Below are 288,358 nucleotides of genomic sequence, written 5' to 3'. Positions count from 1 at the left end.
GCTTGAGGCATCAGAGGGCAGAACCTAAAGCTGGAAGAGCAGCTAAAACTTAAGGGGAGAATTCCCAAAAGCAATGTGATCTTAGAGTGGATAAGCCCCGCAAATCCCTGTGTATACTCTGCTCCAATACTTGGCTGACTGGTAAGTTATGCAGATGCAGAGGACACTCTCAGAATTCCAGGCTGAGAAATGTAGCGTTGGGAAGTTGTAAAAATTAAGCAGAGATTTGTAAAATGCAGGGTAGACAGAGTTTACACTTTGAATCTGGAGTAGGTAATTGCCTATTATAACAACAACAACAAAACACAGTTAAAAAAGAAAACAGCAACAAAAACAATAATAAAAATCAATCCTCAGAAGAACACAACAGATTATAATATCTACAGTGTCTTGGTTTTCAACTAAAAAAATCACTAGACCTGCCCCCCCCCCCCAAGAAAAACAGGAAAGTATGTCCTACACATGGGGGAAAAAAGCAATCATTACAAATTGATTTTGAGCAAATCCATAAATTGTATTTAGCAGATAAAGAATTCAAAACTGCTACTACAAATGTGCTGAAAAATTAAAAGGTAAATACAATTAAATAATCAAGAAAAAATGGTCTTCTGAGTGAAGAATTAGGGAAAAGGCAACAGAAAAACTGAAAAAATTAAAAGAAAATATTCTAGAGCTGAAAATTATAACTAAAAGGAAAAACTGACATACAGTTTCAACAATATTTGGGAGTAGGAGGGAAAAATAGTAAACCTGAAATTGGATCAATAAAAATGACCCACAGTAAATAACAGAGGAAAGTTTATTTTTAAAAAAGACTGAGCAGAGCCTTAGAGAGCTGTGGGACAATATTCAGTGGTCCAGTATACATGCAATTTATGTCTCAGAAAGGGGGGAGGGAGAAAAGGTCAATAATCAAGAAAAATCTTGAAAGCAGCCAGAAAACAAGTTACATGCAAGGGAATAGCAGTATAACTAATGATTGACTTCTCATCAGAAGTAAGAGTCTAGAAATCATTGGAATGACATGTTCAAATTGCTGCAATTGTCCACCAAGAATTACACATCCAAGGAACTTAGCGTACCTGTGCCAAAATTTCCAAAGGAAGTTTTTTATTTTTTAGGCTGAGAGGAAAGGATACAGATGGTAATTCAGATTTACAAGAAAAAATAAAGTACACAGGAAATGATAAATATTTTAAAATCTTTTATTTTTCTATCTTAAATTCTTTAAAAGACATGGTGACTCAGAGCAAAAATAAGACACTCAGTTATTTAGTTTATTATATATATAGATGTGATATATATGGCAACAATAACAAAAGGGATGGGACTAACTACAGATGTATTGCTGCAAGTTTCCAGTATTTTATCTTAAATAATTAAACATAAACTCTAAGAAGATTCTGATACATTAAAGATGGATGGTGTAACTTCTGGCAAATACTGAAATGAAATAAAGAGGCAGTGCTAGGAAGCCAGGAGAGGAATTAAAATGCAATACTAAAAATAAATTTAAGTAACTTTAAAAAAGCAGGAAAGGAGGAAGAAAAGATAAAAAGAATAGATGACAAAAAAATGGTAAAATGGCAGATCTAAATACAACCGTATTCGGGTAAAATGGGTAACACATTCCAATGAAGAGACAGTTTTTCAGAGGGGATGAAAAACAAGAACCACAAGCAGCTGTATGCTGACTACAAGAGATACAGTTAGACACAAAGACACAATCAGAGTGAATATAAGAGATAGAAAAATTATATACTATGCAAACAGTAAGACCAGGAAAGCTGGAGTGGCTATATTAGGGTAAGAAAGATACTTCATGATAAGAAGGGTTACAAGAGACAAAGAGGGACATTTCCTAATAATAACTAGGTTAGTATATTGAGAAAATACAATACTTTATAAATATAATTATAACAGGGCTTTAAAATACGTGAAGCAAAAACTGACAATCTTAGTGGAGAAACAGACAAATGTACATTATTGGGGATTATAACACATCTCCCTCAGGTATCAAGAGAACAATTTCACAACAAAGAATTAGTAAGGATACATATTACTTGACTGAATCTATAAGATACCATAATGTTGCATTGTTTGAGGTTTTTTATTTAGTCTATGACCCAGTTTGGGTAAATTTTTTGGTGTTGAATGTGAGGTATAAAGAGAGATTCAACCTTTTGCATATACTGGAAACATGTTAAAAAGAGGACTGTTTCTACATTGAGATGACTTTGCATCTGTGTAAATTAATTAACAACATATGTGTGGATCTATTACTGGACTTTTTGTTATGCTCCCTTGATATATAGTCATATAGTCTATTGTTTTAAAATCACATACCATACTGTCTTCTCTGCTTTATGAAAGTATGGAAATCAGGTTGTGTAAGTCATCCAGATTGTTCTTTTTCAGAATTGTTTTGGGTATTCTATTTTCTTTGCCTGCTCATAGAGATTTTAGAAACAGCTTGTCAATTTCTAATAAATAAATGAATAAATAAATAAATCTTGCAATTTTTATTGGAATTACATTGTACATGAGTTTGGGAAGAATGAGCATCTTAACTATTGAGTTTTTCAAGCTAAGAATATGGTATATATTGCTCTATCAATTTAGGGCTTATTTGATTTCTTTAATTAGTATTTTGTAATTTTATACATAAAGATCTTGCATATATTTTGTAAGATTTATACCTGTGGTATAAGGTATTTGGTGCCATTGTAAAGTATAATTTTTATTTCAGTTTCTAATTTCATTGCTACTATATAGAACAGCATTGATATTTTTATATTGTCCCTGTCTCTTCCAATCTTAACTTGCTTTTTAGTGCTAGTTGCTTTTTTCTTTTTTAAAGATTCTTTTGGAATTTTCCGTGTAGACGATCTTGTTTTCTGAGAATGGTGACAGTTTTCTTTCTTACTTGCTTATCTGTGTGGTTTTTGTTTGTTTGTTTGTTTGTCTTACTTTATTGTGCTGAGTAGGACAACCAATAAGATGTTGGCTAGGAGTGGTGCGAGCAGAAATCCCTGCCTTTTCCCAAACAAAAAAGGGGAAGCATTTAGTCTTTTACCATTAAGTATAATTTTAGTTGTAGTTTTTGTTGTTGTTGTTTTTGTAGGTGCCCTTTATCAACTTGAGGATGTTCCCTTCTATTACCAATTAGCTGAGAATTTTATCATGAAGGGGTATTGAATTTGTCAAAGGCCTTTTCTCCATCTATTGAGATAATTATAGGGTTTGTTTTCTTATTCTGTTGATATAGTGAATTATAATCAATCCTCATTATTTGTAGATTCTGTGTTTGTGGATTTGTTACCATGTCCAAACTCATTCTGCTCACTGCACGAGAGGCCAGTAAATCAGGAGATGAGGTGTTGGGGCAAGGCTTTTCAGAAAGCTGGCAAACCGAGAAGGTGGCAGACGAATGCCCTGGAGAATCATCTCCATGTCAGAATTCAGGCTCCTTTCATACTAAAAAGGGGAGAGAGTATGCTTGGTTGTTGCAGGCTTCTTGCTGTAGTAATTCTTTGTTCTTGGAATCCTTTGTTCTTGCAGCTGTCCATGTGGGTCAGGTCATGCTGTCTCTGTAAAACCTCCAACACACCAAACGTTATTTTCCATTCTGCAACTTGTTATCTTTATAAGAATGGAAAAGTGTTAATATCCTTAACGGTCAGAGCCTTGAGAATAGGCTATCCTGTGTATTTCAGGCTAAAGGCAACATTCTTTTACAAAAGATGCAGAACCAGCAAGACTAAGCCTAGGAAATAGAGCACAGGGTTAAAGGGAAAGGAATAGATCTAATATGGAGTCAGATTTGTACTTTTCTACTACAAACTTGCCTACTTGATAAAATTTATCTCTATCCTCCAAATCAACGTTTGTGGTGCTTTTACAGCATTTGCAGACGTGCACAGAGCAGCAAAAAATTGGAGTCACTTGGTGTGCATGGTCCAAACTGAAGTCAAACAAGGTGATGCTTTGCCTTCTTATTTCAACTCGTAGGCTATAAACAAGCATCATGTTCTTGGTCTATTTATTGCCACCTTCTTCACTTTTTTGTGCTGTTAGTTGATAATTTTACTGTTCAAAATGGCCCCCAAGCTTACTGCTAAAGTGCTGTGTAGTATTCCTAAGTATTGTGAGGTACAGAAAAAAATGTGTGAGATAAGCTTTGTTCAGGCATGAGTTACAGTGCTGTTGGCTGTGAATCTGGTGTTAATGGAGCAACGATATATATTAAATAAGGTGTCTTAAAACAGAAACACACATCAAACAAGGTTATATATTGACCAGTTGTTTAAAATTCACCAATAAAACCATGTGCTCCTGAAGATTGCTTTGCTGAAGAGTTTTGAGGTGTAAATTCAATTTCTTTAATAAATCTAGAAATATTGCATTTATTTCTTCTTTGGTGAGCTTTGGGAGTTTGAGTCTTTCAAAGAATTTCACTATTTCATCTATGTTGTTGAATTTATGGATGTAGAGTTGTTTGTAATATTCTTGTCCTAACCTGTCATGATACTGTCTCTTTGATTTCTGACATCTGTAATTTGTTTATTTTTTCCTTTTTCTTGGTTCACCTGACTAGAGGCTTATCAGTGTTACTGACTTTTCCCCCCAAGGAACACACATTTGGTTTATTTATTTTCTCTGTTTTGGGTTGTTATTCTCAATTTTGATGATTTCTGCTTTTGTTTTTATTTTCTTCCTTCTACTTGCTTGGGATTTAATTTTCTTTTATTATCAAGTTTCTTAAAGTAAAAATTTTAGAGTATTAACTTAAGATATTTTCTCTCATCCAATATAAGCATTTAATGTATAAATTTCACTCCAGGCACTGCTTTAGCTTCCTGACTCACAAATTTTAATGTTATGTTTTCATTTTTATCTAATTCAAAATATTTTTAACTCTGTTATGTCCCCTTTGATTCTCATGACTCATTAGAAATACATTAATTTCAGATATTTGGGAAATTTTCCAGATAATTTCTTACTATTGATTCTAATTTTAACCCATTATCATTAGAGATTGCTCTTTATGTAAATCAATTTTTAAATTTTGTTAAGGTTTGATCTTTGGCCTAGAATACGATCTGTCTCTGAAAGTATTTCATATGCAATTAAGAATACATATTTTGCTGTTACTTGGTGGAGTGTTTTATAAATGGCAAATAACTCAAGTTGATTAAAAACATTGTTCAGTTCTTCTGTGTAGTTACTGAATTTCTATCTACTTATTCTGTTAATTACTGAGAAACGAGCGTTAAAGTCTCCAACAATAACTGTGTAGTTTTCTATTTCTTCCTTCAGTTTTATCAGTTTTGCCTTATATTGTGAAGCTCTGTTGTTTGGTCCATAAGCATTTAGGATTATTAAGTCCTTTTGGATATTTGACTTTATGGGACATAAATATAACCACTCTATCTTTATTTTGATTAGTGTTTGCATGATTTATGTTTACCTGTGCTTTCACTGTAATGTTCTGTGATGTGGTTGAATTAAAATTCCCCATCCTTTTAAGAGTTTTCTATTAATTTTGTCAAATATTTGTTTCTTTTTCCTCTTTTTTCTTTTGGATTGAGTATTTTTTATGATTCCAGTTTTACCCTGTTATTGCCTTATTATTTATGTCTTTTATATTTTTCCCAGAGTTTGCCTTAGAATTTATAATATGTATCTCTAATTAATCTGAATCTATATTCAAGTAATATTAAACTATTTACCATCTAGTATAGGGACCACAAAAGGAGATAGTCTAAATTTCTTCCTTTCCTTCTTTGTACTATTATTGTAGAATCCTATACTTGTACATATGCTATAGATATACAATACCTAGCCCCTATTTTTGTTTTGGTTAGTAATTTATCTTTTAAAACAATTGTAAACAAGAAAAAAGAATTTTATATTTACCTTGATTTATGATATTTTCAGTGTTCTTTATTTCTTGATTTAGATACAAGTTTCTAGCGTCCGTCATATTTCTTTTGCCTGGAACATTTCCTTTAACCTTTGTTACAATACAAATGAGCTGGCAATGAATTCCCTACATTTTTTTTTTTTTTTACTATGATAATGTCTTTATTTCTCTTTTATTTTGAAATGTATTTTCAGAGTATAGAGTTCTTAGTTAACAGTTTTTTTCTTTCTTTCTTTCAGCACTTTAAAGATGCCATGATATTGTTTTCTGTCTTGCCTTGGTTATGATGAGAAGTTTGCTGTGATTCTTATCTTTGTTCCTCTGTATGTTATGTGCCTTTCTCTTTGGCTTTTCTTCCCTTTTGAGTAGTTTGAATATGATAAGTCTGAATGTGTACGCATTGTATATTTATCCTGACTAATGTTCATTGAGATTCTTGGAACTGTGTTTTGGAAAATTGTCAGCCATTGTCTCTCCAAACATTTACTTTTCCTGGTTCCTTTTCTATCTTCTTTTAGGATTCTGATGACATAGCTTTTAAGCTGTTGATATTGTCTCATAGCTCTTGAATGTGCACCTCTGTTTGTTGTTGTTTTTATTGCTGTTTGTTTTCTTTTATTTTTTTCCTGCTTTTTCCTGCTTGTGGTTCAGTTTTGGTTACATACATTGTTCTTTTTTTTCAAGTTCACCAGTTATATTCTTTGCTATATTCTAGTAATGAACCTGTTAAAAGCATTATTCACTTGTGTTTCCATGCTTTTCATTTCAATTTTCACCTGCTTCTTTCTTTAGTTTCCTTTTTCTGTTGAAATTTCCCATCAGATCATGAATGTTATCTACCTTTTCCATTGAAGCCTTTTACATATTAATCATAGTTATTTTAAATTTTCTGTGTTACAGTTCTCTTATTTAGGAAGTCTTTATTTTGTTGATTGATACTGATATACACTCATACTAGCAATGTAAGCAAGCTCCAGTTTCTCCAAATCCTTTACAGCACTTGGAATTTTCTCTCCTTTTCATTTATCCGTTCTGGAGAATATAAAATTGTTTTCACTTTTGTTTCCCTCATAATTCATTGAAGTTGGCCAACTTTACACATGTTGGCCATTTGGTTAGCCTCTTTTCTGAATTAACTAATCAAATCCTTTATTAATATTTCCACATCTGGTATTTCATTTATATGAGTGGCATAGAATACAAAGATCAGATATGGACTACATATGTATGTCAATTGACAGGGTTCTGCAGTTAGTTGGGGGGATACCTTTTCAATAAACGTGAGTGGTAGGCCTATGGATCACTTTATTTTAATTCTTTTCTAAATGTTTAACAAATATATATAACTTTAATCAGTGAAAAGTTTTTGGAAACTAAAAATTAAGTCTTCTTATGATATAAATATTGTTTGCTGATATGTACACTGTAATTTTGATCCATGAGTCAACTCAGTTGGCAACATGGTAAAATCTGTCTAGAGGTTTAGAACTTTTAAAACGACAAGAGGAGAAATTGTGTGTTTTATTCAGTATTCTTTCTACAGTGTTTGTGATAATATGAATACATGAATGAACAGTGAATAAATAGACAATTTAGAGAAATCCCCTTTTCTGATTCATGAATAATCTATTTACTACCCATAAGTGCTATTAAATTTTTAATTTTTGATGTGTTGCTAAATCATTGGCTTAAAAAATGTGTTGGCTTAATTTTAAAAGTTAAATATACTGGTTGAGGGCATTAGCTGAAATGATAGTCATCTGCTTGGAAAGAAATTATATTCTTAGTGAGTCTTTCCAAATGTTATATTAAGTAGTATAAGATTCTGAATAGAGAATTGATAGATTTTAATTTCTGATGGCTCATCATTTTTATTATCTTTGTTCCTCTTACTATATCCCTGTTAAAGATGTGTTTTTGCCTTGTTTGAGATGGAATTTACTAGGATTCACGTTAAATGTTATGTAGAGTTTAATGTTAATTTTACAAAATATGAAACTTCTTTACAACATTGTTATTAAGGACAGGGTGTATGCCTTTATGAGTCTAATGCAAATGTTATGCTATTTTTAAGCAAACAGTTGATATATAATAAGGGATATGTTTACTATAATGTTTTTCCTAAAGTCGATTTTTAAAAAACACAATTTTTATTTTAGAATATGAAAGGCCATGAGAAAAGTGGCTGGATTTATCATAAGTTATCTAAATGAAACATATATATGTATGTGTGTATGTGTGTGTGTATATATATATATATATATATATATATATATATATATATATGTATATATATATATATATGTATGTATATATATACACCATCCCACCGAAATGATTTAATTACTGTTAGCACAGCTTAAAATATAATTCACTAAACAATATGTCTGCAAATCCTTTGTAGATATTGTACTATGCAAAATGTAAAGCTAACAGTAACTAATGCTCTTCAGAAGTATGGTAGTCTTTGCAAATTGTTTGGAATTAATTTGTTTTGAGTAAACGGAAATTAGTCTGTTAAATGAAGCGTATTGAAAAGGATTACAAAGGGGTAGGAGACCATCTCACCAGGACAGCTTAAAACCCACACATTTGTATGAGTCAGGAGAAGCACTGTCCTTTAAAAATGATCTTATTCCTTCCAATTGCCTGAGCTTTGTGCCTCCTGATGTGATCCGGAGATCTGGCAAGGTAGAAACATATTTAGAATCTTACTCATTAGAATACCGAACTTATCTGTCAGCCTGATTGACAAGGTCTTAGACAAAGCATTTTGCCTGGCACACAACCTGTACTGAGCTTTCCCTGTGGCTATAATGTAGCACACCTGACAGATGTTTGAGTCGTTTACCACAGCAGGAGGTACTCATAAACACCACAGACTGGCATTCAACATGATAGGGATTATTTTTCTTTTGTCTGCCTCAAGTTATGTGGCCTAGAATCAACAAAGGATTTAGGCATAACTAGCTAAAACACAGGGTGTGATATCATTTATATGCAGTATTTCTCTTGCTATACATCTTACAAAATGTTCCAGAAGCAGGGGTACTTTTTGACACAGGTGAAACACGTTTTATGTTTCCCTTTTCATGATCAGAAGCGGCTTAGAAAAGTGTCAAGGGTGTTAGTTGTTCATGGTAAAGACAATGCATCACCTGTTTATTTTCTTGATAGTTCCTTAATGATATAATGGGCTTTACTAAATCCATGTTAATTTTTCAGTTCAACATGGTGGTGATGAAATAGAATCACTACAAGGACACTATTTCAAAATTCCCAATGACAATGTGTCTGAATCAGAAAAAGAAAGGCAAAAATAAGTGTACACCATCTGTAGTTCAAAAAAATTACACTGTATACCCTAAGGGGTGGAGATGGATGCTATTAATTTAAATGTCATGTTTCTGTACAATGAAGCATGGCAATTTTAAATTTGGCTTTATTAAAGTTTCTTTTATAGCTCAAGTTTCTCATTTGGTAAACAGCAATTGGAAGAAATGCTCACTGATAAAGTTTGTTTAGGTCCTTTGGGGACCAGTAACAGGCAGGGGGGCACAATACTTTCAAAACAGCATTTGATTACATTTACAGCTTATTACATAATCAAAATGATCTTGCAGTCTACAACTATATGAGGACTTTAAAAATAGGAGAATTAACAATACCTTAAAGGAACAAATAAATACTGTAATTGAACCTTAGTGCTTCCCCAGCATATCTAACACTTATTTTAGACGTTGTTTTTGTAAGCATACATTTGTTGGAAAAAGAGTCCAGTTTTGTTTGGCACAGGTCATGGCTGTTCTCTTTTTTTCAGTTTGCTTTAGAGTTCAGTGATTTGCTGGGTACAGCTGTATGTGCAGATGCAGAAACTCCTTCATCTCAGGAAATAACCTTAGTGTGGTATTTATGTGTCAAGATAAGTCTGCAGAAGTTAATGAAAACATTCTTTAAGGCTGTGCTCAAACATAAGGAATAGTTGGAATTCAGAAAAACACAAACATCTCGGAAAGGCTGAAATTAGTCAAACAATTTATCTTTCCAAGGATTTATTTATTCCTGCTGCTAGCTTCAGTATATTGCTTTCCCAATACTCATACTCTAAAGCCTATAGTTCCAGACTGATGATCCATACTGATGTGTGACTTTTGGTCCATTGACGGTGATATTTTGAGCAAGACATTTCTTGGCTATTTTCAGGATTATATGTTCTGCCCTGCTAGCTACTTTAGAAAGGAGCTGCTTAAACCCAGTGTGATCTGTATGTGTGTATCTGTGGTTTTGCTTTCATTTTAAGTAAATTCATACAGAAGGGGAGAGAACAGAGTTTTCAACTAATAGAAACGGGATCTACATTGTGGGCACTGACTATATGCTAGTGTTTCAAGGAAAGACTCTCCTTCAGATTTAAACTCAGTTTCCATTTCCTTAGGGAACCTTACCTGACCTTTCTGACTAGCTCAAGTCCCTGAATCATGGGCTTTCAAAATACCAGGTAACCCTCCTTTTTAATGAGTGTACTATTGCAGTTTCACTTTTACTTTTGGTCATTTGATTAATATATGTCTCTCCCACTAAACTCCAAGCTCCGTAGTGATAGAGATGGTGTCCTTTTTTTTTTTCTTATCCTTATTTTGTTGGTGCTTAGCCTGTGATGGGGGACTCAGTAAATGGTTGTTGAACAAACAACTTTTATAAAGCACCTACTTTATATTATTTATGTAATTTTAAATGTTTAATTATAATTTTGAAATATCCTTAAAACGTACACTTCTCTTCCAGCATTTTGCTTTGTGTATATTGTACGGTTTTGGCAGACAAATAAGACCCTAGTTCCCTCCCCACTGTGGAATCAGTTGAGAGCAGCTACATCCAAAATTCAGACATGGATCGGAGGACGTGGCTTAAATGAGTGACACAGTGGTGTTACTAATTCCCCACCCTTCACAGTCAGGGTCCTAACTGGTGATAAAGTGGAGTAAGAATTCCCTTTGATCAATGGATACCCATCAAGTGGCAAACACCTCAAAGGAGAAAATGCTGGGAGAGGGCTTAGGGATGATTCAAGAGATCTTGAAGGCAGAGGAAGTACACAGGGTGAGAATATTAACCCTCAGCAGTCATTTGCTCTTTTCACCTAGAGATAAAATCAAGAACTATTGAGCAAGACAAGAAACTCTAGATTCTTTCTCCATCTTCTTATGTTCAGGCGTTAAGTTAGACAATTGAACTATTTTTGAATTAAAAAAAATATGTCATTTGGAAAAATGAAATGAACTCTGAACTTTGAATCTTAAAAGTTCCAGATACAGTCTTAACTCTTTTGTTATTGTAGCTGATAATCAACCTGTCCCCTGTTTTCCTTGTCCCCTCCCATGACATTGAAGCCATAATCATGAGTAAGCAATATATACAGCAGGCACAGGGCTAATACTTCACATACAGTCTCATTTTACCTGAGAAGGTGTATAGATGCTGAGTGGTGTGGCACAGAGATTAAGACTCTGGTTAAGCGAGGCCCTGTAGGTACTGTGGCAGTACAGCGCCTGACGGTGTGGGCCTCTGTGAAGCGCTGGCTGCTGTGATGAGGGTGGTGATGACGCTGACCACAGTAGAATGGAATTTCCCATTGTTCAGTTTGCCCAAGTACTGCTCAGTGCTGGGGTTTTCTCTTCTATAATATTTCTACTCTTTTCGGTGTTAAGAACCTCTTCTTTATCTTTGGGAATCTTGGAATATTCTGGACTTTCAAGACAGAGTGCTCATGAGCACAGAGGCCGTCTTCATGGAGCTCCGTAAAGACTCATGTAGACACCTATTGACCAGAGGCCCGTGCTCTTCAGGGAGGAGATAAACAGCTAAAATGACTTCTCCATCTGGGCAAACGTTAGTGCTCCCTGGTGTTGGCGTGGGCTCCATGGAGCTTGGAGGGTTAGGCCCCTGAAAGTGTTTATGAGTCTCTGTATGGTGACCCCGCTCCTCTCCACCTCCTACTTCTACCTCTGACTTCAACTAAAGTCCCACCCCATCTTCCATAAACTCCCTCATAAGCTCGGTGACTCAATTCTCTTCCCCAAAGAGGTAAGGGTATATTGATGTAGGTCCTCTAGTCTCTTCATGTTTATTACTTTGGCTGTCAAAAGCTCCTTTCCTCCTCCTCCTTTATTCTACGAAGCCTCTTCTGAAAGCAAAAAAAACAAAACAAAACAAACAATGATTATATCTTGACCTTCTGTTTCCCCTTTCGGTTTAGCGATCATACTTCTCTCTAAATCAATGGTGAAGCCTTTCACCTATTGGGGGAAAATTCACCCATAAGGAGGTGGGGAAAAGGAAATAACATGGCTTAATATTCTAAGACAGTATTTTGCTGCATTATTAATTTTGACTTTCAAAATGACACTATTAAATAAACCCAGTTACCCTTATTTTGTCAACAAAACAAAACAAACCTAGTACACAGTCACAGCCAGAACTAAGCCCAGGAACTCTGGCTATAAAGTTCTGAATAGAGCGCTTTCCAAAGAAGCACTAAAATGTTCTCTCTTGTCTCACAACCTCTGCACATAGTGCTTCCTTTTCCCAGGGCCTAGCTACCCGCTACGGCAGTGATCTCCAAAATGGGTTAATGTGTTGTGTATCCCAGGGTTTGAATGGAATGATTCATTGAAATGTGGGAAGAAAATACTACAACTTCAATTTCTATATATCTATCTGCACAGTAGAAATGAGTAAAACTTTATAAATGTGTCCTCTGACTTGACACTGGTGCCCCCATTAGGTCACCAAGCCCTTGATACCCTTGAGGGTTTTTAGAAAGAGAGGAAGTTCCACCGTGGGGAGAGAGCATGGCAAAACCGTCACTCTTGTTCATCCAGTGTGTGGGACAACATGTTTTACAGCCTGTCCGTGCCCAGTTAAGTGGACTTACAGTTATACTCTCTCAGTCTAAATAAACTAATTCTCAAAATGAGCAAGGGTCGTACAAAAAGGGTCATTCCTGAAAAAAGAAGAAACCCTTTAGACTGAAGACTAGTTATACTGTTACTGCAAGCACAAGCAAATGACAGGAAAAGACAAAGCTGCCACATCTCCTGTTGTGGATATGAGCAAAGTAATTTAGCACATAGAAGGCATTTGACATAAATGAATAGATATTCACCAAAACATTACCAGAGACAGAACTGATATGAAGGAATTGGGTTCCAGTAAACAGGTATGGCTTCCCACCATCAAATCATCCTTCAGAAGCTAAGGCTGGCTTTCCTCTGATCCGAATGATGTCCTGGCTTCTCCATGGATGCAAAATTCAGCATAATGAGTAATTTCTCCAGTTGCCTCTGCCTATGGCTCCAGTAAGATAACAAAAATGAGCAAGAATTTCCTTCACTCACACTCAGTAATGGGTCTAGGTCCAGCTCTCCTTGCCTTGTTCTGCTCCAGTCAGTCCTGTTCTTAGGGAGACCTGGAAATGGCTAGCTAGTGGGTAAGAGAGGGGATGAGGGTTGGCAGGGTTGAAGAGAGAGAATGGACTCAAACTCTCTCCAGTGCAGCACTCATCAGCTCCTCCAACAAGGATGGTCACGTGCGGAAGGGCAACAGTAGTCTGCAGCGGCCTCGTGTGTTGGCCGTGAAGGCTCATGTTATGACGAAGCACTGGAGAAAGCGAGGCCAAAGGCAACATCAGGGACGAAGCGATCACAGGAATTCAGGAACCAAAGTGGACCTTGAACAAAGTAGAGACAATGGAATTGCAGAGAAGCAGATGAATTTGAGGAATAGGAAGGAAATAGAAAGTAAGAATTTGAGTTCTGGCTAACCCATGTTTCTGATTTAGACAGTTGCATGCTTGGTGATGCCATTAAGAGGAAGGTCCCTGAAGAGAGAGAGACACATCTTTTTCAGGGTAAAAGAAGATGAATATAAGGTAAGAATTTGTCACCTTATGGTTTCACTGTGAATTCTGATTTCAACAGATGATCAGACAATCAACGTTAACTGGTAACCTTTGCGTATTTTCTTGCTGCGCCTCCGTAGTGACACCACCCGACATTCACTGCTCTCCTCAAACCTGGGTCTGAAAACTCCGCATCCTGCTCCCTCCGCCCTCAGGATCACCCCAGAGACAAAGTGCTTTCTCCACTTCTCAGAGAACGCGGAAGTAATCAGGCTGAGAGCCCTCCACCCTCTCCACCCTTTCTCTCAAACCCTCCCCCAGTCACTGCCCATTCTGTTCGCTTCCAGACTATCTTTGGGGTTTTTTTCCATTTATTTTGGGGATTTTTTATTTCGGCTTCAAGATCATCTTTGAATCTCTCCATGTCTCCTTTTTCCTTTTCTGCTATCTCCAGCCTAGTCCAGGTCATTATTGCCTCCTGATTTGATTTTTTGGTAACTATCTACTACTGTAACCCCCATGGATCTCTGCTTTCTATGCTCAACATTGAAACCAGAGTGATCTTTCAAAACTGCCGGTCAAGTGATGTCACGCCTTTGCTTAACACCCGCAGTGGCTCGTCAGCCTGACTCCACAGTGCAGCTCCCTTCTCTCATGTTGTCTCTCGCCAGGTTTCCCTGTTCCCTTCACACTGATGCAATTCTTAAGATGCATCACATTTCTTATAGTCTTCAGACATTTGCATATGCACTCCATCTGATATGAATTATGATATGCTTTTTATTTGTATCATTAATGTTTTAAAATGCTGAGTCTTACAGGTTTTATTTAAATAAAACTTCCTCTTGGAAGTTTCCCTGACTCCCACCCTCCTATCAAATATGGATCAGATTCTTTTCCTATGTGCCCCCACTGCACCTGGTACTTCCCCTCTCACAGCACATGTCCTGGGGCTTCATAATTTTCTATCTGTCAGAATCCCAGACTATAACATGTCAAGTCAAGGTCTATTTCTGTTTGTGATCGTATCTCTTAGTGCCCAGTAGAGATCCTATTACATGGTAGATGCTCTATTAATACTTCCTAATGGGATTGAATGTCGGGCGATGTTATTCTGTAAAAGTGAACAATTCTGAACGTGTATGATAATTAATCAAAGTTAAATGATGAGCTTGACTATTTTATCAATGTAAATGGCCAATCTTGATAATTGATAATTTGACACACTGGAATCTTGCTTTTGCCCATCTGGTGTATTTTGACAATTATTTAAAACAATTTGCTAATAAAGATAACATCTTCAAATTGCAGTCTTACCCTCTTCCTAAGCTGTCATAATATATTGAGATCTGAGAAAGCCTGAATTTCTGAAACTTTGATTAATACAAATACAGCTTCTTCAAATTATGTTTACTCATGAATGTTACCATGTTCTAAAAGTAGACTTTGTCTCCCTAGCTGTGACTAGTCATTAGCTTAACTGTGCTAAGTTAATTATCATTTTCTGTAACTTCCATATAACTGAATACCATCCCTATTCTCTGTAAGTCACTTAGAGTTCTGCTGTTACCTTTTAAAACCTTCTTATTGAAGCCATCAGAATAACCTTCTTAAAATAGTCAATGAATTTCTTTCAGTGCCTACAGAGTTTCATTTCAAAATTTAATGCAGGATAAATTTTCCTTCTAAATAAACATTGGGAGAATCTCCATTTTATAAATCAGATGTGTGTGGATGTGGATGGGTGCTTGGCAAGGAGCCGTCCCTGGAAGAAAAAAAGCAGATACCAGTTTTATGAACAGGAAAGTCAGCAAGAGAGACACGTGGTCCAGAGTGTTTATAAAGTGAAGACAGGGAGAGTTGAACAAGCACCACGAGATATGAAACTCTGGGGAAGGACAAGGATAAAGCTAATTTTCAGGATATTTTGCTATTTTTATGCAATGCGGGACTTTCATTCTTCATTCTTTCTTCAAGAAAAATCAATATGTTGAGCCCACAGATCTCATGGGATATGGATTGGCCCTCTCATTACCAAAAATACATGCTGAAGCTCCAATCTCAAGGTGGTAACAAAGCTGCCACCCAGAAAGTATCATGATTTTTGCCTTTCACCTCCCTTTAACATGTATTCAGCAGAGGTAGTGATTCTCTCTCATGAATGAAAATTCAGGCAGGTCCATGTACTTTCTGCTCACTTTTTGGGAAAGAATTGATAGTCATTTTAAGTTTCACATATAGCTATTATCCTGTAATTAAAACTAGCTAGTACCATGTTATAATCAAATCTGCAAGTCTGACTTAAATCTCTCCTCAGTTGGGGTCTGTTGCAGATAGAAAGTTTAAGAAGGGGGCTTGCTTCTTTTTCTCTGTTCCCAGGCCTTTGTTTTCACCCTTCCCCTCCAGTGTTACTGACTCTCCCAGCCCTGTCGAGGCAGGGAAAGAAAAGGTGGGAGAGGCAGTGTTTGTGGCCTGCGGGTTTGGCTGTTTCTCTGGGTGTTCATGTTGATTGGCTCTCAGAAGACACTGCCACTTTGGGGAACACTCGGCGTCCATTTTTCTGATTATGGTGGATGAACTCTCTGAGGTATAGCTGATGGTTCTTGGAAATTTTGTGATCTGCTTGCAGGTTCTCTCGGCGGAAGTCCTTTTGCCTCTTGTGCTTTACTAAATATAACCTAAAATTCTTTTTTCTCTTATTTAAATTTTTTTTAATTGAAGTATAGTCATTTACACTGCTGTGTTAATTTCTGGTGTATAGCACAGTGATTCAGTTACACACATATGTACACTTTTTTAATATTCTTTTTCATCATAAGCTATTACAAGATACTGAATATAGGTCCCTGTGCTGTACAGGAGGACCTTGTTGTTTATCTATTTTATATATTGTTGTTAGTATCTCCAAATCTCAAACTCCCAATTTATCCCTCAACCCCTCCCTTACCTCCCTGGTAACCATAAGTTTGTTGTCTATGTCTGTGAGTCTGTTTCTGTTTTGTAAGTAAGTTCATTTGTGTCCTCTTTTTTAGATTCTACATATAAGTGATATCATATGGTATTTTTCTTTCTCTTTCTTGCTTACTTCACTTAGTATAATGATTTCCAGGTCCATCCATGTTGCTGCAAATGGCATTATTTTATTCTTTTTTATGGCTGAGTAGTATTCCATTGTGTAAATATACTACAGCTTCTTTATCCAGTCATCTGTCAACGTACATTTAGGTTGCTTCCATGTCTTGGCTATTGTAAACAGTGCTGCTGTGAACATTGGGGTGCATGCACTTTTTGAGTTAGAGTTCCCTCTGGATGTATACCCAGGAGTTAATCTAAAGTTCTTTAAGCTCCTCTTGCCATGGAGCAGAACCCACCTCCCTGTTCCGTGAATCTGGGTTGGCCGTGGCTTGCTTTGATACAATCGAAGTAACATCATGTGGCTTCTGAGCTTTGGTCTCATCCTCTTGCTATACTCCTGTCATCATGTGAAGAAACCTGAAATGAAATACAACTTGGAGATAGAGGGAGACAGGCTCAGCCATTCCAGCATTTCTGTCACTCCAATTGAGATTCTGGAAATATGAGTGAGGCCATCTTACACTATCCTGCTCCATCCTGTCAAACTGCCAGCTGACTAGGTGGGCCCCAGTGAGGCTGCCCAGTCCACCCAAAAAGCGGGGAGGAAATAAGAAACTGTTGTTTTCAGCATCAGTTTGGGGGTGGTTACACAGCAATAGATCATTAGGTGATTTTACAGTTTAGGACCTAGAGGAATCACATGGCCACATGCAGCCCATGAAAAATACTCATGCATACTTTGTCCTGACAGATTTTGGGGATGCAGGCTGAATTCCACACAGTTCCCCTTCTTCCAGGTGCTCTCTCTTCCCTTTTGGATTTTCCAGGCACAAGCTAGGCCCTGGTCCATCATATCCTCCCAAGGAAAGGGGCGTGTCACCCTCCTGAGAGTTCCTATGGAAACTTCTCTCAGTAGACTTTGGCTTAAGAAATATTATCCCTTCTTCCACGTCTCTAAAAAACATCATCTTCAAATTGTCTTTTTTTCTGATGTAGATAAAAGATACAGTACTATATATGTGTTTTTTTTAGTACTGGTTTACAATCCTTATCTACAATTCTGAAATCTAAGAAGCTGTGAAAAAAAAATGAACAAACATCTCTCTCTCTCTCTGTATATATATATATGTATGTCTTGCATATTTATTTGGTAGCAATACCTCTGAAACGAACGCGAGTTTATTTATAACGTTTACTTGTCCCACGTGGTAGGAATGTACATACATTTTGCTGTAGAAATATTGATATATAATTTTCCACTGAGGGTATTATATAATATACAGTATACTTTATATAATTAAAATTATATTATGAAATATATATCTGTGATAGTCAGTTTTATGTGTCAACTTGACAGGATCATGGAGTGTCCAGATATTTGGCTAAACATTACTTCTGGGTGTGTCTGTGAGGGTGCTTTGGGGTGAGATCAGCATTTGAATCGGTGGGCTGAGTAAAGCAGACTGCCCTCCCCGGTTTGTGTGCACATAATCCCGTCCTTTGAGGGCTGGAATAGAACAGAAATGTGGAGGAAGACAGAATTTGCTCATTTTGCCCGACTACTTGAGCTGGACATCACTATTCTCCTGCGCCTGGACCAGGTTTTGTGCTGTTGGCCACCTGTGTTCTCAGGCCTTATACCACTGGCTTTCGTGGGCCTCCAGCTTGCAGGTGGCAGATGATGGGATGTCTCTGCCCCCAGAATTGCGTGATTGCCTGAGCCAATTCTGTATAATAAATTCTTTTCTTCCTTCCTCTCTCCCTCGCTTCTTTCCTCTCATTCTCATATACATATGAGACTATACATGAGTTATATAGTGTATGTCCTGTTGGTTCTGTTTTCTCTGGAGAACCCGGACTAACACAGCATCCTCTTGAAATGTTTTGGAAAAGAAGCTTGGCAGCGCTGCAGGAGCGACTTTTTTCTTCGAATACTTCATCCCGATTGAATACCCCATTTTGGCGTCTGGTATCTACTGTCTTGTCATGGTGTTCCAAATGCCCGTGTTAACATTTTGTTACATACAGATTAATGTTTTTCTTCAAATTATGAGAACTGGTTTGATACTTCTTTTAGAAGAGTTACCATGTACAAGGCAGGATACAAAAAGACCAGTTTGATTAGACGTTGCCAAGGCATGAGTTATTTTCTCCAAGATACCTTCTTAAGGGATCAATATATTTCCCTGTAGCTCTTTCACATCTTAGCCTGTTTCTCCCTCTAGATGTTACATAAGACTGGTCAGTCAGGTTAAGGAGTCCTCCTCCCTCGTGTGGGAGGTCGGTCAGCGGACCTGCTCCAGGGGCCTTGGGTGAAGGGTGAGGCAGCCCCTCCCAGTCTCAGGGTTCTTGAATGCACTTCCCCGAGTGGAAGTCTTCTTTTAAACTCTTCTAAATACTGAAATTCATGATTTTCCCTGAAGACAAAATCGACCCTGCTTGTATGAAATACATAGGTGTTTTGGAATTTTTGCATAGCTTACAGAAAGTTTAAGCTTTTCTCCCAGCCATTAGCCTCAAGTAGCCCGGCCAGTGTTCCTTTTGTGAACTTAATATCCATGCCTTGTTCCACAATCTAAAGCTATTATTATAATTTTAAATAATAATAATAATAAATCAACACTTACACTGGAACTTCTCACTGAACTTTGCAAACATTTTAATTTAGCATTTTTCACATCTTTTTATTGCAGTTTTTTTTTTTGTTTTTTTTTTTAATGAGCTGCATCTCCCGTTAGACTGTGCATTATTGGGGGCAGCTCTTCACATTTAACTTTTAATACCTTTTGCACGTAACAGGTGTTTGAGATTTATTAGAAATAAATAATTTATATCCTGAGCTGCTCTAATCAGCTCCACATGGAGAAAAATGATTTACTTCAATTCACTTTTCCTTCCCCCCGAGGCACACATCCAACACGATCTTCTGCCTTATCTATTTAGTTTAATTATCTTTTAATTTTTAAATAGAGCTTTACAGTTTTCAGAGTTTCATATATGTCATCTCATGTGACCCTCATCTCTGTGAGACAGACAGGTTCACAGAGATGGAAAGGGACCAACCAACCACTAGAAAATTTCCATTGAATCATAGAACTATTGAACATGAAGGTAAAGCTAAGGGTCAGTGTTTTAGTACTGTTACGTAGCTTTTCAAAGCATAATCTCTCATTAACTTATAACCCCAAAGGCTCCTGTTCCTGTTGCTTTTTCTGCCCCAGATCATAACGCTGATCACGAAGAAGTATGTCATTGAAGTGCATTTTGATTTGGCTTATGAAAATCTTCATGTAAACATTTAAAAAATACACTGGAATATGTGTTCCCTAAATGTTTTCTCCACTTCACTTCTAATGGAGTTTAAATTTAAATTTAATAGATGTAAAAAGCCTAAAAATTTATTTGTGAGCCAAGTAGAATGGCTTTATAAGAATCCTTCAAAGAAATCGTTTAGAGGACTGAGTTTAAAAATCTTTTGGAGACCTAAAAATACTAAAGCATCCTGTAATTTCCTGGTTTGCCACAAGATGGCAGCAAATTCCTTTGTTTAGTTTTTAAAATGGCTGGCCTCTTCCTTGGTTGAAAAATTAAACCTATTCGTATTTCCTGAACATTGCTGCAATAGATAATGAGGTAGTTGGAGATTGCAAATACAGATTTAACATCTCTCCTCCAGCCAGAATTCTCGCCTTCATAATCATTTGTACCAACAACCTCACAGTTTCCTAGAGTGAAAAAAACATTGGCAGCATTGATTTTTTTTCTCCTTCCTTTTCTGGATGTTTGTTTACTCCTTACCGTGAAGCAAATTCGTTGTTCTTTCTGATTTGTTTGTTTTCAACATTAAACAGATGAATGTCCTTCTCTCTTCTGTCACTTTCATAGCAATTGCTTTTAACTGAGCTTTGATGATGACGTGGTTATTATAGCAACTACCTGGCTTCTGGACTTCTAAACACATTCAAAGTATGTTTTCAAAATACTCAAAGAAAACATTATTACTTAGAGGTAAAGGATTAGAGACTACTATAATTGTATCACTGCCTTGATTTGACCCCTTACCAGCTCTGAAGTCAAGGCCTTCCATCCTTTTTTACCCCTCCAGCTTTTCTCCAAGCATCATTCTCAACTCAGTTAAGGAGGATTTTAGTCTTGTTACCAGCATGCAGCTCATTTATTCTCATGGCCATCTTCACACATATAATTTCTAGCACGCCATACATTTCTACCTCCTCTTTGCCATTTCATCTCTTTCTTACAAGTTTTCTGAAAACTTGCCTCTTCTTCAACATATACCTTACCCGAGAGTAGCAAAATGTCATCTTATGGTAGATTTACATAATATTTTATGCTTTTTTGAAAATTGTTTTACATTTTGTTTTTAACTAGTATTATTTCCATTATTCAGGTGTACCAAATCATTAGGGAATAAAATTCAGGATGTCTATTGACTTCTACTTAATTTGTTCCTCAGTATCATCTATACATCTGCGTGCAGTGCAAGTTAGTCAGTGCTTATTTTCACGATTTTTATGTATCAAAAGAAAACACAGTAAACTTTACAGAACATCCCAACATTCCAGTGATTAAAGATTCAATAGAGTTTTAATTATAGACCTTTTACTTTCTATGTATGAAAGCCCAAATACCAACTGTTGCCCTCCCCAAAACTAATTATACTTTTACAGTATGATCTATAGATATTTGACATGAATTAGTCCATTAATATCATAGGGAGACATAGGGCTTTGAGAGATTATCTGACGAGTCTACTACGGAAAATGGCATCCAGATTTTCCACAAAAGATATGCCTCACCTAGTCTCAGTGGAAAACAGAGAAAACTCTATAGCATCTCTCAGTTATTATCTCTGTTGCATCCCTCAGCACTTGCTGGCTAAAGGTGCCTGGCTTTTGCTCAGGGCAGCTGTTCAGCTTATGTAATAGTGTGTTAGAATTTACCCAGGGCTAGAAGTGGCTTTGCCTTATTACCGTTATCATATTTGATCTGATTCCTTGACAACTGGTCTGTTTTAATCCTAGGGACGTTTTGATTCTTGTGATAGGTATCGTTTCCGTCTTTGCTTTTTCTCCTTCTGCAAAAGCAAATTTGGTTCACTGCTAGTAGCTGTGCAGCAAGATACAGCACAGTATTGGTGTGCAGATTTCATCCTTGGATTTATTATTTTCCTATCCAATTCCTTCTGTATTCCTTTTCCTAATCTTTCTCAATTGCTTATTTTTACTTTTCCCTCATATGTATATTTTCTACGTAATTTTAGCTCTTTTATAAAATCAGACAGTCATGAATAAATAACCTTTTGATGTGTAGACATGCTACTCTATGGCACTGGGGAGGGCGGTGCAGGTCCCAGCGTCTCAGGTACTTTATAGATGTAATGATACGTATACTGAGAGCCAAGAGACTCAGGGTCAGCTGTAATCTACACTGAAATAAAACAGATGTAGTCCCCTGAAGAAAGACCCCCTTGATAAATTAATATTTCCCCGAGCATTGCATTTACTAAAGCAAAATGTTTTGCAAAAAATTTCAATGTTTCCCCAAACTGTTGTACAACAGGTAGTGAACACCCATCCTCAGACATTTCTTTCTGGCAAGGTGGTTGACTAGGTAGTCTGAAAACTTCCTGCTACAAAACATTTTTTTTTTTTTAATATGTCATTTAGCTCATGGGAAAGTTAAGGATAAAGAAAGAGCAGAAAACAAAAATAATAATCTGTCCTGAGTGCGAAGATTGTCCTGTGGGTATTGACAGTCCCTAGATGATTGGGTTTTGGTTGCTGCACTTAAAAAGTAGACAAGAACTTAGGACTGAGTGAGATTCCACTTGGATCAAGCTTCCTGAATAAAGCCAGTACCCTCAGAATTCTAAATTCTCTGTGAAAGCACTGATTGGGGGGGAAAAAATCACCTTATGGGAAAAGAAATCTTTATATGTGTGGAAACAGCACACTTCTATATGACTCAAAGAGGAAATCATAATGGAAATTAGACAATATCACTGAAAAATAAAGAAAACACAATATATCAAAAGTTATGGCATTTGGCTGAAACAATGCTCAGAAAGAAATTTATTGCAAGAAAAGGCTGAAAAATATGAGCTCAGCGTCCAACTTAAGAAGTTAGATGGAGAACAACAGAATAAATCCAAAGTAAATATAAGGAAGCAAGACTGACAGAGAGAAGGCGCAAGTAAACACATAAATAACCAAGGTGACATCATCACACACAAAGCAGACTTTAAAAATATGGTCACCTTATTGCCAGTAACTTTAAAAATTGGGTGAAAGGGACAATTTATTAGGAAAATATAACTTGTCAAAAATCTGACTTAAGAAGTAGGAAGCTTGAAAAGCTCTCTGACTACTCAATAAATTGAAACAGTATTTAAAACATCTACCACTGATTAACTTTGCCTAGCCCCTTGCTGGTTCTGCCCACGCCCCTGCAAACATTGTACAGGCAAGTTATAGCAGATATTCAGGTAACAGATAATTCCAGTATTGCCATTTAGAGACTGTTTCAGAGACTGGAAGAAGCAAGAAGACTGCCAAACTTTTTAAATAAAATAATTTAACGAAAGCAAATAAGATGGTAAGTTAAAAAGAAAAAAAGATTGGATCAATAGAAGCAAAAAAATCCTAAATCAAAGAATTAACAACCAAAATGAAAAATGTCTGAAAATATATGTCATGCTCATATGGGTTTTATCCCAAGAAGGCAAGAATGATACAGTGTTAGGAAAAAAAATTAATGAAATTCATTACCTTTACAGATTAATGAAGAAAAATCATAGGGTTATCTCAATAAAAATAGAAAGAGAAGTAAATAAAATTCAATATTCTTTTATGTAAAACTTTTTTGGAAAGTCAGAAGAGAGGAAAACTTTCTCAGTCTATCAGGCCTCACTCATAGTAGTGAAACATTGGAAGTATTCCTTCTGAAACCAGGGAGGGGAGAAGCATGTCATTTTTTGCATTGAACTGGCCAGCCCAGGAAACCCAGAGATTGAAGTAAGCAAATAAAAGGATTGAAAAGGAGGAAACAGTACTCTCAACCCAAGATAATTTACAACTAACTTATTAAAAATAATCAGATATTTCCACAGGTTTATTACATAGAAGACCCAGCAAAAACAAATTTGAAAATGTAATTTTAAAAGGGTAGCATTTATAATAGCAACCAAAATGTAAAGTAGTAGGATTAATGTGACAAAAGATGTAGAAGACTTTTATGGTGAAAATTATAGAACTTTATTGGAAGTCATTAAAGAAGAACTAAATAGATGAAGAAAGATACTGCATGTGATAGAAAGAGTCAAAACACTAAAGATGTAAATGATCTCCAAATCTGTGTGTACATTTAATGCAATATTCCAATAAAAATCTTCCCAATATTTTCATGGCACTTGAGAATGATTCTAACATTCATTTAGAAGAACAAAAGGAAAAGAAACAGACAGCTGTGAGGAAGAACTTGGGGAGACAGCCTACCAATATATCAAGACATTTTAAAGTAATAGTAATTAAGAAAAGGCAGTATTGATAAGAGCATAGATTAACAGACCAGTGGAGACAAACAGAAAACCCAGGTACCGAACTGTATGTGTGTTGACATATGTGAAGTTGGTACGTGTGAGACAAGGCTCAGCAAATCAGTAGGCAGGATGGACTTTTTATGAATTACCCTTATGGAAAAGAAATAGGATCTTGATCTTTCATTATAAGCAACTATAACAACACCATCAACGATTCTCTTTTGAATAAAGACCTCAATAAACACAAAACTTAAAGACTTTGTGAAGAAAACTGAGAAAGATAGCTCTCTATTTTGGAGTAACGAAGAATTTCTTAAACAAGGAACAAAACTTAGAACATACAGGACACAGTTGGTGAAATGGACTATGGCAAACTTAAATACTTCTGGTTCTTATAAGGCTTTGTGAAAAAGAAAAAAAAAGACAAGAGACTAGATGAAGATATGTGCAGTGTACAGAGTGGACAATGATTACTACCAAGAATGTGTCAAGGTTTTCTATGAATCAACAATAAAATAGTCAAATACTACAACGGGAAATGGGAAGAGAATATGAGAATCCAGAAGACAACATCTCACAGGCTGGCAAACACATGAAATGATATGCAGCTACTTAGATAATCACAAAAATGCTGACTATTACCCCAGTAAGGTACCATGTTACAGTTTAGCCTGAAGTTGAAAGTCTCATGTGTTAACAAAGATACGCAGCAAAGGAAGGCTACATGCAGGACTACTGTGGTCATGAACTGGTAAAGGCATTTCAGAGAGAGAGAGCTGTTGGTTATCGCCTAGCAAAGTTGACCGTGCTGGTACGTTCATGCCAGACATTCCCAGAGAAAGGAATTTCCAGATATGTATCCTAGAGATAATGCTGTGCTTGTGCACAAAGGGGTATGTGCAAGAGTGGTCAGAGCTCATTGTCTGAAACGAGAAAATTTGAGATGATGTAAATAACCTTTCTCGGTAGCATCAGTAAGTAAATCGTGGAAGAGTCGTGTGGTGGAGTACATTCAAGCAACGAAAACAAACGAGGCTCGAACCATTTGTGTCATGATGGGTTGGTCCTCCAAACATAATGCTCGGTGAAAAAAGCTTCTTGGAAAAGACTATACCCAGTGTCATTCCAATTATTTAATTTTAAGAATATATGTAAGTAGTGACAATATAAAGGTACACACAGAAATGATAACATTTAATTCAGAATATTTACTTCTGAAGTGGAAGGAGGGGAGTATACTTTGGCAGAAGAACACAGGGCATTTCAGCTGTATTCATATTTCATTTTCTAAGCTGTATTTTGGGTTCATGGGTATTTATTTGCTGTTCTTATATTTCTAGATATATCTGAATTATTTAATTTAAGAAAGTCCTCCAAACAAAAACAGCTAAAATCAGCTCTAGTTACAGTATGCCTGTTAAGTATATTCAGCCATTCTGAATAAGGCTTACTTTTGATAACTATATATCACATACCGAGTTAAGATAAAATTATGTTTCTAGGGAAAGACAAATGCCCTGAATCATGAATGCCAACTTTCTTTGTAATGGGAAATTTAACACTAATAAGTCTGCTTGGAGCAAAGCAGAGGCTGCAGATGCCGGGCACCTGGTGTTTGTGTGTGTGCGCGTGCACACGCACACGCACACACAGAAGGATGAGCTGTAGGTTGATGAACACCATGATTACACTCAGAGCTTTTATTTTTTGAAAGACTCAACAATCGTCCAGAAATACCACATTTAGATTGCGTTTCTACCTGTTTCTTTCTCTTCCTCCTCTGTCCTTGTTTGGCTCAAGTAATTATTTTCAAATATCTATCCAATGCTTTTGTATGTTAAAAAGTATTGCTCAAGCCTGCAATGCTCAAGGAAAATGCTGCAGATCTTTCTTTCATTAACTCTTTGAATTAAATACCATATAAATATAAACATAAAATGGCATATGACTAGGAACATAAATGACTACTCTGCAATTTACAGATTTCTCTTTATTACCAGATCCATTATTTTTTTTTCTGAGTGCCTCTTCTAATGTAGATTTTAAAAATCCATTTATTGAACAAAAAAGCCATGCAGCCCAAACATATCTTTATTTTATTTTATTTTTTTAAGGCTAGAGCTGATTCTAATTCAGCTAGGAACCTTTGTGAAGATTAGCTCTATTCCTGAAGCTACAATTTTCTCAGCAAATGCTTTCTTATTCTTAAGAATAATTTATCCAACTTCTGCTATTAATATATTTCTTTTCTTATATGTGTACCAAGGGTTTAACAAAAGCTTTTAGTATCAGTTATTTTATCTCAATTCAAAACCTTTAAAGAAATGCATGATGCTTATTATTTTATGAGACTTTCCGTATATTAAATTAGGTATTCTGTGTAAACATCTTTCATATCAGTGAAGGTTAGAAAGCTGAACTGATTACAACCTTGTATTGATATTCTTATGACTTATTAGAATCTATTTACCAAGTGCTAATTTCACCATATCATTTAAGTATAAGGGCTCTTTTGTTACTTATATGTTAATGATGATACTATGACAAAATAATCCTTTTTTGGGTCATTATTAGTCACCCAGGTGAAAGCAAACACAAAGCTCACCAAGGAGGCAAACTTGCCTCTGTATTCTCACTTTCACAACAATGCAGGATGTTTCTTTGCAGAATTCTCCAGTTCACCTGCTGGTGCAATGTTTAAAACTCACTGAGCCTAACAAAATCGGCTTGTTCAGTGACTGCCTGGGTCCTTCCTCCTGAGGGTCCTAAAGCAAACACATGAAAGCACCTCCCTTTCTTCTCAAGCCTTTATGTGGGAAGTCAGTGTCATAAGTATATCACAAAAGTTATCATTTGAAACAAGAAGTGATAAGGAACTTTGCTGAGGCACTTAGAGTTTTGGTCCCAAGTCATTTTTGCAGGCCCCTGTTTTTCAAACCTTGTTTCTAAGAGAAGGGTCCCTGTTCCTGCTTTTGCCTTTTCTCAGATTCTAAGGCTATTGAAGGAATGGTGACATAACAACCCTTCCCTCACAACACAATGTTGTGGGGTTAACAGTCATTTCTGATGACCAAGTCCCCTTTAAATTGCAAATAAACTCCATTCATTCCCTAATCTCTGTTTTATTTCTAATTTTGGGTTCACTTAAAGGGGGTGGCAGTTAGAATTCCTGATTTGGTCTGGGAATGTGAACTGTATCTATGAGGTCCCCATGAGCACTTCCTCTCATGGGGGCTTCAGGCTGTCACGATTTGGGGCTGTGATGATTCCACATCCACTTCTGTCCAGACTGTTCTGGGGAACATTGGACGCCTGCACTTTTCTCTCCAGTAACGTCCCTTCAGCTCTCTGGCAGCCCCAGTCAAAGCTGTCTTTAAACTACAGCCGCAGTTGGACAACTCCTTCTCTGCCCTCTTAGGATTATTTATAAAGCAGTTTCATTGCAACAGATGGTTAGTTACAACTTACAGAGAGCTGGGAATTTACTTTGCACATCCTCTCTGGTTACCTAACCACTGAGTCCCTTATTTCCTGACTCTTGTAGCTGTTAGTAAGTTTGCTGGCAGTCTAAATACATTTCCAGATGTGTTTCTCACATGTTTCCTGTGCTATAGGAACTGTCTAAAAGAGGTGACTATTGAAACAGGCACCTTGAACAGAACCCCTTCCTATTAGACTATTCTGTTGACTCCAACACAGAGTTGTGGGTCATTTCAAGCTTTCTAGGTTTGGCAACTCCATGCTGTCAAAAGAAAAAACAGTCTAGAAGTCATCTTGTCAAACATGATCGTATAAAAAGGAACTGATGAGTACCTAATGTAGGTAAATATAAAAAGAAGTCAAGAAACTAATGAGAAAGTAAAGCACACACTCACACAATGGACAGTAAGTTTGTGACTCAGGTACTCAGCAATGAGTGATTCCAAAAACCGGCATCACAGGAAAGAGAGACTTAATTTCCCTCTGATGTAATTTCCTCTTCATTAACTAGGGATTTATTCTGGAAACATGTTATTTTAAATTCCTGCCAATTCTTAATTTTGTACCATGTGTGTGAATTGACTACTAAAAGTAAAATAAAAAATAAGTTGCCACATGGTTAATACATCGTTCCCCTTAAGGAATAGAACCAGGAGAAATGAGCTATAATTCTGTAGAGAGCAGGAGTTTTAGCCCACAAACTCAGGTAAACAAGAACAACATGACATCATTTTCTTTAAACCAACTTAAATCTTTTCTGAGGGCCGTTTAACCTCAGTTGTTACTGAGTTCCCAGCTCCTCTGCGCAGCTGTTCAGATTCTCTGGTACCTACGAGCTGCTTGGACACGGTAGCATCCCCTCTTGTTGCAGGTCTCCACTGATTACTTAGATGCCAATGGTGGCAGCCTGCATGGCCCCTTCCGGTCTCCCAAGGGTACGTCTTCTGCGCCACTCTGCTAGCAGGGGAATCTTGTTACGTACACCATACAGCTTCTACCTCCCAAAGCTGTCACCTCTCGGAAGGACTGGCACAGGCTTTCCCGGGGACTGTACGTTTCTTACCATCTCCTAATTTCAGGGTCATCTTTTTCTTCTCTCTTGCGGCTCTCGGAAGAATTGATTTTTCTCCCTTCTCTGTCTAGCACACTTGGGATAATCTCTTCAAGGAGTTTAGACTTTTACAAAAGCCAGCAAGAAATGTTTATTCTCAGAAAAGCTTCTGCTTTCAGCCCAGCACAAGTCCCTAAGCAAAAAAAGAGCAACCTCATGGAAAAGGATGTAAGGAAATATAGATGAAAGACAAATGTAATTTCATATTTTAATAAACGAATCTGCTATAAGTGCATCTGGGATGTTTAATTATATTCCATGAAATTCCCTAATCCATTTGTTTGTGAAAGATAGCCAGGTATTTCTCAAAAGCAGAGATGGTTGTAAGGTGTGAGTCTTCTGGAGGAGGGTTTACAGATTACCATCCCCAGAAGCCTATAAAGCTGCAGTAACAGATTCGAGTTTCCATTTATCTTCTGTGTTAGAGTGCAAAGTCCTGGAGGTTGGGTCAGAGAAGGGTCAGTACAGCTGTTTACTGCAGGCGCCAGCTCAATGCCTGAGACAGAGCAAGCGATAAACCGCTGTTGAAAGAATGAATGAGTTAATGGAGCCAAATATGGTAACCTGCCCATATTAGTTCGCAGTTCACAGCAACCTTTAGTGATGAAGCCAAGGGCTTCCAAGATGATGAGGCAACTTCTGAATCATCACAGACAGTTTCAACTGTGAGCAGTTTGTCATAAACGGTACATACACTGTATTTACTTCTAATTCCTTAATATTTGGTTAAGCTTTAGGACATTTTGCCAGAACATTCAGTTGATATTTAATTAACTACAATGCTCCTGTGACCTAACTCTGCTCTTTTTTGTAGGACTTGCATCCACAAATGCTTGAGTACCTCTCGATAGAACTCAAAGTACTAAAATGCGGTGGTGAAGAGACATTATGTTGTCAGCTGCTATTCTGTATCAACTTTTTTGAAGGTTATTTTAAAACTCATGATTTGCAGTAAATTAGCTTCTGTGTGCATCATAATAGTTAACTTAATTTTTCCAGATTGTTCAGATCTCCAGAGAAAGACCATCTTTACATGAAGAAGTTTGGTTATGATGTGTATTAACTCTCCTGCCTCTTTTGCAGAGGTCCTTGCGGAAGGTCTAAGTCTACGTATAACTGTTCACCCAGTCATGAAGGGTCTTTTAGCTATGAAATGATCTATTCCTTTATAACTGTGGGCATCATCTGTAATATAATCATACATTTCCTATACCACCAGTAGCATTCTTTATGCTATTAATCATTTGATGGATTAGATGCAACTGGTTTCTAAATTGTATTAATGTGCTTTTCAGTAAATTTGATTCTCTGAACAGAATACTTGTACTTTATGTGAATCCTTATTATTTTTAAATGTTTGCCTTGCTTTTTTTTTAAAATGTCATTATATATATAATTTACAAATGATGGGTTAATTGGAGTCATTCAAGAGTCCAAAATGTCTTTGAAGGCATGGCTTATAAATCTGGATTCTCTGTTTTTATTCCTGATTTTCCTTCAGAAATGATTTAACTTGAAGGTGATACATATCTTCTACCAAGCCTGTATTTAAGGCAGTGTTTAGAATTCTAAGCATGCGTTTCCACCAGCGGATGTGAAAACTTCCTCAGTGAAAGATGGGGCTTCTAAATATAGTCCGGCTGTTGTGAACGTTAATGGGCTCATGTTTTCAAATCATGTTTACCTGTTGATAAATATTTAGATTTGAAATAGTTATCATACAAATCAGAAGGTGGATCTTGTCAAACTTTTAAAAGTGTGATTCTCATCCCTCACTCTGAGTACCTCTTAATTACTCTTGATATTTAGAGGACACTATTTTTTCTTGAAAAGGAGCACTTGATGAAAACTACAGCTTTGATGAGTATATATCATTTAAAAAGAGAGATTGAATTGCAGGATCCTTTTTGTTTTGTAGGGTTTTTTTGTTTTCATTTTCATATTCTTTTCCATTATAGGTTACTACAAGATATTGAATATAATTCCCTGTGCTATACAGAAGGACCTTGTTGTTTATCTGTTTTATATATAGTGGTTAGCATCTGCAAATCTCGAACTCCCAATTTATCCCTTCCCACCCCCTACCCCCCTCTGGTAACCATAGTTTGTTTTCTATGCCTGTGAGTCTGTTTCTGCTTTTCACTCTTATTAAACAAATCGTAGTACTTTTTCTTTTACCACCTATGCAGGACTGTAAAAGGAACGTAGTTAGACACTTCAAAACAAGGGTTAGGCGGGGCCTCCATGATTGGCGTGGGTGCCCTGGTCCTCGTAATGCGCCGCTTCCTCTGTGCTAGGAGATGGGAAGTGTTGCCATTCTGTGGCATCACTCAGCAGGTGCAAATGAAGTATGAAATGAAAAATCCCAACCCACACAATGCACAGAGGAAAAACAGATAGCATTTGGAGTCACTGCTGTGTCAGGCTATTTACTGTCATAGACAACTCAGCTCCAGCTAGGCAAGCGCCTCCGATCTCTCCGACTCTGACACCTGCAAGAGAAATTGTGTTTCACTTTGCACTACTTTGGCTATGTTGATCCTCCAAGAGTCCCTGTCCTTCCAGAAGAAAACCCGTTCAAATGTTTAGGAGCTGATTCCTTTCTTAACAGGGAAGAATGATGTGAGGGTGGGGGCACGTGCTATTTGGAAATGTGGGTCATTCTCAAAATGGAATGAGGTGATTCTGAAATTAGGTTCCACATGGAATTATCAGGCCTTTTTTTTTTAACTTATGAGAAAATACCATAGCTAATATTTTTGCTTGTTCTATTGTTTAGAGGTCTGTAGGGAACCTATCATGGTATCTGAAGTGAGGATGAGTCGAACGTTTGGATAATGAAATTATTAATTAATTCTGATAAAATAGGATCATTATGTCTTTAGAATATTTTTTATATCTGTCTGTCTATTTGATCTCAGTCTATTTGTCTGATATTATCAATCAGAGCTACAGCTTAATTGATAATTTTAAAGACTATAATTATTAGTACCTTCTGGGGTCAAGTCTGGATCTTCATTACAGGATATTGAAAAAGACAATGTCTCTGCTTATTTTTTTCCTTCCAGTTTTATTGAGATATGATTGACATACAGCACTGTACAAGTTTCAGGTGTACAGCATAATGATTTGATTTACATACATCATGGAATGATTATCACAGTAAGTTTAGTGAACATCCGTTACCTCATACAGATACAAAATTTAAAAAAATAGAAAAAAAATTTTTCTTGTGATGAGAGTTCTTAGAATTTACTCTCTTATCAATGTACATATATAACATACAGTAGTGTTAATTATATTTATCATGTTGTACATTATATCCCTAGTACTTATTTATCTTATAACTGGAAGTTTGTACCTTTTGGCTGCCTTCATCCAACTCCCCCTGCCCTACCTCTGGAACTACAAATCTGATCTCTTTTTTTATGACCTTGTTTGTTTTTGAAGTATAATTGACCTATAACGCTGTATTAGTTCCTGTTACAAAGCAGAGTGATTTGATATTCCTAAACATTTTGAACTTTTCACCACAGTAAGTCTAGTTACAGTATGTCACCATGCAAAGGTATCACATAATTATTGACTGTATTCCCCACATTGTACATTTCATGCCCATGACTCATTTATTTTGCCACTGGAAATTTGTACCTCTTAATCTCCCTCACCTATTTCTTCCCTCCACCTAGTTTCTTCCATTGTGGCAAATGCCAGTTTGTTCTCTGTATTTATAACTCAGTTTCTGTTTTGTTACATTTGTTCATTTATTTTTTTTTTCTTTTAGATTCTACGCCTGAGGGAAATCATACAGTATTTGTCTCTCTGTCTGACTTCTTTCACTTAGCATATTACCCTTTAGGTCCATCCATGTTGTCCCAAATGGCAAGATTTCATTCTTTTTGATGGCCGAGTAACATTCCATTGTGTGTGTACACACACACACCCCACATTATATTTATCTGTTTTTTCTACTGACAGGCATTTAGGTTGCTTCCATATCTTTTTTCTGTTGTAAATAATGCTGCAGTGAACAAAGGGGTGCACATCTCTTTTCTAATTAGTGTTTTTGGTTTCTTTTGACTAGTACCCAGTAATATTATTGCTGGATCACATGGTAGTTCTATTTTTAATTTTTTGTGGAACCTCCATACTGTTTTCTACAGTGGCAGCACCAATTTACGTTCCCATCAGGAGTGTATAAGTGTTCCCTTTTCTCCACATCCTCGCCAACATTTGTTTGTTGTGTTCTTATTGATAATAGTCATTCTGATGGGTGTGAGGTGATATTTCATCGTGGTTTTGATTTGCATTTCCCTGATGATTAGTGATGTTGAGCATCTTTTCATGTGCCTGTTTGCCATCTGTATGTCTTCCTTGGATAAATGTCTGTTCAGACCCTTTGCCCATTTTTCACTTGAGTTGTTTATTTTTTTGATGTTGCATTGTATCAGTTCTTTTTATATTTTGGATATTAACTGCTTTTCATATATATCATTTGTAAATACCATCTCCGATTCAGTAGCTTGTCTTTTCATTTTGTTGATAGTTTCCTTTGCTGTGCAAAATCTTTTTAGTTTTATGTAGTCCCATAATGTCTCTTCTTATTTAGAGTCTATATTTTATGAAATTTGAATAGTAGATTTCAAAAAATATGAGTAGCATGGTAACATATAGTAAAAGTTGACCAATTTTACCAATGAGGGGGAGATAAGGGAGACAATTAAAAGATAAAAGCTAGTCTGTTTTCATCAAAATAAGGACTATAAATAGTTTAAAAATCAGTGATGTCTTATTATACTAACATGGGAGTGCCAATATAAAATGAGTTAAATAAATGACAATATCAAAATAGATGTGAGCAATGTTGTAGATGCAGAATTGTTAGCACTTTGCATTGAATATAGATTGAGGGAAACTCTAGCTTTCTCTCTAAGCCTGAGTTTCCTCATCTTTATGAGAGAATAATGGTAATAAAACAATAGCTATCTGACAAGGTTTTGTAGGAATTCAGGAACGTAATCCATGTATAGCAAAGTTCCTGGCCCATAATAAGTACTAGAACAGTTACAGCAGCCACTGGATTTGCCTCTTCGTAGCTCTAAAGAAGGCTCAGAGGGGACACATAAGTTTAAGCTTTGCAGTTTATATTTGGCCACAATTACCATATGTTCCAAATCTGGGTAAGTCTGCATTTACAGATTTTATGTGTATACAAGTCTAGTGGGAAAATTTTATCTGGAATAGGGTCTTTTAATGTCTGAAACTGTGATTAAAGACTATTATTATTTAGTTCTTATGTACAAAATGAAGTATAGTCATTTTCTATAACGTCAGGGGCTACCAAATTCCTTCATTTACAGAGAAACCCAGTGCCCCGGAAGAATGATTTGTGCTCGTTGCATTCACTATAATCTGGAATCTGACTCCATCCATCAACTGAAAATTTCCCCTTGGTGACCCTTTTTCTACCAAACTCAATGGCTTCTTGTCACACAGTGTTTCCTACTTTTAACTCATGGTGTTCTAGGTGGTGGTTCTTACATTTTGGGTGGACGGGCAAAAGTAGCCCATGTCCAGCGTAGTCAAATGTAAGAGAGATTAAGAAAGTCTAATTTTAAAGACTAGATTTGTGACCGGTTCAAAGTATAGAAGGAGAAGGAAGTAGGAACCTAGATTGACTCCCAAGTTTTTAGTTTTGCTGTCTAGGTGGTGGTCCATTTATTAAAATAGATCATACAGGAGGAAGAAAAAAATTGGTAGAAAATTAACTGAGTTCAGCTTAGATGTATTGTTTTTGAGGCACCTATGATACGTGTATCTAACTGATATGGTAGATAGGGGTCTATAGATCAGATCTAGGTTATAGTGATAAAGTTAAAAATTGTGACTGTGGGACTTTTTTGCATGCTGATTGTATATTATTTTCTTGATAAGTGTTAAGAATATAGATATGACAGGTGGTGGATTTATGTGCAGTTTCTAGACAGCAGTTCTAACTTCGCTCCTAGTTTGGAAGCTCTTCCATGACACATCTTGTGTCTTGGACACCGCAGTGTCATTCAGAAAGAATCTTTTAAAGTAAGAAGCAGCAGAACTCTGGTAGTTACTGATATTAAAAAATAAGTAGAAAAAGAAAAATCTGTAAAAGGAATAGTCAGAGATGGAGAAGAACCAGGAGAGAGTCTCAGTGCAGGAGCCAAGTGAGACAGAACTTTAAGAATAGGGTACTTAACTGTCGAATGTGACTCTAAGGTCACGAAAGTTAAAGGAAAGATTTGTATTTTGTTTTAATCAAGAAGTCACTGGTGATTTTTACCAGAGCAGTTTCATTAAACCATTGTGGATGGAACCTCCCTGCAGTGGGTCGAGGACAATGAGTAGTCAGTAACCAGGAAGCAGGCACAGGAATCCTGGGCTGTTCCAGGGAGGAGTGGTGCCGTGGAAGTGAGAATGGAGGCACATGAGCTGGATGGAAGAAAGGTGGAAGGAGGAATTGGATGAAGATGAGAAAGATGTGGCGTGTTTTTACTCTGTGTAGAACTATCCAGACGACAGTGAGAGGCTGAAAATGAGAGAAAAAGAGAGACTAAGAGACCACAAAGTGATCTCTAAGTGAGGAATGTGAGACATCAACCTCAATTTAAAGAAAAAAAACTTTCTTTAGGAGAGAAGAAGGTGAAAATTTGAGAGGATTTGCATCTGATAACACTGATCTCTAAAGTAAGATACATGTTCATAGCTTGAGAAGGAAGTGGTACCAAAAAAAATGTTACGAATTTCACTCCTGACTGGCTGATCGGGAAGACAGACACAGTGGAAACCTCCAGGTAAATAAATAAAGACGGGTCCTGTGAAGGACACACATGTGGACACTTAGAAAGAGAACAGCAGGCTGCATAATTCAAACTGAGAGTTAGGGAAGGCTCGCAATTCAACAGATACCTAAAGAATAGCGGGGATTGGAGGAAAATGAGAAGAAAGAGAAGGCACCTTGACCCTTGAGTGTTACTTATTTTACTGGCATTCACTTTCTTTTGTGTTGAGGGCTTCTAAGGGGGTGGGGTTGGGACAAAGTCTTTTTTATTTTTGTGGCTTCAGAATCTAGAACCACTATGATTGAAGAAAAGGAAATATATGTCTAACCTTATGGTTAAATAGAGGTCATTAGGTCCATTTTATGTGGAGACTGCAGCTCAGCGAGGTTCCTTCTCTGGTGTCTCAGGACCAGGTAATGTTAGATTTCGACACCCAGGCCTGTCTGATGCCACAGCCTGAGTTTGATCCCATTTCTGAGGCTGCCTCACATGTACCTTGTTTTAGGACACATTTGACTGAATGGTGTCTTCGTTCCAGCTGCTGTAACAACATACCATAGACTGGGTGGCTTACAAACCACAGAACTTTATTCTTTACAGCTATGGGAGCTAGAAGTTCAAAATCAGGGTGCCAGCGTGGTCCAGTTTGGGTGAGGGATCTCTTCTGGGTTGCAGACTGTCGACTTCTTGTTGGACCCTTACATGGAGGGTACAGGGGGTGAAAGCAAGCTCTCTCCCCAGAAGGGCACGAATCCCATTCTTGGGGGCTCCACTTTCACGACATCACCCAATCCCAGTTACTTCCCCACCTTCTAATACGATCACATTGAGGGATACAGTCTCAACGTATGAATTTGGGGGAGGATACAAACATTCAGTTCAAAACAGATGGTTTCTTCCCTTATTTTTGTCAGCTTTCTTTATTTGTATGTCTAGGGCTGGATGTCACTGAGACCTCTGTGGATCTATTCTCTTCCCCGACTCTACTCATTCCTTTGATGACATCATCTCTGCCCACAGCTTTAATTATCACATTCTGACTCCTGATTCTCACCTTGACATCTTCAGCCCTGAGCCATGCTTCAGTCTCATTTTTTCCAAATATTTGCAGAAAAATCCAAATAAGTGACATTACCTCAAATTCCATGTGTTCTGACATCTCTCTGTATGGCCAAATGGCTCTTATAATTTGTCATCAGTTTGTATGTCTTGAAACCATTTCTGTTTCTTTTTTCTCTTTTAAAAAAACGTATCTGTCATAAAGTTTTCCAGTGAAATGGAAATTGCACTGCTTCTCTTTTCTCTGTACGCTAAGTTCAGGCTGAAGGAACTACACGCAGCAGAGCTCTCTGCTCGCTGTGCTCCTTGGGGTTGTCGCTATCAGATGCAGAGTTCTTGGGCTTCCATGGCAATTTGTCATGTTGGTGCCTTCCTTGCACTTGCTTTTGTATTTTCTTCCCTCAAAAGCCTTTCATAAAAATTGAGTATTCACATCAAGAGCTCACTGGAAATCTGTTTTAACAGATTTTCTGTACAGTCTAGGGAGATGATATTCTTTCTCTATAACTGTTCCACGCCCTTGCTGAGGCTCCTCTGTGGATGGAGCGTATGTCCTCACTCCACTGACTTTGAGCTTGGTTGTGTGACTTTCTCTGTCCAATGAAATATGGGGAAAAGTTCAGTGAGCTGGTGCTGGCTGGACTGCAAGAGGCACTGTGTGTCTCTGCTCCTGTCCTGCACCATGAGAGGAACAGGATCCTAGCGAGTTGTGCTCCTTTGGCCAGACTCCTGAAGTAAGAGACATTTGGAAGAAGACATGAATTGGACCCCGAGAAGCAGAGCTGCTCTAGAAAATCTGAGCTGCATGAGCAAGGTGTATATGTTTGTTGTTCGCAATCTACTGAAATTTTAAGGTTTTTATACAGCAGCATCATAGAAATAGTCGACTAATATTTAATCACTCTGGAAACCAAGTTCACAATTATAAACCTAGTCATAACTCTGAGGTTTGGTTTCTTCCTAGCTATTGAGCTTTGGGTTAGATGCTCTGAAGAAATGTTTGACCGTAGTTAGAAAGTTTTTGTTTTACGGGTTGGAAAAGCTGAGAATATTTAGTTAAGTATTAAAATAATCTCAACTTTGTTTTTGGAGGTATGTATTACAATTCTTAGTAGAATTTAAGTTAGTAGAAATAAACCATTAGAGATTAAGTCTTTTAGTATTAGAAATTAAGTAGAAACTGGTAGAAATTATTTTGATAGAATTTTTTTTTTTCTGGAAAAACTTTCTGATCAAGTCTTTTCTAAATAAGCATTTGGGGGAACCAGGCTTAGGATATACAGACATTTCCTTACTTACTCTTAAAATGGGTTCTTTTGTGTTGACCTTTTAAATATGAGGGATAGATCACACTGGGGTCCTTGATCAGCTGTCTTGAGTCTATAAAGCCAAGAGATACACTTAATTTATTCATTGAACACTTTTCCAAAACAGCTTTTTTCTAGACTTTCCAGAAGGAACTATTTCTTACCTCTCTTCTGTAGCCTTTTTCTCTAGGACCCTTCTTAAGGCCTGATTACCAACACCGCAGAACAGACATTGGCAAATTTTCACGTGACCCTTCAAAGATCCATGGAATTGCGTCACTGTCTTTGATGTGTGACTGTAACCTGCTAGAGAATCTTGCCAGGTGATTGGCCTTATCAGCAGTTCTCTTGAGATGGTTGAATTTCTTCAGATACAGAGCTCTCAGCTATCAAGATCTCCACTGAAAAATAGAACCACAGAAAAGCTAAGGCTGCACATCTGTGGATTTATTTAAGTATTATTTATTTTCAAGTGTATTGAGAAGCCCCAAAGTGGTTTTCCATATACCAAGTCTGATGGACAGATTTAAAGTTGGAAAGCACTGACGGCCCAGTGAGTTCACATCATCGGTTGTGAAATGCTGAGGAGGACGAGTTGAAAGACAAAAAAGGCAGGCGCATTAGGCTTTCAAAAAAAAGAAAAAAAGCTTGTGACGTAGATTAAAGAAATGAATTGGAAATCAGTCCTCCGAAGGGCTTTCGGTAGGGAAAAGTGGGAACTATTTCAGGACTCTCTTGGAGGCTGGTCGGAAACACTGTGTCAGGAAAGGTACAATGGGAGTGAGAGGTGGATAGCATATTAGGACACTTAAAAACATCACATCCTGTCCCCATTTGTTCAAATGCGAATCACTTTATGACTGATCGAGCAGTTTTTTGGTGTCAAGTTAGTACCTATTTTTTTCTCATTTGGAGAGAATCTAAGTGGAAAGTACCTCATTTCTTTTGATAGTCTAGCCTCTGGGCCAAATCCACTGGCTGCCTGTTTTTGTAAAAATGTTTTATTGGAACACAGCTACACCTGTTTGTGTATTGTCTATGGCTGCATTCACGCTAGAAAAGCTGAGTTCAGTTGTTGCAATAGAGATCATGTGGCCCACAAAAGGTAACGTTTTTACTATCTGGATTTTTACAGAAAAAGTTTGCTGACCCTTGCTCAAGCCCCATGGCTTCATCCTTTTTTGGATTGTGTCCTAAGGGAATAACTATATTTTACATCCTCACCAACGTACGGGAACACACAGAGACAAGAATATATCTTGGAAAATATTTCATGTAATAATTTGTACTAGATGTACTTCCCTCCCCCCCACTTAATCCTATTCTCTTTCAACTTTTAAAAATGATGTTTTAAACTTTACTGCTCAGCTCTTTCCTACCCTCATACTGAGGACTGTGAAAATAATATTTTCTGTAAATATCTATGACACTCATCCGTTTAGAGTTTTGAGTTTAGTTTAGTAATACATTTAACATAAAACAGAAATTTTATTACCTTTGCTAATATCAGCAGGAAAAAGAAAAAAATTGTCAGCCACGTGACATACTGTTTTAGGGAAAAAAGATTAAAAGGGAGATGTTGAGATGCTGCTAGCTTAATGACCTAAGATTATTTACTAGGCTTCTTCAAGAACTTAATTAATTCCAAGTGGATATGTTACATTCCTGAGAATTTGGCTCAATTCCATTTGTTATTGTTCAATTTTTCATTTGTAGATTGGGAGCAAGAACTTAGCATATAATGCGTACAGACAGGAATTCAAATAAGATACACACCTGAATCACTGTCAAACAAATTCTTTACTTGTTTTTGTTTCTTCTTCTGTTCACTCACTTATTGAACACACACATCCATTGAGACCATCTTTAAAAAAATTCTAGACACGGTGTTGCCATTCAGGAAGGCATGGTATCTTTATGAAGCCTACTTTTTGATATGAGATAAATTAATCAAATAACCATGTAAAACTGCATGTGTGATAAAAGCTATGCGGTTGAGATACATGTGCTATGAAGCATATAATAGGGCAATCTGACCTGGTCAGGGAGGCCAGTTGAGACTTCTATGGGGAAGTAATGGTTGAGCTGATATGAGCAGAAATTCATGAGCTGAAGAGGACAGGGATGAGTGGACCCTCACAGGAGAGAGAGCATCTTCACAGAAATACGCTCTGGCTCTCTCTTTGAACAGTGCCATTGTCCCATTTCTTCAGTCTTCTGGTGGTGTTTTAAATCAGTTGTTTATCTTTCTCTCCACAGCCCTTTGTCCACAAAGTGGAGAGAACATAGCTTAGAAACTCTATCATGTATCTATTTATTCAAATATCTCCATGTAAGATGTGTTCACATTTGTGGAAATTGTTCTTGTTCCTTGAGATAAAGTCTTAGACAGTTTCCTTAAATGGCTCTATAAATCGTCATGAAGACCTGACCTTGGTTTTCAATCAGCCTATATTTATGGTTTGGAAATGCTTCCTTGTGAAGCTGATAGGTTCAGAGACACTGGCCATGGATTTATGGTTGCATTTATTATGACAGGTTTGGACTCTGGAATGATAGCAAGGGAAAGCCACTGCAAGAATGGATTTTCTTGTTTAAATCTCAAAGTTTTTATGTTTTTTTTTTTAAATATCTACAGAAATTTCCTCTGGAAAAGCAACTGCAAACAAATTATAACTTATTTTTTTAGTATGTTTTAAAGTTACTCTTTTGCTTAGTTTCTGTTCCTTACTATATTGACATAGCTCAGATTTTTGTTGTTGTTGTTGCCAACATAAGAAATAAGCCAACAAATAAATTTCAGTTTTTACAGCCTTTTTTTAAACCACGCTCCTGTGTGATGAATGTGGAATAGCAAGGCAGTTGTGTAGCTGTTTTGTTTGAGATGAGGAGCAGGCTATTACTGTAGAAAAATATTGAAAACGAAAATTCAGTGCCCAAAATTATAGTGGGACTCTCAGTCCAGAACCAGCTATATAAGCAGGAGGATAAAATACCAGAATTAGAAAGATGATGTAGTAGTACCAGTAAGACTTCATTCTGAATTTTTTTTTCCTGTATAAAGTGGGGACATCCTAAAATTTTTATTGAGTGGTTAACTAGATTTAAGAATTTGCGAAGAATAGGCTCCTAGCATGAGGGTTATTAATATCCACTTACAAAGGGAGGAGGTTCGATAAGTGTTTGTTTTCTTCCTCTTGTCCCCTGACTGCCTACTCTTCAAAGGAAATGCAGGGAATGGTAGTTAAACAAACAGAACTTCCAAATAGCTGAACACGATGAGAATACATTCAGTGATCTAGCAATGTAGTGTTTCTTGGGATCATTGCATTAGTTGTTATCTTCCTCAGATGTGAAGTTAGTGTTCAGAAGGTTTTCCTTTAACAAGTCAAGAGTAGCTTTTGCTCCTAAAAAGAACAATGCGAGAAAGCACTACAGCCCTTTAGTTCCTCCTGAATTACACGATGCTCAGACTGTCATGGAGACCTGAAACCAGCAGATGGCGCTCAGCTTCTGTCTCAAAATGAGTAGCTTGTTCTTCAGTCTACTTATTACCATTCATTTTAAGGGATGAAAAGCTGTGTGCAGAGAAAAATCTTTGTTAGCACAAAGCCTCTGTATTTGTGAGAGACAAAATTACATTTCGAGTTCATTCAAAGACTAGTTGGTAATCTCTGAATTTTGCAAGTTAACTCTGCAAGTTACCTCAAGAGAATATGAAAAACACTCCCCCTCCACCAAACCTTAACATTAATAGGTTACCTAGGTACACTCATTTGCTTTCTGTCAGCCCGTTGATGTTTTATACGGAAGCATGGAAAAGGTAGCTGATAGTTTCATGCATTCTGAAGGAAGAATAAAATGGCTGGTTCTCTCTGCCTTGCTTGTTTGCAGATTTTGTAAGCGGAGGAAATGGATACTACGGTTGTTTGTAAAACCGGATCCAAACAAAGAAAGAGAGCCAGGATGCTTTCCCTGTAACACTGACATGTACCACACTCTAGAAAAAGGATGAGGCTGCAAAAGAAGGTTTTAGCTTAGCATTTCAATTCTAAAATGGATGGTCCTATTTAATTTTCCACACACAATATCTTTCCTCACCAAAGAATAGATTAATATTACTAATCTCACTTATGTAGCAGCTTTAAAAGGCCACAGCAACAAGGATATTTCTAAAGCAGATTGTAGTCACTTCGGCTGGTATAGAAAATTCCCTACCGGCACGGCGGGCGATTGCGTTGGTAATCTCATGCTATTGCTTTAGTGGGAATCCGCGTCTTTCTTCGCTTCGCGTGAGCTATATAGACAGGCATAATGGATGGAGTGGTGAGAGGGTGCAGTGATGAATTAGTATCCCAGAGGTCCTGAAACTAATAACAATGAAGGCTTTTTGGTGGCCTTCCTGGGTTCCTGGAGTTGTGTTATGAAATGTGATTGTGGAGTTGTCAGCTGACTGGTCACCCTGTAGAAGGTTAGAAGGATGCACTCCCTCAACTGCAGGATTAAAAGAACAAGAAAAAGCGAGATGTGCATTTGCTGGTACTACAAGGAAATGAAGTCACGAGCCAAATACATACTAGATTTGTGTATAGATAAATGTGAGGTTTTGCACATTTGTATGTGAAATATCTCCATTGGTTGCACCTTTAGCATTTGCCTTTGGTTTTGTGTTTTGTTACAGAAAGGATGTACATCTTTGGGGTATGTCAAGCTATTTCTTCTAACCTGTGTGGATTCAGCATCAGAGATGGCCTCAAAGAGTGCTTTTCTATTCTTTGCAATCCTTGGAGTTGTTATTGGGAAAAATAGACCCAAAGTAGACATGATGAGCAAATATAAATCATGATTATACTTTATTCCTCTTGCTTTTTAATTCATTTTCAAACGCTCACCGAGTGCCACCTCACACTAGGCACAATACAGGACAACGAGGGTAACGACCAGGAATAAAAGCAGTTCCTTCTCACAAAGAGGCAGCCATGAATAGTACTAGTAACGGTGCAATATGGTGTGTACTGTCAAAGAGCTGCAACAATGGTCCTTTGCTGAATTATAGTTATTAGCCCGAAGACTTGAATTACAGATAAACCTACCACCAAAAACATGTACTAGCCATTTCTTTTACAGGGAAGGCATCAGCCAGGAAATGTGTAAGCTTAGAAAGAAAAAGGACGTGTTTCTTTCTTTTGTCCAAGTGATGATTCCCCTTCTGACCGCACAGACACGAGGAAGGCACTGCGGCAGACGAGTGAGCAGAAGCCGACAAGCTTCTGCTGTCTCACATCGTGCCTTTCAGTGCGGTTTTAAAATTCAGTTTGACCAATTATGTCTTTCCAGAATGCAAATATTTTCACATCCAAATACTGGTGTATTTAAAGTTTTTAAGGGACATATCAACACTTAAAGCATTCGTTAGTTTAGACAACCCACACATGCATCTTTTTTCCATCCAGAAAGATATTTGAGAGTTTACTGTATCTCACAACTGATTTTTGCTACCTGTATCCTGAAACAGAATCATACACATTTTAATGAAATGTTAACATAAGAAAATTGAATAATATATATATATTTTGTGGTCTTTATAATGGATAAGGAGACATATGCTATAATTTTATGATGCTTATTACTATAAATAGGTCTTAATTTTGTTTTAAAAATGAGGAAGTAGCCATCATAATGTAAACATTCAAATAAATATGTAAATATAAATTTAAATTTGAAAATATATATAGACTGAAATAGAGAAAGACAGAGACAGAGACACACACAGAGTTTAGTTCATGAGCTGGTTTTAAATTTGCTCCATGATTTTGACAAGTCACTTATATTTGCTTTTGTGTGAAATACTTTCAATAACACTTATTGGTAAAGCACTTGGACATCATTGGTTGAAAAGTGCAATTGACTGTGAGTGCAGGCTTCAGAGCCTTACAATTGAGAGTCATCATAAATTTTATCTTTGCAGCCATAACTACAGAGATTATTTTTATACAAAGAGATGGCTCTTTCATTTTGTAAACACCTTAAGCTCGGGGCTTCAGTAATGAGCCTTAGATCAGTAGAAATACTGGTGGCAACAATAACATATATATGTGTGTGTATACCAATCACTGTTCCAATGCTCCTGTAGCTTTCCTTACTCGCCCTGGAACAAGAAAACACTAATATTTTGAAATAACTCTTTATGTATCTTCTATATTTATGGAAAATTACAAGAGATAAAATTATGCAGGTTTATTTTGGAAGAAAATAATGTTATTTATTTGAGAGATCTACCCTGATAGCACATATTTCTATGAAAATTTTTTTTAATGTTAAACAGGGATTCTGGGATCAGAGTGGATTTATTGGTCACAGAAAGGGGAGTTTTGTTGTTGTTGGGGATGTTGTTGCATCACCTACCAGCCAGAAAGAAAAGAAATCTTAAAGGATAAAAGTAGACGTAAGTTAAACTTTCCTTAGTATCAACTGAACTTTTCCAATCAGAGGATGTTCTCTGAACAGGTGAAGAAAAGACACTGGAAGAATTGGAAGCCAAAGTAAGAGCACTGATGAAAAGTACATCACAAATGACTAACAAATTGTAAATGAAAATTGGGTGACTTTCAGGAGGGAGCTGTTAACAGGCTCTGAGGCAGCATTTGACCTCTTTTAATGGAAGTTTTAAGAGAGGACTGGAGGTGATGAAGGGTCATTCAACTGATGTCAATGGCTCCTGAGTAGCACTCCTGGTGGGCCAGTAGGATCGTGCTGAAGGGTGGTGGAGAAGGTGCATCAATTAGCAGTCAGCTCCCTAGACAACCTTTTTCTGCAGCAGTTCAGAAACTGCACAAAGAACAGGGAGTCAGAGCATTTCTTTAACGTGTGTTTTCATTAAGATATAATAACAAGATCTTACATTTCTTTAGCACATTGTTTTAAAACCCCTTTGCCACATTAATCTGTTAAGAATGTAAAAAATAAAATGTTTTCATTTTAAAATATATTTCTATGCTCGATATGATAAAAAAAAATTCACTTACAAGTCACCTGGGATCAGAGCAATAATAGAAACCAATCTTTCACAAATATAGTTTGCTCTTACGCATAGGAAAAGTTGGAGAGAATAAAAGCCATTAAGGCTGTGTATGAAAGACATAGTACAGTTACAATTATATCATTGATTACACTGTTTCTCAATTATACAGTTTGGAAAAAAACATAAGCAATTAATCATGGTAGATTACCCTCATTTTGTATTTGGCCAGCAGTAGCAAGTAGTTATTAAGAAGTCTGAGTTCCAATTGTTTCTCTAAATAATACTTTCTAATATCTTTTGCTTATGTGATTTCTGTAATACCCTTTGGTAAATGTGATTATTTATACCTAGAAAAGATTTTTAAAAATGGCTTTCATTCCCTTTTTATAATTATACTTTTAAATAGATTTTTGATATATTTACATTCTTAAATATGATGCCTTTACCAGTCTTGCCATTTGCCTTGTTTAATCTGGATGCACATAATTACAAACCACCCCAGTTACAACTCCTATACATACATTATCAACTGAGTAAATATTAAGTAGTAAAAATAGGATTAAAATATTCAGATAAAATAATTATACCCCTAGTTTGTGTAAAATAATAATTTGACCTTGGAAGTTATTAAAATTTTTATTTTACAGGAAAGACTGTTTATATATTGATAATACAAATCAGTATTGATAAAGAGCAAATATCCATCAGCAACTTTATTTCTCAGAGGGAATTTTCCTAAACAGTGGGAAATGTTAAAAAATAACCCATTTGAGATATTGACAGGACATAAACATTTATACGACTTCTAAGTATTGAAATGGCCCACTGATAGCCAAAGATGTCGTATTAGGTGTCTTATAGGAATTTAATATGATAATACCTTATCCTCTGTTTGAATTCAACAGAAAATAAGAAATTAAGAAATAACTAACAAGGCTAGAAATTATTTTAGATTAAAGCAATCTTAAACAAATATTTTTGTCTCAGAAACTATAAACTATTGACAGATGGTTTGAAATGACTGGATTCATAATGAAATGTTTCCCTCCATATCTGTAACCTTTAAGAAACAAATTTAGCCATACATTTTTGTACTATGAGCTCCAGCAAACTGTAGTCCTTTGGTCGGCATCCTGACTTGTCTAGCCTTCTTTATCTAGTGATTGCGCTATTTCCACAGTCACATCTATCTAAGAATTTAAACAGTATCTCAGAGAAATGGGATATCTTGTAATAGACTGAGCTCCTCATCGTAAGTTTTTATTTCTGTAACTTAGTTTGGTGCCTCTGCGTCATACGTAGTAGGTTCTGAACACCTGTTCATTGAATGATTGCATTCTACTTGATTGAAGTATTCTACTCAAATTCAAATAGCCAAAGGAACACAATGAAGGTGAGGATAAATGTTACTAACCCTTACTTTCATCAGAGAAGACGCTTGAAATGATACAGGAATGGGGAGAGGGAAGGAGAAAGGGAGGACAAAAGAAGAGAGAGGGCCAAGGGCAAATAAGCAGACACCTGGGAGAAGCTGGATGTGTCCCTTCAACAACAGGTGAGAATTCAGGGTATTCAGGCAGTAACCAGTGATCAGGCTAAAACTGGTGAGCTGGGTGTTTGAAGATTTTAGAATAAGTTCAGGTTATATTTAGTGGGTGCTCGCAGAAGGAGAAGCTTCCTTAATTAATGGAAGGCATTCAATTTTTGTTTAGTTTTATTTTAATTTGTGTTGAGCAAACAACCACATGACTTAGAAAGTCGTTGGCTTACATACATCCAAATGCCATGTCTTTAGACTTAAAAAAAAAAAAAAAGAAAAGAAAAGAAAAAGAAAACATGCATCTCGAGTGCCAGAGCCCACGGAGAAGCTCTGTTGATGCTAGACTGAGAAAAACAGACAATGGTTAACTAGACATTTTAGAGACAATAAGCAATTTTCTTTTCATTCAGTTTCCTGATTTTCATCTGCTCATTTCTGTTTTTCTCAGTCTTGGAAACGTGGAACAGGGCAAACTAGCATGAGGATAATTCAGGGTCCCTTCCTTCCCGACTCGCTTCACTCTGCTCTTGCTGCGGGATGTTGGTTATTCTTTGAACCTTGGTCCAAGCACTTCTGCTTTCATAGCTCTCTGTACGTTCCCTTCTCACAGCACCAGTTATCACCTCTGTGCGAGTATTTCCAAGTCTACGTCCCAAATTCATTCTTCCTATATCCCAGTCTATTTTGAAAAGCTCCTTGTTCTATATTTATAGGATGACATTGTAAGAATATAAAATTAAACATCTATAGATGTAATTCATTTTTGTAACCAAATCTTTATTCTCTAATTTTTCTTAATTTCACCATTCTAGCCGCTTAGACTCAAGCCTCAGATTCCTGTTTGACAAGGTGCTCTCTTTTGACACCTCCCATTTGTTTCATCCTCTTATTCACTACTTTGTGCCTGGTTAGTAAGAACAAGTTTAATTTGAATCCTTACTTCTTTCAGGTATCATTCTGCATGTCATAGACAATTAGTTTTCCTAGAACTTTCATCAGGATATTCAAGGTCATTTTTACTTTGACTCCAACTAATTTTTCTCGTCCTGAAGTATATTTTAAATTCTTCACTCCTGAAAGAGCAGCCTGTTTGCTTACTCAGTGCATTTTGCCGCCACATCCCTGTCTCTATGTGCATCATTTCTTCTGTGTAATTATCCTGACACCCTTCTCTGCTTCTATTAACACTAATAATTTTTAAGTTTAGCTTTTTTTTTTTTTAGCTCCTTGAGTTTTCTGTGTTCAATCTAGAGGTACGCATTTTCTCTAGTTTGACGCTTTGACATTAGGCAGGTTGGTTTATTTGCTCCAACTATTACTGTGTAAATTTCTGTAAATTTTCTAAGCTCTTCTCTTTCCTGCCTCGGCAGTTCCATCAATCTACCAAAATTAAAAAAAAAAAAATTACGGTTGTCTATGAAGCACTCTGGTCTAGATTTAAGTTGCTTGATGTCAGGGACTGTGTGTTATTTACCTTTTGGTCTCTAGTATTTAGTATGGTCTCTGGCATCTCAAAAGTGCTTAATAAATATTTGTAAAAAAATTACCAACTGAATCTTCATAAGGAAATCTTTCAGAATACTGCCAATGAATACTGTTTTCCCCCGATCCAAACGCCATTATATTTTCGCTGATTACATGACTCATTTAGCTCTCAACATATATAACCATATAGAATTAGTTCTATTATCATATAAAAATGATTTTCTTGACTAAATTATAGGAACATGAAAACTGATTATTTTATATGTTCTATCCTATGTGCTTTGCACAGAGTATGCTCACAAAAATTGTTTTGGAAAAATTATTTTTTTCATGATATGATTTATTGCACATATTTTTGTATTTTAGGTGTATATACACAGGAAGACTTTAATATGCCCAGAATTTTGGAGATAGTTTTATTTAAAGTTGCTAGTTCATGAAAATTATTGAGGCACCCTGAAAAGTAAATAAGATATAAACAGAATGTTTCTAAAAATTGAAGAAGTCATCATCAATTCAAAGAATTAGGGGAGAGCTACTATTAAGCACTGGAGAATGAGTTCATTTTTGAGATCTGAACTGAGCTTTGATTCATGAAGGAAGGTAAAGGGAGGAAACTAGAGGGCATGTAGTTATTTTATTCTGACAAAGTCACTTCAAAGATACTTTATCTCATAAGATAAAGCACACCTGTTCTTCTGGGTATTGGATTTTTTTTTTACCTGTTACTGAATTCAGGAAGGTGTTTATTTTATATTCTTATAAAGGCAAAATGGTGACATAATGGATAATGTCATTTTCAACTATAGTTTGGCAAAAGATGCAAGTGTATGAAAAAATTTCTTGTGTTGGCCCTCTAGAAAACTTAAGGACTACTACAAAGGTGTGGAGAAACCTACTGAAAGGGTTGAGGGGAAGGTGCTGACATGAGTAACTCTGGAGACGGGTAAAGACCGTGAGACTGATGGCAGAAATATTACAAAATAAGCACTTTACAAGCACATTAGCATTATACTATACTTGATAAGGTTGTTTCCCATGGGAATATGAGCTAACAATTCTGAAACCTCAAAAATGTGTTCTGAAATTGAAAAACTAAGTGATAGATGGCTGAAGGTGGGAGCCAGTTTCCTCCCTGCTGGAGTGGGAGAGTGTAGATAAACCAAGAGAGAAGGACAGAGGGAACTGCGAGGTAAAGGACTAGGGTTGAAGGCATCAGTATGAAATTATTATAAATGCAGTTGGCTATGTAAAGCAATATTTGTAGGTATATTTATAAAGAAATAGTATTTATATGTAAATAAGTAAATAATATTTATAAATAAATAGAGATACAATATTGATGTAAAAATATATATATGTAGCAACAAACATACTAGGGCAAAAATATCTGTTTCTAATACCATCCTCCAATAAAAGGAACCAGGACTTCTTGGGCTTCTTGGAGAAATGGCTGATCTGGGCACAGGGAATACGTAAGATAAGCTTGGATCATCTTGTAGTGCTGAAGTTAAGACAGTGCAGATACACACATGCACACACACGTCTACTCACACAATGATGGGAGTATGTCAGAAGGACACAGGAGCCTCTGAAAGATTTCCCAGTGGCCAAAGCTGGAACAATTTGAACAACTAAAGAAAGTACTGTTGGGTCATATCCCAGAGTATAAAATGAATATTAACGAGTTCATCCTGATATAAATAAATGATTAAATAAACAAATTAATGGAAGTTAACAGACATTCTCTTGTGGAAAAATCCCAAATAATTTATTACATACACTGCTCTTAATGAGGTGGAACATAACTTCGCACTCCCTACATAAGAAAGCAACTTCCTGCCTAAGAATTCAGTTTGGAAAGGGGGGAAAAGAGCAACTTAATAGTGGAGAATCCTGAGCAGAAACACTACCTCAGCCAGGAGACCAAGGTCAAACATCAACAGTGATTCTATGTTGATAGTATCCTAATATGATGTGATAAGAATGGCACCTTGCCTCTGTGGTCTTTCTTCTCAATACCTATAACCTCAGTCTAACCATGAGAAAAGCATCAGGCAAATCCCAGTTGAGGAGTATTCTGCAAAAGACCTGACCAGCACTCCTAAAAACTGCCAAGGTCATCTGAAACAAGAGAAGTCTGAGATACTGTCACAGACAAGAGGAGCCTAAGGAGTAATGATGACTAATTGTCATCAATTATTAGTATCAGTATTTATCCATTAATTATGGCAATGCAGCATATTAATGGAAGTTGTTAATAATAGGGGAGACTGAATGTGGGGTATATGGGAACTCTCCGTACTACCTTTGTACATTTCCTTAAACCTAAAACTGTTTTAAAATAAAGGGATGATTAAAAAACAAACCTTAAAGCTTAAAATAAATTCTGATCTCAAGAGACCTGAGCAGTCCTAGGTTATAATTCAGGTTTGCAAATTTATGATTATCTTATCACAGCTTACATCACAGGGAATACATGAATATTTAGCATGCCCATAAGACCCTCTTGAATATTAGATGCCTTAAGTGATTTTTTTTTTTTGTCCAGGACTAGGTTTCAGTCAATTCATGATAAATTTCGCTGTTGAATTTGCCCAAAGACCTTCTATTCTACATCGATATATAAAGAATCTATAATGGAGGAGTAGATTTGATTATGTAGAAATTTTTAAAAAGTCAAATAAGATTTTAAACAAAATAGTAATGCAAAGGGAAAACTAGCAGAACAAATAAATGAGAACATGTGAGATATGAGAACAATTAAGTTGCTAAATTTATGGAATGTTCCTAAAATTGATATGAAGATTCTGAGGAATACGATTAGACAATTCATAAAATAATGAATATAAACAGCCTAAAGCCATAAAAATACATTTACTCTGCCAGGAATTTAATCGATGTAAATAAGAAAACACAAATATAAGTGTTTAAATAAACAAAAGTTAACATCAACAAACTGATAAATATACACTGAAGTGTGTAAGCTCTTCTCATTCTAGAGAAATCCAGGAGGCTTGGAATTGATTCCATAACAAAAACAACGGCTACACTACTGGTACTAGTACTGGGAATACACTCCCAAGTACCGTAGTCCTTTTCTTGCCATAGCTCTTAGGTGTTTAGAAGCACAAAACCTGTGGGATTTTTAGCATGTGTTTAGGGGAGTTTTACTGCCTGTCTCTTGTTAGGCTCTTTGATACAGAATGTAGACGCCCCTAAAATCTCCCCTAAAAAGCCGCTTTAGCACGAGTCACACATCTCAGGACACAAGGCATTGCTAAGAGTCGTTTCCAGCTGCAGCTCTCTTGGTTTCTGGCAGACGTTTGGGGTGTAGCCCCTTGCTTTCTGTGTCAAGGGCAGTTAGTTGAACTGGCTTCCTTCCTTTTTCCGGGTTGTCACTAATGTTTCATTAAATAAAAACTGGATGAGTTTTTTAACCCAAGTAAACTGCTTTAGGCTTAGTGAAGTTGTCTTCCATATTCTGTCCTTTGGCAGTTTCTCAGTCTTACTTTTTAACTTGGATGTGAGTTTTTGTGTTTTCTGTGTCTTCATAGGCATTTTGGTGGGAACTTGGATAGGCTGCTTTAGGCACAGCCAGTCAGATGTTACGGATCGGATGGTTCTGCTAAATAGTTTGATTTGATTATGAATACTCCTCTCCATGATCTATCCAAAATAGTTCATAGAGGAAATCTAACTCCAAATTCACCTCCTTCATCCCTGCCAAATGCTTTAAAAACATGAAGTCTTTGAGTTCCAGACTGTATTTCCCTTATTTGTGATTTGACCACATCTTCACCTTAATCCTCAACTCTGTTTGGCATCTCTCCCAGACCTATTTTCCTTTTGCCAGTTTGGCTTGCCATAGATCTTCACTTTTATTATCGACTCCAAGAACTATTCCATCAATCTTTGAAAGTTGCTCAGTCTGCACTTTTTCCCAAGCCTGTTCCATCACATATTCCCACCAGGCTCTGATTTCAGTTCATCTTATGGGAAAAACCTATTGAATTAAATAAGAAATGTCATTTGCAAGGATTTAGGCCTCTCTGAGGTATATGTAGGCTTCCTTATCCACACTATTTTGCTACAGTGCTTAGAACAGAAATTAGTGAAAGGTCATAGATGTATTAAAATCCAATGATAATCTTTTTTTTATTTTCAAAAAAATTACTCTGATAACTAATTTCCAAGACACTCGACTGCTTTCTTCTGCTAACTTATCTCTTTAGGACTGCACTAAAAGAAAACTAAAAGATGATATATTTTTTTAAGTAAAAAAAAATCATTTTAGGGATTCCCAGTTTATAGCTTCTTGTTGGAAACTCCTTAAACTTTTTTCCTCTCTGAATATTTCAAAATGTAAATAGAAAAATCATTTCAACCTACAACTAAGTACAATGTCTTCTGCCCTCAAGGGAAGAAGATTGAGTTCTGTAGCAAAATGCTTTCATGGGTTTTGTTTGTTGCAAAAGATAAGGTCCCATGGAATTATCTGTAAGGTCACTGCAAACTATGATAAAGCTAAATTGACTGCCTAGAAAACAAATTGGATATTTCAGGATTGTGAGGTTTACAAAAAGAGGACAAATGTGAGAAAACTCGTGAGGGATCAAGAGGCCACAGGAGATTGGAGAACATCAGGAGAGAAGTAGACGTGTGAGAAAATGTCTACATTGGCTATGGCTGAGGGGGTTTTGTTTCACGACCAAGAGTGTGTAACAGTTCATCTTAAGTTAGCCTCTGTGCTGTGAAGTGATTTATTCTACCACTAAAGCTGAAGGAAAGATTCTTAAACATAACGCTTTGTGTGTATCTTGTGGGGAATTTACAGTAAAGGGTAGCTATCATAATAGAAGCCCACAGAAATTTTCAGAAATATAGTGGAGGATGTGTAAATTTTTTATTAATATTTTAAACAAAAGAAGCAAACCTGAAGACCCCTCCAAAGTTGAAAATCGGAACAATTTAACCACAAAATAAATATCAACTATATTCAATTATAACCCAAGGAATATGAATGATAACCATGCGTTCACATCATGGGTGAATGAATAAATAAATGAAGAAATAAATAAATAAAAGAGAAGGAAATCATGTTTTTAAAAGAAGCATCCCAAATAATATAGGTAGATACTTATAACTAGGAAGTAGAGCTTAATTTCCCTCCATTGAATGGGAGCTAGACCCAAAGAATTGCTCACACAGCACAGAGTAAGGAAAGGGAAAAACAGTAATTCTACAGTGTGGAATGCTGGTGTACATCATCTTACCAAGTAATCAAAGTTAGCATCACTGATGGTAAATCATGCTGATACCGTGTATCCCTTGATAAGATGCAATGAGAAGAGGACCTCACCTCTGTGGTATCTTCCCCCCAAACCAATAAGCCTGATCTAATCATGAGAAAACATCAAAAAAACTCAAATTGAATGTCATTCCACAAAATATCTGGCCAGTACTTTTCAAAAGCACTGAGATTGTGAAAGATAACAAAAGACAGAAACTGTTACAGACTGGAGGAGATATAATGGCAGGATGGCTGAATGCAATATGGTAGCCTGGATCGGATCCTGGAAGAGAAAAGAGAGACATTAATGAAAAACCTGATGAAATCTGAGCCAGTCTATAGCTTAGTGTCATTGAACCAATGTTAATTTCTTAATTTTGACAAATGTATCATGAGTATGTAAGATGTTAATGTTAAAGAAAGCTGTATATGGGAATTCTTTATACCCTCTAAAATAATCGTATAATAGTATTCCCAGTTAAAAAGTTTATTCAAAAAATTAAAGGATTATGTTACTCAGCATAAACTGCTTTAGCTTCACTTCAGTAAAACTATTTTAATTCAGCAATTCAAAAATAAATATTAACTTAGTGATTACTACAGGCCTGGGGAACGTGAGTGAAAAAAAGACAAAAATTACCATCTTCACAGTGTTTGTAGTCCAGTGGAGGGAGGCAGACAATCAAATCAACAAAAGTAACAAATACATAAATTTGATTGTATGTTAGGAGGTGACAAATTCTCTCAAAAATGATTACACAGGGAAAGGGTGTCTTTGCAGTAAGCAAGGTAGAATTCAGCTTTATAAAGATCATTCTCACCGACAGCAATATTTAAGCAAAGTCTTAAAGAGTGTGAGGCAATTAACCGCACCAGGGTCTAGGAGCTGAGAATTCTAGGTTGAGCGAACAGACAGTGTGAAGGCCCCAGTGTGGAGACAGATTTAAGAAAAAGCAGATTAGCTGGAAAGTCTGTAGCCAATGACGAGAGAAGAGCACTTTAGCTGAACGTGGAGTGGAGAGGGTCACGCGGGGCACACTAGGCTGATGTAAGAATTGTGGCTTTTACTCTGAGTGAGATGAGGAGACATCTTAAGGTTCTGAGCAGAGGTGTACGGTGATCCGACTATGATCTGAAAGGGAGTAATGTGCCTTTGTTGAGGGTAGATTGTGGGTGAGGGAGCGTAATAGTAAAACATACCAGTTTTTTTTTTTTAATTTTTTGTTCAAGATGTATTTATTGAGCATCTACTATGTGTCAGGCTGGGGACAGAGTAGTGAGAAGGGTCTGTTCTCTCCTGGTGCTTACGTTGTATCTGGGGAGAGATAGATGGACTCAAAAACCAACAAGTAAAAAGACAAAGCAGAGGACAATGCTTAAAAATATACCACTATTTAATTTTTCTTACAAAGTTATTTTTTTGAATGTTCCATTCTGCCAACCTCAAGCGTAACTTTTTTTCAAAAATAAGACTAAATGCATTTGTTATTTGTTGATTTATTTATTGCATTATTTCCACCTCTTTTTGTTTAGAGGTCTAAGAAATTAAAATTATTTTTGATTGAAAGTAGAGATCATCAACAAAATATTCCCCCCAAGTTTATTGAGTTATATTTTTTGACAATTAAAACTGTAAGATATTTAAGTGTACAATGTGATGATTTAATATTAGTGTACATTGTGAAAGAATTCCCCCCAGAGTCAATTAACAAATCATTTTTATAAAAATTTGAAAATTAAGAGAAATGGTTTAAAATTGTCTAAAATTTTACAATGATCCAGACAAGATATTCTAAAACCTCTAATCTAGGGGAGAGAGAGAAGGAAGGAGGGAAGGAGAGGGAGAAAGAGAGAGAGGATTTAATATCTGTACATCTGTTCAACTTGCAGATACAAGTATATAAATAATATAATTTGCTAGACATTTGTGGGTAATGCCATAATTCCTACTAAAATTGGCTGTTGGAATCAGGTATTAGAGTAACCTCATTTCTTTTTAGACTGAAACCTCTAAATACGGGGGCATTATATTAATTATGAAATACAAAATTTGACAACTATTCCATAAATTAAGAAAATAGCAAAAAAAAATATGAATTTCTTCTTCTCCTTCTTCTTCTTGAATTTAAGGTCAGAAAATTAAAGTTTGTTTTTTTATTATGGTTTGATAAAACAATTTGGCCTTGCAAATTCCAAAAATAAGTTGGTGCACCTATAAGGAAAATTTAGGAAGATAATCTCAACTTACGCTCTGTTGCCCTCTCAATAGCACTATATTTTTCTCTCATTTTTCCTTGGCTTTAAAAAAAATCTGTATGAAAATCATTGTCTTGATATTAAAATACATGATAGTATATTAATGACAAAAATTTCTCCCAAGGGATGATATCTTATATGGAATTAGCTTGTGCAATTATGATTTAAATATTGAACTGTGTGCAGGGGTGTGCTATGAATGCACTGAAACTTATTTTTGAATATTCAGTGTTATAGAAACATCTGTGCTTTATCATTGACTTTTTGATAATAGTTTTTAAGCCAATAAGATGTACTTGAGTTGCTATTTTCAATTAACATTATTTTTAGTTATAGAATGAATTGGAAAAGCAAATACTTTTGTGTTCCACTTTCAAATGTGATATATCAAAATAAGGGATGTTTTGACAGAAAAAAAGAAATCTTGTTCAGCCCTTGTCAGCATCAGTCAATTCTCTCATTTATAGGAGAACTTGAGGATTGTTTAGTGAAATGCTGACAAATGGACTTCAGAACATACCTAATTAGTTTTTTTTTTTTCTTTCCTGGACCTTGTAGAGGAGGGAAGGTAATTATAGAAACCTAAAGTTTAGTCTTCAAATTGAAGCCCAACTTAAATGTAGTTTAAAATCCTTATCCCTTTAAGCCCACTTCTCTTACTGCCTTTTGATTTCTGTGGTGGTTCATCCATATTAATGTACCTAATGACAGGCACCCTGAGAAGGTGAGAATGAATGCTTTTCCTCTGACATATCAGAAGAGGATGATGGTACAAAGCATGTCTTTCAGTGCGTATCTGCATGGACTCTGGGTCTGAGAGAATGATATGTACTTCTACTTTATGCCTGCAAGATTCAAAAGGCCTTTTCAAATATTCATGTCCTTTTTTTTTTTTTTTCTTTTTATTCTCTACTGGTATGTGTTATGTGATGAGAAGAATGTCAGAGTCTCTGGAATTTTATTTTTAAGTTTTAGTCTTGCCTGAGGGGGAAAATATATTGAAAATTTGCTGGTCAAGCTGTTCACACTTTCTCATAACATGTCTAATAATTGCAAAGCAGTTTGTTCAGATAATTTAGGCAGGCCTTGCATAGTTACCGGGATAGACTCCGAGGTGAGTCATTGGACAGCGTCTGGCATTCAGTTGATAACACCAGGGGATAACTTTCCCTTTGTGTTGCCTGCTTTAACCAAGGAGAAGTCAAAGGGGACACAGAGATGGGGACTTTTTTTTTTTTCCAGTTGAATTCTGATCACTCTTCCCTGATCTTGTTTCAGCTTGGGTTATAACTTCCTCCTGTGTGATGCCTCAGGTTAATAGGATCCGTAGGGCCACAGGCACTATTGCCATTTCATATGCGATAGCAGGCGAGGGGAGATGCTGATTAAAAACATGGTGCTGTAACCACCTCTACCCACCACCCCCAGCCTTGTAGTGAAGGGCGGTGTGTCTGTGGTTTCATTATTGTGCCTACTAGCTGTTGCTGTCGTGTGTTCTTTTTATTTTCCATGGGTTTGAAAACTTAACACTCACATTTCAGTACATCATTTAGTCCTTTTCTTCCATTATGTGTCTGGACCCGATTACTTTTTAGGATTTTACTTTTAATTTTTATCAGCTTCGAAGCCTTACCTTTCTCCGTTGTCAACCAGGAAAAAAAAAAAAGAATAAAATCACCAGTTAGTGAAAACGTCATTTGAAGGATGTTACCAGATTAACATTTACACTGTAATTATGAGTTAATAATTTTTTCCCTCCTCAGTAAAATTCATGTATTTAATTAGCTACAGGGAAAATAGAAGAGGAAAGAGAAGCAAACTCGGAGTGACCCATTTCTTCTACCCCCTCAACCCCTACCTCTTACATCATCAATCAGTTCTCTATATCTATGAGCTTTTATTTTTTTAAGATTTTTTTACTTAAAATACATTGAATAAAAATTTTAAAAAAGGAAAAATGAAACACTCTTAAAAGCAAAGAAATAAAATAAATCAGTTGAGATATATCTCTTGTGATCAGAAGGCACAATATTATTAAGATGTCAATTCTTCATAAATGGATTTAAAGATCCAGTGCAATACCAATAAAAATCTCAGCGAGTCATTTCGTAGATATTGACAGACTTGTTTTAAACGTTGAATAGTCTAGACAATACTAATGAAAAGCACGTCCCAATTTCAAGATTTATTACAAAGCTACAATAATCAAGAGAGCATGATATTTAAAAACAAATTGACACATAGATAAATGGAGCAGGATAGAGCGTCTACAAATAGACCTATGCAAATTCAGATAACTTGACCTTGGTCACAGGAATAAAGGCACATCAACACAGAAAAGGTAGTCTTTTAGTCTTTAGTCGTCATCAACAAGTAGTAAGTGTCCAAATGGACGATCATAAGGAAATAAGTGAAAAAAGACACAAACTTTGTACCTTGGACATAAATTCACTCAAAGCCATTCATTACCTTAAATCTAAAATGTAAAACTATAAAAATTATAATGGGGTACCTGGAAGAAAATTTACATGAGTTAGAGTTTGACGATTAGTTTTCATATACAACACAAAAAGTGCAATCCAGGAAAGAAAAAAAAATGATAATGTGGACTTCATTAAATTTAAAATTTCCACTCTGTGAAAGACAACATGCAAAGAATGGAAAGACAAGCCCCTGACTAGGAGGATATATTTTCAAGACACGTATCTGAAGGAAGATATTAAAGCAAAATATTCAAAGAACTAGTAAAACTCCAAAATAAGAAAAGAAACTTCCCAAATTAAAATAAATAGGGCAAAAAATATCACAGTGAAATGATTCATCATGCTATCATAAAACAGTCACGAAGCTGTGATTTCAAGGACTCATAGTCTTTAAAAACCACCCAGCACAAAAGGGAAGAGGGAATTAAAATTATAATTTTCCAAGTATTAAAAATATATGCTACATTCTGATTAAGTAAATAACTTGTCAACCCCCTCTTCATTATGGGAACAACCACATTGGGATATAACATGTGTTGGAAGAAGTGATTAAAAATTATCCAAACCAGTGCACTAAAATTTTAAACAAATTTTCACTATTGACACAGAAAGAACATTCACTGGGAACAGCAATAACAGCCACTTATGCAAAAATACCTTTGACATGCGATGAAAACATAACCTCTGGATACACATTCTCTCTTTTAGGTTTTCAGTGGGAATTGTGCCTAAGTGATTAGGGCAGGATTTGGTCCAATAAATAAACTGAAAATTTTGTAACAAGTGGTGGAGCAATACATATTAATTCTGAACAGATTGACACTGTAATTTGGGATAAAAACCATAATGATTACAGAACGCATCCAGTGTAAGTCAAGCCTGATGGACTGGAACAGATGTGTCCACCTGTTTAGAGCCCAGCTCTGCATCACTTGGGATGCATAATATGACTGAGGTCCATAACGTTAGCTGTTTAGAAAGGTGTACAGGTTAGGAAAAAGGAGAAATGTCAAATTCTGGATCATTCTTTTGTTCTCCTATGTAACTACTGAGGTTGAAAAGACAAGAGAGCACACTAAGGACTAAAATAAAAGAGAAAGTCCAGAGGAGACGTAAAACTTATTACATGCCTTTCATGGGAGAGAATTTGTAAAGCTTCATAAAGGGCATTTCAAGGACAGGAGAGGATGGAATAGATTCAAACAGTTTTCATTTTCCTAAAATTGATAACTTCTGTGTAAATTAACCCAGTCTGAGTTTACTTTTTAATGCTGAAGTGAGTGAAGAAAGATGGAAAGAGACTCCTACATTACAGTGTTCATGCCTGGCAGCACTCCATACATCTAACACCAAGTAAGATTAGGTTTTTGTGAATATTTATCATTGAAATCATAGGGAAAGGGTTTTTTGACAGAATATGCCCCAGGTCTAAATATTATACGGTATGTCATTAGGGGGTAATTTTATTTTTTTCTCAAGGTAAAAGGAAACATCTCTACTGTGATAATAAATATGTCTTTTTATTATAAGAAAGTTTTAATGTGTGATCATAAACATCATTCATTTTAAAGGCTGAACATTATAGATATTACTATTAAAATATCCTTCCTCTGTCTGCTCTTCAGTCTTTCTTATTTAAATTTATTAACAAAACTGAATACATTGTGGGTTATTCTCCTTTTTTTCCCTTTTCTCAGCCTCTGGGCATTTAATCAATCCTTAACCTGTAGAGTTTCTATCATTATAAGGATACAACAACATTTAAAAATTTAATATGTAGAAACCAGTCTTCTAGCTCATTTATAATCTTCAACTTTTTTGTGTTTGTAGGGGGTGTTTTGTATTAAGAAATGACTTCCAGTAACATTATTTTTCTTGGAATGAGGTATTCAAATTTTATGATATGAAAGATACAAGGCCTATCTTAGTAAACAGAAGATATGGTCTTGGCAAAAAGTTACCAACTGGGTAAAACCCAGCAGAAACACTCAAGAAGCTTTTTATTAATTTATTTATTCTTGCATATTACCGTTTTTCATTTTGAGGTTTTAATAATTAATTAATGATTGAAGTATAGTTGGTTTACAGTGTTTTAATTTCTGATATACAGTATAGTGATTCAGTTTTACATATATATATTCCTTTTCATAGTCTTAATCACTATAGGCTATTACTTAGTACAAGAAGCTTTTAAAATTTTATCTTCTCTTCTTGCCCCTTTCTGTATGTGGAAAAACTAGGGAAAGATCTTTTCAGTCTTTCTTCTTTACCATGCTCGGCAGAATCTTTAACAATCCAAAGATCTCACTGGCTAAATGCCACTATGGTCTTTTAAAGAAGGTAGTTTGACTTCTTGTATTCAAAGAAGTTTATAAAATTGAATTGCATATAAAAAGAAGAAATCACACCTTATATAAATGGATGAGATATGCAAGCCTTCCATTTTAAGGGACAAGAGAATGGCTGATTTCTGGGTAACTGAGTATTTGCTAGAGATTCCTCCTTTAAGCTCAAAAGCTAAAAAGGTTCAGAAAAATTATGTATTTTATACAATTCTGCACATAGTATGTTTTATTATCTTATAAAAAGTGTTACTCCCTTATTTTACAACATTGAAGACGTAATTATATAGAAATAAATGCTATTAATCATAATGATTACAGTGTAATGATTATGAACCTAATGATTATAATACTGTTAAATTACACATGTAATATTTTGTAGTAGAAGATGGCTAAGGGTTTTCGTGTCTAAATCAGTTTTCAATTCTCGTGGTGTATCAGCTGGGAAATTTTTAAATAATACTGATGTATCAGGCCCCAGCCCTCCCTCCTGAGATTGTGATATATTTGACCTGAGATGGAAGCCAGGAATAGAGTTTTTAAGATCTCTCTAGGTCATTTTATTGTTAAGTCAGTATTGAAAAACTTTAATCTTGATTTATCTGTTTTTAAATGAATGAGTTCTTGTGAGAAAAAAGTAAATAAAATAGTACCTTCACGTATACTTGTGTAACATTGTATAGCTGTCTAAAAGAGTTTAAAATCTAGTAGGGACACACTGACTAATTACAGATCAAGATAGAGGTTAATAAGGTTTGGAGAAGATCATTGAAGCAAATTTTGGGGGTGCCAAGAAATGCTTCTTACAGAGAGAGATTTCAAATCCTTAGAAATAAACAGAAGTAGACTTTTTTCAAGCTTTCTCTATGTTGTGGCATGTATCCATGCTTCATCCCTCTTTATGGCCAAATAATATTCCACAGTATGGATATACCACAAGAAGCCAGTAACTAAGGACTGCATGTTACATGATTCTGTATATATGAAATATCCAGAATAGGCAAATCTATAGAGTCAGAAAGTAGATTAGTCATTTCCTGTCATTTCCTAGGACTGGGTTAGGGGAAATATGAGGAGATTGGAAAGTGATAACTAAAAGGTACAGGGTTTCACTTTGTGGTGATGAAAATATTCTAAAAGTGACTGTGGGATGGTTGCACTTATCTGTAAATGTACTAAAATGCAGTGAATTATATAGTTTAAATGGGTGAGTTGTACAGAATGTGAAATATATATCAATGAAGTTGTTTTAAAAAATAAGAAGGCTTGCCAAGTCAAATGGGTAAGAGAGAGATATGGCAGACAGCATGGAGAGTTTGCTAAAGGGCAAATATTGGTGACAGCTAACATATAGGTTTCAGGGAAGGGTCGCAGAGGTGGTTAGAAATGAAGCTGGAGAGATAAGCTGGGTAAGATCATGAAGGATGCAGTAAACCTTTAAAAATTTACTTCTTTTTAATTATGGTGAAATGCACATAACATAAAGTTATCATCTTCACCATCTTAATTACATATTTCAGTAGTGTTAAATATAAATATATTCAAATTGTTGTGCAACCAATTTCCAGAACTTTTTCATCTTGCAAAACTGAAGCTCTGTATTCATAAAATAACAACTCCCCAGTTCCCACTCATTCCTAGTCCCTGGCAACCACCATTCTACTTTCTATTTTTATGAGTTTGACTAGTTAAATCTGGCTAAATAATGCAGGATTTGTTTTTTTGTGATGGCTTATTTCACTCAGTATTATGTCCTCAAGGCTCACTCATGTTCTAGCCTGTGTCAGAATTCTTTTCCTTTTTTAAGGCTGAATAACATTCCATAGTATGTATATACCACATTTTGTTTATCCATTCATTCATATTATGGATACTTGAGTTGCTTCCACCTCTTGACTAATGTGAAACGTGTGCTATGAACAGGGGTGTACAAATATCTTTTTGAGACCCTGCTTTCAATTCTTCTGGATATATAACCAGAAGTGGAATTAGTAAGCCTTTTTAAGGAGTTTAAAATGTAGAGAGTAATGAATAGCAAATTAAGAAATTTTAAAAGCAAGGAAACCACACAGTTGGAGAACGCTAGAGGAAGAACAATAGTGGGGATATTTTAATACTGTAGACATGCAAGTTAAAAATCTAAGAAACCTAGACAGTTACTGTGTGTGATAATGAAGAGAACCAGGAACAGAGACAGAGACAGAAAAGAGTCTTCTTGGGATCCAAATCAACTCTGGGGGTTGGAAAGGTAGTATGCATGTGCTACACAATGCCCATTCATGAGAAACCAGAAAGGGATTTGGGGTAGATTTAAAAGCATTATTGGAAAAACATAGGCAGAACACTCTTTGGAATAAATCACAGCAATATTTTTTGATCTATGTCCTAGAGTAATAGAAATAAAAGTAAGAATAAGCAAATGGGACCTAATTAAAGCTTTTGCATAGCAAAGGAAACCATAAACAAAATGAAAAGACAACCTACAAATTGGGAGAAAATATTTGCAAACTATGAGACTGAGAAGGGATTAATTTCCAAAATGTAGAAACAGCTCCTACAGCTTAATATAAACAAACAAACAACCCAATCAAAAAATGGGCAGAGGACCTAAACAAACATTTCTCCAAAGAAAACATACAGATGGCCAACAGGAACATGAAAAGATGCTCAATGTTGCTAATTATTAGCTATATTGGTGGTGTGACTGGTATCACCTCTCACCAGTCAAAATGGCCATCATTAAAATGTCCACAAATAGTAAATTCTGGAGAGAGTGTATAGAAAAAGGAACTCTCCTACACTAGTTAGTGGGAATGTAAATTGGTGCAACCACTATGGAGAAAGTATGGAAGTTCCTTAAAAAAACTAAAAATAGAGTTACCATATGATCCAGCAATCCCATTCCTGGACATATGTCCAGAGAAAGCTGTAAGTTGAAAAGATGCATGCACCCCCAATGTTCATAGAAGCATTATTTACAATAACCAAGACACAGAAGCAACCTAAATGTCCATGGACAGATGAATGGATAAAAAAGATGTTGTATATGTGTACAATGGGATATTACTCAACTGTGAAATGAATGAAATAATGCCATTTGCAGCAATATGGATGGACCTAGAGATTGTTATAGTAAGTGAAATAAGTCAGACAGAGAAGACAAATATTGTATATCTCTTTTATGTGAAATCTAAAAAAATGATACAAATAAACCTATTTAAAAACTAGAAATAGACTCACAGACATAGAAAAAAACTATGGTTACCAAGGGGAAAGGGGTGAAGGGAAGGATAAATTAGGGGTACATATAGTTTACATTTTTTTCTTCAAGTTCAAGCAGGAACTAGTTCCTTGGAGGTACCCTCTTTGATCACTCTTGAAAGAGCACAGCCTTGGGCATGCAGAGTCTTCCTGATTGCTAGAAATGACTGATACTATTTTTAAGCTTAGCTTACTAAAAAAAACTTTCCATGGTACAGAGTAGCTTATTGTGCAATGGGTGTTTGGTCAGAGGTTTTGCTTCAGCTCCTTGGGCCAATGAGGCTTCTATATGATATTGATGGATCTGTTTGCAACTTGGAGAAAGCTTTTATTGATTTTTTATTGATTTTTATTGAAATATAGTTGATTTACAGTATTGTGCTAGTTTCAGGTGTACAGCAACGTGATTCAGTTACTTTTTCAGATTGTTTTCCATCATAGGTTATTACAAGATGTTGTTCTATACAGTAGGTCTTTGTAGGTTATCTATTTTATATATAGTAGTATGCATCTGTTCATCCCAAACTCCTAATTTAGCAGAATATCACACAGGTTAACACACACAAAAAAAATCACAAAAGGTTAACAGTCAACCTCTCGTCAAAGCAGTGGAGGCCCAAAAGCAGTGAGATGACAGAAAGTGCAGAAGATGAAAAACTGTCAACTAAGAATCTTGTATCAGAAAAATTATCTTTCAAAATGAAGGTGAAATAAAGACACTCCAAGATTAAAAATAGTCAGATTTTATTGCTAGAAGAAATGCCTTATAGAATACAATAGGCTTATCAGGCTGAAATCAAGAGACAGGAGGCAGTAATTTCAGTAATTTGAATCCATAGGCAAAACATAATTATCTTGTTTAAAAGGTAATTGTGTTGGTAATTAAAAAGGCAGTATAATTGCATATTTATTCTCCATTCTTCCCTTGATTTAAAATATGAAGAGACTTAAAATAAGTAAAGAGACCAAGACAGTAATTTGAAGACTTCCCAGAAGAAAAGCCCAGGCTCAGATAGCTTCACTGGTGAATTCTACTAAACAATCAAAGAATTAATACCAATCGTTCACATACTCTTCCAAAATGTAAAAAAGAGGGAACATTTTCTAACTGGTCATATAATGCCACTTTTACCAGTATACCGAACTCAAGGACATTGGAAGATCGGGAGACCAGAGGCCAATACCCCTTATGAATATTAAGATGCATCCAAAACAACTCAGAAAATAATGTCAAACTGAACCCGGGATGCAAATAGTTATGCACTATGACCAAGTAAAATTTACCTTAGGAATGCAAGATTTATTTAATGTCGGAAAATCAACTAGTTTAATACAACTTTCTAGTTAAATAAAGGCTAAAACCCATATTATATTCTAAATGCAAGTTTGAACTGCTCAGGCCCACTTATAAACAGATTTTTTTCAATAAATATACACTACAGTATTATATGATCTGCAGACAGTTTAATCCATTGATGCAGAACTGTAGATATAGAAGGGCAACTGTAAAGTTATTGAAGATTTTTGATTGCACAAAGGGTTAGCACCTCTAACCCCTGAGTTGTTCAAGCATTAGCTATATATACAGAAAATATCTGGAAAAAATTCACAACATAATGTAAAACTGCTCAACAAACTAGGAATAGAACAGACTTTCCTCCACCATCCATAAAACAGACCATCTACAAAAAGTCCACAGCTAACATACTTAATGGTGGAAGGCCGAATGCTTTACTGGTAAGACTAGGAACAAGGCAGGAAGTGGGTGAGGTGGGGCATAGCTCAGTGCTAGAGCACATGCTTAGCATGCACCAGACCCTGGGTTCAATCCCCAGTACCCCCGTTAAAAAATAAATAAGTAAATAAGTAAACCTAATTACCCCCCCAAAAAAATTAAAAAAAAAAAAAAAAAAAAGACAAGACTTGCCACTTCTATTTAACATTATACTGAACATCCTAGCTAGGTACTTAGACAAGATTAAGAAATAGTATGTAGATTGTGAAGGAAGAAGTAAAAGTATCTTTGTTGCAGATGGCATGGTCTTATATATAGAATATCCTGAAGAATACACACACACACACACACACATTATTGGAACTAGTAAATTAAGTGATGCTGTAGTACATAGATAAATAAACAAAAATCAACTGTATTTTTATAAAAGAGCAATAAATGTTCTGAAAATAAAATTAAAGCAATTTATTTATAATAGCATCACAACTATAAAATAAGTATAAATTTAACAAAAGAAGTGCAAAATTTATATACTGAAAATTACAAAACATCATTAACAGAAATTAAAGATCTAAGTAAGTCATGACATCTCACGTTGATGGAGAATGAGAATAAAAAATGGTAGGATTGTTCTGGAAAAGTTTGGCATTGTCTTAAAAAGTTAAGCATATGCCTAACATATGTTCTTGGCATTTGATTTCCAGTCATTTATCCCAGAGGAATAAAAGCCTATGTCCATGAAAAAAACTTTATGTCAGTGCTCAAAATATTTTTACAGTAGCTTATTTTTGAAAATGGGAAAAGCTCAAATGTCCTTCAACAGATGAGTTGATAAACAAATTGTGATTTATCTAAACCATAATACTCAATAATAAAGAAAATATATTATTATATAAAACAACATAGATGAATCTCAGAATGATTTTGCTGTGTCATAAAAACCAGAAAAATAGCAATAATCAGGATATGCTTCTCTTATAGAAATAAGTTGAACTCAGGACTTTCTGCGTGTATGTAAATTATTAGTTGAGAATGATTAAACCACACTATAGTAAAAAATATTTGCTATTCCTTTACTTAAACTTTATTAACTTAATTTTGAACTTTCATTTAGCTTTTTTCAATGTCTACAAAAACCTTAAAGATAAGCTTTGAAAATACTGACATATTTTCCTTTCAAGGCAAACTTTTTATCAGGTATATAAAGTGTATTGGTTAGAAACCTTCTGTCCTCAGCAGTAAAAATGAAGTTGAATTCAATGAAGTTAAGAAAAAAAAATTAGATTTTGGAAGTTATAGGGCCAAAATTAAGAGAGATAAATAGGTGTGGAAAGAACAAAATATACCAGCAGATTCTCGTGAATAATTTAAGAGTAATAGAATTACCGCACTTGCTGCAGACTGTGCTCTTGGGGATGCTCGTTGCCGGCTCTTTGGCAACCTTGAAGTGCAGCACTGAGTGGACGAAGCGGCCCGCCAGCTGCTTCGGGCTTGGAAGATGGGATGCACTTGTGTGGAGAGGAAGGAAATTGTTTCAGGATGATTTTGAGATTGAAAAAAATAAAACAAGATGTGAGGCAACTTTGGAGCGAAACAGAAAGCAAAAGGATACTGTCCTCCATATCCCCTTGAAAAGTGTATGAGAACTTGAAATAGAGAATTGAGTTATTTTTAATTTCCTCTTTAGTATTAAAACTATGGTTCTTCAGTATAACACTGTCTCAATGGGATTCTTCGCCTTTGAAACACAAACAGAAAATGATCTGGATGACTATTTTCCCCAGTCTTTGCAAGAATAATACATAACAAATTCCATCCCAGATGCATGGGAGAAAGACGTTAATTCATATATAAAAATGGAGGCCTTAGTGCATTGACTGGGGTTTAAGTCGAGAGAGAGAGAGAGTTTGAGGTGCCTCTTCTTAACTTATACGTCTGCTGCTTTTCTTTTCTTACATCCTGTGTTCATCTTTGTTCCATGTGGCCTGGACTTAATATGACACGCTCATTTTCAGACTGCTTGTGCACCCTTAGAAGGGTTATACTCTGCAAAATAAGAGGTGCCAGCTTTCCTTATAACACAAGGAATGATATTCTTCTATTTTATAGTCCTACAGTTTTCTAATTTGAGTCTTTGACCCCAGTTCTGCAATCCTTTCACTAAAGAGAAGGACATATTTGTTTTCTATTTTTAATTTACTTTTCAGTAGATAATTTAGGGACACATAATAAAATTTTAAAGTTGTAAAAAAAAATGTGGAATTTATCTTCCTCACCCCTATTTCCTTACTACTCAGTAATCCTTCTTAGAAGTAATCAGCATTACTAACTTCTTATGTATTCTCTCAGATATTTTATGTATGTGGAGGTACATTTTTCTATGTATAATCATCTTCATATCTGTTTTCTTTAACAAATGTTAGGTATAGTATAAATAATACTTTGCATACTACTTTTCCCCCATAATGCAGAGCATTTTAACCTTTCTGCAACAAAATTAACTTCTTGAGTAAAATGTAAAGAAAAAGATGACAAGAAAACTTGATTTCTTTGACACTAAATATCTTCCCTGGTTGCCGCATGTTTTGGCTTAACCAACAAAGGAAATACATATATATGTAGGTAATATGACAACCAATTATATTAATTAAATGCATTGGCTAAAGAAGATAATTCATTATATAATTTGAGGTAAGTTCTTGAAAACATGTTTAAATTTGCTTTTTTTTTTTGTTTTGCCTTTGCATTTTGTCATGTAGACAAGACTTGAGTAGTGATAAACTTTTTTAAGGAAACATACATTTAGTAAGAGCAGTTCAAGTACACTTTATTTACACAGAATTTGTATGTCTAATAACTTGAGGGTTTTGTTTTGTTTTCTTTTGCCAATTAAGAATTTCAGCAGATTTTAGCATAAGTTTCTTTAGAAAGCTTTCTTGGTTTTAGCTGGTAATTTTGGTTTCTAAAAGTTCCTCATTTATGCCACAACAATATGAAAACATAAAACCACTCATTTTGCTAATTTGAACATAGCTCTGAATGGAAGACTATTCTTATCTTTCAGTATTAACTCTTACAATTCATAAAAGAAGGCTTTTATATTATTTGGGAAAAGAATTATGAGTTGTAAAAAATATAGTTATTCCTTTCTTGGCCTCTTGGAATCTGACACATTCATTTGTTTTAAAGGAATAACCTGGGAAAGATGGCTTTAAAGTACTGGCACTTGCAAAATATGGTATAGAATTAGCTTGAGATGTAGTAAATGACTTTGTTTTTTCCATAAAGCCAACATTATACCAAATAACAATAACTCTTAGGAACATTTCTAAGTCATTCCATTTTATTTTGGGTTTTATAATATTTACTTGTAAATTAAATTTTCCTTCTTAAATGAAATAGTTTTCTAAATGAGAAGGAAATACCTCCTGTGGTTGTTTCTAATTTCATTTTCTGCTAACATAGCTGTTGGCACTAGAAATGCAGAACAATTTTCAGAGAGTACTGTCAACCATGTTAATTTCTTGGCAAATATATGACAATTACTTTCCATGTAATTATAGTGTCATTCCATTGGATCCTATAGCTCAGTCAGGGAGGAGATTTACTGGGCCATCTTGTCCATCATTCCACTTGTAGTTGTTTCCTTATGTCAGTGTTCTGGACGCACCATACACTGTGACTCCACTTAATATTGCACTTAGGCCAAAACCATTAACATTCAGTAAAGGCAACTAATTTTCTTGTGCTATTAGATTATTCCTTTGGATTAAGACTAAGTTATATTTTTGGATTTACTTTTATTACTCAGTAACATTTCAAGGGCATGTAATAATGAATGTTGAGAACTATCTTCAAAGAATCAAGTAGAAGTTTTAAACCAAAGCATTAACATAAATAGAAAATAAAGATTTAAAGACAAAGGCATTAAAATGGTAATAATGTTAATTTTACAAAAGACTTCTATTTGACATTGAAAAGTCTTCTAAATTTGGAGTGCTTTTCTTAAAACTTTTCCACTTAAAATTTATGTCTCAAAACTCATCACTCAGTTTTTCAAAAGAAAATAAAAGGAAATTCATAGTTCTTCACAAACCAGGATGGATTTTATATAGGAGAGTAGAGAAGCAGAAAATATGTTGACATTTTCAGTTTAATGAAAGTGTATTTTTTTGGCTTAGTTTTGGATGTGCTAAATGTTGAAACCCCTGAATGGAAAAAAATTTTTGAAAAAGTGTCGTAAGTTTAAATAGAATTTAATGTAATTTTCAGATGTTTTTCCTTATAAATAGAGAAGTTACATTGATGTTAAAATTTTCTTAGTTCCTGAGAGTGGGTGCTTGGTCTGTATGACTGACTCACTCCATAGACATTTAGATTTACTTAAATGATTTAAGTATTATGGAAAACCTTTTAATTATGATGAAGGTAATCTGGAGATTTGATGGATTTACTGCATTGGGATGTATTGGCAAAATTTCTATAACATGAAGAAACATGAAGGAGAATAGGGAAGTATAAACTAACATGTGGATGTGTTTAGTTAGCATTTATTGAACTCTGATTAATTATGAAAATCTCCACTTAATTTTGCCAGAATGCATAGAACCTAAAGGAAAAAGTCTTCAATTTTTACAAATAATCACTACTTAGACTATATATTGCTCTGTTTTATTTTAAAATGTTGTTTGTTTATACTACTAAATGATGAACTGTCAGCAGCCCCTTTTCAGAGATTAAAAATGTAAAAAATCAGGAAATTACTTTACCAAGATATGTGTATTTAACCACATTCTAGTTAATTTGTAAATGTAAACAATTGATTTCCTCCTAAGGATTTGTTGAACACCGATTTGATTCCAGGCCTTGTACAAGTCTTGAGAGGGAGGCAGAGTACAAATGGGAATAGGAAGCAAAGAACACAGTGGTAGGGGTGATGGTGTGCTGATGGCACATTGTAGTGGCTCACAATAGCCCATTTGAGCACCTCTTCTGAAAGCCACGTGCAACAACATCCTGTTGGTATCAGAAAATTGGCAGCCCTGGAAGTAGGAGTATGGTGAAAGTAAGCCAATGCTGCAGAAAAGGATTTATTTTTCTCTTTTTCTTTTTATTACTTCTTCTCAGAGTTGACAGAAGCCAATTGTTGAGTGTTTTCTAGGACATCACTGGGTAATAGGTATATTCTCTGTTACCGGATATACCTAATCAGCCCTGTTTCATCCTATGTAAACTTAGACAGTTTATTTAACCTCACCTAGACCTTTTCCTCATCAGTAAAGTGCAATTCACATCATCACTAGCATCATGTGTTTGTTGTGAAAATTAAATGAGGTAATAACTGTAAAATGCTTAGCATGGCTTGGTTCATTTGTGTATATGTAGGCACAGACTACAGACGTGTCAAAACATCCAAATGCATGTTATAATACAACAGATGTTATAATACGGTACACTGAATCAGTAAGTGTTATTGAGGTATGTTCAATATCTTCAGTTATGTAGGAAGTATTAAGATAGAAAAGGGGGTGCACAATTCTGCCAAAGAAGCTGAGAAGGACACATAGAGGAGACAAGGTATGGATGGGATTGTGATAGATGTACCAGAGTTTATTAAGTAAAGAAAGTGGAAGATGTGTGGAGAAGCCCAGACAATGGGAACAGTGTATGAATGGCACAGATATTTAGTAAAATGGGTAGTACCTTCAGAATTACATGTGTGGTTTGATCCCAGATAAACTCTGGACAACATGAGTGAGTATTATTTTGAGAAAGACTATTGACAGTGACTGTTATCTCCAATATAATTTTGCATGGAACATGATGTCTTTTAGTTTTCTCTCTGCTCCATAATTCCTAGATTTGAGAGAGTGAAAAATTTCCCACTGGACACTAACCAGCATCATATGTACAATTGTAAATGGAAACAGAAAGCAAATTAGGTCTTCAAAATGATTTATAAACATTAACTAATTCACTATATTAAGTGTCAGGCTAAGTAGTTAACCACTCATATTAAGTTATATAATTGGAAACTTTGAAAAAATAGTAACACATAGTCATTTACATTAAAAAAGCCAGTACATTTCAAACTTGTATTTAGCAAACACAATGTATTCCTAAATTGAGCATATCATTAAATGGAGCTGAGGAAATGATGTTGTTTAAATATTATATACATTGTATTTTAATCTATTGTTTCTTTTCAACATTTAACAAATTTGAGGTTACTGTGCTATATTATCCTGGTCATAATAAAATCATAATGCATAATGCTGGCATCAGGCACTGTTTAGAATCCCTTCATATACTTTGCTGGGTTGTTTCAATCTCATATTCAATTCCATCAGTAAAAAATTAATAATTAAAGGAATTTTTATCTCTTAATTAAGAGAGTGGAAAATAAAAAATCATAAGCAATCAACCACATGTTTTTAATGCTTGAAGTCTTCCCATGGTATCTTTGGGATAATCTTTTTTCTTCAGACTATTTTCTCTCAAGAAAACAGTTCTTGTAATGAGAAATTTGTTCTTTAGTACTAAAATATTTAAAGTACTTAAAGTACTAGACTAATGCTTAAAGCACTATAATGCATTTAAAGACTATAGGCCATAGATATAAAGCCATCTGATTGTAATACAGTCTTTTGCATTTATTACAGATGCTATGGGTTAAATATATGTGGGTGATGTGTTTCAAGCTCCATTTTAGGAAAAATCTGGTGGTTTATTTTCACTGTGGAACTCCAGTCCCTGAACATCTGGCCGCGGTTGGTGTGCTAAATCCTTGTTTACTCTGAACACAGTTAGCTCCCCTGTCTCTTTTATCCTGGCTACTCTCAGCTAAAATGAGGTCTGTACCCAACTAGCCCATTGAGAAGGATGATTCAGTTACCTTTCCAGGGCGCAAGACTTATCGGGCATGTCTCACACCCACAGCATGCATACTTTGATACTCAATAAAAAATGCAATCTCTCTTCTGGTTGGCTTCCACCTCTTCATCACCCACTTTTGTGCTGCAGCAAGCTCTACTTGGAGGGTGAGGAATTGAAACCCTCCTTAACTCCTTTCTCCACTTGGAGCAGCCTCTTTTCTTTTTTCTGCAGGGTATTTTTCATAGGCTTATATCTTTCAATGAAGGAACACTTATCTAAGGGAAAAGAATCTGATCTAGCTCAAGGTCTGCAATCAGAATTAGTCTTTTATCAGATCAAGAGATTTGGATCACATATGGTCCATGAATTCAGACTCTAGAAGCAAAGAGATTTGCATTGATGTAAGCAAAGGAACCAATAAGTGAATGAGAGATCTACAGGAAAATAAATCACTTGAATTTCACATACCAGAATCCACATTGTGAAAACTTTCAAAGTAAAATCAAGGATATTCCAAAACTGAGCTAAGACAAGAAAAGTAATTTTTCAAAATCAAACACTGTGAGAGTTACAAAGAAAGTACTTCTACTTCTGACCCTTAGGAGCTGTCATTAGTATGAGAGGCTGTAAAAAAGGTCTGGGAGAAAGGTATTAAGGAAGCAGAGGTTGATAAGGTAGAAGTCTCTATAGCTGTTATAAAAGTAAATCTTCCTAAACCAGAGCCAACTGTAAAAGAGGAAGATTTACTGCTGGCTGTCTCTGTCTCTGCTGCTGTAATGGGCACCATTAGCTGTGTGTTGTGAAAGCAGCCACTCGGGAAGATGGGAGACATTACTTTTTAGATTGATTCTGGAATTCTCAGGGCTATTGTGCTACATTCTTGAGAAAAGTTTCACAGAAAGAGCAGACAGTTTTAGACTTGGCTTTCGTGACTTCATCATTGAGGCTGTAGAGTGTGGCGGGCTTTGATGTTAGATATACATAGGTTTGCAAGGCATTCTAATTATTGTGTGCTCATGAGGAGGTTGCATTTCATTAAACATTTTAATGTCATAACTGAGAAAATGATATGATGATGATGAAGCAAATACTTAGATCATTGTGAGGATTAGGATATATTCATAGAACTTCCTATTCTTAGTAAAGCACTTGACATGTATTTCACAGGAAATGTTACCTTAAAGTAGAGTCAGATCACAGACTCTCGGTGCTGGCCATACTAATTGACTTTCCAGCTATTGTCATATTGTAAAAAATGACCAAATTTTGCATCCATTTGAAAAATGTTTTAGTCTGTGGGATAGCAAACATACGAAAGGAAAAAGGACAATAACAAAAAGGTTCTTTAGCTCTTCATGTATTTAAAAATCATCCTAAAACACTCAATGCATTGAGCCTTCAACAGTTATTATTCAGTGATTAGGCACAAATAAACAAATAAACAGAAACTTAAATAGAAACAGAAACTTAGTTTTGGTTAGGAAAAAAGATTTGAAGAGGGAGAGAGAAGGTTAGAAACAAAAGGTTAGAAGGTTAGAAAAAAAGGGTTTTTTGACATCCTTCTTTGGCTTTTATGGTAATAATTTACATCAGGGTCACACAGGGTTCCCAGCTTTGGCTGAAATCGAAGTAATGGAGGAAGCTTTTATAGAAATGATCACTTTTTCATTCTGGAAGAGCCCAGGAGAATCTAGTGAGTCCTTTCTCTCTAGGAATCAGGTATGACGTCAAGGAGCTGGCCAATTAGATGGCAAGAAGATACAATATCACACAATATCATTTTTCAGAATCTTTCAGATCCTTAAAAGTGTCAAGCAGTGTGTGTGGACGTAAGAGGGTGGGGAGAGAGAGCGGGAGATGAGGGGTGCGTTCCCTTCTATCCGTGTCACCTTTGTTCTCATGATTATTGCTCATATACTCCGTAGACCAGTACACTGTATGTTTTTCATCTTGATTGTCTTACTTTGATGCTTTTCTTACAGTTATTTCCTCTTCTAGGACTGTGTGGGCAGATCTGTGCTCTAGTGGGTTGTTAGATTATAGTGATGTTAGGTGTCTAGGGTGGAGAAGATGGATCCTGTGCCAAAGAATACCTTTCAATCAGACCGCTAAAAACTTTCAGTGTCAGTGAGGCAAAGATATGACTGTCAGTTTATCATGTTATAATGATTCATCTCACAGCAATTAATATCACAGAGAAAACAAATACTAAGGCTGCCTCTTTGGCAGAAAATGACATGCTTCTCACCACTGTGTATGCTAGAAAAATAGCCTCTTAAATGATCAGTTCGGAGCTTTACAAAATTAATATAAAAATGTACCTTAAATATAAGGCAAGGCGTCTAGTGGTCATTATTCTTGTTCAATGGGGGAGTTTTCCTCATAGTAATCATTGTAATGGATACTTTCTATAGCTTTCTTCCACCTCTGAATGTTCTTCCTGTGTGTAGGAAATTCCCCACTATTAGAGTGCCTGCTTCTTTCTGTGAAAGCCAAAAGAATTTGTCAGCTTCCCCCATAGCTAGAGTATGGTCATATGACCTAGGTTCTACCAATCAGGAGCACTTGATTCAGAAACTGGTGACCCAAAGAGGCAGATTCTGCACAGAGTCCATTCTGGCGAGATTGGCAGATGACATATCCAATTTCCAGGGTCAATAAGTGATGGATATTCCAAGAAAGTGTCAGTGCCTGGAATTCGAGTTTGGCAGCAAGTATCAGGGACTGTATCTAATGGTGGCAATTGTTACTTGATCGATATTTTAAAATTCATTGAATTTTTATTAAATTTAGAGACTTTGATAAAAGTGAAAAATGTATACTTCATGTCTAGGTTATAAACTACAATGACTATGTGACCGTCCAGAAAGCCCATTCTCTGGCTATGCCAAACAGTGCTTTGAGTCCAAGAGCCCTCAGTCTTCCATAGAATTCTAAGTTAACAGGATATTTTCCCAACTAGCAATCTTTTTTTTTTTTTGGAGATCTTTACCTTTTAATTTAATTAATAGACTTTATTTTTAATGAGTTTTATATCACTGAAAAATTGAGCACATAGTAGAGTGTTCCCATATTACTCCCTCCCCCAATGCACATTTTCTCCAATTATTAAATATTTTACATTATTATGATTAGTATGGTACATTTGTATCTTGTAATAACCTTTAGAGAAAAAGAATATGAAAACAAATATATGCATGTATATACATGACTGAGACATTGTGCTGTATACCAGAAATTGACACGTTGTAACTGACTGTACTTCAATAAGAAAAAATTATAAACCATTGCTGATACATTATTATTAACTTAAGTCCATACTGTATTCGGATTTCCTTCATTTTCATCTAACCCCTCTTTTCTCCTCCAGGATACCACATTACATTGGATTGTCATGTCTCCTCTGGCTCTTCTTGGCTGTAAGTTTCTCAGACATTTCTGGTTTCTTTGTTTTTGATGACCTTGATAATTTGAATGAGAACTGGTCAGATATATTGTAAGATGTTGTTCTGCTGAAATTTTTCTGACATTTACACACTTAATTGCTCAGTTCTTGTATACATGTACAGCAGTATCAGAATTATTAACTTATACCCATGTGGGAAACAATTTAATTGATTCAAGTATAGGACTTATGTGCAGTTGCTTTTGCTTTTAGTCTTACAGACTCCACTCATATCTCAGGTTGATGAGGTCAGCAACTTTTTCCTCACACTCTTCACTATGGTTGTTTTATACATTTATAATAGTTAAGTTCTCTTATTACAGTCCACATTCTTTCTTGGGATTCCCCGACTATATACACGATTTACTTTTCAATTTGCATACACCAAGGTTCACTCTTCATGTTGTAAAACTTTATAGTTTTTGACAAATGCATAATGTCATATATGCAGCATTACAATATCATACACAATAGTTTCATTGCTGTAAGAAAATACCCTGTACTTCACCTATTCATCCCTCCCCATCCCCCAAATTCCTGAACCACTTAACTTTTTACTATCTCTATAGTTTTGCCAAAATACCATAAAATTGGAATCATAAAGCTTTTTTAAAAATTGAAGTATAGTCAGTTACAGTGTGTCAATTTCTGGTTTACAGTATAATGTCCCAGTCATGTATATATACACATGCACATACATGCCTTCGTTTTTAACACTGGCTTCTTTCACTTAGCAGTGTGGACAGCATTTATTTAAGGTTTCTCCATGTCTTTTATGTGGGTTGATAGTTCATTTATTTATATCAGTGAATAATTCAGTTGCATAGATGGACACAATTTATTGATACATTGACCTATTCCAGGACATCTTGGTTGTTTCCAGTTTTTGGTGATTATGCATGAAACTGCTATAGACATTTTCATTCAAGCTTTTATTTTTTGTGGACATAAACTTTCGACTCAATGAAATTAATTACCTAGGAGTGTGACTCATAAATTACATGGTAAGACTGTACTTAGCTTTAAGAGCAACTGCCAAATGGTCCTCTGCAGTGACTGCTATTCTGCATTTCCTCCGGTAATGAATGACAGCTCCCATTGCTCTCTGTCCTCTCCAGCATTTGTTATTGCCAGGTTTTTGGATTTTAGCCGTTTAGTAGGTATGGAGTGGTATCTCATTGTTTTAATTTGTGATTACCTAATGAAAAAAATGTTGAGCATTTTTTGTATGCTTATTTAATAGCTGCATATGTTCTTTGTTGATGTGTCTGTTCAGATTTTTTGTCCATTTTCTAATTGGGATGTCTGCTTTCTTATTGTATTAGAAGGTCTTTGTATGTTTTGGAGGCTAGTCCTTTATCAGATGTGTTTTGCAAGATTTTCTCCCAGCTTGTGATTTGTCTTTTCATTCTCTTAACAATGTCTTTCTTAGTATAGTTTCAATTTTACAATGTCCAACATACCATTTTTTTTTCATGGAATGCCCTTTTGGCTTTGTATTTTGAGTTATTGTCAAACACAAGGTCAGTAGATTTTCTCACATGTTATCTTCTAGAAGTTTTAATTTTTGCATTTTAAATTATTGTTTCTGCTCCATTTGAATTAATTTTTGTGGAAGGTGTACAGGCTGTGTGTGTGTGTGTGTGTGTGTATTTAGATTCTACATATACGAGAAATCATATGGTATTTGTCTTTCTCTGTCTGACTTATTTCACTTAGTATAATGTTCTTGAGGTTCATGCGTATTGTCACAAATGGCAAGGTTTCATTCTTTTTTATGGCTGAATATATACCACAATTTCTTTACCCACTTGCTGCTCATAAATATATATCACAATTTATTTATCCATTAATCCATCAATGAACATTTATGTTGTTTCCTTATCTTGGCTATTGTAAATAATACTAAAATGGACATGGGAGTGCATTTATCTTTTTGAGTTAGTGTTTTAGTACTTTTGGATAAATACTTAGAAGTGGAATCGCTGTATCATATGGTAGTCTGTTTCTGATTTTTTGAGGAACCTCCATACTGTTTTCCACAGTGGTTGAACCAATTTACACTCCCATCAAAAGTGCACAAAGATTTCCTTTCTCCACATGCTCACCAACACTTGTTATTTCTTGTCTTTTTGATGATAGCTTTTCCAACTGGTATGAATTGATATATTACTGCACTTTTGATTTGCATTTCCCTAATAATTAATGATGTGGAAAATCTTTTCACGTATCTGTTTGCCATCTGTATGTCTTCTTTGGAAAAATGTCTATTAGATCCTGTTCCCATTTTTTAATTGGATGTGTGTTATCTTTGCAATTGGGTTGTATGGCTTCTTTATATAATTTGGATATTAGCTTCTTAACAGATATATTATTTGCAAATATGTTCTCTCATTCAGTAGGTTGCCTTTTAATTTTGTTGATGGTTTCCTTTGCTGTACAGATGCTTTTCATGTTTTAATTTTCATAGAAACTTTATAAGCTTGCTGATATCCAGAAAATACCTTACAAAGAATTTTATTTGAAATTGCATTGAATCTAAAGATAAAGTTGGGAAGAATTGACGTCAGCAACATTGAGTCTTTTAACCTATGAACACAGAAGTTCTCTTCATTTATTTAGATCTTTGATTTTTTTCCTTCAGAGCCATATACAGATCTTGTGCATATTTTGTTAGATTTATACTTAAGTTTTCTCATTTTTTGATGCTAATGTAAGTGATACTCTTTTTTAATTTCAAATCCCAATTGTTCATTGCTGGCATACAGGAAAGCAGATGACTTTTCTGTATTAACTGCTTCTTGTGAACTTGCTATATTCATTTATTAGTTCTGGGAATTTTCTCTTTTTTTTGATTCTTTGAGATTTTCTATGTAGTTAATCATGTTATCTGTGAAAAAAAACAGTTTCATTTTTCTTCCCAATTCATTTATCTTTTCTTGTCTTCAATTATAGCATTATCTAGGATTTCTAATACAAAATTTAATAGGAGCTTTAGAGAGAACATGTGCTTTGTTCTTGATTTGGGGGGGGATAGTATCCAATTTCTCACAATTAAATATGATGTTAGCTGTAAGTTTTTGTAGATGTTCTTTATCAAGTTGAAGAATCTCCTCTTCCAAGTCTGCTGATGGTTTTTGTCATCCATGGATAATGGATTTTTGTCAAATTCTTTTGTATATTAATTAATATGGTAACATGATACTTATTCTTTAGCCTTCTGATGTGATGAATTACATTAAATGATTTTCAAATGCTGAATCAACCTTGCACACCTGGGAAAAAAAATCCCACCTACTGGTGTTTAATCATTTTAATACATTATTGGATTCAATTTGCTAGTATTTCCCTGAGGATTTTTGCATTTATGTTCATAAGAAATACTGATCTGTAGTTTTCCTTCCTTGTAATGTCTTTATCTGGATTAGGTATTAGGGTAATGCTGGCCTCAGGGTGAGTCAGGAAAATGTCCTTTTCTTTTTCCTAGAAGAGTGTAGAGGATTGATACTATTTCTTCCATAAATGTAAAATTCTGTATCAAATCATTTGGTTTGGTTGCTTTATTTTTTGAAAGCTTATTTATTATTGAATTAATTTATTTAATAGTTATAGACATATTCTGGATAATCTGTTTCTTTTTGTGTGAGCTTTGGTAGTTTTTGTCTTTCATGGAATTGGTCAGTTTTATCTTAGTTACCAAATTGATTGGCATAGTTCATAATATTCCTTTATTATCCTCTTAACCAGAGCCCATGTGATCAATAGTGATGGAATCTCTTATGTCTGCTATTAGTAATCTGTGCCTTTTCTCTTTTTTTCTTTCTTCCTCCTTTAATTTTTTTAAAGCCTGGCAATAGATTTATTGATTTTATTGAGCCTTTCAAAGCACCAGCTTTGGGTTTATTTTCTCTGTTGATGTACTGTTTTCAGTTTCATTTGCTTCTGCTCTAATTTTATTATTCCTTCTCTTTTCCTTGACAATTGCCCTTCTATCTCCAGTTTCTTAAGGTGGAAGCTTAGTTGTTGATTTGGGACCTTTTACTTTTCTATTACATCCATTCAGTTCTGTCAGTTACCTTCCAAGTACATTTTGCTGCATCCACAAATTTTTTCAAATTTAATTAATTTGGGGGGGGAGGGGTGGTAATTAAATCTACTTACTTATTTTTAGATGGGGTACTGGGGATTGAACCCAGGACCCTGTGTATGCTAAGCATGCACTCTACCACTTGAGCTATACACTCCCTCATCCCACAAATTCTGATAAACTATATTTTCATTTTCATTTAGCTTGAAGTATTTTTAAAAGTCTCTTGGGAATTCTTTGACCCTGAGTTAGTCAGAAGTTGATTGTTTATTTTCCAAATATTTTGGAATATTCTAGCTATCTCTTAGTTACTGATTTCTAGTTTAATTCTATTGTGATATAATAACATTTATGATTTATATTCTTTTAAATTTGTTAAAGTATGTTTTAGGAACATTAATATGGTCTATCTTATGCATGTTCCAAGTGAGCTTGAGAAGAATGTGCGTTCTGCTGTTGTCGGATAAAGTATTCTACAAACATCAGCTAGGTCCTGTTGATTAATGGTGGTGTTCAGTTTAACTATATAATTGCTATTTTTCTATCTGCTGGATCTATACATTACTGAAAAAGGGATGTTGAAGTCTCCAACTCTAATAGTGGATTTGTCTATTTCTCCTTGTTTTCTATCAGTTTTGCCTCATGTATTTTTATGTCCTCCTGTTAGGTGCTTATGTTAAGAAGTATAATGTAATTTTGGAGAACTAACCCATTTATCATCATGTAATGCCCCTCTTTATCCTGATGATTTTCCTTGTTCTGAAGTCTCCTTTGTCTGCAATTGATATTGCTATTTCAGTTTTCTTTTGATTAATGTCAGCATGGGATATCTTTCTCCATCACTTTATTTTTAATGCATCTATGTATTTATATTTAAAGTGGGGTTCTTATAAACAACATATAGTTAAGTCTTGTTTTTAATCCAATCTGAAAATCTCTGTCTTTCAGTTGGTGTATTTAAACCATTCACATTTAAAGTGAATATTCATATAGTGTTAATATCTATCATGTTTGTAAATTTTTATTGTAAAGTTTTATATTTGTTGCACTTGTTCTTTCTTTGTTTTTAACCTCAACATCTATTTCTGCCTGGGCTCTGACTTTCGAAAGAGTTTCTTAGCCATCTTTTTTTCCTTCTAGGTGAGACAAGAAGGCTAGAGGAGGCTATATTTTGCTAACTGATTTTCTTCCAAGAAGATAAGGCTCTTGCAAAGTTAACTTTCCTGCAGCATAGCTCTTTGTTATGGAGGTTGCTCTGGGCATAAATGGTTATATTTCTCTTCTCCTACTAGAAACGGAAAATCTGGTGGAGTTCCTGGAGATAAAATCCATGAAAATGAGAGGGCTCTTCTATGCTTGGTCACAGGACTTTCTAACTCTCAAGGTAACCCACACTCAAACTCTAGAAATTTGTTAAAATTACCATTTAAATGTTCCTACAAGTTTATGGCTCTAGCAACTTCTGTTGTAGTTCAGAATGTCTTGGCTGTGATTTTCTGTATTCACTTGTCCCTCCAGATTTCAGGGTGGCAGTTTGCCCTGTGACCTTGATTATCTGATGGGTGTAAGAAAAATTACTGATTTTCAGTTTGTTCAGCTTTTTTTCCATGTTGGAAGGATGAGGGTGATGAGTTCCAACCCTACACTGGAGCTGACATAGGAATAGTGAGAACTATCAACTGTCTAACGAATACCCTCACATTTATTTTTGGTCACAACCAACCATGAGAGCAACAGACATTCAATCAGTATTGTGTCTTACCTTGGGAGCAAGGTAGGGAGAAGTGGGAAGATAAGATGTTATCACTGATTAATGAGGTGTTTAAGCATCTTGTCTTTTCTTATTTTTGGCCACTTGAATTTGCTCTTCTGTTTTGCCTCATTGTATCATTTGCCCATTCATCTGTTGTGGGTGTTTTCTTTCTTTCTTTCTTTCTTTTGGGGGCAGAGGGTCCCATTTTTGCCATTTTTATGAACAGTTTTATATTATAGACCTTAACCTTTTCAATGAGCTCTCTGTATTTTAAACATTTGTTTCAAAAAACAACTGCCTTTCTTCTGCTTTACTTACACTATCTTTTGCTGTCCCAACTTGAATTTTATTTATTAAATGAAATCTACATTGAAAAATAACTTCTGTTTTTTGTTTCAGTTAAGAATATATTCCTCATCCTTATATCGTACAGACACGTAAATCTTTCAGGCTATTTTTCTTTTCTTTTTATATTTATATAATTGTTTAATGATACAACTTGCAATCTTGGGAATGGGATAGATTTTAATCAAATAATCACACAAATAAAATGTGAAATTTCAGTCATGATGAAATTGAGTTGATTTCTGATGAGTGAACAGGAGTTGACTAAAAAAAGAAAGGAAAGAACATTTCATGTAGAAGGAATATCTATGTATAAATGTCTTATGGTGGAGGCAAATTTCATGTAAGGGCCAAAATATACAGGTCCTTGTAAATCACATAATGGATTCTCATCTTAATCTTAAGAGTAATGGGAAGTCAATTAAAACATTTACATGGTGGTGGTGGAGGTGATGAGAGGAGACAGAGAGAGAACTTAAACTTGCATTTCAAATAGATCACTCTGGCTCCAGTATGGAAAATGAATTAGATGTACAATAGGGAATATAGAAAGACAGTATGCAGTTGCTGATGAGTGATGATGGTGGTTGGCCTAGGGTAGTGATGATGGAGAAGATAAAAAAGTAACCATTTAAGAAACATGGAAGAAGTAAATACATTGTTGCTGATACATTAAAAAAAGGAGATGGGGCAGAAGAGGTAGCAAGGATGGTTGTTTCATTCAGTGATTGTTGGGCCATTCTGGTGGTCTATTTGGGTTTGCTGAAGAAGAATTTAGCAATGTTCATTTTAGCAGTGATTAGCTACTTCAATGTAGATTTAGAGAAAGTGGTCAACCAGGTCTTTTAGGGTGAGTTTTTCTTCAGAGGAATATGATGAAGAGACAGAGGAATTGAGACAGTAGACACTAATAGCAAAACTTTTTGAAATGATATAACATGACATCTAAGTTGGTGACAGATAACTGTAAGGAAAGCAGAAGGCAGGCATTGCGATCACATTTTGTGATTCTCTGATTAACCTGAGAGGCTAAACTATAAAATTTTACATTTCAGCCACGACTCGTATTGTCTAGTCCCCTCACTCTTGACTGATCAATGGGCTTTATTTATTTTTTTATTGAGTTATAATTAACATAAAGTATTATGTACTTTTCAGGTATAAAACATAGTGATTCACTATTTTTACACATTATGAAATGATCACCGCAATAAGACCAATTACTATCTCTCACCATACAAAGTTTTACAATATTATTAACTACATGTCTTATGTGTACATTGCATCCCCATGACATTTATTTTAGAGTTGTGATTTTGTACCACTTAATCACCTTTACCTATTTTATCCACCCCACCCACTTCTTTCTAATTATAAATACAATAGTTTAAAAAGGGATTGTTTAAAATGATACTTTCATTCCTGCTGTGGCACTTCCAACACTTACAGTTAAAATAATTAGTCCAATGTTCTTTTTTGAAGAACAAATAGAAATAAACATCTTGTTATGGTACATGAACATCTGTTTTTAATATGATTCCCCTTAGCTATAAACACCCTAGATGAAACCTAATTTTTTTATGAAGTACACATCATGATGTGACCAGTGTTCTAAGATATAATAAAACAGTTCACCTAAGCCTTGAGGTGGATATGATTAAGAATATTAAGTTACTACCACAATTTTGCTTCAATGAAAAACAAAAATCTTCGCAACACCCAGAAGCCAGGATGACATGAGGGTTGTGAGAGTTCTTTTACATGAAAAAGTTTAGTATCAGTATTTATTATATGAATTACGTCAGAGTAATTTTGGAAACACAAGGTCCCTATAGCAATGTTAGTGTTAAAGAAAACTGCATACAGAAATTGACATTGGCTGCAAGTCTAGATGGTTAATAAGGCTTCTAAATCTCCTTTAATATGTACCTTATCACATTCATTTCTAACGCTTGCTCATTAGTCAGGCTCAGGTGGAAGCTGAGGAGGCAGCTGCACTGTTAAAAACTCACTCATGCTTGCAAAAATTAACAACTCTTTTAGGTTCAGAAGTTTCTAAAAACATATTTCATGTGTATGAGTAAAGAGTTGTTATTACTCTCATTTTCTAACTTGGAACTTTCAATCAGTGCCAGATATAAAGATTTACTTTATACACCTAGGTTCTCATGCAGGGAAGATTAGACAACAATCTACTAATTAATTAAGAAGTCCTGTTTTAGTCCTCTCCTTAATTTACTCCAAAGTTTTTGGCCTCATCAAGTTCTGTAGCTTTTAGTTCTGTGAATGTTTGCCACTGCAGAGTCGTCAATAAAACAAAAGCACCATTTCAATATTTCACTCCAAAAAGTCAATATTTTCTCTCAAGGAAAAAAAAAAAAGTGCACACTGATGACAATAATTAGGAAGACAAAGTAGAAAAAGGGTGGTTGAGAAAAAACTGTTATTAGGCCCTAAGTCTGATTTAAGTGCTGTGGGTAGCATTTTACTCTCAGCTCATTTCAAGACCCTGCTGGAGAATTGTACAAGAGGTTGTTAAAAGGAGGTAGAAAAAAGTATCAGGTCATTAGGATTTATGTTAGCACTGCTCTGAGAGGAAGGCATTTTTTCCCCCAAGTCTGAAGTGTTGTTTTGGCCCATTGTCAGCTGGAAAACAGATGTCTTGTAGGTGAGATGTTTGCTGCACTATATCACCTAGTGGAAGATGGTGCTTCATTCTGCCTAGGGGGATGGAGAATTGTATGTCTCAAATTTTACCATCTATGGTTGACTTTTTTCTTTCTTTCTTTCTTTCTTTCTTTCTGTTTGTATACAATTTATTGTACACCAGCTGTTTTTTCAGGACATACGGTCCACTGAGTACAGCATTAAGTAACTTAAATTCATATGATTGGTTTGCTTTAGTAGTAGAAAATCTCAAATATGTAACCATATACTATTTATGCATTTAGGCAATCAATACCTGACACATAATAATTACTATTTGCTATGAATGCCAACTAAAAGTTTATTCATTTGAAAAGTTCTTATTTTCATAATCCTTTGCATTTTAGGCAACTTCTTTCACGTGTTTTGTACTGACATTGTTAAGAGCCAGGGATGACTCTTTCATTACAGTTCTTATGTCTTTTTTACAAGTTACTTTAACTTTTTAGATAGTGAAAAGCACTGAACCCAGTGCAGATGGCCGTAAAACCACTGTTTGAAACTATCCCATAACAGCATGCTCATTATGTTACCATGAATTTTAGCTTAAAAATGTACACCTCCTTTTTTAAACTCAAAAAAAATTTTGGGGCTTCTGCAATATGCAGTCTATTTTGCAGCCTGAGAAAACTGATGATTAAGAATTTCTGGTAATGACAATCATGCATAAAGTGAAGTAAAACAAATACCAATTCACTTTATTTCTCATCCTTAGCTGGAATCTCTCTGCAGATTTTAAATTGGTTTGGTGAACGTACCAGAGGGAACCTACTAGCAGTACTTGGCAAACAAATTATGAACTGACAGATGACAAACAAACTTTCTATGTAATGATGAAATCTTCAATTTACTCCTTTCTGTGATGCTTGAGTGTGAGGAATAATGACAGGATTGTATAATAAATATGAGGGAATCCAGCAATTTATAAATATCTTTATTAATGCCAATAATCCATTTTGTATTATTCTTTAATTCTATGACACACTTAAATTTATTTCAAACACTTTGAACTAAAAGGAAGTATTGATTATTTTTCTATTTTATCATTTCACGTTTATGTAGTTTAAAAGGCTATGTTTGATTAAAACAAAAAGTCATGGTTCATGTATTTGGAAAACCTATTATCAAATTTTAGTTCCTCAGTGAACTGTAGCTCATAGTGATTTCCAGAATCTTATGTCAACTTAAACAACTCCAACAGCTTTCTAAAGAAATGGTTTTATCCTTCAACAGTGAAAAATAAAACTGTCAGTTTAAAGGGGACCTAAAAAAATTAAAACAGAATTATTTTCCTCTAAATCCAGGTACTATCTATGGAAATAGTTAATTTACATTAACTATGGACATAGTTGTCTTTGTTACTTTTCCATTGTAGTTATGAATTAACTTTAGGGAATTAATTTTATATACTTGCTGTACATGAGATTTGCTATGTAAGAATAGTTGCCTTTTGTAAATGAATTTAGATTTCACCAGCTACCTCAAGTTTGTATAATTCAAATATGTGTATTTACTGGCTTGAGTAACTTACACAAAATCTGGTGTATGCTTTTGAGTACCGAGGAGTGAGAGTAATAGCAGAAGCTTACCACAAAATTCTACTTGTAAATTGAAAGAAATCAGCAAGCTGGAAAAAGTCTTAATGATTTTTACAGTTTTAGATAGAAGATGATAAAGAACATTTTTATGATACTGACTTATTGACAAGCTGGAGAACTTAGGAACTTTGTAATAAAAAATAGTCATTGTATATAGAATGTAGATTGCTATTTTAAAGGACAGTGGGGGTTTAATGGTGCAGTTGCATTTACACATCTCAGTTGCTGAACACTCTAATTTCCACTTTAAAAAAGTTCATTATGAAAGAAAAAATTTTGCTCTGAAATTGACATGCTACCCACGATTTATTTGTCATTAGTTATTTAGAGATAGGAAACAGCCCACAATTTTATGACTTTCTAGAATACATTACTATAAACTTAAGTATTAGTAATGAAAGCTTCCTATCCAAGAGTAAGACAATAATTTTTAAAGATGCTAAATAAATAATGACAGCTTATAGAAATTTTGGCTTTGTTCTAATTATAAAATAAAGAGTATTCTGATTATAGGATTAATTTGGAAAATTAAATTTATTTGTCCTTGTCTAGGAATTAAAGACATGAAAGACTCAAAAGATGTTGTACTTGTACATTTACATTAATGAATAATTATAATAGAAGAAATAATTGTCCTGCTCATAAGGTTTCCACATTTAAAACATTTTGCAAAGGATATTATTGATGATTCTTGCAATACTGCCACTGGTTCAAAAATTCGTGACTAAAAAATACCCACTGCTTATTTGACAATGTATTAAAAAGACACCAGGTGAGTCACTGTACGCTATCAAGAGAAATTGATTATCCTTCCGTTGCTCTGCACCTCAGTTGTCTTTAATTTATGTCACTTTGGCTCATAGCACCATCTTGAGTACCCCTTTTCTAGAGCTATATTCATTTTATCATTTGCTTCCAACGAACCTGCTTGATATAGATTTCTGCTGTAAAAATCAATCTTATAATACATGTTTGCCATATGTAAGTTTCCAACTGCTTTGAAGCTATTGATTGCCAGTCCTTAAGAACTTACTACTTACTTTAGCAACAACACCACAGGTTTGCTAAAAATCCCAAATAGCCTTTCATATCTTGTGCTAGAAAAAGACTTTGCAATATTTTTGTTTTAATTATAAAACAGGGTTTAATGTTCATTCAGATATCCTCAAGCCCATTTATAGTTCTTCTGCACAAACCCTGAATCCAATCTATTGCGCTGTTCCTTTTCCCTGGTGTACTTCTCTTCAATACTAGACCAATCTGTAATGCGCAACAACCACAGTCATCCTGAATACATGGATCTGATGAGGTAGTTGTCATACCTACATGCAGTTTGATCTTCACGCAGGAATTTTACACACACACACATATATGTATTCTCTTGAAAATGAAAAGATTAAGACAACTTGGCTGAAGCACTTGGCTGGACTGTAATTATATTTTCAAGGAAGGCCAAGGCATGCCTTTGAAAGATAAAGTATTTTCATTCTGGGAAAATTTTACTTTATATTTTCTCTGGAGCTGCCAAAAAAAGTTTTGAACAGAAACAAACATGTTGCTATAAAATTACTTTATAAACAAGATTCTAAAAAATATAAGACTCTAGAGCTTCAATTTAAACCACAGTTTCATAGTATCCAGTAACCATGTGACAACACATGAGGAGAGAGTGCTAATTTTCACAATTTAATTTGTAAACTGAACTACTAAAAAGTTGCTTTATATAAGTAAAAATCGTTTTGATATCATTTTTGAAGTTTTAATAACTACAGATAATTTATTTAGTATCATATTAATTATTGCTTATTTTAACTTAATTTTGGATTCTTTAACTTTATATGTCTGGGACTTCACTGAATCTATAACATGGTGAATATTTTCAGGTTTATTTTGGCCATTAAAATATCTAAATGTTCTCCATTTATAAATACTTCTTTTTCTACTAGAATATATTTTTCTTCTTAACTAAATTTGCTTTCCTTCTTTAAGTAATTTTTCTGACTGTGTCCTCTCTCCCATAAGTACCAAATATGCAGATTTTAGTCAAATCTCTGAAAAACAAATTTTCTAATGTTGCCTTAGGGAAGATTAGGAGATATTCAGAGATAGTGATTTCTATAGAGTTATTAACATACTTTATAAAATATTGCCTTATCATTTATATGAAAAGAACAGTTGATTTTCAGAGTGAACATAATATATTTCGGTCTTTCTTAGCAAATAAATTTGGATTAATATATAACATTTTGCCTATCCCTAGACATGAATCTTAGATTTAACTTATGCCAAAAGCTAATAAATACTATTATTATTATTATTATTATTATTATATGTATCTAAAAGAATGAACAGAATCCGTATTTAAAAGGGAGTTTAATTATCTCTCTGCATCTCATGTTTGTTACTCTTCTTCCACATAACATTCATATCTTAAATATAAGCAGAATCTTTCAAGAGAGGAGGCAGATTAGCTCTTGAAATTTAACTCTATCACTCCCACATTGCCAGTGAAATCACCAATGTACAAAGCGGAATCTGTACTCACCCTTGAATCTAGGAGAGATTGCAGCTCACATGCAGGAAACATCAGTGTAACTGTGCATCTGAAATGCAAGGAACACAAAGAGTCAGTTTGCAGATTTGCTCTAAACCAAAAGTAGTGCAGGTGCAGGTACAGGGATATATATATTGTTGAATCCTGTAAAAATGTTGGGCCATGACATCAATGATGAATATAATACTTGGGTTGCCTTTATTTAAGAATAAATGTATTACAAAACTACAGTAATCATAACAGTATGGCATTGGTATAAAAACTGATACATAGGTCAATAGAACAGAATGGACAGACCAGAAGTAAACCCGCTCATTATATAGTCAATTAATTTATAATAAAGGAGCCAAGAATATACAATGGGGAAAGGGTATTTTCTTCAATAAATGGTGTTGGGAAAACTGGACAGCCACGTGTAAAGTATGAAATGACTACTGTCTTACATCATACACAAAAATTAACTGAAAAAGGGTTAAAGACTTGAACATAAGACCCAAAACCATAAAACATCTAGAAGAAAACAAAAATAGTAAGCTCCTTGACATCAGCCTTGATGATGATTTATAGGATCTGACTCCAAAAGCAAAAGCGAATAAGTGAGACTATGTCAAACTTAAAAGTCTCTGCACAGCAAAGAAAATCATCAAAAAATTAAAAGACATTCTATTAAATGAGAGAAAATACTTGCAAATAATATCTCTCATAAGGGGCTATTATCCAAAATACATTTTTTAAAAAACTCATACATTTTAATAGCAAAAAACAATCCAATTTAAAAATGGGCATAGGATCTGAATAGTCATTTTTCCAAAGAAGATATACAGATAGCCAACAGATACATGAAAAGATGCCCAACATCAGTAATCATCAGGCAAATGCAAAACAAAACCACTGTGAGGTATCAATCACACCTGTTACAATAGATCTTATCAAAAAGGCAAGGAATAACAAGTGTTGGTGAGAATGTGGAGAAAAGGGAATATTTGTGCACTGTTGGTAGGACGGTAAATTGGTACATCCACTATGGAAAACAGTATGGAATTTCCTCAAAAAATTAAAAATAGAACTACCACATTATCCAGCAATTATACATCTGGATATTTTATCTGAAGGAAAAATTAAAGTGCTAATTTGAGAAGATATATGCATCCTTATGTTCATTGTAACACTTGTAATAGCTAAGATATGAACTAACCTAAGTGTCCACCAAATGATGAATGGACAAAGATGTGAAAAAAATATATACATATAATGGAATACTATTCAGCCATCAAAAAGAAGGAACTCTTCCTGCTTCTGACAAAATGGATGGACCTTGAAGGCTCTATGCTAAGTGAAATAAGTCAGAGAAAGACAAATGCTGTATGATCCATTATATGAGGAACCTGAAATAACAAAAAAACAATAAACAAACCCCAAAATTATAGATACAGAGAACAGACTGGTGATTGCCAGCAAGGGCTACTGAATGGGTGAAATGGTGAAGGAGGTCAAAATGTACAAACTTCCAATTATAAAATAAATATACCATGGGGATGTAATGTACAGCATAGTGACTATAGTTAATAATACTTTATTGCATATTTGAAGTTGCTAAGAGAGTAGATCTGAAAAGTCCTCATCACAAGAAAAAATTTTTTACATGGTATAACTGTGTATGATGATGGATGTTAACTAGACTTATTTGTGTGATCATTTGGCAATGTATACAAATACTGAATCATTATGTTTCACACCTGAAACTAATATAATGTTATATGTTGATTATACTTCAGTAAAAAACAATGCTATTTCAAAAATACAGACTACTTGGGGATAAGTCTCACAAACGATGTAAAGTTCTTTACAATGAAAAATAGAAAACAATGCTGAGAGAAATGAGAGAAGAGCTAAATGAATGAAGTTACATATCCTATTCAGAAGACGCAGCATAGTTAAGAAATCTATTCTCCCCAAAGTTAGATTCAATGGAATTATAATTAAAATGCCAGTGTTCTTTTTATACAAATTGATGGAAACATAAAGACCTGAAATATTCAAACAACTTTGAAAAAGAAAAATTGAGCACTAACTCTACCAGATTTCAACAAACTATAATGTTACAGTAATCAAAAGTGTTGTATTGGCATAGCAACAATTATATCAAAGGAACAGAAGAGAGTGACCAACTACTCGTACATAGAAAATTGACTTTTAGATGTAAATGTATTTATTAAGGCATTTTTTTAACTCTTTAAGGTTATGAGTAAAATTGAGAAGGAATAGAGATTTCCCATATTCCCTCTGCTCCTGCTAAAATAATAAACAAACAAATAAATGCGCTGGCGGTCCATCACTACTATAAGTCATCTAATTGGTGGTAATGAACAGAGAAGTAAATAAATTACAAAATGCAAATAAAAAAGTAAATGATTCTTTAAAAGTAATGTGATGTATTTCTACTTATTTAATGAAAAAAGGAGCAAGCATTATGTTTGTCATAAACAAATTGAGAATAGAGAAAACATGACTTTTACAGATACCAAGATTAAAAACTGTATCTGTAAATCATACTTAATGGTGAGAAATGAGACGTTTCCCTTATAGGATCAGGAACAAGACAAGGATATTCCTTCTCACCACTCCTATTTAACATTATATTAGAAATCCTAGTCACTTTAGAAGACAGTTTTGCAGTTTCTTACAAAGTTAAATATATGTTTACTATCTGTTTGAGCAAATGAATCCCTTGGTTTTTACCCTAGTGAGTTAAAAATTTATGTCCACCCAAAAACCTACCCATGAATATTTTTTGTATGTTCTTCACAATTGCCAAAACTTCGAATTACCAAGGTATTTTTCAGTAGGTTTCAGTCAACTGTGGCAATTCATACATTGAATATTATTTGGCAATAAAAACAAGCTATCAAGCCACATAGAGGAATTCAAACAGGATCCAGTGGTTCCCCTGAGATGAGAATACAGAATTATAAACTTGGAGAGGTCAAGTGGTTAGAATGTTCAGGCTATAATACAGGAAAGGAAGGAAGTACATGGGAGGAGAGAGGTAACAGAGAGAGAGGAACTCTAGGAATCTGTAAAGTCCTTGCCATCTACAGCACAGAAATCTACATGTGAAACCTAGGTCATGGCATGTTACTGGGACTTGGTAAAGATGGAGCACAGGACCATGGGCCAGTATAAACTGATCATGTAACCAGAACTGCTCATCTGGATCTGGATGCTACTAGACTCACAAAGCCTTTTTCTGTGAGTGTGTATCAGTTTCTTGTTGTACTTTAAATTTTAGTTTTTTCCTAAATGGAAACTCACAAATGATTAAATTATCTCTATCTAGCACGCGTAGAACATTGTATTACATTCTGAATGATTACTTAAATAATTCAGCATTTTGTAAAATATTGGTAATAACTAAGTAAAATCATTTATTGCTGTGGTAATAAATTTGCCTTCTATATTAAATGATCCCATGGGATGGGTTGTCGGTCTGAGTGCAATAAAGACAGAGATTTGCTGTAAGGTATATGGATGTATAGTCATGGTATGCACAGGACTACATTGAACTAGTTTCAATAACCCAAGGCAAAAATCAGGATAAAGTCATAGAGATTAATTTTAGTTTATAAAATGTAGTTAGTTAATAGCTTAAATTTATGTTGATAGCATTTTAAACTTGTAAGGAATATACATTTTATCTGCCACGGCCAGCTGATTTTTAGGTATAAGAAATATTTTACGACTCAAGGTCACTCAGCCTGGAAACAATGGTGCTGAGAACCTAGGCACCCATCTCAACTACTATTTCCTGACTCTACACTGAAATTTTTGAATAATGACACTGATTTTCAGTACTATTATTAGTCCTGAATATTATTATAATTATCACAAGAAAGACTGAATATGAAATGGCATTGTTTGTGTTACTCCATTTTAAAAAATGGTAATTTTGTCGTAAAATTCATTGCAAATGTTCTCTTCAATTTCAAACTGAGCCCCATTATATTATTATTATTATTATTATTATTATTATTATTATTATTATTATTATTATTATTATTATTATTATTATTATTTTGCCATAAATATTTTCCTGGGGTTGGTGATTACTAAAGTCCTGTATTTACACCCCAGTTCCTCTGTGGGCCTTAGGCAGTGCTTAGCACAGCACAATTGTCTGCCCCACAGTGCGCTACATCCTGTGAGGCTTGGCCCTGGAAGACTGCTACATGGAAATGGGAGGAGGGAGAAATGGAGAGAGTCAACAAAGTCTATGAGCAGATATAATTTGTAATTGAGGAGGGGCAGATGTTTAAGGAGGTTCTCTGACCACCGTATAGGAGGGGCAGATGTTTAAGGAGGTTCTCTGACCACGGTATCAGAATAAGGAACTTCACTTTGTAAAATTGGTAACATTTTTACTAAATATAGGATTTCGTCATATACGTATATTCAGTTATTAAGTCTTTGAGTACTGTATTTTTTATTTAGACTTTTCTGAATAACAAAAAATGGAGATTATGTGAATTATAGGATTTTAGAAAGCCAAAGAAACACAAAAGACTGTCAAGAGTTAAATCAAATGAAAGTCTATAATTTTCAGCACCCTGAGAGTGAATACAAAGGATTTAAATTGTAATGTTTTTATGTACAATTTTAGCCAACTTTTAAAAAATAATTACTGTAGAAATACTTTCCCTTATGTTAAAATGATACAATTATATAGTTAACTATTCTTTTTGTTCATTGTTTCTAAGATTCTGTAATGGTTATTTTTTTGGTTGAATGGATAAACCTAATAATAGTTAATGGGAAGTCTTTTTATTTGTTTTTTTGTCACTTTTCTAAGCTTTTCTTTTTTTGTATTTAAATGATATTCTTTTCCTCTTTAATGAGGCAAAGTGTATGTATACATAAGCATATAAAATATACTTTTAAAAATTAAAATCATTCTTTGCATGTTGCCAATTGGAAAATTTTTTACCAGAGATGAGGTTTTTTTTTTATATTTCATCTGGTATTTTGGTGAATGAAGTGGGAATATTTAAAATTATGCTGTCTAGCATATTGCTGGAAATGGAAGTTTGGCTACAGAATTTTTTTTTAGCTTAAAGAGTTTTATCTAGATTCAAAAAAGTTCACATGGTAGTGGAGGAAGATTTGTTGTGTTATATTTTCTGTTACTTCTTATAGCTACCAGTGAATCTGTAAATGCAGTTCATTTACCTTTTAACTTCAGAAAATACATTACAACTCCCTTGTGTTATTTTTTTTCACAAAGTTACCCTATAGGTTTACATGAGACAAATTGGGTTATCCTCCTTTGGCCAATGAGAAAACTGAGGCAAATTAAAATAAACTGATTTGCCTAAAGTTACTTAACAAATTTAATGATAAATTTGAGATTTAAATACAGGCCTTTGGCATCTCAGCATAGTTAGTGTCCTATTAAATATGATCGAAATTGATAATTCGGGAATAGCATCCATAACATGTGAATTTTTAATACTCTAGTCATTTGAATTACGTGACCACAGCAGAGAAATGCTGAAATAAAAAGTAAACAATTTTATTATTGTAAATAATTTTTATTCAAATCCATACGATTTATTCTAAATTTGCAGCATTGAGGGTCCATTTAGTTTATTTTTACCTTTTGCTGATCCCTATTTTTTTCCCTGACTCTTTGCTTCATTTCTAAACTCATTCCACAGCGCTTTAAGTCCTCTAATTTCTAAAAGAATAGGTGATTATTACTCTGCTTAAATGGAGAGCTGAAAACCATTTTATCTTTGAGTTTCTCTGCATCTTTCCATGTCCTCTCTTTCCCTTTAGAGAAAACCTTTCCTCTACTCTATTACAAAATTAAAACTTCTAACTGTCCTCTTTATCCCATAGCTGCATGTAATTTTCTACTTCAGTCTTCTCCATTCTGCTTTTGAAAGCTCCCATGCATTAATTCTCTTCCTTTCCAGATGACCAGTCCTCATCTTTCCTAAAAAAGTGTTCCCTCAAACAGGCTGCTTTCTCAAACCACCATCCCATCCGTTTCCTTTGTTGTCAGAGTTGCCAAGGGTAGGCCACTCTCCTGAACCCTTTTCATATTCACTCATTCCTTAAATTTGTTGTTTTTAAGTACTCTGGGCCACAGAGCCCTTCTAGCTTTTAAAAAATTGGGTAACCTAATCCTAGAAAAATGTTCAACAGTGACCAGATTTTTCATAACATTTTAGGTATTAGATATAATGAAGCTCACTATAGGCCCCATAGAGAAGCAGTTTTTAAGTTTTACTCTGAAAAAGAATTACCTAGAGAGCTTGTTAACATGTAAATGAGTGTCTTATCCTAGAATTTTTTTCACAGAATTTTAGAGGAGAAGCCTTGGAAATTTACATTTATAACACATGTCTCTAGTGTGGGAGACATAGATCTAAAGCTTTTCCTCTAGTTTCCTGTCTCCTGTTTACTCAACCAAATGCAACCTAGGTACTGCTGTGACCAGACTTCAGGTAAAAAGTATGGTTACTAGTCAGCTAGCCTTAAAGAAAAGACATTTTGTTGGGTTATTAGAGTGAGCCAAGTGTAATCACATAAACGTTTAGAAGCAGAAAAGGAAAGTGAGAATCAGAGAGGTGGCAGAAGAATAAGGTGGAAGAAGAATTAAAAGAAGGAATTTAGGAGAGATTCAAAGCATGAAAAGGCTGTGATGTGCCTCACTGGTTCTGAGATGTGGGAAGCCATGTGGAAGGACTAGTTAAGGTCTCTAGGAGTTAATGAGAGTCCCTTGCTGACAGCCAGCAAAGGAATAGGGACCTCTTTCATACAACTGTAAGTAAATGAATTTGGCCACAGCCTGAATGAGCTTAGAATTAGATTCTTCCCTTGAACTTACGAAAAGTAATTTGCTCTGTTGGCACCTTGACTTTAGCCCAGTGAGTCCTGTGTCAGATTTCTGCCACATAGAAACTGTGAACTAATAAATTTGTGTTGTTTTAAATTGCTGATTTTGTATTCATTTGTTACATAAGCAATGTAAAGTCTATATTTTTGGTGGTTCATATTCCTGTAGTGTAAGAATCCATACCAAAGGGTTTTTAGACTTAGGTTAGGAACTCTTGCCTTACCTTGAGAACTTAGTCTTCAAATATGCCATGTACGCTTTGAAAAAGATGATAAATAATCTGACTTCTAAAACCAGAAATCTCTTCTTAATTTCTCCTTTGTCCTAGCCTTTCTTATTTTCTTCAGTATTTGGTATTGCAGATTATTCCCTTCTTTCTGAAATTCCTTTCTGCACTGATTCTTCTTCTACCATTGCATTTTTATAATTTTTTTCTTAGTCTCCTTCCTGTCTCCTCATATTCTGTGTATCCATCAAACGGAGATTTCCCAAGATTTTCCTTGAACATTGACACTCAATTCTGAATTACATCATCCACTCATGGCTTTACATAGCACATCTTGAGAGACAGGTTAATGTAATAGATTGTGCATGGGAGTTAAAGCCAGATAGAACTTAGTTTGAATTTGAGCTCCATTATTTCCCACTGTGTTAGTTATGCCACATAGAAAACAACCCCTGAGTCTTAGTTGTTTACAACACAAACATTTTATTTCCTTGCTTATATTTCATACTCTATGTGCTCTACTCTGTTTCACGTGCTTTATTTATACTGGATCCAGGCTGAAGCAGAAAATCCTATCTCCTGGAAAAAGGAAAAGAAGAACAACAAATCCTTGTGATTGTTCTCGAAGTCTCTAATGCCATACGGCTTATGTATAAGTCGAGAGCAAGTCACATAAACAAGCAAAGTATTCATGATCTGCAGAAGCATATTCCTTTTTCAGGGAGGCAGAGCAAATCATATGGCAAGGGGCCATTCCCCCTTCCACTACCACAAGCCTCAGGTAACCACAAAACTGATCTCTTTTTCTATGAGTGATTTTTTGTTTCCTTTCCTTTCCTTTCTGATTCCACAAATATGTGTGACCACACAGTATTTATCTTTCTCTGTCTGACTTATTTCATTTAGTATAATGCCCCCAAGGTCCATCCATGTTTCATAAATGCCAAAATTTCCTTATTGTTTGTGGCTTAATAATATTTCATTGTGTAAATGTATTACGTTTCTTTATCCATTCATCCACTGATGAACAGGTTGTATGCATGTCTTGGCTACTGTAAGAAATGCTGCAATGAACATAAGGTGCATAAATCTTTTCCAATTAGTGCTTTTGTTTCTTTTGGATAATCCTCAGGGGTGGAATTGCTGGATCATATGATAGTTCTATTTTCAGTTTTTTGAGGAACTTCTGTAATGTTTTTAAACAGTGGCTGCACCAGTTTACATTTCCACCAAGAGGGCACAAGTGTTCTGTTTTCTTCACATCCTCACCAACACTTGTTTCCTGTCTTCTTGATGAAAATTATTCTAACAGGTGTGAGTTGAATTTGTATTTCCTTCATGCTCAGTGATGCTAAGCCCCTATTCAGGCACCTGTTAGCTATTTGTATGTCTTCTTTCGGGAAAAATGTCTATTCAGAGCCTGTAACGGTCCTTTTTTTTTTTTTTTTTTTTAATTGGACATTGGTTTTATTGCTATTAAGTTGTATGAGTTCTTCATAAGTTTTGGATATGAATCCCTTATCAGATATATAATTTGCAAGTTTTTTTCCAATTTGGTAGATTGCCTTTTCATTTTGTTGATGGATCATTATGCTTTTCAGAAGCTTTTTGGTACAGTCCACTTTTTAATTTTTGCTTTCAAGTCTTTGCTTTTGGTGTCAGATCTAAAAAATCATCACTAAGACTGATGTCAAGGAGCTTTCTATGTTTTATGAGTTTTATGGCTTTAGGTCTTATATTTGAGTCTTATTCTGAGTTAATTTTTCTGTATGATGTAGTGGTCCCGCTTCATTCTTTTGCATAGTGCTGTCCAGTTTTCCCAGCATCATTTATATTGAAAAGACTGTTCTTTTCTCACTGTACATTCTTGATTTTTCTGTTACAAATTGATTGACCATAAATGCTTGGGTTTATTTCTGGACTCCCTATTCTTTTCCATTGATCTATTTGTCTGTTTTTATGCCAATATCATACTATTTTGATTACTACAGTTTTACAATATAGTTTGAAACCAGGGAGGATGATGTCTCAGCTTTGTTTCTATTCTCAAAAAATTTTTGGCTATTCATGGTCTTTTGTGGTTCTATACACACTTTAGTATTTTTTTTTCTACTTCTGTGAAAAATACCATTGGTATAGTGATAGGGATTGCATTGAATCTGTAGGTTGCTTTGGGTAGTATGGCCATTTTAACAATGTTAAATATCTCAGTTCATGAGCATGGAATATCTTTCCATATATTTGTGATTTCTTCCATTTATTTCATCAATGTCTTATATTTTTCAGTGGTCAAATTTTCACCTATTTGCTTAAATTTATTCCAAGATATTTTATTCTTTTTGATGCATTTGGAAATAGTATTGTTTTCTTAGTTTTTCCTTTGATAGTTTATTAGTGTATAGAAATACAATACAATTTTGTGTATTATTTTCTATCCTGCAACTTTATTGAATTTATTTATTATTTCTGTTTCTTTGGTGAATCTTTACAGTTTTGCATATATAGTATCATGTCATCTGAAAATAGTTATAGTTTTACTTCTTTATTTCTGATTTGGATGCATTTTATTTCCTTTTCTTGCTTAATTGTTCTGGCTAGGACTTCCAAAATGATGTAGACTAAAAGTGCTGAGAGTGGGCTTCCTTGTCTTGTTCCTGATCTTAGAGGACAGCTTACAGCTCTTCACCATTAGGCCACTGTAGTGTTATTAATTGGCCTAATTTCAATATTGTTGTGTTTCAAGGAATAGGGAGGCCCAAAGAGAGGGGGAGAGATGGGAACAGCTGGTTAGCGGAGCAGTCAGAACACAAACGACATTTATTAAGTTCACTCTTCTGTGGGTGTGATTTATGGCACCCCAAAACAATTACAGTAGCAGCATCAAAGATCACTAATCACAGGTCACCACAGCAAATATGATAATAATGGAAAAGTTTGAAATACGGAGAGAATTACTTGAGTTGCTAAAATGTGACAGAGAAAGGAAGTGAGCAAATGCTGTTGGCAAAACGGGCTGTGCAGCTGGGGACGTGGATGATGGAGGGTCATGTGGATGTGTTTCTGACATAAGCATCTCATCCAGGGGAGCTGAAGTGGACAAACATGACTACCCATGGAGCTTTTCTGCTGAAGTGGGTGAGTGGGTGAGGCCCACTCTTTTCTTTTCTTTTCTTTTCTTTTTTTTTTTTTTGACTCAGTTTAGAATCTGGGGATCTGGCCGATGCACAGATTGGAAGGGACCTTTCTCAGGCTTTTGGATCTATTGCCATGGTTTATTTCTGTTGTCTCACCATAATTGCTAATGGTCCTTTTAGATATCAAGATTGTCTCAATTTTTATGATATATTATATGTTCAGTATATAAATGGATCAGTCTTGAAATTTGGATCTCATTTCTTGTACCTGCAGTCTTGCTTTCAACTTCTTTTGGAGTTTTGTAATTCTGTTCACTCTAAGTCTTCCTTTTTTTTTTTTTTAACTGTTATTCTCTCAGCCTATTCCCACTATTCACTGAGCACCCAACAAACATGAAATTCTTTTAATCTTGAGAAATTATCATGCAGAAAATTTCTACATGTGCAGAAAAAATTCTCTTTAAAAAGTATTTTTTCATGATATTATTAACAGCTTAATTTTTAGTACATTTGATAATAACCATTTAAATCTGTTACAGCATTGAATATTTGAAGTGAGCCTTCATTTTTTGCCAAAACTCAAATCTAATTTTATAGGTTTATTGACCATTGTGGTCTCTGACATTTTTATAACATCTATAAGACTATTTCTAGTGAATCTTACCAAAGATACATCTTATTCCCATTAATGAGTATAACTATATTATTCCTTATGTGAGTTCTCCCTATGTCATAGGTACCATTAAGATTGTTTTACACAGTGTTGAGAAGACATTTATAATACTTGGCAAATTTGCATTGTTTCCATTCCCAAATAAAATAAAATAAACTATATGAGAGTCATATCCCAATGTTCTGTGTGTGGGATCTAATTTGACTGATGTAGCGCTGTGAAATGTTAGTGTTCTATAATATCATAAATCATGATACATGACAGATTTCGGTCTTAGATATTTTTAAAGAGTCTAGATGATTTCTTGTGAAAGTATATGAAATTAGTAATTTTAAATATAAGTTTAAAATACATTGTATATTTAGGCAAAGTTTTAAAGAATGTTACTTTATGTAATATATGTTAAATATTTATTAAATTTTAGCTTTTATATTCCGCTTTTTCTTTTTCTCCTGATATTAAGAAGAAAGAGCTGGAATCCATTTCAAGCTAAAGAGAAAATTCAACCTGGACTATCTTTTTCTTCCAAGAAAATTAACAGAATACCAACGGAGTCCTTTATCTATAGAGCGCAGACTTCATTAATTAATCCTTTTTATCTGTGACAGTTAAAGGTAGATCTAGAATATTTGGCCTCCTTGAAATGATTTCTAGTTTTACTCTTACTAGCTAAAATACATTCTTTCAGCCATATGTTATCTTTTTTCAACCATGTAGAAATTAAATCAAATTGCATTGAGCTATTTCTTGCCTTGCATTGACGTTAAAAAGAAGATAGGCATTTAGATAAATACTTTTTCATATTATTAACTTAATATTTTTGAGAGTGACAGAAAGAAAATGGAGTATCTTTCTGTTACTCCTCATTTTCATAATAGTAGAAGGTAGAATTCATATGGCATTATAAGTAGAAATTTTCTGCATCACTAAGAACATGGCTTAATGTATAATGCCTCCTGGACAAGTCAGAAAAGCATTCTAATAAGAAACAATTCTAGTCATCTATCATGTGCTATCTGCACAGTTCTCTCTCATTTTACTAAATATGCTTTCCACAAAAAAGGAACACTGGTATTTAGTTCACTGTTCCTCCTCCCTATTCCTCATCTCATACTATGTATGTATTTTGACCATCAGCTTTAGAAATAATTATTCAGCCTTTCAAACCAAACCATGGAGAAGCAAGAATAAATCCTGAGAACATAGAATTTAAGGTATTAACTATTTTTGTTTTGGCATCAGCTGTTTTTTTTTTAATGCTAATGTTTCTTTTTCATGTAGGGCTATGCTGTTAGACTATAACCTGCCAGAAACCAGTAATGGGAAAACATTCTAGTTACATGGATATTTTCCCATTTATAGTCACTTTAAAAAAAAAAGTGACAAGCATGTCACATTTCATCAGGTTAAATCAAGTTGTGTCTCAAGAAAAAAAAGAACATAAAGCCAGTTCAGAACAACATCCATCATCCAGAAGCACAGAAAAAAAAGGAAGTACTAGGTACTTAAGATTTGAAAAAGAAAATTACAGTGCATCTATAGATCAAGTATACGTCTCTGTATTAATGCCACTTAAATTTCAAATAACCATTGGCTAACAACTATAATTGTTTATCTTTCTGTTTGTATGTGTTAACATGAGTATATTTCTATTTCTTGGATAAAATATTTGTGTTAATATGATGTATTTAGGCAGCTCTATTAAAAACATAAAGTTAATTATAATGGTGATTCCTTGCTTTGAGGGAACGTATTGTCTGGTGGATTATCTAGAACTATGTTGTCCTATACAGTTGCCACAAGTCACCTGTGACTACTAAGTGTTAATTAAGTTAATTTCAGTTTCTCAGTCTCATTAGTCACAGTAAAGTGTGCAGTGGTCAGGTGTAGTTGTTGGTCCCTTATATCAAACAGCACAGATTAGAACATTTCCAACATCACAAACTCTTACTGGACAGTGTTAATCTATAATGTACAGGTAAAATGTAATCCCATTATGTCTCTAATCTCCCCAACACAATGAAGCTATATATAAGTTACTCCAAAAAGTGGTTTCAGAGTAACATTACCCATTAGCCAAATACTGGTAGCATATACATAAACTTTTTTGGGAAAAGTTTTGGATTTTTTAGAAGAGCTGCAAGGGAACCCCCTCCCCTAGGTTCAGTTTCTTCTAATGTTATTTTCTTACATTACTGTGGTATAATTGTTGAAATTAAGAAATAAACACTGCTACATTACTATTAACTAAACTTAATAGACTTAATTTAGATCTTACTAGTTTTCTATTTTTCTGTTTTAGGATCCAAGCAGGATACCGTGCTGCACTTAATTGTCATGCCTTCTTAGTCTCCTATGGTCTGTGATGGTTTTTCAGTCTCTCCTTGTTTGTTATGAGCTTGACAGTTAGAGGAGTACTGGTAAGGCATTTTGTAGAATGCTTCTCAGTTTGGGTTTGTCTCATCTTTTTCTCTCATCATTAGACTGGGCTTATGGATTATTAGAGATAATACCACAGAGGTGAAGTGACTTTCATATCACATCACATGAAGGGAACATTATGGCCACAAGTGATCATTCAATCTTAATCACTTGGATAAGGTAATGTTTCCCAGCTTTGAACAGCAGTATAAAGTTACTAATTTTCCATTTCCCTAACCCTTCCACTTTTCATACTTTGAAAGCAAGTCATTAAGTTTAGCACACATTCAGGGTGGAGAAGAATTTATCTCCGATTTCTACAAGAGTAAATATCATCATAATTTTTTGAAACTCTTCCATAAGGAGTAGTATTTCTCTAGCTATCTGTTCATCTATTTATTTATTTCAGCATACCTAATGTATATTTATTTTATACTATGAGTTATAATTCAGTACTACTATTATTTATTTTATTGATCATATTATAACAGATTTGGCCACTGGGGACTCTTTCAAGGTGACTTCTGCTCTTCTTTCACGTGCCCCCATCCTTTTATTTTTTGAGCTCTTCTTTGCTTTCTGGTACTACAGGATGCCTCAAGGTAGTCTTGTGTTTCCCTACCCCTGTTCTAGAATCAGCTGTTTATCCAAGAAATTCTGAACACTTTAATTGAGGCATGTTATTTAGAAACTAAGACCTGGGCTATGGGTATGTTCATTGCTGTTAGGTGTCATTGCTTCCAGGCTCTTTCATAGGCTAGAACTTTGTAATGTGTGTATGTCAACTCACTATGTATACAGACATAGCTATGCTTATTTCTGTATCTATCCACATGTGTATAATATATATTAAGCTAAATGTAAATTCATAGTGATGTCTTCAAATCTAATCCAGTACCAAAGGATTCATTCTACCTTCCAATCATGCTTTACTTTAACTTTCTCCTCTGACGGTGAGAAACTTGGATCCCATCATTAGTATTCATTTATATGATTTTTTATATCCAGTATATGTGCAAAACAGTTTCATAGTTTTTGTTTTGGGAGAACTAGAAAAGAACAGCTTTGTTGCTTTGCCAGGCAGAGGGGGAGACAGCAGGCTCATGCCTTAGAAACTGTGAGCCCCCAAACAGTTTCATAGATGTTAACCCATACCCCATACTTCTGGCTTTTTACTTACTTCTTCATTTAGGATTTATTTAATACAATACAGAAAGAATTTGTTTCAACTAGATTATTTTTCCATCTTCCCCTGTGTGAGCTAACTGCTGCATCTGAACATTCCGGAGTGGGACATAAGGGGGAAGAAAGGAAAAGTGCAGTGGTGCTGTTGTTATATCGTATCTATGGCAGAAGCACAATTGTTGGCCTTTCTTCCCATGGGGTACTCTTCTTGGTTCTTTGGTGTATTAGTTACCTAAACAGCTGGGCACTTACTTCTTTCAGAAAGTAAGAGTCTGAAGGTAGGTAGTTTAGAAATGAAGAGTGCCATCAAGAATTCAGATTCTTCTTACCTTTCTACTTCCCCATCCTGATGTGTTGACCTGGATTTTCATACCTGTTTCCACCTAGTGGTGAGACACATGTTGTACCTCAAGATTTGCATCTGTATTACACATAAATATGAAAGGAAAATATGGGGCATATTATTTGAGTTTGCTCTTCTTTTGAGGACAAGAAGGGGATATTTATGAAGTTTATGATATGATTTTGTAAAATAAACATTTAATTTTAGGACAATTTCAGATTTAAATAAAAATTACAAAGATGGCACAGAGAGTTTCCCCAACTATTAGCTTGTTACAATTAGCATGCTACAGTTGTTATAATGAATGAAGCAACAAGGATATGTATTATTAACTAAAGCCCACACTGTATTCAGATTTCCTTAGTCTTCACCATGTCTTTTTGTTGTTACTGTTGTTGCTAGATCCCAGCCTGGACACTGCATTATGTTTAGTTGTCCTGCCTTTTTAGGCTTGTCTGTACTGTGAGTTTCTCAGACTTGCCTTGTTTTGGATGACCTTAAAAGTGTTAAGGTGTGCTAGTCACATGTTTTGTAAAATGCCCCTCACTTCGGATTTGTCTGGTGTTTTCTCACGATTAGGCTGTAGTTAGGTGTTTGGGCAAGAAGATCACAAAGATAAAGTGCCATTCTCCTTACACCAAATCAAAGGTGCATTTTATTAACATGATTTGTGACTGTTGATGTTGACCAACACCTGGCTGAAGTACAGTTTGTCAGGTTTCTTCATTGTAAAGTTTTTTTTTTCTCCCTTTCCATCCTGTAATCTTTGAAAGGCTGTCATTATGTGCAGCTCTCACTTAAGGAGTGGGGGAGTTTTGCTTCACCTCCTCCAGGGTGGAGTTATCTATACAAATTAATCGTAATTTTTCTGCATGGGAGATTCGTCTCTTCTCCCACATTCATTCATCTCTTTAATCACTAATTTTTATCAGTGTACATTTATTTTATACTTTGGATATTAAACTAATACACTTTATTTTGTTGCCCAAATTGTTCCAGTTTTGGTCATTAGAAGCTTTTTTAGTTGGATAATAAACTAATACATTTTATTTTGTTGCCCAAATTATTCCAGTTTTGGTCCTTAGAAGCTTTTTTAGTTGGTTCCTCTTTCTCTTTTACTTACCACCATTATTGTGTATTTTATTATCGTTTCCTGAGCACTTTTTTTAAACTTTATGTAACTACAATATGTTCCAGGGAAATTTTTCGTATTTCCTGCCAAGTCCTAGAATCAGCCTTTTCTCCAAGGGCCATTATCCCTTTTGTTGGAGAATGGTATGAGAAACCAAGATCTGTGATTCTGCCAGTGATGGGTCTGGGAGTAAGGGCAGGAGGGAGATGAGTGTTTTAACAATTTCAAAGAAAATCAAGCAGGAAAAGAACCTTCTCGTACTTAGAGGGCTAAGAGGAAGTGGTAATACTAAGGTCATGGCCTGCAGACATCATATTGGTCCCCACAGTACTTAAGGAATCATTCCAATGTTTACTGGCATCTGTGAAAATCTGTCAAAAGTAAGCCTACTCATAATTGATACGATCATTTCTTGAAATGACCCCTCCCCGCCCACTCCTCAGTATCTTGCCTACCATGTAGATTCACTGAGGTCTCTCTTTCTAAGCTTTACTTCCAAATTAATAGCTAACAACATACAAAAATAAAAATACAGTAACCATCCTGTCTCCTAAAAACAGATTTGTCTCTTTTTTCCCCACTATTTCTTTGCTTTTGTTCTGTTCAGAGTTTTTAACTTATTTTTTAGTATAGAGATATACTTCCTCCATATCTTCGAAAAGTCCTGCATCCCAGCTTAGAGGGTTGTGTACCACTATCCTTTCTGTTGGTGCTGGATCACCCAGGCCCCTTAACTAGACTCGCTGACCAAGAACCTCCCTTGAATGATGGAGGAATGCAGTGAAATCAGGAGACAAAAACAGGATTATTTTTAGGAGTTGGTAGTGGAGAATGGGAAGAATAGATTGCAGATGTAATTTCATAAAGTTTGTTTTGCCCCATTGTAACTTCAAGTTTAAGAGATTGCTGTTTCTTAGGTTATATCTGTGACCTAATACGCCATTTCTTTAGCTCAAAAATGGCATCAAGTGAACTGTTAACTAAAGATCAGCGATGCAAAAGTGTACTTAATTAGTGCCCACAGTGCCTGAAGAGTGTAGTACCTAAAATTACCACTCATTATTAGTCAAGATGCAAACACTCAGTTTCAATGTCTGCTAATGTCATCTGCAGCACTTTGTTTAGAAGTTAATAATGGCATAATTAAACGAAAAGCTGGCTCACTTTAGTTATGCTATAGAAATTAGCACCCCTCCTTTCTATAGTCGGGGTTGATAGCATGTTCATTGAGGGTAGAAGATTGCTTATGAATCTAATTAAAACGCATTTGTTGTCTAATTTCTGATACAGGTTTTCAGATTAAGCAAATTTAAGGGGCTGATATTTGAATCATCATTTTTGAAGAGAAAGGCGGGGGAATGAGAAATAATTTTTAAGTGCCTATAACATTTTGAAAAATAAATTAATTTTAATGGTACTACCTCTAGTTCTATAGGCTTTTTTTTTTTTTTTTTTTTTTGTATAATGCCCCTTCATTACCCCTTTGGTTATGTATTTCTCGATGTGCCTGTATCTATTGCATTGTTTCCTGTGGGACAACTGTGTCTTAATATTTTAGCAACAGCACAGCCATGTAATTATCTGTAAATAATTTAGCATGTATTTCATTCATGTGGAAATGATCCAATTAGCCAAAGTGAGGAAAAATAAAAACTTCCAGTGAAATGTTAAACCACTCACAGCATGGCTTTATTTATTATATTATTTTAGTTCTTCAGTGTTAGCTAATTAAAAATATTTTCTATTTCCAATTGTCTGCTAAGTTCCTCCAACTAATTTGAAGCTATTAGTACTCATTTTCTCTTTCTTCGTGTTTGGCACCAAATCTTCGCCTATAGTTGTTGTCGACTTGTAGGTAGGTTAGCTGAGACTCCTTTAACTGTAGCTAAGGCTTTTCCTTTGATGAGTTAACTGGCTTACTCCCATCCCCAAAAGATATAGCCTATGCCACTCATCACGAATAGAGATTTCCTCACCCGTCTACTTGTCACTAGGTTAATGATAGCAGTGCAGCAGTGGCACAGGTAATTAACAGCTGTAGATTACACAGTACTCCCTTCCACAAACATTACTGTGAAGGTCGGGGGGTCTTAGAATTTACAGGAGGAGAGAAAAGAGATGACTTTGGACACATATAGTCAGATGTATGCCTGCATAGTCTATGATGTAAATGTTCTGCCTATACATAGTTCAACATCAACTGAAGTTAAATGAGCAGAGTCTGCCCTTTTTTGTTTTCTTACTATGAGTTATAAATAAGTTTGATGTCAATAGGTTAAATTAATTAAATTCATTTCTGAAGACGTGCCTATCAGGAAGATAAGCTAGTTTGTTTAAAGAAAAAAGAGAGTGCTTACTTCCAAACTTTACTTATCCAAACTAATTCAGTTGAGTACCAAACACACAAACAAAAGTACCGTCAAGATAACCCACTCATTTAAAAGTGAGATTGATTGCACAGCCCTCAACAAGAGCCCTGGCTTATTTATATGCTTACTACAATGCTCAGCACCTTTTCTTGTCACGAACATGGTGCTTGATGTATCAGCTAACAGTCTGACTTGACTACACAGTTTTTTACGAAAGATATTCTCAAGGTGAAATGTTTTTAAATCCCTGTAAATACTAAATAAGTGAGGGCCTAATAGATGAAAATGTATTGGTTAAGTGATTGCTGATTGAGATTAGTCATGTCATTATTTACTATCAGTGTTACAGGGCATGCTAATATTTTACCTAACACAGTAGATGCATGTGGACCTATGTATAAATGATTTTCTCCAAATTAAAATTACTCAGTGCTAAGTTATTTTGCAAATTAAGATGTAAAAAGAAAATGTTTTGTAAACCAAATGGAAACAAATGTCAGTATCATTGAAAATATATTGAGCTTTTGTTTCTCAAATATAAATTTTCTTTCTTCTAATAGTTTTTTAATCGAAAATTTTATTGAGATAATTGTAGATTTACATGCAGTTGGGGAATAATACAGAGACATCCCATTGTAGTCTTTACCCACTGTCCCACTATGGTAACATTTTGCAGAACTATACTACAACATCTTATTAGGATTTTGATGTTGATACAACCTACTGATCTTATTCAGTTTCATCTGTACTAATTTCTAAATGTGTATGTGCATTTACTTCTATATAATTTTGTCACATGTGTAGATTTGTTTATCTACTAGCACAATTAGGATACTGAATAGTTTCATTATCGCAAGGCTCCCTCTTACCCTTTTATAATCACACCCTTCTTTGTCTGTAGCTCCACTATCCACCCTGTTGCCTGATACCTGATAACCGCTACTCTGTTCTCCATTTCTGAAGTTTTGTCATTTCAAAATGTTATATAAATGGGATCATACAGCATGTAACCTTTTACAATTAGCTCTTTTTTTTTTTTTCACTCCATGAGGTTCTTTGGAGAGTCTTCAGAATTGTTGCATGCTTCAATAATTGGTTTTTTTCAATGCTGAGTAATATTCCATGGTGGGTATGTGACACAGTTTGTTTAACCATTCACGTGTTGTTTTCAAATTTACATGGTGAAGAACATCTGCTATTTCCAATATTTCACCATTCAGGTTTTGGCTATTCATGAATAATATTATGAATAAAACTGCTATTATGAATAAAAACCCTATATTAACTACAGGTTTTTGGATAAGCATAAGTTTTATTTCTCTACGATAAATAACTAGCAGTATAATTGCTGGATTGTATGATGACTGAGTATCTGCTTTTATCACAAACTATATTAACTTATTTCCAGAGAAGTTGTACCATTTTGCATTCCCACTGTCAATGCTCAACTTCTCTGAACCCTTGCTATTTTCACTACTTTTTGATATTTTTATGATTTATTATTTTTAAGATAGATATGGAGTGATACATCATTGTGGTTTTTATTTGCATTTTCCTAATGTTGTATATCTTTTCTTGTGTTTATTTGCCACCTGTATATCTGTTTCAGTGAAAAAGTCTCTTCATATTTTTTACCCCTTTTCTTATTAGGTTGTATTACTGTTCAATTTTTTACATATTTAATATATTTTAGATACTTGTCCTTTGTTGGATATGTGGTTTGTGAATATTTTCTCCCATTCTGTATCTTGTCCCTTCATTATCTTCATGTAAGATTCTACAGAGCAGAAGTTTTTAATTTTAATGAAAATCAACTTATCAATTTTTCCTTTAATGATACTGTTTTTTGTGTCAAGTCTAAAAACTCTTTAACTAGCCCTAGGTCCCAAAGATTTTCTCCTATATTTTTTTCTAAAATTTTTATAGTTTTACATTTTACATTTAGATTCATAACCATTTTGAGTTAATTTTTGTATAAAGTATAAAATTTAGATCAAAGTTCACTTTTTTGCCTGTGGATTTCTAATTTTTTTGTCACCAGTTGTTGAAAAGACTATTTTTCCTAGATTGAATTGCTTCAATATCTTTATCAAAAAATTCTGTTGGACGTATCTATGTAGATCTGTTTCTACATTCTTCATTTTGTTCTGTTGATCTTTGTGTATGGCCCTCCACCAATACCACACTATTTTGATTACTTGGCTTTGTACTAAGCCTTAATGTCAGATAGAGTGATTCCTCCTTCTTCTGGTCAAGATTATTTTAGCTATTCCAGGGCCTGTACCTTTTTCCATATAAATTTCAGAGTAAACTTGTCTACACCTAAAAAAAACTTTCCTGGAATTTTGGCAGAAGTTTTATTAAACCCATGAATTGCTTTGGGAAGAAATGACATTTTTCCTTTTTTGAGTATTCCAGTACATGAGCATGAAATATTTGTCTACTTATTTGATTTCTTTCATCAGCATTTTGTAATTTTCAAATTAAAATTTCTACCCGTATTTTGTTAACTATTTACATAAGTATGTCATTTTCTTTGGAGTGACTGTAAATAGTATTAATGGTTTTAATTTTTTCTAAAAGTTTATTGTTAGTTCACAGAAATGTAATTGATTTTTGTGTGTTAATCCTATATCATTGTTTAAATCACTTACTAGTTTTAGGATTTTTTTTTTCTTTTGTTTTTTCGTAAATTCCTTGAGATTTTTTTTCTTTGTAGACCACTGTGTCATCTTCAAATAGAAACTGTCCAATTGGTATCCCTTTTATTCATTTTTCTTGCCTTATTGAACTCCCTGGAATTTCAAGGGTTCAGAATAGTTAAATCAGACATTGTTGGCTTGTTCCCTATTCTAGGGAAAATATAGTCAATTTTTCTTTCTTAGTATGATGTTAGGTGCGGGTTTATCAAATTGAGGTCATTATTTCTAACTTGCTGAAAATGGATGTTGACTTTTGTCAAATGTTTTATTTTGTTTCATTTTTGAATCAGTTGAAAGAGCACATAATTCTTCTTCATTAGCTATTTGATATGGAGTTACTTTGGTTGATTTTCCAATGGTGATCCAGCCTTGCATATCTGGAATAAATCCCACTTGGTCATAATGACATAATGACTTTAATAAGAACATTTTCAAAAGAATTTTAGATGGCTCCAAAGGAATTTCAGATGGCCATTAGATCTATTATTTCACAACAATTTTGTAGAAAAGGTCATAAAATTGATAGTACATTTATTTTCATTTATCCTATAAAACAAGTCATTTACCTTTGCCCCATATACAATATTTGCTTGGGAAATAATATATGATCATTGAATGTACTGATTGTTTTCCTCATCTGACTTTTACAGTAGTAGAGTCCTTTATGAGGTTTCCTAATTTTAGAATGACAGTTTTTTTTTTTCATACAAATGCAGTTTTTTAAGTTATACACAAAATTTAATAAGTTGGCTCTGTTGATAAGAAAAGCTACGGCTTAAGTTCCAGTTATATACCTGCTGAAACTCATTTCTTTTTAAGCTGAGTCTCTCATATACAGTGTACACATGTCTAACTTTTCATAAGGAGACACAACACTAAGAAAAGTGTTTAGTATAAATAAATCCAAATCCACTGGAAAATAAATGCTGTATAAATATATCAAGAGGTTATTTTAAAAATTCAACAGAATGTTTTTATTACATTAAAAAATTCAGGTTCCAGAGTAATCTTGAATTGTAACTAATATGATGAAAAAATTTAAATGCTAAATAATCAGAAATATTAAATATAGGTTTAATCATGAGAATTTGACACTTTCTTGTAGGCCAAAACATAGTTAAGTACTAGTAATTCCATATGGTTCAATCATAACATTTTTTTCCAATTTGGGTGGTCTGACAATTTTCAAAATTAATTTTTAAGGAAAGAAGAATTTTAGCACATTTATGTATATCACTCTCTGATTTTCTCATATTTCTGTAAAGTAACTATCATATCATAATCTTTGTTTCATTCCATCACTTACATAGTTCTTCACTTTTAATTTGAACTGGGAGATAGAGTTACGTTTTAGTAGGAATATGTATAACAAAATTCTAAGATGCAGGATATTGATTTATTTTATTGTGTTTTTAAACCAACTAAAACAGTGCCGGTGGTGTATAACATCTCTTTTTTTTTTTTTTTTTCTTGTTGAAATAGGAATACAAATATTTTAAAAATAAGCATATTATTAGGAAAGAGTACATGGAAAAATTAAATTCTTAATCAAAAATAAGTCAAGCTAGAAAAATTGATAGATGGATTTTCTAGATATCATTGCAATTGAGTTGACAGAAGGTATACATTTAGATGAAATATATTTAGAATTTAGTAGCACCTTAGATACAAGTTAATGACAGCTTAGCCATAGAATGAATTCAGATTGCTTAGGTATTAGCAAGGGTTTAAGGATTGAAAACCAGCACTAGACTCATCAGATAAAGACAATAATAATAACACCTTCCATGTAAAGCACTTAACTTCATCAAAACACTTTCACTCGCATTGTCTCCTTTGATTCTCAACAGTATATTTTTAAAAATAAAAATGCCATTTTTGTGAAACTCATTTATAGTTTTTCTTAAACCTGACACTGCACAAGCAAAACAGATTTACCTATGTATTTAATCATATCACAGTGGTTCATGAAAACAATAGACTTAATTCCACCCATTTCTCCCATTTCTTTAGTTCTTCCTTTAATCACATAGGCAATTTCTCCAGCCGTCTTTGCCTTTAACCTATTTTACGTGTTTCCATTTGCTTTATAATCTACAAGATGTCTTTTTTGTGTATTTGTGGGTTTATGTGGTCTTTTCTTTAACGCCTTTACTTCTGTTGCTGTATTTTGTACTTCCTTTTTTCTTTTTTTACTTTTGTAAAAATTCATGGGAATTTATAGTTCTCTGCTTTTCTTCTCCTTCATTAATTTCTTCAGATGTTTCCCCATTCCTCTTACCAAAAGCTGTTCTTTATAGGCATGGCATGCAATTGTATTTTCTGAAGCAGGCCCACTCTCTAACCTGGGTTGTTTTCAGCATTTTCATTGCTCTAGGCTGAATACAAATGTTATTTTCTGTGGGTGCTCCATCTCATTGTCTTCCCGTCCTCTTAGTCTACTCTTCTCCTGCCCCCACTTAACTGTATCTTACTGCGCCAAGGTTAAAAGTCCAGGTTTTCCATTTTCAGCTTTACTTCCGGGTCTTTGAGAGTGGTTTGGCTTGTGTGTCTTCTGTTGATATCTTGTGTCCTTGGACAATCTGCATAGATGTGTCCTTGCTTGTCCTACACTTGATAATGGAGTGTCATTACTTTGTCAGTATTCAGAACATTTTCTGACTACACATGCATGATACTCTGTGGACTTCTCAAATCACATCCTTAGCAGGTGATCAGCTGTTACTTCTGTCAGTTAAAACTCTTCTTTACCTCTAAATCAAATCATTTAGCAGGTGCTTAGCCCTATTGTCTCATTTCCAGAATTATATTCCTTTCACTCTCACCCTTTCTCCCTCTCCCTCCCCTTTTCTCCCCCCCCCCCTTTCTGTCTCTTATCTGAAACCCAAACAAATCTGCCCCTTTTCCCGAGGCTATTACTACTTTACAATATCTTTTTAGCCATGTCACTGTGTCCCCTGCTTTTGCTACTTGTTTCAGACTTTAGATTCATTAAACATCTTAGTTCGGTGGACTTATCAAAAATATTCTTAGCAGTTCTAGGGCTTTTTTCCTACTACATACACTTTCAAATATAAATCCAAATGCTCTGATAATATGTAACTGTTAGCAAAATTTCTTGCTCCTGGGAGTCGGAACTAGGTTAAATACATCCTTGAGTTCAGCCATCAGGGTCCCACCACATCCTGCTTTCCTTGTAGATACTACAATCCCTTGTATATATAATCCCCACCATAACAAATCCTTATCAGGTACATGATTTGCACATATCTTCTCCCGTTTAGTATGTTGTCTGTTCATTGTCTTGATGGCTGCCTTTGCTGTGCTTCCTTTTTAGTTTGATATAATCTCATTCGTTTATTTTTGCTTTTGCTTCCCTTTCCTGAGAAGACATATCCAGAAAGATGTGGCCAAGACCTATTTCAAATGGTGTACTGCCTATGTTTCCTTTTAGGAGTTTTATGGTTTTGGGTCTTACATGTGAGTCATTAATTCACTTTGATTTGGTTTTCGTTTATGGTATGAGGTAGTTGTTGTTTCCTTCTTTTGCATGTGGCTGTCCAGTTTTCCCTACACCATTTTTTGGAAGAGACTATCTTTTCTCCATTGTATGCTTTTTGCTCCCTTGTTATAGGGTAATTGTCCATATATGTGTGGGTTTATTTCTGGATTCTCAATTCTGTTCCATTGATTTATTCGTCTGTTTGTCTGCCAACAGCAAGATGTTGTAATTACTATAACTTTATAATATAACTTGAAATTGGGGAGTGTGATACCTCCTGCTTTGTTCTTTTCATCAGAATCGCTTTGATTACAATCCTTTCTTCCCTGGCTACCTTAAAAATTCTTTCTTTGTCATTGACTCATGACAGTTTTAATATAATGTATCTTGGAGGTCTTTTCGAATTTGCATATTCAGTTCCTTCCCCAGATGTGGGATATTCTCAGCAATTACTTCTTTAAGTAAAATGTCTGCTCTCTTTCCCCCTCTTCTCCTGGGACACCCATTATCCTATTGTTGCCCTTCCTAATAGAATGTACTGGTTCTTGCAGAATTTAAATTTTTAAAAAAAGATCTTAACTTTCTCTTTCTGTATCACTTGTAACTGTATCATTTCTAGATCTCTCTCTCTGAGCTCACAAATTCTTTATTCCATATGATCTGCTCTATTTTAAGTGCTCCTAATAATAGTATGTTCTTCATCTTGCTTATTGAGTTGTTTGGTTCCAGAATTTCTGTTTAGTTCTTGTTAGTTTCATTCTCTTTAGTAGAGTGTTTCTATTGCTCGCTGATTTTATTCCTGAGCTCGTTGAACTGCCTTTCTGATTTTTCTTGTTCATTGGGTTTCTTCATTACAGTTATTTTTGAACTCTTTACCAGTTGAATGGCAATATTCTACCACTTTAAGTTTAGTTTCTGGAAAATTGTCCTTTTTTTTGTGATACTATATTACTGTGGTTTTTTTATGGTTCTTGATGGATTGTTGTTGTTTGTTTGTTTCTTTCTTTTTTGTTGTTTTTGAAGTATTGAACACTTTTCTTTAGGTAAAGCCTTTTTTAAAAAATTGATTCTAATAATTCAACAGGTTAGTAATTAGAGGCCTTTTTTCGGTTTTCCAGTCGGTAGCTATGTAGCACATGTTTTGGTTTCTCTCAGCTGAACTCCCTCTGGTTTTTTTATATTTGAGACACTTTCCACCGTCCATTGCCTCCATTGGAGGTGTCACCTGGTGCTTCACTTATTGCTGCTCTGCCTCGCTGCTGCCAGTGTCACTGGGGCACTGGGACAGCAGGTGCCTCTGCCACAGCTGGGGTCTCCTGGGGTGCAGGTTTCTCCACTGCATGGTTTCGGCTAAGGTGGAGAAGAACTGAGGTTATGGGTATCTCTGTCATAACCAGTGTTGTGAGTTTGCAGGTGCCACCACTGTGAATGGGCATAGGTGGGTGTTGAAGGCACCTCTACAGCTGGAGGGATGTTGTCGTGGGCCCAGCTGCCACTGCTGTCTAGCACTCTGTGGCTGTGGGCATGTGTGCTGCCTCCCCTGATGTCAGGTTCTTTGGGGCTGCAGGCTTAGCCACCAGGGGTCAAGCGTAGCAGGCACTGCCACTGCTGTACCCCTGATTCTGCCCCTCTGTTTGTTCCAGTTTACCTGCCCTTAGATGTACAGTTGTGTAAAATTATCCAGCATCTCACTGTGTTGGACAGAGGAACCTTTGTTGAATTATGAATATTTTACTGGTTGTAGATTGTAGGAGAGAGGCATATGTATTGTCTCATGTTGCCATGATGCTGACATCAATCTGGGCATTCTCATCTACTGTGCAGAGTCCTGGGAAAAGTCAGTTCAGCTTGTCCCTGTACTCGCTTCCCTATCACACTTGCATGGTACATTCTTCCTGTGGCTCACTAAGATTGTTTTTTTCCAAACTGCAACAGATTCCTCTCTTTTTGTAAACTAGAAAAAAAGCTTGTAGCTTTTAAATTATATTTGATATTTTGTTTGGTTTTTACATGTCTAGGTTTCAAAAGGTCCCAATTTGAGCCTGAGCACAAGCTCGAAATACAATATATTTTCCTAATATTTACATTCAATAATTTGCCATAATCTTTTATAACAAAAACTTTTCTACAAGTGCTAGTCTTGGGTCAAAATTGTTTTAAATTTCCTTAATAAACCTTAACTTGAAACTTTTGTGCATGTCATCGTAATGATTTGATTCTTCTGATACAAAAGTAACTTCCTGATTTTATAAGAGGACTTTTGAACCCATGCATAGCCTTTCAGGTGATCAGTATATGCACCAAACAGCGGTTCTCATGGGACCAACAGCATTAGTATCACCTGCGGACTTACGAAAATGTAACTTATGTCACCCACTAAAGTCATACCAGTGTGTAGCTTTTTTGGTGGGAACCTGTGGTCTGTGTTTTCACAATCTCTCTAGATTATTCTGATATATAATAAAGTTTGGGAATCACTAGTTTGCTAAAATGATCTGATTCCATTGCTCTTGCTAGTGATTGATTTAGACAAGGGCATTTTACATAGCATGAGTCAAATGAGATGCGAGAGGAATACGCTCCAGAGGCCTTTGTAAAGATATTCTTGCTCTTAGAAGATAATGAGCAAGAAGGAATAGACCTTTCCATGGCTGGCTGTTGATGTGTTGCAAACTGTTCCAGGTCTATCTGTCTTTCTATTTGACCACCATCAGGAAGAACAGCACTGATACTGAGGTTGGTTGAGCTGAAAGGTCATAAATACATAGGTTCTTTTTTTTTGTATGTGTATTTTTATTGAAGTATAGTCAATTTACAATGTTGTGTCAATTTCTGGTGTACAATGTAATACTTCAGTCATACATTAAATATGTTCATTTTCATATTCTTTTTCACCATAGGTTATTACATGATATTGAATGTAGTTCTCTGTGCTATACAGTATGGACTTGTTTATCTATTTTATATATATTAGTTATTATCTACAAATCTCAAACTCCTGATTTATCCCTTCCCCCCCGGCAACCATAAGTTTGTTTTCTATGTCTATGAGTCTGTTCCTGTTTTGTAAATATGTTCATTTGTCTTTTTTTAGATTCTATGTATAAGTGATATTATATGATATTTTTCTTTCTCTTTCTGGCTTACTTCACTTAGAATGACATTCTCCAGGTCCATCCATGTTGCTGCAAATAACGTTATTTTATTCCTTTTTATGACTGAGTAGTATTACGTTGTATAAATATACCACAGCTTCTTTATCCAGTCATCTGTCAATGAACATTTACGTTGCTTCCATGTCTTGGCTATTGAGTATAGTGCTGCTATGAACATTGGGGGTACATGTGTCTTTTTGAATTAGAGTTCCCTCTGAATATATGCCCAGGAGTGGGAATGCTGGATCATATGGTAAGTCTATTTTTAGTCTTCTGCGGCATCTCCATACTGTTTTCCATAAGGGCTGCACCAAACTACATTCCCACCAACAGTGTAGGTGGGTTCCCCCTTCTCCACACCCTCTCAGCACTTATCATTTGTAGACTTTTGAATGATGGCCATTCTGACTGATGTGAGGTGATACCTCATTGTAATTTTGCTTTGTATTTCTCTGGTAATTAGCGATACTGAGCATGTTTTATGTGCCTATGGCCCATTTATATGTCTTCATTGGAGAATTGTGTTTATAGGTCTTCTGCCCGTTTTTATATTGGGTTGTTTAGTTTTTTTGTTATTAAGTTGTATGAGCTGCTTATATATTCTGGAAATTAAACCTTTGTCAGTCACATCATTTGCAAATGTTTTCTCCCTTTCCATAGGTTGCCTTTTTGTTTTGCTTATGGTTTCCTTTGCTATGCAAAATCTTATAAGTTTAATTAGGTCCCATTTGTTAATTTTTGCTTTTATTTCTATTGCCTGGGTTCTTGATACTACTGAATAAGTGAATAAACTAGCCTGGGAATGGTGCTTGCTCTGCATTTCTTGTTATATGAAATAACAAATAATAAACTGGCTTATTACATAAGCCACTTTAAGATGGATTTTCTGTTATCTATAGTTGAAAATACCTAAACTTATAAAACATGAGCTTCTTTTATAGTCAATAATAAGACACTATTTGAAAATCACTGATGCATAAGAACATTTTTATGGAGTTTTGTTTTGTGTCTACCCAAATAATACTGGCAGTCAGCCAGTGTGTAGCAGCCTGTAGGTTTTAATAAACAGCTCACAATTTGAAATACGTATCAGCAACTAAAAATAAAGACACTTAACATAAAGTAGATGAGATTAATCACCTGTGAAAAGCTTTTGAAGTTTAAAAAAATCCATAAAATAATTCATTTTGTGATTGTATTAGTCTAGGAATTCTTCTTTAATCTCATAAGGGATTTAAAGTATGTCTATGAAAAAAGACAACAATTGAAGTATAATTAATTTAAAAATAATCTATAATAAAAACATGTCCTTCATATGGAAGTGTTCTAATGATGGAAGACTTTGTTGAGTGATAATAAATATTGGAAGTGGATGGTAAGATCTTTTCAGCATTTATTCAGCTGCTGTATCTGATCAACACTAAACCTCTTTCAGGCTTTACTATGGATGAGATCGAACAGCAGGAAAGCTGTTAAGACTACCTTTACTCTGACTTTCTACATGCATAGTTACTTCATAATTCTAAGTTTGTTTTTTTCAGGCATCTTAAATTTTAAAATAGTGTTATAGAAACCAAACTGGTGCATGTTGGTAACTAGAAATGTGTATTTTATATTCTCAGTTAAAAGTGTAGCATTCAGGTTTATGCTCAGCAGTTTGGAAGTTTGGTTACTGTGACTTACTTACCTATATTCAAAACCGCCTCGTGGTGAAAAAACTTAGCTTCTGTGATGCAAAACTGAGAATCAGACTTAGATTGTAATAGTGCCCCACTGCCACAGATACTTCATCAAGAACTTTTTCTCTTGCTAATTATTTTAAACGCCTTAGTGTCGTAACTACTCTATAATTTCATTTCTAGTGGAGGCTCTGAATACTTTATAACAGCAGTTTAACAGCTATAAACAGAAATAGGAAATAATTTTCTTTTATAAACAGAGTCATAATACCTCAACTGCTACTATGAATTCTTAGAACACTTACTAATACTTTATTCTTTCCTTCTCTTTTTGCTGCTTTCAGATATCTCAAGGAATCAATTACATGAAAAAAATTTTTCATGTATTTACAGGGCAATTTTTCTCTGATTTGTGTTGAAAAAATATGAGAGCAGTATAATGAGAAACAGTATCATGCTTTTCAGTTAATATGAATAGCAATATAGCTTATAGACAATCTAGCTCATTATATGTATGATGCTGTTGTGAATATGAGAGATGTATTGTAGTGTTTACCCCTTACTTAAAGGTCTGAAAACTAAGATTTTGGTAAACCCTCATTGAAAGAGTCTTGGTGATGCTGGATGAAATCTTACTTTCTGCCTCTTGCATTCTTCCAGACAGTTGTGATAATTACGTGTAAAGTGTCATTTGCCATTTCAGGTGTTTTCTTGACTGAGGATGAAAAGATAATAATAGGTTGTTTATTATAGTTTATTCTATAAGAAGGGAAAGATTTGGTCTTCATGTAGGGAGAATGGAATTCATTATTACTTCTGTCACAAAATTAATTTCAGTGTACCTTTTTTAAACTTAACATCTTAATGACCATTATGACACTTTTTGATAGACTTTCACTGTTTTGGTGGGAAGTGGAGATCTTTTTCTTTTTTTGAATTTTTTTTTTCTGGAAGTGATTTGGTAAAGCAGGAAAAAAGAATGAAGGAGTTTTGACACCTCATCCCCTATTCTGTTAACCAAACTACATAATCCTCTCTTTTGCTCGGTTTGATTTTCCTTTATTGAATTTTGCTTTCTGCAGTGTTCTCATTTCCCTTATTAGATTAAATCAGATTGTTCTTGCCCATCCAACATTATCCCTTTGGGAGAGCAAAATTCAGTCTCCCGAGAGAAAAATGTAAAGAAAATCTACTTAGAGAAGATTACTCAGCGACTGTTATTATCCGTTTCCAATTTTCTTTTTACTTTACAGAGTTAAGTTTTGACTCATTCCCTCATGGCAAACTTTCCTCCCTTCTACTGTATAACAAGAATGAGGACAGGGCACCTGTAATAGATGACTCCTGATGTACAGTGCAGAACCCCAGGATTGATAAGACATGTTATATATGATCGGTCAGGGAAACTCTGAGGTTATGGCTTGTGCTTGCAGCTACTGCCTTTGAAAACCAAACAACCAACCAACCAAACAAAAAACACAACTGTCCCACTGAACCAAGAAATATTTAAGAGATTCTATTAGTATACCATTTAGCTGCCACACAGGTGATGTCTTTTGGTGATGATGGTGGAACCACTGAAATCTGTCACAACAAGGATGTGAGAGCACAGCAACTTTATCTGTATCTCTTCGCATTCTGTTTCACCTCTGCATAGATCGAAAAGGCTCAAGATACACAACCTGAGTGGAAATTAGGTTTCTGTTCTTTACAAACTGCCCTTTAAACCTCAAAAGAGAGTTTTTCCAAGAAACTTCTTTTTTGGGTTTTCAAAATTGCTGAGAAGCAGTTTACTTTTCCTCTGTAGTACAAAAAAATTTTTTAAGAAGTCGATATAATGGTCCAAATTTTAAGTTCATGGAGAACCTAATGAATTAAGGAACTAAATTGTGTGTGTGTGTGTGTGTGTGTTTTCTAACCTAGCATCTTAAATTCTCTTGAGGTCACCCTGTCAGTATCAGTTCTGTGGCCAGGATTTAGTTGAATCAATCCTAATTGCAATTCTGCACAGGTCTGGTCCTTTGTGGAGATTGCAGATGAATGACAGTGCAGTGGCAGGAAAGATAAATACGCTGGCAAATAAGATCCCAGCACTCCACAGAGGATAGAATAAATTACTTTACCAATAGAGTAGAGGTAATATGATGGGGAGAGAAAGTGAAATCGAAGCCAGTTTAATGCTAGGTTTCTTAAAGTTTAAAATAAAGCATTTTAAGCTTAATGTAAAAATACCGATGGTGATTTGTTTCTATTTAGAACGCGTTCCATTGCTCTCTATTGTGAAAAATAATGGCACACACTAATTTTGTTTATGCAGATGACAGCCTGGATGATTTTAATTCACGTAGCATTCTCTGGTAGCTGAAGGCCTGGTGGTAACTGTGGTGGAGCATATTGATTAGTAATTTGATAAATACACAAAATGGCACATTGAGCTTTAGGTGCTTCATGCAAAATGTATTTAAATGACCTTGACTAATTAGAGTGCATAGCTGTGAGGCAGTACCACATGAACAAGGGCAGTTTGTTGGTTTAGAGATTTATGTAGTTTTATGACACAGAATAGGAAGAAATCTGCATGGAAACACTAAGACTTCTATCAAAGAAGTAGACTTACCATACATCATCAGGAGAAAAATCCTTTTTTTTTCCACTTTGAGAATTATATTCCTTATTCTATAAAAGTAATTCAGTGATTTTACATCTAAAATGTATTTCACAGATTTTAACTGGATACTAGACAATGTATAAATATGTACTTTACTAGGGTTAACCAGGCAAAGTTTTTTAAAGCAATCATAAAATAAAATTATTTTATATGGTACTTAAGGATGAATATAAATTCTTCATATGGATTATTTAACTGCATTTTATAGCTGCCTGAAGCATAAAGTTCAAAAATGATATGTTGTCCTTACAGATGATACAACTGCACATTACCATCACATATTATGTTAGGTCTCCTGTAATTATATCTTGAATTAAACTTTCTAATTAGGCTTCATAGATAAGTTTAGGTTTTTACTGTATTCTTATGGAAAAGCTTTTTCGTAAATAAAAGTGAAGCGCTGTAAGAATCTATAGATGTAACTCAAAAACTTACAAAACAATTTTTCCTGTTTCACTTGGGTGAACATTTCATGACAACACTGGGTAAAAAATGAACATATACACAGGTGGCTCAGTTTTTATCCCCTGCCATATAATCTAGGCATTTCTTTGAAGTGTATTATTTTTATAAACATCAATGGAAGCTTCTGGAAGCAAAGGAAGCAAGGACTGAGGGTTGAGATTTCTGTATAAATATTCAAAATCTCTGAATTAAGTTTATACTGAACTGAATTATTCTTAGCAGCATAGGTGTATGTCCAATTGCACGGGGCTCCTTCAGGGTGCATTTCAGTTGCTGTGAAAGATCACAAGCTCAAGTAATCAACTGTCTACCATTTCAGTGTACTATCCATGTGGATTAGAAAATTATGCAGGCTCTCCTCAATTTGGGGTGACATGTACATACCACAAAGAGGAGGGGTGAATTAAATCCTTCAATAACTTAGCTCTGCATCAATATAATTTTTTTTAATTTCAAATGCCAGTTAAATTCCACCATCCACTCAGAGCATCTCTAAATAAATCTAGGTTATGTCACATACAAGCTTCTCCAACTCTCCAGAATCACACTTCTCCTCACGTAGTTGCATAACAACTTCAGAGAGCTGCCAGAGACTATTTCAATTTGGTTTTCATTGTGAGACATATGATTCTGAAAGAATAGATTTCTAAAAAGACTTTTAAAAAGCCTTAAGGAAAAGTTTTCTGGAGACTGATAGGCTCTTTTTTGCAACCTATTCCCTGTAATAAGTATTGAATATTTTAAGCAGACTTAAAATCTCATTGCAGTCTAAATTTTGGTAATAAAGGGTAGATTTATTAATATTAATTGGAGAAGATTGGTATTACTCTAAATATATATGTGTATATATATATATATACATAATTTATTTTTATTGAAGTCTCGTTGATTTATAATGTTGTATTAGTTTCTGATGTACAGCAAAGTGATTCAGTTATGTATTTATACATATATTTTCTTTTTCATTTTTTTCCGTTATGGTTTATTACAGAATATTGAATATATTTTCCTGTGCTACAGAGTAGGACCTTGTTGTTTATTTTATATACAGTAGTTTGCATCTGCTAACACCAAACTCCTAATGTATCCCTCCCGCACCTCATTTTCCCTTTGATAATAATAAGTTCGTTTTCTATGTCTGTGAGTCTGTTTCTGTTTTGTAAATAAGTTCATTTTTGTCATATTTTAGATTCCACATATAAGTCATGTCATGTGGTATTTCTCTTTCTCTATCTGACTTACTTGACTTAGTATAATAATCTCTAGGTCCATCCATGTTGCTGCAAATGGCATTATTTCATTCTTTTTCATGGCTGAGTAATATCTCACTGAATACATGTACAGCATCTTTATCCATTCATCTGTCAGTGGACATTTAGGTTGTTTCCATGTCTTGGCTATTGTAAATAGTGGTGCTTTGAATATTGGGATCCATATGTCTTTTTGAGTTACAGTTTTCTCTGGATATATGCCCTGAAGTAGGATTACTGAATCATATGGTAGTTCTGTTTTTATCTCTTTAAGGAATTTCCATACTGTCTTCCATAGTGGCTGCACCAATTTACATTCCCACCAACAGGGTAGGAGAATTCCCTTTTCTCCACAGCCTCTTGAGCATTCATTATCTATAGACTTTTTAATGATGGCCATTCTGACTGGTGTGAAGTGGTACTTTGTTGTAGTTTTCATTTGCATGATTTGTATTTCTCTAATAATTAGCAATATTGAGTATTTTTTCATGTGCCTATTGAACATATGTATGTCTTCATTGGAGAAATGTCTATTTAGGTTTTCCATCACATTTTGATTGGGTTATTTGTTTATTTCTTACTGAGTTGTATGAGCTGTTTATATATTTTGGAAATTAAGCCGTTGTTGGTCACATCATTTGCAAATATTTTCTTCCATTCTGTAGTTTGTCTTTTCATTTTGTTTATGATTTACTTTGCAGTGCAAAAGCATATAAATTTTATTAGGTCTTATTTGTTTATTTCTGCTTTTATTTCTATTGCTAGGGGAGATTGACCTAAGAAAACATTTGTATGATTTATGTCAGAGAATGTTTTGCCTATCTTCTCTTCTAGGAGTTTTATGGTGTCATGTCTTATATTTAAGTCTTTAAGCCAGTTTAGTTTTGTATAACATCATTGATTTACATGCATCTGTCCCACTTTTCCAACACCACTTCCCAAAGAAATAGTCTTTCTCCATTGTATATTCTTGCCTCCTTTGTCAAAGATTAATTGACTGTAGGAGGGTGGGTTTATTTTTGGTCTCTCTATTCTGTTGCATTGATCCATATGTCCATTTTTGTGCCAATACCATGCTGTTTTGATGACTGTAACTTTGTAGTATTGTTTGAAGTCTAGGTGTGTTATGCCTCCAGCTTTGTTCTTTTTCTTCAGTATTGCTTTGGCAATTCTGGGTCTTTTGTAGGTCCATATAAATTTTAGAATTATTTGTTCTAGTGCTGTGAAAAACATCCTGGGTAATTTGATAGAGATCACATTGAATCTATAGACTGCTTTGGCTAGTATGGCCACTTTAACAATATTAATTCTTCCAATCCAAGAATATAGAATACCCTTCCATTTCTTTGAATCATCTTCAGTTTGCTTTATCAATATTTTATAGTTCTCAGAATATAAGTCTTTCACCCCCTTGGTCGTGTTTATTCCTAAATATCTTTTGATGTGATTTTGAAAGAGATTTTTAAAGTTTCCCTTTCTGATATTTCATTGTTAGTGTAAAGGAATGCAACATATTTCTGTATGTTGATCTTGTATCTTTCTACATAACTGAATTACTTTGTCAGTTCTAGTAGTTTTTGTGTGGATCGTTAGTGTTTTCTGTATATTGTATCATGTCATCTGCATATAATGACAGCTTTACCTCTTCTCTTCCAATTTGGGTACATTTTATTCCTTTTACTTGTCTGATTGCTGTGACTAGGTGTTCCAATACTACATTGAATAGAAGTGAAGAGAGCGGGCATCCTTGTCTTGTTCCATATGTTAGTGGAAAGTCTTTTATCTTTTCACTGTTGAGTTTTATGTTGGCCATGGGTTTGTCATAAATAGGTTTTATTATGTCAAAATATTTCCCTCTGTACCAAATTGGTAAGTTTTTATTATGAATGAATGCCAGATGTCAAATGCTTTTTCTGCATCTATTGAGATAATTGTGTGGGTTTTGGTCTTTTCTTTTGTTAATGATGTGAATCACATTGATTGATTGTGTATATTGAACTACCCTTGTTACCCTGGGATGAATCCATCTTGATCATGGTGTATGATCTTTTTAATGTGATGTTAGATTTGGTTTGCTAGGGGTTTTTTTGAATTTTTCTTTCTATATTCATCAAAGATATTGACCTATAATTTTCTTTTTTTGGTAATGTCTTTGTTTGATTTTGGTATCAGGGTGATGGTGACTTCATAGAATGACTTTGGGAGTGTTCCCTCCCCTTCAGTATTTTGGAAGACTTTGAGAAGGATTGGTGTAAGTTCTTTTTTGTGTGTTGGTAGAATTCCCCAGTAAAGCCATCTGGTCCTGAACTTTTTTGCAGGGAGTTTGTCTGTTTGTTTATTTGTATTAATCATTGATTCTATTTTACTTTTAGTGGTAGATCTGTTCAAACTGTCTATTTCTTCTTTATTCAGTTTTGATAGGCTGTATGTTTCTAGAAACTTGTTCATTTCTTCAAGGTTGTCCAATTTGTTGGCATATGTTATTCTTAGAATTCTCTCTGCTTCTCTCTCTCTGTCTCTCTTTTTTTTTCTTTCTTTGTTACTGGTTGTTATTTCTCCTCTTTCATTTCTTACTCTGTTTATTTGGGCCTTCCCACTTTTCTTCTTGGTGAGCCTGGCCAAAGGTTTGTTGATTTTGTTTACCCTTTCAAAGAACCAGGTCTTGGTTTTATTGATTCTTCTATTGTTTATTTAATCACTATTTTTTTATTTCCTCTCTGATCCTTATTGTTTCCTCATTTCTGCTTACTTTAGGTTTTGTTTGTTCTTTTTTCTTAATTCTTTACCTTTCCTAAAGTAGAATTAGATATGTTATATTGTTTGAGATTTTTCTTGTTTGTTGAGGAAGGTCTATATCACTATGAACTTCTCTCTAAGAACTGCTTTTGCTGCGTCCCATAGATTTTGTGTGGTTGTGTTATCAATGTCATTTGTCTCAAGGTATTTTTTAATTTCCTCTTTGATTTCATTGTTGACCCATTAGTTTTTTAGTAGCATATTGGTTAGTCTCCATGTAAGTATTTGGATATAATGTCTTGAAAATATCAATTAACTCAAAGTGTTCTATTGTATCATTCAGTGTCTTTGATGTCTTATTGATTTTCTGTCTGGAAGATCTGTCCAATGATGTGAGTGGGGTGTTAAAGTCTCTGTTACTGTATTTGTGTCAATTTCTAACTTTATGTCTGTTAATACTTGTTTTACATATTTATATGCTCCTATATTGGATGCATATATGTTAATGAGTGTAATATCCTCCTCTTGTGGTGATCTTTTTATTATATAGTACCCTACTTTATCTTCTTTTTGGCTTGTGTTTTAAAGTCTGTTTTGCCTTATGTAAGTATTGCTACCCTTACTCACTTGTCATTTCCATTTTTATGAAATATCTTTTTCCATCCCCTCACTTTCAATCTTTGTATGTCCCTTACCCTGAAGTGAGTCTCTTGTGGGCAGCATATTGTAGGCTCCTGTTTTTTTTGTTTTTTGTTTTTTTAATCCAATGTACCACTCTATGTCTTTTGATCGGAGCATTCAGTCCATTGATATTTAAGATAATTATTGATAGATATGTATTTACTACTATTTTAAAAACTGTTTTTCAATTGATTTTGTATTTCTTCTTTGTTCCTTTATTTTTCTTTTTGCTTTTCCTTTCCTCTGTAAATAGTCAATAAATCAGTGTTTAATGGCCTTGGTCCGTCTACTGGGGTGCTTGTAATAAATGTAGATTCCTGCCTTACTCCGGGCTTCTGGGTCAGGGTATCTGGAGCTAGAGCCCCAGATTCTCTATTTTTTAGCAGTACCATGAGTGAGTCATGATATACTTTAAAATTTGAGATCCATACAATAACTACTTATTATTTGAGATATTTTAGTTTATAAGATAGCATATAGAACCGATATCTCTATTGATTCCTTCCAGTGCCATCTTTCTTGAGAGATAAGAAACCATAAATCTGAAGAGCAGTGGCTAACATTTTTTCCAAAGCAGCTGAGGAAGGTAAGGTAATATAAAACTACTGAATAATTACAATAAAGAACATACATTAAATTTCTTTTGACAGATAGAAGACCATAAATTTCCACTTCCTTTTATTTTGAAAAACAAATTTTGCACACCAATTAATTCCCAGTTTTTAAGTTGCTATCACAAAGAAGTGGACTTTAAAGGAGGTGTGGTAAGTATAAATTCCTTAAAAAAAATATAAAACACATCTTGCCCATATTGAAATTACTGAGAGAAATCCATTCACATATCTTGTCTTATCCTTACTTATAAAGAATATGATTTTGGTGGTAGTTATACTTTAAGCAGAAATTACAAACAAGATTTTAAAAATGGCTAATCCATGCCAGATTTACTCCTTTATTTACTTTTAGATATTTATGTGATAACCACATAAAAAGAAACAGGAAGGGAGGAGGCAGGGTACTTTCAGGAATGTTGTCTTTATTCTCTGATCCTTTCTCTGTTCTCTCCTATAAGGACCTTAATTTATTTGCTTAACTTCGGCTTCAGCAGTCACCCGTATGCAGATACTCTCCAATTTACATCTATCTTCTCTTTCTTTCCTGAGAGATGGTACTACATCCCCTCCCCTCAAACACTAGAAATTTCCACTTGCTTATTTACCTTTCCGTTATTCAGTATGTCTAAAACAAGACTTATAACTTTCTCTCCCAAACTGACACCCACTCTTGGCTTGCCTATTTCTCTTAATGATAGCACTATTCTTCAAAGCATACAACCTCTGAATCTTGGACTAAACTTAATTTTTTTCTTCTATCTAACCAACCACCAGTCCCCAGTATAATCAATCACTACTTTTTGATAATTTTTTTTCTTAGTTCCTTTAGCATTTGTATTCTACTCTCAATGCCTCCTTTTCCTGACCCTATTTCAGGTCTTACTCATCTCAAATTTAGACTTCTATTATACCTCTGCATTAGGATTCTCTTTAGAATATAGCGCCTGGACATAATTTTGAAAAATGGAGCTTGAATATCTATAATAGAAATATTTCTGTGTGTACATATATATAACTATTTATATATACATATGTCTATTATATGTATCTATGTCTGTGCATGTTTATGTTCATATGATTCAGTCTTGAATTCTCTCTTTACTTTGCCTCCTGTATCAGTTTTGTTTGAGTTTCTATAGGCTCATAGCTTATCCTCTGAAATTCTTTGTTACCACCCATCTGCATTACCATCTCTCATTTCAACTGCAGCAATAATCTTCCCAAAGGTTTTATATGCTTTCATACTTGCACTTTTAATCGTTTTTGTACAATAGACATAATGATTATATCCTGCATCAACCTTCCCATAAGCTTTCAAAATAGAATACAATTTTCTGTCTTTATCTACAATTTGCTGCATTATTTTCTCTTTCCAACATCTTGTTTGACCTCCTGACAAGTCTTTCCCTTGACCATTTTTTACAGCCATAGTGGCTTTCTTTTGCTTTTTTGAGCCCAGCAGACTCATTTTCACGTCTGTAACTGAAAGGTCCTTTCCAGAGATGTTTTCATGATTTGACTACTTATTGTTATTCTATTCTTGCCTCAGTGGCTGTTTCTTCAAGATATTTTTAATGACCATCTTTTCTAAAGTAGTCAGTACCACCCCTAGAGTCATTCTATATTTCATTTCCTGGTTTTATAGTTTTATACCACTCATCAGTGATGAAAATGTATTATCATCATCTGTCTCTCCAAACAAAATGTTTAAACTCCAAAAAAGAGGGGTATCAGTACGTAGAATATCAATTGTCATGTGCTAGGCATTTGAAAGCATGGGATTTCATTGAGCATATAAAAAAGTAGGATGGATATTGCAGGGCCTGAGTTAGAACTATAAGGTCTGCTCCTTCTATGAAAAGTCTCTGTATATTCTTAATCTTGGATTTGATTTTACAAACAAATTTAGCAGGCTTCCTTGTGTCTTCTAAATCCAGATTTCTTAGAGGTCTCTTTATACAAGGTGAATTTCTTACTTCATATGACATAATGAAAACATTCTCCAACTTAAAAAATTTGTTTCTAAAAAAGTCTTTCTCAGGAATATTAGTTATTTCAGGAAACAGAAGTAAGTATTAAATATGAACAATCTACTGTTTTTATTCAGAAACAGGGGTGTGCTGTATCTATTAGTAACAATGCATTTATATAGTAATACTATATGCCAGGCATTCTTACAATAACTTTACATAAATTATTTTATTTACCCCCCAACTACTCTTGAGGAAATTGCTATTACTCTTCTGTTTTACAGATGAGGGATTGATATACAGAGAAGTACAGTAACTTACCCTAGGATATAACTGCTCAGTGCAGATGGCTTCAGAATCTGTGTGCCCAACCCCTGTGTACCTTGCCTTCCTCTGATACCATATCAGGGCAAAATAAAAGGAAACCAGGATTAGATTTGTGAGAGAATAATGAAGCCAACAATGCTGAAACTAAAATTTGGGGCAGTAAATAACAAACTAAGAATATACAAATAAACTTGGGAAACATTTCTAGAATATATAGAAAGTAGTGAAGAAGGGTAGTGTGGAGATAATGGACAATGGAGAACAAATCTTGAAGATATAGTCATAAATATTAGCTATTACATAATAAGCAAAATGAGAATATGCAAGAGGAATTATAATTTAAAATATTAATAGGAAAAAACAGTAGCAAGTAAACATATTCCAAAACTCACAAAGACCAGATAGATTCTGGACAGGGTTCCCTGTGTTACAAGATAATTAAACAAAAAAGAATGCAACACACAGGTACACACACACACAGTCGAAAGTAAAGACTACTAGTATTTTCTGAATTAAAAATAAGGTTACTTAGAGGAAAAGAAAAATAAAGACAGATAGAACATTTTTAAGCAGTAAATGACAGGCCAAAATGAAAGACTCTTTTTATAGCTTTGTGTAAAAAAATGACTGTGATAAGAAATTTTCCCATCCAGCTCAGTTACCATCCAGATGTTACATTAAAAAAAAAGGCTCAAAAGACATTTATGATGTGATTAGTGATTGATAAATCAAAATAACTCAAGAATGAAGGTAGCAAAGATATAAGAAAACTTAGGACATACATTGAAATTAATTAAACATGGAACAACTTCATTAATACCATTAATATCCACTTAGAAATATGTGGGTGCTGATAAGCATAAGTAATACCAATAATCTTATAAAATATTTAATATGAACAAATTAAAATTAGAAAAAATATTTTGTTCAAATATGTTTAAGCATATTCCCATCTTGGGCTTGGAAATATTATGATTTATTAATCAGACCTAATATTTCTCCAGTTATGACAAAATGTACAACAAAGTCTGTTTTGCCTTACACTATTCTTTAATTGTATTTTGTTCCCTGTGTGCTATAAAAATAATAGACTGTCTACAGATGTTTGTACATATTTTAGCATGCTACAAATAACAAGCTATGGCAATACGGCCTAGACAATAATTACTTTTTCATGTTAAAAGAAGAAACCTGGAGATAGCAGTTCTAGATTTGGGGTAGGGGTTAAATGCCATAAGGACTTAGGATCAAGCACATGGTGTTTAAGAGTGTAGGTCTTGCTATATTCAGAACTTGGCCCTAATTCTATCTAGATGTATGGCCTGGGGCATATTACCTAACCTCTCTAAACTCAAGTTCCCTCACTTATGTAATTAGGATAGTAATAACACTCTCTTAAGGTTTTTGTAAAGATTAATGATAAAATGTCTGGCACATAGTAAGCAAGCAACAAGTTATAACTATTACCGTTATTATTAATATTTTTGCTTTTATTATTATTAGATAAATTTATTGCTGAACTAGTGATTGTTAATTAATAAATAACATATTAATGACCAAACAAGGAAACAAAAATTTTAAATAATTGTTTCAAATTCTACAAATATTGAAAGTTATAGCTTAACTTCAAATATATATTATTAGAAATTTATTAGTAATTGAATTGCTTTCGCATGGAATAATGAAAATCAGAGTGATCTTTATTATCTAACTCTGTAATTAAATTGTAAATGGAGGGAGAAACATTTTTTATTAATTATCCGATAAGGTTAATTAAATGAAAGTTAATGAAGTTTTCCTGTCAATTTCAATAAGATGCTTAAATGGTAGAGAATAATAAATCACAGTAATGGAAAGAAGTCTAAACCAATGAAGTACAGTACCTGACTTGGCTGATTGGGGTGATAGCCCATGTTCTATCCCTTAATGCTACTTGATTTAAGTTTCTTATGTCACTATTTCAAGCCCTGCAAGATCTCAAGTTTCCAGTAAATAAACATTAGTCCCCAGAGATGGTCTTCTTTTTTTACAATAACAATTTTATTGTTTTTCTTAGTAATAGAATTCTGATGTGTGCTGGGAAGCAGGATGCTCACTTAAATGACAGTTTTCCAGATTCTCTTGTAATTCAAAGTGGACAGTAAAAGATGAGTAGAAATTACTGGGTGACTCCAATGAAAGCTTGAGAAAACTGTTGCCATGCAGTTGAGATATGTGCTATTCTGGTGTCCTCCCCAAACCACCTGTGCTTAGAATTTAGACAGGATTCTGGAACTCAGCAGTCATCTAAGACTATTATACTGCATTAAAAAGGAGCTTCCTGGGCTAAGAATGGTAGAGCACAAAGATAACTGCAGGCTGTTTCTCTGATAACCCATGGAGCCACTATACCAACCCAGAATCATCTACTTGTTTATTTCAGAAAGAGAGAATTAAGCATATATCTTGTTCAAGCCTTTGCTACTTATGATCTGAATTTTTAGAATTTATTTCACATATTTAAAACACCTGAAGTGTAGAACTAAAAGACAAGATGGCAGATGTCCTATGTCTTTGAAAAAATATCATGTGTTTTATATGTAATAGCACTTCATACCCATTGTCTCTTTCTCATTCGTTGCACTGGCCATTTCTTTCTCTTCTTAAAAGTTTGAATGTTTATTTTTTCATCTCTGTAGTTAAATACATATTTCATGGTGGTGTAAGATTGTAATGACATAATTATGTGTGAAAGTACTTGTAACTATTACGTTTTCTTGACAACCATAAAATTATGAGAACTGGAGGTGGTGGTGGTCAAGATAAATGAGAGGAAGATAGTGTTCTTAGTCAAACATCTTGTTTTACTCACCTTTCACCCTAAAACAATGTTACCTAGACTATTTAAAAACTAACCCATTAGTGCATAAGTAAAATTTGAAATAAGTTAAAAGAGAATGAGGCAAGGGATGAGAGGGGAAGGGAAGAAATATGTTTGGATGTCTTCTATAGGATACTGTGATAGATGCATTTACATATACTTCCTTATTTAATCTTTATAAATAAACCTCCTGAAAGATAAGTATCATTATACTTACAGTAAAAATATTAGGAAGCTAAGTTTCAAATATATCAGTTAACTTGCCTAACGTTGTATAGCCAGGATTTAAAATCAAAGTTCTTCTCTCCACTATATGATTTTTAAATATTAGATCAGTTTGGATATAATTATAAATATTTCATATCCCAGCAGATGGATATTTTAGCTAATTGTACTTTATTTGGTTATAATGAATTGTTCACAATAAAAATTTTTGTAAACAATAAATTATATATCTAGTCTCTAGTCTGATCAATATACTATGTAAATAGTGGCTAATATTTGTGTATCCCAGAATATTGACTAGCTAATTCTCTATGAGAAATTTACTCTAGTCAAAAGATAGGATAAATCTGAGTTAAACTATTACACACTATCAAAAATGTGGCTACTATAGGGTTTTCTGGACCATAACTTCTATTTACTCCAATATTCTAACTATGTAGTTACAGGGCTGCATGCAGATAGGACTTCCTGAATAAGTCACGTTTTAGTTAACTGATCATCATAAAGTCATTATGAAAATCTAAGAACAAGATCTTTCTGTCCAAAAAAGGGATGCCAGCGTATTGAGAATATTTCATGAAAGGGAGCTAAGTAAATCTATGGCTCATAAAACTGCTAGAAGGAAATGTCTTTAAAATATTGTCTTACGATGCATATGGCATTTTATAATTTACCAGGGGTAGCACATACAATTATCTCCTTTAATTCTCACAGTTGCATTAAATATACGTTATAATTATAGAGATGGAGAAATCAGAATCAGAAAATGTAAGAACATTTTGAAGACACCATAGTCAGTAACCCACACACAATCTGAATGCAAGTCTTCTGACCAGACGAGACTTTGAATGTTAAGAAAGTATAGCACACCCTCCAGAAGCAGTGATCGTTTGTCATTTTATTTATATTAATTCATCTTAGGAAGTCATTCCAAGACTGTTCACTCATGCATCCATGTATTAATTCTTTCATGGAATATTTATTGAACAACAACTATGTGTCAAGCTCTGACATAGGTATTGAGGATACAGCAGTGAATAATGAGACAAAAATTCCTGCCCTCAGGAATTTCAGTGCACAGGAAACAGAAGAATAAACAAGAAAATGAGTGTTATATTTGGGTAACAGCCATTCAGCAGTCAGGCTCCTGAGTCACACTGCCTGGATTCAAGTCCCAGTAGCTCTAACATTGCAAGGCATATAGTTTTCTTCTTATTTTCTAATCTATAAAATGGAAATAAAGTAGTAATCATTTCCTTATTTTTAAGAAATATCAAACTCAGGAGTCTTTGAAGACTGGGTGAAAGGATGGAAGTAAAATTCTAGAATGGTTTACTCAAAATAAACCTTTGATAAATGTTATTATTTTGCAGGCATATGGAAGATATTTTTCTCCTTTCCTTTTCTTTTTTATTTTGATGTTTCAATCATTCATTCAATACATAAAAGGTCTAGAAAATTGCTAGGATGTGTCTCCTAGTACAGTATAATCTGGTGGGGGATTAGGCAGTCAAACTGCAATGGACTAAGTGTCATAAAAGAGCTAATCCACAAGACCCCATAAAGACGTGACATAAGCAACTGAATTGCTTGGACAAGTACTAGTTTCTTAGGTTATTATAATAAAGTACCACAAATTGGGTGGCTTAAGACAACGTGAGTTTATTTTCTCAATAGGTTTGGAGGCAAAAATCCTAAAATGAAGGTGTTGATGGGGCCATGCTTCCTCTGTGACCTATAGATGAAGCCTTTTTTGCCTCTTCTTAGCTTCTATTGGCTTGCTGGAAAACTTTGGTGTTTCTTGGCTTGTAGATGCATTACTTCAACCTCTGCCTTTGCTGTCACACGGCATTTTCCCTGTGTATGTCTCTTCACACAGAGATCTTATAAGGAAACCAGCTCTATTCCATTAGGGGCCCACTCTATTCCACTATGACTTCATCTTAACTAATTACATCGTCAGTCATTCCATTTTGAAATAAGGTTATATTCTGAGGTGTGGAGAGTTAGGATTTCAATGTATCTTTTTGGTGGGGAAAGGGAGAGACACAATCCACCCTATAAGAGTTCAAGAGTCTTTCTGAGGATAGTGATTTTTAAGCTGATAAATAATAAACATGAAATAATGCTGAGTTTTTTCTTTCATATTAAATAAATTAGTATATCTGTATTGTTTCCTTATAGTATTTTTTTCTTTGTCTCTCATGATAATTGCCACATTGGGATGATAAAGAGTTTAAAGAATAATTGTATGTGATAGTTTTTTTTTTCCCATAAATAAACTTTATTTTTCAGAGCAGTTTTAGGTTCACAGCAAAATTGATCAGAAAGCACAGAGAGTTCCCATATACCCTTTGTCCCCACACATGTAAACCTCCCCTGCTGTCAAAATCCTAGACCAGAGTGGTACATTTGTTACAATTGATGAACCTACATTGACACATCATTATCAGCCAAAGTCCATATTTTACATTAGGGCTCACTTTTGATGCTGTTCATTCTATGGGACTTGACAAATGGATAATGACATGCATCTACCATAGTAATCTCATACAAAATAGTTTAGCTAGCTTAAGACTCCTCTGTGCTCCACCTGTCCATCCCTCCCTCCGCTCCAACCTCTTACAACCAGTGATCTTTTTATTGTCTTCATACTTTTGACTTTTCCACAATGTTGTACAGTTGGAATCATACAGTAGCCTTTTCAGACTGTTTTTTTTCCACTTAGTAGTATGTATTAACTTTCCTCCACGTCTTTTTAAAGCTTGATATTTCCTTCATTTTTAACGTACCATAGTTTATTTATCCATTCACCTACCGAAGGGAATCTTAGTTGCTTCCAAATTTTGACAATTATGATAAAACTGCTGAAAAATCCCCATACAGGTTTATGTGTAGACATGAGTTTTCAGTTCATCTGAATAAAAACCAGATAAACCAATTGTTGGGTAAAATGGTAAGAATATGTTTCATTTTGTAAGAAGAGCCAAACTGTCTTTTAAAATTTTTGCATTCCCACCGGCAATGAATGAGAATCCCCATTGCTCCCCATTTTCATCAGCATTTGGTGTTGTCACTGTTCTGGATTTTGGACAATCTACTAAGTGCTTAATGGTATCTCATGGTTGTTTTAATTTTCATTTCCCTAATAAGTATGATGTGGGGCAGCTCTTCATATGCTTATTTGCCATCTGTATGTCTTCTTTGTTGAAGTGTCTTTTAATGTCTTTGGCTCAGTTTTTTAATAGGACTATTTGTTTTCTTATTGTTGAGTTTTAAATTTTTCTTGTATATTTTGTCAGTTATCATGTGTCTTTTTGCAGATATGTCTCAGTCTACAGTTTATCTTTTTATTCTCTTGATGTTGTCCTTTGCAGAGCAAAATTTTTAATTTTAATAAATAAAGATCTGCTTATCAATCATTTTTCAAGGCTTGTGCCGTTGGTATGACATCTAAAAAGTCATCACCATACCCAAGGTAATTTAGGTTTTCTCCTAAGTTTTCTTTTAGGAGTTTGATAATTTTGCATCTTATGTTTAAATCTGTGATCTGTTTTGAGTTAATTTTTGTGAAGGGTGTAAGATCTGTGTCTACAAAAAATTTTTTGCATGTGGATGGCTAGTTGATCCGGAATCATTTGTTGAAAAGATTCTCTTTGTTACACTGTACTGCTTTTGCTCCTTGGTCAAAGGTAAGTTGACTATATTTATGTGAGTCTGTTTCTGAACTCTCTATTTTGTTCCATTGATCTATTTATCTATTCTTTCATCCATATCACTGTCTTGATTACTTTAGTCGTGTAGTTAAGGCTTGAAGTTGGATAGCATCAGTCCTCCAACTTTGTTCTCTTCCTTCAATATTATGTTGGCTCTTGTGGACCATTTGCCTCTACATACAAACTTTAGAATCACCTTGTCAATGTTTACAAAACAATTTTCTGGGATTCTGATTGGAATTGAATTGGATTTACACATCAAATTGGAAAAACAGACATCTTGGCAAAATGAAGTCTTCTTATTCATGAACATAAACTGTGTCTCATTTATTTAATTCTCCTTTGATTTTTTAAAAAAATCAGGATGTTGTACTTTTCCTTTTATAGATCATGCACACGTTTTGTTAGATTTATTCCTAAGTATTTCATTTTTTGTATTGTGTTTTTAATTTCAATTTCCACTTGTTCATTGCAGGTATATGGAAAAGGAATTGACTTTTGTATATTAACCTTGCATCCTGCAAATTTGCCAGAAAGCTCCAGTTCCAGGAGTGTTTTATTTTTTGTTGATGTTGATTCTTTTGAATTGTCTTCATAGATAATCGTGTAATTTGTAAACAAAGACACATTTTATTTTTTATTCCCAATATGTGAACAAAGATACATTTTATTTCCTTTTATTATCTTATTAGCTGTAACTTCCAGTACAGTGTTGAAAAGCAGTGGTGAGAAGGGACATCCTTGTTTTGTTCCTGACCTTAGTGAGAAAGCTTCTCATTTCTCACCATTAACTCTGAGGTTAGGCTAGGTTTTTCACAGATATTCCTTATCAAGTTGACGAAGTTTCTATTTCTAGTTTACTGAGAGTTTTTATCATGAATGGGTGTTGGATCTTGTCATATGCTTTCTCTGCAACGATTGATAACATCATGTGGTTTTTCTTCTGCAGCTTGTTGACATGATGAACTATATTAATGGATTTGTGAATGCTGAACCAGCCTCATACCTAGGATAAATCCCCCCTCCTTTCTATATGTTGTTGAATTCAATTTTCTAATATTTTGTTGAAGATTTTTACATCTATGTTCATGAGAGATGTTGGTCTATAGTTTTGTTTTCTTGTTATGTCTTTGCCTGAGGTTTGGTATTAGAGTAATGCTGTTATCATAGAGTTGGGTAACATTCCTTCTGCTTCTATATACTGAAGCAAAGAATTGTGTATACATTTGGTTTTCTGTATCTGTGGGTTCTTTCATCTGCAGATTCAACTAACCACAGATCAAAAGTATGTTTTTTTTTTAATTTCCAGAAAGTTTCAAAAAGCAAAACTTGAATTTGCTGCATACTGCATATTTACGTAGCATTTATACTTTACTTATAATTATTTATAAGAATGCGTCAAAGATATTGCAGGTTTGACTCCATCCTGCCACCTGGATAAAGTGCATAAAATGCAACAAAGCAGGTCACATGAACTTTTGGTTTCCTAGTGCATATAAAAGTTATGTTTATACTGTTGTCTATTAAGTGTGCAATAATATTATATCTAAAAAGTACATACCTTAATTAAAAATACTTTGTTGCTAAAAAGAACCCTCTAACCATCATCTGAGCCATAATCAGTGAGCCACAATCTTTTTGTAAAAGTAACATCAAAGATAACTGATCACAGATCACCATAACAAATATAATACTAATGAAAACGTTTGAAATATTATGAGAATTACTAAACCGTGGCCCAGAGACATAAAGTGAGCAAATGCTGTTGGAAGAATGCCACTGATAGACTTGTTTGATGCAGGGTTGCACAAACCTTCAATCTGCCAAAAACACAATACCTGCAAAGTACAATAAAGTGATACACAATCAAACAAGCTGTACCTGCACGTCACACTGTATTAGGCATTAGAAGTTATCTAGAGATGATCTCACGTATTCTGGAGGATGTGTGTAGGTTATATGCAACCACTACACCATTTTATGTAAGGGACTTCAGCATCCCAGATGTTTATACTCACAGTGTTCCTGAACCAACCTCCTGCAGATACTGAGAGGTGACTATAATTGTAAAGAATTGTAGAAAATTCTTTCTTAAAAGTTCGGTAGAATTCCCCAGTGAACCATTTGGGGGCCTGATTTTGTTTGTTTGTTTGTAAGATTACTAAGTTTTTTGTTCAATAGAGTCCTATTAAAATTGTTTCCTCACATGTGAGTTTTGGCAGATTGTGTCATTCAAGGAACTGGTACATTTTATTTTGGTTATCAAATTAATTAATTATCAAATTAATTAAGTTATCAAAATTAATATCATAGCATATTATTATCCTTTTAATGTTTATGGAATCTGTAGTGATGTCTCTTCTTTCATTATTGATATTCGTAATTTGTACCATTTCTCTTTTATTCTTTAACCTGGTTAGAGACTTACCATTTATTGATCTTTTCAAGGGACAAGATTTTGGTTTCATTGATTTTCTCTGCTTATTTCCTGTTTTCAATTTCAATGACTTCTGCTCTAATCTTTACCATTTCTTTTATTCTATTTACTTTGGATTTAATTTTCTCTTTTTTTTTTTTTTAGTTTTCTAAGGTAAAAGTTTAGATTATTGATTTTAGATCTTAGTTTTTAATATATGCATTTAATGCTATAAGTTTCTCGCTAAGCACTGCTTTCATTGCATCACACAAATTTTGATGTTTGTTTTCACTTGGTTTATGGTATTTTTAACAATTTCTTTTGAGATTTTTTTTTTGACCCATGGGTTATTTCGAAGTATATTGTTTAATCTCCAAGTATTTGGAGATTTTTTTCAAACTATCTTTCTGTTTTCTACTTCTAGTTTAATCCTGTTATAGTCTGAGAGCAGATATTGTATGATATTTATTATTTAAATTAATTAAGATACGCTTATGGTCCAAGATGTTCCATGTGGGCTTGAGAAGAATGTGTATTCTGCTCTTGTTGGATGCAGTACTCTGTAGATGTCCATTATATCCAGTCAATGGTTGGTATTGTTGAGCTCAATTATGTCCTTGTTGACTTTCTGCCCACTGAATCTGTCCATTTCTGATAGAAGGGTGCTAAGTCTCCAACTGTAATAGTGGATTCACTTGTGGATTCACTTGTGTTTCCTTGTAGTTTTATCAGTTTTTGTCTCTGTTTTTGATGCTTTACTGTTAGCTATATACACTATAAGTATCATTATGTCTCCTTGGAGAACTGACCCTTTTATCATTACATAATGCCACTCTTTATCCTTGACAACTTTCCTTGGTCTGAAAAGTCTGATTAGTCTAAAATTATTAGAGTTGTTCTACTTTCTTCTGATCAGTGTCAGCATGGTGTATCTTTATTTATTTTTAATCTATATGTATCTTTATATTTAAAGTGGGTTTCTTGTAGACAACATATAGTTGGGTCTTGTTTTTTGATCCACTCAGTCTCTTTCACATAGTACATTAAACCATTGACATTCAAAGGATAACTCATACAGTGCAATTAATATCTCCTGTTTTTATTATTGTCATTTATTTGCTGTCCTCCTTCTTTGTTTCTATTGTCTTCCACTTTTTTCTGTCTTCTGTGGTTGTCATCAAACATTTTACATTATTCCATTTTCTCTCCTTTCTTAGAATATTAGTTGTACTTCTTCCCACCTCCCCACTCCTTTTTTAGTGGTCACCATAGAGTTTGTAATGTATATTTACAACTAATTCAAAACTATTGTTTAAAAAAGCTTATAGCACTTTATGGATGAATATCTTCTAATAACAAAATAATTCTAATACTTCCCTCCCAACACTTGTATCATTATATTCATTGCACTTACACATAGCATATATGTATATATAAGCCCATACATATATTCAAATGCATTATTTGCTATTATTATTAATTGCTTTTATGATGTTTTAAAAAACTATAATCTGTTAGCTCAATTAAGAGTATGAAAAATAAAGGTTATATTTTATCTTCATTTATTCTGTCTTTGATCCTCTTTCTTTATTTATGTTGATTGATTTTCTGATCCATGTCATTTTCCTTCTGTCTGAAAACTTCTTTTTATATTTCTCTCAAGGCAGATCTGTTGGCAACAAATTCCTTTAATTTTTGTTTGTCTGAGAAAGTCTTTATTTATGCTTCACTTTTGAAACTTACTTCTTTAGTACTGAGTAATATTCCATTGTCTGGTTGTAACACAGCTTATTCTTCCACTCATTTATGGAAGAATGTCTTGATTGCTTTCAAGTTTTGACAATTATGAATAAAGCTGCTATAGACATCGTAGGAAGGTTTTTTGGGTGGAACCAAAATTTCAGTTTATTTGGGTAAATACCAAGGAGAGCAATTGCTGAATCATATAGTAAGTGTATGTTAAATTTTGTAAAAAAAAAAAAAAAAAAAGCCAACTTGTCTTCTAAAGGGCTGTTCTATTTTGTATTCTCATCAGCAGTAAATGAGAGTTTGTGTTGCACCACATCCCCACCAGCATTTGGTGTTGTCAGTGTTCTGGATTTTGGCCATTCTAATAGGTAAGTAATGGTATCTCATTGTTTTAATTTGCAATTCCTAATGACATGTGATATTGAACATTTTTTCATATGCTTACTTGCCATCTTTACATCTTCTGTGGTGAGGTATATGCTCAAGCTTTTGTCCATTTTAAATAATTGGGTTGTTAATTTCCTTACTGTTGAGTTTTTAGATCTCTTTGTATATTTTGGATAACAGTCCTTTTTCAAATGTTTCATTTACAATTATTTTGTTCAAGTTTGTGGTTTGTCTTTTCATCTTCTTGATGCATATGTTTGTCTAAAATTATGTAGTAAATATAATTTTCTGATTTACTTTTGGATTAAAAAAATCATTGTAACCTAGAGTGTTCTGATAAAATTAAATTTTATTTTATTACTTGTATGTATTTCAGCATCAGTTATAATAGGATAAATATAACATATTATAGTTATAAAATGATAATATTTAAATTATAATGCTTTCTTTAATCTTGAAAACTGTTAAATATTTCAGGTCCAAGGAGTTAGAATGGCTAAGTATCCAAGTTACAGTGGTTATTAAAATAATAATTGAAAAAGAAATAAAATTCATTTAGATTTATTTATAATAACAAAAAAATTATCAATGGAAATGAGAGAAAAAAGTTCTTGGGTAATAAATAGAAATGTATTTGATAACTTTCAAACTTTCTTTTCACCAAAACTTTTCAGAGTTTCCAATGAATTACATTAGTTAAGCAGCAGTTTCAATCCTTATCTTGCTCAATTTCTAAAGGCACCAAGTTACAGAGAACTAACAAAAGGAAAGACACTAGATAAAAAAATGAAGAATACATGTTAGATTATCATAACTCACTGAAGCTTGATTATGTTGATTAGACTTTAATAACAGAATATTAACCCAATTTATATATCTCAAACAATATTGTGAAATAAAAAGGAAACTTTTAATCCAGAGTTATACTCGGAATAACAATTAGAAATACAATATAATCTTCATGCAAGCTCTGGAGTAATAAAATAGTAGTTATTCCCACTAGTATTATCAACATCTCATAAAATGCACATCTTGATATCCCTTGGAAAAAGTGAAAATCCTTTGATAATACCTTAGCAATGAATACATGTAGTCAACCCCTAAGGAATTAAGGTAAGATGAGAAAAGTTATAAAATATATCTCTCTAGCCTTAATGAGAAACTAAATTCATTTACTGAGTGCAATAAACTTACAGGAAAAAGCAAAGCAATCTGAAAAGCAGACTAAAGAATCGGGAGACATAAAAGTCAAGATGACACAGAAACTTTCTGAGCTATGAAATAAATTTCCTACACATTCTGTCATTGATGGGTACAAGAGATTCCATTTGAGGAAATGTACTAGGTTGTTTACATTGGTGGGGTCAAAGTCAGTTTTCCGTAGGGAGTCATCACCAATGATGGATAAAATGGTAAATCTGTTTACCAAAAAAAAAAAAAAAAAACTACACTGAATTTGTACAAAGATACTCTCCTAGATTTTGTGGATATGTAATCATTACCAAGCGAAATGTATACATGTTATATAAACATACAACATTACATATGTAAAGTTTATACCCTATACATGCATATACACAGTATTACTTCTCTACTATCAGGAAACTAGATTTTCTCTTTTCTTCAGAAATCTATCCCGTAAGAAGGATATTCAGTGTTGAAATCCAGGACTGATGTAAGAATATTCAGACGATTCAAAGGCTTATTCTCTGCTACCTAAGGGAAAAGATGTAATCAAAGAGATTTGTACATGAGAAAATTTATAAGATTGATCCTACAGTGGAAAAATCACCCTCTTCTCAACAATTACCAAATAATATTCAAAATACTAATACTCTGAATTAGGCCATCAGGCAATGCTTGGAAAAGCAGTTACTATCCAACAGTAACAGAATAGTATCCCAGGTTGGGATCCCTTTAATTGTAAAAATCATACAAGCCCAGAGATTTTCTTTGGAATTTAATTTGTATATAATGGTTTTAAAAGACTGGATTTCTATGTGACCTAAGTGTAAAATAAAAAACATCTCATGTTGTACAATTCACATATTCTTTAAAAGGTGCATTTAAATTGATGTTTTATTAAGTGAAACACTGAGTTGTATTTTCAAAAGAAATATCTGTACAAAGTGAATTGTCACACCTTGCTTTTTCTTGTGTCTAAATGTTCATGAAAACTTAAAAAAAATTAATTTAGTATGCCAAATATTCTGCTACACAATCTTCATTATTTTTTCCAAACTCTATTGATTTTTCTAATTTTAATATGTGTGACAAGCTCATGCAGCATTGTAGTGGCCACAGGACTTTAGCATCATGCACTGAATATAGAAAAAAACACAATAATGGCTTCTTGATTCAAATGATAGAAAAAGCTTTATGAAAAGCACCTATGACTATAATTTTGTTTATAATAATGATAATGATCTTTAATGTTAGATTCTGTCTTGTTTCCAGACTTTAGATTATGCTTCTAACAACTGAGTTCACTTCACTTTTTAGTATAGCTCCACCAAGTTTCTAAAAACATTTGCGTGAAGACGTTTAGGAAAAGTTTAGTAATGTGGGATTTGGCTTTAGTTCTTACCTTGTAATCATCTACTAAGTCCTCTGGTGTCTGTTTTGTGTCATAGTTCTGCAGTCCTGTATTGTTCTATTTGTTTTCACGTCAACTGAAAGCCAATCTAGTGAACTAAGAATTGAGGACCCTGCCTTGTCCTCTTCAAGTGACTTTGTAGAGATACAGCCCATTCTTGAGCTTCTAACAGTTGGACCACTGTCCCTTGCTGGGTCAATATTTTATGCTTACATTAATGCATATTTGCATCTCTAAATAAGATGTTTTCTTAAATTGTTCATGGCCCCATACGAGACTCTCCCAACAGATTCTTTTCAAGATTCTCTCAGGCCGAATACTTGTCTGTGGTAATAGCCCTAGAATTCTGTATTCTGCCTGAGGGGGCAGATAATCGTGAATTATGACTGAATTACACTCAGAGCTTAACCTCCCCAGGGAGCAAATTTATTTTCAGATTTTTGTACCAGCTAATCTGTCCTTTTCAATTGTAAGCAGAGAGTTAGGACTAACTTTATCCTGAGATAATTCCTTCATTCCTCAAATAAATTGGGCCTGGATTAAGTTTACTACTCATCCATGTCTAGTAGGATTTCTGTCATAATTCCTGAGTCTCCTACCTAGAACTTAAAGCTGTCCAACTGATTCCTGAGTATATTGTTCTTTTTAAATTATTTTTTAAATTGAACTTTAAATTTTTTAAGCTTTTTTTGAAGGGGGAGGTAATTAAGTTTATTGACATATTTCTTTATATATTTTAAAATTTTTGAATGGAGGCACTGGGGATTGAACCCAGGAACTCTTGCATACTAAGCATGCACTCCACCATGGAGCTATACCCTCCCCCTAGTTTCTTTTTTAAAATATTTATATATTTGTATATTTTTTATTGATGTATAGTCAGTTTACAATGTTATGTCAATTTCTGTTGGACAGCATAATGCTTCAGCCATACATGAGTATATATATATTCATTTTCATATTTTTTTCACCATACGTTACTACATGATATTGAGTATAGTTCCCTGTGCTATATAGTATGAACTTGTTGTTTATTTATTTTATATATATTAGTTATTATCTGCAAATCTCAAACTCCCAATTTATCCCTTCCTATCCCTTCTCCCCTGTTAACCATAAGTTTGTTTTCTATGTCTGTGAGTCTGTTTCTGTTTTGTTAAGTTCATTTGTCTTTTTATTAGATTCCACATATAAGTGATATCGTATGGTATTTTCTTTCTTTTTCTGGCTTATTTCACTTAGAATGACAGTCTCCAGGTTCACCTATGTTGCTGCAAATGGCATTATTTTTATTCTTTTTTATGGCTGAGTAGTATTTCATGGTATAAATATACCTCAACATCTTTATTGAGTCACTTTTCAATGGACATTTAGGTGGCTTCCATGTCTTGGCTATTGTAAATAGTGCTGCTATGAACACTGGGGTGCATGTATCTTTTTGAATTAAGGTTCCTTCTGGATATATGCCCAGGAGTGGGATTGCTGGATCACATGGTAAGTCTATTTGTAGTCTTTTGAGGAATTTCCATACTGCTTTCCATAATGGCTGCACCAAACTACATTCCCACTAACAGTGTAGGTGGGTTCCCTTTTCTCTACACCCTCTCCAGCATTTATTGTTTGTGGACTTTTGAATGATGGCCGTTCTCATTATTGTTTTGATTTGCATTTATCTGATAATTAGCAATATTGAGCATTTTTTATGTGCCTATTGGCCATTTGTATGTCTTCACTGGAAAATTGTTTAAGTCTTCTGCCCATTTTTGGATTGGGTTGTTTGTTTTTTTGTTATTAAGTTGTATGATGAGCTCTCTATATATTCTGGAAATTAAGCCCTTGTCAGCCTCATCTTTTGCAAATATTTTCTCCCATTCCACAGGTTGTCATTTTGTTTTGCTTAAGGTTTCCTTTGTTGTGCAAAAGCTTGTAAGTTTAATTAGGCCCCATTTGTTAATTTTTGCTTTTATTTCAATTGGCTGGGTAGACTGCCCTAGGAGAACATTGCTAAGATTTATGTCAGAGAATGTTTTGCCTATGTTTTCTTCTAAGAGGTTTATCGTGTCTTGTCTTATATTTAAGTCTTTAAGCCATTTTGAGTTTATTTTTGTGTATGGTGAGAGGGAGTGTTCTAACTCCATTGATTTACATGCAGCTGTCCAATTTTCCGAATACCATTTACTGAAGAGACTGTCTTTACTCCATTATGTTTTTGCCTCATTTGTCAAAGATTAATTGACCAAACTCTGTGGGGTTATTTCTGGTCTCTCTATTCTGTTCCATTGGTCCATATGTCTGTTTTTGTACCAATACAATGCTGTTTTGATTACTGTAGCTCTGTAGTACTGTCTGAAGTCAGGGAGAGTTATTCCTCTGGCTTCACTTTTTCTTCAGTATTGCTTTGGCAGTTCTAGGGCTTTTGTGATTTCATATGAATTTTAGGATTATTTGTTCTAGTTCTGTGTCTCCCCCTAGTTCCTGAGTATAATCTTTGAAGAAGCTGACCATTTGTAACCAGCATTGTACATCATATTCTGAAACATACACCCTTGAAGTAGCTGCCACTCTGCAGCAAATCTGCTATTGTTAGTAGGTTTTACAGTCCTTACTCCGTGGGTATTATGTGAATTTCTTCTTTATTCTATAAGATCATCCCTGGAGGTCTCTCTAGGGTCCCTTAGTTACCTTGAGGTTCTAGCTCCTTCACTTTGAAAAGTACGCATCACTTAAGTCCTACCTAATTCCAGTAACTCACTGCCTACACTGTCTTACTGATCAGATTCTGCAATGTCTCTTAACTATTCTGTCCATTGTCTAGAAATATCTATACAGCAAAAGAGCTGGAAGTCTCTTGCAAACCTCTCTACAACTCATAGCTGTGAAGCTATCAGTGTAAACACAGATCTCTCCATCAGTCCTGAATATGAATGCCCTGTTGCTTTGTGTGTGGGTATGAGTGAGAGGTGTGCAGGAGAGGTGTAGTAGCTGTCACGAAAAGGAAGGAATGTTTCACATTTTCTACTTTTTCTCATTCCCACTTCCTCGCTTTCCTCATTATGAACTATCTTAATATTGCCATTTAGCCATTGGGATGAGAAACCTGGAAAAAGATTATGTCTTACACTGGAATAGGTGATCATCAGTGACGAGGACTAGCAGTGAATTTCCCATAAAGAGCTTCACTGAATCTAACAGGTACAGCAGTATAATTACTGAAGCAATGAGGGGATGGCACAGACAGCAACTGCAGGCAGCTGCTAAGTTTGAAATGTGTGAATATGCTTTTTAGCTTTGCACTATCACTCACCAAATCATTTGCCAGCTGATGGGAGGAAAAGAATTGCTATGGGCTCATTATAGCCTCAAGACCAAAATAAAACATAGTGAATCAAGATCCTTGAGAATAGCTTTGAGAGCTTTACAATGTTATGGTAACCCCGAGCATTAAGACTGAACTTTAACTTAGAGTTATTAGTTAAATCAAGGAAATCATTTTTTAAAGGATGAGCTATTTTTCATTTCTTTAAATATTAAAAATAATAGTGGGGCAGGGACAATATATTTACTCTGCTATTAGTGGGAGAAAGGGCTAGAGATTTGGTTGGGGCCTACACAAGGAGGTGGGGCCTAATAGATTTCCAAACTCATTTATCTTCCCAGTGCTCATAACTATAGAATTTGGAGTTGGGCACATATGGGTGACCTCAGCCGGGAACTCTTGCTTAATTTGCTGGATTTGGTAAACTAACGGGCCCAAACACCATTGGATAATTCGAACATACTTAAGAAACACTCTAGAAGGTCTGTGCATTCAGTTATACCAGGTTTTTATTGTGCTTACTTCCAACAATAATAGTTTTTGAGAACTAAAAGGAATCAGTCATGTTAATGAAAGTAAAACAGTGTATTAATGGAAGCCATTAAGTAAATATTAATTTGTATTCTGTGTTATCTTTAGAAATCTTTAGGGAAAAAAGTTTCAAATAAGTCCCAAATAAGACTAGTTATCTTCATCTCAACATGCAAATGTAAAGGTTTTTGTTTTTTTTTTAATCGAGAAAGCCAGTCAAGTACTGGTTATTTTCGTAGTTGTTACAAGCTTCCATCTGGTGAAACAGCAGCCCCAAATAAACAGATGTTTTGAATTTTTCGATAGGGAATAACGGCCCTCATATACCCTTCACAGCTGCTGGGCAAGGAGCAAGTGCATCCTAGGCTGATCCTCTCACGTCCATCTGCTGGGCTGGCTGGTTGCCTACTCAGGAGTTGGTCACATTTTTGCCATGTGGCATAGCTTTCAAGTTGGGATCATTTACATGAATAGCCTGAATTTGGATAAAAGTGAACATCATCCATATATTGGGCCATTTTCCGTCATGTGATTTTTTTTTTTCATCCCTTATTCTAACTTTGAGTCTATGGCTATGTTTTTCTTTATGCATGCTTTTCTCCCCATTCAAAAAGATGATCGAGCAAATTTTTGCATTCAGTATCTCTAAACATACTGTTAATAAATTAAAAATAGATCACCTGTTTGGAGTTTATGGCTTTCAGTTAGGAAGACCTTCACAGAAACTAAGTCTATGAAATTGACCAGCCTACCAACAAGCAGCCCATAGAGGAATGACTTCCTATTCCAGATACCATTAATTTAAAATTACCAAAAATCTTTAACATGTTAATTTAACAGGAAATAGTACCTCGAAGTAGCCAAGAAAGACATTGTTGCAACGCTTATGGAATTGGCTCACAGCTTATAAATGGTGGAAATACCGTAAGACTTTCATTATGAATCTAATTATTTAACATACAGTTTGAAGAGGCTTAATTATCTGATGTTCATTCCAAAATAGATTACAACCAGCAAGTTAGAAACACAGAAGGGAGGTAAGCAGAAGAAGGGCTATTTGATCTGTAGTGTCTAGTATAGAAACTGTGGCAAAGATGTCAAGAGAGACTGAAGGCAGACGGACCAGCTGAGTGAGTGAGAGTCTTCCTACATGTATCCAATATCATTGCTGCCGGCTGGTGGTCTAAACAGCTGTTTTATGTTTCTGACCATCTAATGGACATATTTGGTAGCCTTTCTTCCCAGGCTTGTATAGGGGCATCTAAATTTTTGAAAATCATTACAAAGCATAAATGGGAAAGAAAAATCATTTGGGACTCAAGAACTAGGGCTTTATTCTTACAGTGGAAGTGCAGATTGTACTTGTGATTGTTGTAAGCTAAACTTTGATATAATACAACCTTAGTTATTAAGAATTCGTAGTGGACAAAATATTATTTTAAATTTCACTTTCTGGTGAGTTGAGGACTTTTTAGTGAGAAGCTCTCATTTTAAATGCTGCAAAATTTTATTAGTTCCCTTTTAACCTTAACAAGAGTAAGAAGGTGAAGATAATAAAAGCATTGTTTAATTTTTGAGATTATTGTACCTTTAGGTTCTTAGTTTAAACATCAGTTCTCATTATAGTATTCTGTAGGTAGACAGGTATATGTGATTCATTTTAGTCTGAACAAAACTTTATATGATTCACATTATTGCTAGACTTTAAATGTGCTTCCTACAAATATATCTCTTTCTTTGAAAATTTTACAGACACAATTTAATGTTCTATTTAGTTGGACTCTGATTAACTGAGGTATTACTGAATTTTTCTTTAAAAAGTTTTTGAAAGTCTTAAGTTTAAAGAGAAAAGAGAAAAAGAACTTATTTTTACCTTTCAAAAGATTTTTAAAATACCAGAGTAATTCCATTCTGTTTGAATGATCTTAAATATATGTTAATACCCAAAACAGAAAAGTATCAAGTGGATAGGCTTTGAAGAGCCATAGAAGATTTAGTCTAGTCAAATAAACCCAATTTTATTACAGTAATAATTCAGGTAAGTGTTAAGGAAAACTATTTTATTAGAATTGTTGTAACAGTGCTTTTTTTAAAGAATTTTTTTATAAGGCAAGATACTCAGGCATTTTAATAAAGATAATATATTACATGTTAAACAAGATATTTGACAATTCCTTGTGACATTTGCTGAGAAAATTAAGAGTTGGTAAAAAAGAATATCATATACATTTCTTTTTGCCTGTAAGTAACTTTGATACTTTATAGGAAACTAATTTACAGCTGAAATAAAAGTGCATGCTGCAATACACATGGAATGAATATTTAGTGTTGGATGGGCAATTAGATATTCCTAAAATATAATGGTAGAATTTTCAAGAGAAAAAAGCAACAATGTGGCTTTTAGAAGTGAATAAATTATAAAAGTTCATGGGACAAATTACATAGTGAAAAAAATTTGAGCTTGAGTAATTTTATATTCCAGCTTCTCTCCTATTGGTAGAAGCACATCCACCTCAGAATTATGCATTTCCTTTTTAAGCAGCAAATTCCTAATCCCCACCATGTCAATAATTCCAATTCCCATTATAAGTCCATCTCTTCTGCAAAGTATGAATCATGCCCCTGACCATTGCTTGTTCCTCAATAGATGCACAGAAATCTATTTTCATTGTTCCTTCTAAAAATAACTTAGTATTTAAACTCCATTGTTGTCTGAACCCTCAGCATTTTCTTCACTCACCTAAAAATTCTAGTTCTAGTCTCTATTATTTTTTGTAAATATGATGTTCATACTCTCACTTACTTTTCTATACTGTAATTTCCTTCTTCACATCTCTCTTTGGCTACAAAGTTCAGAACTGTATGCAGGTCTCCATTGCTGATAAAAGGTCATTTTATTTTCTTGGACTCCCAGGTATTATTTTGCTGTGTATATAGGCAGCAAGCTTAAAATTTGTGTAGACAGCTTTTCCTCAGACCAATGGTTGGAAATAGAGGAGAGGATCATTGTGTAAATTTGAGTTTTTAGTAGGTGACCATAAGAGACAAAGAACATGATAATTGAATGGGTGGTACTTTCTTAAGTTTGAATTCATTTTTAAAAGTAAACTTTTCCAAGATATTCTTTGAAAAAAAATGATGAAGAAAAAAAATCAGGAGAAATACACAAGCTTCTGAGGCTATCCAGTGCCTGCTTTTTTATGGAGGAGGGAGGTGGATAAATTTCTTTCATTCATTTAATGAGTAGCTAATGATTATAAAAGATTGACTTTCCTTGCTTAATACACATACTAGCAATGATTCATTTATGATGAAATAAAGTTTATTTTGTTTTTATCCTTGATTTAGTTTGGTTCAGTTTGAGATTGACAGATGAACAAGCATTTGTTTTAATCCTGTAACATTCATTAAATAACCAGAAGTATGAGATATTGAAAGCCTATCTATGCAACAATACTGTCTAAAATTATTTTATGTTAAGTATTTTGCTCAAATAACTGAAAACATTCACTCATAAGATGATATTGAAGTGGTAGTGTGAGTTTTGGCTCTCAAGTGTTTTTTATTCCAGTTACACTGCTCAACAACATTGACATATGGCAGGTCTGCCAAAGTCTACTATACTTAATAAAATCATATCCAGGCACTTTTTTATTTCAACAAAACAGTTGCGTGAGTCTTAGATCTCTTGTTTTCTACCATGCTAGGCAACTGCTTGCTTATAATCAATACAAATCACAAGAGGAATTACTAATATTTGTATCCTTATGTTCACCCACCAAGAGCTTGTACCTAATATTTTGGGGTTTTTTTTAATACCAAATGCAAAGATATCATTATGAAATTATACATGGAATAGTAGCATTGACAGAGCTGTTAGTGCTGATAGGTCTGGATTAACAATATAGACATGTCTTACCAGTGCAAGCTCAGAGTTTATGGTGCTCTTTAGAACAAGTATAGCTCCCTAATTCTAAGGTGTTGTGTTGCACTCCACAGGACTATAAGGCCAGTACTTTCCCAGCTTCAAGACCAAAGAGCGAGCCCAGAGCCAGCAACAGAGATATCAGTGGTTTAATAGATAAGGGAACTTAACATGGGGGCAGTCTTTGCTCCCAAGGGGAAGGGCAGATCACCAGTAATGGGGGGAATTGATGTCAGGCTGGCTCATCAGTTACCAAGGAAAATAGCTGAGGGGCATACCTCTCACCACCCCTTTGATAAGCTATTATAGTGGAGATGTTCTGATCTAAAGATTAGAACAATCATTAGCTGGGGTGGGGGCAAGTGTGTGGGAAAGTCAGTAAGCAGGCACTTGTTGAACAGGGGCTCTACAGAGAGCAAGACATAACATAATTAAAATGCAAAAGTTAAATGTAAAGAGAGAATTCAAAAGGCAGCAAGGGAAGAACAAAGGGAATCCCCACAAGGCTTTCAGATTTCTCTGCAGAAACTTTATAGGCCAGAAGGGAGTGGCATAATATATTAAAAATCCTGAAAGGAAAAATTTCTAACCTAGGATACCCAGCAAGATTATCATTTAGAATAGAGAGATGAGGAACTTCTCAGACGGACAAAAACTAAAAGAATTCATCAATACTAAACCTACCCTAAAATAACTATTGAAGGATCTCCTCTAAATTAAAAAAATGTAAGAATCTACAGTAAAGAGAAAATCTTACTAGGAAAGGCAAATATATAGTAAGGATTAAAGGTCACATAAATAAACCAGTGCATAGATTAAAGGACAAAAATGTGTAAAAGAAACTATCGCTACAAAAAATAGTTACTGAATAAGCATGCAGATGTAAAATATGACATCAGAAACACAAAAACATTGGGAAGGGAAGTAAAAAGTGTAGCTCCTTTAGAATGTGTTTGAACTTAAGTGATTACCAGTTTAAAATAAGAAGATATAATTATGGGTTAACATACATGATCCCCATGGTAAACACAAGTCAAAAACCTACAATACATACACAAGAAAATAAAACGGAACACAAGCATACTACTAAAGAAAATCATCAAACCACAAGGGTAGAAACAAAAGGAAGAAAAGAACAGAGAACTACAAAAACAATAGGAAAAAAAGGAATAAAATGGCAATAAATACATACCTTTCAATACTTACTTCTAATGTCAATAGACTAAATTGCTTCAATCAAAAGACATAGGGTGCCTGGATAAAAAGCAAGATTCTTGAGTATGCTGCCTACAGGAGACTCTCCTCAGGTCTAAAGACACACAGACTGAAAGTGAGGGGATGGAAAATGATATTTCATGCAGAAGCAAATGACAAGAAAGCAGAGGTAGCAACACTCATATCAGAAAAAACAGACTTTAAAGCAAAGGCTATGACAAAAGATAAAGAAGGGCATTGTATAATAATAAAGGGATCAGTACAAGAGGAGAATATACGTGTTAACATATATAAACCCAGTACAGGAACACCTAAATATATAAAGCAAATACTAACAGACATAAAAGGAGAAACTGACAATTATATAATGATAGTAGGGGACTTTAACACCCCACTTACATCAATGGACAGATCATCCAGACAGAAAATCAATAAGGCAAGTGATCTTAAGTAATACAGTAAACCAACTGTACTTAATAGGTAGCTACAGAACATTACATTCAAAAACAGCAGAATACACATTCTTTTCAAGTGCATAGGGAACGTTCTCCAGGATAGATCACGTGCTGGATCAAAAAACAAGTTTGAACACATTTAAGAGGATAGAATTTATATCAAGCATTTTTTGCACTCACAGTGGTATGAAACTAGAAATTAACTACAGAAAGAATGGGAAAAGAATAAAGATACGGAGACTAAACAACATGCTGCTAAAAACCAAGTAAGTCAATGAAGAAATCAAAGAGGAAATCAGATAATACGTCAAGATAAAGAAAATGGAAACACAACACTGAAAAATAATTGGGATGCAGCAAAAGCAGTTGAAGAGTGAAGTTTATAGTGATGCAAGCCTTCCTCCAAACAAACAAACAAAAAACCCAAGAAAAAAATCTCAAATAAACAATTTAACCTACCATCTAAAAGAATTAAAAAAGAAATACAAAGCCCAAAGGGAGAAAAAAAGAGAAAATAATAAAGATCAAAGAGGAAATAAATAGAATAGAGTTTAAAAAAAAAAAAGAAAAAAGAAAAGATCAATGAAGCCAAGAGCTGTTTTTTTTGAAAAGATGAAACAAAACTGGTATTTTTCAGCCAGGCTTACCAAGAAGAAAAGAGGGAAGACCAAAATAAAAAAAAAAAAACGTAAGAACTGAAAGAAGAGAAGTAACAACTGATACCACAGAGATTCAGAAATCATAAAAGAATACTACAAATAATTAGGTGAACACATTGGGCAACCTAGAAGAAATGGATAAATGTCTAGAAACATACAGCCTGCCAAGACTGAATCAAGAAGAAACAATTTGAATAGACTGATCACTAGCAGTTAAATTCAATTTGTAGTTTAAAAAAATATTGACAAAGCTCAACATCATTCATAATAAAAACTTTCATCAAAGTGGGTGTAGCAGGAACATAGCTCAAATAATAAAAGCCATTTATGACAAACCCACAGCCAGAATTATTCTCAAAGGTGAAAAGATGAAAGCATTTCCTCCTAAATTCAGGAACAAAAACAAGGATGCCTCTTGCCACTTCTATTTAACATAGTATTGGAAATCCTAGCTACAGAAATAAGACAAGATGAAGAAATAAAAGATATCCAAATTAAAAGGGAAGAGGTAAAACTGTCACTATTTGTACATGACATGATACATTATATAGAAAACCCTAAAGTCTCCACTCAGAGAACTATTAGAACTAATAAATGAATTCAGGAAAGTTTCAGATACAGGATTTAATACAGAAATCTATTGCATTTTATATACTAATAATAAATAATCAGAAAGAGAAAGTAAAAATTAAAATTCCATTTAAAATATCACCAAAAAGAATAAAGTACCTGGTAATAAATTTAACCAAGGAGGTGAAAGATCTATATTCTGAAAACTTTAAAACACAGATGAAGGAAATGGAAGGATATCCCAGGCTCTTGGATTAGAAAAATTAGTACTGTAAATGGACATACTACCCAAGGCAATGTACAAATTTAATGCAATCTCTATCAAAATACCCATGACAAAAATAAACTAGTGATTACCAGGGAGGAGAGGAAAGGGGGAGGGGCAAATTCAGTATGTGGGATTAAGAGATACAAACTACTATGTATAAAATAGATAAGCAGCAAGGATATATTTTATAGCACAGGGAATTATAGCCATTATCTTGTAATAACTTTTAATTAATCTGTAAAAATACTGAATCACTATGCTATACATCTGAAACTAATGTAATAATTATAAATCAACTATACTTTAAAAATCTGCCTCATAAGAGTAGATTAATTGCCTATTAATTGTGCACAGAAAATAGAATAAATATTGGATAAATAAATATTTAATAATGATTAAATCCATCAAAAATATTATTCTAATAATGCTTCCCCTTAATTTGCTACTTTTAGGAGTGCAATTTGTATATAATAATATGTTAGATAGTACTTCTACCCTCTTTTTTGCCGTGGCCCCAAGAAAATAGAGGCTCAGTATCCCTATATTCCAGTTGAAGTGCTAGGTCGTGTAAGCAGAGGGAGTAGCTCCCCCCAAATTATTACCTTTACCTGAGTATTTACCTCCAGCACATAAGAGACGGAAAAAAGCTGAAAAATTGGGAATTTTTTGGAGAGGTTTGTACTGCAGACATCCCACATTTCACCCCCATGTGATATACTGGGGCCTGAAAGATGCTTGCTGCTCAGTTTAAATCAAGGAAGAAGAAAAGACATCAGTGGTATCATTTGGACAACTGATAAAACCTCTGTTACTTGGGAAACACCAGATGGACTAGTCAATGACACATATTGTATAAAATGTCTATAGGTGAGCAGCTGGCTAATGTAATCTGTGGCAGAAAAGTAGAGGGCTGCAATTTGGGAAGTTATTGCACTCCCACAGTCAGCAGGTCAAATATGTTTGTTTGTGATGACTCAGTATGGGCCAAGCAAGCAAGAAAGCAAACCTGGGGTTATTTATAATTGCTCCCCAAAAGGGTAAAAAATAAGGGCAATATCATGAAAGAAAGAGTCCGGAAGCTCTGTGAGGATCACTTTGACGAGATCCATTTTTCCTGCATCAAGGAAGGTACAGTGAGAGATGTTTAGTTACATACTTACTGAAAAATCCATAAAGACCTCATAAAAGCAGAAATGAGATTTAATCATTCGCCATGGACAGAAGAAACTAACATCAAATTGCTTTACATTATACATCTTTTCTGCCTAAGAATTCTCTCCCTTCTACCTCCTAGTACCTTGCCCCAAACCTAAAAGGGGTAAGTATCCAGGCTTATTAGGCAGGAGAGGTGATGTCTACAAGGGCAAATGCTAGGAAATAACTATTCCATAGGCAACATCTTATGTCTGAACATTCTTTTAAGTGCTTCGTATTTATTAACTTACTTGACCCAGATAACAATCTAATAAGATTAAAGATTTAATCAAGGTCACAGAATTATTGAATGTTAGAGCTGGCCTTCCTTCTCAGGTGATCTGCATCAAGTCAGTGCTCTTAAACAGCCTGCTAAATTATCTCTATTTGTAACGCATACTTCAATTTCAGTCCTAATGGTGGACAAGCCAATCTGTACTACTTTCCTTCTGCAGGCTTCCCACCTGGAGCATGTCAGAATTGGAACAGAGAAGTTTTAACTTTAAATTAGAATTTAGAATTTTGATTATTACGTGGAATTGCAAATATTAATTATTTATGTGAGGTTGTTTTTTTATCACCAGTCACAGAAGGACTTTTTAATTAACCTAGAGTGACCAGCAATGTTCATGGGACCTGTGCACAATTTCACCCAAATTGCAGGCAACAGTTAACCTTACAAAATTTTTTTTGTAGTTTTCTTTTCCTTTTTTTTTTCTTTCTTTTCTTGTTTTAATTGAAGTGTAATCAGTTACAATGTGTCAGTTTCTGTGTACAGCACAATGTCCCAGTCATGCATATACATACATGTATTTGTTTTCATATTCTTTTTCATTATAAGTTACTACAAGATAGTGAATATAGCCTCCCATGCTATACAGAAGAAATTTGGTTTTTTAATCTATTTTTATATATACTGGCTAATGCTTGCAAATCTCAAAACTCACAAATTTATCCCTTCTCACTCCCTTTCCCCCAGTAACCAGGAGATTGTTTACTATGTCTCTGAGTCTGTTTCTATTTTGTAGATAAGTTCATTAGTGTCCTCTTTTTTTCTTTTTTTAGATTCCAAATGAATGGCTTACTTCACTTAGAATGACCATCTCTAGGTACATCCACATTGCTGCAAATGACATATTTTATTCTTTTTTATGGCTGAGTAGTATTTCATGGTATAAATATACCACAACTCCTTTATCCAGTCATCTGTCGATGGACGTTTAGGTTGTTTCCATGTCTTGGCTATTGTAAATAGTGCTGTTATGAACATTGGGGTGCATGTCTTTTTGAATTAAGGTTCCCTCTGGAGAGGGATTGCTGTATCATATGGTAAGTCTATTTTTAGTCTTTTAAGGACTCTCCATACTGTTTTCCATAACGGCTGCACCAAACTACATTCCCACCAACAGTGTAGGAGGATTCCATTTTTTTTTCCACACACTCTCTAGCATTTATTTTTTGTGAACTTTTGAATGATGGCCATTCTGACTGGTGTGAGGTGATACCTCATTGTAGTTTTGATTTGAATTTCTCTGATAATTAGCAATATTGAGCATTTTTTCATGTGTCTATTGGCCATTTGTATGTCTTCTTTGGGAAATTACCTGTTTAGATCTTCTGCCTGGTTTTGGACTGGGTTGTTTGGTTTTTTGTTGTTGTTATTAAGTTGTACAAGCTGTTTGTATATTCTGGAGATTACGCTCTTGTCAGTCACATTATTTGCAAATATTTACTCCCATTCTGTAGATTGTCTTTTTGTTTTGCTTATGGTTTCCTTTGCTGTCCAAAAGCTTATAAGTTTAATTTGGTCCCATGTGTTTATTTTTCCTTTCATTTCTATTGCCTGGGTAGACTGCCCTAGGAGAACATTGCTAAAATTTACGTCAGAGAATGTTTTGTCGTGTTTTCTTCTAAGAAGTCTGTTGTGTCTTGTCTTATGTTTAAGTCTTTAAGCCATTTGGAGTTTATTTTTGTGTATGGTGTGAGGGAGTGTTCTAACTTCATTGATTTACGTGCAGCTGTCTAGTTTTCCCAACACCACTTGCTGAAGAGACTGTCTCTTCTCCATTGTATATTCTTGCCTCCTTTGTTGAAGATTAGTTGACCATAGATCAGTGGGTTTATTTCTGGGGTGTCTATTCTGTTTCATTGATCCATATGTCTGTTTTTATTCCAATACCAACAAAATGGCTTTGAATGCATGTGTTGGGAGGCAAGGCTGGGGGTAAAAGTTACATTCACATATATGTGCCTATATGTGAATAATAGGCACATATTCAATGTGCCTATTACTATATAACTGAGAAATTTCTTTATGAACTCGAACCATAAGTCCATATTTGAATAGCTAACTATTAAGTAATAAAGTGTGCTGATATATGTATTGATAACACAGTTAAGGGATGACTAAACACAATAGATAAAAGCCAAAGAAACTAAAAGAAGAAAATCATTTAATGAAACCAAAAAATGCGTTCATCATTTTAGCTATCAAGCTAGAAGACTAAATAAAGTTAATATTCAATCTTATATGAATATATATGAAAAATCTCAAATGTTACTGTTGCGGCTATAAATGAGCATAATCCTTTTGAAAACAAATTTGACAATACATATCAGGAAACCAAAAAAAGTTCATACACTTTGACACTATTCTATCCTAAGGAAATAATCTTTAAAAAAAGAAAAATCTATTGAGTTCTCACCTTGGTATTATGTATAAAATTGAAACACTGAAAGAAATCAAGTACTAAATGTCTAGCAATAGGAAATTGATTATGTAACAGCATAAGTTCAGTATATACAGTATAATTCAATCATCAGAAATTGTTTAAGGAGACTATGCCTAGATGGAAGATGCTTAGAATATTAGAATATTATTGCAATATTATAGAAAAAGAAAACACTGAGAATTGGGGTATACAACTTTATTTATATAATTATAAATACATTAATATCCTATGCATTTTAGAAAAACCTGAAAAAATGGAATAAAACATTCATGATCATTTTATTTGGGTGCTGAGATTAGAGGTGACTCCTCCCCATTGTTTTTCTTCAAGTAATATCTACTAAAAAATGTAATATTTGATAAAACATGAAAGCTACTTTGGGTTATGCTATTGACCCATATGTAACCAAAATGCTATTTAACACTATAAATCATAAATTATAAGAATGATGGATGAAGGAAGAACGTGCTGTGAAAATGCTGAAAAACATGGGAATGATGGATTATGTTCCCTACGTTATAGAGGCTCCTTTATTGGGGTCCAGAAGAGAAGACACTTTTCAAGTCTCATCTTCATTAATAGTTCCACCCAGCACATTTGTAAATGCCATATATATGGCACTTGTGCAAAAAATATATATATATGAAATATATATATGTAAAACGTAATAAATGTCAACATGAATGTTACTATAACATTTATATAACATTAATGTATTATATACATTAATATATACTCATATGTTTATATTTTAATCTTTAAGATACTTTGCATCTTTACTCCAGTTTCTGTTTTTTATTTGAATTCCAGAAGGTTTAGGGACTATATTTCAGCCCACCTCTGGAAAAACCTATATAAATTTATAGTAGTGGTCACATTCTTCAAGAAGACAAAGAATCCAAATAAATATGCATCTTATAATAGAGCATCAAATAAGTAAAGCAAAAATTGATAGAACTGCAAATGGAGAGAAACAAAATTACAATTATCATGTAATTCACCATATAAACAGGCTGAAAAAACAAAACAAAACAAATAATCATTCAAATAGATAACAGAAAAAACTCTTGAGTAAAACACAAAATATATTCCCAGTAATATCTCTTAGCAAATTCAGAATAGAATAGATTTTCCTCAGTTTGAGCAAAGACATCTCTAAAAACGTTTTATAGTTAATATCATACTCATTGCTGAAATACTGAAAAGGTTTAGCCTAAAATCAGGAATAAGAATAGAACAATTGTTCTATTCACGTCTATTCAACATTGAACTAAAAGTTCTAGCCAGTGCAATAAGGAAACAAAAATAAATAAAATTCACCCAGATTTGAAAGTAAGAATTAAATCTCTGTTTGCAGAATAGGTGATCATCTATGTAGAAAATCCCACAGGATCCACAAAGAACAGCTACTGGAATAAATAACTTTAGCAAGCTTTCAAGATATAAGAGCAAGACAGAAAAGTCCATTTTATCTCCATATATATATTAGGTAAAGTTGAAGGACTTAACTACCTGTTTTAAAGTCTTACTATAAAGTTTCAGTAATCAAGTCATTGTGGAATTATCATAGATAGACAAACTGGTCAGTATAACAAAACAGATTATTCAAAATTAGATGCATCCATACATATATGTTTTATAGATGTTTGACAAAAGTCAAAGGCAATTCAATGAAGAAAGAGTAGTTTTTTTTTTCCAGCAGATGTTGCAGGAACAATTGGTTATCCATATGCAAAACAATAAACTTGACCTATAGTTCACAATTTATACTAAAAGACTAACTCAAAATACATCAGAGAACTAAATATTAAACTATAAAACTCTATGATGCAACATACGAGAAAAAATTAGTAATATTTAGATTGTCGAGTATTTCTTAGATTTCATTAAAACAAAAAATGTTCACTCTGCAAAACAGTGTTAAGAGAATATACAAACAAAGAAAAAACTGTGCAAAATATTTACAAACAATATATCTAATGAAGGACTTGTATCCAAAACATATAAAGAACTTTCAAAATTGAGTAATAATAAAGAAAACAACTCAAGAAAATAACTGAGCAGAAGATTTGAGTAGATCTTTCCTCAAAGAAGATATGGCAGATGGCAGGAATGTAAAATGGCAAAACCACCTTGGAAATAATTTTAGCAGTTTCTGAAAAAAGCTACACAAATACCAACCATAGAATCCAGCCATTTTCTCCCTATATATTTACCCAAGAAAATTAAATCATATATCCATAAAAATACTTGTATGTAGATATCAAAACAGCTTTATTTCTAATAGCCAAACCTGGAAACAACCAAATATCTACCAACAGGTGAATGGATATACAAATTGTGGTGAAGAAATACAACAGAATAATGTGCAGCAAAAAATAATAATAAACTATCGATTCATGCAATAATATGTATGGGTCTAAATACGATTACAGTAAGTGAAAAGAGCAGGAGACACCCCACCACCACCACAAACATTACATCCTGAATGATTGCTTTTATATAAAATTCTAGACAATTCAAAACATACCTATTCTGACAGAGAGAACACAGTCAATGTTTGCTTAAAGATGGGGTGAAGACTGTTGGGCTGGGAAAACAAAAGGATTACAAAGAGGCATGTGGGAATCTGGGGGGATGAGGGACTTGCTAATAGTTGTCATTATGGTGATGATTTTATGGATGCTTATATATTTCAAACATCAATTTTTACCCTTTAAGTATGTGCAGTTTAATATATATCAATTATATCTCAATAAAGCAGTTAAAACATAACTAATAAGAAAGTCTAATATTCATTATCAAGTATTAAAACTTAAGATTTTTCAACATTCTAATACATGAATGAGACAGCAAAATAGAATAGTCGAGATGAAACTGAAATTCACTTACCATATTATAATGGTTACATTATAAATCATAGATGAGAGAATTGTCTTATTGATAATTATCTACCCTTAAACAATAAATTAAATCCTTATCTCATTTCATTAAAAAGCAATTTCAAACAGATTTAAAGGTTACATATAAGTAAGTTGAGAAAACGTTCTGAAAAAAAAGAGATTAATATTTATCTATCTTAAAAAATAGATGAATATTTATCAAAGCTCAGTGTTAAGAAAACATTTATGTAAGACACCAAAGGCAGAAATTGTGCAGAAAGTGATTAATAGCTGTGGATATATAAAAAATGAAAATTCATAAAATATATTATGAACAAAAAAAATAAGCATTATTAAAATGCTAAAAGTAAATGAAGGAAATAATTTGCAACTGCATATGAGGAATACATTTAACATCCTCAGAATGTAAATAGGCCTAACACTTCAAAAAGCAATGAAGAAGCCAACTCTCTCATTAGAAAGTGAGCAAAGAATAAATACGGGCAATTTAGAGAAGATAAAAAAGAAAGGAGGAGAGATAACTAACAAACATGTGAAAAAGGCACATTCCGAAATGTTGACAATCCTTAGATCCTAGGAGTCTAGTAGAGTATTTGTCTTAGATCTTAAGACCTAATCCCAGTGACTAGTACCATAATCCCTGAGCCCGAGGTGGATGTGGGAGGCATCTGGTGTCAGACAATTCCAGCAGGGGCGGACACTTGGTTCCTTTCCTGGGTTTGGAGAAGTTTCTATGCCAGTTGTCAAATTAAACGTGACTAGTTGACCTTTTTGATGCCGACCTATCTTTGAGTTTCTGATACCTACCTCCACTGGTGATATCTGTGTCTGTCCAATTAAGTCCTTTCTCTGAGACAAAATTTTTTCTTCCTTTAACACTGTAAGTAACAGAATATGATACACTTACCAGTGACCAGGTAAACTGTATACCTCAGTGTTTGCTTTTTCCTCCCCTGAAACATATTTGCTGTAGACTAAAGATACAGTTTCATCTTCTTTTGAAAAAACAGCCATTGTAGACCGGTGCTCATTATTCCTTACTTGACATCTCCCTAGAAAAATGTTCTCTCTCTGCTTTTGAAAGCTGAAATTGCCTAGATCCTCCTGTTGTTTGTAGATTAGCTGTAATTTATTCAGTGCCCAGAGGGTAACATAAGAGGATTAGCCAGGGTAGACCAGGAACAGGGAAGTCCTTCAGGCTTTGTTATGTTACAGGCATGCAGATGAAACCAAAATTAGGCCAAAGTGTCACCTCTTTCTGAGATTAACCACATAACGAGTTTCCAACTTATTCCTCCTCACTATCTTATTTAATATGATTTGCTAAAACTCAAATCCTCTAAAACATAACCATCAGCTTAATTGAAAGCTGACTACTTTCTATCAACATTATTTTTTCTAAATGTTTTATCTAAACGTAATTCTTGACATGGTAACTATTCCAATAAAATATTGAACAGAACTGTGCATTGTAAGCCTAACACCAGTAATGTTAATTTATTACTTTTTTAAAACACAAATATTCAAAACCTGCTTAGAGAGAGTTACTGTTCCCTATGTCCCCACTGGCTGTGCTTCTCCAGCACAGGCATTCTGTAAAAATGTGTTTTAGATTAAATAAATGATAAGCTGATTTCCACAAACTGCACCATGAAAAATACTACATTTCGGATTTTGTATCACAATTTAACTTATCTAACATAAGCATTCTTTTTAATCACTGTTCAGACAGCAAACATGATGTAACTGCCTTTGAGTGCATATTTGCTCAGAGCTGTTCATTTGTTCAACACTTGAACAGAGTGAGTACAATTATATATGTTATACCAATTAAAGGTAGGTGAAAGTATCAAATCTCTTTGAGTAAATGAAAGAAATTTCAAAGCCACTCGAAATTGCTGTCTGATTCATGCATGGCGTCAGTCAGTCATTAATGTGTCACACATCCTTTTATAAAACTTTGTGCAATTTTTGAATGGAAGCTGCTGCTTAACTTCCAGAGACTTAAACTTCAATAGAAGAAAAAAAACTTTATACGTTATTAAAGTAAAAAAGTGTCAGATCCAAATGTACAGGATGAGTGAAAGAAAAATCACAGAAACAGGCGTGGAATACTTGTAAGCAATAATGCATTGATAGCTCAGTGGTAGAGTACGTGCTTGGCATAAGTGAGGTTCTAGATTCAATCCCCAGTACCTCAATTCAAAACAAACAAACAAAAGAACAAACAAACCTAATTATCCCCCCATTTTTTTTTAAAGAAAGAATGCATCATCAGGGCTTGTCATACAAAAAACATTATTGTGTGAAAAATACAACATAAATTTATCTGGATTTAAAAGTATTTACAATTTTCATTTGTATCAAAGAAAGATTAGGAAATGTGATTCTATCCTTTTGCTAATCATAGCTAGCATTAGACTATAATGTAATGACACTTTGGTGCTCACAAGCCAACAAATTCCAAAGGAAAAAGAAAATCCAGACTAGATAGTCTACCTTTTGGTATAAATTTTCCCCTGGAAAAATCTGTCAGAATACTGAATATGTGATAGAGAGGCTGAGAAGTAGAGCAGAGCTCCTCTGAAGCTCAATGGATCTATGGAATGGGGCAAATAAAATTAGAGTCCAGGGCACACCAAGAAGGGCTAGTTTAGTTAAACCAATAAAATGTCAGTGGGGATTCTAAAAGGCAGAATCCTAGGAATAAAGGCAAAACATCTATCCCTTGCTCTCACAGAGAGGAAAGCCCTATTTAAGAACATCTTAATCTATATAATCAGATTAAGGTATCTTGCATTGCTTTAGTCTGATCTACCTGTTAAATGCAAATGTAATTCCTTTCCGGAGGAAGATGATATCCTACTGAGCCTTGGTTATTTCCTCAATTTTTCAAATACAGTGTCTATGACTTAATCAAAACTCACTAGATTGATTAACTAATTTAGGAAGCGACAATCAATCTGGGGACACCAAGAAAAATAATAGGTAATACAAATAGAGCACCTAGAAAAACAGATTTAAAAATAACTATATTTAGTATGTTTAATTAAATAAAAGATAAAGTTGAGAATATTTTCAGATGTTTTCAAAGTAAAAATATTATAACTGAAAAATACTATTATTGAAATAGAGAACTCAGTGAATGGATTTAATAGTAAATTATGTATAGCTAAAGGGAAATTTTAAAACTTGAATGTAGATTAGAATTTTGAGAATAAAGCATGGAGAGAATAAAGAATAGAAAATAAATATAAGAAACAGATTAAATAGGATATCTTATGAGAAAACTACACTGAAAAAAACCCAGAAAAACTGCCAAAGATAAGGCTTATAATTAAATCAAACGGGGGGAGGAAGACAAATTATTTTCAAAAGAGCAAACACTAATGTAATGGCTGATGTTTGCAACAAAAACAATGGGACCTAAAAGATATCTTCAAGTCCTAAATGAAAATGACTGGAAACCAAAATTCTACGTCCAAGAAAAATATCCTTCAAAGACTATTGCTTCAAGGCAAAATAAATATATTTTCAGACATTAAAATCCAAGAGAATTAATAACCAATAAAACTACATTATTAGAAACGTCAAGAGGCATTGCTTTAGGGAGAAGAAGAATGATTCCTATGAAAAGACATTTGTAATACAGAAAACAATGATGTTCAGTAGAAAGGGAAAATGCGTGTGAAAATCTAAAGGCACATTGACTGTGCAAAGCTGATAATGTTCCCTACTGTATATAATATATAGAAAATTTAAAAATAATGTAGCAGCATACAAGTTGAGTGAGATAACTCAGTTAAAGTATCACAAGGTTTTTGTGTTGTTATACCAAAACAAACATCAATTTGGATAAATAGAAAGTCAAGACTAAGATGCTTACTTGCTTAATTGTAAGTTGACTAAATGCTTCAAGTAAAAGATGAAGATTCCAAACTATATTAAAAAGGTGTATGTTGCTTACCAAAGACACTTTAAAAACATAATAAAGAATAGTTGAAAGTAAAGATAATGAAAAAAATACACTATGTAAGTACTAATGAAAAGAAAGCTGGAACAGTTATAATAATATCAAACAAAGTAGATAACAAGGCAAAAAACCATCACCAGCAATGAAGAGAAAGGTCTTGAAGATAAAAGGATTATTTCACAAGGTATATATACAGCAAATCTAAGTCTGTGTGGAAATGTAATGAAAAATATGTTGATTATAGTAGGAGATCTGAGACGCCTTTCTCTCAGAAATGTACAACACAAAAATCAGAAACAATAAAAATATTTGAATTAGAAAGTTAAAAAAATTTTTTATTTTATATATGTGGAATAATTTGGCCAACAATGTCAAGTTACATATTTCTTTTCCAAATTTACTTGAAACATTTATACAGTGGACCATAGCTTGAGTCATGAAGTAAGTAAGTCCCAAAATTTCAGATCTAGAAATCATTTTTCCAAGAATACTTGGAGCACTTACAAGAACAAGTCAATAATACAAGTTTTAACACTTCAAGGAATTGAAATTTTAGAGCAAGTATTCTCATCCTGATGGAATTGTTAGAAATTAGTAACCAAATTTTAATGAGACTATCCTTATAGGCTTGATAATTTACCTAGCATGTTTCTACCTAGGTAACCACTGTTACAAAGAATTAATGAGAAATTAAAAGTGTCAAATATAAACTTACTATTAAAATACCACATAGAAAACTCACATGTGGGTAAAAACTTCCTAGAAAAAAATGCATAACTTTAAATTCAGATATTGGGGAAGAAGTTGACTTGAAAATCAGTAATCTCTCAATTTCTGTAAGTTAGAAAATGAACAGCAAATTAAACCCCATCACAACCAAAAGAATGGAAATAAAGATAAAATGGAAAATGTTTATAAATTTGAAAAATTTCAGAAAGATCTGATCAATGAAATAATTGACATAAGGCATGAAAACCAATGTCAGTATTGGAAAGAGTGATATAACTTCTGATTTTTGATATTATAAAAGTTAACTGGTAAAGCAAAGTTGATTTAACATTTGAAAAGCAATCAGCATAATTCACCACATTAACAAAAATAGAGAGATCATATCATTTCAATGGATGCAGAAAAGATATTTAATAATATTCATTAATGTTTCATAATAATAAAAAAAACCCTGCATAACAGGAATGAAAGGTAACTTAATCTGATAGACTCTTTAAAAAAATTCTTTAGTAAACTTCATAATCAGCAGTGAAGTAATGAGAATGTTCTCCCTGAGATCAGGAAGAAAAAGGAAGCTGGCTGTGCACACAATTATCAAATATAGCACTTAAGGTCATGACTGTGCAAGAGTGATATAAGCAAAAATACAACCAATAACAAAACTTAAAATTCTAAGAGGAATAAACATATGAAATAATTCAATGGTCACATTTTCTCACCTTGTAGTATACCAAGTATTTTAATAAACGTATGGGATACGATATCCTTATATTTGATGACATCGTAGATTTAGTGAAATACAGCAAGTCTCTTTTCTTTGTAACCTGTGATATATAATTCTATCTGGGAACATTCTTTCTTAGAATTAATGTAACCTTTTGGAGTTTGCAAATTTATTTCACATACACTAGCTCATTAAATCTCCAAAACAATGATAAAATAAGTCCAACAGACTAGATGATAGTATACCTAATTTATATCTTATTAGACTTACGGAGGACATTAGGAATAATAATAATAGCCACCATATTTACTGATCACTAAGTGCATCCAATTTATTATAAAATAGGTATTATCATTATCATCATCATTATTATTACTAGCCTCAATTAGAAGATGAAGAAACTGAAATTTGCTAAGATCAGAAATACTGAAAGTGGTAGATACAGACTCCTGATCCAGTTCTGTTAGATTTCAGAGGCCAAGTTCTTAAATAGTATACCATCTTGCTTCTTTGGAATAAGCTTTTGTACTCTACAACATCTGATCAGTTTTTGACTATTCTAGCTCTCCCAAAAGAGGAGATATTACAACTGATACTGCAGAACTACATAGGATTATGAGATTACTATGAACAATTTTATGCCAACAAATGGGATAGCCTAGAAGAAATGGATAAATTCCTAGAGACAAACTACTTACAAAGGCTGAATCATGAAGAAATAGAAAATCTGAACATATTAATAATGTGTAAGGAGATTGAATCTGTAATCTAGAACATCCTGACACAGAAAAGCCCAGGAGCACATGGCTTCACTGGTAAATTCTACTAAATGCTTGAAAACTTAACACTAACCCTTCTCAAACTCTTCCAAAAAAAAATTGAAGAGGAAAGGACACTTCTAAAATCACTGCATGAGACCAGCATTACCCTGATACCAAAGCAAGGACACTACAAGAAAAGAAGACTACAGACCAAAATCTCTGATGAACAGAACCGTGAAAATTGTCAATAAAATATTAAAACCAAACTCAACATCACATTATGGTTACCAAAGAGGAAAACAGGGTGGGGGGTGGAATAAATTAGGAGTTTGAGATTAACACACTACTATATATAAAATAGATAAACAACAAGGACCTACTGTATAGCACAGGGAACTATTCAATAGCTTATAATAACCCATAATGGAAAATAATCTGAAAAAGAATATATATGTGTATCACTTTGCTGTATACTTGAAACTAACACAACATTGAAAATTAACCATACATCAATTTTAAAATAATTATTAAAAAAGTAAAGCAAGTTTTATTCTTAAAGCCTCTTCTTCCTCATTACTATACATAAATTAATGTGGGCTATGAATCTCTATGAAGGGATGAAGTATACATTTTAAAATCTTTTTTTGTGTGTTAGACTGGGGCACTGTATATGGGAAAATGTATCAAGGAATAGATCTTGGGAGAAAAATTTATAGAGCAGTCTTTTAATACCAATCATTCTTAAACGAATACTTCTGTTTTCAAGAGCCAGGCACTGTTTAAGATACATTAGTAGAAGAGTCAAATGTTCTTGCCCATTGCACTTACATTCTCGTGTGGGAACTCAGACATACTCAAGACAAATAAGCAACATATATATTATTTGAGATACTGATGGGTGATAATAACACAAATAAAATATAGAAGGGATACTGTAATTGTTGGGGGCAAGATGAGAATTTGGTTAGGATTGCCTGAGAAATCCTAACTAAGAAAGGATCTTTGGAGCAAAGTTCTAAAGTAAGAGAGTGAGCCCTACAGACATCTGTGGAAGGGCCTTCCAGGTAGGCTGACAGGACTCTCTCTGAGGTGGGAATATGACTGGCATGTTGAGGAAACAAGGAGTCTAGTATGAACAGAGTGAGTAAAGGGAAAGTTAACAGAAGAGGAAGTAGGAGTCTGTTCAGGTGGGCCATTGTAGGTATGCTGGCTTTGACTCTGAGATGGAGAGCCATTGGAGGGTTCTGAGAGGGGAAAGGCATGATCTGATTTATATTCTAGTAACACTTGCTGTTGTGTTGAGAATGTACTAAAGGAGGGCAAGTTTGGAAGCAGGGAGATAAGTTTTGGGTGAGATATAATGGTGAATAGGACAAGGGTGACAGCCATTAAGGTAGTAAGCCATAAAAGGTAGATTCATGGGTGTATTCTGAAGGCCATCCCCACAGAATGTCTTGTCAGATAGGATGCAGACTCTAAATACTGATTCTGCAGGAAAGCTACTGCTATCATCTCCTATTAGATCTCAGTATTATTTTAAACCCTTCTGATTTGAAACACAAAGTAGTTGGCTCAAAATGGAAGGATATACTGCATTAGTTCTGCAATCGTGTGTCAGGAGAAAGAGCAGTTGCTCTCCAGATTATCCCATTATTTACTGGAAAAATATTATTAGCTGCCAAGTGATGTAGTATATAAAAATTCCCTATGTGCATAGAAATTGCTTTTTCTCTGCTCAGATTCCATCTCCTTGACCTGTATAATGACTTATTCTGTACATACTAAAGCTTTGTATGTATCTCTATTTTCAAGTAAATCATTGTATTGTAGCTATTTCTTGACATGTATTTCTCTTCCATCTGACTATGAATATTATCTTACTCATTTTCATGATTTCTTGACCCTAATCCACTACCTTGCACTTGGTATTATTCAGTAAATTTTCAACTGACTGAACCAGTTCTTGAAATATTTAACATTATGTAATTCAGTCCATATACTATTTCAAAACATGGCATAGAACTCAGAGACTGTCTCGTCTGATGATTCTCAGTGCCCTAGGAGTGTTGCTCTCAAACTTTAGTTTGTGTCAGGATACTTAGGAAAGCTTTCTAAAGCACAGATTTCTGGACCCTACCGCAGAATTTATGATTCAATTGATTCAGTGGCAATGGAGTTGGTCTGAAAATTTGCACTTCTAGTTGTGGTATTTATATACAGTGGAATAGTATTCAGCCACAAAAGAGAAAATTCTATCATTTGTGACAACATGGATGGATTTTGAAGGCATTATGTTAAGTGAAATAAGTCAGACAGAGAAAAACAAATACTATATGATCTCACTTATATGTGGAATCAAACAAAACAAAACAAAAAAACAAACCTATAGAAAAAGAGATCAGATGTGTGGTTAACATAGGCAGGCGGTGAGGGGAGGGAGATTGGAGGAGGCAGTCAAAAGGGTCATACTTCCAGTTATAAGATAAATGAGTACTAGGGGTACAATGTAAACATTGATGACTATGGCTAACACTGCTGTATGTTATGCAGGACATTTGTTAAGAGACTAAATCCTAAGAGTTCTTATCACAGGGAGAAAGTTATTTCCTTTATTCTTTTTTTCTTTTTTATTGTGACTATGTGAGAAGATAGATGATAGCTGGGCCGACTGGGTAATACTTTCACAATATATGTAAATCAAACCATTATGTTGTGCACCTGAAACTTACACAGTGGTGCAAGTCTATTATTTCTCAATAAAATGGGGGAAAATTGCACTTCCATTATGTTTCCAGGTGATGGTGATGTAGCTGTACCAGAGGCCATGTTTTGCAGACCCCTGTCCTAAGGGCTTCCAAATGACTGTTTGTGGGAAAGCAACTGAAGTAGAGAGTGAGCAGGACTATGCCAGACAGTCATTATTTCCACCTTCTTGATTTATAGGCACCACTAATAGATTTTCTGCATAAAATGATTTTGATCATGAGAGAAAAGAGACTCATACAGGTTGTGTTATACAAAAAAAAGAGAGAATGTGCTATGACAGTTTATTACTTGTGCAAATTAGAGGAGGAAAGAGATCAAGATTTAGGTTAGCTCCAGGAACTCCTCTTTCCTCTCTTCTTGCTCGCTTTCCACCTGCCTGCACTTTTTCCCCAAACCATTCTGTCTTGTACTTCATTCTTCATTCTCTGTCTACCAATCATCCACTTATCTTTGTATTCTTCAGTCTGAATCCAAGAAAGATATTGTCTAATTAGCTCACTTCATTGTCACCATAGGCAATATCAGGGGTGAGTCAGTGGAGCCCGGCTGATTCATTCAGAGGTTACTCGTGCATAAAGTTCGACCTAGCACCCTTTCCCTGAGCAGAGGTCCACAGGCAGGACCACATCTGCTAGGAGAGGATGCTGGGCATTTTGAACCATGTGACAGACATATCCAGCAGAGAATTCCTAAAATCTAGATTGCAGGGAGAAGAAAGTCAAGCAGGAAACTTCTTCAATTAGTGAGAGACATGAATATGAAAAGAGATGTCACAGTTCTGGGAAAAAGGGTAAGACAACTAATGGTATTCAGCTTTACAGTATTTCCTAGTTTTGACCATCAAGTTCTTCTGACTCTACTTAAAACATAAACGATGTTGGAGTGCAGAGGCAGCAAAGTCTAATCCCATCTTGGCATCTTCTTTGTTTCCATCCTTGGAGGACCAAAATTTCCTTTTTCTCCTTTTACTTTTGAACTCACTTTAAAGTCACATGAGAAAGCACTAGTAATGTGAAGAAAAAAAGAAACTGATGAGGAACCAGATGCTGCTGGAGGATGCACTTGCCCAGTGGGACCACAGAATGTGGACCTCTAGCAAATTTGGCTCTAGAATGTTAATGCTGTTTTCTTTCCAAGTGTAAATCATTCCTATGATTCCTGCTGAGAAAAACTGACTATGATTAGTTGATCTCTTCCTTAAAAAATAAGATTTAGGCACAGAAAATAAGTTTATGCGGTCTTGGTAGGTGGCCTGTTGCAGATTCCATTGCATGTTAGGATCCTGGGAAAGACAACTGATTATACTTATTTTGGAGTTTTTTTTTTTTTTCCATAGGTGCCAGCTGCAAGAGGACAGGTCTGCTAAAGGATCTCTAGTATATTTTTCTGTGTTTGTTAGAAAGATAGTCATTGGTTCTTTTCCTTAGGGAAGATTTGTGATCACATTTGAACTTGGTGTTGTCTAGCGGAATAGAACAAGACTTTGATTTTCTTTCATCTGTCTGAATAGCTTTGATTTAATGTTGAGAATAAAAGACAAATTGCATGAATCTTCCTCCTTCTCTCTCTCAGAATCAATTACCTCTCTGAATAGCTTACTTCGGGAAGCTTTAGGGCATCCAATAAATTCATTTACATACTCGCAAGAAATGGTTAGCAGCCTGGTTGGGTAATAGAGCACAAAGGACTGATTTACCTCACTGTTTCTTTCCTTGCGGCTATCTGACCGATATTAAGAGTTCATATATGTTGTACTGGGTACGCTGGTCTCTTGCAATATGTGCAGAGAAATCTTGCTGAGTTAATGAACTGTGGCTGAGCAGCAAAGAAAATGAGAATAGCCTAATGAATGTAGCAAAGGATCTTTGTTCCTCTGTTTAAGTCGCTTCTACCCTGAGACCACTCAGACTCGCCTAGGCCAAGACCCAGCTAGAGCACACTGCTTCTGTTTAATTAGTATAGGTCAAGCTCATAGTATTTTCTTTTGAACCTGTGGCTCCTCGTGAAAAGATGAGCTGACCACAGTGTAGCCCTCTGGATATGAAACAGAGCATAATTATTTCAGATATTCCAAACATGTGCAACTTCTGCTTTGATTTTACACTTACTTTGTCCTTTTTTTCCACTTAATTTTCTAGTACACTGCACAGCTATGCTAATTTGGCACGGATGCTAAATATAAGGTCAGAGCATCTCGCTTTGGTCTTTACTTGATTGCTTATCACCTTTCCTGAATGCCATTTCTATTTACTCTATGCATCTGATCTCATGTCAGCACTGCATCCCCTTGGCAGGCTGGTGTTCTTGTTTTTCTCTCTTTCCAAGCAGCTGTTCAATAATTTCATATGACATAATGTAAATGTATTTTCTACTCATGAGGGAAGAAAGTGAGTCCCCATAATCTCAGACCATCTTCCATCACAGATTTCTTGTATCCAATGATCAGAACAAGTTCCGTGGAATTTGCATTTATAATCTCTTGTATAAAAGCATTTGAGGAGAATTATACAAATATTTATATTTCCCTTTTTTTTCATCATGTGGCACATTCACAATATACTTTACAAGTCATTTCAATATTTATTATAAATCAATGGACCCATTCCCTGGCTTCTCATTCATTGACACCTGCAAATAATCAGTGAAGGTAATTAGGCACATGAGTAGACATACTGCTACATAAATTAGTTTGGAAGCATTCTTGTATGGGGTAGATTTGTAAAAAATTATGTTTCTATGTGTAACTTTTATGTGAGGGAAAAAAACCCTCCAGGCTGTGAATGTAATACTTGGTTTATGCAGTTGATTTTAAAAAATAGAGTAAAAGTCAAATATTAAGATGCTTTGGCTTCAATTTCTGGCACACAAAGAAATCTCCATGGGCCCCAAATGGAGAACAACATTAACCAGCGTGCTCTGATTCTGTCTATGCAATTTCTAACACTACTTTGACTTGAGGTTTTAAATACCATATGGCAAATTCATAAACACTCTGAGTGAGCAGGTTTTTCTGAGAAATAATATGAGATTACCACCTACCTGAGACTTAGGGAAATCAAAAAAAGACGTGCATTTTCTGGATGCATGGCTTCTGTTAGTGATTTTTGGAAACTCTGCCAGGAGCTATTTAAGAATTTTTCTGTTGATGCCTGGCAAACAAGAACCCTACAGAAGGTAGGCAATATATGTTTCCTAAAGAAAAGAAGTAATACATAAGTATAAGGGCAAATCTGGCTATTTATTTATCCTTTTCTTTTAAGTTAAAATACTAAATAAGTCCATTGAAATGATAATAAGTTGATTACACTATCTTCAGAGTTATACTTCTAGGAGACAAATATGATCTTGTAACATCCCTAATTAAAACCCAATTCCCTACAGGGAAAGTTCTGATCTCTTTGTCTTGCCATCCAGTTCTTAATGTCCTGGCCCCAAACCATTTCTGAGTTATGTTTTCTACATTTTGTCTTTTTCCTTGTCATTTATCTTATATTACAAATTATTATTTAGTCCTTAGAGTGGCCACTTTCATTGAAATTTCTTTTCTCTTTTCTCAATATGGATCTCATTTTTATAATTAAAACCAAGTGAAAAAAGAAAACAACTATTTTGACACACATCTCATATCCGTTTCTTCAATGAGCTGTAAATCAAAGATAGTTAACATATCATATATTTAAATGCACCTACTCAATATCTCAAAAGATTCTGGTACATGGTAGACTCTCAGTAGATGACTGCTTAAGAAAAGAATATGTGGATGAATTAATGGTATCTATTCTAGACGTCATGTGCAAACACTTAATTTCCAAAATTTGGTATGTAAAACACTAAATCTCTTCCAGATACAGTAACTTCTGAGGTCAGATTTTAAGTAATCCCCCAGGAACATCTAATATTAGATTGCTTTCACAATATTATATCCTTTATGGCTTAAAACAAACTTAGATTTTTAACCGAGAGCTATATTTGCTTTTATTTAATGTACATGACATAAAAAATTGGATATAGTTTTTGTAGTCCAAAGTATATATACATCCAGAAACCTTGAAATACAGAAAAGGGGACAAACAGGGATTTAAAAAAAATGACAGCTCAGAATACTAAAACTAAATATGCTTTATTATACATTTTAAAGCAGTAATTGAAGTTCACAATGGATGTTCTGAGTCTTCAAAAAACAAAACAAAACAAAAAACCCCAAAACAAACAACAAAAAACCCTGTGCAGATCCTCTACTTAACTGAGGGAGGAAACAAATACCTTATGAAACTGTATCATAATAATAATTAGGGTAAGTGAAGTCTGCCTGAAATTTAAATTTTAAATGCATTTCTGGATGATTTGTGTGAAACATCTCATTGTTCTAAAATGCCAGAGATGTTGGAAAATACAACCTGGGAGTCACAAAAATTACTAACCAGGTATTGCTGGAATGTCCTGAAGCACAGATGCTTCTGAACTGTTATTGGATTCAGGAAGCCACAGGAACTCTGAACTTTTAATGGATCCAGGAGGCAGATCTGTGAAAGTTTTCAGCTCAGACGTGGTTTCAACTATGGCAGGAGCTAATAAAGCTCAATATGGAAAAATCTGAGCTCTAGCCATGTTACCACGGGAAACAAACAAGTGAATGCCAATGGCTCCATCAATAAGCCCATAGCACAAAGCCCTGTAACAGTGGGGCAAAGGAAATACCATAACAAATAATGAATGAATAACTAACTAAATAAAATGTGCGTTTTTGTGATTTCTGACTGGATCAGAAGCACTTTGAAAGCAGGAATATGTATGATTTGTTCAACATGATATATACCTAATGCCAAGCACAGGACCTTGCATACGATAAATACCTGCTGAGTGAATGAATAAGTGAATGACACAAATACATTAAAGCTACACATTGTTTTTACTGTGAACTGTTTTATCACTGATGATACTGTGAAGCCAAATCATCTTGTTCAGAGTTAGAGATTTTTATTCCTTTTAGATTTAAGAGGGATAAGTATACAGATGAGAAGAGAGCATACAGTTTTTGAACCTAGTTGGAGATAATATTTGTTTAAATTCTTTCCACAAATGATCTTTCCTTTTTCTTAATAAGGTATCTTTAAAAAAGAAAGAGCCATTTACATGTTTTTCACATTTGTACAAGAAGTCATATAGCAAAAGGCATATTTAGAGATGTTCACAGGGTTACAGAAGCCAAAATAGAAAAGATTGGAGGTAGCAATTTACTGAATTACTGGAGGAGTAATTTACTCTTGGGTTACTATGAGAACTATTACAGAGCGTTTGCTACATTAGCACCATATTTCTCTGATAACTCTTTTACAGAAGCTGACATTTTAAAGCATTCTGTTAGGCAAATCCAATTATTTCATTCGAAAGAGAAGTTCACTGTACACTTAAAAAATTAGTCATCTGAAAAAATTTTGGAAAGTGAGAAAAATGGGAAACATTATCATAAACCTGCTATTTAAATAATATTACCATACATAGTATATTTCCTTTCCTAGCTTTATCTTTTTCTATCTGTATGTAGTCATATGTTTCCTGATTTTTCCACCTTATAGTATATTAAAAGAAATTTTTCTTACTAATGTATGATCTATTAAAGAATTGCCTAACAATGACTCTAATTCTGGCCAAGATGGAATAATAGGAACAAGATATACCGTCCCACCCCAAAAAGTAATTTTAAAAAGAACAAAATATATGAAACAATGATTTTCAAAACACTTCAATGAATGACATTCATTCCTGAGAGAATGGGAACAAATGACATAATCTCTAAAATTTCTTCGCCTTACTGCCTTGAGAGAATTTCCAGGCTGTGGCACAAGGAGGGCAATAACTCATAGAGCCTGGCTGACTCACTGAGTTGAGGGGACGCACCACAAAGCCTGGGAAGACGAGATGCAGCTAGAGCTCTCAGGGAAGGGTATCAGGTAGGAGAGAGCTGCAGAGACAGAGCTGCAGAGTGTCCCCTCAGATATTTAACTGAGTACTCATCATGTGTGTGAGAAACTGCTGAGCTTGGAGAAAGAACCACCTCAAAGGATTAGAGGAGACAATCAAAATTGACTCAGAACTGCAACAAATGTTAGAATTAGCAAACATATTAACACTATATTATGACTATATTCCTTTGTCCTATATATGTATACATATATATACACACACAAACATACATGTACACTAGCTGAACCTCTAAAGATGAAAACATCAAAATCTGAGGTGAGAAATACAGTGGATGAATAACAGCAGGTCAGACAGGGCAGAAGGAAATATTAGTAAATTTAAAGACATAATAATAGAAACTAACCAAAATGAAACACCAAAAGAAAAAGATTTTACATAATAAATAAAAATTGCTGTGCTAAGGGATAACTCTAAGCAACCTAATAGGTATGGACTTGGAGTCCTAAATGAGGAAAAAAAGAGAGAAGGTGATAGAAAAATATTTAAAGAAATAATGGCTTCATTTTTTCTCCAAATTTGACTAAAATACACTCCAAGTTCTAAGAAGGCCAATGAACTCCCATTACAAAAAATGAAGAAAATTAGATCAAGTCACATTATAATCAATATCCTATAATGAGTAATAAGAAAAAATTCTCAACAAGAGACAGAGAAAAAAGCAATGGATGGATGTTACACACAAAGGAACAAAGATAGGCCTGTCAGCAGATATCTCATTAAAAAAAAAATGGGACAGTGAAGCAGCATCTTTAAAGTACTAAAAGAGAAACGATCATCTTGGAATTCTTTACTCAGAAAAAAAAATAAAGACTAAATAAAGATGTTTTTAGACAAATGAAAGTGAGAAAACTTATTACGCCAAGACCACGCTATAAGAGACATTAAAGTTCATCAGGAAAAGGAAAAATAATTCTAGATGGAAACCTTCATGGAGAATAGAGTCTCAGAAATGGAAACTACATGAGTAAATATACAAGATAGATTTCTTATTTTTAAGGTTCTTTAAAAGATAATGAACTGTTTAAAAAGGCAGCGAAAGCACACTCAACAAAAGAAGAAATAGGGAAGTTGGGATATATGCACAGTAGAATTGATACCCTTATTAGAAGAGAGAGCCCAGAGGTCGCTCTCTCCCTCCCTGCAAGCACAGAGGAAAGGCCATGTGAGGACATGGTGAGAAAGTGGCTGTCTACAAGCCAGGAAGGGAGCCCTCAGTAGATGCTGAATTTGCTAGCACCTTGACTGTGGGACTTAGGACTGTGAGAAAACAGATGTCTGTTGTTGAACCTACCCGATCTGTGGTATTTTGTTACAGCAGCCTGAGCGGACTAACGTGCCCCCTAAAATCAGCAACACCAGCAGCATGTCTGCTCCTACCCCTTCTTTTCAAGACAGCACTGGGAGTCGTAGCCAGCAAAATTAGGCAAAGAAAGAAACAAAAGGAATCTGGATTAGAAAGGAAAAAGCAAAATTATCTCTATTCACAGACAATGTGATCTTATAGATAGAAAATCCCAAAACGTGCCCAAAAAACCTGTTAGAGCTAATAAACAAGCTGGATAGCAGGATACAAGATGAATACAGAAAAGTCAACTGAATTTTCATATGCTTGCAATGAGCAATCCAAAATGAAATTGAGAAAACCATTATGATTAACACAATATTTCTAACAACATCAAAAAGAATAAAATAAATAACAATTAATTTAACCAAGTAAGTACAAGACTTGTACACTGAACACTGAAAAAAGTTGGGTAAAATTGAAGAAGATCTAAATGAATAGAAAACCTGCTGTGTTCATGGGCAGGAAGACCATATTATTAAGATGGCAATACTACCCAAAGCAATCTAAGGATTCGGTGCAGTCTCTATCAAAATTCCAATTGTCCTTTTTTTTTTTTTTTTTTTTTGAGAAGTGAACAAGCCAATTCTAAAATTCATATAAAATTACAAGGAAACATGAATAGTTAAAACAATCTTGAAAAAGAACAAATTTGGAATAGTCAAACCTCCCAATTTTAAACTGATTACAGAGCTACAGTAATCAACACATTGTGGTACTGGTATAGACAGACACAGAGATCAATGGAATAGAATTAGAGCATAGAATAAATCCATATATATATATGATTTATATTCCTATATTGATATCTATGTCATATCAATATAGATATCTCCTGCTTTTTCGGTTTAGAAACCACAAGAAGACAACAAATAAAAAATAACTGACTCATGTCGGAAAGCAATGTGAAAATGAAAGGGCTGACAGTGAAAAGCAGAGAAGCTTAGAGATTCAGTACCATTCTTGTAAATTCCAGAGTACTTAATGATGCAGCATTTCCAAAGGACTTACTCTGTTTTATGACTAGAATAGTTTGTGGTAACAGAATGTACCAACCCACCATCTATCCTTAGAAAGTGGCATGCTTGCTGGCTGATGGGGAAATGGCAGCTAGTTTAGAAAAAAATTAAAGTAAAGTAAAAGAAAACAGTTTATGATGAAAATGCTCCCATTGTATTAGATGTTGGGAAGGTATGTGTCTGATGCTGGAAGATAGGACCTGAGATGTTCTCCCTAATGTGCCAAACTTCCTCTGCTTTGTCGGTGCCTGTGGGTTGCCTGTATTTTGAAATTATTAGTAAAGCTTAATCCTCGGTTAGAAGTCTGATTCTTGGGAGTCTGATATGCCAATTCAATTCTGTGTTACATCAGGAGAAACAACAAGAAACTGTCTAATATGACTTTTAATTCTATATATTGTGAGTTTATTTTCAAGCTTTCTTTCTTTTTTAAGCTTACTTTCTTATAGGAAAATCACAATAGATCACTTGAACTTCAGAAATTTTTTAATAACTTTTTCTAACTTTTTTCCTTTTTCATTCATTTATTTATTTATTATCTCAGAAAAATAACAATCAGCAAGGGACACTAATTTCTGCTTCAAGGCTCTCATAATCACTGTAGACAATAGATTAATAAATAATTGTATATTTTGATAAGTTCTTGATTGCGAGGTATGTGTTAATCAAGCTGTTATTTACATTTAGTTACCAACTCTTTAGAGGAGTAATTTTCAAAAAGACTTACCTAGCCAGCTCTATATCCAATAGGCAATCTTAATTCTTGGAGAAAATAACAGCTGGTTCAGAAAAGTAAAAACCAAGATTGCTTTTTCAAAATATTTGTGGACCCCATGGCTATAACTACTCTAATCCGTAAAACATGCGTTTGAAAAAGCTGAAGATTGTCAGTGTGCTTGAAGGGAAAATAGCATCCACTTAATTTATCTCTTCAACAAATACTTATTGGGAAGCTACTGTGTGCAGTGATTCACTAGTTAAATTAAGTGATTCACTAAAGGAGAAATGATAAATATACTGCGCTCAATGTACAACTGCTTTGTTCAGAAGTAAACTTAGAAGTTGAAGCAGACTTTGGGTGATTCCTCAATTAAGATTTAACTGTAACAAATATTTGTTTGCCCTTTTACTTTAAGTTTATGGTATGCTATTCAGTTGTGTACAACTGAATTTTGAATCTGAAGATATTAATAGGACCTGGCTCATGTTTGTGGTATTCTTAAATTGCTCTCATTATTATGAAAAGCTAATTTCCCTGAGTTCTGTTTTATAATAAAATTTCCCTGAGTTGTAAGGTTATACTTGAAATTTTTCAATTACCATCTTGTATGGTACCAGAACCCCAGTGAGTCCATGGATTAATCATGAATTTTGATATCCCCTATTAGTTTATCAATATTTTCATTGTTTCTTACATGCACGACTTTCCTTAGTGTCCTTGCAGGTTTGTTGAGGCTGCCCCTCCTATAGTCCGAGTTTCTCAGAGGATCTAGAGATCATCCATTCTTTAAGGTTGAGGGCATAGATTCCACGTGGTTCATAAATACTCTTTTGAAGATTCCAGCCCATATTGATCAATTTATATTTTGAACTGTCATGTTTATAGTGAAAATCATGGCCAAAAATTTAATAATCCTGTAATAATTTTACACTAAAAAGTTGTCGACTCAGCCAAATGGTAAATTTTGAGTTATCCACAGAGCAGTAAAAACATCAATACTTATTAAATATGTATTAATTAACTTTTTCCACATCAATTTATACTTCATTTTTCTTTATTGATATTAATGATGATCTACTGGGATTTGTTATATTCCAAGAAAGAGCACAATTATTTAAAATTTATTTTAATTTCTTTAGTTTTTCTTTGAAGAATGATAATAAATCTCAGCTTTATTCCTTTAGCAGTAAACAACAAGTGTCTTACAATGTATGATGATTATGATAGGTTTTAGCTTGTAGTTTGGGTCAATCCAGCAACATGACTAAAAAACTTCTAACATTAAAAGTTTGTGAGCCAGTTGAACTAGCGGTGGTTGAATTGAAAGATAATTTAATTAAATAAATAATTGTGCCATAGGAAAAAGGAATATAAATGCAAATTCAAAACATAGATATACATTTACATATAAAGTATAAAAACAAACACACACATACCTCTAACTATGCACCAACACACTCAACTTATCAAGTGACACACTGTGTATAAATAATTGGCAAAAGATTAGTAAGTATGTTTATCTTTTAATATAAAAGTGAATATATTTATGCTTATATTCCAATAAATTCAAAATTGCATGGGTATTTATTCCAGTTATATACAACTTATAATAGCACATCACTCGTGAATCTCTCTGAGAAATTCTTCTCAAAAAATTTGTATTATATCTATTATTATGTTAATTATAATATAGCAACTTTTAATATCTTTTATGTCCATAATCTGCATTGGAAAACCTTTTTTATCAAGAATCATTTTTCATGCAACGATATGAAAAATGTTTATTTAACACATGTGTACAAGAAAGTCGGGTATAATAGAAATATAAGAAAATTATAAGCTTTGAGAGAAGGTAAAAGAAACATTTTTGAAAAGTATATAGCAGAACAGAATAAATTAAAATATACATTCTTCCTAGTTATATTTGTAGCATAAAGTCTCCAGATTCATATTAAACAGTTGTGGTGCTTCTACTATGTAGATACAAGTTTCCAAATATAATAGGAAGTGGATGGCTTTACCATTACAGATGTAGTCTCAACAATTTAATACAAGTATCTTAATTTAGGTGAAGCCATGGTCTGAAGTCCACCTGATAAACATGACATACTTTACAATATTATTCAAAAATTCCACATTCAAAGCACACAAAATTGCTAATAAAATCAGCACATTGGGTCTGTATATTCTTAAATTTTTAATACTGATTTAGTTATGTTGAGCATCAAGGAATCAGTTATGAGTTGTGTTAAATATTTAGACTTCATCCCCACCAAATCATTTTTGAAAGTTAATGCAGAACTCGTTTGCAAAACATGGAGTGCTGTAGGACTTCAAAGGTATTTGAAAGTGAAAGAGACATTGAGAACAGCAGTTCAGCAATGAGTACATGATATGCTCTTCCCCGTGGCTCAATCAAATACTGGAGGAAACCTTAAAGGCTGAGGTAAGATGTTTACTGCCTGGAGTGGAACACTGAGATTAAGCCCAATTATCACCCTCATTCTGTGTTTTCTCCCCTCTTGCAAAGCTTGTGCAGTGCCAGTCATCATTAATCCTTTTGGAAACTCTGCGGAATCTGCTAAAAATTCCCAAAGAATATAAGTTTCTTTGAAAAGATTGACAAGGCCATATCACATTATGATTTAGAGCCAAATGATTTAAGCCTTTGCATTTTCATGAACTTCTAGTGGTTGACAATGATACACTGAAATGATTGAAGTGTTGTGAAGGAAATAAAAATCTTGCAGTGCTAGGGGAGGACTGATGTATGTATTAACTATTTCTTGGCTCTTAACTACTCTTGTACAGGTTTTAATCAGCTTTAAAAAATAAATGAAGACTTCTGATTTTTTTTAGCAACAGCTCCCATGACACTGTTGCTACTCTAGAAGCTGAAGAAGCAATTTTGCTGGGCTCTTAAAAATTGTGACTATTCGCTAGGGTGGAAGCACACATTTTACATTTTTCATATATATATTCAAGCAATGAATGTTGAAAACCTACATAATTTCATCTAGTCATTATGTGAGGTACATGGAATTTTTCTGTCTTCTCTTCTGTGTTTTAATATGAAAAAGAGGTAAGGGTGATTAGACATCTTGCTCAGGAACAAATGGAAGAATTTGTGCCTTGTTACCCTATAGTAATTGTAATTGAGTGACTATAGTAATTGTAATTACAATTACAGAGCAACTATCTCTGAGAACAACCTGAAGACTAGCAGAAAAGATTTTCTACAGTTAAAGACAGAAAGGAGCCACAGCAAGATGGGTGGAAGGAGCAGAGATGCAGGTTAGTCAGGACCCACACTCCCACTGTGGAGATCCTTAAGTGGAAGGGACGTCACAACTGTAGGGGCCCTTCCCAAGGAGGGAAAGCGCCAAGTCTCATTTATGGCTCCCCAGCTTGGAGGTCCAACACCAGGAAGAGGAGTCCCCAAAACATCTGGCTTTGAAAGTTAGCAGGGCTTATGTTTGGGAGAACCAGAGGGATGTAGGAAACTGAGGCTGCTCTGAAAGGGTGCATGCAAATTCTAAACTGCTCTGAATCTCAGCACAAAGGCAGCAGTTTTGAAGGCACCTAGTTCAGACCCACTTGGCGAGTTTGGAGAGTCTACCAGAGAGACAGGAGACATGAGACTCACCCTGGGGACTGAGATGCTAGAGGTAATAATTTTTGTAATCTTGTTCTACATACTGGTACTGGCATGCGCCATTTTTTGAATTCTTCATCTAGCCTGGTAGTGATGGGGTGTGCTGGCCCACCAGTGTGCTCATAGCAGTTATGAGCTGCCAGGCTGCACAGCCAACTGTGCCAGGAGCATGCTGTACCCACCAGGTCTCACAACCAGGCATGCTGGGGGCTTGCCCTGCACACCAGCACATCTGTAGCAGCTACACAAGGCAGGGCCTTGCAGCAAATCAGACCAGGGACCAACCTTGCCTACTAGTGTGCCCAGAGTAGTTGGCCTTGCCACAACAGAAGGGCTGATGAAGCCCACATAGGGGACACCTCTGGAGCATCTAGCTCTGGTGGACAGAGGGGAGTGTGCTGCTACATCTCATAGTACATCTCCTGCATAAAGCTACTGCTCCAAGATCAGGAGATGTAACAGACCTACCTAATGCTTAGAAATAAACACAGAGAATTAGGCAAAATGAGGAGACAGAGAACTAAGTTCTAAATGAAGCAACAAGACAAAACTTCAGAAGAAGAACTAAATGAAACAGACATAAGCAAACTACTTGATAAAGACTTCGAAGTAATAATCATAAGGATACTCACTGGACTTGGGAGAAGAATGGATGAACACAGAACTTCAACAAAGATTAGAAAATGTAAGAAGGAACCAATCAGAGCTGAAGAATGCAATAACTGAAATGAAAAATACACTAGAGGGAATCAACAGTAGAGTAGATGATATAGAAGAACGGAGAAGTGATCTGGAAGTCAGGGAGTGGCTATCACCCAAGTTGAACAGAAAAAAAGAAAAAAAGATTTTTTTTTTAAAGAGGCTATTTTAAGAGACCTCTCGGACAACATCAAGTGTACTAACATTCACATTATAGGGGTCATGGAAAGAGAAGAAAGAAAGGGGCCGAGAACTTATTTCAAGAAATCTTAGCTGAAAACTTTCCTTATATGGGGAAGGAAACAGACAACCAAGACCAGAAAGCACAGAGAGGTCCACACCAAAACACTGTAATAAAAATGACAAAATTAAAGATAAACAGAGAATCGTAAAAGCAACAAGAGAACAGCAACTAGCTATGTACAAGAAAACTCCCATAAGAATGTAAGGTGACTCCAGCAGAACCTTTGCAGGCCAGGGAGGAGTGGCATGATGCATTTAAAGTGCTAAATGCAAAAACCTACAGCCAAGAACACTCTACCCAGCAATACCCTATTATTCAGAATTGAAGGAGAGGTAAGAAGTTTTCTAAACAAGCAAAAGCTAAAAAGAGTTGATCACCACTAAACTGGCCTTACAAAAAAATGTTAAAAGCAACTTCTCTAAGCACAAAGGAAAAGGCAACAACCAGAAATAAGAAAATTATGGAAGAAAAACATCTCACTGATAAAGGCAAATATATAGTAAAGGTAGTGGATCCATCATCCATCACTTAGAGAACTAGTTGGAAGGTTAAAAGACAAAAGGAGTAAATTGTCTATGTCTACACTAAGTAGATAAGACATATAAAAATAAAAAGATGTAAAATATGACATCAAAAACATAAAATGGGTGGGGTTGGGGAGAATGTAGGGCTTTTAGAATGCATTCAAATTTAAGAAATTATAAACTTAAAACAGGCACCTATACACAAAGATGAACTCATGGTAACCGCAAACCACAAACCTATAACAGATACACAAAAAATAAAAAGAAAGAAATGCAAACATAACAATAGATACACTCATCAAGTCACAAGAAAGTAGAGCAAAAGAAGAACAGAGGAATAGTGAAGAACTACAAAAACAACCAGAAAACAGTTAACAAAATTCAATAAGTACACACATATCAATAATTACTCTAAATGTAAATGAACTAAATGCAAAAACAGGTGCCACAGGGAAGTTTATAGTGATACAGACCTACCTCAGCAAACAAGAAAAATGTCACATATACAATTTAACCTTACACCTAAAGGAACTAGAAAAACAAGAACAAATAAAACCCAAAGTTAGTAAAAGGAAGGAAATAATAAAGACCAGAGCAAAAATAAATCAAATAGAGACTAAATAAAAATAAGAAAAGATCAATGAAACTAAGAGCTGGGTTCTCTGAAAAGAGAAACAACATTGATAAACCTTTAGCCAGACTCACCTAGAAAAAAAGACAGAAACCCACCACAAATAAAATCAGAAATAAAAGAAGAGAAGTTATAACTGGAACCACAGAAATACATAGGAGTGTTAAGAGATTACTACAAAAATCATATGCCAACAAACTGAACAACCTAGAAGAAATGGATAATTCCCAGAAATATACAACCTTTTAGGACTGAATCAGGAAGAAAACCTGAACAGGCCAATTACTAGGAAGGAAATTGAATCATTAATTTAAAATATTTCCAACAAATGTCCAGGACCACTGGTGAATTCTACCAAACATTTTTAGGAAGAGTTAATACCTATCCTTCTCAAACTATTCAAAAAAAAAAAAAAAATGAAGAGGAAGGAACACTTCCAAACTCATTCTATGAGGCCAGCATTACTCTGATACCATTGCCAGACGAGGATACTACAAAAAAAGGAGATCACAGGCCAATGTCCCTGATGAACATAGATGCTAAAGTCCGCAACAAAATATTAGCAAACTGAATTTAACAATACATTAAAAGGATCACGCATCATGATCAAAATGTATACTCTATAAATTACAAGACATTTATTAGAGAAATCAAAGATGTCACAAATAAATGAATATATACACCAAGCATATGATTGGAATTAATATTTTTTAAATGTCCATACTATACAAAGCAGGCTATAGATTCAGTGCAACCCCTACCAAAATATCAAAGGCATTTTCCACAGAACTAGAACAAATAATTCTAAAATTTGTATGGAACCATGAAAGACCCGAAACAGTCAAAGCAATCTTAAGGGAAAAAAAAAAAGCTGAATATATCATGTTCCCTGATTTCAAACTCTACTACAAAGCTCTAATGATCTGTGTGGTACTGACACAAAAACCAGCACACAAATCACTGGCACAGAACAGAGAGCCCAGAAATAAACCCATGCACTCATGGTCAACTGATCTGTGACAAAGGAGGCAAGAATATACAGTGGAGAAAAGACAGCCTCTCCAATAAATGTTGTTATGAAAACTGGAAAGCTACATGCAAAAGAGTGAAACTGAATCACTTTCTTACACTATATTAAAAAATAAACTCAAAATGGATTAAAGACCTAAGTGTAAGACCAGAAACCAAAAGTCTCCTAAAAGAAAACATAGCCATTAAACTCTCTGACATTAGTCTTAGCTAATTTTGAAATTCTTGATAATTTTGAGTAAGAGGTCTTGCATTTTAATTTTGCAGTGGGTCCTGCAAGTTGTGTAGTTAGTTCCTTATGAAAATCGCTATGGTTTTTAGGATTAAATGAGCTGGGTGAGGCCCTTAAATATACTGTCCCTATTCTCTTTGCCATATAAAAAAGTCAATTTTCTAAGGGAAGAAGTGAAAAGAAAGAAAAATCAGAAAAATTCAGCTCCCACACCTCCACCTCTATATACATAGCGCTATGCTCAGGAGAGAAATTGTATCACTTTGATTGGCTTCTGAGAACAGTGAAGCATTTTGCTTTATCAGCTGAAGAGTTTCCTAAATGTTCTTTTCAGATGATATCTTTAAACAGCAATACAGTTATGACAGGCTGCATTACAACATTTAGCACTTTTCCAGGAGTTCTTAGATTTTACATGCTTTCTGCCTTTCAGAAAGATCTGTACCAGACATCTCAGATATTGAATATATTTTTATTGTATATTCTGGAGTGTGTGATGTCATCTAAGCATTGACAGGAAATCTATTTTCTCCTAACAGGAAAACTTGAATAGTCAAGTGATCTCAAACATTTAATGCTCTCTAGACATAAAATTTAAAATTAATCAATCTGGGACTATATATTTATTGGCAACATATAAGCAAATACATATTCTATATTTTGAAAGTTAGGCTGAAAGAAAGCTTCTGATAATTTATATTTCTGAATTTGGTAATTAAAGGAACAATACTAAACTAATGTGCTAATGAGTAAATAATAGCTTTTGCATGCCTTAGTGAACAGGGAATTATCATGAGTTTCTGCTTGTGATTTGAAAGCTGCAGATGGTTAATTACTATTAATTCAGAAGGACTTACAATAATAAACCTATTATTTTAAATTTCACAAACTCTCCACATTGCTGTAGTCACAATGTTTTGAAATAAGTTCGATCTAAGAACATTCAAAACCAAGTTTCTATCATCTTATTTTGTTGTCTGATAGTTTCACCATTTTGAACATCCTCTTTCGAGAGCACCTGAAGTGTAGAATAATCTCATATTATTTACCACAACTCCTCAAATTACCTCCTCCTCCTTAGAAGGCACATTCTCCTTTATGTTTGCAATCCACCTTAACCATGATTTTCCCTGTGACAATATTCTTTCATTGTATCTATTAAAGTTTATTAGGCCCTGACTAATATGCATTATTTCATGCTAAATATTAGAAAAATAATGTTGTCCAATGTAATTATAGTATCTGCTTTCAGGGAGCCCAAGTCTTGTTTAAGCACTTACAAAATCTTTCAGATAACATCCACAACATATATAGGTTATCTACCTCTTTGAAAACACTGTGCAAAAGCCCATGGTAAAGTTCCATGTTTTCCCAAAACTGTCTATATGAAATATTAATGTTCTTCCTGATTATTTTGTCTGTCAGTAAGGACAGGCATTCTTTAAATTTAAGGTCTGATCCAATCAATAAATATACTCATTGGTTGACTGCTTTAAAATAGAATAAGTTCAGTGTGGAAGAAAACAAGTACGTTGTGATACTTTCAGGTCAGTATCATTTTAAATAGCTTCCCACTGTGATCACAAAGTCAGTTTATTGTAACTACAGTATAACCTAGGCATGCTGTAACTTCTCAAGATAGCCTATGTCTTCTGTTCTAAAAGAGTTTAATGGTTGATGCTGGTCATGTGATCACAGGAAAATGTCATTGTTTTCCCACAAATCAGATGATCTTACTGATCATACATTCCCTAAGGATATTATTAAATAGGACCATTCTTATGTAAACTCTGGACTTAATTCTAATGGATTTTCTGCTGAGTAATTTCAATGGACCCTTTCATCATATTCTTATTTTCAGAAAACAAACTCTTTTTATTTCATTTACTCAGATATGTTAGAATATTTTGTTAAAATAATATATAATATATTGTCTATTATAATAATTACAAATTATAATTATATTCAGAAAAGTATTAAAATAATCAACTCAACATAATTACACTTAAAATTATACATACATGCAAACATAATACATACATATATGTATGAAATTATATATATGTATATATCATACTGTTTTCTCAATCTAAATCATTTTAATAAGCTACCTCCTTAAAAGGGAAGATCACACAAATTTGAAGCCCTTCTTTTCCAGAAATCTCACTCAAATGATAGAAAAGAAATAAAAATATTACCAACAAAGAAAAACAGAGTAGGAAACAAGGGTGTATAGAAGAATTCACCCTTTTAGAACAGAGAAAGAATGTAGTTGAGTGGTAATTGGCACAGCAGAGCAGCACAAAGTGCAAAGTAAAGGACTGCCAAGAGAATTCAAAGGAAAAATTGGGTAACTCATCTTGAAAAATTCCCTAGAAACTCTGCTGAATATGCCAAGATTATGGAAGGGCATGATGATGCAAAGGGTTGAAAACAGAAGAATAGGTGAGATCTCAATATACAGTATAGTTCCTATATTTAAACCTTCCACCTTGCAGGAGAATAAAGGATAACTTACTTACTGTTTATTCATGAGAAACCTCTTCTACTCAGATACACCAGACATATTGTAATGGAAGAATGCAGACTGAGAACAAGGGCATTAAGTGAAAGTCTGTATATTGAATTACGTGATACCTCAGCTCTACTTTTCATCCTATCACACTATTTGCCAAGCATATATCCCATTTTATCCCCCTTCCAGTTGAGGTACTGGATGATTCTCTTCTGAAGAAGTAGAATGACCTCAAAGAATAGTTATATGCATCCCATTATCTCTGAAGGCTTTATTGAAAAAGTACTTGATTGTCCTATAATAAATCTCAGGAGCTGTCAAGCCCTGCTAGGCATCCAGAGCTCCCAATCATTGCTTTAGTTCCCAAGTACATTAATGAAATTACCTCAAAATTTGTGACAGATAGACAAAGGTATATTCAAAATTCAATTCTATATTATTATATACATCTATATTATTTTATATATCTACAAAATTTACAGACCAAAGAGCACAAAAGACATGATCCTGTCAAGTTGGATAGAAAATCAGTTTATGTATTTTAGGATATCATAGCCTTCATATGTTTTTTGCATCATTTGAAAAAGATTTTATGTAGCTAAAGAGCTAAAGAAATGCAAAAATCTAATAATCAGCTGAGTGAGACATTCAGATTTCCGAAGTAGACAGAAGAATTAGGTGTATATGAATGTTAAATTGGCTAATAAATGCAGGGACACTGATTTTGTTCAAGAACAATCCCTGTTGAAATGTTGAAGCCTGAAACAAAGCAACTATAAAATAGTAAGTAATTTCAATTAACTGAGAAGAACTGTCTTTCTTAGTATATAAAACCATAGTAAAGATACACTTGTGTTCATAAGGAAACCATGTATTGACTATTACTTAAGTCAGTAAGGTTTACTGGAGTAGCTTACAGGCAGAGAACTCTAATAAAGTGCATGTAATTCTCCGAGTTACCATTTCCGCACAGAAAAGCTTGCTTAGGCCTATCAGAGAAAGACAGTGTGGCAGAGAGGCAGTAGAGGGGCTCATTCCTAAATCCATGAACATCATCATAAGGGAGCTGGAGACAGGCAGGGAGCACCTAATTGACTACATAACAATAGGAGCTTCTTGATGGAGGAAACGTCCATGTTGAGAAGGTGGAGCATCTGGGGAACCTTGTGTTTTTCTACTGTGCTGCTTTAAACCTACCGAGCTTTCGTACTTGCCAAGATATAGAAAGGGGGAAAGGTATTAGTGATCTAGGCTACTTGGATTTAAACTTACATTTTTGGTAGTTGATGTACCTGTAATCTTTAAGAGAATTCACCTTTAGAGTGACAGCCTTTTAATTAATTACTATTAAATGACTGATTTAATTTTTGGTTTAAAGATGTAATCTTATTAAGTGTATAGTTGGTATCAAACTCTGAGAGAACTTTAGATTAATCACATTCATAAGTTTACTTTATTAGATTTATGAATCATTTAAGTACACAGGGAGGTTCTGTTGGAATCAGACAGTTGAACAATTTAGAAGGAAATTGAAAATGTTACATGTATAAATGCAATTTAAAGTTCACAATTAACTTCATTTGAAATTGAACACATTTTATTCAAATATTCCTTGTAAATTTACAGTTCATTTGTAAAACATATTTTAAAACTTGAAATTAAAATGATAGCAGTAACAAATTCAATATTAATTCTTAAAATAAAATATTACCCTTAATAGGCTTTTATGAATGCAAAATAGCCCTAGTAGCCACAATATTCACACAGCTAGAAACATGGATAACCAGATATTTGAGGCAGATGGCTCCAATATGAAAATGAGCCCCAAACAATTAAACAGGAGAACAGCAAAGAAAGAGAAAATACAAGTAGTAGAATGACACCATAAATAAACCATAAATAAAATCATCTTTAAAAAGAACAAGTTATTATGGGAAGCGAAAAAAATGAATAGAACAAGAAAGAACTTTTGTACATTTAATTATGATAATCATTTTTATTATTTATTATTTTAATTGAAATAGAAAGCAGACCAATTAGACAAAGAGATGAAAAACATAAGAAAAGAAGAAGAAAACCAGGGGAGCAATTATGAAAATACAGACATTACATTCCTAAATGTTCTTCTGGCAGGTCTGTATGTTCAGCACAAGGAGGAAGTAAAGAATAAGGTAAACTTATAAATGGCCTGATGAAGCACTGAAGGATGCTCCACCGCAGAATCAATCTGCAAAAATTAGAAGAGAACTTTTGTTACTATTTTTTTGTTGTTGTTTCTTTCTTTTTTCTTTTAACTCCAGACATTCAAGGAAATATCTCTCAAAACACTAGCTGACCATAAGCCCAAAGAACAGAGACTTCAATGACAACACGTTACAATGAATACAGGCTTTAGAAAACAGTTTAGAAAAGTCACTAAACAAACTACTACAATCACAGCAATCAACAAAAACGAACCCTGAGGAGAGGGAAGAATCTGATTTCCAGAATTAGTGTAATATTCAAAAATGTTTAATTTTCAACAAAAAATTATGAAGCATGCAAAGAAAAAAGGAAATGTGGCCAATTCACAGGGGAGATTACAGAAACTGTTCCCGAGGAAGCACAGACAATGGACTTACTGAAAAAAAAGACTTTACATCAAGTATTTAAAATTTGCTCTAAAAGCTAAAGGGAATTCTGGATAAAAAGCTAAAGCAACCAGGAGAACAATGTCTCAAGAAATAGAGAATAATACCAAGAGATAGAAATTATTAAAAGGAATGAAATAGAAATTCTGTAATTAAAAAGTAAAATAACTGAAATGAGCACTCCATGATAGGGGTTTCAATAGCACATTTGAGTAGACAGAATAAAAATCAGCAAACTTGATTATAGGTTTATTTAAATTATCCAGCCCAAAGAACAGAAAGGAAAAAGGATGCGGAATAACAATCAGAGCCTAAGAGACTGTGGAATACCATCATGTGTAATAACATACAAATAGTTGAAGTCCCAGAGGAGAGGAGGCAGGGAATAGAGCAGGGAAAAAAATTTTAAGCAAATAGTGGCCAGAAACTTCAATTGATAAGACACAAATCTACACATCCAAGAAAGTCAACAAACTCCAAGAAAGATGAACACGAAGAGAATCACATCAAGACATATTATAATCCTAATTATGTAAGTGGGAGGATGTGTCTTACTGTCTCATTTTTCCATGTTTCGTTTTTTGCTTTTGAGTACTTTTAAGACTCTCATCCCTCCCTCTTCTCCTTCAGTTACACAAATGAGCAAGCTAATAATCCTGGGCTCCTTTCTTCAGTGCCAGACGGAGATTCAAACCAGTGAAGCCCCTGCCCAAGTGCAGGAACTCTCAGCCTGACCCTACAGACTATAAAAATCCCAAGCAAGTTTCATGTCCTTACTCTCTGAAGCCATTCTTGGACTTCCTTGGAAAGTCTGCCCTGTTCTCCCCAGAAAGTCTCAGTTTGTATGTAGTAAATATTTTCACAGACTTTGTGTGGATGTGGCATCATCAGTCTTGACATCTGGACCAAACTGTGGGTTGAGGTCTATACTGACTATGGGTGGACACAACCAATGGTACTATGAGCAAAATGTCTCCTACCACCAGGACTCTTTATTCTTTGCTTACTGACTTTGCTGCCTGATGGCACATTTACACCTGCTCCCTGCTGGCTAGCTTGGCGCTTTGAGCTTTGCTGCTTTGTGCTGTATTTGCTGAGTTTTGTTACGGTTCTGTGCCATGGATTGCATGCTTGTGTCCCCCCAACATATTTACATGTTGAAACCCTAATCTCCAATATGATGGTATTTGGAGGTGTGACCTTTGGGAGGTAGTTAGGTTTAGATTATGCCATGAGGGTAGGGCTCTTATGATTGGATTAATGCCCTTAGCAAAAGAAGAATAGACAGATAACCTCTCTCTCCATGCATGCACTGCATGTGTGCATACAGGAAGGCCATGGGAGAATATAACTAGGAAGAAACTCTCACCAAGAACTCAGCCATGCTGGTGCCCTGATCTCAGACTTCCAGACTCCAGAACTGTGAGAAATGTTTGATTTTATAGCAGCTTGAACTAAGACACTCTGTCACAGATTTAACCAAGTGAAGTCAGGTCAATAACTAGATGGCATTTAAAGCCAGAGGTGTAGGACTGGGACACAAAAGTAGCTCTGTATCACGTGTGTCAGCTTGTCTACCTGTATATGTGTCATAGATTGAATCATGTGTCTCAATGGCGTTGTAAGCTGTGCTTGACAATAGGCTCACAGGGAAGACTTTTAATCTGTGACCAATTGCTCGTGTGTCTTAACCAGGCGTTGGCCCTATCCTGCAGAGCTCTCAAGAGAAAGCCTAGATCCTATGCTAATGCAGGCCCACTGGGTGGTAGTTCATGTGGAGGAAGAACAGACTCTGTCCGAGCATCGGTTACTCTTTGAAGATTTGAATTGTCGAGGTTTATGATCCTAAAGGTAGATGGTGTATTAGGATTCTATGGACTGCCTTTGCTACTGCTGCTGCTGCCTATGCCTCTGTCTCCACAAAAGCTCCTGATCCCCAAGGTTATAGGGGGAAACAAGCAGAGTACCCTTGTGGCTCAGGAGAGGGGGTTGATTCAAACTCTACTTTGGCCCAAGATCCTTAAAAAAGCCATTAATGTGGGGGAGGCTTCCAACCCTGACAATACTGATTTGATGTTTCTGGAAAAGCAACTTATAAACAGAGTAGAAAGGACCACTTCCATCACAAAATATATCTAGTAATGACAAAAAAAAAAAAAAAAAAAAAGAAAGGATGGAGAGGACAAGAAAGAAACCTGGATACTAGAGGAGAAAAAAAGTAACTGAAACTGAGGTTCACAATGTAACCCAACCAAAATCCAAAATTTACTAAAATAATTTATATGACAAAAATATAGGAGGATTCTTACTGGTTTTTGCACCTATATAATATGACAACATAGATTATGAATTAACTTTAACATCAGCTAAAATGCACCAATTGGCAAATATCTTGGTCTTAATTAAAATTGTGGCTAAATTAGTTACACCCAGGGGTCTCACTTAATTTAAATGGGGTATCCCCTATACTCTTTGGGGAATTATCAAATATAAAATAGAGAACAAATAGATATGCCTTATATTAACCAAAAGAACTATTGCTTTGCCTAAATTCTCTATTGTCAGGGCATCCATTGTGCTAAAATATCACATAATGCTCATGAACACTCTGTCCCAGTAAGTAATAAATTAAAATTAAATAGAGTCTTGGACATTTAAAAATTGGTTTGGCAAAATGGGACCCCATGAATATGGCCACTCTGCTTCAGTTTAAAAAAACTAGTATGACCCAGTGTAAATTAGATCAAAGCCTACAAGGATTGAACTCATTATACAAAACTTTTAGAGGAAGTATGATTATCCTCACTGCATCACCATTTTAATAGTCCAGTTTAGCCTGCTTGTTAACCTACAAAGAAAGAGTACCATTTCATGATGGATTTCCACAACCTTAATGCTGTGGGCCCTGTTAAGGCCTCCTTACCCAATGTTTTTGAAATCTGAAATTATTGATTCCATCCAATCAACAATTGGTAAATGTATTGCTTTGACTTTTTTGCCAACTTTACTGAGATATAGTTGACATAATTTGATACAGGTATCCTTTGCAAAATGGCTTAACTTCTGAAGGGACCTAAATATGCATTTGCAGGCACAATGTTAACTGTATGCAAGTTTCTCCAAGAGCACAGGTATGCCAATGCATTGATAAGGTCCTCCTCTGAGGAGTTCCATTTCACACACTTATTCAGAACATACAAATACTCAAAAAGGAGATCACACACAAAAAAAAAGAGAGAGAGAGAGAGAGAGATGTACCATTAGTGTGAACCCCTGTCAACTCAGTTAAATTCACAAAAATCATGTGGTAAACTGAAGACCTCTTCACCTCTGACACTATTAAAAGATAGCTATGACCCTCTTAGCAACTGCAACATTTTTTAGGTTTTTCTGGGTTCTGGAGGCAACATATCCCACAGTTATGTTTTACTTAAGCCAGCTATGTTGTTACTTGTAAATGAACCCACTTTGAATGGGACCCTCCCACAAAAGGGTCTAGAATCTGTCCAAACTGAAATACAACAGTTACTCCTGATCAAGTCCCAGTCCCTTCATTTTAGGGGCAACAACCTCTCATGCCTCCTGTAATCTCTGGACTTCCCATTATGGCCATAATTAGTTCATGGTTTTGGTGCAAGAAAATGTCCACCTTTGTTCCATGCTATGTTCCATTAAAGTGGCAACTGCTGTCCACATACTGGGCTCTCTTGGAAACAGAAGTTCTCATAGACCCTAAGCCTGTGACCATCCAGCTGTGACACCTAACTGCCTGTTAAGCCCTGGGTCATGGAAATAGTGTGCTGTAGTATCAGCATGGCTACCGAAACCTCCTTGCTGCATGATGGAGCCACGCCTGGGCTCACACCTGCAGGAGGGGATGGCTTCCCCTGTATGCAGTCCTTTGCCAAATGCTATAGTGCTGAAAGACTCCTCGGCTATCCCCATGACTCTGTGGGATTTACCGAGTGAATAGCAAGGGGAATTTATGCATTTATGGATAGTGTAGCATCATCACATGGGATGGAGCTCAGTAGAGAGTTGCTGCTTTTCAGCCGTAGGATATCCCTGATAAAGGATGGGACTCAGGGGTCAGCACAAATGGCTAAATTGCAGGCAGCCATCTTAGCACTGAACTCCCTGTACAACAGTAGGCCCATATGCACACTCTCACACCTATGGGACATTGCAAATAGTGTGGCTGGACCAGCTGCAGCAAAACAGATCCTTTTCTAAGGTTTCCCCTTTGGGGTAAAGACTCTGGGAATCTCTTGCCTCACAGATACTCCAAATATAAATCAAAATTACACATGACTCTACATAACCCAAAGCCGTAATACCAAGTCTCACTAAGACACACCTCATCCTCTTTGGAGTTTCAGACTTTATTTATCATGACTAAGCCACATATCACATCTCAGAATACACCAAGCTGGGCTCTTGGACAAAGCATTCAGTGGAAGTTTTGCCTACTTCACAGGCTTCAGGCTGCGGACTTCATAGAGCTTCATCATGGCTTAATCAAGTTTCAACTTAATTGAATGAAAGTTGGCATATCTAGTCATCAGTTGACACTAGGAGTAAATTGAAATAATCTGACTCCATAATTTAATGTTTGACTTCTGACAGCTTTCCTCTTTCCTCTTCCTATTCTGTCCCACATTGGGCAAGATGATAGGAAAGGCTAGTGTGCTCTCTTTTGACATCAGCAGGAGATTCAAGCCACGCAAGCCTTTGCCCATGTTGGAAACACTATGGCTTTACCCCTAACCTCGATAAAAACCCCAAGCATGTCTCATTTCCTCATTTTCTCAAGGCATTTTTGACCTGCTTGGGAAGTCTGCTCTGATCTTCTCAGACAGCATCATGATGTAAGTAATAAACTTGTTCATATACTCTTGGTCTGTGTGTGGCATCATGTGTCTCATGAAAATCAAATTTTGGGTGTAAGACCATTCTGCTTCTGCAGAGTGGCTCAAACATATACCAACTATAAATCTATATTAGTTAAGTCTATGGCATCGATACACAGATAAAAAATTAGAGCAAATGAAATAATAGGAGACCTAGAAACAGACCCACACATACATGAATCCCTAATTCCTCGGAAAGGTAGTGGTGCAGATCAATACAGACAGGATACCTTTTCCATAAATGGGGTAATGTATTAAAAAAATAAACTTGCCCCAAACCTCTTATCATAAATGAAAATCAATTCCAAGTAGATTAAAAACCTTAACTGTGAATGGGAAAACTAGAAAACATTTAGAATATAATATGGTTGAATAAACATTTGAGGAGATGCTTAACTCATTTGTAAGGCAGTGAATGCAAATTAACACACAATGAGCTGCCTGGAGGGCCTTCTCAGTGGCCTGCCAGCAGTCCTGTTGGAGACCATCAAGCAGGCTGAGATCAGCCCCCAGGGCTGCATGCTGGTCCTAAAGCTGGACGAGGCCCACGCAGCCACCTCGACTGCTGGCTGCACGGGTCACTGCCAGTTCAGGAGCCCATCCTCTGTGACCTGGAGCAGCACGACCCTGCTGGGCCCCTGCCTCTTTGGGGTGCCCACCTGAAGCTCACCTTTTCTCCCTTCCAAGAGCCGTCCCTGTCGCTCCTGTTGCAGCCCCCACTGAACTGAGCCCCTGAAGGTGGGGTTTTGTTTGTGGAAGGCTTTGGGGGCTCCTCAGTTCTGCGTCCCAGCCTGCAGCAAGGCTCAGTCACCTCTTGAACAATAAACCCTGGGCTCAGGGGGAAAGAAAAAAAAACACACAATGAGATGGCATTGCAAACTTACCACACTGGCAAAGATTTACAAATCTAAGAAAATTAAGTGTTGGCGAGACTGTGGAACATTGGGTACTCATATAAACTATTGATTTTACCCCATCATTAAATAACAGTTTGGCAGTAGCTGGAAAAGTTGAATATTCACACGCTCTGACCCAGCAGTTTCACTCCAGAGAAAGTCCTCATATATGCCAAGGGATATATAAAAAGATAATATAAAAAACCTTTTATATATAAACATATGTGTATTACATATAAATTATGTGTATATATAAGAATGCTCTATCATTTTTATATGGAAAAATTTGGAAAAACTGAAGTTCTATCAACAGTAGAATGGATAAAGAAATTGTGATATATTAAGATATAATAAATAGCAATTGAAATGAACAAGTTACAATTATACCCTTCTGCATGAACTGCTCTCTAAAACATAATTTTGAGCAAAATAATAAAATATTCAAGTCACAAAAGACTAAGATACTTTATTACTCCCTTTTCAAAATTTCATAGTCAAACTATAACTATAATTATTAACAATACATAAGTGGGTTATACAACTAAAGAAAATTAAAAAAAAAACCTGAATATCACAAAATCTGATATTACGGTTACCTCTGGAGAGGGCGTGCACTTTAATCGGGGAGAGGGGCATCAAGGTTTCCGGGGGTACCGGACATTGAAAAGAGTCTAGAGGACACAGCTCAGAGTACGAATTCAATGAGCATTAAGTGATTAAAACAGACTAAAAAGTTACAGTGAGGGATGAGTTTAAAGGTGAGGAAACAAGCTATATTTAAAATATTATATTTAAGTCAGCAAAACAAACTGAAAAGATGTTCCAAACCTTGATTTACATTTATAAAGAGATAGATGTCCTACATCTTAAATTCTATCGATTATTTCTACCTATTAATTATAATAACCTAAAACAGAGCAAAATTATGTTGAGCATACTCTGTTGACTCTAGATAAGAGGTGATACAATGAAAAAGAAAAACCTCAATAACACCAAATCTCAATTCAAATTAACTGAGATCTTAGGAACTTATTAAGCACGGCAAGGGCAAAGATGGTTCAAGGATACAGCCATATTTTAGCAGGGTACACTAATTATATAAAAGTTAATTACTATGTATTTCTTATCTTATTTCCTAGAGGAGAGAAGTAATTGTTGAGTAGGGTAAAAGCAAAATGTTAAGCTAAATATTCATCAATATATTTCCATAATATCTTGTTTTCTGTCAAAACCAGAAAACTTATTACTCCTTGTTTCTTTTGATAGACTAATCAAGACATGTGTAAATTTAATATACTAATTTGAAAATGAAATTTGTATACAGTCACATTTTAAAATAGAGAAATACAAATTGGGCTTCAAGCTTGATTACAAACCTCACTCAAATTATATAGATTATGGCATGCCTTGGCCTTGACTGTTATTTTTAGGTACTCTAACATGTTTGGCCTTAACATTTTTATTCTCTAATAGGCTATCTCTACTGCGATTTTGTTTACAGGATAAATCAACTTTTTTTTCCTTTTCAGTGGTTGTGCAATGTACAACTTATTATGCATGATTGGTTCATTTCTGGTTTTCAGGAGCGCTGATGAAAGGAAATACTTTGCATTTGATTGAAAATGTAATAAATACATGTAGAGAGTATGTCCTTTGCAGAAAAGGTAGAAGGGAAATTTATGGTGGAATGGATGTAATGTGCTGGCAAGCTCTGCTGTGACGTGTGGTTTCTAGGCTGGGCTGTTACTCAAATACCATTTATCCAGTAGATATTCATCACATGTGATAAATCTAGGATTAAATTATAAAACCTCAACATGTGACCTAGATAATTCCCTTTTATAAGCAGGTATCTTTAAATTTTTTCTTCTTTTATTTTAATATCAGTATTTCAAAGTGGCAAAATCCAAGTTACATGGTAACTGTTAAGTATACTCAGGGAACTAAAACTAAGTAACACAGACCTGAATTTTCATGCAGAAGTTGAAGGAGTGTATATTTTAAATAACACACAGCCAAATCAATGGTACAAGTCCACAGTATAAATCATCCATTATCTTGTGTTTTTCTTCTCCCTTAAGTCTCCCTATCAACTCTAATATTTTATTGAAGCCTATACTTGAAAACTAAATACTATCTTAAGCACTAAAAGCCATTACGTGGGAAAAAAATGTCTTGGAAGAGTGACAAGGTGATTGGCTACCTCAGGTCCCAATTTTTGTCCATTAGAACCCTACTTTACCCTGCCTAGACCCTGCAATCTTGTTTCTAAAATAAGCCTAAATACAGTCTCTATATTTAAAAAATCTTGAAGTTTGTATTATAAGGTCTACTCTCTGTGGCAGCTTGCAATTTACCCAGCAATGTAAAATGTTGGAAATCTATTTCCCAAGGTATTATTGTAATGAAATATGAAAAGTAACCAATCCATATATAACAAATTGAAAACATTCTAGCCATTCTACTAGAAACAAATTAATTAGCAATTGTAAAAAGCTTGATGAATAAACCTTCCTAATGTTGTAAATCACAAATATATCTGTTTGGCATTGGGTTCACCTTTTCCTTTTATGAACTCTTGGGTTACATTGAAATTTGAAGGGTTTCAACGTGTTCTGCATTCATACCGTAGATTTGATATAGTTCATATTTAATCCAAATTATAAAAATTTAAGTTGAATTTCTTAAGTAGAAAGACTCGTTTCATGTTTTGATTAATTTTATACCCCCATACTCTTTTAATTATCTATTGCCGTGTTTTGCTTTTTGCTCTGACTTTTAAAAATTCCATTATTTTGGCTTGCTTTTCTAGCAGCTGACATCTGGTGCTGTCAGTATATCTGGAAATGGCCCAGAAAACGTAGCTGCCAGAAAAAAAAATAGAAGCATTCTCTTTCTTTTGTAAAGGTTAGGTTCTGATCCTTTCCAAAGCTAACTAACCTTTCCACAAGTCCTCTTTTAATAAAGTTACTTTATTAGTGAAAATTTAATGAATATTTAGGTTCCTTTAACCCTTAAAAAACATTGTTAGAAAAGACATTTATGAACACTTATTTAAAATGGTCATTTAAAATATTATATATTGTTATGTAAAATCTATCCGTATCTGCTAATTTTATATTTAATGTCTGTTAAATTACACACAACTAGTATATCCATCAATTATGTCTGACTTCAAATTCTGTGACACCTGTGATAATAGAAATAGAAAAATATAAGGTAATCTCTTGCTATAATGACCATCCATGACATTTCACTTTCAAATCTAAAGTACTGCATGAAAAATAGTTCTTTCAGGCCTTTCAGAATAGTGCTGAAATATATTTTTAAAAAGGGATTTTAGAAAATAAGTCTTTAATTCTGCAAAATCAGCACAGACTCAAGAATTAAACTTAAGAAGCTCTGTAGCTGTCAGGAATTATTTCGGGAATCAGAAAGCACTTCTACCATTTTAAACAGAAAGCCATTTGACATAAAGAACGATTATAAAATAACTGGAGGAATGGAAGGAGGCTGAAGGTTGGTCCTCTAAGAACACTCAGAAATGTATGCTACATCTACCGTAGAAAAGTGGAATCTGAGACCAGTATTGGAACTGATCAGTTCAAGAACATCCCATAAGCTACAATCCAGGTATCAGAAAACTACCACCACCACTGCTCCAACTTCCTCTTGCCACTGATGATTCACTAGGAGGCCGAATCTTGTCATCACTGCCTAAGTGCTTTTTTTACCCATGAAGCTAAAGACTGGAACACTACAACAGAAAAAAGCGTGTCCATGAAGAATTTCAGCAGCAGCAATAGACAAGGTTCCAGGAAGGTAACTCCCAATTTCTTTTTGCTTTCCAAATATTGTGTTCAGCTGTCTAATTGGTGGGAACTAATTAGAATCCAGAAGCTGATCTGAAGAAGGGCTCAGAATTGTAGCTCTGTGCGTTCTAATGTTGGAATTGCAGAAATTCAAACTGGAAGAAACCTGAGATGAGAACTTGCAAAAGGACCGAACTGTATATTTAAGGTTCAAAGAAGATAAACGGCAGTTTCTCAGAGGATCCTGCTGCTGAGCTAATTAATACAGATTGCTTGCAACTGCACCTTACAATTAACCATGGTTCATACAAAGAACACCTGATTATAAAGCATGCCAATAGTTTGGAAAAGCTTTCCAAATTAGATAAACATTGTGAGAACAAAACAAAGATGTGATGTTCAATCAAGCAAACTTGATTGGCCATCTATGTTAAACAGAATTATTTCTGTACTAATAACTATGTGTTTTACACCTGGAATGGAAAAAAGTAAGTTAGGTTTATTAAAAACCAATTATGTATCAAGACCTGTAGCAGGTGCTTTCACCTAACCTATTTCTGGGCCCAGTGAGAAACAAAGCAGATTTCTAAATAACCAAAAGAAAGGTACAATTACATTTATTATATGGCAACTATTAAAGTAGAAATATAAACATTTAAAATAGGTATTTTAAACCACAAGTGTAGAAACAGAGTATTCTAACTAGATGTGGATTTGGGGAGAAATGGTTAGATATTTAGTACTTAACTCTCCTTTTTAATCATCTAGAGTTCAGAACCAACTGATAGAAGTAAGAGTTAGACAGCTGGAAATCAAATGTACCTTTATTATCAAAATTGATTTTGATAAATTTTGTTGTTGTTTTGTTTTGAACATCATGGCGGAGACCTATTGGTTTGGCCGAGGCGTGTTCTGATTGGCGGAGTGTGGGGTTTTCTAGGGAAGCCAACAAGGCACAGGTGTAGCCCATAGGGTGTGCTTTGTGACTTCAGGTGCGTGTGGGTAGGAAGTGTGGTGCAGGGGCAGGGGGAGGATGGGCTGGGACGCACTGCAGGTTAGGGGTAGTTCAGAGAACCATGCAATCAGGCCTGAGTTGCTGCAGCTGATACCTGCTCATCCCAGGAAAAGCCTGATCTCGCAGGATTTCAGGCAATTTACTAGGGCTGGCGTCTGAGTTGTAGGATGGAAACACTTGGTTCCCGGGGTGCCAGTGGTTGCTGTTCCAGACTTGTCTCTGAAGAGTGGTGTCGGCAGCCTTAAGTGAGTAGGCCGTGGCGCCCAGGCCAAAGTTCGCAATAGCTTGCACCTGGTAAGGGGTAAACGTACGCATGCGCCAGCAGCGTGAGTCGGCATTATGAACACTACACATGCGCCACTGGCATTCTGAAAGGGTAAGTGCGCACACTTAAGTGCCGCCGCCACTCGTACTGCAGTGAAGTGCTGTTTTGCTTGGTGTTGGCTCCCCGCGCTTTCTTCCAGTTGGGCAGCTCACATCCTCGAACTGCTTCAGCGTCTCTCAGCTGACAAGTGGTGAACGCGAATGGACGCTGGCCCGAAAAACTATGCAAAGGAGGGCCTGACTGCGGTCATGAATCACGTTCACCAAATGGGCTTGTTAGTCCTTCCTGCTCCAAAGTTTAGACCCTGAGGCAGCCGTGCAAATGGAAAGACTGAACTGAGAGTGATAGCTTTCTGGTACAGCGGAGGAAATGTGTACTCAGCAAACAAAGAAGAACTCAGAGAGATCTCACCAACAAGTCAGAAGACAATGGAGAAATGAACTGGTAAGTTCAACTGAGAGTGGCTGAATTAAGTGGGATATGTACTGTATGAGTTAGTTTTCATCCGTAAATGTTTTAATTATGTAGGGGAAACGGCTACAGTGTGTAGGAAACAATTAGCCAGTAGGACTAGACACGGTATGAGTGAAATTTAAACTGTATTGTTTAAACCATCGAATATCTGAAATCTTAAGGATGGGAGAAATCAATGAAAAATATTTAATATTGGATTATAATGGAGAGAATTTAGTGGCTGTCTACTATGTTAGGTGATTTTTGTACCTAATTTTTGTCATTAAGACTACAGTATTATTTTTAATTCTCTTGATAGTAGGGAAGGGGTTTTCTATCCCCATTTTCTTAGATGAAGAAAGTGCTAGAAATTGTAAATGAATTGGGAGAGAATATAAAGTGGCAATTAAGAGCTTGTGCGTAGACTCAGAGTGCCTGGACTTACAGCCCAGCTTTGTTATATATTAATTAAGTCCCATTGGGAAAATCAGTTCACCTGTTTGGGCTACAGCTTCCTCATTTGTACACGGAGAACCATCATCACAGCATGTATCTCATTAGTTATGAGGATTAAATGATATAGCCCTTAGTGCAGTGTCTGGTAATTCATAACCCTCTCAACAAATATTTTACTATTTTTGTTATTACAGAGCTCATTGAGCAAATGTGTTGAAGCCGGAGTTTATATCGGCACGACTACTTATGCCACATTGCTGTTATACAAAGCTACTTTAGTGATTACTACATGGTAGATGGTCAGTAAATGTTCCTTGAGCTGGGTTAAACTCCGGAGTTACTGAGAACATCAGCTGAGTGGGTTATTCCGTTGCTGCACCTTTCCATACATTGTGAACATAACTGAGGACACCCTCCATGTTAGGGTCCCTTGCTCTGATGAACAGCAGCTCTGAGCTGCATTGTCGGTCACAAAATATATAACCCCATGTATGAGGGCAAAGAAGGCAGAAAGAAATGATGTCTGATTCACAGCAAACCTATGGACCATCTTCTTCCATCATAAACTCTATATCATTTTCTGTGGTAAAGTGTTACAAAACTTAGTTTTATCCAGTTGTGCATTTGTGCACTTTTGGGGACTTTTTCTTAAATATGAAACTTTGTTAAACATTCTTCTCTCTTACCCCTTAGTTTTGCCCCAAGGCAAGTTTAAATTGCAGCTGTCACATTAACTTCCTTACAGCTCTATTAATATGGCTCGCAGTCTCACTGCCATACTGCCAACAGGCTCAGGGAATTTTGAAGGAAAATGCCAAAGAAATGCCTTCTGCTTAGACAGTGGCCCTTAGACGCTGTCACTCTGTGACTTCAACCATATGTTCTGCCCCTGACGTCTCAGTAGCTCAAGGTCAATAGCTCTGTTGTACTGAATAAAACCATAGATTTATATCTAGTCAAGTTATTAATTACTCTGATTATTTTACATTAATATCTAGTGAAATTATTTCTTTTCATTCCTCTTTGAACCCCCAAATATTTTTTGAACACCTATCATGTAGAAAATACTGAGTTAGGTTTGGAGAAAGGCATAGATTAATTGAAGACCTGTTCTTGATCCAGCAAAATCACAGTATGCCAGTAAAGGCTGAGAGAAATGATTTACCTTATTTTTCATCATGAATAGCATGCATGACATCTTCTTAAGTGTTTATTTAATGCTAGCTTTACTGTCAGAAAGGCATTTAATGTAAGAAAAATATTGAATATTTTCAGTAAATGCCAAGAAAGTATTTTTAAAACTTTGCAAAGGATAGCATTTGAAAGACAATTTGGTGCCAAGTTATAAAGGGCTATTCTAAAGTGATTGCTGTAGGGAAAGAGAGTCACCAAGAGTTGTCTTAGAAAATTCAAGAAGGTAAGATTTTTTTTTATTCAACAGCAGCATTTATCTCTCTCTTCTTGCATTTACTATTCCATAAATATTGGATGAGCACCTACTAGGTGATAGATATATAACTGGATATAACAGTCTTGGCTCTGCACTTGTAGAATTTAAAATCTGGTGGCAAAGAAGGGGGAAAAAAACAAGAAGCAGCAGAAAAAATTTATCTCATCTGCAAGTAGGATATCATTTTTTATCCCTTTTCAGTCTAATCATCAAAATTTGAGGGGTGATATTTTAATTTTGAGACCTTGAAATATTATGAGAGTATTTCTTAGTGAAATTCTTCCTGATAGACGCTGAGAGGTAGGCTTTAGGCGACTCTGAAAGTTATTGTAAAAACAATAAAATAAAAATAGTTCTGATCATGATGCCGGAGAGGACAGGAGAACGCTGACATTTAAGAGTACTTTTGGTAACTGTGTGACAGCCCTCTGTTCACCCCAGACTTGGTCAGTTGTAGGTATGAAAGATCTTCATCTTGAAATTTCAGCCCCCCCCACCCCCCACCCAGAGCCTGAGTTAAAGGAAACCAAATTCACAGTGTATTTGGAATTTCATACACCATTCATATGCATCATATGTATTTTGGAACTTGGTATCTCAGCCACACCAAGTACTTGTCTGCTAGTTCTGGATTTGCATCTAGTTCCCTGCTAAGGTGGAAGCTATACCATTAACCTCAGCCACATCCCTAAGACACTGACCACAAGCCAGTTTCTTACCAGCTCACCTACTAGATTTATTTTTACCCAAAGGATTAGTTTGAATGTGCATTTACTTCTGTTGGAAAAAATTCCTTAAAATCTCAACCACCTGTGAGTCCTGAACTCAGTTTCTGTGTCCCTGTCCCACAGATTAGACCCTTTACGTATGACTTCTGCCCCTGGTTATACTATACTTACTTGGATTTTGTAATGTAAATTTCTGACCTCGTCCTGGAGGATACACTACTACTGATTAGAGATCCTTGCTCTACTGTCTCCAGTTTCTCCGTGATTGCCAGTTGAGTTTCATAAAGGAATTTGAACACTGATGAAGCTAAGGACCTGTACTTAGGAAACAAGTATGTCAGGCAATTAATAGATTTTTATATCAATCTTTGAGCCTTCTCAAAAATCTGGAGAAAGTAATTAACATTTACTGAGTACCATGAATGTGCCACTTACAGTATGATTGGCTTGCATTACATCTTTCAATATACCTTAGATGCTTTTGAAAGGCAGATAAACAAGTGTAAAACAATAAAATTGTCACAGACATTTGAAGCAGCTTCTGAAGGTAAGGTATTTATTTTTACTTTGCTTTTAAATAGTGTATTATTGAAGTCATTTTAAAAATACGAGTTTCCTTGAGTCACTGCAAGGTCTGATGTTTGCATATCAAGTTTATTAAGCTATTTTAAATCACTGAACATGTGATGTTTTGACCATGATTCCTCTTTGAAATAACTACACTTGGTTCATTACCAATGGATTTCAATTGACACTCTTTAAAAATTCAATTTTATATCAGAATATATATAATTCATGGAGATTTAATTTGGAAGCTGTTATTTTCTCTGCTCAAGTCTCAAGGTTAAAGCTGCTGTTCCCAAGCAGTCTGATTCAATGAATACTGCTGTGGATAGTGTATGGTACGCAGTAGACCAATAAAAACAATCTGATTGATCTATCTCGTTATGGACTTGATGGCTTCCAAAGCACTAGCTATAAAATAAGCTAACTGGAAAATCAAAGCTTTAGTGACCTCAGAGGACTCTTCATCACATAGTGCAGTTTAAATCATGTTACTTTAAATTTAGATATCACATGCACAACACATTTTATATAACAAACCAGAGAAAACTTGTAAACAGCATTTTATTTTCCATCTTTCCAGTCTGGAACGCTTGTACTGGTGGATAGCTTTCCAAGTACCAATCTTCTCTAAATGTTTCAACTTTGGTTTTGGCTGGATTTTCAGGCTCTTCAGTCCTTTTTTCTAACACCTCTGCTCTTCTTTAAATGCTTCACGCCAAAGAAACCACTAGTCCTCCATACACAGCTATCTCCCTAGTCAATTTATGTAAATATTATTAGTTTAATTCCAAGATTCTAATTTGGCAAAGTGATTAACAGATTTTTTTTTTCTATTAGAAACTAAATATCTATAGGCTGGCAGAACAAAGGAAACAGTTTAGTGTGGTGAGATGACTGCCTAATTGGTTTCATTTCCCAGGAAAGATAGTTGTTATTGCAACAACAAAAGATAGTTATTAAGTTGTTAGAAAGTTGAATCCATTTAATCCTAGCAAACATAACTGTTAAATTTGCATCTGCATCATTTCTTAGCATCCCATTTTTAATGTATCCTTTTTCTCCTTCATAACGTTCTAACCTCTATTCCCCTCTTACATCCAGTGTCTGTAGTGGTAGCCTCTAGACACCTAAGAATTGCCTTTGCCTGTGTATCAACAACTCGATAGATTCCCTGTGCTTAGGGGCTTTCTCACCTTTCTCTTTTTCAGTATTCCTCGATTATGTACCCAGTTTTTAAGGGCCACCTTCTCTACTAGGTAACCATGAAACTGGAGTTGTAATGAGACAGCAATGATTGATGATGGTATTTATTCATTAATTTACTTAAAAATGATATATTATGAATCAGTTGTTACCTGGGGGACTTGGATATAGAAATGAAAGATTGCATCCTCTTAAGGAATATTCATGTTAAGGGGAATATAAACAAGGAAACATGTAAACATGTGGTGATATAGAAGGGGTTGGTTACTATAATGGGGGAAGCACAGACTGATAAGGTGCTAGTGGACACCAGCATCAATGGGAGATTTCCTGGAGGAAGGTAACATGGACTTGACGGTCTTAAAGGAAAGCTGAGCTCTAACTGAGTGACAGAGGGGAAGAGAGAGATCATAGTAAGAAGGACCTGAAAAGATGGCATGGAAGATGAGCGCGTGATCCAGCCAAGGGACCGGCAGTAGGTTTAACATGGCTTGAGAGTATGGTATAAGATAACATGTTGGGGAAATGAGGGCTGGGAAGTTTTCAAAGGGCAAGCCGTGCAGAGACTTGTGTGTTGTAGTAATAAGTTTGAATTTAGTTGGTACCACTCTGGAGGCACTTCATAGTTTAAACTGCACCTCTCACTTACTGGCTGTATACCTTGGGACAAGTTACTGAAGCTCTCAGTGCATTAGTTACCTCATTTGTAAAGTGGAAGTAATAATAGAACTTACCTCTTATAGTCAGTTTGAGACACGGGATAATACATAAATAGCTCTTAGATCAGGAAGTGTCCTATAGCAATCACTCAGTAAGTCATCATCAACGTCACAATTATTATTACTATTACTGTTATTAATCATCTTGGCAAAGGAGACACATTGAAGGGACCCCCTCTTAATCAAGTATGTCTTAACATGAGTTGCTTTTGATCAAATGTCTTTGAAAGTTTTTTCTGGCAGCCTTAAGCAAAATGGATTGTCTGTGGCAGAGCTGAAACTAGAAATAGGAAAATCAGTGGTGCTTGCATTGTATTAGTTGAGAGATGATGCAAAGAGAGCCTGAACCAATGGTATTAGTGCATGGAGAGAAAATAGATGAATAAAAGAGATTTTAATCAATAAATTTAATAAAAACTTAATGAGAAAATTTTTATATGGTAAGGTTATTAACTAAGTATATATAGAAACCAAGACAATCTACAAGGTTTCTGTGTGGATGGGGTGGTGATTTATTGTTCATTAAATCAGGGAATGTGGGATGGAGAGCTTGTCTAAAGGGGACAATGAGCTGAGTCTTGCAGATGTATAGTGAGTGCTGGACAGTGGGTTTGGAGCTGAGACGAGATCCTGGAGAGTCACCAGTAAACATAAGTGTTAGGTGATATCATGGAAGGGTATCATCAAAGGGGTGTGTGTAGTGCAGGAAGAGTAGAGGGTCTGCAATGGGATCCTTAGAAAGTACCAAAGATAAAAAGAAGGGCATGAGTAATAACAACTTAAAAATTATAGTTTTAGACACATCTTCTAAAGAGACATGGAGAAAAGGAAGTGTCAGTGTCACCTTAAATTTAAATCAGGAAACCCCACTGGCTTTGACAGAAAAATGTTTCTAGTGTTAAGTAGCATAAAATCCAAACTCCTTATTTGATACCATTTCCACCATGAAACTCATACATCATTCTGCATCAGCCACACCGTTGTTTTTCTTCTTCAAACACATCAAGTTTGTTCAAAGCATTGGGTGTTTGAACTTGTTGCTCTTTTGCCAGGAATTCTTTCTGTGAGATTCTACATTTCTCAGCTCAAATAGAACCTTCTCAGATTGGCCTTCTCTGACCTACCTAAAATAATTACTACTTCACCGTCCCCTTCCCCAGCCATGCTCTGTCAGGCTATCCTATTGTGTTTTCATCATCATACTTAACACTTCCTGATTCTATCTTGTCTATCTGTCACTTCTCTGTCATCTGTCTTCCCACACTTGGATGCAACCATCATGAAAACAAGAACCTGCTCTATCTTGTTCACCACTGGATCTCCTGCCCCTAGAAAGTAACTGATGCACAAAATAAGTTAATTAAATATCTGGTGAATACATGGATGTATGAACTGATGAGAAGGGTAAGCAGAAGGTAGAGGCAAAACCAGGAAAACATTATGTTACATCATTCAGAAGGAAGACTAGTGGTGTCTAAAAATAGTTTTTATCTAATTTAGCAAAAGGGTCACAGATGGCACTGGTAGGAGTAATTTTAGTAGCATATTAGAAGGAGAATTCAAATGCATAAGCATGAGGACTGAAAGAAAACAAATGAGCAAAGAAAATGGATTCTGTCCTTTCAAGAAGTTGGACTGTACAGAAAGGAAGGAGATAAAGAAATATTTAGAAGAGTAGCTTTTTAGAAGTAAATACAAACAAGCAAATATTCCAGAAACAACTGTTATATTGTTGGAGATATTCTGAAAGCTATAAGGTCAATGCTTTTGTTTTCTTTCTGGTTTGAAACATTTTTAAACTTAAGAAGTTACAAGGATATTTCAAGGAACTCGCATATATTTTTCATGTATAGGCTTCATGCAAGTTTCAGCAATTATCCCACGTGGTCTTCACAGCAAAAGGAGTCAATCCAGGATCTTGTGTTATACACAGTTGTCTTGTAACACCAATATTTTTCATTATAAAAGAGTTCCTCAGTCTTTCCTTGACTTGTATCACTTTGATATTTCTAAAGACTGCAAAGCAGTCCTTTTGTAGAATGTCCCTCAAATTGGTATATCTGTTTCTTTATAGACCCAGGCAATACTGTTCAGCTGAAATATTACAGAAATGATGCTGTTCTTTCCTATTGAGTGATGCATGATACGATATTAATCTGTCTTGTTGCTGGTGATTTTAACTTCCGTCATTTGGTTTTGCAGCCGTAAAATCACTTTTTACTCAATTTTGTCTCATATTTAATGAGTAAGTATTTTGTGGAGAGGAACTTTGAAAGTATACAAAATTCTATTTCTTATTCAACTTTCACCCACTATTGTTAACATCTGTGGGAATGTGTTTCTTGAATGATCATTACTGCAATGGTTGCCAAATGGTGATTTTTCTAATTCCAGCTTCCTTCGTTTGTTAGCTGTCATTCTATTGTAAGAAACAGCTAACTCTTCCTTCCATTTCTTTCTTTACGTTAATGTAAACTCTTCACACTGCTACTTTACTCATTTGGTTGTAAATGTTGTCATCATTATTTTGATGCTTAAATTGTCACAGATTTGGACGTTTTTTTTTAATTATAGGAATAATTGTGAATGCTCTGTGTTTTGGGAAAGTGAACCAGTAGAATAGTGACTTTGAATCTGGGTTATGATCAAAGTCACCTGAAGAGCTTTTAAATATTCTAATGCCCAGCCCACACCTCACACCAATTACACAAGAATTTTTGGAAGTGAAACCCAGCAATAAATATTTTTTAAGCTCTCCGGTGATTCCAGTCTGAAATCAAGTTTGAGAACCACTGAGGAAAGAGGGGCATGTTAGGAATTCAGTAGAGATAAGAGATAAATGATAAATGATGTGTACACGGAGATTAGAAAAGATTAAATTCATAAAACAGGAGGAGAAATTTGCCTTGGAAAAGAGGCTGTAGAGACAGGTATAAGAGCGTGTTTCCATTTGTTTTCAGTAGGTGGGGGAGATGAGTGGTTGAGGGATTTCCCACCTAGGACCTTCTTTTTTCCTGTGAAGAAGCAGGTGAAGTTGCATGTTGAGATTTAAAGTAAATGGTGATGGAGACTACTGAGGCTTAAAATAGCTGCTGTGAGGAGTTAGAAGATAATATAACCATGCAGCAGTGAGATCCTATTGAGGTTTAGAAGATACTTTCTAGGGGGCTAACGCAAAATGAGTGGTACTTTTCCTTGAATTCTCTTCCAGTCATGTAGATGGAAAATGATGAGGTTCAGAAACCAATGGGCTCAGGTTGAATTACAGGGTTAGAATTCACAGAGAAGTTGAAAATAGAAAGGGTCAAACTGTGGGAATATGAGATTGTCAAAGGCATAAATATCTTTAACAGCAGTGGTAGGGTTTTCAGGCATTGTGGCAGGAATTGTATTTGGGGCCTCAGGAGTTATTCTCAGCAGCAATAAGTCATCTTTCTCTTCAGTAAATCAAAAGTGGAAAACTGGTGAGTGTTATTCTACTTTACATGTGTTGTGCTCCGGGGCTTGCCATGTTAGTACATCTGGAGTATGCCATGGGCTTTTACCTGAGCTTTTGTGGTTTCACGTTTTTGACAGCTAAGGTTTCTTAGTTTTGTCCTTTTATAGTCGCAGCTGGCTCTAATTCTGCTTCTTCAACTTTTTCACTTCAGTGTATATTTTTGTTTTCATCCTGGGGTATGTACCACCTAAACCCTTCATGGTGGGTAAACGTCAAGGGTAGGCTCTTTTAGAGAAACTATCATGCAACTAGCTCTAATTGCAATCCATTTGGGGAAAAAAAAATCTTCAATTTATTCTTTTTTAAAAAAAATTTTTAAAAATATTTTTATTGAAGTATAATCAGTTTACAGTGTTGTGTCAATTTCTGGTATATAGCACAATACTTAAGTCATATAGGAGCATGCATATATTCGTTTTCATATTCTTTTTCACCGTAAGTTATTAAAAGTCAATTTATTGTTTTTAAAATAGGCTTTTCACAAGAAGACTGAGTTTTATTTTCTTAGGTAGAAAATAACTTTCAGTAAAGGTCTGGGTCATCTCATAACAGGTATAAGATTTCAAGTGTGAGCACAGCCATCAAAGTAGAATTTTTAAATACTTGATCATTTTTATTATTTGTGGCTGTCTTATAAAATGGTGACAGTTCCATTGTGGTAAAATAGAAAGAATTGTTTTATGGCAAAAACAAAACCACTTTAAGCTGCTTTAAAAAATTTTTTTAAACAATTGTTGAATAGGAATAGACAGTGAATAATTACATACATAACTAAATAAAGGAAAACCAACTTACTAAGATAGATATTGGAGAAGATGCCTTAAACTCAGTATTGAAGCATGTGATGAAAAATTGATGTGGCAATGAGACCAAAGTATTACCACTGTAGGCAATTATATTGCTTCTGTACTGCACACAGCTCGGACTGCTTTGACTTGAGGCGGTAAGGTTACAAAACAAGCTAGACTCTTGAGAGTATAAAGGATGGAGAAATGGAGAAAGATGTGAGCAGCCAGGATAAATGCTGTCCAGCTAATCAGATTGCACAACTAAAGCAGCTGGTTGCTCCAAGGCAGCAGTCTAGAGAACATAGCAAGTTTAGGCATGTTTCAAGCAGAAAGTCCAATGTGATAATCGAGGTACATCAAGGAAGAATTACAGTCAAGGCAAAGACTCAGAATCAGCAGGAAAATGGTGAGCCTTGGGAGCTCTGGCAATTTTGCCACAATTACCTGTCAATTCCCCTATCAGTGGAGAGCCAGCAGTAGCTTTGGAGAAAGAAAGGGCTAGATGCTTGTGGGGTTACCAAGGCCCTAGGCTTATTTTTTCCCTTTAGGGCCTTGAGTACCAATCACTTCCAAATGAAAACCATGAACTTTAGTTCAGATGTGAGCATCAAAGATCTCAAGCTAGTCTCAGGAAACCTGAGACTGTGAGACAATGACAAGAGTAGCTGTACCTCCTCTGTTAATGCTGTCCGGAGTAAGAGTCGCCTTAGTGTCATGTGGAGGCAAAATGAAATCAATCTGGCAACTGTTGAGGTGAATTCAGAATTTTGAAAGAATGCAGAAAATAATGAACTTTTCAAAAGAAATATTTTCTGAATAGGTGCTAAAATTTGCTACTTGCCAGAAATCCAAATTATTGATGACTGATGCAACCTACTTATGTATTTGACTATTATTCATGATTGCTGCTCAGAGCTGGGGCTTTGTGGGCACATTTTTAATAAAGCATAGAGTTGAGGACCATGTAAGTTGTGCTATTGTATGGGAGTTTGTACTGTGGGAAATAATTAATTTTTCTAGGCTGGAATCAGAGACCCACTTTGTCTCTAATCTTGTCCATATCTTTCTTCCTCACTATTTCCATCCACAGGCACACAAACATTTTACTTCGAAACTAAAAGCTCAAAACATGATGTATTCTCAATTCTTAAGTACTTTCCTATTTTCCACTAATATTTTTTCATTGAATAATACTGGGTTTAGTTTTAATAGTAAGATTGGCATATTTTTTAGATATTTTTCTTTCAGCCTTAATATTTATTTTAGATTAGGAGTTCATCTCAGAGAAAACAAGGACAGAACATCCTCAGATAATTTGTCTTAATTGATGTGTTACCTTTTAGGATTCTGCCTAAAACCCACAGGATTTTATTGAGATTTAGATATCTGTGAGTTTTAGGAATATTTAGATTAAGAAAATATTTTTAATGAAAGTCTAACTTACCTGAATGCATCTTTTTATCTGAACAAACTTCATTGATAAATTGAAATTTTAACTATTGATCTTTATATGTAAGTTTTTTGGACTGAGATTTTTAAAAAATAATGCCATTTTCCTATTTTCCTTCTGTCAGACTCTTTTCTTTGACATTTCATTTGTCAAAAGCCAGAGTTATCTCAGGAAAATTAAACTGCCATCAGTGAAAACTCAACCTCCCCAGGTTTGTAGTTTCGTTTTCTGGGCATATCTGGAGTGGTAATTGAGAAGTTCAGAGTGTCAGTTAATCTATAATCATCTGTAATTTGGAAGTAGGCCATTGAACAGTCAAATGTACTCCTGTTTTACATAGTACTACAAATACTAAAATCATAAGAAATAGTAGTAGGGCGTTTTCCCTTACTAGGGGTTTCAACTATATATGGAAAAAAAGATTTTAAAAAATATTTTACTGTGCTGCTCAAACTTTCTCCTTTATAATTCATCAGTTTAATCAACTTCATAGGGATGTTTTTATTTCTTTAGACTCTGATCAATTATATTAACAATAGGCAGGGGAAATTTTTACCTCCTAAAATGTACCAGATCTTAAAATAATAGCTAACACTAATATGGTAATTACCATATGTTAGGTAGTGTTCTAAGAGTTTGATGAATGTTAACTCACTTAATCCTCACTAGGTCCCAGTGAAGTATATACTGTTATTATCTTCATTTTACAAATGAGGAAACTGAAGAATGGAGGTGTTAAGTAACTTTCCCATGGTCACAGAATCCAGGCTATTTGACGTGAGAGTCTGTCGGTGGGCTACAAGTTGAATAGGATTAACCAATAATAAAAAGCATCAGGTCATTTATTGATTCTATGATATGAGAGATACACTTGATTTTGAGTGATTGGCATTTAATGATATCTAACTTGAACACAGAGCTTTGAATTCGTGCTTAGATTATTAACTGATGTATAATATTATACTCATACTTGTGCATAGTGCACTGTGCATAACTTTCCTCAAGTTCTTTTTCGTCTTCCTCTCCTCCTTTCAATCTAGCTGTTGCTACAAACTGTACCCTCAGCCCATCCTAAGTTTAACAGATAATAGTTGATACGAACTCAGCATATGGAGAACAAGGCCTTTATCTAGTATCCAAGATTGGTCTCCACAAAGAATAAAATGAGCTACCCAGCTTCACAATGATAGAAGACTTTTGAACAAAGGAAGCAGCATGTACAGCTGTAGCTAATTACAAATTTGGGCTTCACTTTTGTTAACAGCAGACTAATGTTTGCATACAAAGCATTTGTTGTAAATAAATAGCTTTAATAAGTGGGGAAAAAGACAGTAAGCAATACAATGCCAGGGGTAATTACAGCTATGTTTGCAAAAGGCACAAATGCAGTATATAATTATCTTAATATGAAAAATGGAGATGATCTCATATTCTAAGCTCTTTATTAGGAATAATTCTAACATTTGAATATTCTAGTGTGTGAACAGTTGTCTGATTATGACTTAATTTTCTTATTATGCTACTCTATATAACACGTAGGAATACAAAATAATTCAGCCTCGATGAACAAATCTCTATGAATAAGATACTTGAAGCATACTTGATCAGAGATCTATAGCTTTTAGTTTGGTATGATTTACTAACTCAAGGAAGGATAGTACAAAAAGGATATTAAGAGCTCATATAGTTCATCTCAAGTAAGACTACTCAAGACCATCCCCTCTACAACTCTCCCGTCCTAAACAAAGATACCAACACTTTTTATTCTGCCATGATAACGGCAGTGTAGAGGAGCTGCATTACATTACAAGACTTTGTCCTGAGAGGCAAAGAATTAATGCAGAAGATAAGTATGCATTTACCATCATGTTGTAGTAATTATGACTTAACTGAATTTGACATTCTAGTGAAAGAAGGAAAAACAAATCCAGAATCATTAGTAAAAAGCTTATGATTGTCCACGCAAAAACCTACGCACAAATGTTTATCGTAGCTTTATTCATTACTGCCAAACATTGGAAGCAATCAAGATGTCTCTCAAGAGGTGAATGAATAAAAATATGTTGGTACATCTTTACAATGGAATATTATTCAACAATAAAAGAAAATTAGTTATCTAGTCATGAAAAGACCTGGAGGAACCTCAGCTACATACTGCTAAGTCAAAGAAGCAAATCTGAAAAGACTCTCTATAAACTATATGATTCCAACTTCTATGACATTTTGAAAAAGGCAAAGCTATGGCAACTGAGACAGATCAGTAGTTGCCTGGGGTTCAGGGAGAAGGGGAGAGGGATGAATAGGTGAAGCACAGGGGACTTTTAGCACAATGAAACTATTCTGTAGAATATTCTAATGTTGGATACATGATATTCTGTATTTGTCAAAACACTGTAGAACGTTCAATACACAGAGTGAACCCTAATATAAACTATGGATTTTAGTTAATAATAGTGTATTAATATTGATTCATCAATTATAATGAGGGAACCACATTAATAATGCAAGATGTTAACAGTAGAACCTATGTGTGTGCAGGGGTGAGGTGGTAGAGTATGTGAGAACTCACTGTATTTCCACTCAGTTTTTCTGTGAATCTACAACTGCTAAAAAAATTGAGTATCAATTTTAAAACTGATTAATATTCAAGAATAATGGACGAGGAGATTATTTAAAACTCAATAAAAGGAAGTCTAAAGTTACCTTTGTAGGTAAGGTAAAATCAATTTAAAATCATTTCTGATGAGTAGTGCCTAGCATTTTCTCCTAAACTCATGTTACAGTGTCTTTTTTTTTAAATTACAGAAAAAATATTAATGTTTAAAATACTGAAAATGAGTATTATTTCAATCAGTACTCTATGATCCTATTAATACTCTTCTGTTGCCAGATGCTGTTATTACCTTTTGTTAGGTAAAAGTTAGGTGAAAACTAAAATAGGAAAAAAAATCATACATTTATTATTTTTGCCTGGAAGTAGGGAGGCAAAGGGAAAGGGGTTCCTACTGATAAAATAACAGGTATGTGTTAAATTAGACACCAAAATCAAATGATATTTTAAAGTGCCTTTAAACGATAACAATTATGTAAAAAACTGGATAATAAAGAGAAGAACTTTTATGTTCAGCGAATAGAAATGCCATTAAATGAATCTAAAGGTCTACCTCAGTTTTTAAGAGAAATATGGGAGAAAGAGAAAGAAAAATTTTAGTTCAAAATAGCCTTCAAAACAAAGTTGCAGTATTAGATTACAAATTAGTATATGGACAGGCTGTTCTAGACCTAATTAGTACACTAGATGAAGACAGATTATCTGGGCTATATGATACCTTTTTTGAAGTTATAAAGGAAATCTTTTTACTTGACAATATGACGTTCTTTAAAATAACGATTAGCACACGGGGCTACAGTACCAGTTTATAGGGCTGTTACATAAAATTCAGGACGCCTAGTGAGATCTAATTTCAGATAAACACCATGTTTTTCTTTTTAGCATGACTATGTCCCATGAAATACTTGGGGAATATTTATGTTAAAATTTATTTTTTAATTAAAATTTAACTGGATTTATTTTTAATTTTTAAATCTGGCCACCTGACACTTTGCCAGTCTTGTATATTTATAAGCCTTGAAGAACGTAGAATTTAACCAGTCTCATTTTTACTCATTCATTTGTGGAATTGTCAAAAATAAAAATGATAATGGAATACCTAGATGAGCACTAGTATTTTGAATGCTTATAAGATTATGTGTTAAGTTATGTTAGTAAATATTCTGTCTTCATAGAGGATATACAGATGAAGCATAGGCAGATGATTATAACAGATCTAATGGACTATTATTTTAATTTGATGTAAAATAGCATATAAAGAGGTGACTATAGCATGTAATTGATACAGACTTTTCAAGAAACCTTTGATAAATGTCAACAGCAAAAGCTATTTAAATAAAAATAGCTGTCAGAAGCTAGGGGGGTATCTTAGAAAGAGCAATCAAATAGAAAAGATAAATAGACACTTCTCTGGCAGGAGCAGCATAAGTATCAACAGAGAAATTCACTGGAGATAAGGATTTGGCCAGTTTCATTTAGCATTTATAGGCACTATCTGTTAGGAAATGCACAATAAAATTCCCAACTTTGATTGAAATGCCAAGCTCATGAGGATGAACAGGATATTTTCAGGATAATGTGAGAGTTAGTCAGACATGTAGTAAATGAATTTCATCGTTGGATATTTCAATGCAATGCCTTACGTGAACACAAACTTAAATTGTATTTTTAGGTTAGTGGTCTCCAGGCTACTCGTTTTGCAAGGATACTACAGAGGAGTTACTGTGATTCCTTGAAAAAAATCAGACCTTTATGCTACTGTGACCATAAATATCCAATACAGTTCTTAATAACATAAGGCCAATTATAAAGAAAATTTAAAAAAGTATTCTACATTTACATTAACTCATAGTACATTTATGTATGGATTTTCTCCTTTTTTAAGGCTAATATTCCATCCCATTTTCTTTATCCATTCATCCCTCTGTAGACACTTAGAATGCTTCTATGTCTTGGCTATTGTGAATAATGCTGCAGTGAACATGGGAATTCAGATGTCCCTTCACAATCCTGGTTTCAATTATTTGGGATACATACCTAAAAGAGGGATAGCTGGATCATATGATAGTTCTATTTTTAATTTTTTGAGGAACTTCCATACTGTTTTCCACATGGCTGCACCAATTTAGCTTCCCGCCAACAGTATATAAGGGTTCCTGTTAGTCCACATCCTTGCCAATACATGCTAGCTTTTGTTTTTTTTAATAATAGCCATCCTAACAGGTGTAAGGTAGTATCTCCCTGTGGTTTTGATCTACATTTTCCTCATGATTAATGTTTGGCCGCTTTACAAATACCTGTTGGTTGTTTGTATGTCTTCTTTGGAGAAATGTCTATTCAGGTCCTTTGCTCATTTTTTTTTTTCTTAAATTGAAGTATAGTTGATTTATAACATGTTTCTGGTGTACAGCACAGTGATTCAGTTATACACACATATATTCTTTTTTATATTATTTCTCATTTTTGATTATTACAAACTATTGAATATATAGTTCCTTGTGCTATACAGTAGGACCTTGTTGTTTATCTATTTTTTTATATAGTAGTTTGTATCTGCTAATCCCAAATTCCTAATTTATTTCTCCCCTGTCACTTTGTTCTTTGGTAACCATAAGTTTGTTTTCTATGTCTGTGAGCTGGTTTCTGTTTTGCAGGTAATTTCATTTGTGTCATTTTTTAGATTCCACATGTAAGTGATATATATTTGTCTTTCTCTGTCTGACTTACTTCACTTAGCATGATAATCTCTAGGTCCATCCATATTGTTGTAAGTGGCATTACTTTATTATTTTTTATGGCTGAGTAGTATTCCTCTGTGTGTGTGTGTGTGTGTGTGTGTGTGTGTGTGTGTGTGTGTGTGTGTGTGTGTGTGTGTATACATACATACACACACATGCCACATCTTCTTTATTCAGTTATCTCTCAGTGGACATTTAGGTTGCTTCCTTGTCTTGGCTATTATAAATAGTTCTGCTGTGAACATTGAGATGCATGTATCTTTTCAAATTAGAGTTTTCTCCAGATATATGCCCAGGAGTGGGATTCCTAGATCTTACTATAGTTCTATTTTTAGTTTTTTTAAGGAATCTCCACACTGTTTTCATAGTGGCTGTACCAAATTACATTTTCACCAACAGTGTCCATTTTTTAAATCAAGTTTTTTTTCCTATTAAGTTGTAGAAGTTCCCTATGTATTTTGAGTATTAATCCCTTATCACATAGATGATTTGTAAATATTTTCTTCCATTTCATAGGTTGCCTTTTCATTTTGTTGATTATATCCTTCACTGTGCAAAAGCTTTTCAAGCTGATGGAATCCCATATTTCTATCTTTGCTTATGTTGCCTGTGCTTTTGGGGTTATATCCAAGAAATGATTGCCAAAGCCAATCTCAAGATTTTCCCTTATGTTTTTTTGCAGGGGAGTTTCACTGTTTCAGGTCTTATATTTAAGGCTTTACTTCACTTGAGTTGATTTTGTGTATAGTGTAAGATAAAGGTCCAATTTAATTATTTGGCAAGCAGATAGCCACTTTTCCTAACAATGTTTTTTGAAGAGATTATTCTTTACCAATATGTACATAGTCTTGGCACCATCGTTGAAATTCATTTGACCATCTATGTGGAGATTTATTTATGAGTTCTCTGTTTTGTTTCATTGGTCCATATGTCTACTTTTATACTGTAATCATATTGTTTTGATTGTAGCTTTATAGTATGTTTTGAAATCAGGAAGTGTGGTATCTCCAGCTTTGTTCTACTTTCTCAAGATTGTTTTGGCTATTCAGGGTCCTTTGTGATTCCATATAAATTTTATAATTGTTTTTCTTATTTCTTTGAAAAATACCATTGGGATTTTGATCAATATTGTTTTGAAACTGTAGACCTCTATAAGTAGTGTGGACATTTTAGCAATATTAAGACTTTCAGAGGTGAACATGATGGGATGTCTTTCAATTTGTTTCTTTTAAATTTTTTTTCATGAATGATTTGTAGTTTTCAGGTGAACTCTTTCACCTCTTTGGTTAAGTTTATTCCTACATGTCTTATTCCTTATGATACTATTGTAAGTGGGATTACTTTCTAAATTTCCTTTTCAGATTGTTTATTGTTAGTATATCAAAATGCAGCTGATTTTATATGTTAATTTGTACACTGCAACTTTACTGAGTTTATTTATTAGTTCTAACAGGATTTCTTTTGTGGTATCTTTAGGTATTCGTGCATATAACATCATGTCATCTGCAAGCAGGTATCACTTTAATTCTTCCTATGGGCTTGGATGTCTTTATAACTTTTTCTTAATTTCTCTGGCCAGGACTTCCAGTACCGTGTTGAATAGAAGTGGCAAGAGGAGGCATCCTTGTCTTGTTCCTGATCTTAGAGGAAAAACTCGGAGCTTTTCATTGGTGAGTACGATACTTGTGGGCATGTTGTGATGGCCTTTATTATGTTGAGGTAATTTCCATCTATGCCTGGTTTATTGAATGTTTTTATTATGAATATTCAAGTTTTTCAGTTGCATTTTCTGCATCTGTTGATATGATCATATAATTTTTATCTTCCGTTCTGTTAATGTGGTGTTTTACATTGCTTGATTTTCACATGTTGGATCACCTCATGTCCCAGGGCTACATCTCACTTGATCATGGTGTTTGATCCTTTTACTGTGTGGTTGAATTCAGTTTGTTAATACTTTGTTGAGAGTTTTTGCATCTATATTTGTCAGTAAAATTGGCCTCTAGTTTTCTTTTCTTGTTGTGTCCATGTCTGGCTTTGGTATTTGGGTAATACTGGCCTTATAAAATCAGTTTAGTGGTGTTACCTCCCTTAAGTATTTTTGGAAGACTTTGAGGAGTATTGGCATTAATTCTTCTTTAAATGCTTGGTACAATTCACCTGTGAAGCCATGTTATCCTGGGCTTTTCTTTTTTGGAAGATTTTGTTTACTGATTAAGTGTCCTTCCAAGTAATTGGTCTGTTCAGATTTTTTTATTTTTTCATGATTCAGTCTTGGTAGATTTTGTTTCTTAGAATGTATCTATTTCTTCTGTGTTGTCCAATTATTGGTATATAATTGTTCATAATAGTTTCTTAAGATCTTTTTATTTACTTAATGTCTCCTATTTCTGATTTTATTTGAGTCTTCATTTCTTTTTCTTAGTCCAGCTAAAGTTTGATCAATTTTTTTATTAAAAAAAAAACTTTTAGTTTTTTAATTTTTTGTTCTTTCTCTATTCTCTATTTGATTTATTTCTGCTTTAATATTTCCTCTGTTCTGCCATTTAGGGCTTAGTTCTTTTTCCGTTTTCTTGAGGCCTAAAATTAGTTTTTTATTTGAGATATTCTTTTTTAACGTAAGTATTTATTGCTATAAACCACTCAATACTGCTTTTGCCGCATCCAATATGTTTTGATATGTTATATTTTCATTTTTGTCTTGAGATATTTAAAATTCTTTTCTTTTGATTTTCTTTTGATTCTTTAATCCAATGTTTGAAAAAGAGTATGTTGTTTAATTTCTACATAAATGTGAATTTTCTCATTTTCCTTATATTACTGATTTGTAATTTAATTCCATTGTTGAATGAAAAGATAACTTGACATAATTTCAACCTTAAATTTATTGACTTCTTTTGTCAAATAACATGTGATCTATCCTGTACAATGTTCCTTGTGTGCTTTAGAAGAATGTATTCTGTGGCTGTGGGGGGGAATGTATTGTGTAAGCCTGCTAGGTCCATTTGGTCTGTAGTGTTGGACACGTACATTATTTCCTGATTAATTTTCTGTGTGCATGTCCTATCCACTATTGAAACTGGTGTATTAAAATCTCCCACTCTTAACTGTGATGCTGTGTATTTCTCCTTTCAGATCTGTCAGTGTTGCTTTACATACTTAGATATTCTGATGTGTGGTGTATATATATTATAATTGTTATATTTTCCAGTTGAATCAAATCAACCCTTTTATCATTATGATGACCCTCTTTCTCTCTTAGCAAATTTTTCTTTTTTTTTCTTAAATTCTATTTTGTCTCATATAAGTAGAGCCACTCCCCTTCCCTCTTGGTTACCATTTGTGTGGAATATCTTTTTTATTTCTTCACTTTCAGATCATGATTGTCCTTAAATCTAAAGTCTCTTGTAGAAAATATGTAGATGGAGCTTATTGTTTTATCTATTTAGCTACTCTGTCTTTTGATTTTGGAGTTTAATCCATTTACATGAAAAATAATCATTGATAGGTAAGAAATTATTTGTTTTGTTAATTATTTTCTGTCTGTTCTGTAGTTATTTTTTCCTCTTTTTCTTTTGTTGTTTTCTTTTCTAATTTGGTAATTTTTAAAATACTGATTTCTTTCTGGTTTTCTTTTGTGTATTTTCTTTGAGTGTTTTCTTTCCTGAGACTTACATAAAACATCTTACAACAGTCTGAGATGCTAATAGCTTTACTTTAATTATAAACAAAACTCTACACTTTTACTTCTCCACTCTTGTAACATTTTGTTATTGATACCACAATTTACATCTTTTATATTAGATATCCACTACCAGATTTGTTTAGTTATAGTTATTTTAATACTTTTTATCTTCTAAATCTTATACTAAAATTAAAAGTACTTTATTAACCACCTTTATAGTGTTACTTTATTCTGTAGTTGTCTATGTTTACCTTTAGTGGTGAGATTTATACCTTCATATGCTATTGTGTTTCTGTTTAGGATCCTTTCCTTTCATTGTGAAGAACTTTCTTTAGCACTTCTGGTAAAGCTGGTCTAGTAGTTACAGACACCCTCTGTTTTTGTTTCTCTGAAAGTCTATTTCCTTTTTATATTTAAAGGATAATTTTTAATCAGTGTAGTATTCTTAGTTGGGAGATTTTATTTCTTGGGGCATTTTAAATATATCATCTCATTCTCTCCTGGCTTGCAAGATTTCTGCTGAGAAACACACAAGTAGGCTTATGAGGGCTTTGCATATGGTGAGTTGTACCCCTCTTGAGAATCTTAGCTGTGTATTAGAATCTCAGTCATAATTTCTTGTGTAACTTTCCCTAAGCCTTCATCTCCTGGCCACATCTTGGCATTAAAACATAAATAAGCCCCTGGGTACTCAGGCTAGGGATTCTCGGAGATATTTGGTACCAGCCTCTAAGCAAGATATGATTGTCACAGTGACTGAGGCCATGGGGGTATTTTGAAGCTGGGAGCCAGGAATGCTAGTCATCCTATGACACAGAACCACAGAATGAATTGGCCTACCCTAAATACCATGAGCATCTTATTGAGAAATACTGACCTGGACCAGGATAATCACCATGTCAACTCATACATTTACCAGCCACACTTTTAGTTTTCTCTTCATTTCTGGTCTCTAGTAATATCTGGTAATATTCCTTACTCGCTTGTAAGCTCATCTAGTCATATGGAAGAAAATTTATAATGTAATACTTACCATTATACATCCTGAGGGTTTATTTCAACTTGTTTAATCTGGTATATATACCAAAACCGAATTTCTGAATGTACATATGTATGTACATGTATCTGTTTATCTACACATCTAGTTATTAATATGTCATCTTATTTTTAGATTTTTCTGTATTTAAATATGAATCAGAAAATACTTGTGCTTATATTGACCTCATGCTAATAATGACTATGAGTCTCAACTTCTGATGTTATTTCTTTGAGAATTTTGGAATTTTTCTTACAGTGCTTTAATTCTTTGTAACAGTCATGCTTTTCTTTCTAAGACTTAACACTAGCCATGCTGAATGAATGTATTGATTATAACTGAAGACTATAAAATCAGGAAAAGTTATGATAAGCCTGGCTGTTTCTCAAATCTCAAAAACCAAACATCAAAGATGGAGAGAAGTGCAGTCTCTCCTATGGAAATAGACGACGAGGGAAGAATAGCTCTACCTGTAACCCAAAAGACAGTCATCAAATTTGCGCACCAGACATAATTCACATTTATTTTCTGTCCTGCCTCCCTTTCTACATAGGCCAGGAAACTGAAAATTTCAATTTTCTGTCCTCTCTCACAGTGGTATGATCTGTGTCTGGCTAATGAGATTAATGTAGAAGATTGCCTGGTGGGGCTGAGCAGAGTTTGCAGAAGTCTGTGCTTAAAAGCTAAAAATGACCAGGCTTAAGGCTATGCCTCGATGATCTGTTTGACTGTGTTTACATGTTAAATGAATTGACCAAAAGCATAAGGACTACAAGGTGGCTATAATTTTGACAGCAGAATTTTAAAAAGAAACTCCAGGCCAGCAGCCTCTGTTTATTCAATCCCCCATACAAACACTTGTATCTCTTAAAATGGATGAAAAACACTGTACCTCAGGATGGCTAGAGATGGAGGGAAAGCTGCTGTAGCCATGCAGGTCACAGGAAGGATATCTCCTTCCCCTTTGTCCAAGACATTACCTTGGAGGATAATGAAAAAAAGATTTTTGCACGGAAAAGCGGTAGAAATTTCCAGTATGTCTGATCAGGAAAGTTATTCCATTGTAGGTCAGGAGTCTCACTAATCCTATCAGATAGTTCTGGTATATTTTGGTTTTGATATGTGGCATAGATTGAATACTGCTTAATGTTTTTCATGTCCCCTTTTTCCAAATGGGATTTTTTGTTGTCATTACTTGCTTCTCAACCATTGTATATTTTGGATGCTGTGGGCAGATAAGCTATCTGTTAAAAATGCAGTCTGGACTCAGAGACTGGTTGAACTCTGGAGCTGTCTTCTCTTGAATAGTGGATGAGAATATTCTCTGTGGTTGGGAAGAGGATATGTATGAATTTTGAGCAGACAGGATGTACATAATTGATCAGCCTCCTTTGAAGTCAGGATTGAGCAGATGTTACACTTTTGGGTGAAGTTGAAGTCTGCTGAGTACAGCTTCTGTAAAGGACAGTCTCAGGTGGCAGGGTCTCATTTACCTTTGACTCGTCTATCTTTTTCATTCCTGTAGTTAAGATATGATGTCTAGATATACAGTAATCCTGCTGTGAACTTTAGGTAATTAGTGCAAAGATAGCACCATGGTCTCATGATAGCACAATTGAGCCGTTGAACCAACTCAAGTATCTCTGCCTCTGGGCTGTTGTTCAGTTATTGTATTATAGACAGATACACGGACACCTCACTGAAACATCCAAAATGGAAAACTTTATTATCTTAACACCTTTAGGAGCTTAGATCATGAAGATAGAAAGTATTCTTGGACTCCCATGACCTGTGTTCCACGTTCACTTAATATTTGACCCTGAATAGTCATTGAATAGTGATCGAGCCCACTTCTCCTTTGTCCTTTCTTCTCTTCGTTTGTGCATTTCTTTCTTAAACAATGGAAATAATTTTTCATTCAATGATCACTTGTTATCATCCATTACATTAAAATGGTATTTTATACAGGCATTTTGCTTTATCATACCTAGCTCAGTTTTCCTGTGAGGATATACATTTATAAAATATCATTTCCAGTTACTTTTCACTCACTTTTGTGTTCAAACTTTAGTCATAATGTGTTTTTGTTTCTAGAGTTTCAAGTTACCCTATATGTAGTACCCTTTAATGTATGCCTAAAAATTTTGTAAGTAAATTATACTATGAATATATCACATATTCCAACTTTATTATTGAATTCTACTTATGTGCTACATACCATGATAGATATTTTTTGCATGCACATTTTAATCTTCAATAATCTGAAGACTGATATCTCTCTTGTAGATATTAGGGAAATGATATTCAGGAAAATGTGGCTTAATCAAGATTCTATTCGTTGTTATTGTCAGTGTGCTAATCACTGTGAGGATAAGAAAGATTTTGTCCCTGCTCCATGGCCTCTTAGTTTAAAAGGGAAATTCATAGGCAACAAAAGAGGTGCTGGGGAATCCCAGAAGAGGAGAACATGATTAGTCTATTTGCAGGACACTTAGGGAAGGCTTTTCAGTGGAGGTGATGTTGGAGCTGAGTTTTAAAGATTGTGTTACAGTTTCACCAGATAGAGAAAGGACAGACACTCTACAGGAAGAGGATCATTCAAATGGGCATATTCAGTGAATTGTTCATTTTTCTATGTAATTTGAGCAGTAGCTCTATGGAGGCAGAATAGTGGCAGAGTGGTGACAGTACCACAAACTAAGTGGAATGGCATTTTGGATTCCATTTTTAAAGATTTATATTTTACTCTGTAAAGAAATACGGAACTATTGAAAGTTTTTTAAATGAGGGATGGAAAAGGAACATGGTGAAATTTGCATTTTAGAAAGAGTAGTCTGGTAATGGTGAAAATGTTGAATAGAATATTAAAGGAATGAGAAATTTGAAAACTAGATAAGCTACTACATTAGTTCAGAGAGACATTTGCAAAGATATAGTCAGTAGAACTTGTCACTGAATGCTTGAGGGAAATGAGGAATCCAGGGTGACCTAAGGAACTCAAGGGAAAAGGAGTACATTTAGAATAGGGTTGGCAGGAAAAGGAACACCTAGATATCTACTACACTGATAGAAATAGGTTCTAGACTGTGTATGCAATTAACTCTTTAGATAGAGCTTCAGTGACTCCTAATGCAATTTGAAAGCTTCCTTTTAAAAATTCAGAAAGCAACAAGTATGGAGAATGATTGTTCATACAGAAGAATAAAACATTGCATGTGTATTGTGATGTCACAGATTTTTATAGTACATCTCATGCAAGGACTATCTAGGATTTTAATGGATAAATTTTCATAATGCATATGGCATGTTTGAAAATTACGAAGGATGATGCATGATCAAATGAAACAAGTCTGTATTTTGACTTGTTCTCTTCCTCACACACAGAACTCTTACTGTATACGTTTCATAATTTTTATCACTATGGAAATTCAAATGTGTATTTCTGAAATTCCCTTGGAATTTACTAAAGTTAAAAAAATCACCTGCTCTGAAGACTACTAGGATTTTACATTTATGAAATAAGATATTCAGTGATTTTTATGTTTCATTTTATCTTTCAACTTAATCCATAATTTGTCTTTGTTGTTAAGAATTTTGAGGAGATCCTATGCATAGCTCTCCTCTTTATTACCTAAGTTCTGATCTAATTGAAAAATAAGACATATGATTGTGATATCAAAAAGTGTCATTTCATCACACATAAAGGCAAATTTAGAGAATGCAATGCAGTATCAAAATTGGTTTGCCAATATTCTTCTCCAATTGAGATCTTGCAACAATTTTCTACGAATAAAGTGTCTGTCTACGAACGAGAAACTCTTAGCCACGTTACTGGGGCCTTTGGTCTTCGTGGTGAAAGAAGGAAAAACACCAGATCTCCTCATGCTCTGGGCCTCTGTTAGGCTATCCACTGGAGAACTAGGACTAATTGCTGTTTGCCAGCTAATTAGGAGATTAGTCTCACTTCTTGGGGAAATAAAAGGAGTGGGATTATTTTGGGAAATCACGCCTCATACAACAAAACATAGGAATGAGGCAGGAGCATTCCTCCTAATTTCGGTCTGTGGTACTTACCGCAATTAAAATAAAAACATCTTGGTGTTCAACCTTGGCAAGCATTCAGATGAAAGCAGTAGTTCAGGAACTTGTTGGATTAGTAGGATTGCCTGAGGGAAAATTTTAGATACTCTGTTCCAGACTTAATGAATCAAAATTTTAAGTGGTACCCAGAGGACCTAGAGTTTTATAGGATCCTCAGAAACTTCTGTTTTAGATACTTATTAATTTCATATATCAATCTCCAGTCATACAAGAAGAGTAAAAACCTTTGCCTCTGGTTATCATGACAATCATTTGCCTGTAATTAACATTATCACTTTTGTTGGGTAATTCACCTTCTGCCTGTTGATTAAAAAGTGTTGGTATTTCCTCTCTCAGACTTCCTCTAAAAGTGGATAGAAGACTAAGTCCAAAGACACTCCTTGAAATTTGAATATTTGTATACATGTCACTGAACATTTTCAGTAGGGCTTTAAATATAAATGGGATTATTTTGGCAGAAAGAATAATAAGTGTAAAATTCATAAAATTTGAGTTGCCCAGTTTTTCGTACTATCTCAGTAATAAATTAATCTAGTTTAATCTTACAGATCAATTCTTAAGAATTTAAATTAAGGACAATTTCACATGAATTTCCCTTTTTGTTATCCTAAACTACATTTCCAAGGTTTGAAGCATATGTTGAAAGGAGTGATTATTGATACATTTTGAACCTTGTGTTCAATCTTTGATCTTCAATTTTGGGATATTGAATTTATGATTAAAATAATATGTTTTAAAGAAAAAAATTAAAGATGTTGTTGGAAATAGCATTAAAGAATCATATGGCATTCTTTATTGTTTTGTTTGTTTAACATAATGAAATGAGTTGACAGTGCTTTGAGCAGAATGTCCTAGATTTGGGATTGTTTGTGATAAAACAAACCCCCGGTCTATTGATTGATGAGACATGGCTCTCGTACAATTTTCTGGGGTATAAAATGGTGACATTTCGTGACGTTAATGCTCTCTGCTATCTGAGGGGACTCAGGTACCACTTAGAGAACGTGTCTGTTATTCTGGTCCAGGAAGTGCATTCCTGATGCTATAAGAAAGGATGTGGGAGCCACACAGGGTCCCAGTCTTCTCCTTGCTTCACGCAGGTTCTTTGGATGCCTGTAGCCATTAAATTATTAGTTAACCTTGGCACTGGGTAAGGTTTTTGATCTATTAGAGTCTGATTTGACAAGCTGATCTGTGTTAGCTCAAGTGTCAAGAGCAAAATGATTAGGAGCAACTCTTGGCGCCTAATTTGTATGGATTTTTTTTTTTTTTTTTTTTTTTTTACTGATGTAAAGGTAGGTCTGTTAATAACAGTAAAACTTGTTTGGAACCAAAAAGGGAGCATAAGATTCAGAACTAATGCTATAGCATAGTTGATACTTGTAGACCTAGTAATAGATTTTTCAGGGCTATTTTTATGTTCTATCTCCCCTTGATGATTAAAATTTAAGGGGGAAGTATATTATGGTACTTCAGGTAGAGCATGTCTAATCCTTGACGTTGGGTGGCGGAATACTTCTGAGGAAGAAATGAAAGAGCTCAGACTCCTTTACAGGAAGGAACGCTGTTGCTCTGCCCTGCGCCCTCCAAAACAATACTTCCAATCTTTCTTTTCAAAAACTTGTTCATTTTTCTTCCTTTTTACCCCGTTTCTCTCAAATTCTGTAACTATTAAGAGAGTAATTCTTTGAGTAAGACGTCCTGAAATCTGTCTGCACTCCGGCAGCACAAGGTGAGGCAGGTGTCAATAAAGCAGGCGCTGTGCCTTGAGCGGGGATTCATTTATAATGTCTGCAGATCCTTGATGTAAGCCGATCGACACAGGACAAGGTCAGCTGGAATTAGATAAGACCATTTCTAAAAAATGTGGTGATGCTCCCCTTAGAGATAATCTATAAGCCGTGAAGCAATTCTTACTCCGATTTTCAAAGACACAGACCTCGCAAAGAGTTAGAAAGGAGAGTGAAGTAGCTACTCTGACAGTGAAAATTTCAAACTAATTTACACAAAATGATCGGAAACAGCAAAAGATTTTTTCCCCCTGTTCTCAAATGCCAGATATTTATACCACAAATCGAAAGAAACATCTTGAGAAAGGAATACTGCCTGCTATTGAAAAGGCCTTTCACTCAGCCTCAACAGTCCGCTCAGATGAGGCCTGCGTTAGACATTCCTTAAGAGGAGAGTCCCTTTGATGTTGGCCTCATCTTCTTAATTCATTCAGAGCAACCACTTCTTAATTAATTTAGAGCAAACCTGTTGGAACTGTAGCAAGAATCTGTGGGTAACTTCAGAGAGAGATCTTGAAACTGTCTACAGCCTACTGAATATGTACTTTAAGTGGTTTCCTCAGAAATGTACTTCCTAGAAATACACTGAGGCACTTAACTGGAGAGCTGTGATTTTTTTTTCCTTCATTTCAAGAGAATAGAAAAAGTAACACTGGGCTCACAATTGAACACTCTGTTCTAAATTTCTGTTTCAACAGTTTTTTAAAACTAGTTATGAATTCTGTTTAATATCAGAATAAGACAGACTTGGTTTGAATCCCAATTTGACTGTTTGACTTAAAGCAAATTACTTTGTCTTTCTGAGATGAATTTTTCTCTTCTGAAAATACAGACAGTTGAAATACTACCTCTTAGGTTTGGGGATTATATGAGATAAAGTAATGAAAATAATGCATAACGTACTTTAGCACAAGATAAGAACTCAGTAAACAGGACTTACTGCCATGAAAAATGCCTCCTCGGTTCAGCTTAACACATTCAACAGAGAGTAGAAACAGTATTAACTCAGAGGATATGCAGATCGTGGATGGATAGCATACTAACTAGGGAGGTGGTTTAACACAACACAGCTATCATTTATTTTCATTTTTTGGATACTGCTAATAAGCCACTGATTATTCCAGGTACCCGTGCTGTAAGTAAGAGTATACGTAGTGATGTATATCATACACAGCAAAAAGAATCCTCTTTAAATGCAACCTGCTTTTTCCTACTCTGGACTAAAGGATCTTGACCTGATATAAGTACAAACCATACCTAAAGGGATTTTTAAAGTAGGGAATTTATTTCAACAACTACATTATTCATTTCTTTTTTTCAATTGAGTATATTTATTCTGCACCTATTGTCAGTTATATCAGGAATACAGTGATTAGGAAAACATGGACATTGTTGAGGATAAAAAAAAACCCAAGCATTTTATTACATGCATATAGTATATATTGCATACACCTGCATATACAATTATATAAAATTATGGAGGTCTGTTATAAGATATTGTATATCCTTGTAAGGAATTAATAACGGTCTTCATCAGTGTGTTAGGAAGTGGTGTTACAGATGTTCAATTTTGATTCTCTTTATCTCTTTTTGTTATGGCTTGAAGTAGTCTGTTCAATTTGAATAAATCCTGCCTACATTAGCACCTTTTGTTCGGATCCCACAGAGTTTTGTTTGCCAACCAAAAAAAGGCTGCATAATAGGGTAGCTCTGATGCTAACCTGTGAGTTCTGTTTCTGGCAATTGTGTTCTTAGCAGTGGGAATATTTTGGGCTCGGAAAACTGCATTATATGATTACAGTAATCTTGATTATGGTTTTAAAGTCATGCTTATCAGGAAGGAATTATTTATTCTTAGAGTCTGAGCTAAAAATGAATTTCACCTTTGTGAACTACTTAAGGTGACCAGCAGTCCAGATTTTCCCAGGATTGAGGAATTTCCTGTGATACAGGCCTTTGAGTTGTAAAACTGGGAAAATTACGGGTAAACTGGGATGATTTTGTCACCCAAGAATCTCTGTGACACTTTTTGTGTAACATTAAAAATCCTTCTGGATATGACAAATGTACATATATATGTGTTATGGACTATCTGATAAGCACTTTACTGCTCTATCTCCTAAAAACTTGAAATGACCCTGTGAAGTGGGTGTTAGCATACATTTTAAATGAGAAAACTAAAGCATCTTTCTGTATACCTATCTATTACCATGCTACATACTGTATATATAACATAGATCATATATGTTAGAGGCAATGTCTGTCTATAGAACCATGTTTTTGCTATATTGATACCATTTTCTTATGCCATTAGAACTTTTTAGAATTAGTTTTATTTTGAATGAGTAAAATTTGACAACCTGCTATAGTAGCCATCCCCCTCCCCTCATAAGGACCATTTGCCTGCAAAAAGACCCCGTTGGCCCCCACTTTTTCTAGGAAATTACTGGCCATTGAAACTCTCTACCCCTAATATTAAGCCATCATTTTTTTTTAATAAATCGTCCTGGCTGCTTGATTGTCCCATTGTAACTGAGTAAAGACCAACCAATGTACTTAAAGACCAATTAGCAAGTCTCCCTCACTTCCAAAAATAAAAATCTCCCCTTAATAGAAGGCTTGCCAGAGATCCAATTTTCTTTTTTTTTATTTTTACTCTATAAAAGTTACTGTCCTTTATAATACCTTTGACCCCTTGCTGAAATGAAAGTGATGGCTGAAGAGATTTCCTTGCTGCAAGTTTATGAATGATCTTTGTTAATTTTGTCTTGGACTTATTTTTGTCTTTAAGAAGTAAAATAAAAGTGCAGTCATGTTAGCTCTTGACACAGTTCCTAGTGTCTACACATTTTTGTGGTTTTGTGACATGGATCCAATGAATTACATTAAAACAAACACCCCCCCCCCCCCAGTTTCTTTCTGTTCTCTCTACCAAGGTGCTTCCTGTTTCTGACGATTCTACTTCAGTTGATCATTCTTCATTCCTCATAATCTGTGTCCTGTTTGGTTGTTTGGGGAGCACTGGTCTGCTGGTGGTCACAGTGAGGGTGTTGCAGAAGAGGGTGATGGAAGACCACTCTGGTGTTCTCAAAAGTGGTATCCACTCCGTGGAGGAAGAGTTGTACAATTTTTGGATTGTTATGAACTCAAGGAGCAGATACAAAACCTGTGCATGATTTATAATTTAACATAATCTGCATGTTTCTCTGAACAAATCATGTTAATGACTGGCTAGCCACTTAGCTCCTAATGCAAAAACAAAAGGAAAAGAAAATAAAACAAAAAGCAAAGGTTGATAAGCATCAAAAAGTATGAAGACGTACCTTTCATTCTTTAAAGTCCTTTTATTCTTACTGAAACTACATATTTTTAAGTTTGGCTGCTGCTTGTTCATGAAGTTGTGGTTTTCAAGCTTTAAAGGCTCTTCTTGCCGAAGTCTTTCAGTTAACAGATTAGAAAATGTTGGTATCTAGATGGTAAACTGTTAGGTGGGAATATGCAGGTAGCACATAGCAGATCTAGGAATCCTGTTTTCTTAGCCTAGTTTCCCCAGAAGAAAGGCCAGAGAAGGAGGCTTGTGTGAGGTGAGTTCATTTGGGAGGTGATTCCAGGGAGGAGGAGAGAATTGGGGACCAAAAGGGTGAAGCGTAGAAAGAATTGCAACATTCTGTTACCAAGTTGGCCACTGCTACAAGTGACTAATTCTTGAGCCTGATGAACTATCTACTCTGGGAGCCAGTGAGGCCCCTGTTTATTGGCTTTTAAACCCTAATGGCCAAATGTGGCCCCAAGAATTTAACTCCCTCGTATTTCTGCGATGAATATCATGAGTGCCAAATATTTTCCCACTGACGTCTCATGTCAGTGAGTCAGAGATTCCTGAGAAGAATGTGAGAAATAAGAGGCCCAGGCAAAGGTGAAGCATATGCTTTGTTTACCTGTCAGAAGCTGGTTAAAACCTGAGCATAACTGGTGAATATAAACCATGGCTTGGAGTAAGAGGTAAGGCTGAGAAGATTTAAAGTAGTGTTCAAGAAGAATCTGATCATCATCATGGATTATATATGTATTATATGTATGTATTATCAACCAAACTGTTTTTTAGTAAATCATGCTGTGTCTGCTGGGTCCCCCAAATGACTTTCATTTCATATATGGACAGTTGAGCCCACTTCCATTTTGAAATTTGCAGTAGAAATTGCAATGGTTTTAATGGTTAACCCATGAAATCATAGCATGTTTTGGCATTTTTGTTATGTATTTTTTCTAGATTTCAGAATTTATGTCGAATATGGCTGTACAGACTTTCAAATATCCAGTAAATTACTTTGCTTTTTGATTTCAACTTATATTACATTTATTTTGCCCCTCACCCCAAACATTTCACATTTCTTTGTTTCTCACTGACTTCTGCATATGCTTCTATTTTGTGAGGGAGAGAAAATGCTAAGTTAGTCCAGTCCTGCTAAGTATCAGAAACCGAAGACTTTTATCTGTTTCAATTATCAATGTTTTATCTGCCTGGAAATTCAGATTGTTTAAATCAGACAAAGAACATTCTCAGATCAAATTCTATATGCAAAAGGCAACCAAAAACATCACGTTCATGCAGGTGCTTGACACTATTTAATGGAACACAGTGGTGCACCACGATGTCTTGACAACCTGAAGTGTGCCTCCTGAATAGACTTGTGAAAGTTTAATTGGATAGGAGACTACTCCACGAGGGACCACTAGCACTTTAATAGCTAGCTGCAGACCCCTGGTGAGGTTGAATAATTACAATCAAGGAGCTATAGCCGTTTCCATGACTGCACGTATACTTCTGCAGAAAGGCCCATTTTCCCCTACATGACAGTTCACTTTGTATTAATTATAGATTACATGGTTCAGCCCTCTATCATTATGCTAGCATATTCTCATAAAGGATGGTACATTAACCATGAAATATTGTGTTCATTGCATGTATGACTGTTCAGCTCCCTGCACTGGGTGTGTGTCTGTGGAAGAAAGGGGGAAAGAGGTCACTTTATAATTATCAGTGGTGCCAGATGTGCAAACAGCAAATCAAAAGGCAGCAAACGAGAGGCTGTCACTCTCTCAAACTAAAATGGAGCTATCATGTATACTTTACCCTCTATTTCCATTTTCCAATGCATGTTGGTTCAGAATGCAGCAGGATTTGAAACACAGTTGACGTTAGTTAATTGAATCATTCATTTCACTGGAGTTAGGAATTAGTTGCAAAGCTACTCCTAACTATCACTCTTCAAACCTCTCTTTTTGTGAACGGCGACCATAGATCTTGGTCTGGAGAAGGAAACTCAAAGCAGATCATCTGCTGTGTGCCCATTACTGAGGTGAAGCCGAAACCAACATGATTTCATTGTGAACAAACCTCTCTAAACTAGGACGTTTCACTTTCCTATACAGCAGAAGTAAAGGAAAGCACATTGAAGTTAACTATGTCCTATGCCAGAGGGTGGGGAGAAAGGGATTCAATTTCCAGACCATCTAATGGCAACATCTGAGCCCATTTTACCCCACCGTCATTTCTCCAGGGATAAAGATTGAGGAAAGTTGGAAAATACTGACAGATTTCCCTTAAGCTAGTATAATAAGCTCTATTTATGATGAAATTGCATCATGATTTCTAAAACTGGAATTCAGTAGATCAGTTGGGTTTTAATACAAAGTGTCATAAGTACTTCAACTTTATCTTAGCTACTTCTGTGTAAAATACATTAACATTTCCTCAAACTTGTCAAAAAAGTTTACCCTAACACTGTTGCCCTCTAGTAACAGATCATGGTGGGGGTTAAGCATGTTGCTAGGTACTTTCCATCCAGCTTTCTATGTGTGTCTTTATCTTTTGTATTTCTGAAGATCTGTTTCCCAGACAGGTGTCAAATCAGATATTTTAGCTATTGAGCAAAATGGTTGTTGCGTCAACTATTATAATTTTGTAACAAGATTCATTACTTGCATCTAGAAAATGGCTGTGACTTTTTATTAAAAAAAATTTCAAAAGCAGAGGAAATGTTTAGTGTTGATTTCCCCATTTACCTCTTTTACTAGTTTTAAAATAATGAATTAATTCATTCATTAACATGAAAGTATTATTGTAAACTCATAGATTTATACATATAGGTAGATAGATTTACATCCATTTTCACTGTGTCTTTAATGATGCTCAAAATGTTCTTTTGCCTGTGAAATCTCCTCAAGTTACATCAAAAGCCACTTGTGTATAAATACAATAGCCTTTCCTTTGTTTCTGATATGAAAACAGCATCCAAGTTCACCTTGTAGATTCTTGCCACAGACCTGGGTATCAGCCATTTATTCCAAGAAGCCCTGGTTCTATTCAGCAGAGAATGGTATTTAGAGACCACAGCCCTGACAATAAAGATGATCATTGCTGGCAGATTTATCATTTCTTGAATTTTTGAGTGGACAGCTATAGGAAATCTGTATTTTTTTTTTGAAGAAAAATGTGTCATGAGTTCCTACATTTTTAGTTGAAACATACATTCACAGGGCTTTTGCTTAATTTTTTTTTATTTTTTAGTCATATTTCTTTTCCCATATCTGGAAATTTTTGTTTCTAGTTGTATTAACATAATTCATTAACACAATAAGTATCATTAGCAGTACTAATGCTATAACTACTAAAACAAAATGAAAGAATTTGAAACTTTTGAACTTTTAAAAATCTCACTGTCTTACCACAACTTTTTTTTGAATGATTTGTCTACCAATTTTGTACACTACTTAGGTTCATTTCTTTCATTTATTTCTTTTTATGTATAGATATATGTATTTCATATATGTTTATGTTTCACAAATATGTAGACACTCATAGGTTTCAAATTTACGTTTATAACATCAGTTAAAGTTTAAAAGAAGTCTCAGTTTTTATACCTGTCCCTTACACCTATACCTATTTATTTCCATCTCCATAGGTAACCTTTTTTTCCAGTGTTTATGTATCTCCCACTTTCTGAGATAAATGGTAGTTTACTTCAGCATACACACATTCTTCCTCCACCTTGATGTATTTCACTTATATGTTATAGAGGATCTGCATAGCACTAAGAGATGTTTCTTTTTACAGCTGCAGAAGACTTTATTACATAGATATTTCAAACTTTATTCAGTTTCTTATTAATGAGGTTTGGGGTGGCCTTTAGTCTTTTTCTGTAATGATTAGTTATTCCAGCAAATTTTAGTCATCAGTTTCTTGACTGAAAATTCAACCAATTGTTTGTAAAGGGAATGGTTGAATGAGGTCATCTCTGTCGGGTTTATCTGGATGGTGTGTCTCATCATGGATTAATGACGTGAAATTCAGCGAAGAATGTTTTTGTGATCCTTCTTTGTTTCTACATTTAGATATTCAATATACCTGGTGGGTAAGTAATCTAGAAATAAAAGTTTCAGAATGTGTTGGGCATTCTTCCTTTATCATGATCAGATTTGCATAGATGATTGCTAAAAGTGCGTTTTTTTTTAACTTCCTAAAGCAGAGAAATAATGAATGTTAGGGAGGAAAACTGTGTGTTTCCGTGATACTTACAATGTTTCTATTTCCTGAGGGATGAGTGAAAGGATATTACAAAAATCAGTGTATTCCTTCTTTCCTCAAGAAAGTTCAAGTAAGGTGTTTCCTGCAACAATGGATAACCAAAAACTAGGGAAGCTCTCTTCCTTTTGGGGATGAAGTTTTAACACTAATGGGTTTGCAAACTGCGCCTACAAACATAATTTCTGTAGCCAAATCCCACTGCCTCTGGCAGAGACATCTTCATTGGGTCATAGCCTTCCCTTTTCTCTATTGCTTGCATTCCTGCTACTACACGTGTTTGGTATAAGCATCTGGCCTGTAAAGACATTTGAATTTATAAAGTATGCCTGAAAGAATTAAGGTTTTGACCCAGAAAGTGTGAAGGTAAGAAATTAATATTCCACATTTTAAAGCTCAATCCAACTTATTACACAGGACTTAGTGGTGGCCCGTAAGGTATAACTGACATTGTTTTCCTTAGAATTAGATCCTGAGGGTGACTCGCCTTAAGCACGATGCATGCACAATCAGAAAATTCTCTGATTATTTGGTTACTAGAATGATTTGGGAATTCACTTATTACTTAAATGTGATTGGTGAAATTGATTTTTTATAATAAGAGCTGGCATAAAATAATTTTATATATCAGCCATTATTTTAAGAGCTTTCCCTAAAATATTCAGTTCTTTCAGCAACCCTGTGAGGTACTATTCTTTATTTTATAGAAGAGAATAAAGTATGAAGATCTTAATCAACTAGCTGGCAGCTGACACAGCAGCATATTAACTGGATTTGAACTCAGATATACTTGATCCAGAATCCATGCTCGCAGCACATCGCTGTGCTGCCTCTTCGTTTATTTCACAGTCTCAAGTTGAAATAACTCTGATCAACTCTCCAAACATGCCAGTTTGCTCTCTTGAGGGCTCTGCTTGTGAAAACATTGCTATAGCAACTGTGAGGTATGTGATAGGAGAAACCTTACAGATCGGACCTTGTTCGTCCCTTCCTCATGTTTGTGGTGTTAACGTTTAAAAATATTTCCTTTTAGACAACGTAAAGTAATATCAAGATCAAAGAATAAGAATGAGTTGCTACACTTTCAGGAATTTGATTATTTTACGAAAGCTTCTTGGAAGGAGCAAATTTTATTATGGCGCTCGCTCCTCAGAGTACTCTCTAATCCATGGTACCCACCGCTGTGTTCCAACATGAGCCTTCTGTCTAGGAGGCCCTGGCTCCTGATTTCCCTTGGGACCCCCTTTCTCACTGTGTCTCCGTGCCGTCCGGCAGGCACTGCCTCAACCTCAAGTGTCCTTTCTCTCATTTATATGCCAATCGATGTCTAAGACCATTTTTTAAAGTTTAAGAAAAGTCTAAACTTTATTCTTTTCAAGCCTACATTCATTTTCTCTTCAAACATATTAGTATAGATATTGTTTATTTAATTATTTTGTATCTTACAAATGTATTTCTTGGATTTTTTTTTAATTGAAATAGAGTCGGTTTACAAGGTTGTGTTAATTTCTGGTGTACAGCAAAGTGATTCAGTTATACACATATATATATTCCTTTTCATATTATTTTTCATTATAGGCTATTAAAAGATAATAAATACAGTTCCCTGTGCTATACAGTAAGACTTTGCTGTTTATCTGGTTTCTTGAAGATTTTCCTTGTAGTTCAAATTGTACAGATTTTCTACCAGAGTTCAGTAGGTATTCTGTGAGAATTGTTCCACATGTAGATGTATTTTTGATTTATTAGTGGCAGAGGGTGAGCTGTGAAATCTGAGGTTTCGTATACTTTTCATATACTTTTATATACTTTCTGCATCTTTCTATTCCGATATCTTGAAGCTCCTCCTCCCTTGCATTTTTACTTAACTGTTCTTGTATATGAATGTCTTACCTCTTCAAATAGATGGTAGATATCTTCAGGTGATTAGATAAATTTTATTCTTGTCCTTTGTCTCCCTCTTACCCCATGACTAGTGTTGTTACTGTAAAGAGGATGCATTCACTAAAACATTAATTTTAATTGAAAGGAAGATTGTTTCTCAGTGAGTTGAATGAATTCTATTTCCATGTCATTTATGGAGCAGATAAAAAGTCATGGCCACAAACAGAAGGTTTGCTTTCCTGAAGGTGTAGGTGTGCATATGGAATTATTGATATTATATATAATAGTATTTATAATTTATATTTATTTATAAAATACTATATATTTACATTATTTATAAATTACATTTATAATTATAATAATGTATGTACTCACACTCCTTCTGAAAAGGTATGCATACATATATCTACTGTGCACTATGTGTGTATTTATGCACACACACACACACACACACACATTGAGAGAGCAGTAAAGCAGAATGAGGATTATGCCAGAACAAAGTCCTGCCAACTGAAAACAAGAGCTTTCATAACCTCTTGTGTTGGCTATCTGAAAGAATCCGTCTCTTCCCACTCACAGCTGCATTGCTAATTAAATTGAATGGGTTCAATTTTAGTTGAACATTAATGGTATAATTGCATTGCTGTAAGTAATTAAAACCTTATCCTACTTATCCTGACAGATGGTTTGGTTGAAAGTTTCATCTGCAAAGGATAAAATTTATATAAGTGGATTCTAGGGAATAGAATCATTTGCTTATATTTTGATTGCCTGGGAAATAATTCCATAGACCTTTATCCCACTAAACTTTGCTGTAGGAGGTAGTGGGTACATGAAAACTCCTCGACCAGTTAAGACTCTGTGGATGATCATTTTTTTACATGAGTTAATTTTACCTATTTTGATGGCTTCACTTACTATGGCTCAAGAATTAATTTACCGTAACACTAAACTTGAATCTTAGATCTTAGTCTAAGGGAAATGTTCTTATTTAAAGGAATAGTCATTTTATTTCACATTACAAACACCCCTTTGACTCAACTGTTCTTCCAAACTTGTTTATTTTAAACACGCTAAATGGATTAAAGGAAAAATAGGCCTGTATTGCATTAATGAAATGTTGAGTCTCTGTGGAATTTATTCCTCAGTTGCACATGGTAGCAAATTTACCACATTTTATGAAAGATGTTGTTCTGCTCCTTCACACAGTTATTTTACAAAACTCCTAGATTATTTTTAATAGGTGATGTCTTCAACGAGAACATAACGTGTATGAACCCTCAGAATTACTTCATTCAGTGTGTTGTGAGGGACTCGTGTGTAACAGAATCAGCCGCAGCTTCTCTCCCTCTCCACTCCTCCTGTCTCCTGTCTTGCTTTCTCCCCTTCCTCCCTTCCTCCTTGATTTGCTTTAATGTACTGCATCAGAATAAATGCTGAGAAAGAAATCATGCCTTACCCTGGAGGTTTCCAGATGTGTCCTAAAATTTGAAGTGTGTGTGTGTGAAAGGGTCTGAAAAGCAAAGAAGACCCCAGCAGGGATATGAGCTGGGTTGAATGAGCGCCGAGACTGCAGAATTCCCATCCAGGTCATTTTACATTTTTGTCCAGTGAAATCTCCTTGATACCTGGACCCAGTTTTTGAAAATCTGATAAGATTTTCTTCTTGGTCTTGTTTAGGCACCTTTTAAGAATATCTATTAGAAAAAAAATTGAATAACTTTGCTGAATTTGAGTCATCATGAGGAATATCAAGTTCAAAATGACCTATCAGAAATGGGGTGATGGTAAAGAAAATATATATATATGATGTTTCTAGCTTTGCATCTTAGTACTTTACAATCTTACTGTAAATGAATCTTTTATAATTAACTACCTCAATTTCTGTATAGACAAAAAATGCAACATTTTATGCTATTTTTCTAGAATTAGAGGGATTGATGTAATTCCTGGGGTATAATTTCATGGGATTGTCTTCTGAAGCACTTGGGGGAAAAAATCCTGGTAGATATAAAAGATTTGAAAAAACTCGTGCATTCTTCCCAAAGTATTTCAAAAATCAACCCTAAAAATATGTAACTTAATCTACTTGGTATGGGAATAAAATAACCGAATTCAAGCTTTTTATTTTGTTTTCTGACATGTTGCCAAACAATCCCATGTAAGCAGATGATAACTCTTTCTGCAGGAGAGATTTTAGTGCTGAGGAATCACTCACATCTAATATTGTATTGAGGGCAGAAAAAAATGTGTAAATTGTCAGTGCTGCATTAAAACATCTTAATTAAGCCCAAGAACAGTAGTCTAAGCATACTTTTATCATGAAGTTATGCTAGCATCAACAGGCACACGAAAAGATGCTCAACATTGCTAATTATTAGAGAAATGCAAATCAAAAAAACAATGAGATACCACCTCACATCTGTCAGAATGACTGTCATCAAAAAATCTACAAAAATAACAAATGTTGGAGAGGATTTGGAGAAAAGGGAATACTTACACACTCTTGGTGGGAGTGTGAATTGGTGCAGCCACTCTGGAAAACAGTATGAAGGTTTCTTAAAAAACTAAAAATAAAAGTACCACATGATCCAGCAATTCCACTCCTGTATATATATTTGGAAAAAAAAGAAAAACACTAATTCAAAAAAGATGCATGCACCCCTGTGTTCATAGCAGTACTATTTATAATAGCCAAGACATAGAAGCAATCCATGTGCTCATCAAGAGATGAATGGATAAAGAAGACGTGGGGGGGGGTGTGTGTGTGTGTACGCATGCAGTGGGATGTTAGTCATAAAAAAGAATGAAATTTTTCTCTTTGCAGTAATGTGAATGGACCTAGAGAATATAATGCTGAGTGAAATAAGGCAGATAGAGAAGGACATACTGTATGTTATCACTCATGTAGCATCTAAAAAATAATACAAATGGAAGTATATGCAAAACAGAAACAGATTCACAGATGTGAAGAGTAAAATGGGAACAAGACAGACAGGGTCACTGCCATAGTAACACTAATTTTCTAGTTGAAAATACAGGTACTGGATGTAAGCAAACAAGAGCTTAAGGAAGAAAGTAATGAGGTAAGGAGTCCCATAGCTCTCTGATGGTAATGAAAGGGTTCTTTCAGGAAGTTTGGTAAGATGAGTGACACATACATAAATATGTATTGGACTAATAATGTCTGAGGGCAGTTACCTGTAAGAAATTTGAAAAAGTTGTTAGCTCTCAGAAGGTGAAGTTAACTCCAGTTCGAACTTAATTAGAAAATGCCTAATTGAGAATATATATTTATAGTCAAATGCTGAAGGTAACGATTAGGAAATAAGGTGGATATTGGAAAAAGTGATTTGATAGAGTGTGAGAAGACTAAATAGGGAGTTTGAAAATTGTTTTAAGAGAAAATATTGATTTGTTTCACAAAGGAAAAGAGAAAAACAAAATGCCATCATGTTTGAGGAATAAACACGTCAGGAAAAGGGTGGGAAATACAAGGACTTTCATTATCAATGTACAATTTTCCTTCAATGATATAATAAAAAGTTGTCTTTACTTTTCAGAAGTGACTTAGATGGGTGATTCTAATTTGTGATTTTTTCCCCTCAAAGAGGATTCCCCCAAACCACAGAAATACGTATCTTCAAAGAAATTCCAATATCTGTAATAAATTATTCGAGATTTGGGATAAATTAACATAAACTAGCTTACATGTAATTAACATATTATAATGAAATTTGCCCTAAATATCTTGTTACAAAGATATTTATGCATGCTGACCAATAAATAATTTAAGGCACTCTCAATGTGAGCATAATAATCAGAAATGGGGTAGGAGAATATTTCAGTTGGGAAGACAAACTGTGATGGGTCCACACGTGGAAATCACCATATTTACTAGATACAGACAGACAGTTCTCTCTTACAGGCAGAGTTAGTTATCCAAATTGAAATGACAGCATTAGGATCAGTTAAGCATGTATTTAATAATACAAGTACATAATGTGATCATGGGAGACCCCAAGAGGAAACAACAACAGAGCAGTTATTACGAGGGACATCCAGATTAAAAACTGGGCTAACTAGGCTTGCTTCAGCAGGGAAGTCTGTCTAAAGGTTGTAGGGCCCCAAATACCACATCAGGGGTCAGAGACAAGATACCTAGTCTTAAAGAGAAACTGGCAAGAGAGTATCAGGGGATCTCTGTCAACATTTAGCCCTCAGAAACAGGAGTCCAGGTATAAGTCCTGGATTGGAAGCAGAACAACTATTAGCAGAACTAGACCAAGTGATGTGGTGGGTACTGAAAGTGGTAGAGGTCATAGAACCCAAGTAAATAACAAATTACACTAAAAAATAAACAGTGAAGTATTGAGATTTTAATTTTAACTTGTGACACTAATTGCTAGACTGTGTATCTAAAGCATCTTAAATACCTGTACTTTAGATCAGGATTGATCCTAGGAAGAACTTTTTCTTGTCAAAGATTTTTTTTTCATTTTATTTTTTACAGATTAAAGTTACCATAAAATGTTGACTATATTCCCTGTGGTATACAATACATCCTTGTACTTTACTTATTCTGTACATAGTAGTGTGTACCTGTTAATCCCCTATCCCTATTCTGCCCCTCCCTACTTTCCTCTCCCCACTCACAACCACTAGTTTGTTCTCTATATCTGTTTCTATTTAATTATATTCATTCATTTTATTTTTCAGATTCCACATATAAACCATAACATACAATATTTGCCTTTCAATGTTTGATTTATTTCACTAAGCATAATATTCTCTAGATTCATCCACATTGCTGCAAATGGGAAAATTTCATTCTTTTTATGGCTGAGTAATATTCCATTGTAATGATATATCACACCTTCTTTGTCCATTTCTCTCTTCATGGACACTTAGGTTACATCCATATTTTAGCTATTGTATATAATGCTGCAGTGAATATTGGGGTGCATATATCTTTTGAATTAGTGTTTTTGTTTTCTTCATACATGTACCCAAGATTGGAAATGCTGGATCATATGGTAGTTCTATTTTTAGTTTTTTGAGAAACCTCCGTGCTGTTTTCAAAGTGGCTGCATTAATTTACACTCCCAACACATGTGTACTAGGGTTTCTTTTTCTCTACATCTTGGCCAACATTCGTTATTTGTGGTCTTTGTGATAGCCATTCTAACAGGTGCTAGGTGATATCACATTGTTGTTTTAATTTCCAGTACTCTAATAATTAGCAATATTGAGCATCTTATGTGCCTGTTGGCCACTTGTATGCCTTCTTTGGAAAAAGTTTGTTCAGGTCTTCTGCCTATTTTTTAATTATATGGGGTTTTTTTGGTATTGAGATTTATGAACTGTTTATATATGTATGTATATGAACCCATTATTGGTCATATCATCTGCAAATATTTTCTCCCATTTAGTAGGTTGCCATTTTGTTTTGATGATAGTTTCCTTTACTGTGTAAAAGGCTTTAAGTTTATTTAGGTCCCATTTGTTTACATTTGCTTTTGTTTCCTTTCCCTTAGAGATAAATAGAATATTGCTGCAATTTATGTCAGAGTGTTCTGCCTATGTTTCTTCCTAGGAGTTTTATGGATTCTAGTCTTACGCTTAGGTCTTTAATCCATTTTGGGTTTATTTTTGTATATTATGTGAGAAAGTGTCTTAATCATTCTTTTACATGTAGGTGTTCAGTTTTCCTAGCACCACTTATTGAAGACATAATATTTTCCCCATTGTGTATTCTTGCCTCCTTTGTGGTAGATTAATTGACCATAAGTGCATGGGTTTGTTTCTGGGATCTCTGTTTTGGTCCATTGATCAATGTGGTTTTTTTTTTGCAACAATACCATACTGTTTTAATGACTGTAGCTTTGTAATATAGCCTGAAGTCAGGGAGCATGATACCTCCAGCTTTTTTTTTTTTTTTTTTTTTTTCCCAAGATTACTTTTGCCATTTGGGTTCTCTTGTGGTTCCATGTAAATTTTAGAATTATTTATTTTAGTTCTGTGAAAAATGTCATGGGTATTTTGATAGGGATTGCATTAAATGTAAAAATTTCTTTGGGTAATATGGACATTTTAATAATATTAATCCTTCTAAATCATGTGCACAGTCAATCTTTTCATTTATTTGTGTCATCCACAGTTTCCTTCATCAGTGTTTTATAGTTTTTAGTTCAGTTCTTTTATTTCTTTGGTTAAGTTTATTTGTAAATATTTTATACTTTTGATGCAATTTTAAATGGGATTGTTTTCTTGCTTTCTCTTTCTGATAAATATTAATAGTGTATAGAAAAGCAGTAGATTTATGTGTATTGATATTACATCCTGCAACTTAATTCATTGTTAGTTCTAGTAGCATTTTGATGGAGGCTTTAGCGTTTTCTAAATACAGTATCGTGTTATTTGCAAATAGTGACAGTTTTACTTCTCTTCTGATTTAGACACAGTTTATTTATTTATTTTGCCTTATTGCTGTGTTTAGGACTTGCAGTATTACGTTAAATAGAAGTGGTGAGAGTCAGCATCCTTGTCCTTGTTTTTAGAGGAAAAGTTTTCAGATTTTCATAGTTGAGTATAATGTTAGCCATAGGTTTGTCATAATGGCCTTTACGATGTTGAGATATGTTCCCTCTGTAACAACTTTGATGTGAGTTTTTAATGTGAATGGATGTTGAGTTTGCCAAATGCTTTTTCTGCATCTGTTATGTGATTTTTATCCTTCCTTTTATTAATGTGTATCACATTGATTTGTGTGAGGATATTGAACCATTCTTAAATCCCTGGAATAAATCCAACTTGATCATGGTGTATGATCCTTTTTATATGTTGTTGAATTCAGTTTGCTAATATTTTGTTGAGGATTTTTCCATCTATATTTATTGGAGATATTGGCCTATAACTTTCTTTTTTTGTGGTGTCTTTGGTTTGGGGATCCGCATAATGGTGGCCTTGTAGAATCAATTTGGGAATGTTCCCTTCTATTCAGTTTTTTGGAGTAGTTTGAGAAGAACAGGTATTAGCTCTTCTTTGTATATTTGGCAGAAGTCCCCTGTATAGCCGTCCAATCCTGCACTTTTGTTTGCTGGGAGGTTTTTGATTACTAATTCATTTTCACTGCTAATAATTGGTGTGTTCAGATTGTCTGTTTCTTACTGATTCAGTCTTGGAAGATTGTTTGTTCCTAGAAATTTATGCATTTCTTCTACATTGTCTAATTTGTTGGCATATCACTGTTTGTAGTATTCCCTTTTGATTTTTTTTGTACTTCTATGATATTCATTGTAATTTCTCCTCTTTCATTTCTTATTTTGTTTATTTGAATCCTCCCTTTTTGTTGATAAGTCTGGCTAAAATCTTATTAATATTGTTTATCTTTTCAACACAAACAGCCCTTGATTTTTATTGATATGTTCTATTGGTTTTTAAAAATTTGTTACATTTTATTTCCTCTCTGATCTTTATTATTTCCTTCCTTCTGCTGACCTTGGGTTTTTGTGTTCTTTTTTCTAATTCCTTTAGGTGGTAATTAGGTTGTTTGGGATTCTTCTTGTTCTTGAGGTGGGCCTGTATCACTATAAACTTCTCTCTTAAAACTACTTTTGCCACATCCCACAGATTTTGGAAAGTTGTGTTTCTGTTTGCCTTTATCTTGAAGTCTTTTCTGGTTTCCTAATTGATTTCTTCATTGACTCATTGCTCTTTGAGTAGCATGTTTATTAGTCTCCTTGTGTTTGTGTTTTTGCCATTTTCTTTCCTGTAATTGATTTTTAGTTTCATACTATTGTTTTCAGAAAAAAAATACTTGATATAATTTCCATCTTCTTAAATTTGTTGAGACTTCTTTTGTAGGCTAGCATATGATCTATACTGAAGAATGTTCCCTGTGCACTTTAAAGAATGTGTAGTCTGTTGTTTTGGGATGGAATATCTTGTAGATGTCTATTAAGTTCAACTGGCCTAATGTGTCATTTAATACTACTTTTCCTTATTGATTTTCTACCTGGATGAGCTGCCCACTTATGTAAGTGGGGTGTTAAATTTCCCTACTATTACTGTATTATCATCAATTTCCCTCTGTGTCTGGTAATATTTGCTTTCTATATCCAGGTGCTTCTCTATTATGTGCATATAATTTAAAAATATTATATGCTCTTTTTGTATTGATCCCCTTTTCATTACATAATGTCCTCCTTTGTCTTTTATTATAAACTTCATTTTAAAGTCTGTTTTGTCTATGTGTACTGCTACCTCAGCTTTCTCATCATTTCTCTTTGCAGGAAATACATTTTTCCATCCCCACACTTTCATTCTGTGTGTGTCTTTAGGTCTGAAATGTCTCTTGTAGGTGGTCTTGTTAATCCAATCAACCACCCTATGTCTTTTGATTGGAGCTTTAGTTCATTGAGATTTAAAATGATCATTGATAGATATGTTCTTATTGCCATTTTGTTACTTGTTTTCTGGTTGTTTTTGTAGTTCTTCTCTGTTCTTTTCTTCTTTTCATTTCTTCCCTTGTGCGATTTGATGATTTTCTTTAGTGGTACACTCATGTTCCTTTCTCTTCAGTTTTTGTGTATCTATTGTAGGTTTTTCATTTCTTGTTACCATGCTGTTCATATATGTTGACCTATAGTTATATATAATTTTAAAAAACTGTTAGTCATTTAAGTTCAAACATATTCTAAAATATCTGCATTTTTATTCCCCTCCCTCATTTTTTGTGTTTTTGATATCATGTTGGACATCTTCACACTTACCCCTTTCCAATTTATTGTGGTTATAGATGATTTTATAATTTTTTGTCTTTTAATCTTTGTACTAGTTTATTTAAGTGGTTGGTCCTCAGCCTTTACTATATATTTGCCTTTACCAGTGGGATTTTTCCTTTCTAGTAAATTCTTCTTTTTGTAGCCTTTTCTTTTCCACTTAGAGAGGACCTTTTAATGTTTTGTTTAGGGTTGACATAGTATTGATGAATTTTTTTTTGGTTTTTGCTTGTCTGAGAAATTATTTGTTTCCTCAATTTTAAATGATAATATTGCTGGATAGAGTATCCTAGGTTGTAGATTTTTCATTTTCTGTACTTTAAATATATTGTGCCACTTCCTTCCATTCTCCAAAATTTCTGCAGAAAATTTAGCTGATAGCTTTTTGGGAGTTCCTGGTAGGTAACTTGTTGTTTTTGTCTTGCTGTCTTTAGAATTCTTTCTTTAGCTTTAAGTTTTGCCATTTTAATTATGATGTATCTTGGTGTGGGTCTATTTATATTCATCTTCTTTGGGAGTCTCTGTGCTTCCTTTGCTGGATATCTATTTTCTTTTTCAAGTCTAGGAAGTTTTCAGCCATAATTTCATCAAATACACTTTAACCCCTTTCTCCCTCTCTCCTCCTTCTGGGACCCCTATAGTGTGAATGCTGGTACACTTGATGTTATCTCAGAGGTCCTTTAAACTGTTCTCATTTAACTTTTTTTCTTTTTACTGTTCTGATTGTGTTAATTCCATTATTCTGTCTTCTCGATAACTTAGCATCCTTCTGTATCATCAGTTCTGCTGTTAATTCCTCCTAGTGTGTTTTTATTTTAGGTTTTGCTTTCTTCAGCTCTCATACTTTCTAGTATTTTCTAAAACCTTGTTGAAAGCCTCATTCTGTTCATTTATTCTTTTCCCAAGTTCAGTTATCATTCTTATTACTAATACTTTGTACTTTTTATCTAGTATTATTTATCTCTGTTTTATTGGTTAGTTTTTTTTTTCAGGTTTTATTTTTTTCTTATTCTTGCATTTGAAACAGATTCCTCTTCTCATTTTGTTTAACTTTCTCTGTTTCTATGAAATTAGGTGCAATGTTTACCTATTCTAATCTTGACAAGGTGTCTTTGTGTGGGTGAGTTCCTGTACAGTCTACTTGTGTCCAGGGGCTTTGGCTGGGAGAGGTGGATCTGCAGTGAGCAAGAGTCACATCTTCTCCCAGGGTGTGCTGGCAGTTGTCTCCCGGGTGGGATGTGGGGCTGGAGATGGAGAGGCTGGAGCTGGCACCAGGTGTGAGTCAGGGCTTCTCCTATGCTCAGTGGCTAACACCCCTCTAACGGGAGCAAGGTCTGGTCCCAAGGTCCTGGAGCAGAAGCCCTGAGGTTCAGGTCCAAGCTGGTTGCTTTAAGTGTGAGCTTTCCCCCTTCCAGCATCAGAACCTTCACCCCAGAAGGGAGCAGTGCTGGAGTAAGTGGGACTGGAGTGTACATCTGGTGTTGGTTGTGCATATGCTTGGGGCAGTCCTGGCCCACGAGTCAGAGTTCCAGACCACTCCCAATCTGCCCTCCAGGAGTGCCCTCACCCTGTTCAGATGCTGTGCTGGGCCTGAGCTGGTTCTGAGCTGGTTCTGTCCCCGACAGCTGAGTACCCTTCTCAGCAGCAGCAACTTTCTCCCTTCTGGGGACCAGTACCACAGAGCCAGAGGTGCCAGACTGGGCACTTGACTTAGGGCAGTCGTAGGAAACTGGCCAGAGTCCTGGGCAGTCTCAGTCTGCTGTTTCTGCCTTGTTTCAGAAGCAAGCAAGAATATGTGCATTCTTCACATGTAGAGTCCAAGTTTCACACAGTCCTCCTGCCAGTCCCACTGGTCTTCAAATCAGCCAAAGGGACTTGTCTTCCTGGTGTTTGACCCCAAGGGTGGGGTGCCCAATTTGTGATTCAAGATGTTCAGTCCCCAGGGAAGATCCCTCAGCCTGTGTAATCCTCTGCCATTCTGTGTCCCCTTCTAGTCCTGACCTGACTTCTCCTTTTCCCTTCCTACCTGAATTTATGTGGTCTTTTTTTTTTTCTTACACCCTTGGCTGTGTAAGTGTCTTTCTGCCAGTCTCCACTTAGTTTTCAGTGAGAATTGCTCTACTTGTAAGTGTATTTCTGATGTGTTCCTGTGGATAGGTGGGCTCAACATCCTCCTAATCTGCCATCTTGATTAAGCCTCCATAACTTTGAATTGTGTCTGGGAGCATCTGTGCGTTACCTTGATTCATTTTGTAAATTCATTAGTAAGATGTGTCCTGAGGTAATTGTTTCTTTTAGCTTATGAAAGGTTTCTTAGGAATCTTCTACTTTTGGATGGATGGACAGTATTTTGCTTTACACTGAGTTGGAGTTCTGTAAACTTTCTGAGTAGCAATAGCTTTTATATCCTTTGATTTCCTAGCAAATACACATCTATATGTTTAACAGCTCCTGAGTAACGTCATAGCATTTATACAGCTTTAAATACTGAGGAAGAAAGTCAAAGGAAATATTCCCTAGGAGAAGTTCCTATAAAGAAAAATATTTTTTTCTCCTTGCAATATAAATTCTTTCTCTCTTGGACCAGGACTGACTCATGATTCTTGTAAGGAAAAAAAGAAATACTGGGATTACTGATTTTTTCTTTTTGCCAGTAAGATTTTTGTAAAACACAGGTAATGCTATCACCTTTTTGACTGATTCCTCAATACACAGAATGCATGTGGTTTGAAAAAAAAAAGTTAATTCACATTAGGTGCAGGATGTAAACAATTAGTCTTACAAATGTGTCCCAAGGATATACTAGAAGGTGTGCTTACTTGGTATACAGTTAAGAAATGGGCAATCGAGGAAGTAATTTTTTTCCCCTCTGACTCAGGAAAAGGGAAAAAATGTTTTAAACATATTCTTTAACTGTGCTGAGGGTCCAGCTGTCCAGGTGTGCCTGGAACTGAGGGATGAAGAATGTTTCTGTGAAAACTACGGCTGCATCAGTTGCCTGTTGTTGCAGTGACTCTGCTTAATAAACGGTGGCAGAACTTGAGTGGTCTATGGCATCATACATTTAATTCCCTAATCATGAGTCTACAGGTCAGCTTGACTCTGCCTCAAGCTGTGAATTTCTGATTTTGACTTCACCGGTTTCAACCCAGACTGTAGGCTAAAGAAGCAGCAGTTACCTGGGGCATATTCTTTTCATAGCGGACTTTGGACTCTACCAGAAGAATTAGCAAAAACATACTCAGACCTAAGCTTGAAACTGGCACCCTGTCACTTGCACACACATGAAATGGAGCAAAGCAAGTTAATTGCTTAAGTCCAACTTCAAAGAAATGGAGTTGTGAATAGCTGCTCAACAACAATCCAAACTACAGCAGTGGCAAAATTGATACTCTAATTGGAAGAGAGATGTCTTTTTTTTTTTTTTAAATATACTGGATTAGGATACTGGAAAGGTTAGTAGGTAGGTTAGTATATTAGACAGTTTCGTGCTTCTTTGAGCAGTAAGTGCATTTTTTGACTTACAAGATTGTGTTACTCTTTACATGCATTATTTCTAACCTGGAGTTGAATTTAAATGATTTCTTGATGTAGCTATCTGAATTCAATTGCCTTGAAGCCATCTAGAATTCTTCCTCTCTCATTTAACACTGCCAGATATAATATTGGACACCTAGTAAAATTTGAATTTCAGGTAAACAGTAAGTACATTTTTTTCATATATGTATGTTCTAAATTTGTGTTGTGTATCTGAAAATCAAATTTAACTGGACATCCTGTATTTTTATTTGCTAAATCAGGCAACATACTCCCACTTAAACAATGTACTTGTCCAAGATCCTTTGGATTACTTAGTAAGTTCTTACTGTGAGTCAGATATTTCCACAGATCCAGGGAGTACAAATTCCGGACCTAAAGAAGCTTAGTGTGGACTGACAAATGCAGGATTATACTGCCTGTGATAAAGTCTGTGAATGGCCTACATATATTATGCTTTTGGAGCACACAAAGGGTCACTTGGCCAGGAGTGGGAAGGTTAGATCAGAAGGTTTTTTTGGTGTAGATATTTAGTGAAAATAAAAGGACATATTAAATATCAGTTACAACAGGTGCATGAGTCTACTAGGCAATTCAACTGTTCATGAAAATAGAATAGAAGATGATTTCTGCTCTATAAGGTGTCACTACATGTTTATATGGCAAGGATGTTGTTACTGCTTATTGTTTCAGGGACTGTTGCTTTCTTAAATCACCAAAGTTGAAGAATTTGACTGAGTTCTACAAACCTCAGCTTCTCCTGCTTCTTCCACAATGTCATCTTTGTGTTTTTTCTTACTCCAGTTTTTATTACTATTAGTTAGTCCACATTTTCTAGAAGTCTAATATTTTAAAAGTAATTTTCATTTACATTATTTAACTGTGAATCATCAACTCTATGAAGATGCAGAGCAGGTGAGTGTTGTTATGGCATTTTGTGCTGAATAAATCAGAAGCCCAGAGAATCTAAAATAACATCGTTTTAGTCCTAAAACTAATGTCTTAAGTCTTGATTTTAACTCAGACCATCTGAGTCCATTGACTTTGTCCCTTCTCTCACATTGTAATGTCTCAATTCTCTTTCATCTCACAGTATGATAGTCCTACAGATATGAATTATACAAATATGGGGATATTAGGCAGTATGGAGAATGGGCCAGAATTTCTTTTCCTAAATTTTGTTCCAGATACCAAACATAGTATGCAGCACTCATCACAATAATTGAACTTTTATTATTTTCAGCTGTCAATCTCAAAGCAGCTTAGTTGGAGCAAGTGTAAGAAAGGAGGGAAAGGTTTTGTGATCTTATCAAATTTAATTCTTTACTGGGCCAGGATTATTACATTTTACCATCCCCATTGCATTTTTATTCCCCTCCTGAATTTTTGTCTAATGTATTTTATGAGATTACTGTAGAATTGAGATCTAAGGAAATTATCAGAAGACGACCTGTAAAAACCAATTTTGAGTGGATTGTGATACATTATCTTAAAACTTCATTTTAATTGCTATCTGCTTTTAAATGAAATTGAGTTCCTCAATTTACAGAAGTAAAATCTAGAAATATCATGTGTTTAATTTGCAGAATGCACAACCTGATTTAATCAGTTGTGAGTGCTAGACATTCAAATGAACAAACTGCACATACATAATCAACAATATATTATTTCTAAATGAGTTAAATGCCAAAATGAATTTAGTTTGTTCTTCAATGTTGAAAATGTTTATAATTCACTTTGGAATGAATTCTTCTTTACTATGGACAGAATTATGAAAAACTAGATTTTGGTTAACCATATGCCACTTCTGTATTTTCAGAGTGGTTTAGTTAAGTAACAAGAGCTTAAATTATATAGAACACTGTGTGGGACTTCTATACATTAAATCGGTTCCTTTACCAATAGCATACATTTTCTATTAAGATTGTTCAGTTCATTTGGGCTTCACTTAATTTCTCTTCTTTCCTCCCTCTTCCTCTTTCTCCATCACCTCCACCTCTTCCTCCTTTTTATTTTCAAAGTATAGGGTTTTAAAATGTGAAGTGACTGACTGACCACAAATTGTGAGTTGATTGAAGTTTATTATTTCAGTGTTAACTTTTTTAGATTGCAGTTTGTCCCTAAAAAGGCAGAAAAATGAGGCATTTGGGTAGATTTCCCTCTTGAGACAATATAAATGTCTGTTAATACCTACCTTTTAATCATTTGCAATCATTGTCCTCAAAACATTGAGGTGGGCAAACTCATTTCGTATGTTGTTTACAAAATAGTTATCAGCATTATATTATGAAAAATGATTCATTCATGTACAGAATGCTCTGAGCTCCTCTAATGTTCAAAGCACAGCAGGACACATTGGTAGGAACTTAGAAATGGACAGAACATAGTCCTAAATTCATAAAACCCACGTTCAGTATATTCCAATAATTGCCCCTGCAGTTTGGAAAAGAAGTGCAAACATGGAAAGAGATCAGATGTGCCAATAGAAATAATTATTAACTTGGATAAAGGGGTTAATGTAAAGGGGGTAGTATATATAAGTAGCCTGGAGAATAAAATGTGCAGCATTTTAAATTTCACTGAGAATATTTCATTAAGTAATGAGTAATGTTAATCAGAAAAAAATCACTATGAATTTTGAGATATGAGACTCAATTTTCAAGAAACATTATGAAATTTCCTTTCAAGAATTTTTAAAGGTTTATGGCTGATAATTATATCTGATATTAATAAATTAGCTACTTTAAAAATATGTTTTGAGTAGAACCAGTTAGAGCCTTTGGGAGGTGTGAGAGATTTACAAAAATGCCGTTTTTTGACCTTAAGGAGTGATGTATCATTTTAAAATACAGACAATAAAGAAAAATACAGTGTATTTTACATCTGAGTTCCAAAAAAGTACAGTGTAGGAAGTGCTGTAGGAGATCATAGTATGGGAAAAAATGGGATTATTATTCCCAATATATTTATTAAGTATATACTATGCACAGTCATTGAGATGGATGATGGAAATGATTTTTGAATTCTTATCCATTCTCATTTTGTGGATGACTGACTTAAAAATCTTTTCCAAAGACCCCCTAAAACAAAATAAGACTTCTGCTTTTTGATTTTAATAATACCCAGTCATATTTAGACTCAAAGTCTGCCCTGGACCTAAAATCCTTAGCTTATTTATTCTCCCAGTGTTTTGTTCACGTGATGTGATATGTAGAAAAATTTTGGAGAAGTCTGTAAGTAATATTGAGATTGAATAACCCACACACAATACTAAGTTTAATTTCCAGAATCTGACAGTGGTAGTTGAAATTCCTGACTTTGACACCCAGATGCCTTTTTTTTTGCCTTTCCTTCCCATGTGTACCTCTACCATTTGATCATTCCTTAAATGATCATGGTCCAAGGAGTTGAGAACCCCCCTTATTTTTTCACTGCTCTGTCTACACTGCATCTTTAGATGACATATTTAAAACGCAGTATCTTTAATGACAATGACTTCTCTGCTGTCTTTCAGACCAGTATGACCCAAGTTCTTAATATTTCCTTGAGGAGTTTCTGTAGCTCACTAATATGCCTAGAAAGAATGAACTTTCATCTTTTCTCTCCAGATCTTTTTTTTTTTCCCCTGTATTCACATCTTCATAGATTAATCCAATGTAATGTTATTTTGCCTGATGTTTTGGATAGATACGTGAAAGTCATGAAATAGTATGAATCTCTTTTAGTCATAGGAAAGGGGTTAATCAGATTCTTAAAGAAGTGTATCCCCTCAAAGTGTTAAGAACAGCTGTGTTATATAAATAAACCAGAGACACTGAGCTGTGTTACTCTACTGCATATTACTGAATCTCTGTATTCCGTCAGCTGGCAACGTGTACGGATTAATACCTGAACGCTCTGCTGTATTCCTGTCATCACAGCCTAAATTGAAACTATCCTTCTCATGTGAATTTTTGCAGATTCTACTGACCCATCTCTTCATGTTCTGCTCTTGCAACCCTGCGTGCTGCTGCTGAAATGCGCTTGCTAAATTTTGTATGTATGTCATTTACCCACTCAAAATCCATCAGTAGGCCCTGTTTAGCTTTCTGAGAGGACTCAAAGAATCAGAAATTCTGCAGCATCTGAGATTGTCTCCTTTCACCCACATTGTCCACTTAGAATCTTTGCTGTGATGAGATGCAGGTACTAATGAGCCTATAGTTTCCCGGGACATATATATCTGGCGAAAAATAATAGATGAGATTATTTATATTCCTGGCCTCTGCCTACCTCTCTAGCTTTATTTCTCATCATTCATATCTATACATTCTTTCATCCAGCACATTGAACTTAGCAAAGTTACTCAAATTGACCATATCTTTCCGCTGCCTTTCAGTGTGTTGGTACCTCTGGCATGTCCTTCCCAACATTATTTATCTACCTGACTTGAAATAGTACTTTAAATTTAAAAGCTTCTGTTTTACTTCCTTCTCTTGTCCCCGCTATTATTTAGGGTGTCCGCTTATGTGCTCCAAGAGTATTCCATGCATACTTGTGCCATTGCATTTACTACCATGTTGTGATCATGAATTAATATTTGTCCTTCAGTAGACTGTGAACGGAACAGAACAGAAGACCTTTTTATTTGCTGTTATCTTAGCACTCAATAAATTTTTGTTGAATGAATGAATTTTTGTTCTATCATCCATCGGCTGTGTGACCTTGGATGAAAAATAACCTAAATGCACCCAGTGATGTGTTATCTTTCTCAGTGCTATTTTTCTTATCAGTAATATAGGAATAATAATAATGTCTGCTTTAAAGAGCTCTTTTAAAACAAATTAGATGACAACAATCTATTAGGACACGCACGTCAAATTATTTTCTAATAATGCTCTAAAATTTGCAAGTGATTTTTACTACAAATTAGGGTAAATTCAAGATAATCATTTGATATTGTCACTCCTGTTTATTCATATATTTGAAAGTTAGACGTGGTCAAGTGCTAGATGTCCCTGAAACACACCAGAATGAGCCACGTGGAAACCACCCAGCTCGTGCTTCACAGCAGGGAAAGATGGTGACTGCTTACCTGCCCTGTGATTGTGCCCCTTAAATGTGTATTATTTCCTCCTGTCCTTTATAGACTTATCCCACTTTCCTGAAAAGCATGATGAGGAAGAAAATACTTTAAATGATTATTAAGATGGCAGAAGTGTTTGTGAGAGTGGAGAGGGTTATATATGACCAGCAACTGGACACTGATGTTTACAATGACGCCTTTCTTAACTCTTAAGTTACATGCTTTAAATTCCAATGCCTTGGCCAGGTAGGGAGATCCTCTAAACTGTTCCAATTACTTCTGAATATTTGAATTTTCTTATGGTTTTGAAAATGAGCATCAGAAACAATGAAAAAGTTGCTTTCACTTCAAGTATAGAGACAAAGAAAAGACAGATAAAATGAAGTTGGGTGAAGTACAACATGGGATGGGAATAGGAGGACATTTTTGAGCCAGCTGTAAAGCAGTGAGACTTTGCATAGGCCATGGTGGAAGCAGCTATATCATGAAAACTGGCAAATGCTAAAATAAAGAATTCCCCTTCTCTCTCCAAGAGCCAGTTTTCCAGCACCTTCACTGGCAATTGGGAGAAACAGAAGGGACATTCTGAAGACATAGCCATGGCTAAATGCTGAAGAATCTGAATTCTAGCCAAGTTTGTAATACCAAATAGATTATCTTGGCTCTTCCCACCTAGAGATTTAGTTGTAGAACCTATATGAGCTTTAAAATCAGAAGGCATTTGCCTAATAAACATATCCTAATTTAATCAAAATTAAATTGTACTTTCATGCATGGAAAATAAAAACTATCATGTTCTGAAGAGTTACCTAAAAGGAAAAGGGAAAACAGTCAAATGATTTATTCTAGCCTGTGGTGCTAGTAATTACTATTTTGCAATGAACTTATTTTTTAGAGCGGTTTTAGGTTCACGGCAAAATTGAGCAGGAAGTATAGAGAGTCCCCGTATGCTCTCTGCCCCCACACAGGCACAGCCTCTCCCGCTGTCAACATCCTGTACCAGAGCAGTAAGTTTGTTACAAGACAGCCTGCATGTCATCATCATCCAAAGTTCATACTTAATGTTAGGGTTCACTTTGACACATGTATAATGACACATATGCCCCATTACAGTATCATACAGAATATTTTCACTGTCCCCAAATCCTCTAGGTTCCACCTATTCATCCCTCTCTCTTCTCCTAATCTCCTGAAAATCACTGATCTTTTTACTGTGCTACAGTCTGCCTTTTTCAGAGCGTCATATAATTGGAATAATTCAGTATGTGTTCCGTTTTAAGAGTGGCTTCTTTCATTTAGTGATATTCTTTGAAGTTTCTTCCATATCTTCTCGTGGCCTGAAAACTCACTTCTTTTTAGTGCCAAATAACATTCCATTGTCTGGCTGTACTGCCGTTTATTTATCCACTCACCTACTCAAGGACATCTTAGTTGTTTTTAAATTTCGGCAATTATTAACTAAGTTGCTATAAATACCTATGTCCCGGTTTTCGTGTGGATGTAAGTTTTAAGCTCATTGTGTGTAAATCCCAAGGAGTGCAACTGCTGGATTGCTTGGTATGATTATGTTTACTTTTCTAAGAAACAAACTGTCTGCCAACATGGTTGCACCCTTTTGCCTTCCCACCAGCAATGAATGAGAGTTTCCATTGCCCCACATTCTTGCCTGGGTTTGATGTTGTCACTGTTCTGGACTTCTGATATTCTAATAGGTGTGTAATGGTATCTCATTTTTGTGTTAATTGGCATTACCCTAATGACCTATCTGTGACATTAAGCTTTATTTTCACATGCTTATTTGCCATCCATATATATTCTTTGCTGATGTATCTGGTCAGATCTTGTGCCATTTTTAAAATCAGGTTTTTAATTTTCTTATTGTTGAGTTTTAAGGGTTCTTTGCAAATTTGGGTAACAGTATCTTATCAAACATATCTTGTGCTAATAATTTCTCCCAGTCTGTAGCTTATTTTCTCATCCTCTTAATCCCTGACTCATTTCACACTGCTTTCAAGAATTATCTACTTCTTGTTAAAAGTAAAAAAAAAAAAAAGTCTAGACTATAACTTTAGAACAATACTTAGATAAATAACCAGTTCATAGTGAAACTATATTCAATATCTTACAGTAACTTATGGTGAAAAAGAATATAAAAATGAATATATGTATATTCAGGTATGACTGAAGCATTGTGCTGTACACCAGAAATTGACACAACATTGTAAACTGAGTACAATAAAATATACATATGAAAAAAAATGTTGGATACCAGAGCTTTAAACAAGTTTTAGTTTGAACCATAGGTAATTTGTTCTTTTCATAAGTCAAGCAGTACTAGGAAGTTTTAGTGTTCATGAATTTAATGCTCTGAGGTTTAGATTTTTGGATTTCTTAAATAGAGTACATTTCAGGCTTAGATTTAAGTGTTATAGAAGATAATATGCTAAGGCAGGAGGATTTCTCCCCGTTGACACTGTTGACCTGTGGACTGGATGATTGTGTTCTGTGCAGGGTTTCCTGTGCATGGTAGATTTAGCCACATTCCTGGCCTCTGGGCACTGGAAACTTCCCACCCACTCAAAGTTGTGACAACAAAAAATATCTCCAGAAATTGCCAAATGTCTTCTGCGGGATAAAATCATCCCTAACTGAGAACCCTTGTTCTCAGGATACCCTGTTTTGATAATGACTTATTTTTAGAAAAATATTCTTAATCTGTTACATACTCAAAAGAACACATACAATCAATTTATTCAAGCTCTTTCAGATCTTAAACAGGAGCCCTCAATTTCTAGGAATAAACTGATTAGAACACCTAGTATATCATCATTGCCTTTAAATCAGAAAGAGACTAAAGAAGTTGCTAAATTTTGACAGTTGTTTTCCCTGGAATACACATTGAGGGTTTTTTCAGCTTTACTGAGGTATAATTGACAAATAAAATTGTAATGTATTTAAAATAAACAATGCGATGATTTGATATAAAGTACACATTTTGAAAGACTCCCAAACCCTGAGTTGGTTAACACATCCATCATTGTGTTACCAACCATAGTAACCATGTTATACATTAGATCCTCATACCTTACTTGTCTTATAATGGAAAGTTTGTATTCTTTCGCTAGTCTCTCCCTCTTTTGTCTATTACTCAGAGTTTGGCAGCCATCATTCTAGCTTCTGTTTCTTTGTATTTTTTTTTTTTTTAATGATTTCACATATTAGTGATTCTCTACAGTATTTGTCTTTCCATGTCTGGCTTATTTCTCTTAGCATAATGCCCTCCAGTTTCACTCATCTTGTCGCAAATGGCAGGATTTCCTTCCTTTTTTTTTTTTTTTTAATAATATAGCATTTTTTATTGAAGTATAGTTGATTTACGATGTTTCAGGAGTACAGAAAAGTGATTCAGTTATACATACATATGTATCTGTATCTGTGTGTGTGTATATATATACACACACACATATATATAGGTTCTTTTCCATTATAGGTTATTACAAAATATTGAATATAGTTCCCTGTGCTATACAGTAAGTCCTTGTTGTTTATCTATTTTACATACAGTACTGTGTATCTGTTAATTCCAAATTCCTAATTTATCCCTCCCTCCTACTTTCTTCTTTGATAACCATGTTTGTGTTCTATGTCTGTGAGTCTATTTCTGTTTTGTAAATAAGTTCATTTGTATCTTTTTTTAAAGATTCCACATATAGGTGATATCATGTGATATTTTTCTCTGTCTGACTTTACTTAGTATGATAATCTCTACGTCCATCCATGTTGCTGCAAATGGCATTATTTCATTCTTTTTAATGGCTGAGTAATATTCCATTGTTATATATACCACATCTTCTTATCCATTCATCTGTCAGTGGACATTTAGGTTGTTTCTATGTCTTAGCTATTGCAAATAGTGCTGCTATGAACACTGGGGTTCGAATGCATGTATCTTCAAATTTACAGCTTTCATCTTTTCTAGATATATGCCCAGGAGTGGGATTGCTGGATCATAGGATAAGTCTATTTTCAGGTTTTTTTTAAGGAATCTCTATACTGTTTTCCATAATGGCTGCACCAAACTACATTCCCACCAACAGTATAGGAGGGTTCCCTTTTCTCACACTCTCCCCAGCATTTATTGTTTGTGGACTTTTTAATGATGGCCGTGCTGACCAGTGTGAGGTGATACCTACCTCATTATAGTTTTGATTTGTGTTTGTCTCAGAATTAGCAATATTGAGAGTTTTTTCATGTGCCTTTTGGCCATTTGTATCTCTTCATTGGAAAAATGCTTGTTTAGGTTTTCTGCCTATTTTTTGATTGGGTTGTTTGTTTTCTGATATTGAGCTGTATAAACTATTTGTGTATTTTGGAAATTAATCCTTTGTCAGTCACATCATTTGCAAATAATTTCTCCCATTCTGTATGTTGTCTTTTTGTTTGTTTATATGCAAAAGCTTTCAAGTTTAATTAGGCCCCATTTATGTATTTTTGCTTTTGTTTCCATTACTCTAGGAGACAGACCCAAAATATTGCTGTGATTTATATCAAAGAGTGCTCTGCTTATGGTTTTCTCTAGGAGTTTAATGGTACCTATTCTTACATTTAGGTCTTTAATCCATTTTGAGTTTATTTTTGTAGGTATATGGTGTTAGAGAATGTTCTGACTTCATTCTTTCACACGTAGCTGTCCAACTTTCCCAGCACCACTTACTGAAGAGACTGTCTGTTCTCCACTGAATACTGTTCCTTATAGGCTGAGGAGCACTTGATTGTGTGTATACACCACCTCTTCTTTATCCTTTCACTGGTCCACAGACTGATGCTGTTTCCATATCTTGACTATTGTGAATAATGCTGCAGTGAACATGGGATACAGACCTCTTTGAGATAGTGATTTTGTTTCTTTTTTATATATACGTGAAGGTAGGATTGCTGGGTCATATGACAGTTCTACTTTTAATTTCCTGGGGAACCTCCATACTGTTATCCTCAGTGGCTTTACTATTTTACATTCCCATCAACGCTATACAAAGCTTCCCAGTCTCCATATCCTCGCCAGCAACTGTTCTCTTGTACTGCTTGGTGATGGCCATTCTAACAGGTGTGAGGTGATACCTCATTGTAGTTTTGATTTGTATTTCCCTGATAATTAGTGATGTTGGGCACCTTTTCCTATACCTGTTGGCCATTTATATGTCTTATCTGGAAAAACATCTATTCAGGTCCTTTGCTCATTTTTCAATTGGGTTATTTTTTAATTTTTGATTTTTATTTTTTGCTGTTTAGTTGTGTGTGTTCCTTGTATATTTTGGATATTAACCCCTTATTGGATTTTTGGTTTGTAAATATTTTTCCCCATTCCATAGGATGCCTTTTTATTATGCTGATGGTTTCTTTTGCTGAGCAGGAGCTTTTTAGTTTGCTGTAGTCCCACTTGTTCTAACTTGTTGCCAAATCCAAGAAATCATCACCAAGTCCAATGTCAAGGAGTTTCTTTCCTATGTTTTCTTGTAGAATTTTTATGGTTTTAGAGCATACAGGATATATTCAAGTAATTAATACATTTGAATTGATTTTTTGTGTGGTCTACATAGGGGTCTAATTCATTCTTTGGCACGTGGATATGCAGTTTTCCTAGCACCATTTATTGAAGAGATTATCCTTTCCCCATTTTTTATTCTTGGCTTCTTTGATATAAATTAATTAACCATATACAGGCATGAGTTTATTTCTGGGCTGTCTACTCCACTGGTCTGTGTGTCTGTTTTCATAACAGTGTGCTGTTTAGATTACTCTCACTTTGTAATACAGTGTGAAATCAGGGAGTGTGATGCCTCCTATTTTGCTTTTCTAACTCAAAATTGCTTTGGTTTTTTGGAGTCTTTTGTTGTTCACTACATATACAAGGATTATTTTTTCTTATTTCTATTAAAAATGCCATTGGCATTGAATTTTGATTGGGATTACATTGAATTTGTAGATTTCTTTGGGTAATACGGACATTTTAACAATATTCTTCTAATATGTGAAACATGGAATATCTTTCCATTTATTTGTGTCTTCTTCAACTTCTTTCATCAATGTTTTATAGTAGTCAGTGTATAGACCTTTTACTTTCTAGGTTAAATTTCTTCCCAGGTATTTTATTGTTTTTGATGCTATTGTAAATGAAATTGTTCATAATTTCTCTTTCTGGCTTTTCACCATTGATTATGATATTTGCTGTGGTCTTGTTATATGTAGCCTTATTATATTGAGATAATTTCTTTTATTCCTAGTTTGTTGAGTGTGTTTTTAATCTTTAATTATGAGAAGGTGTTTAATTTTGTCGAATGCTTTTTCTACATTAAGATGATCATATGATTTTTATTCTTAATTTTGTTAATACCACTTTTATTGAATTGTGTATGTTAAATCATCTTTGAATCTCAAATAAATGCCACTTAATCATGGTGTATGATCCGTTTAATGTCCTGCTGAATTTGGTTTGCTAGTATTTTGTTGAGAATTTTTGGATAAATGTTTATCAGGGGTATTGGCCTCTGGAATGTCCTTATCAGGCTTTGGCATCAAGGTAATTCTGGCCTTGTAAAGTGAGTTCGAAAGTGTTCACCCCCCTTCTGTCTTCTGAAAGAGTTTGAGTAGATTCATATTAATTCTTCTTTAAATGCTTGATAGAATTCACCCGTGAAGCCATCCGTGGCTCTGGACTTTTCGTTGTTGGAGGGTATTTGATAACTGATTCAAAATCTTCTTGTTAGTAATTTGTCTGTTCAGATTGAGTCTGTGCTAGACCATGTGTGTAGCCTGGGATGGTGCTTTAGTACCCATTTAAAAATTGCTTCTTTATAGTCCTGTTGGACTTGGAATGTGGCCCCTTTTGGCTGTCAGAGCTAGGTGATTTGGGGTCCCATACCTCGAGTGGCAGTCATAAATGCTAAGGCTTTGGATGTACGGATGTGATCTTTCCAGGGAGATACTGGCAACCTGTTCTTATTTATAGAGGGAGCTAGAGAAGAAGACAGGGGAAGTGTCCATTAACTCTTTTGGGCTCTGGAGAGGATCAGAGTCAGCACCTAGGTGGAATGCTAATTAGAAGCTGGACCCTTAGATTACAGCTTGTAAAGCACGTGTCAGACCCCTGCCAGAGAAAGACTTGGAGGCGGGTGTTTGTGCCTGTTCTGTCTGCACTGAGCCGTGGCTGGATAGCCGTGGTGCGTGCTCATGTCCCCATTTACAACTGCCTCTCTGATCTATAGTTGTACCTTAGAGATAGTCCAGTTCAGTTCCGGACCACAGCACTAAAGCAAACATCACAATAAAACAAGTAATACAATTTTTTTGATTTCCCAGTACATATAAAAGTTATGTTTATAGTATACTGTAGTCTATTAAGTATGCAATAGCACTGCCTAAAAAAGCAGTGTAAACTTACTTTATTGCTAAAATATCCTAAGCATCTGACAGTGCAAGGTTGCCACAAACCTTCAATTTGTAAAAACTGCTATATCTGCAAAGCACAGTAAACCCAGATATGCCTATAGTCCTGAGGGCTCATCCTTTGGCAGGGAGCCTTAAAAGTTGGAGCACACCCTAGATGTGTGGTCCAAACCATTTACTTCTCAGGTAGAGCTGTGAGTTGGAGGTTCCCTTCAGATTCTGTGGTGCTGTGCTGGGGGGAGGGTTTATGGCGAGAGTATCTCAGCCTTTCCTACCCATTTTCATGTGGACATTTTCTTATTTTCTCTCTGTGTAAGAGTTACTCAGCTAGTTTTTGGATTTCTTTCAGAGAAAATTGCTCCATGTATAGCTTTACACTTAGTGTGTCTGTGGGAGGAGGAAAATTCAGGAGCCTCCTACAAGGTCACCTTGGTCCAGAGTCCCACAGTTTTGATAGTGTCTTGAGTCTCATAATGGAGAGGACTCTACTGATATTTCTGTAGATAATTTTCCCTGAGTCTAAAGGAAGAAATCAATACAACTAAAATGAAATAAAAGCTTACCACCTTTTAAAACCCCAACACTATAAGAATTTATTCTTAGCTTAATGGCACTCTAAATTCTCTTTTTAGCGTACTTTTTGACACATAGGAGAGAAATACATGATGTTTTTTTCCTCATGGTTAGGAGCTCCATACCCTGCTACGGTTATTTCACACTATATTATAGGTATTAACTATGGAGATCTGGGAGTTTTAACTATTTTTTAAAACCGTGTAATCTGCAAAATCTTTCAGAGATAACGATACTGCTTTGTGGTCATTACTTTCTGTCCAACTAGGCATTAATTTCCTTAAATTCCCTTTACCAAACACAAAAAGAAAATGAGAGATAAGAGAATAATTTAAATGTTCCTGTGGTGCTTGCAGAATGACAATGCTGTGCATCCTTATTTCACTGCAGACAACAATTCCATACACCAAGAGGGTAATTTTTTTTTTCTCGGTAGAATCCAGCAGATAAATTTTTATTGGTGTAAATAATTCAGCAGCTTGTTACAGTGAAACCACTTCACATTAAGCATATCCTTGCTCTGTCTTAAATGCCACACAGAGATATTCCACTGGATACTACGAATACCTCATGCAAACTGGAGGTTTCCCGGTTTATGATGAGTTGTAGCTCTTTAAGGAACTGAGCCCATTGCTAAGGGACTTGGTTAAACATTTGCCAGAAAAAGAAAAGCTAAGCAGAGTGCAGAGTAAGGAAACAAAGAAAATAATTGAGCTTTGCTGGTCATTATGTTGATCTGAGAGATTTCATAGTCACAGCACATCTGGAGGTTAGTTTTCAAGTTGGTTCTTCAGAGACTGTGGAGGAGATTAAAATTTATATAGGGCAAATACAGTTCTCAATAAAATTTAAGGAGTGGTAACAAGTTTCCATATTTGGTAGCACTCTTTTTAATCACCTGTAGAATAGAAAATAAGACTGTACAAAGTCTAAACATCTTTCTTCTTGAGATAGAAAGGATAGTTCATTTAAAATCTGGAAAAAAGTTTTTCTGGTACTCTATAGAGTTCTTGCTTTAGCAGCTTAATTCTGTAAATCTTTTCTGATACCTCTTTCTTTGAGGAGGAATTCCACTTGCCTATTGGCAAGTTGTCCTTGGCTTGGGGTGCCCTCAGCCTTTGTGGCTGCATTCAGGTACTGTTTGCAGAGGATCCACTGTCAAGCTTTTCCCCACAGGCCTGCCTCCTCCCTATTCTCACCAGCTTCAACTGATACCAGGCTTCATACTGATTCTGGGTATGCAATGAGTTGGGTCTTGCTTAATATTTTTGTACTTGTCTAGTATCAAAGGGACTCATTCCCAAGGGGGATATTTCAGCAAATTCAAATGTAGCTTATAAATATTTTATTCAACTTGAGATTTAATGTGCTATCTGGCTTGCAGCTCTTGATGCCAGCCTCCTGAGCTTCCTGTTAGAATACCTAAGAGAAGAGATCAACTTTCCCAGCCCCGAGGCTGACAGTTTACCTAAGGCTAAAATCTGGGACAAATACAGAAGACATAGAATGCCGGTGAAACCAGATTGAGACAAGCATGTGCAGACCACCTGAGAAAAGATAAGACCTCAGAATCCTCCTATAAGTAAATTCCTATACTCTGGTTCAGTGTCTTTATCAACCAGAACATTGGCCGATGGTGCCTACACCCCTAAGGAACTAATTTCTGCAGCAGTCTGATCAGCATGGCCCTCCCTACCCAGCAGTTATTTTTAATCGCATTAGCAATAGACAAAATATACTTCCGTTTATGAAGTCACAGTAGACTTTAAGGGGAAAAGGTTGACTTTGTACTCTGTTCAGTGGCGCTTTCCTACATGAGATAATCCCTGTTGCTAATTTGTTGGGCGACAGCAGATCACTTTAAGGTGCATTTACATATATGTGGATATATGTACCTGTATAAAACATGAAGGGATCTTTTTGTTATTTGTATGCACACACATACACAATCATTCTTTGTTGTCATAAATAGAACCATACAGTATGTATTACTTAGTGTCTTTCTCTTTTTAGTTGTTTTTATTAATAACACATATGCATATTTGCATGTCTTGGGGAATCATTTTGCCAATAGAAACGAACTTCTACATAGTAGTTCACAGTGCTGATGCCTCATGGTTTCATTAACCAGTTCCTTGCTTACATAAAGAATTTAAGGTGCTAATTTTTTTATTATAAAATTAAAGTGCCTAAGCCAAGCCTTTGTTCACGTGGATGAGTATTTCTTTAGGAAAAATATCTGTAAGCCGCTTTATCAATCTGTCTCCTCACCAAACATGGCTGAGAGTATCCATTTATTGATACACTTGCCAAAATAAAATCTTACAGTTTCTCAACTTTTGCCAGTCTAAAATTGTGTTAATTTGGGGGGTCTGTTTCTAATGAACTTAAGCATTTTGTCATTCGTACTTCCTTTTTGTGACCTCCTGTTGTATTCTCTGCCCTTTCATTTATTGAATTGTTTGCCTTTTTCTGTTTTATAGGATGATTTTTACATTCTGCTAGTTACTTTTTATGCCAATCAGAAACAGTATTTTTCAGAAAACAACTTAAGAGGAAATGGGAATGGGGGTGAGAATTAACAGAGGCACATTATACTCTGGATAGAGTATAATGGGGGGGCGGGGTTCAGAAGAATCACAGTACTAATTGGAGCCAGGAATTGAAATGTTTTATGAATTTAGTCTACTCAGTGTATGAGAAAATTTAACAGCAGTGAAGGGGAAAGCACGCCAGGTAAAACATATTCATACATGAGAATGAAATGTGGCGTTTTATGTGTACATTTTCCCTAATCTAAGTGGGAAAGTCAGCTTTAACAAGTTGATGAAAGTAAAGCAAAGAGCAACCTCTCTTATTTATAAATTGATAAAATAGAAAAAGATGTGTGAGCAGAGAGACAAACACAACATGCCAACAGGAATACTAAGAAGACTTGAAGTTTTCATACCTAAAATTGGATTTAATGCAATTAATGTATTAGGGACCACTGTTGGCTATATCATAATAGAATTAATGTCATCTATGTGAGGGAAAACAGCATCTTTAAGTCATTTTTCATTTTTAAATGACAGTGTAGAGAACTGTGATAGATGATCATGTATTAGGAGAACCGCACAAATGACTGGTGGTGGTGAGAGGACAGAAAATCTACACCTTAAATAAATACACTCAGGAGTACCAATTTCCCTTGAGTCAGAGTGTGAAAACAGACTCTCAAACATTAGTATGTATCAGCGTGAACTTAGAGTTTATAAAGAACACAGAGACGCAGGCTCATCGAAATGGATGGAGGCTGGACTTTGCATTTTCACCAAATTCCCCAGGTGATTCCAACACTCAACAAGGTTTAAGAACCACTGAAATAAGTGAATATAGTTTTTAAAAATCATTTGAAAATGAATATATATATATATATATATATATATATATATATATATATATATATATATATATAGGCATGACTAGGATATTATGCTGTACACCAGAAATTGACACACTGTAACTGACTATACTTGAATTGAAAAAAAAAAAGTTAAAAGACAGTGGCCTGGATTCCAGCTATCTAAAGTTCCCACCCATAATATTTAACCCGTGAATTTTACAGAGAGATGAATATTTTGAAGTCCAGAGAAGCCTTACTACGTACATTTGGGGAGCTTTGGGTTTCTGTAAAAATAGCAGAAGTTGGTGTGAGCCATATCCTTGTCTGTAGTTAATCACATGCTCAGGAAAAGAACTTTTTGCTGGGTGTTCATCTTCTGGCTTTCATGAAAGAGACTATTCCCAGTATGCATTATGTGGATGTTGTAATAAACTGACATCGTGATGCTAAAACAAACATCAGTTAAAATAGTGAATGTTGTTGATTACAGACTCTTAAATACTTTTTTATAAGAATCATGAGAGAAATTGCTAAAAATGCAAATTTCAAGATTCCATGGGCAAAATTCCCATTTGGTAATCTAGATGGGCCTTTCCAGAAATTGCATTAAAAAAAAAATTATCTACAGATGATTTTCTACGGAAGTTCCTATAAATAAGGGGCTTCATAAACCAGAGTTTCAGAAATACTCTAATAGCAATTCATTAATAAAAATGAGCACTCCAAAATGATAACAATAAAAAAGAAATGTCAGTGACTTGCTCTAAAAGTACTTTTGAAAATTGAATTACCAATTCAAGGAAGATTTTTTTTCTTGTTTCATTTTTTAACATATGTGGTAAGATACCAGCAAGAAAAGAAAATACTAAGACTCAGCTTTAGAACACCTAGTATTTTTTTTTTGAAAGAAAATCTAGATCTATACTTCCCAGTGTGGTAGTCAGTAACCACGTGTGACTATTTCAGTTTAAATTCGTTAACTCTGAAGAAAATTAAAATTTCAGGGACTAGTAGCACTAGTCACATTTCCTTTCCTTTCCTCCTTTCTTTCTCCCTTCCACTTTCCTTCCTTCCTTCCTTTCTTTCTATTTAATTATTTTATTTTGGTGGGGGGAGTAATTAAGTTTGTTTATTTTTAGAGGAGGTACTGGGGATTTAACCAAGGACCTTACATGCACTCTACCACTTGAGCTACACCCTCCCTCGCCCACTAGTCACATTTTCACTACCACCTGTGATTAGGAGCAACTTTATAGGAGCATTTCCACTATCACACAAACATCTGTAGAACAGTACTGCAGAAAGAGAAAAGAGGAATTAAATATGAACAAATAATTTTTTAAAAATTCTGAATGGAAGAAAGTTTGAGAGTTTGAAGCCAAAGAAGTCTTACTGCTAGGCCTGATTATTTTACCAAGATCTACTCTAAATACAAGCAGGGTATTTTTTTTAATTAGCATTGTTTCTTTTGAAAACTGAATGAATATTAAGAACATAAAAGGACTTTTATTTACCATTAATAAATATAAGAGATTAATTTTGTGACTGTGCATTATTCATCTTATAATTATGAAGTAATGAAACTGAAGGCAACAAGCCACAGTGGAATTTGTCTTACTACATTATTTTATAGTTTTATGTCTATCATACATCTGTTTTTCCCATCACAGCAGACTCCGATCAATTTTTAAGAAAACCTTTATTAAATATATGCCATAAAGAAAAGTACACAGATCATAGTGTGTAAAAATCTATGAATTTTCACAGAAAGGACACATTCATGCATCGGCATCTGAATCAAGAAACAGAAGAGTGTCAGCAACCTAGAAATCACCCACCCAGTTTTTCAGTCACTACCACAGGAAAAAGGGTCACCACTAATACCACTTTTAACACCATTAGTTTTGGCTGTTTTATAATTTAATGTAAACATAGTGATAATTTTCTTTTGTTTAATATGCCTTTGAGATTCCTCCGTGGCATTGCTTGTAGCAGTACTTTACATAATCTCATTGCTTTATTCTGTTCTATTCTATGAATCTGTCACAGTCTATCCATTCTGCTATTGATGGACATGAATGTTTGGATAATTTTTCATTTTAAACTATTATGGATGGTCCTGATATGAATATTCTGGTTCATGTCTTATAGCTAGGAGTGGACTCGGTCATGGGCTACGTATAAGTTTAATTTTAGGTTGATATTATCAGTTTCCCTCCCACTAGCAGATAGTTGAAATTGTTCCACATTCTTCCAAGCATGTGCCACTGTCCTTGCTGTTCTTGATCAGTCTTGTTAGGGAATAAAAACTGTATTTTTTTGTCAAAGAACCAACTTGTCTCATTGTTAATTTTCTCTAATTTTTGTCTTTTATTTTAATTTCTAGCTTTATTTTATCCCCTCTACTTAATCTTACTTTTAAATTGTTCTCTTTTTGAATAAAAGCATTTTGAATTATACATTTATCTCTAAATCCTTCTTTTCTAGAGCCCGTAACTTTTGACATGTCTGTTTTTCCTTTCAATTGTTACATTTTTAATTATCTAAAGGAATTCTTTTATCCAAAGATTGTTTAAAAAAAATTTTTTTTATTGAAGTAAAGTCAATTACAATGTGTCAGTTTCTAGTGTACAGCCCAATGTCCCAGTCATGCGTATACATAGATTTGTTTAGAAGACTATTCTATTATTAAATATTTTTGGATTGATATCTTCTATTATTGATTTTTCAGTTAACTCTTGTGATCAGGGAACATCTGTAGAATATCAATGTTTTGAATATACTGAGGTATGTTTCATGGCCCAACATTTGTCCTGTTTTCATGAAAATTTCATGTGCACTTGAAAAGAAGATGTGTTTTGCAGATGTTGGTTTTGGTGTACCAAGTTTAGTGTATTAAAATGTCAGTTAGGTGTAGTTGGTTGATAGTGCTGTTCAAATTTTATACAGCCTTATTTATTTTTGCATATTCCTTCCATCAATTACTGAGAAAGCACTACCAATACCTTCAACTCTGTGCATTCCTTCTTTTGTTTCTGTCAGTTTTTGCCTCATATTTTTGAAGTTCCTTTTCTTAGGTGCATACATACTGAGATTTCTGTATCTTTATGATAAATTGACTTTTTAGTCATTAGAAAATGTCCCTCATTATCTTTGATAATACTCTTTGAATGACTTAAAATCTATTTTTTTTTTCTGATACTAAAGGGTAACCATGTGAGCTTTCTTTTTCTTTTATTTTTCTTGGTTGATCTTTTTCTTTTGACTTTGAAAATATATACCTTGTATTTTAAGTGCTTCCCTTTTGAACAGTATATAGTTGGGCATTGCTTTGTTTTGTTCTTTAAAATTCCAATCTGATATTCTTTGAATTTAAATGGAAATGTTCAGTCCATTATATTAATATGATTACTTAGGACTGAGAATAAGACTGCCATGCTGTTACTGTTTTCTACTTTTCCTAAGTATATTTTATTCTCTGTTCTTAATTTTCTGAATTGTTTTATATTAACATGATTTAGTATTCTGTTTTATTTCATCTATTGGCTTTTCAGCCAACTGATACCTATTTGAATTATTTTTTTTTTAGTGGTAGAACTAGAAATTACCATATAAATTCTGTTACATTCTACTTAGAGTTAATTTTGAACAACTACACATAAAATGAAGGAATTTATAAATGTATACTTCTATTTGAACCCCATTCTTTTTGGATGTTGTCAAATATTTTTGTTTAAATAAAAATATTTTATTTAAACATTTTATTTGAATCGGCAATAAGATACCTTTGCATTAAACAGTCAACGTCTGTTGAAGAAATTGAGAAGGGGGAAAATACAAGCAAAGATAATCTTCCAGAGTGACCTAGTATTTACAATGTTTGGTATTCTTCCTGTACATCTGATTTTCCATCTGGCATCATTTCCACTCAGTCCGATGAACTTTCGTTTACATGTGTCATAGTGTATATCTGCCAACAATGGATTATATCAACTTTGCATATTTTAAACGGGTCTGTATTTTGCCCTCATTTTTGTAGGGTTCTTTTCCTGGCTATAGAACTCCAGGCAGAAGGGCTTTGCTTTCATTTCAGCACTCTAAACTTTACCTGCTTGTCTGAGGGCCGACATGGTTTCTCAAGAGAGGTTAGTCATTATATGCAGATGTGTTTCCCTGCATAGTATATGATGGTTTTCTCTTGACTGTTTTACAATTTTCCCTGTAGCTTTTTTCCGAATGGTTGAATGGCATATATCTATGATTGTTTATTCTTGGAGTTTCCTTCTTGGATCTATTTAAATTGTTTCTCCCAACTTAAAGGAACTTTTCAGCAAATGTTGTTTTATCAGATTTTTTTTTTTAATTCTTTTTTCCTTCTGAAACAGAGTAGTGTGTTAAAACTTTTCACTCTACTGATCATGTCTTTTATGCATTTTCTGAATGTTCTAATTTTCTTTTCTCTAGTTTAAATATGTTTTAGTCTATCTTCTAGTTGTGTAATCCACTTATAAACATATCTAGTCATTTCCTAACTTTATATATTGTGTATAGAATATTATCTCATCAAAAAGTTTCCTTATGGCCTTTCCCATACATTTATGTTCAAGTGGGTTAAGGTATGTTATTTTGTTTATTTTTTAGATGCATTTCCCTTGTGACATTTTCCAGCTTTTCCTTTATATTGTCCATTTTACCTCTATTTTTAAAATAATTCTATTGATGTACTTTGCTGATTCCTACATCTGGATCACCTGTGGCTTGTTTTTAATGTTTATTTCTTTAACTATGTATGGTTCTGTCTCTTAAGATACGTATTAATTTTATATTGATGCCAGGTGTATGTTGTACATAATACAAAGTTGTAGAGCCTTTAGATGATTTTTTAAATTTTACTAGAGAGTATCTGTCTTTTACTCTGCTAAGCAGATAGACAGGGACTGATTACTTTACTCACTTAAGAGGTAGAATTGATTTGGTACTGGCTTGCAGCTTTTGCAAGACACAGTTTATCTCTGATTTGACCTTATTCCAAGGACAGAGCCCCACAGGCCTTTCAGCTGAAATCCTGGTGTGTTCACTGGGGCTGTTTTCCCCTGGCATGGCCTAAACCGAAATCCTTATTTTTACAGCACTACAAAATTGCCAAAATCTCAATTGTTTTTTCAATTGAGTATGTCAGCTTTGTTGTCAGCCTTCCTACTTTTTATGGCTTTAGAACTCCATAAAGTTTCTAAGAAGAAAATTGTCCATGACTTTGAGACCCTTATATCTCCAATTTTTATCTTTATCCCATTAGAATCCCAGTATAATCCAGTCTATGTCCTCTACAAGCTACCTGTTTGGCCAAAGCCTGGTTTTGCAGCTTCTTTTGCTTAGAATTTACAAATACCCCCAGAAAATAATTATAGAACATCAGCTTATCTTTCACATTTCCTCACCATCAAGAATCTTGTTCTCTATAGTCCTCATTATGTTTCTACCTTTAAGCAAAAAGTATTTTGTATTGTACCCTGGGGAATGTTGGTCTGCTACAAAGTAATCCATCCTGTGTTCTGCAGTTGAAATTTTAATATACAAATATAAAAACTATTGTAACTGTTCTAAGTTATTACAGTATTATAAGTAATTAGACAAAAAATTACATAGAGGAGCATGGCAGACTGGCAACAGGGTTCTGATCACTGGCATGAATTCTTGCACACTAGCTTCCTGAGGTATGAATTATGAGTATAGAATTATATATACATTTAATTTTTCTTTGATATATGAAAAAATATTTTAATATGTGAAAATCCAAAAAAATATGGTTGATAGTGGACTATCTCTAAGGAGAATGAAATTGAGGAGAGACTCAATGAAAAAGAAAGAATGCGACACTGTAACAACAACACTGTGCTGATGATATTAATGAGCAATAAGCTATCACACCATAAAATGTATGCAGTGTTTTAATAATATACATGTAAAGGTAAAAGATGTTTAAGAGATTATTTTTAAAATCAAAGACATTATAAAAAATTTCATAATATCAAAACAAATTTTTATAATACAAAGGATACAGAAGTCAAGGAAAAGATTGTAAGTTAGGTAAAATTGTGCCTGAAGTATTCTTTGCTGAAAGGAAAAAGAAAGGCAAAATGTGTTGACTATTCTCAGTGATGGGAAATAAAAGCAATTATTTCAATTAAAATTAAAAATAAGACAGATATGCTGTCACCACCACCTCCTCTTCCTATTATTGTTGTGGTTGTTGTTAATATTAAGGTTTCTTCTGGAGACTTTTTTTTAATCTTAATAGGGAAAAAACCCAGAATTGTCTCTTAATTGTGTGAAAAAAATAAAAGATTCAGTTATTTTGTTGATATATCATTATTTATTAATGAGAATCAATTGAAAAGTTATTAGAAATGATAATATATGATCGGTACAAATAGATAAAAGATTTTTTAAACACATGGAAACATACAAATAAATAGCTTTGTAACATGTGAGAAATAAACCAGCACTATTAATTGGAGAAAAATGCTAAGCATTATAGAAAGAAAAAAATATAACAATTAGATACTAATTACAATAAATATAATAGCACCATTAAATCATTTTATTATAGAAATTTATTAAAGTATTTTACGGTAAACAGATACATGGAGAGAGCTGTCATTTTACTGAAAAAATTATATGAAGTCAATATTGTGGAGAGAAATCAGTTTGTGATTGATTTTTCCAATTGAATTGAGTATATGGATGATTTGTTGTATATGTTGACAGACTGATTTAAAGTTCATCTGTAATTTATCAAGAAAAATACAATACATTGAAATGAAAGACTAAGGGAATTCAATGAAATATCAATAAAGCTATCATTAAAAATAAACAACAACAACAAAAAAACCCTACACACAATAAAATACAAAAAACAAAGTTTTAGAACAAAAATACATGAAAATGAAACAGACCAAAAACAGAGCACGTATAGTTGAAAATTTGGTGTTTGGGAAATGTTGGCATCCCCCAAAGTCTGATTTATATAACAGCAAAGGTAGACAAGATTAATTTATATGGTTCAGAGGAGAACAATTTAAAATTTAAAAACTGTTTGCTATTTTAACTGATTTATAAGAAATTTACAAAACAAGTGCCTCAACTCACCCATCCCCCTCAAACCATGAATATAATTTAGGACAAGGATATATTAAGAAGGAGGGTTAAGTTAAAAATGATTTAAATAAAATATTAAATAAGTTATTGTACAGATTATATACAGATATGTTAAAATGATGAATATATATATAATGATAAAGTTTGAGAATACTTGCAGTATTAAAACTGCTATGATGAGCAGTTGTCCATTTGGATAAATTTTGAGTTAGGTACATAATTCAAAGTCTATATCAATTAAGTTCCAGAAGCAATACATTTAAAAAAATATTAATAATATAGTGCAAGGTAACAAAAATGATGAGATTCTTTTTAAAGACTTGGGAAAAGACATTTTCAAACTGACCTGAAACTCATAAGCCATATAGAAAAATGTTGCCAAGTTTTACTGCAAATCATTTAAACATATTATGTGAAAAAAATATCATAAGCATAGTTAAAAGAAAAATATAAAACTGGGATAAAGTAATTGCTATACTACATGTAAAAAGAAGAATAATTAAGGGCTGTGCTATGTGAAAGTTCTACAAGTGAAAAAATAAAAGAATGCAAACATGGACAAAGGCCATGAAGAGGTTATTTACACAAAAAACACAAATGACAGTAAGCGTAACAAATATTCTGCACACAAATGATAGAAAATGCAAGCCAAAACAATAGGATACTATTTCGCTAACAATATTAGGAAATACTACATTCTTAACAAAATTGAGCGTTAAGAATGGTGTAGAGGCAAGTATTGTAATGCAATGTTAATAGGATAGATTATTATATGCAAAGCAAAATGTCTTAAAATTTATATATGAAATTGCTTTTGGAAGCTGGACTGGGTGTGCAAACCCAGGGATCTAGCTTTTCATTTCATACTTTCTATATCAGGGTACTTTTAAAAATGAGAATTTATTTTTTGCAATTAAAAATTTTTAATATTAAAAAAGGCTTGAGAAATAATTGGTAATAGATGAACAGACTGCACACAAAAGTTATGCTTAGTAATCATATAAAAAGGGGCTAAACCTCACTGAACATCAATTGAAAGCAAATTAATGCAATTAAATATAATTTTGAAATACAAGTTTCTCAAAGACCTTTAAAATCAAGAATATGCAATATTGTTATCTTGATGGAAAGAGTAATTTCTTAAAAGGGTAATCTAGCTCTCGATTTCAAGAAGGCAATTGGCAATATGCATAAAATTGAGTTTTGTTATTGATTTTACTTATGCAAAAGAGTGCTAGGAAAATACAGGCATGTCTAGCATAGCATTTTTGTTTGGGGATTATTACTTATTGACATAAAATTCACCATTTATTTATTTTAAAGTGTACAATTAAATGAGTTTTAGCATATTCAAAATATATAATCACCACTATTTAATTCCAGAATATTGTAATCACCGCCCCCCCCCCCCAAAAGACTCATATCAGTTAGAACTCAATCTCAGTTTCCCCTTCCCTCCAGTTCCTGACAGCTACTAATCTACTTTCTGTCCCTATGGTTTTACCTGTTTTGTACTTTCGTTAAAAATGGAATCATACAATATGTGTACTTTGTGTCTGGCTTATTTTATTTAGCATAATATTGCCAACTTCTTTTCATACTGTGGCATGTATCAGCCTTTTTCTGGCTGAATAATATTCTACTGTGTGAATACAGCACATTTTGTTTATTCATTCTTCAGTTGGCGGACCTTTGTGTTGTTTCTGCTTTTGGATATTATGAATAATGCTGCTATGAACATTTGAGGAACTGTTTCCTACAGTAGTTTCATCATTTTACACCTCTACCAGTAATGTGTAAGGCTTTCTATTTCACTATATCCTTGCCAACATTTTCTATATTCTGTTTCTTTCTTGTGATTATTATTATAGTCCATTCAGTGTAAAATTGTATCTCACTGTGGTTTTGATTTCCATTTTCCTAGTATAAAAAGATGTATAATATCTTTTCATGTGCTTGGCCATGTGTATATCTTTTTTGGAGAAATGTTTATTTGTGTCTTTGGCCATTTTATAAATTAGGTTGTTTGTCTTTTTTATTGTGGAGTTTTAAGAGTTCTTTATATATTCGAGACATTAGACCCTTGTAAGAATTACAGATATTTTCTTCCATTCTGTTGGCTGTTTTTTTTTTTCACTTTCGTGATAGTGTTTTTAGACACAAAAGTTTTCATTTCAATGGAGTCCAAATTATCATTTTTCTTTTGTTGCTTGTTTTTTGGTATAATGTGAAAGAAACTTTGCCCTAAGGTAAGATCATAAAAATTGACATGTATGTTTCTAAGAGTTTTACATTTTCTCTTACAGTTACATTTTTCATCCATTTTGAGTTGATTTTCGTATCAGGTGTGAGGTAGTTACCCAACATCATTCTTTTGTATGCGGATATCCACTTATTTTAGCACAATTTTTTGAAAAGGCTATTGTTTTACCCATTGAATGATCTTGGCAACCTTCTCAAAAATCGAGTATGCATGTCTGGGGGTTTTTTAGATGCTCAATTCTATTCCATTAATTTGTATATCTATCCTTTTACCAGTACCACATTGTTTTGGGGGTTTTTTTTTTTAACATTTTTTATTGATTATAATCATTTTACAGTGTTGTGTCAAATTCCAAATAGCACATTGTTTTGATTACTGTAACTTTGTACTGTGTTTTGAAGTCACAAATTTTTATTCATCCAAATTTGTTCTTCATTTCCAAGATTGTTTTGACTATTTGGGGTGCCTTGCATTTGAGTTTGAATTTCATGATCTGATTGTCCACTTCTGCAAAAAAGCAGTTTAATTTTTGACAGGGATCACACCGAATCTGTAGAACAATGCGTTCTAGTGCCGTCTCAAAACTCTGAACCTTTCGATCCATGAATACAGTCTGTCGTTGCATTTATCTCTTCTTTAACTTCTTTCAACAATATTTTACATTTTTTAGTGCACAGTTGTACTTCAGTTAAATTTATTGCTAAGTATTTTGTTTATTTTTATGCTGCTTTTGATGAAATTGATTTTTTAATTTCATTTTTGGATTGTATGATGCTACTGCATAGAAATACAACTAATTTTTGTTTATTGATCTTGTATCCTGCAACTTTACTAAACTTATTTATTAGCTCTGAGTTTGTATTTTGTGTGTGTGCATCTGGTTCTTTACAATTTCTCTATAAAAAGCATATTATCTGTGAATAGAAATAGTTATATTTCTTTATTTTTATCCAGTTGACTATTTCATTGTAGTGCCTAATTTGCCTCGTCATAATTTCCCTTTTATAATGCTGAATAGAAATGACAAGAACAGATATCATGTCTTTTTCCTGACTCAGTGGGAAAATTGTCCTTTTATCATTAAGTATAACATTACCTGAGGGTTTTCCATAGATGCTCTTTATCAAGTTGAGAAAAATTCCTTCTATTCTTAGTTCCTTCAGTATTTTTAGCATGAAATGATGTTGGATTTTGTCAAATGCTATTCTATATCTTATGAAACATTCATCTGTGATGGTTGCTGGGTTTTGTTTGGTTTTCTCAGATTTCTCCTGTGATTTCTTCTTTGATCCATTCATTACTCAGAAGTGAGTTATGAGAAGAATAATATCTTTCCCTCAAAAAGATATGTTGAAATCCTAACACCCACTTTCACAAAATATGACCTTTTTGAAAAATAGGGCTGTTGTAGAGGTAATTAGTTAAATTAAGATGATATCATTCAAGAGTAGGGTGGGCCCCTAATCCAGGGTGTCCAATGTCCTTATAAGAAGACAGCCATATGAAGACAGACTGAGAGAGAGAATGCCTTGTGACAATGAGACATTGATTGAAGTAATGTAGCTGCAATTAAAGAAACAACAAAGATCGCCAGAAAATCACAAATCACTAGAAAGAGCCAAGGCAGGATTCCTCTACTGGTTTCACGGGAAGTATGACCCTGCCAACACCTTGATTTCAGACTTCTAGGCTCCAGAACTGTAAGACAATTACTTATGTTGTTTTAAGTTTGTGACAGTGTTACAGCAGCCCTAAAAAGCTAAAATAGAATGTGTTGTTTATTTACTTACAGCTTTATTAAGGAATAATTAACAAATATAATTGTATATACTTAAGTGTACAACATGATGATTTGACAGATATTATGCAATAATTACCAAGATCAAGATAATTAACACATTCATCACCTCACATAGTCAACTCACACACATGTGTCTGTGTAAGCATGTCTGTGCGTGTATGTGTGGTAAGAATACTTAAGATTTACTCTCAGTGGCTTTCCAGTATACAGAACAGTGTTATTAACTATAGTCACCATTCTCTACATTAGATCATCAGAACTTACTCTTATAACTGAAAGTCTGTATCCTTGACCAACATTTCTCCATTTACCCCTCTCCCTCATCTCTGGCAACCACCATTCTATTCTGTTTCTATGAAATTGGGTTTTTTGTTTGGTTGTTTGGTTTCAGAATCCACACACAAGTAATAACCATACAGTATTTCTTTCTCTGTCTGGCTTAATTCATTATTGTTATTACATACTTTTGATGCATTCACCTTTTTATCATTATATAATGTCCTTCTTTGTTTCCCATACCAGTTTTTGTCCTAAAGTCTCATTTGTTTGATATTAGTATAGCCACACCAGCTGTCTTTTAGTTACTGTTTGCACAGAGTATCTTTTCCCCATTATTTTACTTTCAACCTATTTGTGCCATTGAAAAGAAAGTCAATCTTTTATAGATAGCATATAGTATATTCATCCAGTGGTTGCAGTGAATAAAAATTACTCAAGAACATTTTATATTCAATTTTATAAATATCTGTATTGTTTGTTTTCATCTGCATAGATTACATTTATAGTAGAAAAATTAAAGATGTTTTTATTAAAATAAGTAACTTACAAAACACAGCAAAAGATCAAAGCAAGGTAAAATACAGAAAGCAAATGTTTGGAAAGAAAGAGAAAAAGCATGGCTACAGGGTGGGAGCAGCAAAGAATATGACAGATGTTGGGACCAAATGTTCACATTAAAGCAGGCATACTCTGTGGTTGAGTAATGCCAGGGGGAGACTTTTGTGGGAGTTTTCAAAAGTAAATTTTTGGAATGTGAACAGATGTGCCACCTGGCCAATAACAATGAGAACTTACTAGTTACAGTGATTAAAATGATGGACATATGTATTCTATACCTATAATATATTAGTACTGATGTCAGAAATTGTGTTACGCATCTGTATATGCATTTTTTTCCAATCCATTTCATAACTGTTAAAGATCTTAAGGATATAGGTTAACTTAAAACTTTTGGAAAATGTTATTCTACACAGGGAGAATTGAGCAGATACAATTTTCTGACATTCTTTCCTTGCATTATGATATAGTAGCAAAATAACCCTGGGGATCCTTAAGGAAGAAAAGATACCTGAAAGTACATGTATATTGACTGTCTCTCTAAGGAGCCAGATGTTTTGTTCTTTCTGCTATAAGGTTGCACTCTTGATCTCATCCCTGCCATTTAGTATGTTGCCACAAAGGATGTCTCAGATTAGTTTTTAAGAAAACGTTATCTTTAAATTTATTTCCTGTATGTATTAATTGGTAACACTTTTTAACTTTAGAAATTAAAGGCTGGTGGACATAGGACAGAAGTCTAATATGTTATCTGACACTTAAAATTTCCTGAAGTTTGTCTCATAACAGATACATAATTATTAGGAGAGAAAATGTGTTGTTGATTTTTAAGAAAACTTTACAGTGGGAAGTTTTACTTTTAAAATTATGGAATACTTAAAATACATTAAAAATCATGAGCAGTAATATGACAAATATTCATTTACCTGTTATTTTTAATTAACTATTATAACAATATTTACTTAAGGTTTTTTAAACAAAGAAGTAGAACATTACAGCAAACAGTGACATTCTCTCTGGTCTTCTCCTCAGACATAACTCCCACCATCCCTAGAGAAGAACACTCTGATTATGCTTTTACATACTTACCCAGCCCATTTAAAAATTTATATGTTTACATAAATGATGGTGTAACATACACATTTTGGGACTTGATTTATTTTACTCAAAAAAATTTATTTTCAAAATCTGACCACGTTGTGTGCTTCTAGTTAAATATGAATTAAATACATATATTAATTTCTGTTTTTTCCTTAAACTCCAGAAAAATTTTAGTGAAGGAATATGCCCAAAGGACAAAAAATGTAAATTATGGTGACAGCAAAGAGAGTGAGCCAACAAAACATGAGTTTGAAGCAGATGGGTGAATGGTGACAATTTAGCAAATTGGAAAAAGCTAAAACCTAAGTCTGCAGACAGTGGAAGGAGGGAAGTCCAAAAGGAAGAGTTCATTCTATGAGGCAAAATTCTAGTACTGGTACCTCTGTAAGTAGGGAGTTAGGCTGAAAATGAGACGACAGGACTAAGGCTCCTGAAAGAGCTGGTTAATTTCCTCACCTCACGCTCCATCCAAGGCCCCCGAGAAGCTAACACTCCTTTACCGCTGTGCAGGGAGGAGAGCAGGTAAGGGATTGATTGCAAGGAGGCCTCAAAAAGGAATGTTTTGAGCCATGGAAGCCTACACAGTACTGGGGTGGTAAACACATGATTCTATCCATTTTTTAAAACCCATGCACGGGTATACCACCGAGAATGGAGAAAACAGCAAGAGTAATAACAGCAGTCTGATTTTAGGGTATACAGGATGGAGTGCAGACTTCGGCAAATGAGTACTACAAGTATGTAGTACAGTCTTACTGAAGAGGGTAGGGAAGAAACTGACATGGGTAACTTTGGAAAGCAGTGTTTTAACTGGATACTTTAAGATTAAATGCAAACAATTACACGTTAGTACCACAGTGTAGTTCGTACACGTTTTTATCACAGCACTTCTAAAATAACATGTGTGTTAGGATTTAAGAAATAAGTAAATACATTGTAGTTAATGGGAGCCAGATTTCTTACCTTCAGGGAAAGGAGGGGGAAAGGCTAGAATGAACCTCGTGGTTCTGACTGGATTAAAGTTGGAGACACCAATATGAACTCATGTTTACTTTAATATCTACACAGATAGGCAAATACTAACCAATACATATTCGTGGGTTAGTAAACAGCATATAATTCCTAGGTCTTTCAACTGAGAAAGCCTAGAATCCATTATTTCCTGCAGGAATGGTTGAGTCTAGCACTGTGAAAGGGAAAATACAGATATTTTGAGATGTCTTATATTGCCAGAAAGTAAGAAAATGCTTAAAAAAAAATAAAAGACACAGAGCCAACCTAAAAGACTTCTCGATGGCAAAATCTAGAACAATTTGGTCAACAAAGCAATTAAAGACAGCATTATATTATACCTCAAATAATAATGTCGATGAAGACATACTTGATATAAGTGATTGAATAAATATATGAGAGAAAAGAGACAAGTATTCCTTACAGAAGAAATCCAAATAATATTCATAGATAATTTTTACCTCTTCTCACACACACGTGTGAGGAAACTTTAGTCAAATCTGAGGGATAGTTTGCAAAATACCTCGTCAGTATTCTTCAGAAGTGCTAAGGTCATTAAAAAACATGGAAAGAAACTAAAAATAGTCACAGAGAAGAAGACAGCAAGGAGGCTGATGCATGACCGCGTGATGACTAAATGCAGTGTGGTGTCCTGGATTAGATTCTGGAACAGGGAAAGGCAGCAGTAGAAAGACTGGTGACTTCTGAATAAAGGCTGTGGTTACTTAATAGCACTGCATCAATGTAATTTAGTTAAAAGCATATTGCCAATGTTAATTTTTCAGTTTGGGGAAATACACTATGGTTATATGACATTAATATTAGAGGAAGCTGAGTGAAGGGTATGCAGAACACCTCTTTACTACCTTTGTAACTTTTTGGTGATTTTAAAATTATTCCAAAATAATACAAATAAAAATACTGAAAGTCGGAGTGGGAGAAAGCAGTGCTGAGAGCGGTAGTATTCAGTAGGGAAGTTAGGGACGCACTTACTGGGAAGGTGACAGTTGTGTAAGGACCTTTTTGAGGTAAAGGAATGAGTCATGTGGAAATACAGGAGAGGGTAAATGTCAGAAGAGCAGCAAGGAGATCTGTGTGAGGTGATATTTCATTGCAATCATATACCTCTCAAATCTTTAAAAATAGTGACTCAAGAGCAACTAAATGGGTATTTCTAAAGCATTTCAAATGGTACTTTAAAAAAAGATTTTTTCCAATTTATTTAAAGTAAAAAAAAAAAAAACAGTTCATCTATTTCTCCCCCCTCATCACCCACCTCTGACAGCCACTAATCTACTCTCTGTTTCTATGAGCTTGTTTTTCTTAATATTTATACACTTTTAGATTCTACATATAAGAGAGATCATATGGTATTTGTTGTTCTCTGTCTGACATTTCACTTACCAGAACTTAAGGTCCATCAGTGTTGTTGTTACCGATGGCAGATTTTCATTATTTTTATGACCGAATAATATTCCATTATATATGCATACAGTTCATCCATTCATCCACTGATGGACACTTAGGTTGTTTCTGTATCTTGGCTATTGTAAATAATGCTGTAATAAATAAGAGGGTACACATTAAATTTCTTTATTTTTAAACTTTCCATTACTTGCTGAGGAGTTGAAATCATATAGATTATATAAAACTATATACAGTATTGGTCAAATTAAGGGTATCTCTTTTTCAGAATGCAAAAGATGATATTGCTCCCTAGTATCATGGTGTTAACGCATTCTATACATGTAAAGTTGAAATTAAAACATTTTATAATACATTAAAAGTAACAATATTATAATTAAAGCATTAGCAGTATTGAATTGTTAACGTTCACACAAAATATATATAAGAGAAATATGTTAATATATTAAGAGTTTTGAGTGAACACCTCTCATTGTTAAAGCATTATATTTGGTCAAGACATATAATCTGGATGTATTCATTTTTAACAAGGAAAAGCTGGGTCAAAGATTTATAAGTGACTAAGATATTTTACTAGCTAAGTCCAATAAATACATAATTGTGCATATTTTAACACTTCTGTGTTAATCTTAATGATTCATTTACTTAACTAGAGTTGATTTATAAAATGAGTCAGGGAAATTTTTTCATTAGTTGGCTGCTCTGAAAGGATCAGCTTCAAACACTACAAAATCAGTTATGAGTTAGTCCTTCTACTAAATACAGTCTACTTTCCATATCCGCAGATGTGAAAGTCACAGGTATAGAAGGCTGAGTGAATTCACTGTACTATGTCATTTTTAATAAGGAACTCGAACATCCTCAGATTTTGGTATTCGCAGGGGTTCCTGGAATCCACCCCGCCACGGATACTGAGGGATAACTGCATACAGGCATACTTTATTTTATTGCTTTTCTCTTTATTGCACTTAACAGATACTCTGTTTTTACAAATTGAAGGTCTGTGACAACCCTGTGTTTAGCAACTCTATTGGTGCCATTTTTTCAACATCATTTCCTCACTTCTTGTCTGTCACATTTTGGTAATTTTCACTTTATTTCAAACTTTTCCATTATTATATTTGTTTGGTAATCATTGATCCGTGATCTTGATGTTACTATTGCAGATAGATTATGACTCACTGAAGGCTCAGATAATGGTTAGCATTTTTAGCAATATTTTTTAAAAAATTAAAGTATGTACATTGTTTTTTTTTTTTTTTACATAAGGCTGTTGCGCACTTAATAGACGAGTATGGTGTAAACATAACTTTATATCCACTGGGAAACCAAAAAAATTCATGTGACTCAATTTATTGTGATACTCACTTTACTGTGGTGGTCTAGAACTGAACCCACAGTATCTCCGCGGTATACCTGTATGAATAGAACCATTCTCAAAAAGGCTGAATGCTGGACACCTCCACAGAGCTGTGTGTGAGTCAGGATGGTAATTGCTATATGTTGGGAAAGAATAATCAGATCAGGAGAAGAAATGCTTTAACAGCATATTGACCCACGCATGGAATTGATACAGTGTTTTAGTAACTACATAGAGATTCTTAATATTGTATATGCCTTGTTACAGATGCATGTATAATTCCAGATGCTGCAAAAACAGTTACCATGTTCTTGTTAACACTAAACTGAGTTTTCAAATTATTTTGGAAGGGCAAATTTAAAATTTGTGGATTATTGAAAACCACCAATATGAACAGAAAAAGGCACAGCTTTGTAATGAAGATCATACACACACACACTCACATACATTTTCCCTCAGAAAATTCAAGAAATGAGGGAATAACAAAAATTTGAAACACATTATTTTGGTATCGACGGCTCGGTAATTCCTGATGTCTCTCCTGACAATAACTCCGGTTGTTGCAATGAAGACTGTATGTTTGATTATTTGGATACCTGTCATGCATAACTGGAGGGTGGCTGTAAAAAACAGGATTAATCGAAGTAGGATTATAATTTTCTGCAACACCTGTTTCGACCAGCTGCCTCTGATTGTAGATTCTATTCCTCTAGTCCTCCCAAATTACACAATAAAGCAATTTAGAAATCAGTGGAGAGTCCAGTGTCACTGTGCTGGAATGGAAGTCAAACATTACAGCCGAGGAACCTTTGAGCTACCTGATTTAATTTGTTTAGATTATTGCAGAAAGAGGAGAGCAAGCAGATGGTATAATGTATTGGAATAGCCCCAAGAGTTTTGTTTTAAAATTTTATACCACTTGTTTGTTTTTTAAATTGAGGTATAGTTGATTTACAATGTTTTGTTAATTTCTCTTGTACAGCACAATGATTCAGTTATACATATATATTCCTTTTTATGTTCTTTCTTATTATAGGCCATTACAAGGTATTGAATGTAGATTCCTATGCTATACAGTAGGGCCTTGTTTATCTATTTTGTATATAGTAGTTAGTATCTGTAAATCCCAAGCTCCCAGTTTATCCCTTTGTTTTTTTTTTTTTGTTGTTGCTGTTGTTGAATTCAACTTGATTTAAGAAGTAAATTTGATCACTTGTGAAGTACTACAAGGCTGTAAGTGAAGTGTGCAACACAATTTCCATCCTGAAGAAGCTTACAGTGTTGCTGGGGAAACAGTAATTTAATATTGCATTAAATATTCTGGTTCAATGCACCTAGAAATGTCAGAAGAAAACGAGTGATGAGGATAAGTAAGGAAGATTTCTTAGGTAAAGAGTACATTGTTTGTGTTTGATGTACCACACTGGAATGGGTGCAGGGCCACAGGAGAATCTCTTTGACTCCTTACATATGGCATAATTAAGGGTTCACTGTCAAATAATTCAAAGTATATTAAATTATATGAAGATTTCTGCCATAAAATGAGCTCTATGATATATAATTTCTATTTTATGTATGTGTGTATATATATGTATGTAATAAGGTATGTAAAAGTGACAGAAGTAATACTCATTTATTTTAATTTTAAACTTTTACGTATACTCATTTAAGGAGCTTTTAAATGCCATAATGTTAAAGTGTCAATTTTCAATTTGCTTTGTTTCCTGGTTTCTTTGAGTTTCATATCTTAATTTAATTTGGAAGTAAACAAGTTCTCTCAAGTGTCTAAATTTACTCTTCTTTTGTTTTGAAATGAACCACATTCATAGTCTTCCCTATGCTTTGAAATATGGAGTAATATAATTAAGACTCTTTTAATAGGATAAAAATGCTAATTATCTAGTTAACAAAAACAATGATTGGCAAAGAGATAAATACATTCAGCCACTGAGCTAAGAAGATTTTACTTTAGCTTATTAGATTAGTATTCGGTATGGCTTCGATTATGCAACTATCCTTCCTTTTTGTTTATTATCCTCAAAGGATGAAAATGAAGAACTGTCCTTAGCATAAATGTATTTAGAATTCTTAGTTGCTCCCCATAGCCACAAGTACTGTGGACTATGAATTAAGTTAGTTGTGAATTGAAAACGTAGGATTTCAGTTGAAAATATATCTTAGAATAAAATTCAGAAAACTCAATTTTCAGCTCTATTTATTTAAAAAGTTAGAATAATAATACCATTTTAGTTGTATAAATTTTCTAGTTTGGACTTGTTTAGGCAGCATATATATAGCCTAGTTGTTAATTATGTAATTGCTTTAGGGAAAGTCATTGTATAATGAAAATAGAACTGTACCCAAACTTGTAAAACCTCTGTTCTTGGCTTTTACCTTGGTAGTCATTCAGCAGACATTGCACAGATACTTGGTGAGTGCCTTTCATGTGTAGTGGACTTAGTCAAGGTGATGTGCCTCTGTGTGTGTGTGTGTGTGTACTCTTGTTTCCTCACATGTGAAAAAAAACCGAATTGGACTTAAATTGCTTTAAGGTTTCTTGCATTATATAATGGTCAACTCAAAAAATAGTCGGTTTTAAAATCTTGTTGACAAATTAAATCACAATAATGTCCTATCTAGATATACGTCTCAAAAATGTTTATACTCGGATTCTTGAAAAGAGAGAGTAGTTGATTTCCACAGTAATACACAGGAAGTGTTATGTAGAATATCTGTGTGTGAGCACACATGCTCACATATAGGGTACAGCGAGGTTTAAAACACATCATTATTTCATTGATATATTTTCTTCTGGTTCTGTATTTGTCATCTATTGCCTGTACCCATAGTGTTTGGTGCTGCTAAATAAAAATGAAAAACACAGCAGATTGGCACCAATACATAGAGCTCCAACAGGAGGATCTCAACTGGACACGCCTATTAGATAGCTCATTTCTGTCTTTCTCAAAAAGTTACTTCAGAATTTCTCTGCTTTTAGGTTTTTACCAAAATATGCTGCTACTTAGCACTCTCAGCAAATCACGTATTTTCCAGTTTCAGTGAAAATTAGGATCTGTAAGTCAAGCATTTTCTCAGGTTCTTAGGTTTTTCATGCTATGCTCATGTAATATTTCTGTAACTTTTAGGTTTTTTAATTTATTCAAATTAATCTAGTATAGAATCCCATTTTTGTAAAGGTACCCCGACAATGGAAAAGATCAGTCTTTCTCATTCCTTGAAAATTTTAGATCCTGGTCATACTCTTTTTAATACTTCCTTTTTTTGTTGTTGTTTTCTGGTATTTATTTTAATTTATGGTGGTAAAATATTCATAATATAAACTTTTATCATGTTAACCGTTTTTTAGTGCACAGCTCAGTGACGTTAAATACATTCACATTGTTAGGCCATTATCAACACCATCCAGTCCCTCTCCAGAACTATTTCATCTTCCCAAAGTGAAATTCTGTACCCAATAACACACCATTCTCTTCTCACCTCAGCTTCTGGCTACCACCATTCTGCTTTCTGTCCCTATGAATCTGATTACTCTAGGTACCTCATATAAGTGAAATCATACAATTTTTGTATCTGGATAATTCCTCTTGATACAGTATCTTCAGTGTTCTTCCATGTTGTAGCATGTGTCAAAATTCCTTTTTAGCCGGAATAATATTCCACTGTAAGTATAAACCACATTTTGTTTATTCACCCATAAATGGATACTTGGGTTTATTCTACATTTTGGCTATTGCAAATAATGCTGCTATGAACATGGGTGTACAAAATGGGTGTTCAAATCCCTGTTTTCAGTTTTTTGAGATATACCCCTAGAAGTGGAATCGCTGGATCACATAGTAATTCTGTCTTTTCTCTTT

The 288,358-nt window shown here is 34.6% G+C and overlaps 1 long non-coding RNA gene across 1 annotated transcript; it reads left to right on the top strand.

The window, feature by feature from the left end:
• Positions 1 to 75,742: 75,742 nt before the first annotated feature.
• LOC135321395 (uncharacterized) lies at positions 75,743 to 220,485 on the top strand. The gene is made up of 3 exons (XR_010381133.1): positions 75,743 to 75,942; positions 140,394 to 140,475; positions 220,237 to 220,485. It is a non-coding gene; the product is annotated as an uncharacterized LOC135321395 (long non-coding RNA).
• Positions 220,486 to 288,358: the final 67,873 nt, after the last annotated feature.

This window comes from Camelus dromedarius, chromosome 5 (genome assembly GCF_036321535.1).
Source record: "Camelus dromedarius isolate mCamDro1 chromosome 5, mCamDro1.pat, whole genome shotgun sequence".
Lineage (NCBI taxonomy): Eukaryota > Metazoa > Chordata > Mammalia > Artiodactyla > Camelidae > Camelus > Camelus dromedarius.
This window is presented reverse-complemented; position numbering and strand designations above follow the sequence as displayed.